At 41.8% G+C, this 288,358-nt stretch overlaps 4 protein-coding genes and 1 pseudogene across 6 annotated transcripts; 2 read left to right on the plus strand and 3 right to left on the minus strand.

The window, feature by feature from the left end:
• The first annotated feature begins 35,706 nt into the window (after positions 1-35,706).
• LOC130682308 (trimethyllysine dioxygenase, mitochondrial-like) lies at positions 35,707-66,277 on the plus strand. Its single transcript, XM_057496696.1, has 3 exons — positions 35,707-35,752; positions 40,412-40,691; positions 65,810-66,277. The coding sequence occupies exons 1-3, from the start codon at positions 35,707-35,709 to the stop codon at positions 65,997-65,999; spliced, it is 516 nt and encodes a 171-aa protein (XP_057352679.1). The 3' UTR covers positions 66,000-66,277.
• An 11,504-nt stretch (positions 66,278-77,781) lies between these two features.
• LOC130678894 (GRB2-associated-binding protein 3-like) lies at positions 77,782-161,861 on the minus strand. Its single transcript, XM_057496700.1, is given in 10 exon segments — positions 77,782-77,895; positions 78,699-78,815; positions 93,877-93,979; positions 95,082-95,163; positions 96,315-96,534; positions 96,889-96,944; positions 110,069-110,547; positions 110,932-111,148; positions 113,609-113,912; positions 161,772-161,861. Coding segments are annotated over 10 exon segments (1,764 nt in total). The 5' UTR covers positions 161,844-161,861.
• Positions 106,939-106,999, minus strand: LOC130682316 (U6 spliceosomal RNA; annotated as a pseudogene).
• Positions 161,862-180,420: 18,559 nt separating the features above from the next.
• Positions 180,421-205,330, minus strand: LOC118925993 (calcium/calmodulin-dependent protein kinase type 1G). Its single transcript, XM_057496697.1, is given in 14 exon segments — positions 180,421-180,580; positions 180,732-180,847; positions 181,207-181,284; positions 181,523-181,610; positions 183,077-183,150; positions 183,904-184,021; positions 185,092-185,167; positions 186,512-186,635; positions 187,267-187,405; positions 189,568-189,642; positions 191,907-192,032; positions 192,421-192,443; positions 199,500-199,600; positions 205,318-205,330. Coding segments are annotated over 14 exon segments (1,311 nt in total).
• A 53,114-nt stretch (positions 205,331-258,444) lies between these two features.
• Positions 258,445-262,803, plus strand: LOC130682310 (uncharacterized). 3 transcript variants are annotated; one of them, XM_057496698.1, is made up of 5 exons: positions 258,490-258,676; positions 259,977-260,034; positions 260,360-260,466; positions 261,218-261,558; positions 262,560-262,803. In XM_057496698.1, the coding sequence occupies exons 1-4, from the start codon at positions 258,505-258,507 to the stop codon at positions 261,496-261,498; spliced, it is 618 nt and encodes a 205-aa protein (XP_057352681.1). In that variant the 5' UTR covers positions 258,490-258,504; the 3' UTR covers positions 261,499-261,558; positions 262,560-262,803. The 3 variants fall into 3 exon arrangements, 2 of the variants coding, with proteins under 2 accessions (XP_057352682.1, XP_057352681.1); XM_057496699.1 differs by lacking the exon at positions 261,218-261,558 and having other exon boundaries at positions 258,445-258,676; XR_008995535.1 differs by lacking the exon at positions 259,977-260,034 and having other exon boundaries at positions 258,546-258,676.
• Positions 262,804-288,358: the final 25,555 nt, after the last annotated feature.

Consider the following 288,358-nt stretch of genomic DNA (forward strand, 5'->3'; position numbering starts at 1 on the left):
CTAATAATGAAAAAGAAGGGAAAGTTTTCAATCTACTAATCATGAGCTAAATATCTCCTGGGTGAGCTTATAGAACAGATTTTCAAGTAGGTACTTAGGAAATTACAAAAGTATCAACAAAGACATTCACACAAATCTAATTTTACATCTGACATGATTATTAGAGGTAGTTTACGGAAATACAGCAGACATAATGTGTACATTGAATGAATGAAATTTCAGCAAGATTTTAATTTATTTTATGACACCCTTATGAACAATAATTATGAACCTCTATTGGTGGTTTAGATAATTAATACAATTATATATTAATTAAATCACTACATTCAGAGTGTGCTGATTAACAGACCATAGACAAAGGAAGAGTTTTTGATGGCCTGCTGCAAACCCTACCTTTGGCTTAATGTAGTAATTATTTTCCTAATATTCTACTTAAGCTAACATTTAGAGCAGATGTCTTATAGATTTAAAGAAAATATGGAGCTGGAAGAAAAGTAATTCAATCCAATTCCCACAAACATTTATAGATTCTTCTAAGTACTAGAAACCATGTGATCTTCAGGTACAAAAATAATAAATGAGACAGGTCTTCCTATTGAGATGCACCCAAGTGTTAGTAGTACTAAAGACATAAAAACATAATTTCAACAAAATATTATTAAGAAGGAAGATAGAGACATAAGAGCAGAGTATTAAGAGAGAACAAAAGAAAAGCTAGTTCATTCTGGAAATGTAGGGGAAAACTGTTAGATGACACGATATCGCCACTCTTTCTTGAAAGGTGAATGTAAGGGAGAGTAGGAAACGCTCCCAGTTTGAGGGAACAAAGAGCATGAACATGAATTTCCTAGAATCAACAGAGAGTATAGTGAGTCTGGGAAACTATAAACAATAAAGCACAAAAAGGTAAAGAGCAGGAATTGAAGCTGAGATTTAGTTTGGAACCAGGTAATCTAAGGCATTACATAACATGATAGGAAGTTGGATTTCACCTTGAGGGCCCCAGGGATCCAGTCAAAGGAAATGACATACATACCTGGTTTAGTTCATTCTTCCTACAGTGTGCAAAGTGGTTTGAAGGGAGGACAAATGTGTGCATGGGTAGACTAATTAGGAGGTTATTTCAATCTCTGAGTGAGAAATAACGGTGGTCCTGGACTAGGCTGGTGGCAAGTAGAGGTATAATACACTGGATCAAGTTTTAAAATCATTTATGGGGTAAAAGTTATTGTAATTTGACAGTGATCAACAGGGGAGAAATTTGAAAGAGAAGGTACAAAGTTTGAAGTACAGATTTCTGATTGAACCGGTTGTAACTGATTGTGTGGTTCAGCACTTGACTGTGAGGAAGAACTGTATGGAAGGGGCCAGTTTAGGTGTAGGGAAGATTACGGTGACAATAAAAGGTGGTTCATGAGGACAGGAATATTTGTTTTGTTTGGTGATGTATTTCCAGTACTTATAACAGTGCCTGCCACGTAGTACATGGAAAGATGATATATTTGTAATAGGAGTTTTAGGAGGAGAGGAGAGAGAATGGTACAGAAGCCGTATTTGAAGAGATGATGACTAAAAGTTTTCCAAAACTAGCAAAAGCACTGTATCATTTGGTATTGCTGCATACCAATTTACCACGTACTTAGTGGCTTAAACCAACACCCATTTATTAGCTCACAGTTCTGTAGGTCAGAAGACCTGGCATGGCATGGCTGGGTTCTCTGGTCATTGTATTAAAGGGTGAAGTGAGAACGTTGGCAAGGCTGTGTTCCTTTCTGGAGGCTTTGGCCAACAGTCCACATCTCGCCTCATTCAGATTGCTGCAATTAGCCCCCCATGAGATTAGTCTTCTAGCAGAAGACTGCTAAGAGGTCCTGAGTGGCCATGCAGCAGCCAAGATTACGGGATGTTTGTTTCTTGAGACAGTGGAAAGTGTTATCAAGGAGAGAGACACACTTCAGCATCGCCTGGAGGAGCTGGGGAATGACCTATGGGATGCCCTTAAGAAAGAAAGAGTTATTGAGAAGACATGTTCAGGAAGCCACCGGGGAGGGGGAGGGAAGAGTGGTGCCTTCAGCCCTGGAGATGGTAGAGGAGATGTCAGGGCAGGATGAGGGGGTGGGGCCAAGGGCCTAACTGTTGCCGAGGCCGCCACCTGAGGCACCAGCCTCTCCCGTATTAAAGTCCCTTCCCGGTTGTAATTAAAGAAAGTAAAACCGCAACAACCATGGGCTCCTTGGGGAGGAGCAGCCCCCTCCCCAAGGTGTGGAGCACTCCATGCTCCGCCCCTATACCCAGGATGAGCTGCGGGACATGAGCATCTGATTTCAGCAGAAGCCGTAGGAACCTCTGCCTACATGGCTTTTGCATCTCTGGGATATGGGGGTGGAAAACATTGTTGTGTCGGGTTCTGACGTGGACCAAGCGTCCAGCGGTCCTCTTCCTCCGTCCTGTGGGCCGGGGCAGGGGTAGGGGCTCAGTCCTGCTGGATCACGGCTTTGCCACTTTACCCTTTTCTGTAAAAAAATAATAATAAAAAGAAAACTAGAATATCCCTCTAAAATAAGTAGCATCCTTTTAAATAACCTGTAGGTCAAATTTTAAAAATCACAATGAAAATTAGAAAATAATTTAAACTTACTAAAAATGAAAATATTGCATATCAAAACTCATGGCGAACATCAAAGTAGGCATAATACAGAGGAGTTTTAGGGAAGTGAAGAAGTGAAACTTGGTATGATACTGTAATACATGCCATTATACACTTGTCCAAACCCATAGAATGTACACCACCAAGAGTGAACCCTGATGTAAACTGTGGACTTTGTAGATAATGATGTTCAGCAGTTGTAAGTAATGTGGTGCAGTCTGTTGATAGTGGTGGGAGCTATGTGTATATGGGGAAGGGGTTACATGGGAAATATCTGTATCTTTCAATTTTACAGTGAACCTAAAACTCTAAAAAGTATGTATCTTTATATATATATATTTCTGTTGTAGTTGATACACAATATTATATTGGTTTCAAGTGTACAACATAGAGATTTAACAGTTATCTACATTATTAGATGCTCACTTCAATTAGTGTAGTTACTATCTGTCCACTTAGAAAGATGTTATGATATTATTGACTATATTTTCTATGTAAAAAGGTAAAACTTAATTTAAAAATGCATCAGTGGCAAAAGATCTGAATAGACATTTGACTAAAGAAGATATATAGATGGCAATTAAGACAATGAAAATATGCACAACAGCACCATACATAATTAGGGAAATGCAAATTAAAATGAGGTATCTCTGTACACCCATTAGAATGGCTAAATCCAAAAAACTGGTAATGCCAAGTTCTAGTAAACATGCAGAGGAATGGGAGCTCTCATTCATTACTGGTGGAATGCAAAATACTACAGTTTGGGAATTTATTATGATGTTAAATATAGACTTAGCATATGACCCATTAATAGCACTCTTAGGTATTTACCCAAGTGATGTGAAAGCTGTGGTCACACAGAATTTTAGTATTTTAGTATGTGTGTATGGCAAGAATGGAGATTTCAACTGTGTGTGATCTGGAAGTTGGTCCTGCAAACTGTTGATTGTTGATGAGGTTTCCTTGAAAGAATGGGAATGGTAAATAATGAAGAAAAGAGACTTTCAGTTTTTATTCTATGTATTTCTGGGCTGTTTAGGTCATTTTTCCAATCTTTTTTCTTTGTCCAATGAACAAGTTTTATAAGTAAACACAAAACAGTGAAACACCTCTACAAAAAACACCAATCACTTGGGGTGCTCCTGCTTTTCCTGAGTACAGTTAACTACTTTCTTCTTTGCACATTTTCACTGTACTCTGTGCTTAAGAATATCCTAGGTAGTATTCACTATCATCCTATATTTGTCTTTGTTCCCCACTAAATTGTGAGCTTCTTGAGTGTGCCTAGAATTGCTGTCTAATTTGTGTTTGTATTCTCAGTACCTAAGAATGTTCATATTGTACACATGCTCAGTAATATTTTTGGGGTGAAATAATGAAGAAATGAATGAATATACTTCCTTAAGAGTAGACTTTTATGGAGTAATCCAGTGTAAAGTGAAAAGAGTATTTGATTAAGGATTGAGCATTAGACCAGGAGTTGGAAAATGTTTTCTCTGAAGGGCCAGATAGCAAATATTATAGACCCTGCAGGCCACATATCGTCTTGATCTCAAATTCTTTTGTTTTCATTTACAACACTTAAAAAATATAAAATCCATTTTTATCTTATGGGCCATAGTAAAATAAGCGTAGGCCATAGTTTTGCCAGTCTCAGTCCTAGAGAATACCTGTAGTTGGGAGGTTGAAATGAGGAAGTGGAGAAAATAATGTAACCCAGATATCAGCAGAGGCCTCTTTGTGCTCTGCTCCTTGCCTCCACCTGTGAAATCTCAATAGGTTTGAAGGTAGCTGTCAATTTCCTAGCCTGTCACCTCAGACCCCTCCCAAAGTCATTAGCAAATTATGTTATAGCTCTAGCTGTGACCTTTGTAAGTGATTCGTTTCATCCCACATCAACAAGAACCTCAGTTTCTTCATCCGCTTACATCACACACACACACATGCACGCATCTGCTCAAAATAAGCATTTTGTGGGTTTAGCGACCTTAAGCAGTTATTGAGAAGGTTCACATCAAGCACCGTACAGCTTTTCTGCAGTTACATGGCTTTCTCCCTCTTTTTTTCCACAGGAAAAATTAATTCTTTTTAAGGTCTTATGCATATAAAGTTGCTTTATTAATCTTTCTGAAACCATGACATTCAAGGAGTCATGAACTCAGTGAGTTTATTAAGGTACTTTTACCAACAGATACAGTTTATCCCTAACAATAACCACTGTGATGACGGTCAGATCTAGGGCTTACTGTGGAGAGACACAGTTCCAAGTACTTTAGTCCTCACACTAAACCCATTAGGTAAGTATTATTATTATTATCCTTATTTTACAAAACAGGAAACCACAATCACTGATAGTTTAAGAAAGTTGACCATAATCACACAAAATAAGTGAAAAAGAAAGTTTCAAGGAGTCAGTATGAGGATGATCAATACTGTCACAATTGGAGAGGTCCAGAAAGATGAAGCCTGTAAAGCAATCTTTGTATGTTGTTGGAAAGTTAAAATTAGTGAATTTTAAAGAACCACTTCAGTCAGGTAGTGGAATAGATGCAAGATTGCAAGGCGTTAGATAAGAGTGGCTGGTGAGAAAATGTAAGTAGTGGTTATAGAACACTTATGCTTAACTTTTCAGAATTTCTCCTCTGTTTAATCGTGTGTAGTTGAGATAATTAAATCTATTATTTTACATAGTTACATCTGTAGTGTCACTCGTATAGCCTCATGAAAGCTTTTTTATATCAGTAATAACTCTCTCTTCTTATTGTCAAATTTTCTAGGATGTGGGGCCACAAGTTGTCACACCTACAAAGCAGGCTCCAGGACCTGCTGAAGGGAGGAGTTGTACATTGGACCCTTCAACAGTGCAATTTCAAAAGCTTATTTCCATTAGCTATCAATTGGCACCATAAAGCCTCCAAATCTCTGACTTGTGCTTGGCAACAACATGAAGATCATTTTGCTAAGATACGTGGAGACGGAAACTTTGTTTTTAACTGTGATAAAAACATCACATAAAACTTAACATCTTAATCATTTTTAAGTGTATAGTTCAGTAGTGTGAAATATATTTACATTATTGTGCAATGACAGATACTTTTTATGTGGATGGAAAAATACTTCCCATGGAATTGTAAGGACCTCTAACTATTTATTTAAAAGATTATCCTACAGTTTACAAGAAACACAAAAATAATATAGAGCAACAATAAAAGCTCATCCCAGCTATGGAATGCTGACAAGGGAACACTGCCCTTCTCCAACCCTTTCTCCTTATCTCATCTAAATAAAAAAGAAAGAAAAACCTCAATGTACAGGTGAGAGGATTTCAAAGACACAAACTGGGAATGCTACAGCTAAGGAAGGGTTAGGTATCAAAGGGGAAAGAAAACTTGACCCCTGTGTATTAGTTTCCTAGCACTGCTGTAACAAATTGCCACAAACTAGTTTAAAACAACAGACGTTTATTTTCTCATAGTTCTGGGGGTTAGAAGTCTGAAATCAAGGCACTTGTAGGACCGTGTTCCCTGTGAAGTCTCTGGGAGGAGATTCTTCCTTGCTTCTAGATCCTTGGTATTCCTTGGGTTGTGGCAACATTACTCCACTCTCTGCCTCCCTCATCACATGGCTTTCTTCCCTGTGTCTCCTCTGTGTCTTCAAGTCTCTCTCTCCTTATAAGGTCAGAAATTATAAAATTATTAGATTTAGGGACCACCCTATTCCAGTATGACTTCATATCTTTTCTTGATTATCTCCAAATATCCTACTTCCAAATAGCACCTCTTTCACAGGTTCTAAGGCCTAGCACATCAACATATCTTTTTGAGAAACAGTCAACCAACAACACCCTGGAAAGGGACAAAAACAATTGTAACTCACAATACACAGGCCCACTGTGTAGTCCAAAGACTGAGATTTAATCCAAAGATTAGAGAATGCCCTGCCCCCCACCAACACCACAACCAACTAATAAACCTCCAGTTAAAATTACAGTGGATTACAACTGGGAGAGCTGCAAGAGACAGACTGTTTCTAAGGTGCAGCACAAAGGGAAGGGCCAAGGCCAAGAGGGGAAACAAAAACAAGATCACTAGAAGAATTTGATGCCTCTGGTATCTATAGAGAAAACAAACATCAGGTATAGTCTAACTAATGACCAGATTGATATAAATAGTCACCTTGAAGTCCTGTTTAACTCAGTATCTGGTACTCTATACATGTCTTGCTTTCAACAACACAGTTACAAAACATGATAAAAGGTAAGAAGTAACAGAATTTTAAGTGACAAACTACCATCAGAACTAGATTCACATATGACATGGGTGTTGAAATTCAAAATAATTATGTTTAATAACTTAAGAACTCTAAAGGAAAAGGTAGACAAAATGAAGGACCAGATGGATAGCAATGTGAGGGAAAATACAAGAAATAAAACAATCTGACAAATAAATCACAGAAACAGAAATGAATAATGACTTTGTTTGGTTCATCAGCAGACTTGACACATCCAAGGAAAAAATCAGTGAACGTACAGACAGGTCAGAATCCTGCCATTTGTGATACCATGGATGGACCTAGAGGGTATTGTGTTAAGTGAAATAAGTCAGACAGGAAAAGACAAATGCTGTATAATTTCAATTATTTGTGGAATGTCACAAACAAAACATGAACAAATAAACACAGAGAACAGACTAGTGGTTGCCATAGGGGAGGGACCCAGGCAATGGGTGAAAAAGGTGAAGGGGGATAAGTGATAATGTTTGCTATTTTGATCTGGGCATGAGTGTATACACATGTCAAATTTCATCAAGCTGTACACTAAGATTTGTACATTTTAGATATGTGCCCCAATGTAAAAAATTTGATAAAGTAAAGAAAATTACAATCAAAAAAGGAAGAAGAAAAAAAGATTAAGTATATGTTGTCTATAAGAACGGAAGTTTAAAATGTTAAGACTTAGATTAAAAGTTAAGGGACGGTGTAGTGGCAGGGGATATATGGGAACTCTGCGCCTTTGTCTCAAATCCTAAAACTGTAGCAAAAACTGATAGAATTATACATAGAAATAAACAAATCCATAATTTTAGTTGGAGATTTTAATACATTTCTCTCAGTAATTGATAGATTAAGTAGGTAGAAATCAGTAAGACTATAAATAACCTGAATAGCACTGTCAACCAACTTGGCCTAAATGACATTTATAGAATAACCTATCCAACCACAGTGAACTACACATTGTTATGAAGTATAAATGAAGCATCCACATTTTGGGCCATAAAACAAAGATCAACATATTTAAAATCTAAAACCATAGAGTATGTACTCTGATCATAATGGAATCAACTAAAAATTGTTTTAAGTCCCAAACATTTGGAAATTAAGCTATGTACTTAAGAAGTCTTTTCTAAAGAAATCTCAAGGTAATTTTAAAATATTTTGAACTCAATTAAAATGTCTATACAACTGCAGCTACAATAGTGATTGGAGGGAAGTGTACGGCAATAAATAAATGAATACATTAGAAATGAAGAAAGGTCTAAAATCAATAACCTGTACTACTAAATTAGGAAATTAGAGAAGAGCAAATAAACCTAGAACAAGCAAAAGGAAAGAAATGATACAAATTCGAGCAGAAATCAATGACATTGAAAATAGAGGGGAAAAACAAGAAAATCAATGAAACCAAAAGCTGTCTATTTGGAAATATCAGCAAATGGAATTAAGTGGTACAAACTTCCAGTTATAAAATAAATAAGTCATGGGGATGAAAAGTACAGAATAGGAGATATAATCAATAATATTGTAGTAATTCAGTATGGTGACAGATGGTAACTACACTTATCATGGTGAACATTTTGTAATGTACATAATCGTCAAATCACTATATGTTACACCTGAAAATAATACAATATGTCAACTATACTTCAACTAAAATTTTTAAAACTACAATCATAAATGTTAATCTCATCTTTAAAAATGGATACACCTGTAGCCAGAGTAACCAAGGAAAGACAGGGAAAAAAATAAATTACCAATATCAAGATTTTTTACCACTGATCCTACAGACACTAAAAGGACAATAAGAGTAATACTACAAACAATTGTATGCCTATAAATTTGATAACTTAGATAAGCTGCACCAATTCCTAGAAACATACTACTATGGACTGAATTTTGTCCTCTCCAAAATTTGTATGTTGAAGCCCTAACCTCCCACATGACTATATGGGAGATAGGCTCTTAAAAGAGCTGATTAGGGTTAAATGAGATCATGAGAGTGGATCCCCAAACTGATTGAACTGGTGTCCTTATAAAAGAGGAAGAGCCTTCTACAGCGCTGGTGGGAATGTAAGCTAGTTCAACCATTGTGGAAAGCAGTATGGAGGTTCCTCAGAATGCTCAAAATAGAAATACCATTTGACCCAGGAATTCCACTCCTAGGAATTTACCCTAAGAATGCAGCAGCCCAGTTTGAAAAAGACATATGCACCCCATGTTTATCACAGCACTATTTACAATAGCCAAGAAATGGAAGCAACCTAAGTGTCCATCAGTAGATGAATGGATAAAGAAGAGGTGGTACATATACACAATGAAATATTATTCAGCCATAAGAAGAAAACAAATCCTACCATTTGCAACAACATGGATGGAGCTAGAGGGTATTATGCTCAGTGAAATAAGCCAGGTGGAGACAGACAAGTATCAAATGATTTCACTCATCTGTGAAGTATAACGACAAAGCAAAAACTGAAGGAACAAAACAACAGAAGAATCACAGAACGCAAGAATAGACTAACAGTTACCAAAGGGAAAGGGACTGGGGAGGATGGGTGGGAAAGGGAGGGATAAGGGGGAAAATGGGGCATTATGATTAGCGCACATAATGTAGGTGGTGGGGGGACATGGGAAAGACAGTATAGCACAGAGAAGACAAGTAATGATTCTACAGCATCTTACTACACTGATGGACAGTGACTGTAATGGGGATGTGGGGGGGGTCTTGACAATGAGGGGAATCTAGTAACCACAGTTTTGCTCACGTGATTGTATATTAATGATACCATAATGAAAAAAAAGAGGAAGAGACACCAGTGGTCTCTTTCTCTCATTCCTTCTCTCACCAACTCTCTCTCATACATATTAAGGCAGCCATCTACAAATCAGGAGGAGAGCTCTCACCAGGAACTCAATTGACTGGCACTTTGATCTTAGACTTCTACCCTCAGAACTGTGAGAAAATAAATGTCCATTGTTTAAGCCATCCAGTCCATGGTATTCTTTTATAGCAGCTGGAGCACACTAAGACAAACACAAACTATCAAAACTTACTCAAGAAAAAAATTAATAACTTGAAAAGCACCATATCTGCTAAAGAAGTAGAACTAATAGTAAAAAGTTTTTCAAAAAGAAAACACCTGGCCAAGATAGTTTTATTCATGAATTCTCCCAAACATTTAAGAAAGAAGTATTACAAATTCTACACAGTCTCTTCCAGAAAATAGAACAGGAACACTTCCCAACTTATTTTATGAGGTCATCGTTACCCTAATACCAAATCTAGACAAAGACAGTAAAAGAAGGGAAATTACAGATGAGTATTACATGAACATAAACTTGAAAATCCTTTCCAGAATATTAACAAATTGAATCCAACGATATATAAAAAGAATAAATACATCAAAACCAGGTAGGGTTCATCTCAGGTATACAAAGCTCTGTCAACATTAAAAACCCAATCTATATAATTCACTATATGAACATACCTAAGAAACACCATATTATCATCTCATTAGGTTCAGAAAAATTTACCAGAATTCAATACCCATTTATTGTTTTTAAAAATCTCAAATAATTAGAAATAGGAAGGACTTACTTAACCCAATAAAAAGTATACATGTCAAGAAACTGAATGCTTCTCTCTGAAGATAAGAAACAAGACAAGGATCTCCTTTTCTCACCACTGTTATTCAACATTGTTCTGGAAATCCTAACTAGTACAAGAAAGCAAGAAAAATAAATAAAAGACATGCAGATTGGAAAGGAGTAAATTAAACTTTTTTCACAAATGATATTTTCTGTATAGAAATCCCCAAAGATTCTACAAACAAACAAACAGGTTTAATGAGGTTGTGTAATACAGGGCCAATATACAAAAAAAAATTATTCTTTCCTATATAACAGCAACTGACTGTTGGGATTTGAAATTAAGAAAACAATGCCATTTACAATAAAACCAAAAAATAAGTACTTAGGTTAAGTACTTACATATATATATATGCATAATCTGTATGCAGAAGACTACAAAACACTGATAAAAGACATGAAAGAACTAAATAATTGGGAAGAAATTCCATGATCATGGATTAGAAGACTCAGTATTGTTAAGGTGTGAATTCTCAATATGATCTCTAGATTCAATGAAATCACACTCAATATACTAGCAAGCTGTTTTTGTAGATATCAACAAACTGATTATGAAGTGAATGTAGACAGGCAAACATACTGGAATAGCCAATACAATTTTGTAAAAAAAAAAAAACCATAGTCAAAGGACTCAAATCACCTAAATTCAGGACTTACTGTAAAGCTATAGTAATCAAGAAAATGTGGTGTAGGGAAAAGATCAGTGGCATACAGATCAATGGAACAAAATAAAGAGCCTAGAAATAGACTCATAAAAATATGGTCAGCTGATTTTTGACAGAAGTAAATGGTCAATTCAATCCAGAAAGGATCATTTTTTTCCAATAACTGGTGCTAGAACAATCAGATATCCAATATACAACAAAACCTTGATGCCTACTTCATATGTTGTGTAAAAATTAACCTCACAGTTGGTGCAGCCACCTTGGAAAGCAGTATGGAGGTTCCTCAAAAAACTAACAATAGAAATGCCATATGACCCAATAATTCCACTTCTAGGAATTTACCAAAGGAAACAAAATTCACTGATTTGAAAAGATATCTGCACCCCTACATTTATTGCTGCATTATTTACAATAGCCAAGCTATAGAAGCAACCAAAGCATCCATCAATAGCTGAATGGATAAAGAAGATGTGGTACATATACACAATGGGATATTACTCAACCATAAAGAAGAAAGAAATCCCTATAATTGGAACAACATGGATGGACCAGAGGGTATTCTGCTCAGTGAAATAAGCCAGGTGGAGAAAGACAAATACCATATGATTTCACTTATTTGTGGAATCTAAAAACAAAATGAACGAAATAGCAGTAGACTCAGAGACACTGAGAAGTGACTGGAGGTTACCATGAGGGAGGGTTTGGGGTATGTAAGAGGGATAAAAAGGCACAAAGTCTCAATCATAATAGAAGCTGGTCACAAGGATGGAAGTAGAGCACGGAGAATATAGCCAATGATTCTGCAACATCTTCCTATGTTAACAGATAGTAACTGCACTAGTTGGGGTGAGGATTTAATAATGTGGATAATGTGAACAACTGCATTGTATACTTGAAACTAATACAAAATTATATATCAACTAAACTTCAATAAAAAAACAAAGTAAAAAAAAATAACTCAAAGGTGACCACAGGCCTAAATATAAAATGCAAACAGGAGAAATTGTTTACCTTACGTTAAGCAAAAAGTTCTTAGATACAACTTCAAAACAAAATCCATAAAGGAAAAAATGATAAATAGAATGGTATCAAAATTCAAAGTTTTTTCTCTGTTGCATACATTGTTGAAAGAATAAAATGAAGAGGCATGGAGTTGGAAAATCTACTTGCAAACCACATATCTGAGAAAAGAGTTGTATGAAAAATATGTAAAGACCTCTTAAAATTTAACAAAAAGGAAACAACCCAATTTTTGAAAGCGTGGAAAGATCTGAAGAGACAGTTCACCAAGGAAGATATAAGTATGGCAAATAAACATATGGAAACATGCTCAACATCATTTTCACTAAGCAAATGCAAATTAAAGCCACAATGAGGTACCATTACACACACATCTATCAGAATGCCTAAAATCCAAAAGAGCTGACAATACTAAATGCTAGCAAGGATGCAGAGCGGCAGAAACTGCTATTCATTGCTGGTGATAATGCAATAAATGGCACAGCCACTCGAAGACATTTTGCCAATTTCTTATAAAGTTAGACATGGACTTGTCAGCCATTGCCCTCCTAGGTATTTACCCAACTGATTTGTGACTCTGTCCACAGCAAAAACCCACACATGAATCACAGCTTTATTTCTAATCATCAAAAATGGAAAGTGACAAAGATATCCTTTGATAAGGTCAATTACTATATAAACTGTAGTACATCCATACAATGGAATATTATTCAGCAATAAAAAGGGATCTATTAATTCAGACAACATGAATCTTAAATGTAGTGGCAATGGCTCTTCATTTGAAAAAAACTCCATAGAACCTTACAGCAAAAAGTGAAAATGTATACACATTTAAAAAAATTCAACCAGAAAGTAAGTTACTAGGATGAAATTCAGCCTGTGACAAATCTGACTATTACAAACATATAACATAATCCATTGAAGGGAATGGTGAAGGCGGTGGCATAAATAACATTGGAAAGAATGTTTTGACTGGAAACCTTAAGGCTATAAACAAGGAACTATATAAACACTACACTCTAATTGGTAAAGTTGTTTGTTACATGGGTACAGATTTACAATTCTGGAACTGCTATATATGTGTACTGGGAGTGAATATGTAAGAGCATAGCAGATGGTGGGAGCTAGGTTAACAAATAAGCATAGAGGGAATGCTAGAATGAATCATGTGGTACTGGACTACAGTTGGAGACATCCTTATGAACTCATGTTTAGCTTAATACAGATACAGATGGATACACGGGGAAATAATTATATAAATGTTTTACACATGGATTAGTATATTTCCTAGCCCTGTCCACTGAGAAGGCCTAGAAGCAATGACACCCAGTAGCAATGAGCATACTCGGGGACCAGATCTTGGTTTCTGAAACTACTCTGCAATAAAAGGAACCGAAGACTCCTGAGAGAAATGGATGATTCTAGGGCTGGGTCAGGGAAAATACTAGATGATCCAGGAGAATCTTGAAGTGCCAGAAAGTAAGGAAGTCCCCCATATCCCCCTCCTCAAAAAAGGATGAGACAATGTTAAAGAGTTTCCAATGGCCAAAGCTGGAACAATTTGAGCAAGAAACTGAGTAACATAGTATCGGGTTATAACCTAAAGTACAAAATAAATATCCATGAGTCCATGCTGAAATAAATAAATGATTAAACAAATGAATAAATGGAGAGAATGAGACGAATCTTCCAGATTACAAATACTTTATGTGATATCTCCCCAACCCCCACTATAGAGGTGGGTCTTAACTCCGTAGTTCTGAGGAAAGCATCAGACAAAACCAAATTGGGGAACATTCTAACAAAAATGCCTGGCCAGTACCTCTCAAAACAGTCGAGGTCATCAAAAAGAAGGAAAGTCACAGCCCAGAGGATCCTGGGACTGAAAGTAATGTGGGTCCTGGATGGGATCCTGGAACAGAAAAAGGGCATTATGGAAATTAATAAAATTCAAATAAAAGCATGGGATTTGATCAATAAATAATGCATCAATATTTGTTAGTTGTGACTAATGTAAATTATAATGTAAGATATTAATAGGGGAAACTGGATGAGGGCCATATGGGAACTCATTGTGTTTGCAACTCTTCTGTAGATCTAAAGCCATTCTAAAAATTTAAACAAGTTTATTAAGACAGGGAATTGGAGAAGATAATGGAAACTTCAAGCTGTAAGTTTCACTATGAAGAGTAATATAAATAAGATGGGGTGGTAATGAGAGGGGTACATAGAGTGAAGGGCAATACTGTTTTAAGATGGGAGATGTTACAACATGTTTGCTGATAAGAATGATGGAATAAGGAGGGAAAATTTGATGTTGCAAAAGAGGGGGATGGAGCAATTTCAGAAGGGTAGTACCTGGCTAGGAGAAAAGAGATAGGATCTAATTCATTAATGGAAGTGTTGGTCTTTGTTAAGAACACAGATATTTCAGCCATAGTAACAGGAAAGAAGGTAGAACATATGGGTACAGATGTGGGTAAGTGTGTGGATGTGGAGCATGAACTTATGGAGATTCTCTTCTAATTGCTTCCATATTCTCTTTGAAGGAATAAACTGTCATCAGTTGGGAGTGGGAAGGCAGAGGTGTTGGCAGTTTGAGGACACAAGGCGACGGTGTGAAATATTCTTGGAGAGAGTGATTTTACTAAGAAATTATGCAAGAATTGTTTGGCAGTGTTGAATACTCATTTGAGATTTTTGGTGATTTTAAAATGAAAGTAGCTAATGCAGTTTGAAAAATTTTCTCTGGCAATGTTCAGCTACTTGGCTGCAGGGACAGAGGAGGTGGAGACTTGAGTTTGTGAGGGTTGGGGCTTTGCCAGAGAAATATGGCAGAGGGAGAGAGCAATCTGAATGAGGGTTGGTGGTACTTAATCACTTTTATCACTTCAAGGTCATGATTCTCAATATTTTTAGGTTATGGATCCCAAAGAAATTCTGTTGAAAACTATGGATCCTCTGTGTTGAAAAATGCAGGGTTACTCACACTCACACTCACACACACACACACATACACACACACAATTGATCCTAGGTCACGAACTCCGACTTTAGGTGACCACCAAATAAATAGCCCCATTCCACAGTATCAGCAGTTGTTATATCAGAGACTTCCAACTAACTTCAGAAATCTGTATTTTTAAGCATTCAATTGGTATATGCCTTGAAGGCACAGATGCTTTTATAGAGCATGAATGTCATACAAAATGACTCCACGTAAACCAACTGTTATCATAACTAGATTATATAGGTACATGGAGATGATGTGATACTGGTCCACTCTGCTTCTCTCCTATAAACCCAAGGATGGGAAACACTTTTCTGTTTCTATACATCTCATGACTTTTTTGTTGAAAACCTGGGCATTTTAGATAGTTTGGAAACTGATATCTGACTTCCCCAGGGAGATTGTTGCTGTATTTTTGTGTGTTTGTTTACTGACTCCTGGAGTAAGTTTGTGGAAATCTGTCTCCCCTTCAATATGTAGCCACTGATGTTGCTGCTAAGGTTCTATTTTTACTTTTTGTTTTTAACTGTGGATTCCTAAGTATCACATTGGAATCAGCATAGCTCAGTGGTTTTCAACTGGGGGAAATTTTGCCCCCCAGGCGACATTTGTCAATGTCTGGAGGAGGATGCTTCTGGCATCATGTGTGTGTCAAGTAGGGATGCTCCTAAGCACCATAAAATGCACATGACTTGCAACAAAAAATTTGTCTCACCCTAATTGTCCATAGTGCCAAGGTTGAGAAACCTTGGATTAGCTTAGTGGCCAGCCAACGGTTGGTCAGAGGTTATGCTTAAAAACCACAAGCCAGTAAGGCTTCCACACTTTGCCAATGGATCTATGTTTGGATTGGTGGACACATTTGATTTTAAGCTGTTTATAAGTCTGCCCAGGTTTTTACTTTGTGCCATTATTCATACGTCTTCTTTGTGCCTCCACAAGACCCCACGTTCTTCCAGAACATGGAGATAACTAGTGCCTTTTCCAGTCCTGGGTATGCACACAGCTCTGCGTGTGTGCACAGCCTTACCAAACACCAAGGTGTGGTCTGTTAGATTTCTGGCTGGTCTAGTCTGTTGCTTACCCCAACCCGTATGCCTTCCCTGATTGTTTTCAATGCCCAGAGACATGGAGTTTTTTGCGCTCTGCTGCAAATTGACTCAGTCCCCTTCAGCAGCAAAGCTGATGCTTTTCTTGATAGAACTGCTATTGATAGGGCTGGTGCAGGAGATGGGGGAAGGTAGGAAGCATGAGCACCCCAAGCTAAAACACACATATCTCCACTGTTCTTTCCCAAAGTTCAGCAGTTTTTCTTGAACAAATGCTTCTTAATTTGTTGTATGCCTTTGATCAATTTCCAGAGTCCTAAAATGATTGTTTTTGATAATTTTATTCAGTTTTATCATTGTTATTGAGGGAGAGGATTTGCCAAACTCTTTATTCTGCCTTTCTAGAATTCTCACCTTCAGAAATTCCCAAAGCTGCACTTTGAGAAACAACAGTGTAGTGGGCTTTGGGGTTGGACAACTTGAGTTAATGTTCTAGCTCCATCACCTCATGATTATATGATCTTGCAAAGTTATTTAACATCTCTAAGCTTTCGTTTCCTTGACTTTAAAGTGAGAATAATACCAGGCAAAGTCAATTTGAAGAGTACAGGTATACTGCATTTTTTTAAACCGGTCCTTAGTATCTTATCATGTAGATATACCACAGTTTATTCAGCTATTTCTCTACTTCCCCCACTGATAGACATTTAGTCTTATTTTCTAACTTTTTCTATTATATACAACACTATTATGAATATATTTATGTGCACCTCCACATGTGTGACAGTTTCTATAAAGTAAATACTGAGAGATGAATTTCTAGGTCAAGTAATAAATACACATTTAAAAAAACTTCCTGACTGCCATCCAGTGTGGCTTCACAAATTTCTTATATTCATTCCCACTACCAATGTTTGAGAGTATGCATTTACCCACATCTTGTGAAACACTTGCTTTAATCAAACTTTAAAAATGTCATTCTGATGGATTAAGAATGGTATCTTAATATACATTCCTCTGATTAATAGTAAGGTTGGTAGGGTGGGAGCGTTCATGTGTTTACTGATCATTTCTGGATATCTTCACTCATTTTTCTGTTGAGTTTTTATCTTAATGATCACAGGGATTTATTTTCTTTTTAACAGAATGGGTATTAATCTTTTTATGTTAAAACTGTTTTTTAACTGTTTCTTGTATTTGCAAAACAAAGTTTTTATTTTCATTTAGACAAATTTATATTTTATGCTTTTTGTGTTATATTACAACAGCGTTTCCTACTTCAACATCAACATATAGTCTGTTTTATATTTTAATCTATCAGTAATTTACTGTTTTGAATGGTGTGAATCCCTTGATTTGTTCATATGATTCACTTGATCTGTTCATCTACTCAGAATGAATACCATACTTTTTAAGCCATCATCGTTTTGTTTTTATATCTGGTAAAACAGTTCCCTCCCAGATGCCTTTCTTCTTTTAAAAAACTGTAACTCTACTAATTCTAAATATGAATTTTGGAATTAATTGCCCAGTTCATGAAAATTTCTACTGGGATTTGGATTGGAAGTACATGAAATTTTGTGTATTGATTTGTGGGAGAATTTTTATCTTTTCATTCATTATTGAATCTGTCCAGCTGTGAGCATATTTTTTCATTCAGGTTTCCTTCAAGTCGTTCGGGATAGTTTTATAGATTTCTCTGTAATAGTCTTCCACGTTTTTGTTTATACCCAGACACATTATAGCTTTCATTCCTCTATAAATTTGATCTCATTTTTATTTACTTTTTCTAAATGAGTAATCTAGTGTATAGGAAGGTGTTTGATCTTTTGGTGGCTTCTTATTTTGTTATAACTTCAAACTAATAGAAGTTTCAAGAATAGTACAAGGAACTCCTTTATATCCTCTATCCACCTATGTTTCCTTTTTATATACTTGAATGGTTTCATTTTCCAGACTTAGAACTCTGATCTACTTTGAGTTTATGTTGGAGACCTGGTGACAGTATGAGGTATGAACCCAATTTTATCTTTTTCCAAGTGGTTATCTAGTCCCAACACCGTTTATTTTAAAAATTCGTATTTTCCCCAGTGATTATAGCTGCCACTTTATTACATACCAAATTACTATATGCATTCAGGTATATTTTTGGGCTTTTTCTACTCTTTCATTGTTTTATCTGCCTATTCCTATGCCAACATCACACTTTTAATCATTGAAGTGCTATATCTAGTGTCTCCTTGTTTCTTGGTGGAAGACTTTTTGAAGAAAGTTTTCTGGCTAATGATTTTTTTAAGTTTTCCTAAATAAATACATCATATATTATGTATTATATTTATTATAAAAGAAATAATATACTAAATACAAAAAGTAATTGATCCTTTCCCTAGAATTGCAGTATGCTAACACCGTGATGCGCTTTGATTATGTTTGGCTTCGAGACCACTGCTGCTCAGCATCTTGCTACAACTCTAAGACTCACCAGTGCAGCCTGGACACTGCCAGTGTGGAGTTATGTATCAAGCCAAGGACCATTCGTCTGGATGAGACCACACTCTTTTTCACTTGTGAGTGGACAGGAGATTTGGTCTTCTTTGGGGTACTCTTCTAAAGAACAATTTGCAAAAGAATGGTTTGCCCCTTTCTAAAATAGGATATTCTTTAGTTACTTCTCTTTTTTCCCCTGTTTAGAAGCATGTATTTTTTGAGCCTTTTATTTTTCTCTTTAAATAAAATTGCTATAGTTATTGGTTTACAGGCTCCTCAAGAGCTTCCCAGGTATGATCTGAAACCTGCACTGACACTCAGAGGTTGGGGAGAGACCAAAGAAAGAGGCGAGCCACTCCAGATTGGTAGGTGGCATTTTTAATAAACAAGGGAACTTACATGGCTTGTCTTGGATGGCCGTAGGAGCTACAGATCTCCACAACCACCAGCCAAACCTTAAAAGTTTATACAGAAGCCTTAGCTGGATTTAGTCACATATATTTCACAAATGGTCTTAATGTTACATCACTATCTCAAGGCTGTTTCCTTTGGTCAGCCTCTGGGAGTAGGGAAGGCAGGCAGAACCCATGTTCCAAGGATACGTGAAGATGGGGACGAGCCTCTGAGTGCTGAGGCTCAGCTCACAGGTCATCTTTTTTGGTGACTTCTTCAAACAGTAATCCACAGCTAACATCATACTTTTTAAAATTATTTTTTCAGCTTTGTGGAGATATATTTCACATATAACATTGTGTAAGTTTAAGGTATAAAGTGTGATTACTTGATATCTGTATACATTGTGAAATTGTTACCAAAATAAGCTCAGTTAACACAGCCATCATTTCCCATGTGTGTATGTGGGGAGAGCACTTCAGATGTACTCTCTTACCAACTTTCAAGTATATAATACAATATTAACTATAGTCACCATACTGTGCATTAAATCTCCACAACTTACCTTTTTTATAACTGTAAGTTCTACCCTTTGACCTCCATCACCCATTTCCCCCAATACCCAGCCCCTAGCAACCACTGATCTACTCTGATTCTATGAGTTCTTTTTTTCAGATTCTACAAGAAGTGAAATCATATGGTTTCTCTGACTTATTTCACTTAGCATAGTGGCCTCAAGCTTCATTCATGTTGCTGGAAATAGCAGGATTTCCTTTTTTATGGCTGAATAATATTCTACTATGTATATGTACCACCTCTTCTTTATCCATTCATCTATCAGTAGACACTCAGGTTGCTTCCATATCTTGGCTATTGTAAATAATGCTGCAGTGAACAGGGGGGGTGCAGATATCATTTTGAGTTAGTGTTTTCTTCTTCTTTGGACAACCAGGATTATATTTGCTGGATCATGTGGTATTTCTTTTTTTAATTTTTTGAGGAACCGCCATACTGTTTTCCATTGTAGGTGTACCAATTTTCATCCCCACTAATAGTGCACAAGGATTTCCTTTCCTCCACATCCTTGCCAGCACTTGTTTATCTTTGTCTTTTTGATAATAGCCATCCTAAGAATTGTAAGATGATATTGTGGTTTTGATTTACATTTCCTCCCTGATGATTAGTCATGTCGAGTACCTTTTCAGCTATCATCATACTTAATGATGACACTGAACACTTTCCCTCTAGGATGGGGAACATGGCAGGGATGTCTACTCTCACCACAGTTATTTAACACAACTCTGGAAGTTCTAGTAATTACAATGAGCTAAGAAAAGTAAATAAAATGCATGCATATTAGAAATCAAGAAATAAAACTCTTTATTTGCAGATACATGATTATATCAACTATCCAAAATAACCTGCAATAAAGCTCCTGGAACTAATAAGTGAGTTTAAAATGTTGAAGGATACAAGGTCAACACACAAAAACCAGTTTCATTTCTATATACTTACAATGAACATGCAGAAACCAAATGAAAAATGCCCATCTACAATGCTTCTAAGAAATTTAAATACTTAGGTATAAATCTAACAAAGTATATACAAGATCTGTATGATGAAAATTATAAAATGCTAAAGAAAAAAGCCAAGGCCTAAGTACTTGAAGAGGCAAATCATGTTCATGGACTGGTAGATTCAACATATAAAGATGTCAAATCTCTCCCAAGGTGATACATAATTTTAATGCAATTCCTATCAAAATCTCAGCAAGATGTTTTTGTAGATATGAACAAGCTTATTCTAAAATTTAAGTGGAAAGGCACATGCCATTCAATGGAGGAATAGTCTATCAAAAAATGGTGCTGGAGCAATTGGACATGTATAGGAAAAAAAATAGAACCTTAACCTAAGTCTCACACCTTATATAAAAATTAACTCAAAATAAATCCTCAACTTAAATGTAAAACATAAAACTATAAAACTTCCAGGAAAGAACATAGGAAAACATCTTCTGGACCTAGAACTAAATCCTGACTTGGACTAGGACTGGACTCTCAAAACTCAACATAGAACAACAAACAATCCAATTAGAAAATCAATAAAAGACACACACAGACATTTCGCTGAATAGGATATGCAAATGGAAAATAAACACATGTAAATATGCTTAGTATCATTAGCCATTAGAGAAATGAAGGTTAATATCACAATGAAATTTCACTGTATACCTAGCAGAATGACTAAAATAACAAATAATGACAACATGAAATGCTATAAAAGGTAGAGTAATTCTAACAGTTGTACATTGCTGGTGGGAATGTAAAATGGTACAGCAACTCTGGAAAACAGATTGTCAGTTTCTGAAAAAACTATACAACCCAGCAACTGCGTTTCTGGGCATCTATCCCAGAGCAATGAAGACTTATGTTCACATAAGAACTTATACATAAATGTTCACAGTAGCCTTATTTGTAGTAGCCAAGACCTGGAAATTACCCAAATGACCTTAAAAGGGTAAATGGTTAAACAAACCATCCATATAATGGAACACTACTCAGCAATAAACAACAATGAACTATTGACACACACGACAATTTGGTAAAACCTCAAAGGAATTATGCTGAAGGAAAAAAGTAAATCTGCATGATTCCATTTATGTAACATTTATAAAATAACATGGTTATAAAAATAGAGAAGAGATTAGAAGTTGCCAAGAGTTATAGATAAGAGGAGGAGTGGGTGTGGCTATAAAGAGGTAATAGAAGGGAATCTTGTGCTGATAGTACAATTGAGTATATTGACTGTACTAGTGGTTACACAAAAGTGCACATGTAATAACACTGCATAGAGCTACACACACACACAAATGAGTATATGTATAACTAGTGAAATCTGAATAAGCTCTATGGATTTTGCCAATGCCACTTTCTTGTTTCTGACATTGTATTGTGGTTGTGCTCGCGCCTTTCCCTGAGCCTTCCCCAATGTTAGCATCTTGCACGACGACAGTGAAATATGCATTTCTCTGCAGCTTCCTGTGAATCTATAATTATTTCAAAAGAAAAATTATCTGCAACCAATGTATTTAGCATCAATACATTTGACTACAATTTCTCTAAAAAAAAAGGCCATATAAATTTCTATTAAAAAATAACTTCCTTCACAGAATACTTTCAAAATATAGGACAAAGACTAAAAGACATTAATATATAAAGTGCTAATCCCATTTTCTAAGAAAAGCACTAGTATTTCAATAGAAAAATGTGAAGAAGTAAGCAGACATATCATTAAAGCATGAGTCAGCAAACATTTGGACCAGATAGTAAAGATTTGTGGGCTTTGTTGGCTACAGAGTCTTTGTCACAACTATTCAACTATTCGGTTCTTCAGTAGTAGGGTGAAAACAGCCATAGACAAAATCTAACCAAATGGGCATACATAATACCAAAACAGGTATTATAAAAACAAGTCCCACACAGGTTTGGCCCATGGGCTATAGTTTGGTAACCTGTGCATTAAAAAAAAAAAATAGATGTCTAACAAATGTTTGTACTAGCTTTATTATTAAGATAATAAATTAAAATTTACTTATTAAGTATATTTTACTTATTAAATTGGAAGAGTATATTTTAAAATAAGAATACTCAGTTTTGATGGACACGCATATGTTGTTGGAGGGAATGAAAATTGGTAGAGCTTCTATAAGGTAATTTGGTTATGTTAATCAAGACATTTTTTGGAGAGAAAAAAGATGGCAGACTAGGAAGGCAAGGTGGAAACCTCTTCCCACAAACACACCAAGGAAGCAACTGCAGCAACTACAACTAACCGTGAAAATGACCTGAAGACTGCAGAACAGACCATCTACACCTGGTAAAGAAGAGAAGACAACACAGAAAAGGGTAAAGTGGCAGAGCTGTGATCAAGCAGGAACCAAGCCCCTCCCAAGTCCTTGCCCACAGATGGGAGGGAGAGGATAGGTACTCAGGAAGTCTGCACACCTGGCCCTGGAGATCTGCTCGGGGAGCATGAGCCAACATTGCCTTAGGCTCCGGTGATTAGCAGGGCTAGACACCAGGGAGAGTTGGAACACTCTGGAAGGTTGAGACTTCAGCCACTTTTGGAAGACAGGCATGCTCTACCGGTTTGTTGAGACCCAAAGCAGAGGCAGCAGTTTGAAAGATTTGCCAGTAGTGGGATGGGTACCAGAGGGGCAAGGGTTGGACAAAGCTCTCAGAAGAAAGGGCAGGTGGACGATACCTCCCCAGCTCTCCCTTGGCCCAACAGGTTGGAAACTCTCAGGAGCACCAGACACTCCATCCCCTTCGCTGGCAATACAGCCCCACAGCTCCTTCCTGCACACACTGCCAGCCAACCCACTCAGCCCAGAAGCAGCATCAGACTTTTCTGCCTGGCATACAGAAGGAGACTCTCCCAGCTTTCTCAGCTCCACTTCAGCCCAACTTGGGAGGCGCCTGCAGCAGCCAGCTCTGGGAGCTCCTTTCTCCCTGCAGATGGCCAAGCCCAGTGCTGTGTGCTTGGCCACAGCCTGGGGGAACCCAAATGACTCACTGCTGCAGCACCCTGCCCTGCCCGACAGCTGTTCAACTGCCACACCTAACCCCACTAACCCTCCAGCCCTGCCATCACACAGGGCCAGCAGAGGGTAGCCCTGCCCACAGTTATTGCAGCAGAAACCACTGCTCTGAACACAAAGGGCCAACTGAGGCAAACTGACAACTGCAGAAGACTGAGACTACTGCCAGCAGACAGAAGGGTGGCCCTGCCCATTAGCCACCAGCTTCAAATGGGGCTCCACAGCGAAGGAGAACCAGGCACTGGAGGGCAAACAGTCTTGAGCTTCTGGGCACCACAAGACACCTTCTTCATAAAGTCACTACTCTCTAGACCAGGAAACAGCAGATCCATCTAATACAAAGGAACAAACACAGAAACGCTGACAAAATGAGGAGGCAGAGGAATATGTTCCAAACAAAACTATAGGATAAGACACCAGAAAGAGGGCTAAATGAAACGTAGATCAGCAATGATGATAAAGATTTCAAGGTAACAGTCATAAATATAATCACTGATCTTCAGAAAATTATTGATCTCAGGGAGGACTTCGACAAAGAGATACAAGAGCTGAAGAAGAGCCATTAAGAGCTGAGGAATACAGCAACTGAAAAGAAATATACAATGGAGGGAATGAGTAAGAGATTTCTGCAAGTAGAGGAGACAATCAATGAGATGGAAATCAGAGAACAGGCATACAGTGAAGGTGAGGAACAGAGAGAAAAAAGAATCCTAGGAATGAAAGGATGAGAGAGCTGTGTGACCGATCCAAACAAAACAATATTTGGATAATAGGGGTACCAGAAGGAGAAGAGGGAGACAAAGGGATAGAAAGTCTCTTTGAGGAAATAACTGTTGAAAACTTCCCCAGTCTGGGGAAGGAAATAGACATTGATGTCATGGAAGCACAGAGAGCCCTTAACAAAAGGAACCCCAGGAAGACAACAGGACATATAATAATTAAAATGGCAAAGATTGAGGATAAGGAAAGAGTATTGAAAACAACCAAAGAGAGAAAAAAAATTGTTTAAAAGGGAAACCCCATCAGGCTATCAGCAGACTTCTCAGCAGAAACTTTACAGGCCAGAAGGGAGTGGCAAGAAATATTTAATGTACTGGAACAGAAGGGCCTTCAACCAAGAATCCTCTACCCAGCAAGATTATCATTCAGATTTGAAGCAGAGATTAAACATTTCCCAGAAAAATGAAGGCTCAAGAAGTTTATAACCACTAAACCAGCATTACAGGACATGTTAAAGGGACTGCTGTAGATGGAAATATTCCTAAGGCTAAATAGCTTTCACCAGTGAAAATAAACCAACAGTAAATGTAGTAGACCAAGTACTTGCCAAGCAAATGTGAAATTAAAACGAAAGTAATAAAACCAACTATCGATAAAAATAAGTCAAGGGATATGCTATAAGTGCAGATGATGACATCTAATACATAAAAAGTGGAGGAAGACGAAGAAGAGAAGTACTTTTAGATTGTGTTTGAAATACAACAATCATCAACTTAGTATAGACTGTTGCATAGTCAGGAAGCTATCCTTGAACCTTATGGTAACAACAAACCTAAAGCCTATAATACACAATAATTTGAAAAAGAAATCCAATTACAACACTAAAATAAACATCAAATAACAAGAGAACAGTCTAAGAGAGGAAGAAAGAAACAGAGAGGAGCTATAAAAACAACCAAAAAACAAATAAAGTGGTAATAAGTACATACCTATCAATAATTACCTTAAATACAAATGGACTAAATGCACCAGTAAAAAGACACAGAGTGACAGAATGGATAAAGAAACAAGACCCATCTATTTGCTGCATAAAGTAGACTAATTTCAGACCCAAAGACACACAGACTAAAAGTGAAGGGATGAAAAAAGGTATTTCATGCAAATAATAGGGAGAAAAAAAGCGGGAGTAGCAGCGCTTATATCAGACAAAATAGATTTCAAAACTGCAGCAAGAGACAAGGGCAATACATAATGGTAAAGGGGTCAGTCCAACAAGAAGAAATAACAATTATAAGTATCTATGCATGCAGTATAGGAGCACCTACATATGTAAAACAATTGCAAACAGAATTAAGGAAAGAAATTGCAACACATTCATGTTAGGAGGCTTCAACACACCACTCACATCAACAGACTGATCAACCAGACAGAAAGTAAATAAGGGACAGAGGCACTGAACAATACATTAGGTCAGATGGACCTAACAGACATCTACAGAACTCTACACCCAAAAGCAGCAGGATACACATTCTTCTCAAGTGTACATGGAACATTTTGCAGAATAGATCACATACTAAGCCACAAAAAGAGTTTCAGTAAATTCAAAAAGATTGAAATTGTGCCAACCAGCTCCTCAGACCACAGTGGTATGAAACTAGAAATAAATTAGACAAAGTAAACAAAAAAGCCTGCAAACACATGGAGGCTAACCAACATGCTTCTAAATAATCAAAGGATCAATGAACAAATCAAAACAGAAATAAAGCAATACATGGAGACAAATGAAAGCAGACACACAACAGCCCCAAATCTGTGGGAGGCAGCAAAGGCAGTTCCAAGAGGAAAGTCCATAGCAATACAGGCCTACCTCAACGAACAAGAACAGTCACAAATGAACAGTCTGAACTCACAATTAAAGAAACTAGAAGAAGAAAAACAAATGAAGCCCAAAGTTATTAGAAGGAGGGACATAATAAAGGTCAGAGCAGAAATAAATAAAATAGAGAAAAATCAAACAATAGAGAAACAGTGAAACCAAGATCTGGTTCTTTGAGAAGATAAACAAAATAGACAACCCCTTAGCCAGACTTACCAAGAAAAAAAGAAGGTGTACACAAATAAACAAAATCAGAAATGAAGGAATAGTCACAACAGATACCACAGAAATACAAAGAATTATTAAAGAATACTATGAAAAATTATATGCCAATAAGTTGGACAACCTTGAAGAAATGGACAGATTCCTAGAAAAACACAGCCTTTCAAGACTGACCCAGGTAGAAACAGAAAATCTGAACAGACCAGTTGCCAACAATGAAATTGAATCCATAATTGAAAAACTCCCAACAAACAAAAGTCCAGGACTAGATGGCTTCACAGCTGTCTACCAAACATTTAAAGAAGAGCTAATAGCCATCCTTTTTAAAGTTTTCCAAAAAGTAGAAAAGGAGGGAACACTTCCAAACTCATTCTATGAGGCCGGCTTCACTCTAATACCGAAACCAGACAAAGACACCACAAAGAAAAGAAAATTATCCCTGATGAACATAAATATCCCTGATGAACATAAATTCAAAAATTCTCAACAAAATACTAGTGAACCAAATTCAAAAATACATCGAAAGGATCATCCTTCACGACCAAGTGGTATTTATTTTATTTCAGGGATGCAAGGATGGTATAATATTCATAAATAAATCAATATCATATGCCACATTAACAAAAAGGATACAAACTATCTATTTAGACAATAGATGCTGTAAAAGCATTTGACAAAAATCAACATCCACTCATAATAAAAACCTTCAACAAAAGCAGTATAGAGGGAAATACCTCACCAGAATAAAGGCCATATAAGATGAACCCACAGCTAACACCATACTGAATGGCAGAAAGCCAAAAGGTTTTCCACTAAGATCAGGAACAAGACAAGGATGCCCACTCTCACCACTTTTATTCAACATAGCGCTGGATGTCCTGGCCATAGCAATCCGAAAATATAGAGATAAAAGGCATCCAAATTGGTAAGGAAGAAGTTAAACTGTCACTGTTTGCAGACAACATGATATTACACATAAAAAACCCTAAAGACTCCACCAAAAAACTACTAGAACTAATAACTGTATTCAGTAAACTTGCAGGATACAAAATTAATACAGAGTAATCTGTTGTAGTCCTATATACTAACAACAAACTAGCAGAAAGAGAAATCAGGAAAACAATTCCATATACAATTACATCAAAAAGAATAAAATACCCAGGAATAAACCTAACCAAGAAGGTGAAAGACCTATACTCTGAAAACTAGAAGACACTCATGAGAGAAATTAAAGACACAACTAAATGGAAATCTATCCCGTGCTCATGGATAGGAAGAAGTAATATTATCAAAATGGTCATCCTTCCCAAAGCAATGTACAGATTCAATGCAATTCCTATCAAAATACCAACAGCATTCTTCAATGAACTAGAGAAAATACTTCTAAAATTCATATGGAACCACAAAAGACCCAGAATAGCCAAAGCAATCCTGAGGAGGAAGAATAAAGCAGGGGAGATCTCGCTTCCCAACTTCAAGCTCTACTACAAAGCCACAGTAATCAAGACAATTTGGTACTGGCACAAGAAGAGACCCACAGACCAGTGGAACAGAAATAGAGACTCCAGACATTAACCCAAGCATATATGGTCAGTTAATATATGATAAAGGAGCTATGGACATACAATGGGGAAATGACAGCCCTTCAACAGCTGCTGTTGGCAAAACTGGACAGCTACATACAAGAGAATGAAACTGAACTACTGTCTAACTCCATACACAAAAGTAAACTTGAAATAGATCAAAGACCTTTTATGGTTCATAAGTCATGAAACCATAAAACTCTTTGAAGGAAACATAGGCAAAAATCTCCTGAACATAAGTATGAGCAATTTTTTCCTGGACACATCTCAGACAAGGGAAACAAAATAAAAAATGAACAAGTGGGACAACGTCAAACCAGAAAGCTTATGTACAGCAAAGGACACAATCAGCAGAATGAAAAGGCCACATACTGTATGGGATAATGTATTCATAAATGATTTATCCAATAAAAGGTTAATGTCCAAAGTATATAAAGAACTCATATGCCTCAACACACAAAAAAAACACACAAATAACCCAATTAAAAAATGGCTGGAGGACCTGAACAGACATTTGTCCAAAGAAGAAATACAGATGGCCAACAGGCATATGAAAAGATGTTTCATATTGCCAATTATCATGAAAAATGCAAATCAAAACCACAATGAGATACCACCTCACTCCAGTAGAATGGCCCCTGTCCAAAAGACAAGAAACAACAAATGCTGATGAGGATCTGGAGAACAGGATATCCTCCTATACTGTTGGTGGGAATGTAAATTGGTACAACCACTGCGGAAAGCAGTATGGAGGTTCCTCAAAAAACTAAAAATAGAAATACCATTTGACCCAGGAATTCCACTTCTAGAAACTGACCCAAAGAAAACAAAAATCCCTGATTTGAAAAGATATATGCACCCCTATGTTTATTGGTGCATTATTTACAATAGCCAAGATATGGAAGCAACCAAAGTGTCCATCAGTAGACGAATGGATAAAGAAGAGGTGGTACATGTATGCAATGAATTATTATTCAGTCATTAAAAGACAGAAATCCTGCCATTTGCAGCAACATGGATAGATCTAGAGGGTATTATTCTCAGTGAAAAAAGCCAGGCAGTAGAAGACCTAGTGTACAAAGCATAATCATTTGAAGTCTTTGTCAAAACGAAACAAACAAACCAATAAAAGAAAAATACCCAAGGGGCCTAGGTAGGTAATTGATTTGTACCAATTTAATAAAACAACCAGACAAATCAGTGAAAATTTTTACTAATTCAATTAAATAACATTTTCAGTTAGTAAAATTTCAACAATTTCAATAAGCTGATTGTCTCAACTGACTGGTGGTTTAAATCAACAGATGAATCGGTATAATGATAGCTTCATAAAGAAGCAGTACAATAATCAGGAGATAAATCATAGAACTCTGTATTAATTATATAAAGAATGCTAATTTTTAGGTGCTGTTTGATCATCTCATCATGCAAAAAGACTATGATATTAATTCTATCTTCCAGAATGCTTCATAATTATTACTACATACTTGATATTGGGAATCAGTATATCCTATATTCCACTGTGATAAATATGCCCTTCATATCGTACATAAGTCTTTCTTGAGTTTTAAGTGGAAGCAGTAGTCTCCTAATTTGTATCGTACCTATCTGAGCCCATCTTTCATGCGGTAGTCAGAATAATCTTGTTATAAACATGAACTGGAACATATTCCTCCCCTTATCAGAATGTTTAATGTCCCATTATCCTAAAGATAAGGTCAAAAGTGTCTAAGTGGCTGAAAAGGCTGAGTTGTTCAGATAGCTACCTCTGCCCTGCTTTAGTAAAACCACTTACCTTTTTGTTTTCAAAGTTTTTCCTTTACATGACTTCCATTTCTGTAAGTGTTCCAGTTTTCTCACATAAGGAAATGAGGACATTCAAATTCCATCTACTTATGTCAACCTGCTTACCTATTCTCCCATCTTTGAGTTCTTCACCGTACTGAGTTTAAGAGGAAACTTTCCTGACCCTGTAACTAGGACAAATCTTGCTATATGTTTGCGTGTTAACCTATATTGTTCTTTTGGCAAGAGTTATCACATTTTTAATGACTTTTCAATCTTTCCAACTGTTTTAAGACCCATGATCGCAGGGCAATATGTGTTCTCTTCATGCAATCCATAGGGTATGTAACATCTATGAGTAGATACGCAATTCATAGTTATAGATGGAATTGCTCAAGGAAGTTACATACTGATTAAAAAAAGAAAAGCAAGTAAAGAAGCTTAGTAATTTATTTGGTCACCAGAATACTTCGTATTTAATATTTATATTTGTAACAGAGTCATTTGAATCCAAGCTGTTACATTCACACATTGGGGAAACAGTTTCACACCTCAGGAAGCAGTGACAATTTTTCCTTGGTGGTATGCAAATGAAACCAATTCATTCATTTGCAAGTGAACTCTTTCATTAATTCATTCATCCAGTTAACATTTATTGATCACTAAATGCCAGAAGCTGGAGGCTTAGGCATACATTATTGAATATTGAGTCTTGTTTTTGAATAACTCACTGTGGAGTAAAAGAGATGAACCACTAGCAGATAATTACTGTATGATTTTATAATTTCTCTAATTAAAGCAAGTATAGGAGCTATGGGATCTCTTTAGTTTTCCATCACTTGTTTTAGCTTTATGTAAACACAGCCTTATGGCCTAGTTTTTGTTCACACTTTATTGACAGAATGAGTAAACAATCATAAGAAATTGAAGAAAGGTATCTTGAGATAAAAACACAGAAGTGGATTTACTTGCTTCATACCGACTTCATCAAACTCACATCTTGCTTAACAACTGTCCTCACCATTTGATTTTCTTCCTCTCATTGAATATTAGGAATACTATTCCTTACTGTATTATCTACCCAAACTCACACATAGTAAGTTTTTTTTCTGACACTAGCAGCTCATCAGGGACCTGTTCATCTTGCATCCTGGTTTCATGAAACAATGCACAGCCTCTATCTATATATTTTCCTAAAAATAAAAAAAGTAATGTAATTTAAATACGTTAACATTATTTTAAGTGGAAATTTCAGATGATTTTGACATGGTATCACCTCAGGAAAATGTGTTTCCTGAGGTAGCCTGTCACATTGGTTGATTTAGTGACAGAATGTTTTCTGTGATGAGTTTTTGTGATCTTACCCCAACCTAACATCTTAGCTGCCTTTCTGCCTACATCTAAACATTGAAGTGACATCTTCATTGAGTCGTTCACAATAATACCTGGATATTATCTTTGAGAATTACAGCTACTTTAGAACCCATTATTATGTGCACATAATTTACATTGTTCAGTTAAATGTGCAATACCTTGCACGAATCTACAGTGAATCATCTGCCATCCAGTACCAGTTATCCAGCTGTGTTTGCTCTTGCCCATGTTATGCAAAAGTCTGCTTTGTTTTGCTTCACTCATGTAATTGTATGTCAACAACAGATTGTGAATGCTGTTACTCTATCATTTACTTCCTCTTCCAGGTTATTTATCTATATCATGTTATCATGTGTATGTGTATGTATGTGTGTTTATGTGTGTTTGCAAAAATGAGAGTACTGAAATAATGAGAGTACCTGAATAAGGATAAGATAAGATATTTAGGTGTTCATATGAGGGTATTTTTGTGCTAGAGAAAAAAAAACTTAAAATTTTACCTAATTTGCATTGCATAAATAAGACAGCGTTATTTATTTTCTGAGACTTTTATGTTGAATTTATTAATCTTCTTTATTCAATCTCTTTTCATTCTTTCTTTCGTATTTTATTCATGAAACAAATATTTACTGTGTACCTAGTATATTTCAGCCACTATGTCAAATGCTAGTGATTAGTGGTGAACAAGAAAATGTGGACCTTGCTTTACCTTCTAATGTAAAAAAACAGACCAAACCCAGAATTGTAAATTGAAATAAGTATACATGAAGCAGTACTCCCTTTTTTATACTTGAATGCTTCATACCACCCCCATTTGTTTTACTCTCCTCCTTTTTAATGCTTGAATGCTTTGTATACAAAGTAAAGTTACCTTTCAGTAAGGCAAAAAAAAAAAAAAAGCCAGGTGGTGAAAGACAAATACCATATGATTTCACTTATTTATGAAATCTAAAAACAAAACAAAATGAGCAAAACAGCAGTAGATTCAGACACTGAGTAGTGACTGGTGGTTACTATGGGGGAGGGGTTGAGGTGTGTGTGTGTGTGTGTGTGTGTGTGTGTGTGTGTGTGTGTGTGTGGAGGATAAGGGAGATAAAGGGGCACAAAAATTCTCAATCATAATACAAGTTGGTCATGGGGATAGTAGTACCCCATGGAGAATATAGCCAATAATTCTGTAGCATCTTCCTATGTTGACAGATAGTAAGCACACTGGGGTGGGGAGTAAAGGTTTAATAGTATAAGTAACTGTTGGACCACTGTGTGGAATATTTAAAGCCAATATAAGATTGTATATCAATGATATTTCTATTAAAAAATTAAATTGGTAAAAAAAAGACTTTGGCTTTAGTAATTCCACCTTGTATGTTTCTATTTCAAGAAAATTATCAGAAATATAGATAAGGATGATAACTATTAAAAGTGAAATTTTTCAAAAATCAAAGTACATGCTCCAAAAGATGAGACTAGCTACATAAATTTTGGTAGTACATATTCTGCAAATTACAAGGCACTTTATGAAGATTTAATTTTTAATGATAAATCATTAAAATGTTAAATGACAAGGTGCAACCTTTCATATACATACATATATACACACACACACACATATACCATCTGGTTTTATCTGCATGCAAAAATGATGAGCATAGGTGATTTTTCTATTTCCTCATTTTTCTCTCAGAATTCTTTATACTTTGTTTTCAAAGGGTGAGAAGCCAAAGAGAGAGAAAGCAGAGACAGAGGCAGAAAGTTTTAAAGAAAGAGAGATAAAATTCCAGCATAGCCTTTCTCTCCTCTTGCTGTATCCTTTGCTTATCCTGAAGATTTTCTAAAGCATTTTGCTTCTTTGGCACAGTGGGAAAAGTCACTTCTGAAGTCACTTCATAATGTGTCGATGTAATATCACTAGACCAGAGTGCCCTAATTCATTTAGAAGAGGAAGGAACTGCGGGAAGCAAGAGGCCAGAGTTCTAGTTCCAACTCTGGTACTTATTGGCTGTGTGATCTTGAGTGAGTCGCTGACGTTTTCCACCATTAGTAAAATAATTAGACCCTTGTATCTCAAAAAGTTTGTGTAGAGAGGTGAGAATGGGGGCAGGGAGATAGAGAGAGGAGTAACCCAAAAAGTAACTGGGATTTTTGTCATTATCATTCTTTAATGATTTAATGAATGCTCTGAAAGGTCCTTTACTATGTAGCTATAATTCCATAAACTTATTTAGCTGATGGGGAGATTTATTTGTTCATTCATTGACTTATTAAATCATAGTGCTCAATTCACAAATACTTCTGTCTTAGAAACATTCTAAGCACTCATTTTAATTTGGCTTCATAAACAATAAAACATTGGGTAATTGGTTGCTAAAAATAAAATTCTTAAGCAGTAAATTATTGGCAGTATTCATAATTACTCTTTGCAATCCCTCTTATTTTTCTCTTAAAAGGGCCAGATGGTCATGTGACTAGATATGATTTGGATTGGCTGGTGAAAAACAGCTATGAAGGGCAGAAACAAAGGATCATCCAGCCTAGAATTTTATGGAATGCTGAAATCTTCCAGCAAGCCCAAGTTCCATCTGTAGATTTCCAGAGCTTCTTAGAAACCAATGAGGGACTAAAGGACTTTCTGCAAAACTTTCTGCTCTCTGGAATTGCCTTTGTAGAAAATGTTCCTCCCACTCAAGAAGACACAGAGAAGGTGGCAGGACGGGAAGGTGGCAGAACGGATCAGCTTGATCAGGTAATTCATTAGTTCCCTGTTATCTGCAATTTATTTCCAGAATATGAATACCCTTGTTTTTAATCTAGAATATTTTGTGGCCTGAATAAGGGTATTCTCATTTATAGTGCTGTACTTGAGGCTTGGATTTCTAATCTCTAAAGACACGTATATGTTTATTATGATGAAGACTTCAAAGTTACTGGTATATTTTTCGAAATCCTCAAAGTGAGAGGTACCACTGCATACTAGAAAAAACACTAACTGAGTAAAGAGAACAGGTAGTAGTGTGAGTTCTACCAACAACCTGCCTTCCCATGTAGTCAATAAAAGGATTGAATAAGATGGTGCCAGACTATCATACAGTTTACTTTCTATGATTACTAAGGTTTCATCAGAGACTGGTAGTTAATAATACTGCCTTATACCATATAGCATTTAACCAGCATATTCACACCCATTATTTTCTTTTGGTCATTACAGAAATCCTGATAAGTGTGTGTTTTATCCCCTATTCTACTGATGAAGCAGTTGAGTCTCAGATATGTTAAGTGCCTTGCCCAGGATTGCTCTGCTAGTAAGCAATTCAGATTCAGATTCCGGTAGGATTCAGAGAGATCAGATTTCCTGATGCTAAATACAGCGTTCTTGCCACTTGCCAGTCTGAATTTCTAGTTAGTATATAGATGGATCTTCTGTAGTATTAAATGAACCTACTTTATTATAATTATTACTTTCCTTTTACTTAATAGCCAGATATACTTCATTGTGTAGTAGATAGTGTGCTAGGTCATTTTCCCTATCCCAATAGAGTATAGTCAACATTTGTCAACCATTCAGTCTAAAATACAATTTGAGAACTTTCAAGTAAAAGAAGCAATAAATAACCTGAGAATGCTTTAGAGATTATAGTTCCAGTGGAAGAACACTTCCTGTATAGACTTTGAGGGTTCAGAGAATAACATGAACTGAAAGCTAAGGAATTAAAGTGACCTTTAGTCAGATCCTACCCCACCGGGAAAATAACTATAAAATCAGAACCTGTGATGTACGTCTCAAGAAGAGATACAACAACAGTGATACACCAACAGTGATACAGCATCTCACTAAATACTTGGTAACATAAGTATCCTTTTCTTTTTTTCTTATTTCTCCATGTCCAAAAGATAGATGAGAATTTACATTAATTAATTCTAAAAAAAGCTGCATAAAAACATCTTTTTCTATGCAAGGAAGGTGAGCACAGGAAAGAACCTTGAATATGAAAACTATTAAAAGTAGGCACATGAACAGAGTGGGATGATTCCCCAACGTTTCAGACTACATTATACTTCCACAGGTTTCCCCCTGACTTCATAGAATATTAATAAGTAACAGAATTGTTAAGACTGGTGGCATGTTCAGCTGCCATCATCACCTTATAGATGGAAATCTGGAGCAAAAAAAAAACACCTCTATTGTTATTTGTGAATAATTAAAGAAATGACTAGAAAGTTTTAAAAGATAAGAATGAAAATTTCAAATAGCTAAAAGATCTTCCTGTATTTCATTTGACAGAGAAACTATCTATGGAAGGATGTGGTAGTTCACTTCAGACTTCTCCAGGGGTGACACTGCATACACCAAGATGGCTGTGGATCGGCACACTGATACTACCGATTTTCAAGAGCCCTGTGGGTAAGTGGATTTGAATTATCCATAGTGGCTCTTTACTTGTGTTGGTCTTGAATAGTTTCTTCAGTCATTTTCCTTTCTATTTGAACCAAGATCATATCTGCTGCTGATGATTTGTATGAGTATTTATTTCTCTCTTCCTAGAAACATGAGCATTTTGAAACACCATAGCCCAGCCTCGTTTAGACTTACAGGAATAAAATTTTGGGGAATTATTGAAAATCCACCTTACTATATAAATGGATCTTAATTTTGTTTAAACCACACTTTTTTCTCTCAAAATGATTACAAATAACTTACCAAAAAACTATTGTCTAACTATTAGTTTTGAAATTCATGTAGTTTTCTTATATTTAGTTCTTATATTACAAAGGGGTCAATCTTCCAAACACAGCTACCTTGGGTATTATATTGACAGGAACTTGAATCCATTTTACAAGAAATTGGAGAGCAGGAAAGAATGAAAAATAACCTTACATGGAATCAGAAGCTATTGAGCTTCAACTGAGATATAATTGACATATGTAACATTGTGAAAATTCAAGGTGAACAGCCATTATATATAGCAAATGATTATCACCATAGCTAACAGAAAGTAGATCTTAAATGTTCTCACCACAAAAAACAAATGGTAATTATGTGACATGATAAATAAATACCTACTTAACTTTCCTACCGTTTGCCTGTTATTTAGAGGTACTTCTGTGGTTGTTATTTTGTTTTATTATTGATCTTGCTTCTGCATATAGATGATGAGCCAGAGGCACAAAAATATTAGTAAAGTGAGTGTACATATGGATTTATAAAGACAATATGAGAGGGTGATGAATTGGTGGTGTGTTGAACTGTTATCTTGATCTCATAGAGGGAAATCTGAAGCCAGTTTATTCAATTGATTGTGGTACAATTGATTTCCTTCAGGGTTTGTAACTTAAGAATGTTTGGTTTGGGGGAGGAAGAACAAAGCAGGTTTTAGAGCTCCTGCTCAACGTTATCAATATATGAGGAGACCAACAGTTTTCATCCTTATTCTAGGGAATACAGAAGGAAGAAATAAGAAATAGGATGAGAAGCGGCTGAACAGGGGCTGAGGTTCAAATATTGACTAACTGTTCTCTCTGCCTACTACCAGAGATAAGTAGTTTTCTGTGCTTTTAGTTTAATCCTTCCTAATCAACAGCAAGGACCAAGCACATTTATTAACACTTTAATAAGAATGGTTAAGAAAGGACATCATCAACAAAACGAAAAGGCATCCTACAGTATGGGAAAATATATTTGTAAATGACAGATCCGACAAGGGGTTAACATCCAAAATATATAAAGAACTTACATACCTCAGCACCCAAAAAGCAAATAACCTGATAAACAAATAGGCAGAGGATGTGAAGAGACAGTTCTCCAAAGAAGAAATTCAGATGTCCAACAGACACATGAAAAGGTGCTCCACATCACTAATCATCAGGGAAATGCAAATTAAAAGCACAGTGAGATATCACCTCACACCAGTAAGGATGGCCAGCATCGAAAAGACTAAGAACAACAAATATTGGCGTGGATGCGGAGAAAGGGGACCCCTCCTACACCGCTGGTGGGAATGTAAGCTAGTTCAACCATTGTGGAAAGCAATATGGAGGTTCCTCAAAAACTAAAACTAAAAATACCATTTGACGCTGGAATCCCACTCCTTGGAATATACCCAAGGAATACAACTTTTCAGACTCAAAAAGACATATGCACCCTTTTGTTCATCGCAGCACTTTTTACAATAGTCAAGCTATGGATGCAACCTAAGTGTCCATCTGTAGATGAATGGATAAAGAAGGTGTGGTACATATACACAATGGAATATTATTCAGCCATAATAAGGAAACAAATCCTACCATTTGCAACAGCATGGATGGACCTGGAGGACATTATGCTCAGTGAAATAAGCCAGGTGGAGAAAGACAAATGCCAAATGATTTCCCTCATTTGTGGAGTATAACAGTGAGGCAAAATGAAGGAACAAAATGGCAGCAGACTCAGAGACTCCAAGAATGAACTAGTGGTTACCAAAGGGGAGGGGTGTGGGAGGGCAGGTGGGGAGGGAGGGATTGAGGGGTACTATATTTGGTACACATGGTGTGGGGGATCACGGGGAGAACAGTGTAGCACAGAGAAGGCACACAGTGGATCTCTGGCAACTTGCTGCACTGATGGACAGTGACTGCATTGGGGTATGGGTGGGGACTTGATAATATGGGTAACTGTAGTAACCACATTGTTTTTTTCATGTGAAACCTTCATAAAATTGTATATCAATCATATCTTAATAAAAAATTAAAGAACAAAACAAAACCCTAGACAACACACCTCCCTGGGACTCTCTTGTCCCCTCCTGGCCTGAGCCAGGAGCTCTGTCCTTTTGCTTTATGCCTAAATAAAAGTCTCTGCCTTGCTCTCCTAAAAAAAGAAAGAATGGTTAAGAATTCAGGCTATGGCACCAAGCAGATCTGGATTTGCATCCCAGCTGGAACATACATTAATTAGTTTGTGATCTTGGGCAAGTAACATTTCTGTGCCTCACTTTCTTCATCTATAAAGTGGGACTAGCAATAAAACCTATGCATTGTTATTGCTTAGGGGTTAAGTTACACAATGTACCTAAAGTATTTGGCATACTGCCTGAGACATGTTTTAAGTGTTGGATAAATACTAGCTATTATTGTCATTTTAGCCATTTTCATCATCATCATCATCATTGTTGTATTCCTTGTGTTTTCTTTGCTCTGGATCTCATCCTTTCCAGCCTCCTTGGGGTTTCTCTTCATGTATTTTCAGCCTCTACATACCTATTGACTCCTTCCTTTTGGCTTCTCATGTCCTAAATCTCTACTTCTGTACACTTCCTTGGATTCTGTCTCCATCTAGTTACAGCCTCTCCTTACTCCTCCTTCACTAAACTTATTAAAAGAGTTATCTACGTTCAGTATCTTTTCATTCTCACTTCCCATTCACTCCTCAAACCCTTAGCTAGTTCATCCAAGCCCCTCACAATTAAAATTACTCTCCCCAAAGTCACCAGCAACTAACTTACTGCCATATCTAGTGTGTACCTTTCAGTCTTCATCTGACTTGACCTCCTGGGGCATGCCATTAACCACCACCTCTTCTTAAATATTCCTTCTTTTCTGGTTTTCCTCCTATATCTCTCATTATTTTTCTTCAGTCTCCTGTGCTGGCTTATTCTCCTCTGTCCATGTCCTAAATATTGTTGTCCCTCAAGGTTTATCTGCTTGCCCCTCTTTTCTCCCGCATTGTTGGCTTTAGCTGTCATGTACAGACAACTGCCAAATCTACCCCTCTTCTGAGTTAAACCTCTTCAGCTGGCTACTCAATAATCCTGACCTAGAAGTTCCACAGAAATCTCAGCAGACCGGAACTGACCTTTGTCCTTTTAATTGTATTTATTTATATTAGGTTCTCCTTGCTTTTATTCCTTCCATGTTTATTTGTGTTTATTACTTATTTCACTTTCTTGTTCACTTTCTCTAATTTTTCTTTTTTTCTAAATTGCTATTAGCTTTATTTTGCCCTCATTAATTGGAAAATTATATTTCAGTTTTCCAGTCCATTAACAGTTGCCTTTGCTTTCCCTGCTAACATTTCCAACCACATATGACTCAACTGTTTCAGCACGCCCCTAAACTGAACTTCTTCGTCAACACCTCACAGTCCCTCACTATCATCCAGTTTCATATCTTCCTGCACTCTCTGTCTTAGCAAATGGCATTATCATCTATCAGGTTGCATAACTGAGAACCTAGAGTCATTCTAGATTTTTGCTTGCTTTTCATCCTCCACATGTAATAAGTTATTGAATCTTTCCAGTTCTACCACTGTAGTATCTCTTAAGTGTGTGTTCTTTTCTGTAACACCCTTCTCTAAGCTTAAGTGCACAGTGTTTTTCTCTACTCTTTCAGTTATCCACGTTTTTTTGTCATCTTGCTTCCCACCACTTCATCTCCTATACTATCATCATAAGCAAGTCCTAAAAATGTTAATATGACAGTACAGTCTCCCAGTTTAAAATCCTTCTGTGGTTTTCTGTGCTATACTGATAGGAACTTCTTACTCTCTTCCTTGAATATACGTTCTTTTACATTGGTATCATTGGTCATACTTTTTCTCAGCCTGGAATGCCCTCTCCTCACCTCAGTCTCATCCTAATTCAACTCTTTCTCATTCTTTAAGACTAAAGAAAGCCATTCTCATCCACTCTAAAATGTGTCTCTTTACAACACCCTACTAGGGTAATTTCACCTCTTTACAGCCCGACTATATCTTGTATACAATCTTATTTTAGTGCCTATGATACTTTATTTGTAGTTATTTGCGTTATCTCTTCTTAGTAAACTATGAATTTTTTTAAAACAGAGACTGTATCTTAGTCATGCTACTATTCCTAGGGTCTGGTACATATGGGCTTCAAGATATGTTGCATATGTTTAGAAGAAACCCATAGAGGCTTTAATATTTGAAAGCACAGAAGTAGTTCAGTTGGCTATGAAAGGAAGATTATTGGGAAATGAGATTTATTTATTCATGAAAATAAATGACACAAGTAGGTTCAGTAATCATTTTATACATAATTTTCTAATTTTTGATACATTCCATTTTCTCCACTGAACAGAATAATTTTATTTTTTCCTTCTCTAGCATTCAAGTGTTTCACTGTCTTAAGCATGAAGGAACAGGTGGCAGGACACTGCTAGTAGATGGATTCTATGCAGCAGAACAGGTACTTCAAAAGGCGCCTGAGGAATATGAACTCCTCAGCAAAGTGCCATTGAAGCATGAATATATTGAAAATGTCGGAGACTGTCACAACCACATGATTGGGGTTGGACCAGTCTTAAATATCTACCCATGGAATAAAGAACTTTATTTGATCAGGTGAGTACCAAAGAACTATCCCCCAGTGTAATTTATTTACCAAATATTAGCCTTAATGTAATGAAAATCTCTAAGATCCTTATATCTGCCACACTTTAATCTTGCTATTCCATAGATTCTTCTCAGTATAATTCTTATTCCTAGTCTAATTCCCATGGAATAGTAAATAGACCAACAGGCAAGGAAAACTAGATTTTTGTAGTTGGTGGAGGAGTGTTGAGATAGTATTTTAAAACGAAAACACTATTAAAATAAAGAACAATTATTTAATTGTGCTAGTGACCAAACAGCTATGGTATCCAAAAGCATGATGACCACATTTGTCTGTAGCCCAGATTTATGCAAATCTCCTAACCTGTATATCCAGGAGTCTACTAAAATATCACCACATAGATATCTTCTAGGATCATAAAACACATCATATTCAAGACTGAACTCATCACCTCTACTCATTTCCAGCCTGTTCTTCCATACCCAATTCTGAAGAAAAAAATTAATTATTACCCCTAAAACATAGTAGGAACTACGTAAATACTAATTCACTTCCCTTAGATGCGCTCCTCTGGAAAACTCTCAGTCATCCCTTGTATCTCCATTGCCTAGAATAATGAGTAGGTGCTCAGTATTTTTTCCAACATTTTATTATGAATATTTTTAAACATATCAAAAACTTGAAAACATGGGAGAAACCCATGGACCTAGAACCTAGATTCTACTATTAAGATATTACTATACTTGCTTTATTACCTAGCTATCCATTTATCAATTAATCTTATTTCTGATACATTTCAAAGTACATTGCAGATATGAGTACATGTCTCTTTGAAATACTTCAACAGTTGTATCCTTAAGTAGAGTTCAATATATGTTTACATATTTTTTATATTGAGGTAAAATTTACATACAATGATGTTAAAAATAGTAAATATACACTTGCTACATTTTGACAAATGTATACACCTATGTAGACCAAACCCATATCAAGATATAGAATGCTAACATCACTGCAGAAGGTACCCTTGTACCCCTTCCCAGTCCAGCCCTACACACACACACCCCAGAGGAAACCATTTTTATTTTTCAGCACCTTATATACTTTTGCCTGTTCTAGAATATTAAATCCATTCTTTTATGAATATACAACTGGGATGTTTCCAGTTTGGGGTTCTTATGGATAAAGCTGTCATGAATGTTCATGTAAAAGTATTTTTGTATAAATGTGTTTTCATTTCATTCACATAAATACCTAAGAGTGGAACTGCTGGGTCATAGAGTAAGTGTGTGTTTGGTTTCATAAACAATTGCCAACAATGAATGAGAGTTGTAGCTTCCCCACATCCTTTCCAACACTTTATGTTGTCAGCCATTGTGGTGGATATGTCCTTGGGGTTTTAATTTGCATTTTTTTGATGATTGATGATGTTGAGCATCTTTCCATGTGCTTATTGGCCATTCATATGTCATCCTTTGTGAAGTATCTGGTTAAATCTTTTGCCCATTTTTTCACTGGGTTGTCATTTCATTATTGAGTTGTAAGAGTTCTTTACATACCCTGGTCACCAGTTATTACCTGATATATGTTTTTGGAATGTTATATTATAGTCTGTGGCTTACCTACTAATTTTTTAACAATGTCTTTTGATGAGCAGAAATTTTAATTTTAATGAAGTGTAATTGATCAGTTTTTCCTTTAATGATCATTGTTTCTGTGACCTGTGTAAGAAATCTTTGACTACCCCGATGACATGAAGATATTCTATTTTTTCTAAAGGTGCTCTGGTTTTATCTTTTTACATTTAAGCCTGTAATCTATCTCAAATTAATTTTTCCATGTTGTGAGTTAGGGATGGAAGATCATATATTTCACATGTGGATATCCAGGTGTTATTACTACCATTTGGTGAAAAGACCTTCCTTTCTCCCATTGGATTGCTTTTGCAACTCTGTCAAAAATCAAATGACCATATGAATGAGGGTATCTTCCTGGCCTCCCTATTTGGTTCCGTCATCTATTTGTGGATCCTTGTGACAATTCCACACTGTCTTGGCTGCTTCAGATTTATAGTGTTTTAAAGTCAGGTAAAATGTTTATGAACTTTGTTCTTTTTCAAAATTATTTTGGATATTCTAGATCAGGGGTCTACAGAGTTTTCTATAAAGGGCCAGATAGTACATTTTTAAGCTTTGTGAGCCATATGATCTCAGTCACAACTACTTAATGCTATTGTGGAAGCACAACGGTAGCCACAGACAATATGTAAATGAATGGGTGTGGTTGTGTTCCAATAAAACATTACTTACAAAGACAGGCAGTGAGCTGTATTTGGCCCACAGACCATAGTTTGCCAACCCTTGTTCTAGACTATTTACATTTCCATATAAATTTTAAAATCCTCTTGTCAATTTTTTAGGATAAAGCCTGTTAGGATTATGATTAGGATTGCTTGAATTTATAGATCATTCTGGGAAGAATTGACAAACTAACAGTTTTGAGTCTTCCAATCCACGAACATGATCTTATCTTTCTATTTATTTAGGTCTTTCAGCAGTATTTTGCAGTATTAAGACATGGATATTGTATATATTTTATGTTTTGATGGTATTATGAAATAAAATTTTAATATTATTTTCCAATTGTTTGTTGCCATTATAAAAAGCATCTGTATTCTTTTTAAGTTAGCATTGTATTCTATAGCCTTGATAGATCTTATCATTCATAAATTCTAAGATATTTTTGTGTTTATTTTAGGTGTCCTGGGATTTTCTACATAACAGTTGTGTTTTAGGGACAGATTTATTTCTTCCTTTCCAACATATATACTTATTTATTTGTTTTTCTTGCTTTATTACACTGGCTAGCACTTTCAGTACTATATTAAATAAGAGAGGCAAGACCAGACATGCTTAGGATGAAAGTGTTCAGTATTTTGCCATGTATGATGTTAGCTATAAGGGTTTCAGTGGTATCTTTTATCCACTTGAGGAATTTCCCTTCCAAGTTTGCTCAGTTTTTTAAAATCATGAATAGGTTTTAAACTTTGATAAATGCCTTCTCTTCACTTCAGTTATCAATTAAAATAATCATGTGATTTTTCTTCCTTATTCTGTTAATATGGTAAATTATATTGATTTATTTTCAAGTGTTAAACCAACCTTTCACTCCTAGGATAAACTGTACTTCATCATGATTTATTACTGTACACACATGTGTATGTTAATAGTGCAGTCCAATCAAGAGATACATATCACACAGTATGTTAAACAGGTAAAGTTTAATATAAAAATTATGAACTATGATAAAAGAGTAACTATAAGATATAAAGAAATTCTTTATAGTACCCTAGGACTAAGGCAGGGTATCCAAGGAAGAATAAACCTGGAAGTGGTTCAGACCTTAAAGAAAGAGTGTTTCAGCCACCTTAAAGCAGACAAGTTGTTGTTTTGGCCAGGCAGGTGCTGGTCTAGAGTTGTTTAGCAAACAATAGGCCACCTTACCTGACTATAGGGAGAAGGCAGAGAAGACAGTCAGCAAGATGGTACAAGGAGATCTGGGTGCAAGTGTAGGCAGAAAGATTTAAGAGCACATAGGTTGCAGGAGATGGGAGCTTGCTGAATGACTCTTCAGTTTTCAACTCTGCCAAACATGGGAGGCGGTGCACAAGTCATGCAGGAGCTTTCCCAGGGAGTCGAGACAGGTGGCTGCATGCAGGAGGAGGCTCTGTGAGAGGGTTGTAGAAAGGTTATCACCAAGATGATGTTTCAGAATCACACAGGTAATAACTCCTTGGGCCCAGAGGGCTGGTACTACCTAAGAGCCTCACACTCAGAGAGCCAGGCTCTGGCCAGGGCCCGAAATAGCAAGAGAAACACTTTCTCCTTCAGTTTCCCTCCACCTTCCTCTACTGAGAAAGTTTAAAATTGAGAGAGAGGATTAAAAACGGTGGTGCGAGATGTGAAGCAGACACCTCCTCCCAAAATGACATATAATATGAAAATATAGCAAATACATCAAATCCTGACAGAGCAACAGGAAAGAAGGCTGCATCAGACTGTCTACACCTGTGGAAAAGACCAAGCCTCAAGGAACAGGGTAAAGTACCAAAGCCATGATCTGGAGGGACCCAAGCCCTTCCCCCACCCCAGTTCACCAGAGGGAGGAAGAGAAACAGAGCAGGGAGGGAGTGGAGGCCTAGTACTGCTGAACACCCAGCCCTGGAGGTTTGCTCTGGGAGCATGAACCTATATTACATGCTGCTCTAGAAATTAGTGGGGTTGGAAAGCTAAGAAAGGTGGAATACTTGGAGACACTGAGATTCCAGCTGCTTGTGGAAAACAGGGATCCACATCCGGCTGCTCTGAGACAAAAGAAAGATGGGCAGTCTGAGAGAATTCCTAAGAGAGAGGGCTGCTAAAGGGGCAAGGATTGTACAGCGCTTGCTGCTCAGGAGAAAGGACAGGTGCAAAAAACTGGGCACAATCTGCCCAGCAGGTTGGGAAGTTTCAGGAGCTTCAGGTGTTCCATCTCCCTGGCTGGCTATGCAGCTCTGAGGCCAGACACCACGATATGCAGCCTGCTGTGCCTTCCTCCCAACTAGCAGTAGCTCACAAATTGGCTGTCCCTGCTATTGGGCCAGACCCACCTATAGCAGCTACAAGTGCAAACCATAGAGGCTTCTCCCTGCACACTCAGCCTACTGATCCTGGCAGTGGAGACAGGCAGCTGCAGCAAGGAAGCAGGAAAGACCTTCTTCCTCCCAACAGGCACCAGTGCTGCTCGCCTCCAACCCCTGCCATGGCTCCAGGACCTGAGCAGCTCCAGAGAGTAGAGTTTCTGGGCACTAGAGGGCACCACCTACAAAAATGAAATGTCAAAAGGAACCTGGTTCAAGCCAAAAATCTCACAAACCCAGAAAGAGGGCCAACTGAAACTGAACTCATCAACCTTCCTGAAAGAGATTTCAAAATAAAAATCATAAACATGCTCAAGGAGTGACAGAAAAATATTCAAGAACTCAGAGAGGAATTCAGGAATGAGATACAAATGTTGATGAATACAGTATCTGAAATGAAACACACAATAGAGGGATTTAAAAGCAGATTAGATGAAGTAGAGGAGAGAGTAAGTGAAATAGAAATTAGAGAACAGGAATACAGAGAAGATGAGGCACAGAGAGAAAAAAAGAATCTCTAATAATGAAAGAATATAGAGAGAACAGTGTGACCAATCCAAACAGACTAATATTTGCATTATAGGGGTACCAGAAGAAGACAGAAAAAGGGATAGAAAATGCCTTTGAGGAGGTAATTGCTGAAAACTTTCCCAATCGGGCCATGGAGGTGCACAGATCTCCCAACACAAGGCACCCAAGAAGACAACACCAAGATATATATAATAACTAAAATGGCAAAGATCAAGGATAAAGACAGTATTAAAAGCACCCAGAGAGAGAAAAAAGATCACATACAAAGGAAAGCCCATCAGGCTACCATCTGGCTACTCAGCACAAACCTTACAGGCCAGAAGGGAGTGGCATGATGTATTTAATTCAGTGAAACAGAAGGGCCTCTAACAAAGAATACTCTACCCAGCAAGATTATCATTTAAATTTCAAGGAGAGATTGAACAATTTTCAGATAAGCAAAAGCTGAGAGAATTTACCTCCCACAAACCATACTTACTGTGTATATTGGACGAACTACTACAGATGGAAGTATTCCTAAGGGTAAATGGCTATCACCAGAGGAAATAAACCACAGTAAAGAAAGAACAATTAATTACTAAGCAGATACAAAATCAAATCAACCACCCCCAAAGTCAGTCAAGGAATAGCAAAGAGTACAGAATATGATACCTAATTTATATAGAATGGAGGAGGAAAGAAAAGAACCTTTAGATTGTTCTTCCTTTTCAGGATTCCTTTGGCTATTCAGGGTCTTTTGTCATTCCATATGAATTTTAGAACTATTTGCTCTAGTTCATTGAAGAATGCTGTTGGTATTTTGATAGGGATTGCATTGAATCTGTAGATTGCTTTAGGCAGGATGGCCATTCTGACAATATTAATTCTTCCTAGCCAAGAGCATGGGACGAGTTTCCATTTATTAGTGTCCTCTTTAATTTCCCTTAAGAGTGTCCCATAGTTTTCAGGGTATTGGTCTTTCACTTCCTTGGTTAGGTTTATTCCTAAGTATTTTATTCTTTTTGAAGCAACTGTAATGCAATTGTTTTCCTGATTTCTCTTTCTGCTAGTTCATAATTAGTGTACAGGAATGCAACAGATTTCTGTGTATAAATTTTGTATCCTGCAACTTTGCTGAATACCGATATTAGTTCTAGTAGTTTTGGAGTGGGCTGCTGTATTCTTAGGGTAAATTCCTAGAAGTGGAATTCCTGGGTCAACTGGTAAGTCTGTTTTGAGCATTTTGAGGAACCTCCATACTGCTTTCCACAATGGTTGAACTAACTTACATTCCCACGAGCAGTGTAGGAGGGTTCCCCTTTCTCCACAGCCTCGCCAACATTTGTTGTTGTTTGTCTTTTGGGTGGTGGTGATCCTTGCTAGTGTGAGGTGATATCATTGTGGTTTGAATTTGTATTTCTCTGATGACTAGTGATGTGGAGCATCTTTTCATGTGTCTGTTGGCCATCTGAATTTCTTTGGAGAACTGTCTGGTCAGCTCCTCTGCCCATTTCTTAATGGAATTACTTGCTTTTTGTTTGTTGAGGTGCGTGAGCTCTTTATATATTTTGGATGTCAACCCTTTATCAGATCTGTCATTTATGAATATATTCTCCCATACTGTAGGGTGCCTTATTGTTCTGTTGATGGTGTCCTTTGCTGTACAGAAGCTTTTCAGCTTGATATAGTCCCACTTGTTCATTTTTGCTTTTGTTTTCCTTGCCCGGGGAGATATGTTCATGAAGAAGTCACTCATGTTTATGTCTAAGAGATTTTTGCCTATGTTTATTTATCAGAGTTTTATGGTTTCATGACTTACATTCAGGTCTTTGATCCATTTTGAATTTACTTTTGTGTATGGGGTTAGACAGTGATCCAGTTTCATTCTCTTACATATAGCTGTCCAGTTTTGCCAGCACCATCTGTTGAAGAGACTGTCATTTCCCCATTGTATGTCCATGGCTCCTTTATCATATATTAATTGACCATATATGTTTGGGTTACTGTCTGGAGTCTCTAATCTGTTCCACCTGTCTGTGGCTCTGTTCTTGTGCCAGTACCGAATTGTCTTGATTACTGTTGCTTTGCAGTAGGGCTTGAAGGTGGGGAGTGTGATCCCCCCCCCCACTTTAGTCTTCCTTCTCAGGGTTGCTTTGACTGCTCAGGGTCTTTGGTGTTTTCATATGAATTTTTGAACTATTTCTTCAAGTTCGTTGAAGAATGTTGTTGGTAATTTGATAGGGATTGCATCAAATCTTTATATTGCTTTTGGCAGGATGGCCATTTTGACTATATTAATTCTTCCTAGCCAAGAGCATGGGATGAGTTTCCATTTGTTAGTGTCCTCTTTAATTTCTCTTAAGAGTGTCTTATCACAGGGGGCCATCTGGTGAGAAAATGGGGAGCAGCAGAGGTGAGGCATAGAACCTCCCCCCTCATGTTCTGAGAGAAATCTTCTGCATACGTGGATATTTATTGCCCTTGTCTAGCTCGGATTAACACATAGTCTACAGGCACACACCTGATCATCTACATTTGCTCTCTTACAACACTAAACTCTGTTTTCTACCTTTATCTCGTATCTACCTACCACTTCAGCATTTTACTAAAAATAATAATAATAGAGAAATGTGGTATCCACATATAAATCAAGTTTAAAAATCAAATGAATATTCATATTTGAACTGACTGTGTATAGTTCATAATGCATGAACAAAACCAAAAGTTTCTGTGATGACTGCCCTTGCACTGTTCACCATGTAACTTATTCACTATGTAAGAATTTGTTCTCCATGTAAGAATTTGTTCGTTATGCATCAGAAGATTGGAGACTGACGAAAATTAGGCTTGGGGTGGATTAATGATTGTGCATTGAGTATTGATGCCCCTATACAGAATTTTATTGTGGTTAACAACTATTTGATCAATAAATATGAGAGATGCCCTCACAAAATATATATATATATATATATATATATATATACACACTTCCAATTGTAAAATAAATAAGTAACCGGGATGTAATGTATAGCGTAAGGAATATAGTCAAGATATTGTAACAACTTGGTATGGTGATAGCTGGTACCTAGAATTATCATGTATATAGATGTTGAATCACTGTGTTGTACACCTGAAAGTAATGTTATGCAATACTGTTGTCAACTACCCTTCAATAAAAATAAAAAAATAAAAAAAGAGTGTCATAGTTTTCAGGGTATAGGTTTTTCATTTCTTTGGTTAGGTTTATTCCTAGGTTTTTTATTCTTTTTGATGCAATTGTGAATGGAATTTTTTTCCTGATTTCTCTTTCTGTTGGTTCATTGTTAGTGTATAGGAAAGCCACAGATTTCTGTGTATTGATTATGTATCCTCCAACTTTGCTGTATTCCGGTATCAGTTCTAGTAGTTTTGTAGTGGAGTCTTTAGGGTTTTGTATGTACAATATCATGTCATCTGCAAATAGTGACAGTTTGACTTCTTCTTTACCCATCTGGATGCCTTGCATTTCTTTGTTTTGTCTGATTGCCGTGGCTAGGACCTCCAGTACTATGTTAAATAACAGTGGGGAGAGTGGGCATCCCTGTCTAGTTCCCGATCTCAGAGGAAATGCTTTCAGCTTCTCGTTGTTCAATATAATGTTGGCTGTGGGTTTATCATAGATGGCCTTTATTATGTTGAGGTACTTGCCCTCTATACCCATTTTGCTGAGAGTTTTTATCATGAATGGATGTTGAATTTTGTCAAATGCTTTTTCAGCATCTATGGAGATGATCATGTGGGTTTTGTCTTTCTTTTTGTTTATGTGGTGGATGATATTGATGGATTTTCAAATGTTGTACCATCCTTGCATCCCTGGGATGAATCCCACTTGGTCATGGTGTATGATCCTTTTGATACATTTTTGAATTTGGTTTGCTAATATTTTATTGAGTATTTTTGCATCTATGTTCATCAGGGATATTGGTTTGTAATTCTCTTTTTTGGTGGGGTCTTTGCCTGGTTTTAGTATTAGGGTGATGTTAGCTTCATAGATGAGTTTGGGAGTATTCCCACCTCTTCTATTTTTTGGACAACTTTAAGAGAATGGGTATTATGGCTTCTCTGTATGTCTGATAAAATTCTGAGGTAAATCCATCTGGCCCAGGGGTTTTTTTCTTGGGTAGTTTTTTGATTACCTCTTCAATTACTTTGCTGGTAATTGGTTTGTTAAGATTTTGTGTTTCTTCCTTCATCAGTCTTGGAAAGTTGTATTTTTCTAGGAAGTTGTCCATTTCTTCTAGGTTTTCCAGCTTGTTAGCATATAGGTTTTTATAGTAGTCTCTAATAATTCTTTGTTTTTCTGTTGGGTCCATCGTGATGTTTCATTTCTCGTTTCTGATTCTGTTGATCTGTGTTGATTCTCTTTTTCTCTTAATGAGTCTGGCTTGAGGCTTATCTATTTTGTTTATTTTCTCAAAGAACCAGCTCTTGGTTTCATTGATTTTTTGTATTGTTTTATTCTTCTCAATTTTGTTTACTTCTCCTCTGATCTTTATTATGTCCCTCCTTCTGCTGACTTTCAGCCTCATTTGTTCTTTTTCCTATTTTGATAATTGTGACATTAGAGTATTCATTTTGGTTTGTTCTTCCTTCTTTAAATATGCTTGGATTGCTATATACTTTCCTCTTAAGACTGCTTTCACTGCATCCCAAACAAGTTGGGGCTTTGTGTTGTTGTTATTTATTTCCATATATTGCTGGATCGCCATTTTAATTTTGTTGTTGATCCATTGACTATCTAGAAGCATGTTGTGAAGCTTCCATGTGTTTGTGAGCCTTTTGGCTTTCTTTGTGCTATTTATTTCTAGTTTTATACCTTTGTGTTCTGAAAAGTTGGTTGGTAGAGTTTCAATCTTTTGGAATATACTGAGGCTCTTTTTGTGGCCTAGTATGTGGTCTATTCTGGAGAATGTTCCATGTGCACTTGAGAAGAATGTATGTCCTCTTGCTTTTGGATGTAGAGTTCTATAGATGTCTAATAGGTCCATGTGTTCTAGTGTGTTGTTCAGTGCCTCTGTGTCCTCCCTTATTTTCTGTCTGGTGGATCTGTCCTTTGGAGTGAATGGTGTGTTAAAGTCTCCTAAAATGAATGCACTGCATTCTATTTCCTCCTTTACTTCTGTTAGTATTTGTTTCACATATGTAGGTGCTCCTGTGTTGGGTGCATATATATTTATAATGTTTATATCCTCTTGTTGGACTGAGCCCTTTATCATTATGTAGTGTCCTTCTTTATCTCTTGTTACTTTATTTGTTTTGAAGTCTATTTTGTCTGCTACTAGTACTGCAATACCTGCTTTTTTCTACCGATTGTTTGCATGAGATATCCTTTTCCATCCCTTGACTTTTAGTCTGTGCATGTCTTTGAATTTGAGGTGAGTCTCTTGTAAGCAGCATATAGATGGGTCTTGTTTTTTATCCATTTAGTGACTCTATGTCTTTTGATTGGTGCATTCAGTCCATTTACATTTAGGGTGATTATCGATAGGTATGTACTTATTGCCATTTCAGGCTTTAGATTCGTGGTTACCAAAGGTTCCAGGTTACTTTCCTAAGTATCTAAGAGTCTAACTTAACTCACTTAGTATGCTGTTACAAACACAATTGAAAGGTTCTTTTCTATTTCTCCTCCTTTTTCTTCCTCCTTTGTTCTTTATATATTAGGTATCATATTCTGTAATTTTTGTCTATCCCTTGATTGACTTTGGGGATAGTCAATTTAATTTTGCATTTGCCTCACAATCAGCTGCTCCACCCTCCCTACCATGATTTTTCTACCTCTGGTGAGTCCCTCCAAAATAGACTGCAGAGATGGTTTGTGGGAGGTAAACTCTCAGCTTTTGCATATTTGGAAATTGTTTACTCCCTCCTTCAAATTTAAATGATAATATTGCTGGATAAAGTAATCTTGGTTCCAGGCCCTTGTGCTTCATGGCATTTAATACATCATGCCACTCCCTTCTGGCCTGTAAGTTTTCTGCTGAGAAGTCTGATGTTAGTCTGATGGGCGTTCTTGTGTATGTGATCTTATTTCTGCCTCTGGCTGCTTTTAACAGTCTGTCCTTGTCCTTGATCTTTCCCATTTTAATTACTATGTGTCTTGGTGTTGTCTTCCTTGGGTCCCTTGTGTAGGGGGATCTCTGGATCTCCATGGCCTGACAGACTATGTCCTTCCCCAGATTCGGGAAGTTTTCAGCAACTACCTCCTCAGAGACACTTTCTATCCCTTTCTCTCTCTCTTCTTCTTCTGGTACCCCTAGAATGCGAATATTGTTCCGTTTGGATTGGTCACAGAGTTCTCTCAGTATTCTTTCATTCTAAGAGATCCTTTTTTCTCTCTGTGCCTCAGCTTCTTTGTATTCCTCTTCTCTAGTTTCTGCTTCATTTATTGTCTCCTCCACTGTATCCAACCTGCTTTTAATACCCTCCATCGTGCTCTTCAACGATTGGATCTCTGACCTGAATTCATTCCTGAGTTCTTGGATGTCTTTCCGTATCTCCATTAGGATGTTGATGATTTTTATTTTGAACTCCCTTTCAGGAAGAGTCATGAGGTCCATATCATGTAAATCTTTCTCGGGAGTTGTATTAACAATTTTACTCTGGACAAGGTTCCTTTGGCGTTTCATGTTTGTATGTGGCGCCCTCTGGTGTCCAGAAGCACTATTCCGGAGCTTCTCAGTCCCTGAAGCAATGACGGGGGTCACAGGGGAGTGGTACTGGTGCCTGGGGGTAGGAAAGAGCTGTTCCCTGCCTCCTGGCTGCTGTGCCTGTCTCCACTGCCTGAGCAGGGATATTGGTCTGTAACTTTCTTTTTTTGTGGTGTCTTTGCCTGATTTTTGTATTAGAGTGATGTTGGCCTCATAGAATGAGTTTGGGAGTATTCCCTCCTCTTCTACTTTTTGGAAAACTTTAAGGAGAATGGGTATTAGGTCTTCACTAAATGTTTGATAAAATTCAGCAGTGAAACCGTCTGGTCCAGGGATTTTGTTCTTAGGTAGTTTCTTTATTGCCAATTCAATTTCTTTGCTGGGAATTGCTCTATTCAGATTTTCTGTTTCTTTCTGGGTCAGCCTTGGAAGGTTATATTTTTCTAGAAAGTTGTCCATTTCTTCAAGGTTATCCAATTTTTACCATATAATTTTTCATAGTTTTCTCTCATAATTCTTTGTATATCTGTGTTATCTGTAGTGATATTTTCTTTCTCATTTCTGATTCTGTTTATGTGTGTAGACTCTTTTTTTCTTGATAAGTCTGGCTGGGGATTTATCTATTTTGTTTATTTTCTCAAAGAACCAGCTCCTGCTTTCATTGATTCTATTGTTTTATTCTTCTTGATTTTATTTATTTCTGCTCTAATCTTTATTATGCTCCTCCTTCTAGTGACTTGGGGCCTCATTTGTTCTTCTTTTTCTAGTTTCATTAATTGTGGGTTAGAATGTTCATATGGGATTTTTCTTCTTTCCTGAGGTAGGCCTGTATTGCAATATACTTCCCTGTTAGCACAGCCTTCCCTGCATCCCACATATTTTGTGGTGTTGAATTATTGTTGCCATTTGTCTCCATATTTTGCTTGATGTCTGCTATTATTTGGTCATTGATCCATTGGTTATTTAGGATCATGTTGTTAAGCCTCCATGTGTTTATGGGCTTTTTCGTTTTCTTTGCATAATTTATTTCTAGTTTCATACCTTTGTGGTGTGAGAAGCTGGTTGCTACAATCTCATTCTTTTTTTTTAATTTACCAAGGCTCTTTTTGTGGCCTAGTATGTGATCTATTCTTGAAAATGCTCCATGTGCACTTGAGAAGAATGTGTATCCTGCTGCTTTAGGGTGTAGAGCTCTGAGATGTCTATTAGGTCCATCTGTTCTAATGTGTTGTTCAGTGCCTCTGTCTCCTTACTTATTTTCTGTCTGGTTGATCTGTCCTTAGGAGTGAATGGTGTGTTGAAGTCTCCTAGAATGAATGCATTCATTCTATTTCCCCCTACAATTATTTCTGTATTAGTTTCACAAATAGGTGCTCCTGTGTTGGGTGCATAGATGTTTATAATGATTATATCCTCTTGTTGGATTGAACCCTTTATCACTACGTAATGTCCTTCTTTGTGTCCTGTGACTTTTTTTGTTTTGTAGTCTATTTGGTTTGATACAAGTACTGCAACACCTGTTTTTTTCTCCCTATTGCATGAAATTTCTTTTTCCATCCCTTCACTTTTAGTCTGTGTGTGTCTTTGGGTTTGAAGTGAGTCTCTTGTGGGCATCATATAGAAGGTTCTTGTTTTTTTATCCATTCAGTGACTGTGTTTTTTGATTGGTGCATTCAGACCATTTACATTTAGGATGATTATCGATAATTGCCATTGCAGGCTTTAGAGTCATGGTTACCAAAGGTTCAAGAGTAATTCCCTTACTATCTAACATTCTAATTTAACTCATTTAACTCACTTAATGTACTATTACAAACAGAATCTAAAGGTTCTGTTTTCCCCCCTCCATTTCATCCTCCTCCATTCTTTATATATTGGGTATCATATTCTGTACTCTTTGACTACCCCTTTTTATTACCTCTGGTGACAGCCATTTCACCTTAAGAACACTTCCATCTATAGCAGTCCCTCCAAAATACGCAGTAGAGATGGTTTGTAGGAGGTAAATTCTCTCAACTTTTGCTTATCCTTAAATTGTTTCATCCCTACTTCAAATTTAAATTATCATCCTGCTGGATAGAGCATTCTTGGTTCGATCCCCTTTTGCTTCATTGCATTAAATATATCAAGCCACTCCCTTCTGGCCTGTAAGGTTTCTGTTTAGGAGTCTGATGATAGCCTATGGGTTTTCCGTTCTATGTGATCTTATTTCTCTCTCTGGCTGCTTTTAATAGTCTGTCTTTATCCTTGATATTTTCCATTTTAATTATTATATGTCTCGGTGTTGTCCTCCTTGGCTCTCTCATGTTGGGAGATTTATGCATTTCCATGGCCTGAGAGACTATGTCCTTCCCCAGACTGGGGAATTTTTCAGCAATTACTTCCTCAAAGACACTTTCTATCCCTTCTTCTCTCTCTTCTTCTTCTGATACCCCTGTAATATGAATACTGTTCTGTTTGTATTGGTCACACAGTTCTCTCAGTGTACTTTCATTCCTAGAGATCCTTTTTCTCTCTGTGCCTCAGCTTTTTTGTATTCCTCTTCTCTAATTTCTATTTCCTTTATCATGTCCTCCACCATGTCTAATCTGCATTTAATACCCTCCATTGTGTTTCTCAACAATTGGATCTCCATCCTAAATTCATTCATGAGTTCTTGAATATTTTTCTGTACCTCCAGGAGCATGTTTATGACTGTTATTTTGAAATCTATTTTGGGAAGATTTATTAGTTCAGTCTCACTCAATCCTTTTTTTCTGGTGTTTTGATTTTGCTTTGAACCATGTTCCTTTGATGTTTCATATTTGTATGTGGCACCCAGAAGCTCTACTCCCTGGAGCTTCTCAGCCCCTGGAGCGATGTCGGAGTTTGCAGGGGAGCGATGCTGGTGCCTGGGGGGAGGAAAGAGCTGTTTCCTGCTTCCTGGCTGCAGTGCCTGTCTCCACTGCCAGAACCAGTGAGCCGAACACACAGCTGTAAGCCTCTATGCTTTGTGTTTGTAGCTACTGTAGGCAGGGCTTCCCTCTGGCTGGCCTGATGCCAGTTAGCCGAAAGTCACAGCAGGCTGCATATCACGTTAGGGGGCCTTGGAGCTGCATAGCCAGCCAGGGGAATGGAGTTCCTGAAGATTGTGAAAGTTCCCAACCTGCTGGGCAGAGTGCACCTGGATAATTTTGTCTATGTGTTCTTTCTCCTGAGCAATAAGCTCTGTGCAATCTTTGCCCCGTTAGCAGCCCTCTCACTTTGAGGAGGTCTCTCAGACTGCCTGCACAGATCAGCTGGATATGAGTCCCTGTTTTCCACAAGGAGCTGGAATCTCCATCTCTCCAGGTATTCTGCCTGTCTTAGCTTTCCAACCCCACTAATCACCAGAGCACCATGCAATGTAGGTTCATGCTCCCAGGGAAGATCTCCAGGGCTAGGTGTTCAGCAATTACAGGCCTCCACTCCCTCCCTGCTCTGTTTCTCTTCCTACCACAGGTGAGTTGGGGTGGAGGAAGGTCTTGGGTCCCGCTGAGTCACAGCTTTAGTACATTACCCTGTTCCATGAGGTCTGTTCTTTTCTCCAGTTTTATGCAGTCTCATGGGCCTTCTTTCCTATTGCTCTTTCAGGATTAGTTGTGTTAATTATATTTTCTCATTATATGTGGTTTTTGGAGGAAGTCTCTGTCTCACCTCTCACTCTACCATCTTTGATCCTATCAGTTTCATTAATTTTTTCTATTTTTTCATTATTCTCTATTTTATTTATTTCTCCTCTTATCAAGTCCCTCCTGCTAACTTTGGATTTCATTTGCCCTTTTTCTAGTTTCTTTAGTTGTGAGTTTAGTCTGCTTATTTGGGAATTGTTCTTGTTTCTTGCAGAAGGCCTGTATTCTTATTTACTAGCTCTTAAAACCACTTTTGTGGCATCCCATATATTTTGAACTTGTATTTTTGTTTCATTTGTCTCCCTGTATTATTTGGTTTGTTTTTATTTGTTCATTGATTATTTAGAAGCATGTTGTTTTGCCTCCATGTGTTTCCTGGGTTTCTTTGTTCACATAATTGATTTCTAGTTTACCACTGTGATCTGAAAAGATGCTTGCTACAATTTCAATCTTTTTTAATTTATTGAGGCTTATTTTCTGTCCTAATATGTGATCTACTCTGGAGAACATTCCATGAGCAGTTGAGAAAAATGTGTATATATCTGTTAAGTCCATCTGTTCTAATTTGTGTCTGGATGATTTGTCCATTGATATGTAATGTGTTAAAATCCCTTAATATGATTGTGTTGCTGTCTATTACCCCTTTAGATCTGTTAGTATTTGTTGTATATATTTAGTTGCTCCTATGTTGGATGCGTATTTATAATTGTTATATCTTCTTCTTGGACTGATCCCTTTATCATTATGTAATAATATCCAAATGAAACGTCCTTCTTTGTCTCTTGTTACTTTCTTTGTTTTGAATTCAATTTTATCTTATGTAAGTACTGCTGCTCCTGTTCTCCCTTTTATTTGCATGAAATGTCTTTTTCCATCCTCCAGTTTCAGTCTGTGTGTTTTTAGGTCTGAAATGAGTCTCTTGTAGATGGCATATAGATGGTACTTATTTCTTTATCCATTCAGCCACCATATGTCTTTTGATTGTTGCATTTAGTCTGTTTATATTTAAGGTAATTGTTTGTAGGTATATCCTCACTGCCATTTTATTAATTGTTTTCTGGTTGTTTCATAGTTCCTCTGTTCCTTTCTTCCTCTCTCTTAAGTTCTTCTCTTGTTATTTGATGGTTTCCTTTAGTGTTATGCTTAGATTTATTTACTTTATTTTTTGTGTACCTTATATAGGCTTTAGGTTTGTAGTTATCCTAATGTTCATAACTAGTTTCTTTAAAATATAGCAGTCTATATTAAGTTGATGGTTGCTCCGTTTTTAACACAAGCTAAACGTACTATTCTTTTACTCTTCTTCCTCCTCCACACCTTATGTATTAGATGTCATAATCTACATCTTTTGCATATCCCTTGACTAATACTGTGTACAGTTAATTTTACTCCTGTTTCTTTCTAACTTCATACTTGCTTAATAAGTAGTTGGCCTACTAAATTCACTGTATGTTTATTTTCACTGACGAAATACATTTAGATATAAGAACATTTCCATCTACAGAAGTTCCTTTAACATATTCTGTAAGGACAGTTTAGTGCTGATGAATTCTTTTAACTCTCATTTATCTGGGAAACTTTTAATCACTCCTTCAATTCTGAATGATAACCTTGCTGTGTAAAGGATTATTGGTTGTGGGTTCTTCCCTTTCAATACATTAAATATTTCATGCCACTTCCTCCTGGCTTGTAATGTTTTGCTGGGAAATCTGCCTCTCTCTTGCTCTTTTAAGATTCTCTCTTAATTTTAAACTTTGCCATTTTAATTACTATATATCGGTATTGTCTTCCTTGGGTTCCTTTAGTTAGGCACTCTCTGCCCTTCCAGGACTTGGGTGTCTATTCCCTTCCCCAGATTCGGGAATTTTTCAGCAATTATTTCTTCAAAAACACCCTCTACTTCTTTGTCTGTCTCTTATCCTACCCCTATTATATGAATACTATTTCATTTGCAGCTGTCCCACAGCTCTCTTAGCATCCTCTTGATTCTAGAGACTTTTTTATCTCTGTTCCTCAGCTTCATTGTTTTATTGTTCTCTAATTTCCATCTTGCTGATTGTCTTCCCTACTTGCAGCAACCCCTTATTCATTTCTTCCACTGAATTTTTCATTTCAGTTACTGTATTCTTCAGTTCTGAGTGGTTCTTTTTCAAATCTTCTATTTCTGGGTTGAAATTGTTGCTGAGATCATTGATGCTTTTCCACAGGTCAGTGGGTGTATTTATAACTGTTACTTTGAAATTTTTATCAAGAAGATTGGTGATCTCCATTTTATTTAGCCCTCTTTCTGGTGTTTTACATTGTTCTTTTGTTTGGAGCATATTCCTCTGCCTCCTCATTTTGTCTGGGTTTTTGTATTTCTTCCTTTGTAGAAGGCATCTCTGTTGCCCAGAAGCTCAAGACTCTTTGCACACCAGTGCCTGGTTCTCCTTTATGATCAAGCCATAAGTCTGGGTGGTACCGCTTTTCTGCCTGTCTGTGGGCAGTGGCTGATCTCTATCAGCAGAGGCTGACAGCTCACGTCTGCATGCCCTTTGTGTTCTGTGAGGTGTTTCTGCTGGGATCACTGTGGGCAGGGATCCCCTCTGCCTGCTGGGCAGAAATGGCGGCTGCTGCTGGAGTGGCCACACAGTAGAGGGCCACTGCTAGGAAGAGTTGGCTGGCTGGGTCAGGTGCACAGAGATGTGTGCCTTGGGGCTGAGCCACCAGTGAGAAACTTCTGGAGTTGGCTACCATGAGCACCTGACCATCTGGGATAGGGAGGTGTCATCCATCTGTCCTTTCTCCTCTAGATAGAGGTACCTCCAACCCATAGCATGCTCTCAACTGCTGGTAAATCTTTCAAACTGCCCCTTGTATGTTGAATTTCAGCAGGACCAATGGCATGTGCCTGTCCTCCACAAGTGGCTGGAGTCTTAGCCTCCTAGTGCTCCAGCTCTAACTGGTGTCCAGCTCTGTTAATCACAAAAGTCTAATGCAATGTGGACTCATTTTCCAGAGCAGATCTCCATGGCCAGGTGTGCAAGTTTTCTGAGCACTTATTCCCTCCCCACTCCATTCCTCTTCATCTGGCTTGTAGGCTGGAATAAGGGAAGGGATTGGATCCTGCTTGATCACAGCTTTGGCACGTTACCCTTCTCAGTGTGGCCTTCTCTTCTTCATCAAGTGTAGCTGATCTGTTCTGCAGTCTTCAGGACATTTTCAGGGTTAGTTGTATTTGGTGTAGTTGCTTTATTGCTGTGTGGGAAAAGGTTTCCACCTTGCCTTCCTACTCTACCATCTTTTCCACCACAAATCAATCACTTGTGTTTCTGTCTTAATGTCTCCCCTTTCATTTACAATTTTAATTATGTGATTCCTTACTTTCTTTTTCTTGGTAAATCTAGCCATGTATTTGTCCATTTTGTCTATCTTTTCAAAACAACAGCTCTTAGTTCCATTAATCTTCTCTATTCCCTTTTTAATTTGTATTTCATTTGTTTCTGCTCTGATCTTTGTTATTTCCTTCTTCCCACTATGTCTGGGTTTCATTTGTTCTTTTTCTTTTTCCTTGAGGTATAAAGTAAGATTGTTTATTTGAGATCTTTCTTGTTTCCCAATGTAGGTATTTATCACCATGAACTTCCCTCTTACAACTGCTTTTGCTGCACCTGATGAGTTTTCCTATGTTGGGTTTCCATTTTCATTTTCTTAAGATACCTTTTTGATTTCCTCACTGACCTACTGGTTGTTCAGTGGCATGTTGTTTAGTCTCGTGTTTATGAATTTGCCAGTTATCTTCTTGTAATTGTTTACTAATTTCATAACATTGAGGTTGGAAAAGATGCGCAATATGATTTATTTTCTTTTTTTTACAATCCAGATGTCTTTATTTTCTTTACATTTATCAAGCCATGAATTCATAGGGAATGGGTTCCTGAAGCTCAGGCTCCTTTCCATTTGTTCTCACAAAGTGTGCTCCTCTGTGTGGAGTTGACTGGTGTTATCAATTGAACCCAAGTACCTTTCTCTTTGGCTTCCTTCTTTTTCTGATCATTTTCCTTTACAAGCTGCAGGAAGCTATCTTGACTCTGAGTGATTAATATGCTCACTACATACATTAATTCTCTTTGCAAGAATCTTGCCCTTGTTTGTTTACAACAATGCCAACAGCATGCTGGGTAACATTGTAGGTTCTTCTTCCAGTTTTGCCATGGTAACTTTTGTGGAACATTCCTTTGTGAACAGTGCCCATTCCTTTGATGTCTACTGTATCACCTTTCTTGTAGATTTACATGTATATGGCCAAAGGAACAACCTCACATTTTCTAAAAGGTCTAAAGACCATATAGTGAGTCCTTCTCCTCTTCCTTTTACGTTGGTCATATTTTCAAATTACTGGAAGATGGCAGTTCCATCCAAAAGGCAATATGATTTCAGTATTTTAGAACTTTCTGAGACTTGTTTCATGACCTAACATGTGATACATCCTGGAAAATGTTCCATGTCTGTTTGAGAATAATGTGTAGTATGCTGCTGCTGGGTGGAATGTTCTGTAAAGTTCTGTTAAGTTGATCTGACGTGTAAATTTAAGTACAATGTTTCCTTATTGATTTTCTTTCTGAACTATCTATCCACTTTTGAAAGTACTGACATTCTCTTCTATTTTTGTATTTCTGTCCATTTATACCTTCAGGCTTGTTAATATTTGCTTTATATTTAGGTACTGCTATATTAGATACACAGATATTTACAAATGTTATCTACTCTTGTATTGACCCCTTTATCATTATACAGTGACCTCCTTTGGGGGTGGCCCAAGTTGGTTACCTAGGATGACCCTGCACTAACTTCCTCCCACAAATATAACAAATGTAAATCTTGAACAGTTTATTCTGAAAAAAAAAAAAACTAGCTACACTGTTCCTCTACAACAAAAGATAAAAGGACCACATCAAGACATGTAGGAGGGGCAGAAACATGGTCTTGCCAAAAACCTCACCCCAAGCATGGTGACCCACAATAGAGAAGTATCTCAAGTATGGACTTTCTCCCAAAGGAAAAATGGTTTGTGCCCCACATCAAATATCACAACCCTTGGGAGCTATATCAGAGAAATTAACCCCCAAAATGTCTGCAATAGAAAACCAATGGGACTTACATACCAGGAACTGAAAAGTTTGTAGGGGACTGAGATTCTCTTTTTAAAGACACATATGCAGCATCATTCACCCCAGGGCCCAGCATAAAAGCAGCAGATTAAATAGCACCTAGCCAATATGTGAAAGATCCATTTCTCAGATTTTAAACCATCTGCCAGAAGGACAAGGGACAGTTGGGACCCTCTCTGGTGGTGGAGGTGCTAGTGAGCACCATTTTTGTACTCTCCCTCCACCCTGCTAATACAGGCATGCACACATGTATGCAGCATTCTCCTACTGCCTTGCTGGGGCCAGAGGGTATGAGCAGTCATGGCACTTTTCCACTCCCTTGCTAAAGCTGGTAGGCATACCCCCATGCCCTCCAGCTACATCACTAAAGCCACAGACAGTTCTTGGCAGGCTACCACCTTCAGGGCACTGCACAGACAGCAGACTGAAACAACCCCAGTCCTCCTTTGAAAAAGGTCTCTCTGTTTCCAAGAGCTTCAACCCACGGGACAGAGTTCAGGTTTGCCACTCACCTAAAGACTACAGTAGAGTTCCCAGGGAACATTAGCAGATAGACACCATCATTGGACCCTACCGTGGTCTTGCTACAGGTCACTGGCAACCCCCAGATGGGAGTTTGTATACCTATCTGGAGCCCTGATTTTTGCAACTGTCACCCAGGGGATACCTTCAGAACTCCTGGTCTAGAGACCAGCAAAGTTTACAATTGCAGCCCCATTGAACTCTATATATTTATATACTATAAAAGCTGCGGCCTGAGCGTCTGCTTACAATCAACCTAAAACTAGGTGCTGAGTTCCTTCCCCTTGGAATACTGACAGGTCTTGTACACATCCTCAACAATAAATACCTATCAAGAATAAATCAGGCTGCTTAGACAACTCAAAGGTTTAAGAGACAACCAAGAGCTAGGGCAAGGTTGAACAATGAAGTTCATCTCCTCTACAAGGCCACTCCTTCAAGTCTGAGAGATGTTGCTGTTTTGTCTAATACATAGAAATGAATACAGAGAGTCAAGCAAAATGAGGAAACAGAGAAATACGTACCAAATGAAAGAACAAGAAAAAAACTTTAGGAAAGACCTCATGAAACAGGTAAGTAATCTACTGATAGACTTCAAAATAATGATAATAATAATAAGATACCCACAGAACATGGAAGAAGAACGGATGAACACAGAATTTCAACAAAGAAAAGAAGAAAGTACCAAACACAAGTTACAAGGCTGAAGAATACAATAATTGACCTGAAAAATAAACTGGAGGGGTTCAACAGCAGACTAGATGAAGCTGAAGAATGGATCAGCAATCTAGAAGACAGAGCAGTGGAACTCACTGAGAATAGCAAAAAGAAAAACAATTTTGAAAACTGAATTTACCTTAAGGACCTAAGGGACAAAATTAAGCAGAATAACATTTGCATTATAGCGGTTCCACAAGAAGAGAGATATATAAAGTTAGATTTTTCTTGTGTCTTGAAGTAGGCCTTTATCACTATGAATGGCCTCTGGGAACTGGTTTTGCTGAATCCCATCGATTTTGGATCAGTGTATTTCCATTTTCATTTGTCTCAAGGTATTTTTCTGATTTCCCCTCTAATTTCTTCATTGACCCAATGGTTGTTCAGAAGCATATGTTTAATCTCCACGTATTTGCAATTTTGCCAGTTTTCTTCTTGTAATTGATTTCTAGTTTCATACCACTGTGGTTGGAAAAGATGCTTGATATGATTACAGTCTTAAATTTATTGAGATTTGTTTTGTGGCCTAACATGATATCTACCCTGGAGAATGTTCCATGTGCACTTAAAAAAATGTGTATTCTGCTGCTTTGGGGTGGACTTTTCTGTATTACACTTATTAAGTCAATTTGGTCTAATATGTCATATAAGGCTGCTGTTTCCTTATTTTCTATCTAGATGAGCTATTCATTGGTGTAAGTGCAATATTAAAATCCCCAACTATTATTGTATTGTTGTCAATTTATCCTTTTAGGTCTGTTAATATTTATATATTTTGCTGTTTTTATGTTAGGCTCATATATAATTTACAAATGCTGTATCTTCTTATTAGATTGATCCCTTTGTTATGTAACGCCCTTCTTTGCCTTTTATTAAAATATTTCTTTTAAAGTCTATTTTACCTATTATAAGTATTGCTATACCAGCCTCCTTTTTGTTTTCATTTGCATGGAATATTTTTCTCTTGTCTCTTCATTTTCAGTCTTGTTTGTCCTTACATATGAAGTGAGTCTTATAGGCAGTATATAGATGAGGCTCATTTTTTAATTCAGTCATTCTATGTCTTTTGACTGGAGAATTTAGACCACTTACAATTAAGGTGATTATTGATATGTATGTACTTATTTCCATTTTATTCATTGTTTTCTGGCTATTTCATAGTTCCTATTTCTTTTTTCTTCTCTTGTTTTCTTCCTTTGTGGTTAGATTCCTTTCTCATTATCTTTTGTGTGTCTACTATAGGTTTTTGCCTGGTGGTTACCATAAGGTTCACATATAACATCCTATATATATATATAAAAAAGTCTGTTTAAGTTTATAGCAAATTGCATTCTAAAACTCCATATTTTACTCCCTTCCCCATCTTGTTTTTTGATGTTGTATTTTACATCTTTTTACTTTCTGTATCCCTTAACTAATTATTGTAGTTATAGTTAAACTTACTACTTTTGTCTTTTAACCTTCATGCTAGATTTATGACATTAATCCACTACCTTTACTATATATTTACCTTTACCAGTGAGGTTTATACTTTCATATGTTCTGTTACTACTAATAAGTGCCTTTTTATTTCAGCTTAAAGAAGCACCTTTAACATTTCTTGTAAAGCCAGTTTAGTGGTGATGAAGTACTTTAGTTTTGCTTGTCTGAAACGCTCTTTCTTCTTCAACTGTGAATGATAATCTTGCTGAGTAGAGTATTCTTGGTTGGAAGGTTTTTTCCTTTCAGCACCTTTAATATATCATGCTACTGCCTTCTGGCCTGCAAGGTTTCTGCTGAAAAATCTGCTGAGAGTCTCTTCTGGTTCTTCCCTTATACATAAATTACTTTTCTCTTACTGATGTTAAGATTATCTCTATCTTTAACTTTTGACAATTAATTATATTGTGTCTCAGTGTAGATTCTTATTTTGGGGACTCTGTGGGATTCCTAGATCTGGATGTCTGTTTCTTTCTCTTAGGTCAGAGTAGTTTTCAGCCATTATTTCTTCAAATAAGCTTTCTGTCTCTTCCTGTATCTTCTTTTGGGACCTCTGTGATGCCAAATAGGTCTTCCTGATGGAGTCCCATAATTCCCTTAAGCTGTCTTCATTCTTTTTTCTTTTTCCTCCTTTGATTGGATGAATTCCACTTCCTTGTATTCTAGTTATGGATACTTTCTTCCACTTTATCTGTACTCCTATTGAACCCCTCTATTGAAATTTTCAGTTCAGTTATTGTATTTTTGAGCCCTCAATTTCTGTTTGGAACTTTTTAATATTTTCTGTCTCTTTGTTGAAACTTTCACTTTGTCATGCATTGTTCTCCTGACCTTGGTGAGCATCTTTTGGCCATTATTTTGAACTCTATCAGATAAATCATTTATCTCAACTTTATTAAGATCTGTTTCTGGAGTTTTATCTTGTTCTTTCTTTGTTTAGAACACATTCCTCTGTTTTGTCAGTTTACTTGATTCTGTTGGTTTCTGCACAATGAATAAAACAATAAAACAGTCAGTTCTCCTATTCTTGACAGAGTGCTTTTGTGTAGGTGATGAACTTTGTCATTCATCCTTGTCCTAGCTCTTGGTTGTCTCTCAAACCTTTGTGATTTCCTAAGCTATCTTCTTTTTTCTTAGTATCTCCCAAGAGTTGAAGGTATGCCAAGACCCGTCAGTGTCCCAAAGAGGAGGATCTCACTCAGCACCTAGATGCAGGCTGATCAGAAGCTAGACTCTCAAGCAGCAGCTATTCCCTCTACCTGGGATACCAGACTGTAGCTAGGTCTGCTATGCTGTAGCAGGGATTGCTCCCACAAAGGAAAACACCTGAGAGGCTGTAAATCATTCTATAAAAAGAAATCTTTGTTAGTACAACCCCTCTTTCCCATCTCAGCTTGGTGAAGAGAAAGCTCAGATCTTTCTCCAATGCATATATGAAATTTAGCCAAAGGAATGGGCATTAGGTAAAACATCCTATCGTAAGGTGGGAGAAACAAGCTAAAACCTAACTTCTATCCCTTCTCTCCAGATTGTCTAAAGAAAAATTAAATATGTTCAGCATACAGTGGTGACCTCTACAGTCTTATAATCTTGATAGAACATTGACTTATTATTGTCACCTCACCTCTGGGACAAGTAATGACTATAGGGAAAGCTTTACATAAAATTTCTCAGTAAACCTCAGATGTTTTTAACATGTGTTTGAGATCTTTATTTCTCATGATTTCTTAGGTACAACAACTATGACCGGGCTGTCATCAATACCATACCTTATGATGTTGTCCACCGTTGGTATACAGCACACCGGACTCTAACAGTAGAGTTGAGGAGACCTGAAAATGAGTTTTGGGTCAAACTAAAGCCTGGAAGGGTGGGTGCCAAACTTGAAATGTCTAGTAAGCTTTTTATACTGAAGCAATGAATGATATGAGTCATAATCTTGTGAAGGAAAAAGAAAGTCCTAGGTATTGGCACTGGTCCTGCTACTCACTCACTGGATGACATCAAAGCAGACCCTACCCCATATCTAGGCATCAGTGACTCTATTTGTATGATGAGGGGATTGAACTAGATGGTCCCTAGGGGTCCTCCCACCTTTATGATTCCTTTTTTTTTTTTTTTTGCTCTTTATGGTTTCTCTGGATAAAGAATATCTTCAGCTTAGCATAAAACAATGAAATAGTTCAACACTTTGAGAAAGTGCATAATAAGAATTAAAGAGAAGGAAAACAAAAAGAAACCAATTGTGTGATTTGCTTTCATAAGAGAACAATTATTCAAGAAGTGCAAGGCCTCTTACTTACTGTTGCCTTTGTAACTGCCACTTAACCCACTACAGAGCTATGCACATCCTACTTTCCAAATGTTTGCTTAATCTCAAAAGAAAATGCCTCATTAAATGTAACCAGAAAACAACCTAAATTTTTCCTTTAAAATGATCTCTTCTGATTAGAGTTCCTTGGTCTGCACTTGTTCTAATGGTTTGTGTTTTTCTCTTTTTGCTCATTACAGGTTCTATTTATAGACAACTGGCGTGTCCTACATGGCAGGGAATCCTTCACTGGTTACCGCCAACTCTGTGGCTGCTATTTAACAAGGGATGACGTATTAAACACTGCTCATCTCTTGGGGCTTCAGGCTTAATATTGACAGCTTTGGTATTATGAACACACTTGGCACCCCGGCTACCAGTATTTTATATGAACAGAATAGTATTGTGTCAAAACTTATTTCAAATTGTCTCCTTATCCCTTCACATAAAACAGAAGTCACCACTTTCTCTAGTAGGGAAACCCATTAGAGAGAAGCTTCCAATTATCTGATATCAGTCATTTAGTGTGATACTCTCTTCTCCAAGTTGTAAACATGAGGTCATTTGTTTTTTAGACATTTTGATATAATTTTTATCAATCTACTTCAGAAATACAATGTCCACGCTGACAGGGAAACAAAAATAGTCACTAGGTAAAAATTTATTGCAACTAGATCAGTTAGAACGAAAGGCATTCTAGGAATAACAAAGTCTTGATAAAGCAGTGATTTGCAAAACTTTTGGTCTTAGGACACCTTAACACTCTTAAAAGTCATTGAAGACCTTAAGAGTTTTGGGGTGTTGGTTATATCTATTGATACTAATTGTAGTAGATACTAAGACGGAGAAGGGTTTAAAATTCAAAAACACAAAAGCACACATTCCTTGGCTATCACAGAGATGACACCATCACATGTCACATAGCCTCTGGAAAAGTCCTCTATACATTCAATAGATAATGAGAATAGAAAAGACAAATATCTTAGTGTTATTATTAAAAAATTGTTCTTAACCCACAGACCCACTTAATGTGTTTCAAAGACCCCTCCAGTTTTCTTCAGACCGCACTTTGAGAACCAGTGGGCTAGGGGATACCTTGGGACAGTCCTTTACATAAGCCTGTGGATTAAAGAGTTTAGTTGAAACCCTAGATTTTTCTCTATAGTCTCTAGATCTACAGACACCATAGCAATTGCTTAATAGCACAAGCTCGGTAATAAGGTAAGAACTGAATATAAACATAGTGTTTTATCTTGTCAAAAAGATCATCTCCATCCAAGTCATCTCTTGAGGGATTAAAGAGTCACAATAGCTCCTGTGGAACAAACCCATCAGTTTCAGAAATTTTTTAGAGACTTCTGAGGTTCCATATGATAATTCATACATCCATACACATACACACACAACACAAAAGAGTGAAGAGGGTTAGTATGCAAGATTGTTCATGGAACTCATCATCATGGATGATGTACCTCCAAAGAAATGGAGTCATCCAAACTTTCATTCTGGCTTTTGATGGATTTTAGGATACAGTCTGTTCTCCACTTCTGAAGATTTCTTTTAGCTTTTTTTCCCTCTCTTAAAATATTATGCATGATAATTGCCAAGATTTGACTGGATTAAGGATAATACATTGCTTCTTTTATTTTTTTAATGGCTTCTTTTATATATGGAGACTCAGAGATAAGTATGAAGCTTATTTTGCCCCGGCTGTCATTGCAAGGAAAGCTGTATACAATAATAACTGCATTGACCACTGTAGATTATGAACGAGAATCCAGGGTAGGGTGTGCACAAGAGGGAAAACAAACAAAACATTAGTGAGTATAGGAGTCACAAAGCAAAGCAAAGTCAGTATTCTGACAGAAAGAGCCTTACTTGATGTTTCAAGGAGTTACTAGTTCACATTTAGAAATTCACTTTATTGACCCATCTAGTGCTCCAAAATATGTTCACAGAAGATTTCTGCACTTTATATGTACTATATGGGAATCTTCATGGGTCTTCCATGAAATCTGTTTCCCTCTTAGGTCAAAGGATTGATAAAGTTCAGGTCTGAAAAAGTATATATCCATTAGCAATCAAAACAGAAGTAACATTTTAATATGCAATCTTTTCTGTCTAGTTGTACTTCTAAAATATGTCACCATTAGTCTACATCAGGATATTTACCTTTCTTGAAGCTTTGCCCAAATATCCCTTAAAATTACACTATAGCTGAGGTCAGCATTGATTAATGAGAAGCAAAGGACATATTCATGGCCCTGGAAAGATAAGGATACAGATTAATTTTCTCCCTTACTGAAGTATTCCCTTTACCTTCTGTCTACCCTGGAACCTTGATTCTTTAATTATTTCATCTTCACTTTCCTAAATTTTCAATCAATACTTGTCTACAATATACTCCCTTCAGAGGGAGAAAAAAGGAAGGGATTCATTTGAATGCACTGAATTCTTGGGGCACTGAAGATTTTCTATGTGAAATATTTCTTTTTTTGCATCTCTTTCTAGTGTCCCTGAGAATGAAAGCACAGGTGTATGTCTACCAAGCTCACTGTAGAGTCACTTCTACCTTTTGTTATGATGTAACAGAATCAGTAGAGTCTAGAGCACAGAAACCTAACATAGTGTTTCATAATACAAATTTGTTGGAATAAGAATAAATTAATGAATCCTTTTCAAAGAAACTCATCAAAAATTGCCACACTGTAACTATGTTCTTTTGTGATTGGCTTAACTGGCACCGAATTTTGTTCTAGAGTGACCAACCATCCAAGTGTGACCAGGCCTGAGAGGTTTCCTGGATGCAGAACTTAGTTTTTTTTAATTAAGGTATCATTGATATACACTCCTATGAAGGTTTCACAAGAAAAACAATGTGACCACCACATTCACCCCCATTATCGAGTCCCCCCCCATACTCTATTATAGGCACAGTCTACCAGTGTAGTAAGAAGCCACAGAGTTCCCACTTGTCTTCTCTGAGCTACACTGTCTACCCTGTGACCCCCACACACACCATGTGCACCAATCATGATACCCCACAATCCCCTTCTCCTTCCCTCCCCTTTGGTAACCGCTAGTCCCTTCTTGGACTCTGTGAGTCTGCTGCTATTTTGTTCCTTCAGTTTTGCTTTGTTGTTCTACTCCACAAATGAGGGAAATCATTTGGCATTTGTCTTTCTCCACCTGGCTTATTTCACTGAGCATAATGTCCTCCAGCTCCATCCATGTTGTTGCAAATGGTAGGATTTGTTTCTTTCTTATGGCTGAATAGTATCCCATTGTGTATATGTACCACATCTTCACTGTGTGTATGTACCACATCTTCATTGTGTATATGTCCACCGCTGATGGACACTTAGGTTGCTTCCATATCTTGGCTATTGTAAAAAGTGCTGCGATAAACATGCGGGTGCATATGTCTTTTTGAATCTGAGAAGTTGTATTCTTTGGTCACCCTACCTTATTGTCACTAGCTATGTATTTTTATTTAGTATTCATTGGTTCCCATTTCTGACCAAGTGCTTGTGTATCACAACCTATTGTACTCCATGATGGAAAAAAAATGTTGAACTATGGTGTGTTATGGTGATTCCCAAAGTAGGATCCCCAGACCAGCACCATCAGCATCATTTGAGAACTTGTTAGAAATGAAAATTCTCAGGCGCCACCCCACACTTATTAAATCAGAAAATCTGAGGGTGGAGCCCAACAGTTAGTGTTTAAACAAGACGTCAAGAGTATACTGATGCCTGTGGGTAAAACTGTAACACTTCCAGAGTATCTTGCCAGCTTCAGTGCATTTGCGTATCCTCAGGGGTGGAGAGAAGTTCGTCCCATGTCAGTGGGTAATTACCTGGGCAACTGAGGGCGTGTCTGAACCTGGGAGGTTAAGGGGAGGTCCTTGCTTGCTTGCTTGCTGGCTGGCTTGCTTATGCCTGAGCAGGAGAGAGAGAAGGCCCCGGACTGCAGTTTGAAGCAATAAATGGGTTTTAAACTTTATTTCTCCCTTTGACTGATTTTGGTTTTAGAGGTATTTTGCCCTGGGATTTCCTCTCCCCGGACTTACAGTGGTCACCAAAAAAGCAAGTCAACTGAGTAATGAGACATTCTTGCGTGCAGCCAGTTCCACATGGAGGGCAGTCATATGGAGAAGGACGGGCAGGAGAGAGCTTCCAGTACTTCAGCTCCGTAAGAAAAACTGTAACGTTCCCAGAGTATCTCACCTGGCTTTAGTGCATTCGCATATCCTCAGGGGTGGAGAGAAGTTCATCTCCACGGCAGTGGGTAATTACCTGGGCAAGCGAGGGCGTGTCTGAACCTGAGAGGTTAACGGGAGGGGCTGGCGTGCTTGCTTGATGGCTTCTTCCAGAGCGGAGGAGAAAGACAGCAGTTTGTGAGCAATAAACGGGTTTTAAACTTTATTTCTCCCTTTGACTATTTCAGTTTTTAGACGTATTTTGACCCAGGATTTCCTCTCCCCGACTCACACCCCTGGAGGGAAGCAGCTTGCTGCCACTGACTCACTGAATGAGTTGAGGCATATGGGTACAGTAAGGAAAATACCTGCTTCACAGTGTTTTCTAACAAATCGTGATTACTAAATGTTTGCAGCACATAATGACCAATAATAATAGCTAACTCTCACATAATGCTTTTCATGTGCCAGACACTCGTCTACGTGTTGTCAAGGTCCACAGCAACCATATCCCCATTTAATAAATGAAGAAATAGAGGCAATGAGAGATTTAAGTGGCTTACCCAAGGTCATACAGCTAAATGAGTTTCAGAATTTACATTAGTATCTTGATATCTGGCTATAGAGACAATACTTTTAATAATATGCCATACTGACACAATCTAGCTGATGACTCATAGACGATAATTATCCCCACTTTCACAGTTGCCGGAGTCCAGCTCCAGTGAATCCAGGAGTCCCTGAAGGAGGAACGGCATCGGCGACTGAGCAAATGAGGACACAGACACTAGCAAAGTTAAGCCGAGCCTGGCCTTTAATGAAAAGTAGCAGACTGTTTTTATACTCTTTGATTACACAAAGTACAGACATTAATCATTTGACATATAGCATGGTTACATGGGTTTGGAAAATGAGATTAAATCATTTGGCATGTCCTAGCAGTCCACTTTTTCTGAGTGAGCTTTGTTTCTAGTTGGGTAGGTGCCAGACTCTGGGTTTTTTTTTTTTTTTTTTACAGATGACTATAAAGTTCACTATTTTATTGTTTTTATGTAGGGCCCTCATTCTTTCATAGCTATACTCCCATTCCTCATCTCCGGTAGCAAAGAAAGAGGCTCTCTCCAAAAGGACACGACTATTTGGCAGGCAGGGACAAATTTCATGGACTGTGCCTCGGACCCATTTTCAGTAAAACTTACAATGAAGATTTTTCTGATCTGGAGTCAGGTAATGCCCTGATCTCATTTGTTTTATAGTTTGCCAGTCTGTTCTTTGGCGGGCTAGCCACAGAATATCATTTGTTCTCTGTACCCACCTGTCACCATCAATCACTGAATATGCCATTTGGAGGCCACGTAGGGGTGGGGGAAGGAACTTCAACCCAGGAAAATTTTCCATATCTTTTTTACCATAAACTTGGGTCCAGTACTCATGGGGTCTCACTTTCCCATCACCGGGGGTAGTCACAGGGCAGTAGTGGTTTTTTTCCCATTTCCTTTAAGGGTCAATACCCAAAATTTTCAGGGGCAGTTGGATATGGCCTCTTCCCTGAATGGGCAGCTTGAATTGAAGCCAAAATAAGCAAATTTATTAGGAGGGACATTTTTAGCAGGAGGGATATCGGGGTTGCTCCCCTGGGAAGGCCGCCGTGCAGTCCCTTCCATCCAACTGCCGGGGCTGTGTCATCAGGCTGGAGGTTCGGACAGGCTCCTGACACGCAGTCATTGCAACAAAGCATTAGGAGAACCATGAGAATATCTGGACTGCTTTTGCAAATAGTTTGCACACATCCACCAAAAAAACCCACTTTCTAAAAAGTGTCTTTCACCTTCTCTAATTTTAGATCTTCCACAGCTGGAAGCTTGATGACAGAAGGAAATCAATCGCTTTAGCATATTTCCTTCTTACTGCATTCTTGCGAAACACCAGTCAGTTGTTAGGACCAAAACCATTTAACAAGACATATTCATGTCACTGCCCCAGGAAGCTCTTGGGCCGCTTAGCTCAGCTTGTAGTTGTGAGTCAGGCTTGTCTGTGTCCTCAGCTCCTTAGGACTGCAACAGCTCACCAGAGCCAAAGACCCCGGCACATTTTGTAGTAGTTTTGTTTGTCAGATTTACATTCAGGGGTTCCTGGGTTTGTGGGCAGTTCCATCCTAGACCTTGGCTTTAAGCAGTGAGCCTAGCTTTTGTCCTCCATCTTGCTCAAAGTACTTTTAGACCATTATGCCCTGCAGGAGCTTAACTTCTGGCTATCATTATTTGCTTCTGGTCCAGCAAGACTGCCAGTTCAACACAGAAACAATTATCTTTTTTTGTCTACACAATTCCTTTCCTAGTTTACCTTTTCATATTTTGTCCATCATTGCCATGTGTTTGGCATTGCAGGCCATCCATAGCATGAACTCGCTGTACCATCTTGGGCTTACAAAATATGACTGCATACTTTCTTGATGATTCAGGCTTATTGTTATGACTATTTTTGTGCCAGACCATGAAGTAGTATAAAATCCTATCTTGATTAATGGAATCCAAGCTCCTTTTCTGAAAAAAAATAATCTGGCAACTTTTACAATTGTGAAAATTGTCTTTAGCTATGTTGGTGTGTATCATATAGATTAATGGTGGTGCTCTAACTTTCTGTGTGGGTAGATAAGTATGGTAATTGATCCTGTGTGCAACTGAAGATCACAAGGGTCAATGCTCTGCAGACCTGATAAGTCAGTGAAGGTTTTCCTCTGTTAGCCCCATCTTTCTCCATGGTCTACTCTTTGTCCCACTGATGGTGGCCACTCCCTCCAACTCAGGTACTCAGTACCCTCTCACTTGGTGCTTTCTAGCTTCCTCTCTAATGCCTTGACTGAGGCAGTGTGGTGGTGTAGAATGAGCATGGACTTCGACCGACCTGGGCTTGAATTCCACCTCTGCCTCTTATTAGCCTGGTGGATTTTTAGAACCCACTTTCCCTCCTTGAGCCTCTGTTTCTCCATCTGAGGAATGCCATCTACCTGTGGTGAAGAATGAAATGAGATCATGTGTACAAAGTGTCTACCACAGTGAACAGCACTTAATAAACAGTACTTAGTACTTGTTTATCATTGTTGCCAGTATTGTTATTTGAGCAAACGGGAGGGACCAGTGCTAGCCTGTGTTTTTGACAGAAATCATCTTTCTACTTAGAAGAAGCAGTTACGAGAGTCAGAATTGGGAAAGCATGTCTAAATGGTAGGGGTCAGAGAGAGTATACAGGTCATAAAGTGCAGACATATTGGCAAGGCATCTGGACTTCAAGCACAGCCTGAGTATTTATGGATAGGACATTGGTTCAGGGTAGTGTGATTGTGTGATTTTTATCCTTTTTGTTAATGTGGTATAAGACGTTGATTGATTTATGAATATTGTACCATCCTTGCATCCCTGAAATAAATCCCTAATATTCTGGCAGCTGGAAGAGTCTTCTTAGGGTCAGAGTTGGAGAAGCTGAGATTTACAGCTCGCAGGATGTATACATCCACTTACCCATCTGTTTTCAATGTGGGAGTTGAGTCCTTGGCTGGGTTTAGGAACTCCCAGTCCACAGTCTCTCTGCTTTACACTTTCCAAGGAATAACACTGCAGACTTCTGTCAGGGCAGGGAAGGGCCAGCCCCTCAATGCAGGCAGGCATCAACTTCAGGAGGGGAATTGGAAATGAGAATAAGGATATTGACATTGAAGCGTCCCCCCAAAGGTCCCTGGAGGATTAAACTACAATGAGGTTCACAGTTTGATGCTGTGAGGTAGAGGAACAGGACAAGGATGAGGAGGAGGGCAGGGGGAGGAGGAGACTCATGCAGTTGAGGATACTTATTTTTAGGAAGGGAGGGGAGGCCTGAGCATTCATGTTACTGCAGGGGAAGGAGCCAGTCAGAGAAAATGGAAAGAGATTCTGAAGAGAAGAGGTAATAGAGTGAAACATGTGAGGACGTAGGATGGTATGGACACCAGAGCATGAGTAGAAGTGATAGCCTGAGGAACAAGAAAGAACACCTTTAGTCTCCACTAGGATGATTAATGATGAAGGTCAAGTTTACATGGTATCACGGAGGGCTCGGGATTTCATGGCCAAGTATTGAAGCTAGCTTCTTAAAAAAAAAGATGTCAAGATGTGGCTTGGCTGAAGAGTTGGGGCAAGTTGGCTGTAAACTGAAACTGGCAGTTTCATATACTCAGGTTTCCAACTGTGCTCTGCACTGATGTCCAATGCTATCACTTTAAACAAGTAATAGGGAACTTCAGTCAGGATTCCTCTGTATAAGAATTTTATTAATGCCACAAAGTAAATAGTAAAAACACAATGAATTTTTAAAAATCAGCAAGATGGTGGGCACAAAGACGGTGTGAATAGGAGCCAAGGTGGCCTTACTCTGCAGTGAAGCAGCCTGGACACTGGGCCCCACAGGATCTCTCTGTATCCTTGTAGCCAAGCTCTTTGCTGGGCCCAGGGCTCCTCCCTCCTGATGCGCTTTGTGGCCATGGGGCCTTGGAGGCTTGGGGGGTCCCTCAGTGCCCCATTCTGCACAACCCCCTGTAGGGAGGAATTTCCCAACAAAGTGAGATAGAAGGAAACCAAGCAAAAAGGATCACCGAGCACACTGTGGGGCTGACTGCTGTTCCACTGATTCCCAAATCGTCTCAGAAGGTGCACCCTGCACAGTGACCAGACACACCATGTACACTCGGGATCATTTCTGCTACAAAGCCCTCCGACTGTCAGACCCTGGTGAGATCACAGACCTGTGTCACACATGGACCGTGTCCTCCAGCACCGTGGTGATTCCTTTGCGAGGCACACACACTGCCATCAGCTCAAACGCTACCCAGCCTTTGCACCCTCGAGTGTGGCCATCCATTAGCAGTTTTCTCAAAGCAGGACATAATCCCATACACACTGGCAATGAGGCCCAAGTCATCCTTTCATTTAAAACCCTAATTAATCACTTCTAAGCAAGGCAGTTCATGTGTGTGTTGCTTTGTGCAGTAAATGTGCTCCTTGAAATATTTTACAGAAAGAGATTTTCTTTTTAAAGTCAATTGGGACATATTTTTACTATCAACAGAAGTTTAGCTGTATTTTCTTTTCTGATCTATATTCAATCTGGTATGGTTTTTGATACTAGGACATACAATTTTTCTGCACGAGCCCTTGTCAGGTGATCAAAAACCTGAACACAGATGCCCCATACATGAGGAATCTACCATCTATGGGAACTAGCAGGCTGCACCCCTGGATTCTTGCCTGAGGCTGTGACGCATTTACAAGCACCACAGGGAAGGCCACAGCCGTGTCGGGCTCTGGCCTGTGTGTGACAGAGCTGGCTGAGGGGCACAGTGAGCCTGTCATGGTCCCAACCTGGCTCTAAAAGGATTCTTAACTCAGTTAAATCACTCAGCAATTTTCCTCCACCTTGCTCCAGGAAGCAAAGGATGTCACCAGATCCTGCTGCTTTGAACATCAAAATTACTTCTTTTTTGGTCTGAAAAACCAAGACTGGCATTTACTCACTTTTACATTAGTGTAAAACTGTGAAACCCTAGCAGCACATAGGAGATGCAGCACAGTCGGCACAGCACATGCACCTTCTGGCTGCAGGGGCTCCAATGATCAGGAAGGAGAGTTAAGGACAATTCCATGTCCAGGTGAGACTTATCCCTGGTCCCCTGAACCCCTGTGCCCATAAAGAAAGGGGTGACATAATACTCTCACTGGAAAGTGGTTATCTTTGCCATCAGATTCTAGCCATCACTAAAGCAGAAGGTAAAAATTTGCTAGAAACCTGAGAATGGAACTTGTTTGTTTATTCTCTGATCCTTTTACTGCTCAAAAGCTTGAGTCCAGGTTCAAGTTATGCCTTCCCTAAGGTGGCAAATATTCTTCCAGCATTAGCTGGCTCAAGGGACCAAACAATCCAAGAGCAGACTGCACAGTGACCAGAAGGAGGTATTTGTAGCGGTAACTACTGAGTATGTTAGACTTCCCTGTTTGAACACCATGTAAAGAAACCCTGGCTTGCCACACATACCTTGTAAATATAAAAGCACCTGCTCAAAATTCTATGAAAGGGAGAGACGATAACTCATCTCACGTCTGCACATTTCTCACGTTTCAGACATTGACCAAATTGATAAATTTCCTCAGAATTCTCAGAAGCATGTAAACTGGAATAAGCCTGCAATGGGCGGCCCAGCCAGCTCTACTTGAAGCCTGATGCTGTCTTGGCTCCATGAGTGACCTTGGGCAAAGTGCTCCCACCTCTGGTTTTCAGTTTTCTTCAAAGTGGGAGCAGCAATCTCTACGAAGCCTAGCTTCTGAGGTCTTTTAGTGGGAGAAATGGGATGATGCGTGTGAGAGCATGCTGGAAAAAGGCCAGCAGGGACAGAATACCCAGGCACCGGTAGCTGCTGCCCCATGATGCCCTTAGAGCCAGCAGTGTCATCTCACTGGTCCATCATGGAACCCAAGACTCACTGCCCATCAGCTGAACTGTCTTCGGGATAGAAGTGATTTGTCCACTGGAGTCTTTGCAATAAGGACTGCAAATATTGCCACCATTGCTAGCTTTGATCTCCTCAACAGTGTCTTCAGGGGCCAGAACAAGATGGTCTCCAGAGACCTCTCTGCTAGGTTAACTTATGATTCCAGTGGAAGCACAGGAGAGAGGTCAGAATTTCAGGTACTGGAGTCAAGTTAGGTTATTCTCCTTGTGGTAACACTGACTCTCATCTGTACTGAAAATGCTCCACTGGAGGGATTTCTAACCAAATTCTGGGGAAAATATTCTCGCAAGTCTTGTATTTATTGTTCCTAACCTCCCTGAAAGGATAGAGTTTTGTACACACCAGTCTGTGCCGTGGAACCCCCCCATCTCTGCCCCTTAAGACCACTGCACCAGCCCTAGGTGTCCCCGTGGCTCTGGGCTGGAAACCAAATTGCTGCAGCAGGAACCAGGCACACGCACTCCCTCACAGCTCCCTGCCTGTCCCCATCGGTACTTACTACTAGCTCCTCTCCCCCAGAGGTTCTTGCCAAACCCATGGAAATTATACATTATTTCTGGATCTTGCTTTTCACTAACCATTGGTGCTATTCTGGCAAAAAACCTCAAGGCGACCCACATCTCCACTGACTCCCACTCGGCCCAACCTCACATAGCTCACACTTTGGACTGCCTCTCATGCGTCCACTCCTGCTTTGTTTTCTGAAGAGCCTGCGTCTTCTGCTCATCCACTTGGACATAGTCAACTCTTTGCTCTTCTGACAGAAGTTTCTGAATGGGAAGGAAAACAAAGGGTTTTCATTAGTACATGGAATTTAAAAAGTCAGGGAAGTTAGCCTCTCTGTGGTACTTTACAGTGTTGCTACATATATTTGCCGCCCCTTCCTCCTGGGCATCTTCTGCAGAAGCATCATTAATGCTTTGTGTGCACATGTATAAATATCTCTTCATCTCTGCTCCCTTCAACTCTCCTCTAACCATTTGACTTGCTCTGACCAATATAATGTGAGTGGAAGAGACACATGCCAATCCTAAAGAGAAACAAGGCACCCTTTGATTCTGCAGTCACCCTTGCCCTCTGCCAGGAGACCAGCATGCCTCAGATGTGGCTGCTCTTCCTGCCTCGGCCCTGGATCAAAGATGACCTGGAACACAGAGGTCCTAACCTGAAATGTACTGGCCCCTGAGCAACAACTGAGAAAGGCTTTGCTGTTGCAAGCCACTGAGATGGGGACTGCTTTGCCTTGCCTGCACAGTGACCTACATTGACTAAGCCACCTTCTGCTCTTGCCTGTCATACCCTTCTGACCAGCCTTTCTGGTTTGTGGAATGACATTAAAGGTAAAGGAGAAGTGAGAGTTCATTCAGCAAAAGGGAAGGAAGTCTTCCAGGCTTTGTTTTCTACACATACACACAAAATGGAATCATACTGTATACCCTGATTTTAATATTGTTTCCTGTACATGTATGTACATTTAAGACTTTCAAAAGAGAATACACATTGCTGAATCACCAGAAAAATCTAAACAGAAATGCAATCACCTGGGAATTCTCAAACATGAAGTCCTTCCTACCTGCTGTACAGGAGCTGGTGATGCCGAATTGAAGTCCAGCGCTAAATAATCCAGGCTCAATTTCTTTGTCCACATCAGAGCACCACTGCTCAGGGAACTGGCTGTTCTGTGCTTCTCCTAGAAAGCAACATCACAGGACTCAGGTTAATGATATCTGGCTGGGTTGCCCAAGGGAAGCAGGGTGAGTCGTGTTTCCACTCGAACAGCTGATGAGACCTGCACAGATCATCCTGCATGTCTGAGGGACAGCTGGCACTTGACATTCAATACATACAATTCAGCCACACCTTTATTCACCATGGAAAGAGCAGGCCAAAATTTCCCCCAGTAATTCATTTTATGGATCTGACAGGCCTACGATATCTTGGAGATTAAATCCTGAAAAGATCAATCCCACTTATTAAAGTTCTAATAAAGGCATCCCAAATGCATTTAAGGATACTTTATCCAATACAAACAGTGATAACATGTGCAAGCTCCCCACCCCCACCCCATGGACTCACCACCCGGCCTCAGGCATGGAGCACGACCAACACCCATGCACTGCCTGCTTCCGTCTGCTGCTCCCTCCTCCCACTAAGAGATCAAGCACTACCTTGAATTTTTGTTTGCCACACCTTTTATTTTTAAATGTGCTTCTCTGAGTGTGTAGGTATCCTTAAATCACAGCTTAGTTTTACCTGTTTTGGTTTTATCAGTAGAGCCATGTTGAACATACTTCTGGAGACTTCAATTTTTGCTCTGTACTACATGGTTCACATTCACCCAGGTCAATGCACTAGCCCTACTTCATGCATTTTCACTGGACTAGAGGATTCTGTGTAATGATTTAGTGAACCATTCCACCACCAATGGACACTTGAGTTGCTTCCAGTTTGAGGACTCTCATAAGCAATGCTGCCACTCTAGCACCTACATAAGAATTTCTAGCCTGTACACCTGGGACTAGGATTGTTGAGTTATAGGACGTGTGCACCTTCAGCGTTACAATCACCAAGCTAAAGGGGCTATGACTGCACCAATCTACATGCATACCAGGTGTGTATACTCATTCTTATCGCTCGCCCTCCTGGCCAACACTTGGTAACTTGCTATTGTCCGACTTTTTAATGTTTTTCTAACCTGATATGGGAGAATGGTATCTTACTCTGCTTTGATTTTCCATGTTTAAGGGTCATTTACTTTTTCTCTTCCATGAATTGTATGTTCATGTTTGCTTTGGTTTTGCTAATTTTTATATTCAAGTACTGGTATTTTTTTCTCAGTATTTTGCGTATCCTGGAGAGTAATCACTTGTTGGTTTCATGCAAATAGCACATCCAGTCTGTACTTGTTCTTTCTCTTTTTATAGCATTTTTTTGAACAAATAGTTCTCACTTTTAACATAATGTATCAATCTTTTCCTAATGGCTTGCTCTTGTATTTTGCTTAAAGAATCCTTCCTGTGATGCGGTCATAGTTTGTTTCCTCATAATTTCTCCTAAAATAAAGTTTTGCCTATCACAATAAAGTAATCATCTACCCAGAACTGATTTTAAGATATGGTGCTGAAATAGGTGGTGAAATCCTTTTTTTAATCCCACATGCATAGCCATCCTTTCCCCAGTAATGCCACCTCCATTCATGTCTCAAGTTCCCGTGTGTGAATAGATGTGGAGTTCCATCAAAATACTTTTTCTCCATCTAAATAGGATAATAAGTTTTTCTCTTTAGTATGTTGATATGCTTGACTTGTTCTTTTTTTTTTTTTCCTGAGATACCTTTATTTGCGTAACACTCAAACATTCCAGGCCAAGTTGTTCCTGGCCTTTTGACCTTTAACTGATCTCACTGAAGATGTCTATATTCCTAGACTAGTATCTTTATCCTAGAGAGCTAGTCTGACCTTCACTTTGCATCATGCTGAACAGAGAGGTTCAATAGGGACGTCTTTACATTGTTACATTGCTCTGACTGTAAATATCCTGCCTTGCTTTTCCCAGAGGCCCTCACCCTACTCTGACTACACCCACGGGGTCCCTGTCTCATTACCCCCTCTCCAGATGGAGACCCTAGCTGCTGCTAGGGAAAGGGGGTCATGACCACTCTGGCTGGTTCATTCTGAGAAGGGGTGCAGTAAGGGGTGCAGTTAGTTAGGTCTCCATCCCTGGTCAGTTGAGAGGGCCTCGGAAAATGGGCACTTTTATACCAGGTTCCATTTCTATTATTATTTGCAGTTTCATGGCTTCTAGGCAAGATAGAACAAATCATGTTATTAGGTTAAGTAACAACATCTGGAGTTGTATTTTCCATTCTGGAAGAACAAACTTTACAAAGAGATAAAAGAATGCATGACTAAATATAAGGATTAAGAATAGTAAGATTCTAATTGAAATGATGGGAGAAAACAAACATCTGGAGAATCAGAGCCAGATATTTTGGGGAAACTAGAATTCTGGATCTAGTTTATGTCCCAATGACTAGTACTAGGATTAGTATAGATAAGGCTGCATTATTGAAACAATACTTTTCTCTAAAATCACCCTCATTTTTATTAGAAGTAACTAGATTAAGAAAATAATTAACACTTGGCTTATTTGCATAAGTGCAGCAAGAAGAGCAATTGATTACATAGGCTCTTTTAAATGTGCTTTGCTGGAACATTTTATAAGGAATTTCAGATTGGACTTTTAAAGGCCTCTCGAGGCGAGAAAGCCAAGCAGACTTGGTGTAAGTCCGTGGAGAGGAAATCCCAGGGCAAAATACCTCTAAAAACCGAAATCAGACAAAGGCAGAAATAAAGTTTAAAAACCCATTTATTGCTTACAAACTGCAGTCCGGCCCATCTCTCTCCTGCTCCAGGAACAGCAAAGCCAGCCGTCCCCTCCCCTCTCAGGCACAGATAAGCCCTCCTTGCCCAGGTGAATTTCTCTCCACCCCTGAGGAATGATGCAGATGCACTAAAGCCATACTTCTTTCCACCTATGAATGCCTATTGATATGCAGATGTACTAAAGCCAGGTGAGATATTCTGGAAACTTTACAATTTTATCCACACTTGCCATCAGGTTTTGCCTGCAGTACCTGTAGATTTGGGTGAATTTCTCTCTTCTTGAGGTCCCCAAGACATCCTGAGGTTCCTACACCTTCCAGGAAGTGACCTTCCTTACTCACCTCGTCAGGCTGCTGGGAACCCTGTAAGCAAGGTACCAGGCCAGTTCTTCTAAGGGGCTTTGTTGGCTTTATAAAGTCAACCTTAGTTCCTTAAAGCTGTCTGTTCATATCTGAGTTTGCACACGTGTCTCTCAGGTATGACATTCCAGTCAAAGCCTTGGTAATATAACCAGTGTTTTTAATTGGTCCTCTTACAAGGCAAGCAGATTCTTTTTGAACTTATGCAAATAAACATACTGCCATGAAATATAAAAATAGTCACTGAGAGTTTTTAAATTCTGGAGGGATCAGGTAGAGAGAAAGATAAAGTTTCAATTCTGCTCATAAAGATAGTCATTTACTAAACTGTTGTCAGCTTAAGAGAAAAAGCTTAAAACACTTTATCAGCAACATTTGAAACAAAAAGCCACAAAATCATCTTCCTTAGTTTACTTAATCCTATGTAACCAATACCTTTTCTGCTGAAATCTAGTTCTTTAGTAGTTTATGAGTAATTAAACAGTGACTAAAAATGACAAAAGACTTACAAATCACAATGGTTGAAGATCTGATGAGAGCTTACTGTAAGATAGTTGACATAAGGAAATTCGGATATTTCTGTAACAAAACATTCAGTAACAAAGTTTAGCATCATACCCTTTGACAGTGCTTTTCAGGTAATTAAGCAGGTAATTATATATCTGATAAATAAGCCAAATTAGCCAAATAACTTTCCTTAATGAGAAAAAATTTCTCTGACATGTTCCAAGGGCCCTCTGGAAAATATCAGAGTTAATTAGAGGTAAAAGCACCTTTTTGAATTTGATTTTGGGAAGCTGTGAGAAGAAAGTTTTTAAGGCACTTGCCTAAATAGAATCATAGGTCACTATGAAACATTATCTATTTAATCAGAATGACAATAAGAAGTTTAAAGGCAAATACAGAAGGTTACACAGTACTTACACAACTCACTGAGACTTTAAGAGAAACTGCTTTGATAAAACAATTAAAAAATCCTTTGCAATCTTTTAACATTAAGAGCAGAAAAATAATTCAAAAAAACGTTTTTGTTTTAACAAATAGAAAAAAAATCTAGTTTTGCTGTGTACTTGATATATCAAAACTCACTTGCTTTAATTTCACATAGCATGACCACATTAAATTTTCCACAAACTTTTTACAGCTTTCCTTTTACATTCAGTGTTCTCCCTCTTTAAATAAACAGCTGTACTTTAGAACAAAGTTGCCTTTTACTTTCAATAAAACACATTTTAATTTCTTACACTTTCTCTTACCAAAACACACATCTTTTCTATCATGCAGAGATGTTTTCCTTATTACTTTAAGTAGTTTTAATTCTAACTTAAAATCATTAGGAACTTTAATTTTCAGTGAACACTGAGAAGTAGGCTATTGTAAACCATTACACTAGCATTCTTTAGTTTGACAAATTTATGAACACACTTTATAATTTCTGGAACCGTGTGCTTTACAGCACAATCTCTCTTGAAGCACAAAAATATGTCTACTTAACTTAGCAAAACTTTAAGGTTTTAGGTTACTACAAAAGTTCTCAGGCCATTTGTAGGTATACACACTGTAACACACTGTAACACACAATTATTAAGGTGTTCACTTGCTACTTATTTAGTTTACTCATTCCTAACAACTGTGCTAGATTACTTACAAAACTTTTACCAAACATTAGACAAAGTCAAGCCTCTAGGCATTTTATTCTTGAAAGATTTAGCAGATAACATCGACTTAAAAGACTTTAAGTAAACTTAGGCAGCTGATAATCATAAGAATATGTCCGTTTCAGTTCAACTTAAATCAGCATTAATGCTTAATATCTTCTATTAGAATTTTCTGGAAGTTTTAGAATGCCCAATTTTCACAAGCGCTTTTCTTTCAATCCATTTTTATTAATACCATTCAGAGGTAGAAAAATATTTCTCATTTACATGCTTAGACATACAAACATACAGACTGAGACGTAATGATTACGATTTGCAACACTTTTCATAAAAGAACACATACACAGACATAAACTGATACAGAGATTTGAGTTACTGATATCCAATTGCCTTTCCTTTTAGCTTATTTGACTAAAAGTATCTCAGTTTTTAAGAATACACTCTAAGGGCGAGCAGTTTATATATAACTGGGTTAAGGTCTAACAGGGCTAATGAAGGCTCTGAACTGATAGGGGCTGTGTGTGTCTAGGAGGCTGGAAATGAAATGCAAGTACAATTCTAGCTCCAGTCACTTAAAGCCAGGCTGTATTGCAGAAGATAAATTTCTTCTGTTTCAGGGAGTCTAGTTTTAAAACCTCCCAATTTTTGAGAGGATAATGATGAACCCAATAAGTAGAATAGATTTCCACCAAAATAATTTAGAAAACTAGTCCCATATTGTAGCAGTTCACGGGCTTTTGACTATTTTCCTTCCTTGCATTAAAATAAATTTAGCTGCATCACCTTATTAGACTGTCTACTTCTCTTGGGGGCCAAGCCTCTCCATCAGAGAGTTTGTATTGAGGCCAGGCTTGTGAGCAGAAGACAAGACACTTCTTTTTCAGGGTCTGGGATCAAATTGCTCCCAGTTCTTCAGAATGCATGCCAGAGGCGTGTCTGGCTTTAACCTTCAAGAGGATGCTCCCACCTGGAAGAGAGAGGACAGGCATGTGACACATGGTCGGCCTTTCTATGTGAGGGCGTCCCCTTGCCTTGGAGCCTGGGTGACAGTGGTCAATCACCTCCTCTGCCAGGCCTACTGGATTTAACCACTCCTTACCAGCATGGCCTGCACCTTGCCTTGATTCCCCTCTTGCCTTCCCACCCACCAAGAGTTGCCTCAGAGCTCTGGATTTAGTGGGACCTTTTATGCCTTCTGGGAGTTTTCCTGGTTTTCTCTGCATGAGCTTTAGTCATTCCTTGAGAGCCCCCTGCCTGTCCGATCAGCGCAGGGACTGTGTGACCTCTCGCTGCCAGAGCCCTGATCCAAGTCACAAGCCTGTTTCCCTTCCCTGGGGCTGCAGGTAGGGAAGTGCCTAGCCCCAGGATGACTGCCTTTAAGGAAGGCAGATCAATGGAACAGAGCCATGGCTAGAGTTTAAAGGGACCATTTACATGTACAGTTACAGAAGGGGGTGTCTACACTCACACAACGGGTCTCTGCACTGGGAGGACACTAGACACATTTGACCAAGAATACAATACAAGAAACAAGGTGATTAAGTAAATACACATAACAGGTATGAGAACCTTTTCTGAAACCTTTCTTTCCCCAGCCCTTCTTTTTAAGTGTTGACAACTAGACCTTAACATTTGAGTATGGATATTGGAAGGTAGCCCTCTGGACCTAGGGCCTGACATCAGGGGTTCCCCAAGAAAACTGTCTAGAGAGGTCACCTTGCAGCGAACCCCACAGTTGACAAGCACTATGCATGTACTCAAAGATTGAAGGGTAGACACCAAGATAGACTGGAGGAAATAAGAACTATGCCAAAAGGAGAAACGTAAAAATAAATCCATTAGTTCCAGTATTCTCTACTTCCATAACTATGTGCCATGGGCAACTCCTGAACCTGCTGGGTATTTCTCCAGTGAGGTGCTTCTTGCCTTCCCACTGGTATATTTAGTATTTATTTCTTGGGTCTGATAAGTCATTTACTACATATCCGTTTCCCAGTTTCCAATGCTACTGCTGTCGTCTTCTTCAAATCCTCACAACCTCGTGGGTTTCATGCCTTTAGCAAATACCTTTACTGTGACTTTAGAGGACATTTTTGGATGGAGGAAAAACAGAAGCCTGTGGCCAATCTGCCATCTTTACCAAGATGGCCATGAACGTACTCTCAAATGTCAAAACCACCTTGCACAGCAGGGATAAATCCATCTTGTTTGTGTATATTCTCAGCTTTACACAGTGGTGGATTTCTTTTGCTAAAATCTTCTTTAGGATTTCTTTTTAACAGCTTTATTGAAATATAATTCTGTAAGCATAGAATCCTCCCATTTAAAGTGCATGATTCGCTGGTGCTTAGTATAGTCACATATATGGCCAAGCATCACCTCCATCAATTTTAGAACACTTCCATCACCCAGAAGGAAACCCTGTACCCCTTCGCCATCATCTCCCAGGCCCACCATCTCCCCAAGCTCTAGACAACTTCCACTAATCTACTTTCTGTCTCTATACATTTGCTATTCTAGATATTTAACACAAATTGAATCATACAATGTGTGTGATCTTTTATGACTGGCTTCTTTCCATCAGCATATTATTTTCAAGGTTCATCCACGTTGTTTCATGTATCAGTACTTGATTTCATTGTCTGGTGGCATAACATTCCATTGTATGGATAGATCATTTTTCATTTACCCTTTCATCAGCTGATGAACATTTGGGTTGTTTCTAATATTGGCTTTTATGAAAAATGCTGCTATGAACATTCACTTACAAGATTTTAGTGCGCATACTCTTCTTTAGGATATTTTTTAACATGCATGAATGAGATCGGTCTATGATTTTCTACTTATATTAACTGCTATTTGTTTTAGTGTCAAATTATTTAAGCCTTATAAAATAAGCTGAGTAATATTTCCTCTTTTTCTATTCCCTAGAGGTCTTTATATAAGACTGTAACAATCTCTTCCTTTCAGCAGGAAGTGTCGAGGCCTTTATAGTAAAAATTTCCCTACTGATTAACTTTAATGATTACATAACCATTTGGGTTTTCCATTTCTACTTGAGTCCATTTTTGGTAATATTTATCTGAGATTGTGCCTATTTTCACCAAAGTTTTCATATTCACTGGTATGAAGTTGTTCATGATATTCTCTTATATCATTAATCTCTGGTGTAGTTGCAATTACTTCTTTTACATTTTTAATATTGTATTTGTATCCACTGCTTTTTCTTGATTGGTTTATGTTGATTTTGTTGTTTATTTTGTTAACTGCTGCTCTGCCTTTACTCATTTTCCTTTCATGTGGTTCATTTCTTCAACTTACCACTGTGAAGATTTTCTACCGATCAAGCAAATTAAGGAAAATATACTGTGAACACTCACATACCAACCACCTACATTCTACCACTAACATTTGCCTATACTGAACTGCTTGTGAGTCTTTGGACTGTCTGAGGATTGGTATCTTTCACAAATTGTTAGAAATTCTGCCATTATCCCTTTTCCTATTCTCTCCTTTATTCTTCTATTACCTCCTGCAGCTATGACTTGACAGATGTTTGACCTTCTCATATTGTCTTCCATGTCTCAACTTTCTATGTTTTTATCTCCTTGCCCTGATTTATTAGTAACTTCTTCACACCCATCTTCTAATTTACTAAATCCCTCTTTGGGTTTACTCTAACTCAGCCACTGAGTTTCTAATTTCATCCCTATTTTAGAAGTTTTAAAAGGTCTTTTCTCCTCATTTCATTTTGTTAAATATGTCAGACACAATTATTTTATAGTCAAGATCCAATGTTTCTAATAATGGCTTACTTCTATATTTGATTCCATTATTTGTGATTCCTACTGATTCTCATGATTTGTAATTTCTTGCCATTTTCAGCCCCAGAGATTCTTCTTCCTTTTTGTTGAATTTTGGATTTAAGGAATAAATTCTCTTACCATTTTAAGCTTTTTTATATGGTAGGCAGTTTTAATGGTACACTGCTAACTGAAGTACCCCATCAAATTTTCAAAATAGAGCAAATGTAATTCCAATTCTTAGTAATGCTGGATTAAATAATTTTGACCACCCTTCCTGCAGAGAACAATATTTCTTTTTTGGTAGGATTTTATGAATTGCTTCTAAAATTTGCATGGGAATAGACAGGAGCACAAATAACCAAAGAAACCTCGAGAAGATTAGCAAAAGCAGGAGGACTTCCTTGCCCAGATACTGAGACTTACACAGCTGCAATCACTTGTGTACTGTGGCATTGTCCAAAGAGACACTCAACACTTGATTTATGACAAAGATGGCACTGCAGGATACTGGTAAATGACAATAATTATAAATCAGTGGTGTCAGAACAGCTGGGGAAATATATGAGGGGGAAAAAATGAGACCTAACTACTCCCTCAAACCATACACAAAAAGTTAATTCCAGATTCACTGCAGACCTACATGTGAAAGGTAAAATGGTAGAGGTTCTGGCACATAGCCAAAATTCACCCAAGATTACAGGGATCACGTTAATGGTCCTATAACTATTAACAAAACTGAATTCACCCTGATGGTTTCACTAGTGAATATACCAAAAAACTTAAAGAATAAATAACACTAATTCTACACAATCTATTCCAGAAAACAGAAGAGGAAAGAATACTTCCTGAGGAGCCAGTATTACTTTGATAACAAAACCAAACACACTATGAAAAACACACTATGGATAGATCAACATCCATCATGAACACAGACACAAAATCCTCAATGAAATGTTAGCAAATCAAATCCAGCAATACATAAAAAAAATACACCATTAGAAATGGTGTGAATACAAGACTGGTTCGATATTAAAAAATAAAGTAAAATCCACAATGCTAAAGCAGTCTAAGAGAACTAAATGATCCTGTCAATGAATGCAGAAAGGCATTTGATAAAATTCAACACCCATTCATGATTTAAAAACAAAACAAAGCTCAGCAAACTAGAAATAGAAGGGAGCTCCCTTAACCTGATCAAGAACATCTATAAATACCTACAACTAACATCATACTCAAGTGAAAGACTGAAAGCTTTCCCCAGGAGATGGAGACACAGGACCTATTTTCACTGTACCTATTCAACATTGTAGGGAAGCACTGGACTGGTGTTAAGGCAAGCAAAAAAATGAAAGAGCATCCAGATTGAAAAGGAAGAAATAAAGCACTGTATTCACAGATGAGATGACCATGTAAACAGAAAACCCCAAAGAATCTAAAGAAAATATAAACCTCCTACAACTAATAAGTAAATTTAGCAAGGCTGCAGGACATAAGGCCAACATACAAAGTCAATCGTGTTTCTACATATCACCAATGGACAACTGGAAGCTGGAATTACAAAAATATCATTACAATAGCCCCTCAAAATGAAATACTTGGGTAGAGATCTAATAAAATGTACATAAGATCTATATGTTAAAATCATAAAATTCTGTGGAAAGTAGTACGGAAAATCTGAATAAATGGGAGACATACCATATGCATGAATTGGAATATTCAGCATAGCAAATACATTGATTCTCAAATTTATTCATAGATGTAACACAATTCCAATCAAAATCTCTTCAGTATATTTTTGTAAATAAAAGCTTATTCTAAAATTTATATGGAAAGGCAAAGGATTTAGAATAACAAAAGACTTAAAAATAAGAATGAAATTGTAAAAACTGTATTGCCCATTTTAAGATTTTTCTGTAAAGCTTTGGTAATCAGGGCTGAATGGTACAAAGTGATAGACACATAAGTCAGTGGAACAGAACAGAAAGACTAAAAAAATATGCCCAGCTGATTTTTTACAGAAGTACAAAGGCAACTCAATGAAGAAAGGACTATCTTTTCAACAAATGGCATTGGAACATTTGGACATTCATATGCAAAGAATTGTTCTCAATACCATCTCATGCCTTATATGACAACTCAAAATGGATGACAGACCTTAATGTAAAATGTAAAACCATAATACTTTTATAAGAAAACATAGGAGAAAATCCTAATAGCCTGGGATTAGGCAGTTCTTAGACGTGCTAACAATCCATGATTGAAAAAAGTCACTAATTTGGGCTTAACCAAATTTTAAATCTTTGCTCTGCAAAAGACAGAAGAAAATGAAAAGACAAGATCCAGACTCAAAGAAAATATGTGCAAGTCACATATCCATTGGATGACTTTTACACAGAATATATAAAGAGTTCTCAAAACTCAACATAAGAAAACAAACAGCCCAATTAAAATTTGGGCAAAAGGATTCAACAGATAACTCTACCAAAGAGGATATACGGGCCAAGTAGGCACACAAAAATATGTTCAACATACATTTCCCTAATGTTAAAATCATGAGATACCATTACACGTGTATTAGAATGTCTAGATTAAAAACAAAAACAAAAACTTCAATCAAGAGCAAATGAATTAAATAAGCTATGGTACATTCAAGCATGTGCTCCCACAATGCACATGAACTACAGCTACACCCAACAACATAGGCTGTTCTCACAAAAAAATATTAATCAAAGAAACCAGAGATAAAAGACAATACATACCATATGAGTCCATTTATATTACATTTAAAAACAGTGTTGGACTCATGATAATGACTACCTTTATGGGCAGCAGAAGGGGTTGAGGGAGGCCTAGAGAGGCTTCTTTGTGGATGGTGTTCATAGGAGTGTTTGCTTCTTGATAATACTTTGATACATACATTTATTTGTTTTTCACTTTGTTATACTTTCCAGTAAAATATTTTTTATTAAAGTATTGATATACAATCTTATAAAGGTTGCACATGAACAACATTGTTGTTTCAACATTCACCCATATTATCAAGTTCTCAGCTCCCCCCAACCCCATTCCAGTCACTGTCCATCAGTGTAGTAAGAGGATGTAGAGTCATTACTTGTCTTCTCCATGCTGTTCCAATAAAATATATATATATATATTTTTAATTGAATTGTATAGATTTAGAACAATGTTAGGGAGTTTGCTCATGATTTGTCACTTAAAGCTCTGATAGATTAAAAAAATTCAAAATAGAAATACCATTTGACCCAGGAATTCCACTCCTAGGAATTTATCCTAAGAATGCAGCAGCCCAGTTTGAAAAAGACAGGTGCACCCCTATGTTTATCGCAGCACTATTTACAATAGCCAAGAAATGGAAGCAACCTAAATGTCCATCAGTAGACGAATGGATAAAGAAGATGTAGTACATATACACAATGGAGTATTATTCAGCCATAAGAAGTAAACAAATCCTACCATTTGCAACAACATGGATGGAGCTGGAGGGTATTATGCTCAGTGAAATAAGTCTGGAGGAAAAAGACAAGTGTCAAATGATTTCACTCATCTGTGGAATATAAGAACAAAGGAAAACTGAAGGAACAAAACAGCAGCAGACTCACAGAACCCAAGAATGGACTAACAGGTACCAAAGGGAAAGGGACTGGGGAGGATGGGTGGGAAGGGAGGGAGAAGGGGATTAAGGTGCATTATGATTAGCACTCATAATGTAGGGGGCTCACGGGGAAGACAGTGTAGCACAGAGAAGACAAGTAATGGGGTATGTGCGGGGGATTTGATGATGGGGGAGTCTAGTAAACATAATGTTCCTCATGTAATTGTAGATTAATGATACCAAAAAAAAAAAAAAAACAAAAAAAACCAACTAAACTTATTCTAAAAAAAAAACCCTGCAATACCAAGTATGCTCCATAGAGCAACTGGAACTCTCATAAATTGTTGATGGGGGTGCAGAAGGTATAGCCACTAAGGAAAAGATTTTGCATTAACCTGTAAAGTTAAACATAAAGTTGATGACAGGTTAAACATAGATAATGACCCAGCAATGTCGCTTCTGGGTATTTACCCAAGAGCAGGATTTTTCAACAGTGGCACTACTGACTTTTGGGGACAGATCATTCTTTGCTGGGGGGGTGGGGTTGTCCTATGCACTGTACAATGTGCAACTGCATCCCTGAACTTTTCCCACTAAACGCCAGTAGGTGGTGCTACCACCCCTTCTGCCTCAAGCAGTGGCAATCAAACCTGCCTCTAGACATTGCCAAATGTCCTTTGGCAGGCTAAATCACCCCGGGTTAAGAACCACTGCCCTAGAGAAATGAAAATTTATGTCTGCATAAAATCTGTTAAAAAAAAAAAGACCCTCCCTCAAGATTAGGAATTAAAAAATGATATCCACTTTTGTAATTCTAGTCAACAAAGTATTACAAGTTCTAAGCAAAGGAATTAGGCAATAAAAAGAAATAAAAGGCATCCAAATTGTAAAGTAAAAGCAAAATAATCTGCTGATAATATGGTCTCATATGTAGAAAACACTAGATTCCATGCAAAAAAAAAATTAGTAACAAACAAAAAAATAAACAAATTCAGCAAGGCTGCAGGATAGAAAACCAACACCCCAAATTCAGTTGCATTTCTATACACTGACAATTAGCTATCTGAGAAGGAAATTAAGAAAACAATTTCTTTTACAATAGCATCAAAAAGAGTAAGATATTTAGGAATAGACTTAAGCAAAGAGACAAACTTGTACATGAAAACTACAAAACATTGCTGAAAGAAAGTAAAGCTGACATAAAATATGTGAAGACATTTCCATTTATGTTTCGGTTTACTGAGTGGAAAATATGGTGGAGTAGGAAGGCAAGGTGAAAACTGCCTCCCATGTACACAGCAAGAGAGCGACTGACTGAAAACATCCTCAGGACTGCATAACGGGCCACCTACAGCCTCGTGGAGAGAGGACCACACAGAGAAGTGACAAAGGGCAGAGCTGCAGTCAAGTGGGACCCAAGCCCTTCCCCACCCAAGCCACGAGCAGGAGGGACAGGCACAGTGGGGAGAGGACAGATGCTCCGGAGCCTGGTACAGGATAAAGAAGGATACCTGACTTTAATAAACTTCTATTTTCGCCCCTGGCCTAAATGTTTACATTCAGATCAGAACCTATCCTCAAGGAGTAAAACAATTCAATGCATATGATTATGTGCAAAATCAAAATGAAATTATATTAGTTCTGTCCACCATACAGTGTGGTTACATGGAACAAGTGAAATAATGTCAATCAAAGTCATTTGGCAATTATCATATTACTGAAGCAAAAAAACACAAGTGAATGAGATGAGATAGCCTTTACACACACTTATCTGCTGATTCCCTCACAGCTGCCTTCCTTTGGCCTACTTAATCTACTGTGTAGTATTGCCTATTAATGCACAGAAACAATGATTATAAACTGAGGAAGGAAATCAATCCTTAACTGTATTGTTAATGAAACAACCTGAAAGATCAGAAGCAAACTGCTAGTGTCTGGAATAACCCTGCACTTGCTTCTATTAGGTTATAAATTCACTTCCTTTTCTGCTCTCTAGAGACAGAGCACAGCTGGTTAGCATCCTTTATAAGAGTGTTTTCTTCTAGAAGTTTCCCAAGGGCCATTACTAAGGGTGAAAAACATTAGGACGATCACGGTATATTTGCATATGAGTCACTTTGCATCTGCATATGGTTAAGTGCACTTATAGCACAATTTTTATCAAACAGAAAGGCAAAATAAGGCATCTCATTACCACTGCTTCATTGGAGATTAGTGTTTTTTTCATTTTTAACTGCCTATTATCATCATGCATAGGAGGGCAGAATTGTTTTCTCAAAAGTGTGTATATATATATATATATAGTCAGTGCCTTGACTACTGTCCTTCTAAGATCTCTCTTCAAAATTTCATAGTTAAAACAGATTCTCTCTGGAGTTCCCTACATTTTTAAATTGCAAAATACGTACAGTTCTGGCTGAAGTGCTTGAAAATTGCCAGAGGTTCTGAAAACCTCTCTCTTCAAGAGCCCACACACTCAAAAGAATCCAAGGTAAAGAGAATAGAAGGGCCAACAGAGATTAGGAGGGATAGATTAGGATTCTTGAAGTGTAAATGGCTAATCAAAGGACAGAGCTATCAGGCTTCTATCCTCACAGGTCTACAGAAATACCCTATAACACTAGTCTCCACAGACTGAGACACTCTACCCACATCCCAGTGGGACTTTAGGGATTCATCCTTCAAATGCTGCCTCACCCCTGGGTACTGTTGACATACCGTGGCCTCAAAATGGTACGAGGAGCTGAATATGGGAGCTTCAAAATCAATTTGTTCCCTGTATAGAGATCACTGCAACACAGTATTACAACCAAGTGATTGTTTTAAGATTGCATGGAGCTTTCTGAAGTAAGTATGTTTCCTTTATGATGAACTCATATAAGAATACAGACTGCGGTGAAGAATGAGAATAGTGAAAAATACAGTATTACCATTTGGATGTAGCTTTCTTCCTCTTCTCTGGAAACAGAAAGGGCAAAAAATCTTGCAGAATGAATACCATTTCTTTCTGGAGAGAGAAAGCTGGTTCGATTGCTAAGAACAAAAATACAGATGAGGTCAAAGCAATGTCTTACAGCTGCTCTGAAAGCCAGCCAGGAACTGGACATGGCCTCTGTGGGGTTTCAGCCCTCTCTTTCAGATACAACTTCCTCTGGCCAGAGCAATTCCTAAAGCAGTAGAGACTACCTGGCAGCATCTGGCCCACCCTGGGGCAAACGGCTCCCAATTCTCAAAGGCTACTTTTTTCTAGGCTCTCCACGTGACACAGCTCACAAGTTTTCTAGAAACACACCAAGGCATCATGTCATTTAGGAAAACAAAAACAAAATTTGGGGTGCTTTTGTTTCCAATCAAAGTAACCAGGTAAAGTAAGGAAGGGTGATCATTCCTTTGATGGATGAGAACAAGACTGCACACCAATGTTCATCCTACTCCTGAGGCAGAAGCACAGGCTGTGTCTCTGTAACCTTGGCTGGAAATATAGCTGATTTCAGAATGTTGCTTTACAAAGTAATTATATCCTGTGGCATTTAGCGTTTACCAAGAAACTCTTGGGTCAGGCTCAGGACTCTGAAAATCTATGTTCTAAAAGGTGAGTTGGGAGGTGCAGATACATTCACAAAGCTGGGCTTCTGGAAGCCAAGTCGGTACTACTGGCCCCTCCCCCTGGGCCATAGCAGATTTCATTCAGGCTGGGTCAGGAAAATTCCCCCTGCCAAGAGATGTGAATTGTGATTAAAAAAGAGGCTGTCTTTGTTGGTACTGGAATTGCAGCATGTAAATAAATAATCTCAGGATCTATGTTATAGCTATCTCTGGCCAGGAAGACTGTGCAACTGAGAAAGGGGTTCCCCAAAGAAAGAGTAATGAGCAAAAGTGAGGAGAGAAGACAAGAGAGATGGAGAGGATTCACTGGGTTCTCAGCAGCACCCTAGTTCTTGATTCCCGTATCCCCAGAGATTCAGTTCTATTCCTTTCCATGTGATCTAAAAAACACTTGTGGCCCAAGATAATAAACCCATCTCTCCTTTGGTTTAAGCTAGATCAAGTGGACTTCAACTACAATTAATCAAAGGGGCCTAAGACTGAGAGAGTCTATGCTGGATAAGGCCCCCTTGTGCAATCAAAGACTTGCCAAGGCACAGTGCAGGACCTGGTTAGAGATGTGTGCTCCAGGATGGTGGACAGGATTCTTGGATCCAGAGGAGGTGGCCGTGCTACAGGATAACAGAATATCCAGTATGGTTAGTTCTCAGGAGTTCGGGGTGATATGTCTCTAGTTAATATCCATTTATTGAGTACTCACTCTATGTCAGGCAGTTGTAGGTGTTGGGAGCACTGTGTGAATACAACAAATGAAATTCTCTGGGCTCAAGGAAATGCTACCACAGGCAGGACCCAGTCAGTCCCCCTCTCTCTGCTTGGTTGGTCATCTTTGGATCTCAGCTCAATATCCCCTGCTGAGGAAGGTCTTCTTTGACCTCCAGATAACATCAGGCCCCACATCATGGGCTCATGAGTTCCTGTACTTACCCTTCACAACACTCTCCCCAGTTTGCAAAGATGCATTTATCTGTGATTATCTGGTTTAGATCTTGATTGTGTTCTGGGAGGACAGGCCTTTTCTGTTCACTGCAGTAGCCTTGGCTTTTAGAGCAGCAGTTGGCATCCGATCTTTCCCCACATCAGCAGCCACTGCCTGGATCAGATTTTGTATTTCTTTCTATGGGAAGAGACTGCTGAACTTCCCTCCATTATCACCAGGGCATACGACAGTGATTCTCCTGCTGCCCAATCAGTCTCCCAGGAGAGACGTGCTTTGCTTCTTTCCTTCTTCGCCTTTCTCCCCTTCCGTCCATGCTGCTTAGACGACCAGAAAAGCTGTTGGACAGTAATGCAGATGCTCCAAGGACTCTTGCAACCCCAAACACCTGGGCTGATAGGCATGCACAGGACAGTGACACATATGACCAGGTATGACATTCAAGGATTAGCATCAAAGGTCATTCTTCACTGCTTTACAGAAGGGGCCACCTGCGATCTTACATTCAAGCACTATTTAAATGAAGAGATGCCAGGTACATTCCATTCCTACCCATCATCACTTATTTCTGGGCCTCTGCTAAGGAAGCAGACAAAGATGAGCTCTCTGGAGTGAACATGGCTTTGCAGGACATATGTACCTGTAAGTACCCAGGCCTTCCCACTGAATCCAAGCCACTGCTCCTTCCTCCTATACTTCATGGCCCTCTGGGATGGTTTCTCTAGTGCTTCCTCCCCAGAGCAGGTCAGGAAGGAAGCTTTCTCACATGGCCACCAGGACCTTGCTCCCCTCTCCTGCACAGTAGGCCTGCTCAAGTGACTTAACGTTTCCTCTGAGGCTTGAGATCTCTATTCACTGGGGGTGGCTCCAGGTCTGCAGGTAGCTCAGACAATGGGCTTGGGATGCTTCCTGAGCTCATTGGGATGTAGTCATTAGGGCTGAAGTGAGGTCCAAGACCAGAGGCAGTGGCCTGGGGGCCCATGGAAAAGTAGCTGTCTTCAACACTGGCCAAGGCTGTGGGGTGCACCAGAGAGAACCTGCATGGCTACACAGAGGGCTTCAGTTGCAAATGATCGAAGAATAACTCTAAACTTCCTTAGTAAAGTCTGACAAGCCTCTAACTCCAGCTCTAGCCTGGGACTTGCTGGAAGATGAAGGGTCATGAATTTATACAAATGTCCTAAGTATACTGTGGCACGTGAAGTAACTACCCTGAGTCAAGCATCAGAACTGGCAGGGTCCTTATGGAAGACTAAGTCCAGTATTTCCCAGACAACAAGCCTTAAGGGGGATTCAGAGATTCAGAGTGCTTAGTCTCAAAACAGTTCAAGGGAACATACATAGGTTAAGCTATTTTTGGTAAAGCTGAGGCTGAAAAGAACTCAGACATCAAACTTACCAAATTTAAACTAAGCCGCTTGTCTCGGTGTCTTAAGGATTGGCCTTCTACATCAGCTGCAAGAAACAAGCCAAGCTGGTGAGAAATGCAGGGCAACATCAACTGAAGCTAGGGTCCAAGTCCCTATACATCTGAGGCCCTGTGCTCAGCTCTGGAGAGGTAGGGAAGTGTTACACTTTCTATATGCAAGGCTTGTTATTAAGTCTAGTTGGGCATCAGAATACATTCCCCAACGGATAGAAATCCAAGCAGATTTTGAAGAATTTTCTGTATGATGCTTCAGGTATAGGCATGGAGAGAGAGGAACACTGGATTAATAAATGGTTAGAAACGTGTCAGGTGGATATGACAAGTAGTGTGACAGAAAACTTTGAAATAATTGATGAATTGAAAGAAGAGATGTCCAGAGGGCAGCAAGAAATACAGGCCTACTAGACAAATAACATATAATTCTGGGTAATTACCAGCTTACAGATGGCAGTCAAAACCACAACAGTAGATGATATTACCCTGGTTGCAAGTGTGAACAGATGTTTAAGAACAAAACCCTAGAGAATGCCAGTACTCAAAGAGCAGGAATATGAGAACTGGCTCATCCAGAAAGAGCAACCACAGAGTAATCAGGAAAGTCAGGGTGGAGGGGCCTGGTGCCATAAAAGCCCAAGGAGGGAGAAAATGGCCAACAATTCAGACCAGAACAAAGTGTCCCCCAAGAACTTAGAGATGTGAAAAGTCTGATTGCCACTGAGAAAGAGAGTCAACATCATCTTAAGGGAAGAGAGTAACTCCAAGCTCAGAAAGAAGTGATACAGATGAATGAAATTATCAGTATGGATTATACAAAGGTCTTCCCCAACTTACTTTATCAGATATGTCCTGATGAACATTATAATTGAACATATCCCAACTCAAAAATACATTTAAGGCACTTAACTGCCTAAACATATGACCATACCTTGCCTGCCTTAAACATGCTCAGAACACTTAACATGAGCCTGCAGTTGGGGAAATCATCTAACACAAAGCCTCTCTGAAAATAGACTGCTGATATCTCATGTACTTTATTGAACAAATAAAGCAGGGGGGATCATGCTCCCACCTTCAAGCTCTACTACAAAGCCACACTAATCAAGACAATTTGGCACTGGTACAAGAACAGATCCACGGACCAATGGAACAGACTAGAGAGCCCAGATATAAACCCAAGCATATATGGTCAATTAATATACTGTAAAGGAGCCATGGACAAACAATGCGGAAATGACAGCCTCTTAAAACAGCTGGTTTGGCAAAACTGGACAGCTACGTACAAGAGGATGAAACTGGATCATTGTCTAACTCCATACACAAAAGTAAACTCGAAATGGATCAAAGACCTGAATGTAAGCCATGAAACCATAAAACTCTTAGAAAAGAACATTGGCAATGAGAGGATTAAAGATGGCAACGTGAGAGCTTAGAGAGAGGCTTCCTTCTAAAACTGCATATAATATGGGAATATAATTAATACAACTAATCCTGAAAGAGTACCAGGAAGGAGGACTGCACCAGACTGCATACACCTGGATAAAAGAGCAGACCTCACAGAACAGAGCAATGTACCAGAGCTGTGGCCCGGCAGGACCCAAGCCCTTCGCCCACCCCAGCTCACCGGCGGGAGAAAGAGAGGGAGTGGAAGGCTTGGGACCGCTGAATACCTAGCTCCGGAGATCTGCTCTGGGAGCACAAACCTACATTTCATGGTGCTTTCATGAGACTCGCATGACTACCGGGTTGGAAAGTTAATACAGGCAGAGTTCCTGGGGAGACTGGGATCCTGGTCGCTCGTGGAAAGCAGGGATCCATATCTGGCGACTCTAGGACAAAAGAATGCCAGGCAGTCTGAGAGACATCCTAACAAGGAAGCCATTAGCAGGAGGGCTGCTAAACGGGCAAGGATTGCACAGAGCTTACTGCTCAGGAGAAAGGACAGGTTAAGAAAATTGTCCAGGTGCACTCTGCCCAGCAGGTTGGTAGCTTTCATGATTTCCAGGTGCTCCAGCTCCCTGGCTGGATACACAGCTCCAGGGACCCCCTCCGTGATACGCAGCCTACTGCGCCTTTCTCCCGGCCTGCCCCACCTGGATCACAAACCGGCAAACCCTACCCTGGCATTAGGCCAGCCAGAGGGAAGATCTGTCCACAGCAACAAACACAAAGCATAGAGGCTTATACCTGTGTGCTCAGCCCACTGGTTCAGGCAGTGGAGACAGGCATAGCAGCCGGGAAGCAGGAAACAACTCTTTCCTCCCCCAGGCACCAATACCGATCCCCTGCAACCCATGACATTGCTTCAGGGGCTGAGCAACTCCAGAGAGTGGAGCTTCTGGGCACTAGAGAGTGCCATATACAAATATGGAACGCCAAAGGAACCTGGTCCAGAGTCAAATTATGAATACAACACCTGAGAAAGATTCCAATGAAATCGACCTCAAGAATCTTCCTGAAAGGGATTTCAAAATAAAAATCATTAACATGGTCATGGAGGTATGGAAAGATAGTCAAGAACTCAGGAATGAATTCCGGTCAGAGATCCAGTCATTGAAGAGCACAATGGAGGGTATTAAAAGCAGATTAGATGTGGTGGAGGAGATGATAAATGAAATAGAAACTAGAGAAGAGAAATACAAAGAAGCTGAGGCACAGAGAGAAAAAAGTATCTCTAACAATGAAAGAATATTGAGAGAAATGTGTGACCAATTGAAACGGAACAATATTTGCATTATAGGGGTACCAGAAGAAGAGACAGAAAAAGGGACAGAAAGTGTCTTTGAGGAGGTAATTGCTGAAAACTACCCCAATCTGGGGAAGGAGATAGTCTCTCAGGCCATGGAAATCCAGAGATCCCCCAACACAAGGGACCCAAGGAAGACAACACCAAGACACATAGTAACTAAAATGGGAAAGATCAAGGACAAGGACAGACTATTAAAAGCAGTCAGAGGCAGAAATAAGACCACACGCAAAGGAAAGCCCATCAGGCTAACATTAGACTTCTCAGCAGAAACCTTACAGGCCAGAAGGGAGTGGCATGATATATTTAATGCCATGAAGCAGAAAGGCCTGGAACCAAGATTACATTATCTGGCAAGATTATCATTTAAATATGAAAGAGGGGTTAAACAACTTCCAGATAAGCCAAAGCTTGAGAGAATTTACTGCCCACAAACTGTCTCTACAGTGTATTTTGGAGGGACTGCTATAGATGGATGTGTTCCTAGGGTTGAATAGCTGCCATCAGAGGTAATAAAACCATAGTAAAGAAAGTAGAACAATTAATTACTAAGCTAATGCAAAATTTAATTAACTACCCCCAAAGTCAATCAAGGGACAGACAAAGAGTACAGAACATGATACCTAGTATATAAAGAACGGAGGAGGAAGAAAAAGGAGGGGGAAAAAAAAGAACCTTTAGATTGTATTTGTAACAGCATATTAAGTGAGTTAAGTTAGACTCTTAGATAGTAAGGAAGTTACCCTTGAACCTTTGGTAACCATGAATCTAAAGCCTGCAATGACAATAAGTACATACCTATCAGTAATCACCCTAAATGTAAATGGACTGAATGCATCAATCAAAAGACACAGAGTCACTGAATGGATAAAAAAACAAGACCCATCTATATGCTGTCTAGAAGAGACTCACTTTAAATCCAATGACATACATAGACTAAAAGTGAAGGGATGGAAAAAAGATATTTCATGTAACTAATAGACAGAGAAAAAGCAGGAGTTGCGGTACTTCTATCAGACAAAACAGACTTCAAAACAAAGAAAGTCACAAGACACAAAGAAGGACATTACATAATGATAAAGGGGTCAATTCAGCAAAAGGATATAACCATTATGAATATCTATGCTCCCAACACAGAGCACCAACATATGTGAAACAAATACTAACTGAACTAAAAGGGGAAGTAGAATGCAATGCATTCATTCTAGGAGACTTCAACACTCCATTCACTCTGAAGGACACATCAACCAGACAGAAAATAAGTAAGGATACAGAGGCACAAAACAACACATTAGAACAGATGGAACTAACGGACATCTACAGAACTCTATACCGAAAAGCAGCAAAATTCACATTCTTCTCAAGGGTGCATGGAACATTTCCAATAACAGATCATATACTAGGCCACAAAAGCAGCCTCAGTAAATTCAAAAAGATTGAAATGGTACCAACCAGTTTCTCAGACCACAAAGGTATGAAACTAGAAATAAATTATGCAAAGAAAATGAAAAATCTCACAACCGCATGGAGGCTTCACAACATACTCCTAAATAACCAGTGGACCACTGACCAAACAAAAACAGAGATCAAGCAATATATGGAGACAAACAACCACAATAATTCAACACAGCAAAATCTGTGGGACAGCGAAGACCGTGCTAAGAGGAAAGTGTATTGCAATACAGGCCTACCTCAGGAAAGAAGAACAAATCCATATGAGCAGTCTAAACTCACAATTAACAAAACTAGAAAAAGAAGAACAAATGAGGTCCAAAGTCAGGAGAAGGAGGGATATAATAAAGACTAGAGCAGAAATAAATAAAATCGAGAAAAATAAAACAATAGAAAGAATCAATGAAAGCAGGAGCTGGTTCATTGAGAAAATAAACAAAATGGATAACCTCCTAGCCAGACTTATCAAGAAAAAAAGAGTCTACTCACATAAATAGAATCAGAAATGAGAAAGGCAAAACCACTACAGACACCACAGAAATACAAAGAATTACTAGAGAATACTATGAAAAATTATATGGTAACAAACTGGATAACCTAGAAGAAATGGACAACTTTCTAAAAAAATACAACCTTCCAAGGCTGATCCAGAAAGAAACAGAAAATCTGAACAGACCAATTACTAGCAATGAAATTGAACTGGTAATTAAAAACCTACCTAAGAACGAAACTGCTGGACCAGATGGCTTCACCGCTGAATTTTATCAATCATTTAGTGAAGACCTAATACCCATTGTCCTTAAAGTTTTCCAAAAAATAGAAGAGTGGAGAATACTTCCAAACTCATTCTATGAGTTCAGTATCACCTTAACACCAAAACCAGGCAAAGATACCACAAAAAGACAAAACTACAGACCAATATCCCTAATGAACACACATGCAAAAACACTCAACAAAATATTAGCAAATCAAATTCAAAAATACATCAAGAGGATCATACATCATGATCAAATACATTCATCCCAGGGATGCAAGGATGGTACAACATTTGAAAATCCACCAATATCATCCATTATATCAACAAAAGATGGACAAAAATAACACAGTCATCTCCATAGATGCTGAGAAAGCATTTGACAAAATTCAACATGCATTCATGATAAAAACTCTCAACAAAATGGTTATAGAGGGCAAGTACCTCAGCATAATAAAGGCCATATATGACAAACCCACAGCCAACATTATACTTAACAGCGAGAAGCTGAAAGCCTTTCCCTTAAGATCAGGAATAAGACATGGATGCCCACTCTCCCCACTTTTATTCAGCATAGTTCTGGAGGTCCTAACCACGGCAATCAGACAACACAAAGGAATAAAAGGCATACAGATTGGAAAGGAAGAAGTCAAACTGTCCCTGTTTGCAGATGACATGATATTGTACATAAAAAACCCTAAGGAATCCACTCCAAAACTACTAGATCTAATATCTGAATTCAGCAAAGTTGCAGGATACAAAATTAATACACAGAAATCTGTTCATTTCCTGTACACTAACAATGAGTTAGCAGAGAGAGAAATCAGGAAAACAATTCCATTCACAGTTGCATCAAAAAGAAGAAAATACCTAGGAATAAACCTAACCAAGGAAGTGAAAGATCTATGCTCTGAAAACTACAAGACACTCATGAGAGAAATTAAAGAAGATACCAATAAATGGAAACACATGCCGTGTTCATGTATAGGAAGAATTAATATTGTCAAAATGGCCATCTTGCCTAAAGCAATCTACAGATTCAATGCAATTCCTATCAAAATACCAACAGCATTCTTCAACGAACTAGAGAAAATAGTTCTAAAATTCATATGGAACCACAAAAGACCCTGAATAGTCAAAGCAATCCTGAGAAGGAGGAATAAACTGGGGGGAATTATGATCCTCAACTTCAAACTCTACTACAAAGCCATAGTAACCCAGACAATTTGGTACTGGCACAAGAACTGACCCACAGACCAGTGGAACAGAATAGAGGGTCCACATATTAACCCAAGCACATATGGTCAATTAATATACTATAAAGGAGCCATGTACAAACAATGCGGAAATGACAGCCTCTTCAACAGCTGGTGTTGGCAAAATTGGATAGCTACATGCAAGAGAATGAAACTGGATTACTGTCTAACCCCATAAACAAAAGTAAACTCGAAATGGATCAAAGACCTGAATGTAATTCATGAAACCATAAAACTCTTAGAAAAAAATGTAGGCAAAACTCTCTTGGACATAAACATGAGCAACTTCTTCATGAACATATCTCCCAGGGCAAGGGAAACAAAAGCAAAAATGAACAAGTGGGACTATACCAAACTAAAAAGCTTCTGTACTGCAAAGGACACCATGAATAAAACAAAAATACATCCTACAGTATGGGAGAATATACTCATAAAGAACATATCCAATAAGGGATTGACACCCAAAATATATAAAGAACTCATGCACATCAACAAAAAGCAAATAATCCAATTAAAAAATGGGCAGAGGAGCTGAACAGACACTTCTCCAAAGAAGAAATTCAGATGGCCAACAGGCACATGAAAAGATGCTCCACATCCCTAATCATCAAACAAATGCAAATTAAAACCACAATGAGATATCACCTGACACTGTAAGGAGGGCCAACATCCAAAATACAAACAACAACAAATGTTGGCAAGGTTGTGGAGAGAGGGGAACCCTTCTACACTGCTGGTGGGAATGTAAATTAGTTCAGCCATTGTGAAAAGCAGTATGGAGGTTCTTCATAATACTCAAAATAGACTTACCATTTGACCCAGGAATTCCATTCCTAGGAATTTACCTGAAGAAAACAAGATCCCTGATTCAAAAACACCTAAGTACCTCTATGTTTATTGTTGCACTATTTACAATAACCAAGATATGGAAGCAACCTAAGTGTCCATCAGTAGATGGATAAAGAAGAGTTGGTACATATACACGATGGAATACTATTCAGCCCTAAAAAAGAAAGAAATCCTACCATTTTCAACAACATGGATGGAGCTAGAGGGTATTATGCTCAGTGAAATAAGCCAGGTGGAGAAAGACAAGTACCAAATAATTTCACTCATCTGTGGAGTATAAGAACAAAGAAAAAACTGAAGCAGAATCACAGAACCCAAGAATGGACTAACAGTTACCAAAGGGAAAGGGACTGGGGAGGATGTGTGGGAGCGGAGGGAGAAGGGGAAAAAGGGGCATTATGATTAGCACATATAATGTAGGGAGGGCATGGGGAAGGTAGTATAGCACAGAGAAGAGAAGTAGTGACTCTATAGCATCTTAGTACACTGACGGACAGTGACTGTAATGGAGGGGTGTGGGGAGTTGATAATAGCGGGGAATGTAGTAACCACAATATTGCTCATGTGAAACCTGAGCATAAGATTGTGTATCAATGGTACCTTAATAAAAAAATCATGTCAAACCATCACAAACTGAGGACTATCTATCTACATGTATAGACATAGATAAATATGCTTGCTTGTCTTGAAGGCTGCAAAAGTACTGATTAAAAGTTGCTCTGAAATCATACTATTTTTAATTCCCTGCACTCTACTACTTGTTAGCATGTAAAGGACTGAGAACAGTGCCTGGACACAGACAGTCATGACCAAGTCCTAGAAATCATTATGGGTGTTAACAGAGTGTGCGGTTTGCATATGTGAACAAACAACAAAGGCCCCTAACTCCCTTTCCATTACCAGATGCCTACTGAAAGCACCAAACAACACAAATACAGAGAAAATGCTGCATTAATGTCATAGTTTAAGGAATTTATGATAGCATGAAGGTGGGACCAGGCTAAAGGAAAGTACTAAGAATGAGTCCTATCCATATCCACAAGGGCTCAAAAAAAGGGAGACATAAAATTTTTGTGAGGAAATAATGGTTCAATGCTTCCCAAATCTGATCAGTAACATTAATCATCTATGTATCTAAGAAGCTTGATGACCTCCAAGTAAGATAAAGACAAACACACTGATACAGAAACACATCATAGTCAAATTGTTGACACATCATAGTCAAACAAATCAAAGGCAAAGAAGAACTCTCAAGTGCAGTAAGAGAAAACCAGTTCTTCATGGACAAGAGAACTGCAATAAGATTTAATAGCAGATATTCATCAGAAATGTAGCAGAATTATATATTTAAAATGCTCAATGTGAAAAATCTGTCAGAAAAGAATCTGACATCCAGCAAAACTATATTTCCAAAAATGAAGGTGAAATAAAAACACTCCCAGATAAACAAAGATTGAAAGAATTTATTGCTAGCAGACCTTCCTTACAACAAATACTAAAGGTAGTCTCATACAAGCTGATAGGAAATGATTCCAGATGGTAATGTAAATCCTTACCAAAAAATAATGGGTACTGGTAAAGAGAATCACGTATGTAAACATAAAAGACAAAAGAAGCATTTCTTCTCTTAACTGCTTTAAAACAATAATTATAAAACTGTGTTTTGGGGACTATAAAACATAAAGATATAATATATTTGATAACAGAGGAGTAGAGAATAGAGCTATATCACAGCAAAGTGATGACAACAGATTGTATCTCAAAACCACAGGAAGAAATAAAGAGCACTAAAAATGATAAACATGTGGACTAATGTGTTAGGAAAGAGTATAAAACCTAAATGTGATTTATTCCCACTAGGATGGTTAAACATTTTAACAGTAAGGTATGAACAAAGGGCCACGTGGTGGAAGCTGCTCGGGCTGAGAGCGGGTGTGGGGGAATTGATAAGGACCTGGCAATACCTGTTTGAGTTTTTTTAAACCTACCAATATAATTAAGACAAATGTAAAGGAAAGATATAACTGGCTTAGGCGACGTCCGGGAAAGAATGTGAACCCTGTAGTACTCAGCCAATGAGGAACCAGGGGAGGGACTCGCGTACTAGGAGATAAATTATTGGCACCAAACTCCCCAGGAGTGCCTGCCCACCAGACACCTGATCTTGGAAGACTGTCATTAAAGCCTCGCTCCGCTGTTCTCTTTGTCTCCGTGTCCACTTACTGAAGTTGGACCAGTGAGTGTGTTTCTCACAATGTAAAAGCTTCTATAAACGTTTTCATCTGTGTGCATTTGTATGTGTATATTTTTTCTGAACCATGGAGAGTAAGTTGCAGCCATCAGAACCCTTCACTCCAAAATATTTCAGCATGTACATCTGTAGAGTAAGGACATTCCATCATATAACCACAGTGCTTTTATCAAATTCAACAAATTTGACACTGATATAATACTATCAGCTAATATACATAGAGAGCCATCTGATTCTTTTTTATAGGTATGAACCATTCCATTGAGTGGGTGGATAGGGGATAGTTTATTTAACCATTTCTCTACTGATCAACATTTAGGCTAATACCAATCTCTTTTTCACATAGAATTTTTCAATCACCAACCATGTAAATGTCATTTTTTAAATGCGTTAAGCACTTGCAAAGCCAAAATTTACTTTACAGGAGTTGAACCAATTTACACCAACTACCAAAATTACAAATACTACACAGCCCATGTTCAAAATTGCATATCAAGCATTAATAGCAACATTAAACCTAGAAGTGAAATTGCTGGATCAAAAGCTAGGTAGTATTTGTAGTAAAGTGAAGCATAATCAGGTATTATGCTTAAGAGAAAAAGCAAACAGAATATAGTGTAAGAATGCTATTTGCATTAAAAAGCAGAAGACTATGTATCCACGTTTTCTTGAATAACCATGAGTTTCCCTACTCATAAACATTACAAAAGAAAAGCAAAACATGGAATGCTTCACGAATTTGCATGTCATCCTTGTGCAGGGCCCATGCTAATCTAAGCATGTGCGCTGCCAAAGTGAGTACTGTATACCTTTTTATAAACATAACTTTGAAATAGAAATATATATTCTTTCAAAATTAAATGAAGCTTAAACTCAAAATATGAGTTATATAGTACATTAGGCCCAGCTAAAGAGATATTTCAAAAACTGATATTACTAGAATTCAGGACAAAGAGATGAAAACTAAAAGAGAATTTAACACGCAAGATAGAATGCGAAGTCTAAAATACATAAAATCTTGCCCCAAAGGAAAAATAGGGATAATGGAGAAGAGGCAATGTTTGAAGACATAATAGCTTAGATTTTTCCAGAAATGTTGAAGGACACTGGTCTTCGAATTATGGAAGCCCAATGATTCACAAGACAAGTAAGAAGAAATTTACACATGAACACATTTTAAAGAAATTAATGAATAACAAAGATAAGAAGATTCTTAGAAACAAGAGAAAAAAGAATTCCTTTGTAAGAGACATTCCTAAAGAGACTAACAATAACAATTATTAAAACAAGATGGCAGTAGGATGAGATCTTCAAAGAGCTGAGCAAAAATAACCATCAGACTAGGATTCTATATCCAGTAAGTTATCTTTCAAGAAAAGGTTTTAAAAAGTCACCTTTAGACAAATGGAATCTGAGAGAATTTACCAACAACAGATCTTTATTAAAGGAAATCCTAAAGAATAAGCCACAAAAAAAACTAAAATAATCCCAGAAGGAAATTAAGACATGCTAGAAGCAATGATAAAATAGAAAAATAGTATGAGTGAAACTAGAAAAAATTGTACAAAATAATACCAATATTGTTTACCTGATAGGATTTTTAAAATCAAGATTGAAGTAAAATACTATATGGTATTAGCATATTAAGTTGGGAGAGGTTATTAGATCTAAATCATTCTAAGGTCTTTGTATGACATGAAAGAGTAATGATACTGAATAATCTTGGATATTAAGTTGAAAATGCATGGTAAAATGTAGATGGTAAACACTAAAGAAATGGAAATGGAATGTTTAACTTCCAAATTACCAGAGGTTAAAACTGAAGTAATAAAGCAAACTCAATTCAGAAGAAAGCAAGGAATGAGATTATAAATAAGAACATTTGCATAAACAGGACAAATAGAAATCACAAAATAATTGGTAAAAGAGTCTAATTACTGAACATGGATTAACCTTTGCAGTGAAAAGAAAAAGACTATCAGAATAGACTAAAAAATTAAAATAACCATAAGAAAATATGGCTATATGATTTTTATAAGAAATGCATCTAAAATATGAGTATACAAAGGTGAAAGTCAAAAGATGAGAAGATACGTACCATGAAAATACTAACCAAAAGAATGCTGGCTAGTATTTATTGTTAGTATTTAGTATTTAATATAGGCACAGCTATATTAATACCATATAGAATAAACTAAGACAAAAAAATTAATAGGAAATTCTCAGGTTCAGAAATTAAGAAATGCTCTTTTAAATAATGCATGGGTCAAAGAAAACAACACGAAAATAAGAAAATATTCTGAACTGAATGATAATAAAAATACAATATCAGAAACTTAAAGGATATAGCTAAGACAGTGTTTATAGAAAATCTGTAGCATTAAATGTATGTTACATAAAGAAGAAAGGAAGAAATTTAATATGCCATCAATCCATTAAAAAATTTCAGAAAAACATGCAAATCATCTCTAAGGAAGTAAGTATAACAGGGGTGAGAAAGCTTTTTTCTGGACAGGGTGAGATAGGCTTTTAAAACCTTTTCAAAGTGGAAAAACTTTTCTTAGTTTGGTGGGCTGTGGACTTAAAAAACAGGCTGTTGGTTGGATTTGGCCATAGGCCACAGTTTGCTGACCCCTGAAGCAGAAGGAAGGAAATAATATCCAATGAAAAAAAAATAAGCAAAGGCCAATTTGTTTTCTGGAAAAAAAAAAACTAATAAAATTGATAAACCCCCAGCAAGAGTGATTAAGAAAAAGAGAAGGCCCACATTATCAATATCAGAAATGAAAAGGAGGGGATTAGTACGGATCCTCCAGATAACAAGAGGCTATTATAATCAATTTTAAAATTGAATTATATCAATGAATTTGAAAGAAAAGGTGAAATGGAAAAATTCCTAGAAAAATATAATTTACCAAAAGGAGCGCAACAAAAATAGAAAATCTGAACGTATAATATATAATATATACACAAGACAAAAGATATGTGTTAATTGATCATTTGTTATCAGGAAGGCTTCAGGTCAACAGTGGGTTACTGGTAGGAGGCAAAAGTTCTATGTGGACTTTTTACTGGATGGGGGGGTCAGTGCCCCTAACCCCCACCTTGTTCAAGGATCAGTCGTACTCGTTTCATTGAAGTTGTAATGATCATATTTCCAGGGAACTTAGTTCCTCAGTCAGAAGGAGAGATTTATATAATTTGAAATGACTGCATTGTTTAAACTCCCTTAATTCCTTTAAAATGAGGCTGTGTAGGTAGCAGTGTGGGAGTGAGTATGTCTGGATGGGAGATGTGGAGGAAGGGAGATAGCAAGGCAACTCTGTGAGAATGAACAGCTTTGCAGGAAAAGGTTAAAGAGGGCTCCAGGAGGGCATGTGCAGGGACTGACCGGTCCGACAGGGCTGAGTTAGCTAGTGTGCAGCCAGTTAGGATGCAGAAAGAGCACATCATGTGGGATGCTTAATGAGGCTGATGGGATTGTTGAAAACTAGAAGAAAAGAGCTCATGTCTCACTATGCATGTGTGAGGCAAAGACCACAATTAGGCCAAGCTTATTTTGTCCCAAGTGGGTCCCCAAGTGACTCCAAACAAACCTCAGGAGCTTAGTCTCAACGGGGGAGCCAGCCCATCATGTGGTAGGGGCATGGCCATGAGACCAGGGCTGCAACCCTTTCAGCATCTACAAGGACCTAAGTATCTCTCCTTGGTGGCCAGACTCAAAGAAGGAGGGGGACCCTGGGAGACTGGGCCATCTTGAGCAAGGAACACTGGGCAATGCGCACACTAGGAGGGAAGAGGAGCAAGGCTTTCTCTGCAGCTGAATTTCAGCATCCAACACTTACCTTTTCAGGTTGGCACGTTATCTAAACCAGAAAGAGAGATTCTTCTCTGTGCCACAGTGCATTCTGCCTTCTGGATGCCGCTGTGCCCACTCCACACGTGCTGCTCCTCTTGGCGCCATTCAGAGAGAGAGCTTGGCTTAGGGGGGTGGGGAGGTGGCGTGTTGAACATGATGTCTACTTCTTTTATCCCATAGGGCAAGGAACCTTGGTTTTTAGGTACGTGAATGGTGGAATTTAAGGAAGTTTCCAGCAATGGTAAAGAAAAGCGGTCCATGGATGGCCCACTGATATCTCTACTCCAGATCAGGGCAGCCTGAGGCCTCATGGGAGGTGCCTCCTGAGATCCATTCCCATGGCGTGAGGCATGGACCAAGGTACTAGGGGGCAGGGGCTGCAGGCAGTCAACAAAAACATCATCGAAGGAAGCCTGTTTCAACGAGCGGTCTGAGTTGGACCAGCTATCACATCTGGTGGGTAGACTGAGGGAAGAAAAGCATGTGACTTTGATGGATACATACTCACCACAGCCTCATTCCTACTCCTCTGATATCACCTGTTTTCTGTCTCCAACCCTCTACAACTCCCCATTACATTACACCAACCCTTTGATGCAGGGAAAAAAATGGTTTGTTGATTTCTGTCATCCTACAAATGTTAGATACATATGAAAATGCAAGGTTAGAAATGAAAGCCACAAGGCTGAAGTGCCTGAGTCATTCTGTTTAGCACACCACATGCTTCACCCTCACAGTGGTTCAGTGATCTGTCCTGCCTTTGCAGGGCCAGGAAGAGAAGTGAGGACAGACACACCCACTAGAAGAAGCTACATCCTGGGACAGAGCCCACAAGAAGAGGCAGTATACCTGGCCTGGCGTGGTCTTCCAGTCTCACAGTTGGACAGAATCGTGTAATCAGGAAGGGAGAGAAACTCTGACTCACTTCTCCTTTCCTCAGTGACTGTGGTATTAGTCCTTGGGTCATCTCCAGACGAGGAGGAGCTGACAGCATGGCGGGTATGAAGGCAGCTGGCGGGGGATGGCTGGAGGGAGGATGGCATGCGAGAGAAGCTCTCCATGGAATCTGCTGGAGAAATCATTTCCCAGGTTAATGTTTAAGAATGGCTGTAACACTCACTCACAATTTCTCAAAAAGCATCTAAGAAGCCAAATACAAGATGCAAACCACAGCTGGTGTTTGTAATGATAGAGGAGACCATTTCCCCAAGCCATAAACAATGTCTGGGAAAGAAAGCCCATGTTCCAAGAGTGAAGTGCTGAATCAATTAAGAGTAAAAAAAAAACCCAAGCATACTTGCCCTAAAAATCTGTAGTTAAGTAGTCTACACACAGCTTCTTTCTGGCCCTCAGCCACAGCCCTGAATCACTGCTGATTCAGTCACTACACACACACACACACACACATTTATGTATGATGACTCTACATGTATATACTTATATACACATCTGTGCATATACAGATAAGTATGCCTGTACACAATACCTACTATTGCACCTGCTATGTGCCCAGAACTGAATGAACTCTGCCAATACAGCCAAGAAAAAGTCTCTGCCTTACTGGAATTTATAGTTTACCAGAGGAGAGAGACAAGTAACACTAAATAAAGAACACTGTTAATGATGTACAAGGAAATGGAAGGAAAGAAACGGAGTGTGACTACTGCTAAAGGCCACATTGCTCAAGGAGGATGACATTCAGAAACTCTCAGTGAAAAGCCTGCTTTGATTTCCCTTTTGAATCAAGTTGGCGGGAGTTCAGGACTCCTGAGTCAGAGCAGCCCAGAGCTGTCTGGGTTCAAGTCCAGGCTCCATTATTTAGCTGTCATGACCTTGGGCAAGTTACCTGCCTGCTCCAAGTTTTCTTCTCTGTAAAGTTGGGATGCTAATAGTACATGTGCCACAGAATCAGTCTGGGGATAAAACAAGCTAATACTCAAAAGTATTTAACAGAACTCCTGGCCAGAGTACATGTGATGTGTTGACTACTTCTGGTTGCTGGAGACAGAACCAAACACTTTATAGTGAAAAGCCACAAGAAAGCCCTTTGGGCGTAGTTCTCAGATGAATGGGATTCTGCCCTTATATCCTCCTAAGAACTAAGTGGGAGTTACAGGGAAGGATGAAGGTCATAGAGGGGTTTCTCGCTCCTTCCAACTTCATTCCCGAGCTTTCCATTTTCTAGCTGGTGCCTTACTCTTGTCTCTCTTCACATATTGGGAAGTATGTCATGTATCTATGTTTTAGGATAACTCCTGGAAGAGGAGAAAACAGAGCAGTCACATTACATGACACATGAATACGTGTCTACTGTGGGCTAAGGCAGGGACTAGGGTGGCAGAGAGCAAGTGGAAGGCCAGATGAGTTAGCCCCTATAGGAGCTCTGCTTGTCTGCACAGTGCTGGACTCTACCCAGGGTGGATTCACTGCTACTTTGCAAGTAAGCTCCATCTGCCGGAGCAAGGATAAAGAACTTGCCATCATTTTATTTCCTTTTAAGTTCTAAAAGCCTAGCAATGTGACTTAGTAAGTTTCCTGGTTCCTGAAGAGAAAAGGACTTGTCCTCAGGAAGTACACTCTCCAGATGCAACTCTGACCCTCTGCTACCACCTAGTGGTTTAATGGGGACATCCCTGTGGCAGGTGACAAGGAGACTGGGAGGGTGGAAATGTTGAAGCAACTGTAGACCACAGGATTTAGGGGTAAGGTTTTGTCCATTAGACTAAGAGGACAAAATAAATCAGAATTAAAGTATCAGATTCAAAGTCCCACAGGTTGAGGATCAGAGCATGCTGCTTTGAAGCCAGAGGTCAACAACAGGAAGGGAATGAATTACAGCCCTAGGAGCATTGTAGTTGGTATATATTGTAGAAAAGGCAGCGTGTGTGTGTGTGTGTGTGTGTGTGTGTGTGTGTGTGTGTGTGTGTGTGTACACATGTACAAAAGAGAAACAGCAAGAATCAGGGACAAGAGCCTTGTGGGTCATTTGCTTCCACTGCCCAGAAACGGCCCAGAGCCAACTTAGAGCTCATTTCCCTTGCAAAGACCGCAAGCCAATTGGAGATACAAGGAATTCTTCCCTGCCTGTGATAAGTAGCCAAGTTCTGTCTTTATATTCTCTACTGCCAAATAACACAATAGGTGACAAAAAAGCTGGAGCTCCACATATCTTTTGAAAGATGGTGATATTTAATATTTCTAGAAAACCAGCAGCAAAATGGGGAAAATCAGAGCCCTAAGGACAGTGCTCACCCCGTTTTACTTCCACTGTACACACTGTCTGTGGCCGATGAGAGCAAAGGCATGGAGTGGCTTTAAAGTCTTTGAAATCACTCGTAATGCTCAGGGCATGGCACATTTGGGCCTGAAGCCTAGAACCAAACGGTAGGGAGCAAATTTTGGAATGTACTTGGTGAACAGTTTGGACACAAATTAGTGTGCCAAAACACCCTCAACAAGGCAGGCTTGGCACCTGCAGCAGCCCAGGCCACCCCTCAGCACACAGGAGCCCCGACTCTGCTCTCACCTGCACCACCCTCCAGGTGGCCGAGGTTGCAGACCTGAGTGATACTGTACACCCACACCTGCATTTCCACCTCGGTGTTGGCCACAAGATAAAATGTACGAGAAGTAGTCTTGACAATGAACACAAAATTATTCTGAAATTCCCTCCGAACGAAGCCAGGGCCCACATGCTTCCACACTGCACACTCGCTGAGGTCTATGGCACGGATGGGCTTGCTTGAGTGCTTGTTCCTGTAGTACTCCAGGACGTTGGGGTCACCGCTCATGCGGCCCCGCCGGAGGACAAACCAGCGCTTCCGCCAGGCCTGCAGAGAGGCAATTCAACAAGGAGTTACTGGACCAATGGCTCTTGCTTCTCAGACTCTGCCAAGAACCTATTTTGTGACAAGGACAGCAGAAAAGAAGCAAGTCAGTCATTTTCATGATGAAATGCAAAGTCCACCCAGTTTTGGATGAAGGGTCTAATGCACCATCTTCAAGCCTGCTTCATCCAGCCACTGGAAGGATATCCCCTACTGGGGATTCACACCCACCATCAGCACCTGTAATACGGATTTCTGTAAGCCTATACTTCCAGAAAACTATCCCAGAAGAAAAGCCTATACATTGAAGCAGAGAAAGGATTATGATAAGCTGAAGCTGATATGATTATCTTTCTGTAAAATTGCCTAGCATGATTAAAATACAAGGAGAATTTAAGTGAAGAGGGTAACACAGCTGGTTATATTCCCTACGTGAGAGACCATTTTCTAAGTGCTTTACTGTAAACATTTAATCTCCAAAACTACTTTTACATCCATTTTATGTACGGAAACACTGAGGCTGAGAGAAATCAAGTTATGTGCTTAAGGTTACACAGCTAAGCAGCTATAGGGATGAATTTGAAGTCAAGTGAGGTGGAAGGATCAGTAAGGAAATGTGAAGTAAAAAAATAGCCAGTTCTCTAGAGATGTGTGACTGTAAAGGGGGAGAGAGCTCTGGGGCTGAGGAGAGACATTTATGCATTCACGCCCTAAACCAGTTTTTCTCACCCAGGGATTGAGATACCTAGGGGGCATCTGGAAACAGGTGTGTTCTGCTTGTCACAAAGGCTGGGGCTGGGGCTGGGGCTGGAGGTCAGGAACTGCCTAAAGCTCTTGGTGCCCAGCTGAGAAACACTATTAACAACTGAAACGAGCATTCCTCAGGGCAATGGGAAGCTAGGAAAGAGCCAAGTGCTTTGAGGTGGATGACTAGGCAATGCTTAGTCCATACTCCAAAAAGAAAAAGAATGATGCTCCAAGGAATCTGATGCCAACATCCCTCTGCTGGACTTACTGAGGAGGACTTTGGGCTCCTCAGTTTCCTGCTTACCCTGGTCCTACAATGTTTGCTGCTGACGGTACCAAGAGGCATAAATGTCCACAGATGAATGGATGGGCTACCTCCCTTAGGGTGAGGTCTGGGGAAACAGGTATTTCGAATTGACCAGAGCCCCATCATTCTAAGAAGTCCTCAGTACCTGTAACTTCTCTGTCATTGCCTGGAGCCCCTTCTCCAAGTCTCCTGTCTTCTCAGGTTTAGATGCCCTCTGTTCCATGCCAGCCCCTGGCCAGCCCACAATGAGAGCCTATCCTTGTTTTCTGCTGCAGAGAACTGAGCACAGCCAAGGGGCTTTCTTCCAGTGCAAATGGAGAGATTTATAGCTCTGTGGTTTGCTCTCCTGTGCAGTGGCATGTGTGACAGCAGGAAGCACAGGGCTGTGCCAGGAGGCATGGTGACCACTGGGACAGGAAGTCCTTTGTATCTCTAGCTTCATTTACGCCTGACACATTTATAAGCCCACCAGCTTTGACAAAGAGGCCTGGGAAAAGGAAAAGCCACTGTTTGGAAGGTTCTCAGCTCTCCTCCTGCCGAGGGAACAGGAGATCTGTGGCAGAAGAGCTGGTTAAGGTACTGAAGAGAAAGTTCAATGGTCACAAATGACCTGCAACCATGCCTCAGAATAAAAAGTCCTCCCAAAGCTGCGGCAAGGGGCACCATCAGAAAGAGGGGGCAGAGAGAGGGAAATGGTGCCTGGCAGGTAAGCCCTGGCTTGGCTCTTTATAGACAGTGTAAAGCTCTGAGGAGAGGTTTGGACACCTGGAAGGGGGACAAAACAGTGTGATTAAGTCTTAAAAACAGGAGAAATAACAGCCTGTTTCTATGGTTATAGGAGTGATCCAGTAGGGAGAGAAAGATCAAGGATCCAATAAATTCCTGTTGCAAAAACTTGATACTGCGTACAGTGGAGAGACTAATTATGAGAAGAAGACCTCAAGTGTCACTGTGGGGCACAGGAGGTGGGCAACTTGGGCATCTGGCAATGACTGAGGCAAACAAGGATGTGAGGCCTTGCCCTGGGGTTCCCCAGACAGTGTGCGCCGAGGGAAGGGGCCTGGAGCATGAAAGATGGCCATGTGTGACCAAGGAAAGCCTTCATGGGGAGCATGGGGTACCCCCAAACTTTCCAAAGGCCACTATGGTGGGGAAATGTGAAGAGGAACTTTGTTGTACTTCCCAAAAATCATACTAAAAGAGGAAGTCAAACTGAGGGAAGAAAAAAGTTTCAAGTTAACTGTTCTCAGTTTTATGGAAACAGATTTCTCAACCTTTATTAACAGTGTTGGGGGGGAAAGTAACCAAGAGTCACCATGCAGCCAGCCAGAAGATGGAGATAAGAGAAGGGGTTGATAGCCTACAAATGTGCCAGTCACTGTGCAGCCACTGGCCCTGTCACTCAGAGTCTCATGGGTAGCAGGGGAAGTGGGCAGATGGATAAGCAGACACGTGTGGTTGGTGAGATCAGTGGTATGACAAGGAAAAGCCAAAACACCATGGGAACACACAAGAGGGTTGGTCTGCAGAAGCTTCCCCAAGGAAGTGATGGCTACGCTGAGACTGAAGAAGGGCCCAGGAAGCTGCGCTGACAGTTATTTGTTTCTTTGTTGTAATGTGCCTGACTTAAGCTTTGATTGCCTCAGCATCCACTTCAAAGACGCTATCTCAATAAATACACTGCCTACCATGCATGCAACTGGATACCAGATGATGAGCAACTTTGTTTTAGAGACCTTGGCAGATGTTGATAACTCACCCTTTGGCCACTGGTTTTGTCTCTTCCTGCCTTATGTCTTCAATTCACCAAAGAGGAGTGAGCCCTCAAAACCCTAGACCCCCACTCTTGACCCACCAAACAACAGAACACCCCCCCATCCCCACCCCACACCCTCACTCTCTACCCACAAGCTGGCTGTGCAGGCCCAGTGGTGCTGTGTAATCTCCAGGTCTTGTAAGTAATAAACCTTTATTTTTTCAGTTTCCTGATGGCTGTGGCTGAAGGGAGTCTTTGCAATCAGAGTAACAACCACAAGGGTTGGTTGAGTCATGACATGGTTACTGATAGTCTGAAACCAGCAACAAAAGAGGCATTGAGATGGAGGAGCATGAAGCTTTGTGTAAGTGCAGGTAGTTCATCAGGGCTGGAAGGCAGAGAAGGAAAAAAGAACAGTCACCCAGGACCCTGAATAGGATGCAGCATAATCTTCATGTGTACTCCCCAGCATGCCCTCCCTCAGGTTTTTCAGTCTTTACCTAAGAGTTGTGATTATGCAACAGCAGAAATGATGTGTTCTTGGAGCTCTTTGCTAACTAGGTGGAACTGGAGGCCATGTATAGCCCTATCCCACCAGGTTTATGGGCTTGCAGAAGTGGCAGACATGTGACAGAGACCCCCAAAAGTAGTCAGCCAGTACCCAGGTGAAGCTGTATACAATGAAATGGTAACACAGGGTCATGTCAAAAGGACTCAGGAGCCAACCTGAAGAAGCTCCCACTCACCAGAGAATGAACAATTTGAACTTTATTAAATATAATAATCACAGTGGCTTGAACTCTATCAAATATGTTTAAATCCATGAGTTCATCATGATATTAAGAAGGAAAAAAGAATTTATTATCCTCAGAGGATGTGAGCAAACCACTTTGTTATCTTGCAAACTGGTAAGTAAGGGGAAAGGACTGTTATCCTGCCATCCCACTGGACAGATGAAGAGAAACAACTTTTTATAGATGTATTCTGACTGAAAAAGGAAACAAAGGACAGAATCAGAGTATCACAATTTTGCTATGTCCAGTGAATTCATAGGTATAGGTATGAAGCATCAACAGTGGCTAACTCAGGAAGAGAAACAGGCAGACGCCCTGTGCCTTTAACAGCCTGGCATAAGGATGCAATCAACAAAGCCAAGTTGTGGGAAATTCTGCAGGTCAAAGGCATAGGTTCCTCACAGATGAATAAAAAGAAACAGAAAGGACAGGGGGAATCTAGTGACTAAATGCAACTTAAAACCTATATAAACATTTTTTTAAATGTGCTAGACTAACTTATAGTACCCAAGGGATGTTCATATGAGTGACAGAAACATAAATGCAAAGAAGTTTCCATACGTGCCAGGACAGTCGTTACTTACAAGAGGGTGGAGATGGGGCACATGGAGGGACCTGGGCAGTGGGTGGCAAAGTTATTTTTCAACTGGCTGGTGGTTACAAGTGGGCTCACCTAGTAATAATTCATTAGCCCATACATTTATTCTATGTGCTTTGCTATACTGGGTTTTCTTTTGATAAAAATGATTTTAAAACAATTCATCTGGACAAAGCATATTCTTGGATTCATTCAGTAAACAATTGCTGGGTGCCTACCACGTGCCCAGCACTGTGCATGACAGGACGAAGGCACTGGTTCATCAGGGAATTGGTATACACATGGTGGTCAGGAGGGGCAGCACAAAGGATGGAGGTCACCAGTTCAGGACACAGGACCTGAGAGCCGCTGTCTCTTCTGGCTGGGGAGATGGCTATGCTTCACAAGTGCAGGATTGCTGGGCAGGGCATGAGCAGCTTGGGAAGCTTAACGTGGAAAAGTAGGAGGTCAATAGCTCAGGATAGACTGTGAAGATGAGCATGTCCTGGGCCAGGAGGATCTAGAAAGCAGAATCACTGCGCAAACAACTATGCACAACTGTGACTCAGAGAAATGAGTACAAGGAGGGGGGTGCACTGAATAGAAAGTTGAGCAATGAAGTCCACTGCTGCGAACCTCAGTCCTACCATTTGTAGGTGGAAATAATAAACCTTGCCCTGCCTCCCTAATGGTGTAACTTCAGTGAACCAATGAGCTATGGAAAATGAAACACTATCAATTTGAAAGTAACTTATAAAATGACAATGGGATGGTTGGCCCCAATGACACATGGCACCACCTGCCCTGATGAAACTGCTTCACCCCTTCTGACGGGTTCTGAGGGCTTTTTCAGCTCTGACCATCGAAAGACCAGTCTCCCATCAGCCATTCCTGCCAGTCACCAAGCTGACTCATTACCGCCCCAATATCATCTCCAACAACAAAAACCTGCAACATCCCGTAACTTTGTGGAAATGTGTTTCTGCTCATTTTTAGAATCTGAGCGAGGCTAAAACTGAACCCCTCCAGGTGTTTGTTTTTATGGAAATTAAACAATAACTGAATCTTATCCTTCTGAAAGTAAATATGGCATTTGCCTCTTAAAGCAGTCCAACTTGCTGTTTTCATAATGTACAAATACCTTCTAGCTTGCTTCCTGATAGAGAGTGACCCACCAGGTTAAACAAAGGCACAAGCACCTACAAGGCTGTAGTATCTAGGGAAGAGAGACTGAGACCCAAATTTCAACTCGCCTGGCATGACTATGTCCTCTTAAGTTCCTATGCTGAAGTCTTAACCCCCAGGACCTCAGAATGTGACCGTATGTAGAGACAGAAGTAATCAAGTTATAATGAGGACACCAGGGTAGGCCCTGATCCCGTAGGACTAGGGTCCTTATCAAAAGGGAAAATTAGGACACAGACAGGTGCAGAGGGCAGGTGATGTGAAGACACAGAGAAGACGGCCATCCACCGGCCAAGGAGAGGCCTGGACTGCGCCCTTCCCACCTGGTCCTCCGAAGGCACTAACCCTGCCCACACCCTGATCCTGGACTTCTGGCCTCGGGACTGGGACACATGCATTTCTGCTGTTCCAGCTGCCCAGCCTGTGGTGCCTCCTTACAGCAGCCCCAGCAGACTCATACATTATGCATTTAAATCACCTGGTTGAACTTCTACTTCCAGACACACCGGTGTACCAGGCACTAAACTTGCCTCCTACCCATAAAACCAACTAGAAAACTAGACCAAATATATTGTAAAACAGCTCCTTTTGGACACTGGACAACAGTCAGTGTGGGGCTGTGGTCTGATGATGGAATAAGCGGTCAAGAATTTTAAAACAATGTTTGAGATTTAAAGGAAAACGTACATAATGAGAGAAATAGACAAGAACAAAATGGAATTTGTGGAAGTAAAAAATACAATATTTGAAATGACAAATTCACTGGATAGGCATAGCAGCACATCAGACACTGAAGATGTGATTGGTTACCCTGAAGCACAGAAAGAAAAGGCCAGAGGAGAAAAGAACAGGGAGTTGCTCAAAATGCACATTCCTGGACCTCATTTCCAAAGAGCCAGATTTACCAGGCCTGGCTTGTGGACCAGGAATGTGCACTTTGAATAAGCATCTCTGCAGATTGTGATGCATAAAAGCGGTGTCCTTCCTCTCATCTCTCTCGTCTCTCTCTCTCCTGGACTGCCTTCCCTTACCTGACTACACACACTTTCCCTTGGTGGCCTCATCCAGTCTCATTTCCCTTAACTACCATCTATTTGATGATGACTCACAAAATTATGTTTCCAACCCAGACTTTTCCCAAGAACCTCAGACCCATGAAACCACCATCTGACATCTCTGCTTATATGCCTTCAAAAACATAAATCAGATGTTGCTCCCATGAGTAGCCCCTTCCAGAGGCTTCCCAATGCCTTAATGATAAAATCCAAAATGTGGTTCAGGATTAATCTGGGGGCAGGGCGGGGTGGGCAGGAGAGTGGTCACCCACCCAAGTAAGCTTCCCTAAGGTGAGCTTCTGTTGGTTAATGAGAAGGCTATCAAGGCTGGATGCAGTTTGCTTTCTTCCTGCACTCAGTTCTCCTTGCACAGTAAAATCAACCTGGCTGGGTTACAGCAAGTTTCACATCTTGGGCTCCAGAAAACACTGCAATGAAACCAAAGTGGCCTGTCTGGACTGTACCCCTTGTTGAGAAGACACTGAAACAAACTGAGGAACAGCCTTAAAGTCTCTGAAGCTGTACAGAGACACCTCTGATATAAACTGCTTTTCTGGCAGGAGTGATTACTGTCCCTTTTTTTGAGCAGAATTGGCCCTCTGCCCTGTCGGCAGCGGTAAAATCCCAGAGCCATGAAATCATTTCCTTCGCATGTGCACAGGGTGGGTCAACAACCTGCCTTCAGCCAGGCTTTCCAGCTCACGCTGAGGGAACAAAACCTACGTCTAGCTGCCTTTGGAGCTCTGGGATTTGATCCTTCAATACTGCTGTCAGTTCAGCAAAGGCAGTTCTTGATTTAACCTGCCAAAAGGAACTATTGGGCCTCTTCCCCTTCTGACACACGGACGTGCTCCATACTGTCCTGGCCACGCTGTTCCGACTCTGCTGGCTCTGAGTGCTCACAGGTGTTGGTCTCCTCCTTAGCACCTCTTATTGGTCAGGCTGCAGATTAGAGGCCAACAAGAAAATACGTTGCCAAGGACCTGCTCTCCCTGAGACTCTAGCCTGTGTTGACCTAGCCTGTATGCTCTGTGATGGTAGGAAGGTCACCTGTCTTGGTCCCACAAGGCCCTCCTAAGGCATCTTTAATGGCTCTGAAAGGCGAGCAGGTGTGCGTACTGATCGCAGTGTGGGTCACGTGCACTTACATGTGATGAAATCGCACTGAGACAAACACACGTGCACATACAACAGGTGAAACCTGCAGCACCTCTTGGTTGGTACCAATGGCATTTGCTGACTGTGAGGCTGGGTTAGTTGTGCAAGGTACTGCCACTGGGGGAATGTTTCCTTACAACCTCCTGGGGATCTAATTAAGTTTCTAGGTAAATTTACAAAAAGGTAATCTGAGCGAAGTCAAGGAAGTACAGAAAAGGAAACCTGGAAGAATGGGGCAAATAAAAAGCACAAAATAAGATGCCTGATTTTAATCCAAATGCATCAACAATTGCATTCGCTGGAAGTGAACTCAGTGCTCTAGTGACAAGACTTTTTAGGGAGCAGGATGCTCACAGCGGCCCTGTGGTTGCCTGGTGACCCAGTAAGCTACCTTAACATTTTAACAGGAAGGTGTTCAAGCTAGTAGTTTCTGCCACTCCTGCAGCTTATTGGGAGGTATTTAGAGGGAAACAGTGACAGAATTTTACCCTCAAAATCACATGTTACAGCACTTTGATCAGAGATTGTTCTATCACACAGAACAAACAAGCTGTTTCCGGTGGTTTTGCTCTGTTTTCAAAAGGGGACCCTGTGTCATGCCAATGGGTTTCAGCCCCGGACAAGTTCACTATAGATTCAATGTGACTAAAGAAATTATGGTAGAACGTTCTTGGGGTGAAAGGGTTTATACCCAACTTTATTCCCACGGTGGCAGGTCAGTCACTAGAACTCCATCCACTCAGAGTGAGTCTGCATGCAGCAAGCCGGTCTCTGCCTCTGGGCCCCTCTGTCGGCACAGCTGTCCCGCACAGCCATCCCGCACAGCCATCTTCTGGGCCTCTGTCCTCAGCGCTCCCACCACTCCAGCCTCTGCTCTGCTCTCCTGCAGCCTTGCAGCCATGCCACCATGTCGCCCAGAGCACTAGGCAGGGCCCTTTATATAGAGTCAATAATAATGCATTGCCCACACATGTGTAGTGAGCTAGCCAGCCAGGGCCAGGTGAGAATACTGGTCACAGGAACCTTCACTTTATCCACACCCTGTCTGTCCCTTCATACAGAAACATTCTTCTCTGGTGTCCGGAAGCCACAAGGAAAGAAAAGAAAGAGGATTAAGACTTGCTCTTGTCTGGCTGACTGACTTATCATTTCCTTTTAGATGCTTCCTCATCCCTGTTCCTTTGGCTCTCAACAGGTCCCCCGCTTGACTGTTTTTCTTGTTGTCATGTTGCCACTGATATGTACTTGGTAAACACTAGCTAGTGTGTACAAAACCTAACAACTCAATCACAGACTGCCATTTGTAAGGCCCCCAGGTATCTTGGATATGGTCCCAGAACATGAGATGAAAGGAAGCATTTGGTAACAACTTGGAGATTCTCTAATAAGCCTAGCTCCCATTCTCTTCCCACTGGTTTCACCTTGAAAATGCTCAGGAAGTCTGGGGTGCATGTATGTGTTGCAAAAGGTAAACATCACTGAAGAAACAGAATTCTGGCTAATGGTCTGTTTTCTACTGTGCTTTATTCCAGAGTGCCCCTCTGCATTCTACTTCCTCATGAAAAGAGACCACAAAAGCCATGGGACTCAAGGGCAGTGGGTTGGGAATTTACAAAGCAGGTTATACTGCTCCTCTCTGTCGTGGCTCAGCACCACCAGGCCTGGGATTGCTGGTGACCCTCAGCCTGATGGCCTGTAACCTTCTCCTCGCTGCCAGATAGAGTTAGGACTTGTCCCAGGCACAGAGTAACTTCCTGTGATTGTTTTGGAGATGGCCTGGCCCACAGGATCAGCTTCCATGGCTTGTTAACAGAGGCAGAAAATCCCTATAGCTCTATAGTGTGATGGGCCTTGGAAGGAGGAATCCCAAGGAAGAATGTTCAGCAGAGATAAGTGTGCCACACAACATGACATGGACTTGACCTTCCTCATATATTGTCAACCTAAGCGCCACTGAATGTCCTGGCTAGTTTCTCATTATTCCTTGTGTGGCAGAATCTTAGAGGCCATTAAGACCAATTAATAAACCTTGCAGGTGTTATGAACCTGGGAAGGTTACCAATATGTTCAGTACCAGGCTCAGGATGCAAAATTGATGGGCTGGAACAGTGGGCTAAAACCAAGTCGGGAATAAACAGTTATTCTAGGAAGTTCTGTGATAGATTAAGAGCCTGGGGTGGGATGGAAACACAAAGGAGGCAATCAAGTCTGCAGGGAGGTTTGGGGAAGGTACAATATGGGGAAGTTATACCTGAGCTGAGCTCACCAGACCAGAAAAACTGAGGGGAGGCTCTTGCAAGCAGGGTACCTGCAAAGGCATGGACACATTAGAGTAAAATTACCCTCATGCCAAAGTGCTGGGTACAGACAGTGGTGATGATGCGTACACGACGTATTTAATGCCACTGCACATACAAATGGTTAAAATGATCATTATATTGGATATATTTCACTATAATTCAGAATGAAAAAAGAGTTATTCTTACAGCCACGGGTGTCTCCTATGGGAATTCCCCACTGCTCAAGCTGAGCACACAGGTTTGAGGTGCTGTCTCCAGAGTAACAGAAAGACCTGTACACGGGACCTATGAGGTATACACATGAGGAAACCAAGGTGCACAGAGGCGAAAGAACTTTCCTAAGGCCAGCATGTAACTGTGAATCAGTAGAAGCTACTGTGCCCAGGAGACCACAGGGCACCAGTGTTTACTGAATTGCCCGTCTCAGCATGGGAGAAGCTAAGACCCCAAAGGGAGTCTGGCTGCAGCTGCCCTCTTATTCCCTGGTACCCAGAGAAGCAAAGAGCATTCTCAGTTTCAACTTGATTTCACTACTTGCTTGGCTCAAAGCACATCCTTTCGTGTTTACAGTTCAAGGAAAACTCCCTTGGCCTCCTCACTGCTGACCCAGATGCCCTTCCTTTCCCCCAGGAACACATGTGCAAGTCAGGGTTCAGAAATGTTTGTTGAGTGAACCGATGAGCACTGGTCCAGAGCAAGTTTGCTCACACACAACAACACTCTCACTTTCAATTCTTTCTGCAAGATTTCCCAGAAACCTCTTTAGAAGCTCAGGCAGTCACACTGGTCAAAGAAAGAGTGTCTTGTTTAAATTTACATTTGTTTTGCCATTTGACCCAAGAATTCCACTTCTAGGAATTTACCCTAAGAATGCCGCAGCCCAGTTTGAAAAAGACATATGCACCCCCATGTTTATGGCAGCACTATTTACAATAGCCAAGAAATGGAAACAACCTAAGTGTCCATCAGTAGATGAGTGGATAAAGAAGAGGTGGCACATATGCACAATGGAACACTATTCAGCCATAAGAAGAAAACAAATCCTACCATTTGCAGCAACATGGATGGAGCTAGAGGGTATTATGCTCAGTGAAATAAGCCAGGTGGAGAAAGACAAGTATCAAATGATTTCCGTCATCTGTGGAGCATAAGAACAAAGAATAAACTGAAGGCACAAAACAGCAGCAGACTCACAGAACCCAAGAACGGACTAACAGTTACCAAAGGGAAAGGGACTGGGGAGGGTGGGTGGGAAGGGAGGGATAAGGGGATTAAGGGGCATTAATGATTAGCATACATAATGTAGGGGGGCATGGGGAACGCAGTACAACACATAGAAGACAAGTAGTGACTCTATAGCATCTTACTATGCTTATGGACAGTGACTGTAATGGGGTATGTGGGGGGGACTTGATGATGGGGGGAGTCTAGTAACCATAATGTTGCTCATGTAACTATACATTAATGATACCAAAACAAAAAATAAATAAAAATTAAAAAATAGTTCACAGACCAAAGAAGAAATCATATGGGAGATAGAAAATATTTTAAATAGAACAATAACAAAAAATATTACACATCAAAATAGGAGATGCAAATAAAGCAGTTGTTAGAGCATAAAAAAAATTTACATTCGTGTGATGTCTAATAAGGTTGGATTCTGTTGCTTATGTGACTGGCTTGTCCTTTCATGGACCTTTTTCTGTAAACTGTTGTTCATAGAATTTGCCCATTTTTCTACTTGGATGCTAATCTTTTTCTAAGGATAGGGATTATTCATAGGGTGGAAGATATGAACTTCCACATAAGACACAAAAATTTTTCACTTTCTCATTTGCCCTATCAGTTTATATTGTATCTGAATTAGTACGTAATGCCTAAAATAGTGCTTTGCATGTAGGAGATGCTCACTGAGTATCTGAAGGCCTGACTAAATGAAGGAATGAATGAACAAAAGAGTTTTATTTTCATCTAGCAAAAATCTCAGTCTTTTCCCTCTGCTATCATATTTAGATAAGTTTTTCCTACCCCAAGATCAGATTGACATTGTACAACATTCTCTCCCAGTAATTGGACTTCATTTTCTTACATTTAAATATAATATGCCTGGGATTAGGTAATTATCTGATGACACATTTCATTTTTCTCACATTTACTTTATAATATTGGCCAGGATAACATTTCAGGGTCTGAGACTTTGAAAATGTGCTTCCTTTTGGCAAGGCAATGTTAGAATTCTCATTTGAGGTAAAAATTCCAGTAGGGTCAAATGACTACTTACACTTGAGTTTAACTAAGTTCTAATCACACTGTTCTCATAGCAAAAGTCAGCAGAGCACTAATTCTTGTCAGCACTGAAAGCCACAATGTAACAGACTTGCCTCTTGTGCAATAGGAACTGGTGGTGATGAACTGATACAACTACCACAAAGAAGGCCTGGGAGGGAACAACAAAGCAGCCCATTCGGGGACCTAGCTGCTGTGTGGCTGCTGCGGCCTTTTAGTAACTAACAGCACAGCCTTTATCTCCATGGAAAGCAAGGCAAAATTCTTATTTGTGAAGAAGGCAAAATCAGCTGAGTTACTGGAACAGAAGAAAGTCTCTAGTGAAAGGCTTTGCTGAGTTCTGGGGCTACAGATATGAGTAAGTCACACAACTCATCACACCACAGCATGCTAGACACAAGAGAGGCAAGGCCAGGGCCTGAGGAGGGAGTGTGAGAAGGTTGAGTACATGATGGTATGAATATGCAAACTGCACTCATGTGCGCCTCCATCCTACCTTGGAAACCTCAGTCTCTCCTGTGTTGTGATTCCCTGAGTTCCCATTTCCCTTATCTCATTGTAAGTGAAATGAACAGTAAAGTTTGTAATTCCAAAACAAAACCAACTTTTCAAAACCCAAATTGAGCAGAGGCCATTCACAAGAGATCTTTCTATCATGTAGCCCTTCGGGCAATCTGGGTCTCCTGAAACCTGTTCTTTCCACAGGATTGCAAATCTCAGTATGTGGTAACTTAGCCCTCCAGGTGCTCAGGCCAAAACACCCTGAAATTCTTGACTCCTTTTTTGGTTCTTGTACAGAAAAAGCAATCCGTCCAAAAATCCTGCTGGTTCGACTTTCAGAATATACTCCATTCCACTGCCCCCTCCCTAGTGAGAAGCATCATTGTGTTTCACCTGGATCGCCACTGTACCTTCTCGCCTGTTTTGTTTCTGCCCTTGTCCTATGGTCTATTCTCCACCAGTTGCCAGAATGATCCTATTAAAATTCAGGCAACTCATGCTATTTCTGTGCTCAGAAGCCTCTGATGACCAATGACTATGACAAGATGCACTATTCCCTTAAGGAGAAATAGAGTATCACCACTTGTAATCCTTAATGAAGTAATCACTTAGGGCATTAAACATCAGTGACAGCTAAACATCACAATAAGACAACCAAATATGATTTCCCTCTTGATGGAAGGACAAGAATACCACCTATGAAGGTCATGCATTCTATTGAGAGGGGTGATAGAGTCATTTTGTTCATCTCAGAAACTAACGTTGAATACTATAATCTAGAGGCAGGTGGGCCCAGAGGCATGGTGGTGGTGGGAGCTGTCAATGTCCAATTTAAAAAGGAACAAAATGCTAGGATTGGAGTTTACTTTTTGCTTTTCTGTGGTGTATATTTTGGGGCTAACAGTTGTCATTCTCCTGACAGTTTCTTAGAAGCTTCTATCAGATTCATGACAAAGGTTCAAGCTGGACTGACAGGCTCTTGACCATGTTCTAAACAAGTGGGTACTTACATTCTGCAGAATTGTGGAAAGGGCTTTGACGGGGCTTTTCCTGTTAAGATTTCTAGCCAGTGCCCTGTATGCTGAATCTCACAAATACCTGTGAGCACAAGTCATTGAAAACAAATACTTCAATGCCAATGATTTCCCTCATTCGTGGAGTGTAACAACGAAGGAAAACTGAAGGAACAAAATAGCAGCAGACTCACAGACTCCAAGAAGGGACTAGTGGTTACCAAATGGGAGGAGTGTGGGAGGGCAGGTGGGGAGGGAGGGAGAAGAGCATTGAGGGGTATTATGTTTAGTACACATGGCTTGGGGGGGGTCACAGGGAGAACAGCGTAGCACAGAGAAGGCACATAGTGGATTTGTGGCAACTTGCTGCACTGATGGACAGTGACTGCATTGGGGTATGGCTGGGGACTTGATAGTATGGGTAAACGTAGTAACCACATTGTTTTTTCATGTGAAACCCTCATAAGCATGCATATCAATAATACCTTAATAAAAAATTAAAATAAAAACAAACAAACAAACAAAGACAACAAATACTTCAAGTCCTGAAGATCCTGCTATCCTTCTGGAAAGCTGCTTACTTTGATACCTTCTTGTTCACCACTTGGCTGTATTTCTTTCTCTACTATGCCTACATCCGGTAGCCTGCACCACTTGATTCCTGATTACTTTACACTGCAAATGAATATAATACTTCCATCTCCTTTGCCTTCCACCACCATCTCACCCCTCTTCTCTTCCACTGCTGCACTTCTACTGTCCTCCCTACCCAGTTCTTCCTAAACAGCTAATACTGGTAATCAGCTTCACCAGAAAAAGTAGGAAGCCCCACTGTGGACTTCAGTCCCAAGTAGCTTTGTGTTCCTCAGCTTGTTTCAGCAATGTAACAGCTGTTTTACGTCCATCTGCCTTGTCTTGGGCTCCTAGTCGTTCCTCGTGTGTGCTCTGCCAGAGCCCTGGAGGGAAGGAGGGCTTCCCAGCACGCCCTGTGCACAAGCCAACCTTGAGCAGTGCTCTCCTCTTAACCTCTGTGGGTATCTCCCAAAGTTCAGGCCTACGTCTTTTTCCTTCTTCCTTATCATATATTCACTGGTAATCTCATGCAGCCCCATGACTGTGACTACTACCTATACACCAGTGACCGCCAAATCTCTGTCTTGGGCCCAGCTCCCATCCCTGAGCTCTGGACAAATTTATCCAAGTGACTGTTGCATGTCCCTCCCACAGTCACCTCAAACTCAGTCTGGCATAGGCTGAACTTGCCAGCTGCCAAGGAGTTGCCATCCAACTAAGGTCTCTTTTCCCATGCTCCCTCTCAGAGTGTGTGCATGACATGGCAGGGCCCAACAAGATCTTGACAGACTGGCATGAAGGACCAAGTGCAAACAAAAAGATGACACTTAGGAGTAATAAACATAAGGTCCAGTTCCTGGGCTTAAACAAAAGAAAATACTAGTTATGATGATATAATGTATAGCATGGTGACTACAGTCAATAATACTGTATTGAAAATTTGTAAGGTGGAAAGAAAGTAAATCTTAAAAGTTGTGAGCCAAGAAAGAAAGTAAATCTTAAAAGCTGTGAGCCCAAGAAAAAAAGTGCAGATTTGTATGGTGACTAACAGTAACTGGAGTTCTTGGGGTGATCATTTTGGAATGTCTATGAATGGTGAATCATTATGTTGTAAACCTGATACCATTATAAGATTGTATGTGATCTGTACTTCAGTAAGAAAAGAAAAAATGTACCAGAAAAAGAAAAGAGCAACAGCATAAGAGCCTGGGGAAAGACAGTTTAGCAAAAGTGCAGAAGACAACTAAGTTTACTTGACAGGAAGCTCAGTGTGAGTCAGCGGTGTGGTATGGCTGCCAGAACAGAGCTGCTGGGCTCTCCAGCTGCCTTCTCAGAAGCACAGCATCCAGACTAGGAGTGACCATCCTGCTCTGCTCTGCTCTGCTCTGGACACTCTCAGGATGGAGGAGCTGATTCAGTTCTGGCACTGGTTCCCAAGAGGCATACCAGGAGGGTGCAGGAACCCAGAGGGAATGGCTTCATCAACTGACACCCTTTACACTGGGTATGTGCAGGGCTCTCATGGTGAAAAGGAATGGATGTGTTCTGTGTATTCAACAGTCACAGTGAGAGCTATGACACAGTTCTTTGGGGAGCATGTTATGTAACCCTTTTCCTGTCACTAGAAGTGTCCAGATAAGAAATGAGCAGTCAACAGTCTGGCCAGCATTTAATGAGACTGCTGTTCCTATGCCTTCCAATCAACTGGGGCTGCCAATCACCTTTCTGAATGTCCCCTCTCTGTCAGGTACACTTTAATGAAGCCATCACAAGTCCCATGGATCAGTTCTGTAAAATTATTCTCATATTTTCCCCTTCTGCTGCATTTCCATGAATACCCTTTCCAGTCTCTGTTACACAGTCTTCCCTGACAGTTTAGGTTCAAATTGCTTCTGGAGACTACACAACAGTATTTGTGTTAGCCACCTAATTAAATGTCATCTAGTTACCTGAAATGATGTGCCCACTGAAAATAAGGGCTTTCTGGGGGTGGGATGAGGAGAGCACCACGAGGCAGTCTAGGACTCCAAGGTAGGCATTTGCTTCTAAATGTGCTGGAAGTCATAAAGAAAAAGGATGACAAACTCAAAGAGCCTAAAACCCACCGGCAGGCCCAAGAAAGAGTCAGACTCCTCAGGAAGGAAGTTTAGGTCACATCACCAGGTAAAGAATCCTATCAGCTGAGGCACTGGCTGAGCAAAAGGAGAACACAAATCAAGGGCAAGAGGAAGCACAGCTACGTTCTGCCTTGCTATGGCATGTTAGCATGTTATTCATTTTCTCGTATCTCCCTCTTTCTTTTGCCTACTATTTTATCTGGGATGTGTTGGTGGTAGTCACTTGACAGTTTAATTCAGGGTTTACACACTCTTAGATAAGTGGCATCATTAGAGGAGGAGCATGTAGGCAGTATCAGCAGTGGATTTCTCACCAGAACTAGTTCTGAGCTGTGGTTTGGGGTTTTTCCTGGCTGTTTAACCTCAAAGCTGGCTCTCCAGCCTGTTCAACATTTCTGTGAGCTACCCAGTATCATTTTGATAAAGCTTCTTTTCTGCTTCAGTCAGTCAGAGTCAATCCTGTTGCTTACAAATTAAAACTCTGACTAGTACAACATCTGCACAGAGTAGGTGGTCAGTCTAAGTTGCCTCATATCTACAAGAAAATAGAACAACCATCAGCTAACCAAACCAAATTCACAATGACAAGGAAGGAATACTTCTCAGAAGAGTAAAAACAAAGTTAAAAACCATAAGAACTATTCTGTAAAATTATACATAGTTAACTTTGATAACCAGGATAAAACAGATACCTTTCCAGAACAAGTATAATTTACAAAACTGATTCAGGGAGAGACAGACTAAACGCATCAATTTCCACAGAAGAAATGAGAGCATTAACAAAGATCTAAACTTAAAAAAAAAAGCATGAGATACAATTTAGAAGGGAATTCTGACAAAATTCTGCTGTTAATTCCAATGCTACTTAAAATATTCTAAAATACAGGAAACTTCCAAACCTGTATATCAACCAAGGATAATGCTTATGCAAAAATCCACTGAAGACCATACAGGAATAATAAAGCCAAAGACCCATCTCGCTTGTGCATACTGATGCAAAATCAAATATAAAATATTAGCATGTATCATTCAGCAACACAAAAAAATATATACCTTATCCAGCTGAGCTTTATTCCAGAAATGTAAAGGTCGTTCAGAATTAGATAACAGAATTCATTGCTTTGCTACATTTAATGAAAAAATCATATGATCATCACTAGAAATGCAGAAAAACTTTCTGATAAACTTCAATGATCATTTTTGATTTAAAAAAGAACGAATCTGTAACACAGGAATCCTTACATAAGATCTACTGTCCTCAAAACTACTTAAGAGCATAATACGATATTGTCAACTACAGGCACAATGCTGCACAACAGATCTCTAGGACTAACTTACCTTGCAGTTCTGAAACTACACCAGAGTAAGATCCAGCCATGCCACATATGGCTGTATACTCCAACAACTGAAACAGGATCGCCAGCAGGGAGTGCTGTACTCCCCTGTGCATTCACTGCAGCCCTTTTCACATTAGTCAACATAGGGAAACTAAGTGTTCAACAATGGATGAATGAATGAAGGAAATGTAATGTATCGCTACAATGAAATTTCAGCCTTAAAAAGAAGAATGAAATCCTGAAATTTGTAACAACATGGACAAACCTGGGGACATATACTAAGTAAAATAAGCCAGACACAGAATGACAAACACTGCATGATTCCACTTATATGAGGAATCTAAGATACAGAAAACTCACAGAAGCAAAAAGTAGAAACGTATGCCAGAGGACATGAGGGGGAGGAAATGGGGAGCTGTTCGCTTGGTATAAAGTTTTATTATCTTTCTTACTAGGAAAACATTGAAGACATGCCTGTAAAATAAGATCAAATCAGACTGCCCATTTATCAATATTCCTGCTTCACACTAGCATATTAACCAACACATCTGGACAAGACAGGAAAAAAATGAAATACATTAAGAATTAACAAAACTCTATTTCACATGAGATGACTATACCCAGGAAACCCCAAAGAATCAATCAAAAAACAGCTACAAAAAAAGATAATTCATGTAAGAGGGTAGAATATTACTATGTAGAAATTACACTGGACCTAATTTTGTGCATCCCCAGATTAATCTGACCCCACCTGCCTTGCAGGCCTTGCCCTCTCGTCTAGTAGATGGCCATGGCCTCTGAGGAAAGTCTCTCCCATACTGCCCAGTTCATCCTCCCTGGATAAACGCTGGCCTCTGGAGTAGCTTCTATGCAGCTCCTATGCCCAGGCCCAACCCAAATGAGCCCTCAAATGATTTAGTTCCACCACTTCTGGATTCGGAAGTGCCACTAACTATGGGAATGGGATCTGGCTTTCCCAGTGTCTGCCCAGAAGGACAGTGAGAGACAGGAGCCATAAGAGAACCAGCAGACAAATTTCTCTCTCCTCTTCGCTACAAAAAACCACTTCAAGGCACAGAGGTTCTATGGAGCCTGTCCAAATACATCCAGATGACCCACTAACTGGCTATGCTTCTCATGAAGCTGATTTTAAAGTTCAGATGGGAAAATAAAAATAAAAAACAGCTAGGAAAACTATAAAAAAACAATACAGGGGGACTAGCCATACCAGTATTAAAGTAAACTATAAAGCCTCTGTAATTAAAACAGTGTAATTAACAGCATGTGGGTAGATGGGCAAAACTGGAAGAGAACAGAAAACCCAGAAATAAACATGGGGATTTCATATTATGACAACAAAGGGCAGCATCTCAAAACAGTGAAGGTACAGATGAACTTCCTAACACCTAGTGCTAGGACATCCATACAGCCATTTTCAGAAAAAAAATTAATTGGGATCTATGCCTTACATCTGCACCAGAATAAACTCCAAATGGATTACAAACCTAAACCAACTAAAAAGCTCCTCTAAGGTGATGGAAACCATCAAAAAAAATGAAAAAGCATCCTACAGAATGGGACAATATATTTGCAAATCATATATTAGATAATGGGTTAATATCCAAAATATATAATGAACTCATATGCTTCAATGCCAAAAAACAGCCAATTAAAAAATAGGCAGAAGACCTAAACAGACACTTCTCCAAAGAACAAATACAAATGGCCAACGGTCACATGAAAAGTTGCTCCACATCACTAATCATCAGGGAAATGCAAACCAAAACCACAGTGAGATATCACCTCACACCAGTCAGATTGGCCAATATCCAAAGACAAAAAAATAACCAGTGTTGGTGAGGATATGGAGAAAAGGAAATCCTTCTACACTGCTGCCAGGCATGTAAACCGTTGCAGCCACTATGGAAATCAGTGTGGAGGTTCCTCAAAAATCTAAAAATAGAAATAACATAGGATCCAGCAACTCCACTTCTGGGTATTTATACAAAGAAAACAAAAACACTAATTCAAAAAGATGTATGCATCTGTTTATTGCCACATTGTTTACAACAGCCAAGATAATGAGACCAACCTAAGTGTCCATCAATAAGTGAAGATGTGGTACATGTACACAGTGGGACATTACTTGGCCATAAAAAGAATGAAATCCTATCATTTGTGACAACATGGATGGACCTTGAGTGTATTATGCAAAGTGAAGTAAGTCAGACGGAGAAAGACAAATACTGGATCATTTCACTCATATGTGCAATGTAAAAAAAATAAAACATACAAACAAAACAGAAACAGATCCATAAACACAGAGAACAGACTGGTGGTTGCCATCGGGGAGAAGGATGTGGGGACAGGAGAAATAGATGAAGGGGAGAGAGCGGGAAAATTTTCCAATTATAAAATAAGTAAGTCACAGGGATGAAAAGCACAGCATAGGGAATACAGTCAATAATATTGTAGTATCTTTGTAGAGTGACAGATGGTAACTACATTTATTGGGAAGAGCACTTCATAATGTAGATAACTTCCAAATCACTACATTGTACACCTGAAAATCATAATACTGTATATCAACTATATGTCAATAAAATGGATCTGAAAAAAATCAGTTTAAAAACTTAAATATAAAAAAGAAAACCATACACTACTTTGGTTATGTAGCTGTATTCCTATTATGTTAATGTGTGCACACAATTTAACTAGTAATTTAAAACCTATACATGCTTATGTTATACTACAAGAAGATATGTCAAAGAAATAATCTTCCCAGGTTTTCTGCCGCCTGCTACTTCTATAGCGGCTCTTCTGCCTTCATAATTACAACCCCTAAGTAGAATTTGTGCCTCATATCGAAATTACCGAGTATCATAATTCTTCCAAGTGGTAAAGATACCTCAAGACAAATGCTGGGCATAGAAGCCACAGGGCATAAATCTGCAAAGAAATAAAAAGCTAACCTTTTCAAACAATATTGCTTCTCTCTCACTTACCAACTTCACATTTCCCTGTATGGCCCCGGAAGATGACTGGTTAGCCAGAGACGGGTAAGATTCCTCAAGGGAGGAACAACCTAAGACAGGCACAGTCGCAGGGGGGCCATCAGGTGAGAAATTGGGGATCAACAGAGGTGAGGCTTAGAACCTCACCCCCCCTGTTTTGAGAGAAATCTTCTGCATCCGTGGATGTTTTATTGCCCTGGTCTAGCTTGGATTAACACATAGTCTACAGGCACACACCTGATCATCTACATTTGCCCTCTTACAGCACTAAACTACGTTTTCTACCTTTATCTTGCATCTACCTACCACTTCAGCATTTTATTAAAAATAATAACAATAATAATAATAATAAAGGAGAAATGTGGGATTCACATATAAATCAAGTATAAAAATCAAACAAATAATCATAATTGACCTGATTGCTTATAGTTCATGATGCATGATCAAAACCGAGTTTTTGTGATGACTGCCCTTGTAATGTTCACCATGAAAGAACTTATTCACTATGTAAGAACTGGTTCACCATGTAAAAACTTGTTCGTTATGCTTCAGAAGATTGGAGCCTGTTGAGAATTAGGCTTAGGGCTGATTAATGATTGTACATTGAGTGCCCTATACAGAATTTTATTGTTGCTAACAACCATATGATCAGTAAATATGAGAGATGCCCTCTCAAAATAAATAAATAGATAGATAGATAGATAGATAGATTGATAGATAGATAGATAGATAGATAGAAAGATAGATAGATAGATGATAGATAGATAGATAGATAGATAAAACAATACAAGCAACAGAAGAAAGAACAGGTAGATTCCTATAAAACCAGGAAGTGCAAAAGACCTTCCTAATCTGTGTATCCAGAAGCTATAAAAGAAAATACTGACATATTTTACTAGATATAATTTTTTTGCATACAAATAACAAGCAAAGTCAAAAAAAGATAAACTGGGTAAAAAAACAATTGCTCTCACAAAGGACTTATCACCTCATATAAATTGAGACTAAAAAGAATAACAGTGGAAGAATAGCACACGGGTCATAGGAAAACAGATAAATGTTCCACCTCCCTCTGAATAAAAATACTGCAAATTGAAACTACACAGAAATACCACTTTTCATCTATCAGATATCAAAAATCCCAAAGTTTGACAACACATTCTGTTGGCAAAGCACTATTTTATATAGTTATGGCCTGCTGGTAGAAATGCAAACATGATATAGCGACACAACAGAATTATTATACAGCTGTCAAAAATGATTAACATCTCTGGGCACTGATACAGAGAGGATTCTTGAATAATATTTTTTTAGAAACTTTTAAGATCTACCCTCTCAGCAACTTTCAAATACATAATTCAGTATTACTAACTATAGTCATGATGCTGTCCATTACATCCTCAGGACTTATTTTATAACTGGAAGTTTGTACCTTTTAAACAACTTTCACCGATTTTGCCCCCCCCACCAACTCCCACCTCTGGCAATCACCAATCTCTTTGTATCTCTAACTCATGGAAGGGGGTGGTTGTTTGTTTTACATTCCACATATAAATGAGCTCAAATGTATTTGTCTACCTCTGACTGGCTTATTTCACTTAGCATAATACCCTCTAGGTCCATCCACGGTATCCCAAATGGCAGGATTTCCCTCTTTTTTATGGCTTTCACAGTATTCACACATATATGTACATCACACTGTCTCTATCCATTCATCCATCGATGAATGTCTTCCATGTCTTGGCTATTGTAAATAATGCTGCAAGAACATGATGGTGCGGTACCTATTTGAATAAGTGTTTTCATTTTCTTTAGATAAATACTCAGAAGTGTAGTTGCCGGATCCCATGGTATTTCTATTTGTAGTATTTAGAGGAACCTCCATACAGCTTTCCACAGTGGCTATACAGCTTACACACACACCAGCAGTGCATGGGGGCTCCCTTTTCCCCACGTCCTGGCTCACACTTGTCATTGCTTGTCTTGTCCATACTAGCCCTCTGACTGGTGGGAGGTGATATCTCACTGTGATTTTGATCTGCATTTCCCTGATGATTATTGATATGCTATAGTTATTTACATGTTTCAGATTTTTTAAATTATTTATTTAATAACAGTTCTAAAACTGAGACAAAGGCTAAGAATTGACAAGAAAATCAAGTGAACAAGACTACCCAAAAGAGACCCAACTAAGGATTTAAGATGTAGGTTGCTGTTAAGATCGTGTTGTACAAACAGAATATAAATTGCTTTTACATATGAAAGGATGCTCAACCTCACTACACAAGAAATTTAATTAGAACAAAATACCATTTATCAACTATTGACTTTGTAAAGATCAAAAACATTTGCAGGGTTGCAGAGGACAAAGGACTTTAATGCACAGGGAGTGGAAAATGGACAGACACTTCAGACAATTTGGTATCTATTGGCGTTTTACACTCACATGCACATACACTGTGACTCAGCAATTCCACTTCTAAGAATTGTTTACAAGCATAATTGCACACGACCTCAAAGACGTATGTACAAAAACATTCACTGCAGCTTTGTTTATAGCAGCATGATACTGGGAATGAGAAAAGGCCTATCATGACACTGTAATACAGTGAAAAATTATAATGCTGTTATAGATACTGAGAAACAAGGGCGGGTGGGGAGGGTGGGAGAAGGGGATTGAGAAGTATTATGTTTAGTACACTTGGTGTGTGGGGTCAAGGGGAAGACAGTGCAGCACAGAGAAGACAACTAGTGACTCTGGCATCTTACTACACTGATGGACAGTGACTGCACTGGGGTGTTGGGGGACTTGATAATATGGGTGAGTGTAGTAATCACATTGTTTTTCATGTGAAAAATTCATTAAGAGTGTATATCAATAATACCTTAATAAAAAAAAGTTAATGAGAAAAATTTATATGTGCTAATATGGAACAATCACGAAAATACATGTTAAGAAAGGGGATTATAAAACAGTGAGTATAGTATTCTACCATTTATGCAAAAAATATGCTTGTATAATATATCTGGAGGGAATATTAAGAAGCTGGTTTCAGTAAGTGCACCTGGAGAGAGAAACTGAGTGACTGGGAGAAAGGGGAAGGAGGGAAATTTACTTTTCACCATTGTACTTCAATATGCTTTAATTTTGAATCATGTGTATATATTCCTTAAAAATACACTGTCTTAAGTAGTGACTGTGTGGCACCTTACTAAACTGATGGACAGTGACTGCAATGGGGTAAGGGGGGGACTTGATAATGCGGGTGAATGTAGTAATCACATTGTTTTTCATGTGAAACCTTCACAAGAGTGTATATCAATGATACCTTAATTTAAAAAATTGTAAGAAAAAAATACACTGTCTCTGGCAACATATATACAAAATATGTATAGAGGAAGGACTACAACAAATAGTGCTGGATCAGTTAACTATTTGTAAAATAAAGTTAACCCTCACCTTACACTAATAGAAATACCAACTGAACTAGAGAAATAAACATTAAAGAAAAAATGAAACCAGCCTTGGTAATGATGGCTGTGTAAATCTGAAACTTCCAACACATCCTCTACATATAGCTCAGAGGCTGAGATCACGTAAATGTCAAAAACTAAGAACAGAAATTAATAAATACCAAGAAATAAAACAGTAAGAGTTAATGAACTCAAACAAGAACTAGAAGGGGTTACCATTTCTGCCTAGAATGTAGAAAGTTGCAAAGAATATCCTTTCTACCCTGACAAGAAAAATCGGACAAAACCCAGAATCTTCTTTTTCCTGAGCCCATCATGGAACTGAGCTCACAAGACACAAGGTACCAGAGCAGATGGGACTCATGGTGGTGGTGATCCTATGTATAGAGATTTCTAGTTGCTATGAGAGCTATGCACAGAAGACAAACTAGCCAACCGAGGTCCCAGCCTTCCTCTTCCCCGTAACAAGAAATAAGCTCCTATAATTGAAACAGGTACTTGTCAACAGGAGCCTCATTTCAGTGTAAGAAATTCACTATTCAAACTGAAACAGAATTTCTCACTCTCCGCACTCGTGACAGTTTGGGCCGGATGACTCTGCTGTGGGGGCTGCCCTGTGCACTGCAGGATCCTCAGCAGCGTCCCTGGGCTCTACTTGCTAGATGCCAGAAGCATCCTCCCCACTAGCTGTCACAGCAAAAATGTCTCCAGATATTGCCAAATGTCTCCTGGGGATAAAGTGGGCATACTTATATATATTTTCTAAATTGTGTTTACTATCTGAAATGCAAATTTAACCACTTTTACTTTTCGCTAAATGTCACATCCCTACCTTGAAGATTAAGTCTCACCCCCACTGAGAATCACTGTCTAGACCCTTAGACACAACCATGAGCAGACAACCAAGAATCATCAAGCATTTGAAGAATACAAAAGCAAATTCAAAAAGCTCCTCTTCAAATACAGCAAATCTATTCCTTCTGCCTCAGGGCCTTTACACTTTCTGTTCCCTCTTTCTAGAACCCTGTTCCCCTAAATATCTGTATAGATGTGAGGGAGCACAACAGGATATGATACATATGCTAGGGAAAGTCCTCACAAGAGGTTTCATTTCCAGAAAAGATGGGCAGGCTGATGTGAAAAGGAAGCAGGTTTTAGAAATTAAAAGGATGACTACCAATCAACAAGCTGAACAGCACTTTACAAAGTCAGTGAGCTGAAAGCTTCACCTGAGAAAGTCTCTCCAAACACTGACCAAAAGGACAGAATGATAATATATATAAAGAAAAGATGGGAAATACTGGAGAATAGATCCAGACTATTCCAGTTGTTTATTATCTACTGTTTCTCAACCCCAAGACCACCCCTCTACACTCTCTTCCGATTCTGAGACTGGGACTCTACCGACCACGTTTCTCAAACTCTGTTGCTGGCTTTCTTCCTGTTGGGTTCTGCTAATGGGAAACACTGGCAAAAAATGGCAAGGCCGGAAGAAGGGAGAAGGGACTCTCAGCATCCCTCCAGTGGCAGGAGACAGCACCAGCTCCAGCTTCCAGCTTCATCAGGTTGCCTCAAATGTACCAGCACTAACTTCATAGCACCTTCTCCATCAGAAGCAACAGATGAATGGCTACAGGTACCCCTCCTCCAACCTCCTAGTTTCTAGTCATGCCAACCTTCACTTTTATGCCTGAGTTCTTGTAATAGTAGCTGATCTCTGTACTTATTCATATCTGAATGCCCCCTTTTGCTCTTTCAGTCTTCTTATACATGTAAACCACACCCTATATTGAATCATCTCTGTCAAATACCTACTGTGGCTTCTGCTGTCCTGTCTAGAACCTGATCGATACAGTGTTTGGTGCCAGAAGTAGTCCTGGAAAATAAACCCTTACAATGACCCTGAATATCAGAAAAATAAAATTTAGAGCAAAGAAGAGTGCTAGGAATAAATACGGTCATTTCATGGTAGAGGGGTTCATTCATCAAGATAAAATAACAACACTAAATGTGTAAAACACAACAGAGCTTCAAAAAATACGAGGCAAAAACTGACAAAATACCGAGGAGAAACAGACAAATCCACAATTAGAGTCTATAATTTCAATACCCTTCTTTCATTAATTAGTAAAGCACAAAGACAAAACTTCAACAAGGATAGAGAAATGAACAACATGATCAACCAACTTGACCTAATTGATACTTATAAAGAGCTCCACCCAACAACAACAAAATGCACCTTCAAGTGCACCTAGAACATTTACTAAGATAAACCACATGCTAGGTCAAGTGTGAACAAATTTACAAGAATTGAAATCATGCAAAGTATATTGTCTAACCACAATGATGTTAGAATTCAAAAATGGAAATATATTTGGACATTAAACAAGACACTTCCATTAAATTAAATATATTCAGACATTAAATAACACATGGGTCACAGAAGAAATAACAAGGGAAATTAGAAGATACCTTGAAGTGAACATAAATGAAAACAGAATGTAACAGAATTTTTGGAGTGCCACTAAAGCAGTGCCAATTCTACTTGCATGAGTGTGTATGTGTACGAGATGATTCAATCAATATAGGGTGTGGTTTACATGTATAAGGACAACAAAGCTGTCCTTAAAAACCATTAGAATGTGTGAAAATGTGTTCTAATGATGTTGGGCCAAGGAAGATAGAATAAAATACTGGATAAAGCTAAATGTACTGATATGGGTGCACTCACCAGAAATTCTACATTTAATGTGTTAGCTCAAGCATTTAGAGTGTTCTAAGTTTACCCGACTGAAACATGGACCAAACATAGTTACACTTAGTAAGGTTGAGATATCAGAATTTCCTTGTCGTTATGTAAAAGGACAAATACAAAGGCATAGAAAGACAGAAAAGTCTAGTGGAGTTCCCATGTGTGACTCTTCACTTACCCATCTCCATTAGATCTCCTGAAAAGTTTTAGGGAGGCTAGTTGATAAATGCAGTTTTAACTTAACTTCATCACAGAGTGGACCCAGTAGGTCTATGGCCATTTCTCCAATTCTTGAATGTGTAATTGGGACAGACATCCCTGGCAACCAATCAAACCCCCGCATGAGCATTCTGGTCCAGAGTGACGAATGTGATGGTAGGAACGGCCAAAGTCACTGGAACGCCCCACACCCATAACCGTTACAGTAATTCAAAAGCAATACTGCACACATAGGGGAATTACAGAGATTAGCCACCATCAAAGACTTGAAAGATGCTGTGGCAGTGATTCCAACCACATCTCCATTTAACATGCCTGTTTGGCTGCTGCATAAGGTAGATGGATCTTAGAGAATGTATTATCATAAATTTAATCCAATGCTGATACCAATTACAGCTGCTCTTCTAGACAGTCTCTTCACTAGATCAAATCAACACCGCCCTGGCATCTGGTATTAAGCTATTGATCTGGCAGATGTTTTTAACTCTCTGTCAACTTGCAAGTATCAGCAGAAACAACTAGTACAACTTTACGATCTTGCCTCACAGCTATGAAAGGTTTGCTGCTCTCTGCCACAATGTAGACCACAGAGAAAATGATTGCCTTAATGTCTCACAGAACATCACACTGGCCCACTAAATTAATGACATTGCGCTGATTAGACCTGTTGAGTACAAAGTAAAGAATATCTTTGTTTAGCAAGACAAAGCACACCATAAAGTATGAAGCTCTTTCTACAAGTTTCAGGAGCCTGGCCCATAAGTAAAGTTTCTAGGGCACAATGATTTGAAGCATGCTATCCCTCCAATGTGGAAGAGAAGTTGCTGCACTTTTCATCAATAGACAAGGACAGTAAGACAGTTATAAATATACTCCAAATGCTCAAGTAGGTAGAGGAAAACATCAGCATATTAAAGAGAGACACAAAAGAAAACAAAGACACAAACTGAACTTCTAAAGATGAAAAATACACTGGATGGAATTAACAGCAGATTAGACATGGAATTAAAAAATCACTGAACTTGAAAGACCAAGAAATAGACCACTCACAACAACAGAGAAAAAAATACTGAAGAATAAGAAGAGTTCAGCATCAATGAGCTATGGGACAATTTCAAGCAGCAACTATTCACATAGAAATAAAATGTGTGACAACAGTAGCACAAAGTTTGACAGATGGTATATGGTAAGTTTCTTCTTCCATACAGGAAATGATATATTAGTTTAAGGTAGACTGTGACCAGTTAGAGATATACACTAAACCCCTAAAGCAACCACTGTTAAAAAACACAGAGGCATAGCCAACAAAGAAGATAAAAATGGAATTTTGTAAAAAATTAATTAATCCGAAACAGGGTAAATAAGAATAAAAATGAAAAAAAGTATAAATGAGACAATTAGCAAGACGGTAGACTGAAAATACAAAATCTAAAGTTCAACGTCATGCAGACACTAAGAGAAAGCAGCTCAGGCAAGCAGCTTCTGCCCTAAATAGAAGTTATCACTAGAAGAATCTGAAGACAGAAGACAGACAGAGGAGAGTCATCTTTAAGGTGTTGAAAGAAAAAAATCGTGAACCCAGAATTTCAGTGAAAATATTTTTCAAAAAAAAATATTTTTCAAATATGAGGGAGAATAAACATCTCAGACAAACACAACTAAGAGAATCCAACAGCAGATATATAAACTACATAAAATGTTAAAGGAAGGTCTTTAGGCAGAAGGAATATGACACCAGACAGAAACTTGAATCACCACAAAGAAATGAAGAGTGCTAGATAGATGTGGAATAAATAAAGGCAAATAAACTTGAATTTTTCTGCTTGAAAAGATGACTGGTTGTCGACTGTGAAGGGGTATGTGCGGGGGACTTGGTGAAGGGGGGAGCCTAGTAAACTTAATGTTCTTCATGTAATTGTAGATTAATGATACCAAAATAAAAAAATAAAAATAAAATAATAAAAAAAACATAACTGGTTGTCTAAATTTATTAACGACATATCATGTATTTACACCCTATGTCAGAATAAAATGCAATGACAACAATAGCACAGAGAACATAAGTACAGAATTGTGAATATACTGCTATAAGGCTCATGAGGTGGTATATTATTTATTTAAAGGAAAACTAATTGATTAAAGATGTATATTTTATACCCTAGGGAAACTACTAAAATTTTAAAAGTTATTATTTTTAATTAATTAATTAATTAATTTTGTTTATTTATTTTTTATTTGTTTGGTATCATTAATATACACTTACATGAGCAACATTGTGGTTACTAGATTCCCCCCATTATCAAGTCCCCACCACATACCCCATTATAGCCACCATACATCAGCACAGTAAGATGCTACAGAATCACTATTTGTCTTCTCTGTGTTATACTGCCTTCCCTGTGCTCCCCCCCACATTATGGGTGCTAATCATAATGCCCCTAAAAAGTTATTATTGACAAGTTAATAGTGGGGATAAAAAATTGGAATAAAAAAGGTTCAATTAACCCTAGGGAAGGCAGAAACAGAAGACAGAAGAAACAAAGAACAGATAGGACAAAGAGAAAACAGCAAGCAATACTGTAGACTTTAATCCAAACATTTCAGTGACCACATTTTATGTGAATTAACTACATATACCAATTAAAGAGCACAGAACTGCATAAAAAAGCAAGACCCAACTATCTGGTGCATATAAGAAATTCATGTTGAATATAGACACAGACGGGTTAGAAGTAAAGAAAAGAATGGAAAAAGATCCCATGCAAACACATGTCCAAAAAAACCTGGGGTAGTTACATAAGAGAAAGTAGACTTCAGAAGAAGGAATAGCATCAGGAATAAAGAGAAACATTAAATAATGAAAAATGAGTCGATCCTCCAAGAAAACATAATTCTAAATGCATCCAATAAACAGTAGAGCATCAAAATACACAAAGCAAAAAGAAATAGAACCAAAAGGAGAAATAGATAAATTCAGTTACAGATGGAAATTTTCACACTCCTCTCTCAATAATTAATAGTAAAAGTAAGCAGAAAAATAGCAAGGATATAAAAGAACTGAAGAACACTATCAACCAACATGACCTAATTTGCATTTACAGAAAACTCTACCCAACAAGAAAAGAATACATGTTTATTTTCAAGTGAAGATGTAATATTCACCAAATGAAACTACTTTGTGGGCCATAAAATAAACTTAACAAATTTGAAAGAACAGAACTCATACAGAGTTTGCTGTTAGATCATAATGGAATTTAACTAGAAAAATACAGAATGGTATCTAGAAAATTCTCCATTTGGAAAAACTTCTAAACGATCCTTGGATCAAAGAAGGAATCTCAGTGGGATATTAAGGAATATTTTGAAATGAATGAAAGTGAAACAGCATATCAAGCTTTGTGGCATGCACCTAAAGCAATGCTTAGAGGGAAGTTTACAATATTAAATGCTTATATTAGAAAATATTAAGATCTCAAATAAGTAATTAAGCTTCTGCCTTAAGAAACTAGATAAAGAAGAAATAAAACTAAACTCAAAGCAATCAGAGGAAAATAAATAGTAAAGAGGATAAATCAATGAAATTGACAGCAAAAAAACAATAGACAAGACAATGACACCAAAGGCACGCTCATAAAAAATATCAGTAAAACTGATAATACTCCAGCCAGTCTAATCAGGAAAAAATAGAGATAAAATAAATTACAAAATTGTAAATGAAAAAGGAGTATGACTACAGATCCTACAGACATTAAAAGGATAATAGGAATATAACGAGCAAATTTATGGCAATAAATTCAAGAACTTGAATGAAATAGAGAAGAGAAAATCCTTGAAAAACATCAACTACCAAAGTTCATTCAAGAAGATGTGCATAACCTGAATAGCCCTATTTCTGTTAAAGAAATAGAATTTGTACTTAACCATCCCACAGAAAGAAGTCCAGGACCAGATGGCTTCAACAGTGCATTTTGCCAAACATTTAGGGAAGAAGGAATACCAGTTATATAGTATATATTTCAGAAAACAGAAGAGGGGGAAACACGTCCTAATTCATTTTATGAGGCTAGCATTTTTAATGTTAATATCAAAACCAGACAAAGACAACAGTACAAAAAAGGAAAATCATAGACCAATATCACTCACAGACAAGGACACAAATATCCTTAGCAAGATATTAGCAAATTACCTCCAGCAATATATGAAAAGGATGAAATATCACAAAAAAGTGAAGTTTATGCCAGAAGTTCAAGACTGGCTTAACATGCAAAAATCAATCAGAATAATTCACCAGAGTCACAGACAAAAAAAGAAAAAGCATACTATTACTTTTATAGATTCAGGAAAGGCATTTAACAAAATCCAGTTCACACAAAAAAATCTCAGCAAAGTAGCAATACAAGGGTACTTCCTTGACTTGATAAAAGGCACTGTCACAAAAAGCCTACAGCTAACATATTTAAAAGGTGAAAATGAAATGTTTTTCCCCTAGTATCAGGAAAAAGTCTAGGATGTTTCTCTCATCATTTCTATGTAACATTGATAGTACAGTTGGTTCTAACTAGCAACAAGATTACTAGAACAAATAAGTGAGTTTAGGAAGATTGCAGGATGCAAGGTTAATGTGCAAAAGTCAATTTACAAACTAACTGTAAAACTGATATGGATAGGCAAAGGACCTAGAATAGCCTGAAAAGAAACAACTCTGAAAAGAAAAACAAATTTGGAGGGCTAAAACTGCCTAATTTCAAGAATTGTTATAAAGCTATTGCTGAGGGGGGCCAAGATGGTGGCAGGAGTAGAGCACCGGAAATCTCCTCCTAAAACCACATATATCTATGAAAATATAACAAAGACAACTCTTCCTAGAATAAAGACCAGAGGACACAGGAAGAAGAGAAGTTCTTCCAGCCGTCACTCGTCCCAGCTTTGCAAACTATTCCTATCACCATGAAAAGGCAAAACAACAGGCAGACAAAGACCACAGAGACAACACCACAGGAGACAGACCTAACCAGTCTTCCTGACAAAGAATTCAAAATAAAAATCATAAACACTCTGACAGAGATGCAGAGAAATATGTAAGAGACATGGGATGAAGTCTGGAGGGAGATCACAGATGCCAGAAACGAGATGACAGAAATGAAACAAACTCTGGAAGGGTTTATAAGCAGAATGGATAGGATGCAAGAAGCCATTGATGGAATTGAAACCACAGAACAGGAACGCATAGAAGCTGACATAGAGAGAGACAAAAGGATCTCCAGGAATGAAACAATATTAAGAGAAATGTGTGACCAATCCAAAAGGAACAATATCTGTATTATAGGGGTACCAGAAGAAGAAGAGAGAGGAAAAAGAACGGAAAGTATCTTGGAAGAAGTAATTGCTGAAAACTTCCCCAAACTGGGGGAGGAAATAATCGATCAGACCATGGAAATACACAGAACCCCCAACAGAAAGGATCCAAGGAGGACAACACCAAGACACATAATAATTAAAATGGCAAAGATCAAGGACAAGGAAAGAGTTTTAAAGGCAGCTAGAGAGAAAAAGGTCACCTATAAAGGAAAACCCATCAGGCTAACATCAGATTTCTCGACAGAAACCCTACAGGCCAGAAGAGAATGGCATGATATATTTAATACAATGAAACAGAAGGGCCTTGAACCAAGGATACTGTATCCAGCACGAAAATCATTCAAATATGATGGTGGGATTAAACAATTCCCAGACAAACAAAAGCTGGGGGAATTTGTTTCCCACAAACCACCTCTACAGAACATCTTACAGGGACTGCTCAAGATGGGAGCACTCCTAGAAAGAGCACAGCACGAAACACCCAACATATGAAGAATCGAGGAGGAGGAATAAGAAGGGAGAGAAGAAAAGAAAATCCAGACAGTGTATATAACAGCTCAATAAGCAAGCTAAGTTAGGCAGTAAGATACTAAAGAGGCTAACCTTGATCCTTTGGTAACCACGAATTTAAAGCCTGCAATAGCAAAAAGTACATATCTTTCAATAGTCACCCTAAATGTTAATGGACTGAATGCACCAATCAAAAGACACAGAGTAATAGAATGGATAAAAAAGCAAGACACATCTATATGCTGCTTACAAGAAAATCACCTCAAACCCAAAGACACATACAGACTAAAAGACAAGGGATGGAAAAACATATTTCAGGCAAACAACAGCGAGAAGAAAGAAGGGCTTGCAGAACTAATATCAGACAAAATAGACTTCAAAACAAAGAAAGTAACGAGATAAAGAAGGACACTACATAATCATAAAGGGCTCAGTCCAACAAGAGGATATAACATTCTAAATATATAAGTACCCAACACAGGAGCAAAAGCATATGTGAAACAAATACTAACAGAACTAAACGGGGAAATAGACTGCAATGCATTCATTCTAGGACACTTCAATGCACCACTCACCCCAAAGGATAGATCCACCGGGCAGAAAATAAGTAAGGACACTGAGGCACTGAACAACACAGTAGAGCAGATGGACCTAATAGACATCTATAGAACTATACATCCAAAAGCAGCGCGATATACATTCGTCTCAAGTGCACATGGAACATTCTCCAGAATAGACCACATACTAGGCCACAAAAAGAGCCTCAGAAAATTCCAAAAGATTGAAATCCTACCAACCAACTTTTCAGACTACAAAGGCAAAAAAAGAGAAATAAACTGTACAAAGAAAGCAAAGAGGCTCACAAACACATGAAGGCTTAACAACACGCTCCTAAATAATCAATGGATCAATGACCAAATCAAAATGGAGATCCAGCAACATATGGAAACAAATGACAACAATGACACTAAGCACCAACTTCTGTGGGACACAGCAAAAGCAGTCTGAAGAGGAAAGTATATAGCAATCCAAGCATATTTTTAAAAAGGAAGAACAATCCCAAATGCATGGTGTAATGTCACAATTATCGAAATTGGAAAAAGAAGAACAGATGAGGCCTAAGGTGAGCAGAAGGAGTGACATGATAAAGATCAGAGAAGAAATAAATAAAATTGAGAAGAATAAAACAATAGCAAAAATCAATGAAACCAAGAGCTGATTCTTTGAGAAAATAAACAAAATAGATAAGCCTCTAGCAAGACTTATTAAGAAGAAAAGAGAGTCAACACAAATCAACAATATCAGAAATGAGAAAGGAAAAATCACGACGGACCCCACAGAAATACAAATAATTATTAGAGAAAATTATGAAAAACTATATGGTAACAAGCTGGGAAACCTAGGAGAAATGAACAACTTCCTAGAAAAATACAACCTTCCAAGACTGACTCAGAAAGAAACAGAAAATCCAAACAGACAAATAACCAGCAACGAAATTAAAGCGGTAATCAAAAAACTACCAAAGATAAAAAACCCCGGGCCAAATGGATTTACCTCAGAATTTTATCAGACACAAAGGGAAGACATAGTACCCATGCTCCTTAAACTTTTCCAAAAAATAGAGGAGAAGGGGATACTCCAAAACTCATTCAATGAAGCTAACATCAGTCTAATACCAAAATCAGACAAAGACCCCAAGAAAAAAGAAAACTGCAGACCAATATCCATGATGAACGTAGATGCAAAAATACTCAAAAAAATATTAGCAAAAAGAATTCAAAAATACATCAAAAGGATCATACAACATGACCAAGTGGGATTCATCCCAGGGATGCAAAAATGGTACAACATTCAAAAGTCCATCAACATCATCCACCACATCAACAAAAAGAAAGACAAAAACCACATGATCAAGTCCATACATGCTGAAAAAGCATTTGACAGAGTTCAACATCCATTCATGATATAAAATCTCAGCAAAATGGGAATAGAGGGCAAGTACCTCAACATAATAAAGGCCATCTATGATAAACCCACAGCCAACATTATATTGAACAGCGATAAGCTGAAAGCATTTCCTCTGAGATCAGGAACTAGACAGGGATGCCCACTCTCCCCACTGTTATTTAACATAGTACTGGAGGTCCTAGCCACGGCAATCAGACAAAACAAAGAAATACAAGGAATCCAGATTGGTAAAGAAGAAGTTAAACTGTCACTATTTGCAGATGACATGGTACTGTACATAAAAAACCCTAAAGACTCCACCCCAAAACTACTAGAACTGATATCGGAATACAGCAAAGTTGCAGGACACAAAATCAACACACAGAAATCTGTGGCTTTCCTATACACTAACAATGAACCAACAGAAAGAGAAATCAGGAAAACAACTCCATTCACAATTGCATCAAAATAAATAAAATACCTAGGAATAAACCTAACCAAAGAAGTGAAAGACTTATACTCTGAAAACTACAAGTCATTCTTAAGAGAAATTAAAGGGGAAACTAACAGATGGAAACTTATCCCATGCTCGTGGCTAGGAAGAATTAATATCGTCAGAATGGCTGGCCATACTGCCCAAAGCAATATACAGATTTGATGCAATCCCTATGAAACTATCAGCACCATTCTTCAATGAACTTGAACAAATAATTCAAAAATTCATATGGAAACACCAAAGACCCTGAATAGCCAAAGCAATCCTGAGAAAGAAGAATAAAGTAGGGGGGATCTCACTCCCCAACTTCAAGCTCTACTATAAAGCCATAGTAATCAAGACAATTTGGTACTGGCACAAGAACAGAGCCACAGACCAATGGAACAGACGAGAGAATCCAGACATTAACCCAGACATATATGGTCAATTAATGTTTGATAAAGGAGCCATGGACATACAATGGCAAAATAACAGTCTCTTCAACAGATGGTGCTGGCAAAACTGGACAGCTACATGTAGGAGAAAGAAACTGGACCATTGTCTAATCCCATATACAAAAGTAAACTCAAAATGGATCAAAGACCTGAATGTAAATCATTAGTCCATTAAACTCTTGGAAGAAAACATAGGCAAAAACTTCTTAGACATAAACATGAGTGACCTCTTCTTAAACATATCTCACCAGGCAAGGAAAACAACAGCAAAAATGAGTAAGTGGGACGATATTAAGCTGAAAAGCTTCTGTACAGCAAAAGAAACAATCAGTAGAACAAAAGGAACCCTACAGTATGGGAGAATATATTTGGAAATGACACATCCGATAAAGACTTGACGTCCAGAATATATAAAGAGCTCACACGCCTCAACAAACAAAAAACAAATAACCAATTTAAAAAATGGCAGAGGAATAGAACAGTTTTCCAAAAAATACAGATGGCCAACTGACACATGAAAATATGCTCCACATCACTAATTATCAGAGAAATGCAAATTAAAACTACAATGAGGTATCACATCACACCAGTAAGGATGGCTGCCATCCAAAACACAAACAAAACAAATGTTGGCGAGGCTGTGGATAAAGGGGAACCCTCCTACACTGCTGGTGGGAATGTAAGTTAGTTCAACCATTGTGGAAAGCAGTATGGTGGTACATCAAAATGCTCAAAACAGACTTACCATTTGACCCAGGAATTCCACTCCTAGGAATTTACCCTAAGAATGCAGCAATCAAGTATGAGAAAGATCAGTGCACCCCTATGTTCATCACAGCACTATTTACAATAGCCAAGAATTGGAAGCAACCTAAATGTCCATCGATAGATGAATGGATAAAGAAGAAGTGGTACATATACAAAATGGAATACTACTCAGCCATAAGAAAAGGGCAAATCCTACCATTTGCAGCAACATGGATGGAGCTGGAGGGTATTATGCTCAGTGAAAGAAGCCAAGTGGAGAAAGAGAAATACCAAATGATTTCACTCATCTGTGGACTATAAGAACAAAGGAAAAACTGAAGGAACAAAACAGCTGCAGAATCGCAGAACTCAAGAATGGACTGACAGAGGATCAAAGCCTAATTGGGCTACCCTGAAAATGAACTAAGATACGATATGAAAAAGAACTTCCAACATCAGCACCCTCTGGAAGACTCATGCCAGAAGATGATCATCAAAAAGCCCCAACAAAGATCCACGCACTGCTACAGCTGTAGATGCACTCATCCCACCAGTTCCTGGACTTGCCATGGGAATGAAGAAGGAGCTATGTAAGCTGGCCTGTGCATACAGTAAAACAACAAATTTGACTGGATCTATACTGTTGGAACTCAACCAAGAATTACGAGAACTGCAAATTGTAGCACTCCAAAATCTTACAACTACAGACTATTTATTGTTAAAAGAACATAGGGGATGTGAACAGTCCCCAGGAATGGGTTGTTTTAATTTGTCTGATTTCTCTCAGACTGTTCAAGTTCAGTTGGACAATATCCACCATATCATAGATAAGTTTTCACAAATGCCTAAGGTGCCTAACTGGTTTTCTTGGTTTCACTGGAGATGGCTGGTAATTACAGGTATGCTTTGGTTATGTAACTATACTCCTATTATGTTAATGTGTGTGTGCAATTTAAGTAGTAGCTTAAAACCTATAAATGCTGAAGTTACTCTACAAGAAGATATATCAAAGAAATAATCAATCTTCCCATGTTTTCTTCCACCTGCTACTTCTATAGCTTTTGTTCTTCCTTCCTAATTTCAACCCTTAAATAGAATTCATGCTTCACATCAAATTTACCGAGTAGCATAATTCTTCCAAGTGGTAAAGATACCACAAGACAAATGCTGGGCATAGAAGCCACAGGGCATAAATATGCAAAGAAAAGCTAACCTTTTCAAAGAATAAGGCTTCTCTCTCACTTACCAACTTTACATTTCCCTGTATGGCCCCAGAAGATGACTGGTTAGCCAGAGACGGGTAAGATTCCTCAAGGGAGGAACAACCTAAGACAGGCACAGTCGCAGGGGTGCCATTAGGTGAAAAATTGGGGATCAACAGAGTTGAGGCTTAGAACCTCACCCCCCCTGTTCTGAGAGAAATCTTCTGCATACGTGGATGTTTTATTGCCCTTGTCTACCTTGGATTAACACATAGTCTTCAGGCACACACCTGATAATCTACATTTGCTCTCTTACAACACAAAACTATCTTTTCTACCTTTAACTTGTATCTACCTAATACTTCAGGATTTTATTAAAAATAATAATAATAGGAGAGGGGCGGAAGATGGCGGCGTGAGTAGAGCAGTGGAAATCTCCTCCCAAAACAACATATATCTATGAAAATATAACAAAGACAACCCTTCCTAGAATAAAGACCAGAGGACACAGTACAATATCCAGACCACATCCACACCTGAGAGAACCCAGCGCCTCGCGAAGGGGGTAAGATACAAGCCCCGGCCCCGCGGGAACCGAGCGCCCCTCCCCCCAGCTCCCGGCGGGAGAAGAGCAGGCAGAGCGGGAGGGAGACGGAGCCCAGGCCGGCCGAACACCCATGCCCAATCATCCGGGCCAGAGTGCAGGGCCCTCTATACTGGGGAAACAGGGCAGCAAGAACAGTGAGCAGGCACTGGAGGCTGGGCGACAGAGGACATAAGAAAAGCGAGAGACCATTTTTTTTTTTTTTTGCTTTTTTGCTGCTTTGTTTTGGCGAGCGGTTTTTGGAAGTCTTAAAGGGACAGGGACCCCAATACTAGGGAAACAGGGCAGAAAGACCGGTGAGCAGAGGCCTGAGGCTAGCACCGGAGAATAAAGAAAAACGAACGACCACCTTTTTTTTAATTAAAAACTTTTTTTTTTTTTATTAAAAAAATTTTTTTTCTTGTTTTTTTTTGTGGTCGTTGTTTTGTTTTGGCGGGTGCTTTTTGGAAGTCTTAAAGGGGCAGGGCGGTTCACTTAATCCAGAAGTAGGGAATCCGGGATCTCTGGGCACCTTAACCCCTTGGCTGCAGGGAGCAGGGAGGCCCCTTACGGAGATAAATAGCCTCCCAGCAGCTCCTGCTCCAACGCGACTCCACCATTTTGGAGTAGCTGCCCGAGCCAGGCCACGCCCACAGCAACAGCGGAGATTAACTCCATAGCAGCCGGGCAGGAAGCAGAAACCCTGTCTGCGTGCAGCTGCCCAGCACAAGCCACTAGAGGCCGCTGTTCTCCCAGGAGAGGAGGGCCACAAACCAACAAGAAGTGAAGTTCTTCCAGCCGTCACTCGTCCCAGTTCTGCAGACTATTCCTATCACCATGAAAAGGCAAAGCTACAGGCAGACAAAGATCACAGAGACAACACCAGAGAAGGAGACAGACCTAACCAGTCTTCCTGACAAAGAATTCAAAATAAGAATCATAAACATGCTGACAGAGATGCAGAGAAATACGCAAGAAAAATGGGATGAAGTCTGGAAAGAGATCACAGATGCCAGAAAGGAGATCGCAGAAATGAAACAAACTCTGGAAGGGTTTATAAGCAGAATGGATAGAATGCAAGAGGCCATTGATGGAATTGAAATCAGAGAACAGGAACGCATAGAAGCTGACATAGAGAGAGACAAAAGGATCTCCAGGAAAGAAACAATATTAAGAGAACTGTGTGACCAATCCAAAAGGAACAATATCCGTATTATAGGGGTTCCAGAAGAAGAAGAGAGAGGAAAAGAGATGGAAAGTATCTTAGAAGAAATAATTGCTGAAAACTTCCCCACACTGGGGGAGGAAGTAATCGAACAGACCACGCAAATATACAGAACCCCCAACAGAAAGGATCCAAGAAGGGCAACACCAAGACACATAATAATTAAAATGGCGAAGATCAAGGACAAGGAAAGAGTGTTAAAGGCAGCTAGAGAGAAAAAGGTCACCTATAAAGGGAAACCCATCAGGCTAACGTCAGATTTCTCAACAGAAACCCTACAGGCCAGAAGAGAATGGCATGATATATTTAATACAATGAAACAGAAGGGCCTTGAACCAAGGATACTGTATCCAGCACGACTATCATTCAAATATGACGGTGGGATTAAACAATTCCCAGACAAACAAAAGCTGAGGGAATTTGCTTTCCACAAACCACCTCTACAGAACATTTTACAGGGACTGCTCTAGATGGGAGCACTCCTAGAAAGAGCACAGCACGAAACACCCAACATATGAAGAATCGAGGAGGAGGAACAAGAAGGGAGAGAAGAAAAGAATCTCCAGATAGTGTATATAACAGCTCAATAAGCGAGCTAAGTTAGGCAGTAAGATACTAAAGAGGCTAACCTTGAACCTTTGGTAACCACGAATTTAAAGCCTGCAATGGCAATAAGTACATATCTTTCAATAGTCACCCTAAATGTTAATGGGTTGAATGCACCAATCAAAAGACACAGAGTAACAGAATGGATAAAAAAGCAAGACCCATCTATATGCTGCTTACAAGAAACTCACCTCAAACCCAAAGACATGTACAGACTAAAAGTCAAGGGATGGAAAAACATATTTCAAGCAAACAACCGTGAGAAGAAAGCAGGGGTTGCAGTACTAATATCAGACAAAATAGACTTCAAAACAAAGAAAGTAACAAGAGATAAAGAAGGACACTACATAATGATAAAGGGCTCAGTCAAACAAGAGGATATAACCATTCTAAATATATATGCACCCAACACAGGAGCACCAGCATATGTGAAACAAATACTAACAGAACTAAAGGGGGATATAGACTGCAATGCATTCATTCTAGGAGACATCAACACACCACTCACCCCAAAGGATAGATCCACTGGGCAGAAAATAAGTAAGGACACGGAAGCACTGAACAACACAGTAGAGCAGATGGACCTAATAGACATCTATAGAACTCTACATCCAAAAGCAGCGCGATATACATTCTTCTCAAGTGCACATGGAACATTCTCCAGAATAGACCACATACTAGGCCACAAAAAGAGCCTCAGAAAATTCCAAAAGATTGAACTCCAACCAACCAACTTTTCAGACCACAAAGGCATAAAACGAAAAATAAACTGTACAAAGAAAGCAAAGAGGCTCACAAACACATGGAGGCTTAACAACACGCTCCTAAATAATCAATGGATCAATGACCAAATCAAAATGGAGATCCAGCAATATATGGAAACAAATGACAACAACAACACTAAGCCCCAACTTCTGTGGGACACAGCAAAAGCAGTCTTAAAAGGAAAGTATATAGCAATCCAAGCATATTTAAAAAAGGAAGAGCAATCCCAAATGAATGGTCTAATGTCACAATTATCGAAATTGGAAAAAGAAGAACAGATGAGGCCTAAGGTCAGCAGAAGGAGGGACATAATAAAGATCAGAGAAGAAATAAATAAAATTGAGAAGAATAAAACAATAGCAAAAATCAATGAAACCAAGAGCTGGTTCTTCGAGAAAAAAACAAAATAGATAAGCCTCTAGCCAGACTTATTAAGAAGAAAAGAGAGTCAACACAAATCAACAGTATCAGAAACGAGAAAGGAAAAATCACGACGGAACCCACGGAAATGCAAAGAATTATTGGAGAATACTATGAAAACCTATATGCTAACAAGCTGGGAAACCTAGGAGAAATGGACAACTTCCTAGAAAAATATAATCTTCCAAGATTGACCCAGGAAGAAACAGAAAATCTAAACAGACCAATTACCAGCAACGAAATTGAAGCGGTAATCCAAAAACTACCAAAGAACAAAACCCCCGGGCCAGATGGATTTACCTCGGAATTTTATCAGACATACAGGGAAGACATAATACCCATTCTCCTTAAAGTTTTCCAAAAAATAGAGGAGGAGGGGATATTCCCAAACTCATTCTATGAAGCTAACATCACCCTAATACCAAAACCAGGCAAAGACCCCACCAAAAAAGAAAGCTACAGACCAATATCCCTGATGAACGTAGATGCAAAAATACTCAACAAAATATTAGCAAACCGAATTCAAAAATACATTAAAAGGATCGTACACCATGACCAAGTGGGATTCATCCCAGGGATGCAAGGACGGTACAACATTCGAAATTCCATCAACATCATCCACCACATCAACAAAAAGAAAGACAAAAACCACATGATCATCTCCATAGATGCTGAAAAAGCATTTGACAAAGTTCAACATCCATTCATGTTAAAAACTCTCAGCAAAATGGGAATAGAGGGCAAGGACCTCAACATAATAAAGGCCATCTATGATAAACCCACAGCCAACATTATATTGAACAGCGAGAAGCTGAAAGCATTTCCGCTGAGATCGGGAACTAGACAGGGATGCCCACTCTCCCCACTGTTATTTAACATACTCCTGGAGGTCCTAGCCACGGCAATCAGAAAAAATAAAGAACTACAAGGAATCCAGATTGGTAAAGAAGAAGTTATACTGTCACTATTGGCAGATGACATGATGCTGTACATAAAAAACCCTAAAGACTCCACCCCAAAACTACTAGAACTGATATCGGAATACAGCAAAGTTGCAGGATACAAAATCAACACACAGAAATCTGTGGCTTTCCTATATACTAACAATGAACCAACAGAAAGAGAAATCAGGAAAACAACTCCATTCACAACTGCATCCAAACAAATAAAATACCTAGGAATAAGCTTAACCAAAGAAGTGAAAGACTTATACTCTGAAAACTACAAGTCACTCTTAAGAGAAATTAAAGGGGACACTAACAAATGGAAACTCATCCCATGCTCGTGGCTAGGAAGAATTAATATCGTTAAAATGGCCATCCTGCCCAAAGAAATATACAGATTTGATGCAATCCCTATGAAACTATCAGCACCATTCTTCAATGAACTGGACCAAATAATTCAAAAATTCATATGGAAACACCAAAGACCCTGAATAGCCAAAGCAATCCTGAGAAAGAAGAATAAAGTAGGGGGGATCTCACTCCCCAACTTCAAGCTCTACTATAAAGCCATAGTAATCAAGACAATTTGGTACTGGCACAAGAGCAGAGCCACAAACCAATGGAACAGACTAGAGAATCCAGACATTAACCCAGACATATATGGTCAATTAATATTTGATAAAGGAGCCATGGACATACAATGGCGAAATGACAGTCTCTTCAACAGTTGGTGCTGGCAAAACTGGACAGCTACATGTAGGAGAATGAAACTGGACCATTGTCTAATCCCATATACAAAAGTAAACTCAAAATGGATCAAAGACCTGAATGTAAGCCATGAAACCATTAAACTCTTGGGAGAAAACATAGGCACAAACCTCTTAGACATAAACATGAGTGACCTCTTCTTGAACATATCTCCCCGGGCAAGGAAAACAACAGCAAAAATGAGTAAGTGGGACTATATTAAGCTGAAAATCTTCTGTACAGCAAAAGATACCATCAATAGAACAAGAAGGATCCCTACAGTATGGGAGAATATATTTGAAAATGACACATCCGATAAAGGCTTGAGGTCCAGAATATATAAGGAGCTCTCACGCCTCAACAAACAAAAAACAAATAACCCAATTAAAAAATGGGCAGAGGAACTGAACAGACAGTTCTCCAAAAAAGAAATACAGATGGCCAACAGACACATGAAAAGATGCTCCACATTGCTAATTATCAGAGAAATGCAAATTAAAACTACAATGAGGTATCACCTCACACCAGTAAGGATGGCTGCCATCCAAAAGACAAAGAACAACAAATGTTGGCAAGGCTGTGGAGAAAGGGGAACCCTCCTACACTGCTGGTGGGAATGTAAGTTAGTTCAACCATTGTGGAAAGCAGTATGGAGGTACATCAAAATGCTCAAAACAGACTTACCATTTGACCCAGGAATTCCACTCCTAGGAATTTACCCTAAGAACGCAGCATTCAAGTTTGAGAAAGACAGATGCACCCCTATGTTTATTGCAGCACTATTTACAATAGCCAAGAATTGGAAGCAACCTAAATGTCCATTGATAGATGAATGGATAAAGAAGATGTGGTACATATACACAATGGAATACTACTCAGCCATAAGAAAAGGGCAAATCCAATCATTTGCAGCAACATGGATGGAGCTGGAGGGTATTATGCTCAGTGAAACAAGCCAAGCGGAGAAAGAGAAATACCAAATGATTTCACTTATCTGTGGAATATAAGAACAAAGGAAAAACTGAAGGAACAAAACAGCACCAGAATCACAGAACTCAACAATGGACTAACAGGTACCAAAGGGAAAGGGACTGGGGAGGATGGGTGGGTAGGGAGGGATAAGGGGTGGGAGGAGTAGGGGGGTATTAAGATTAACATGTATGGGGGGGTAGGAGAAAAGGGAGGGCTGTACAATGCAGAGAAGGCAAGTAGTGATTCTACAACATTTTGCTATGCTGATGGACAGTGACTGTAAAGGGGTTTATAGGGGGGACCTGGTATAGGGGAGATCCTAGTAAACATAATATTCGTCATGTAAGTGTAGATTAGTGATACCAAAAACAAAGCAAAAAAAAAAAAAAAGGGCAGTTACTTTGTGGTAACCTCCAACGATTTCTACACAAGGGTGTAAAGGGCATATAAAAGGGTAGGCAAAGGGTCTGTTTGTGTTTATACAGAGGATCAAAGCCTAATTGGGCTACCCCGAAAATGAACTAAGATATGATATGAAAAAGAACTTCCAACATCTGCACTCTCTGGAAGACTCATGCCAGAAGATGATCATCAAAAAACCCCAACAAAGATCCACGCAGTGCTACAGCTGTAGCTGCACTCATCCCACCAGCTCCTGGACTTGCCATGGGAATGAGGAAGGAGATATCTAAGCTGGCCTGTGCACACAGTAAAACAACAAATTTGACTGGATCTATACTGTTGGAACTCAACCAAGAATTTGGAGAAGTGCAAATTGTAGCGCTCCAAACTCTTACAACTACAGACTATTTACTGTTAAAAGAACATATGGCATGTGAACAGTCCCCAGGAATGGGTTGTTTTAATTTGTCTGATTTCTCTCAGACTGTTCAAGTTCAGTTGGACAATATCCACCATATCATAGATAAGTTTTCACAAATGCCTAAGGTGCCTAACTGGTTTTCTTGGTTTCACTGGAGATGGCTGGTAATTACAGATATGCTTTGGTTATGTAACTATACTCCTATTATGTTAATGTGTGTGTGCAATTTAAGTAGTAGCTTAAAACCTATATATGCTGAAATTACTCTACAACAAGATTTGTCAAAGAAATAATCAATCTTCCCATGTTTTCTTCCACCTGCTACTTCTATAGCTTTTCTTCTTCCTTCCTAATTACAACCCTTAAATAGAATTCGTGCCTCATATCAAATTTACCGAGTATCATAACTCCTCCAAGTCGTAAAGACACCTCAAGACAAATGCTGGGCATAGAAGCCACAGGGCATAAATATGCAAAGAAGTAAAAAGCTAACCTTCTCAAACAATAAGGCTTCTCTCTCACTTACCAACTTTACATTGCCCTGTATGGCCCCAGAAGATGACTGGTTAGCCAGAGACGGGTAAGATTCCTCAAGGGAGGAACAACCTAAGACAGGCACAGTCGCAGGGGGGTCATCAGGTGAGAAATTGGGGATCAACAGCGGTGAGGCTTAGAACCTCACCCCCCCGTTCTGAGAGAAATCTTCTGCATACGTGGATGTTTTATTGCCCTTGTCTAGCTTGGATTAACACATAGTCTACAGGCACACACCTGATCATCTACATTTGCTCTCTTACAACACTAAACTATGTTTTCTACCTTTATCTTGCATCTACCTACCACTTAAGCGTTTTATTAAAAATAATAATAATAAAGAGAGAAATGTGGTATCCACATATAAATCAAGTATAAAAACCAAATGGGTATTCATATTTGAACTGACTGTTTAGAGTTCATAATGCATGAGCAAAACCGAAAGTTTCTGTGATGACTGCCCTTGTACTGTTCACTATGTAACTTATTCATTATGTAAGAATTTGTTCTACATGTAAGAACTTGTTTGTTATGCCTCAGAAGATTGGAGACTGATGAAAATTAGGCTTGGGGTGGATTAATGATTGTCCATTGAGCACTGACTCCCCTATACAGAATTTTATTGTCGTTAACAACCATTTGATCAATAAATATGAGAGATGCCCTCACAAAAAAAAAAAAAAAAAAAAAAAAGGACAGACTTCCAATGGTAAAATAAATAAGTAACCGGGATGTAATGTATAGCATAAGGAATATAGTCAAGATATTGTAACAGCTTGGTAGGGTGATAGCTGGAACCTAGAATTATGTATATAAATGTTCTACCACTGTGTTGTACACTTGAAACTAATGTAATGTAATACTGTGCGTCAACTGTCCTTCAATAAAAAATAATTATTAAAAAAAAATTATTTGATCAGTGAAATTAAAAAAAAAAAAGTGAGTGCCACTCTGCAAATATCTGGTGAACCCTGAAAATGTCTCACATTCCACAGGGCAACAAGGAAAGCCACTTTGCACTGTCCTTGCAAGTACCACTGTGCAACAAACCCTTACCCACCTGTGCAGATCATGGCGAGTGGGTTTTTTTTTCCTCACCTCCTTTGAGTATCAAGACGTCTTCAAAGCACTTCATTGTACCTTGCGTTTACGGACTTGGGGACTCAAAAAGAATGATGAAGGGACACACAGGCAGTTACTCTGAAAATTGTCACTATGTATAGACCTCTGACACCTCCATGGTAAGTAGCATAATGTGCATGTAAAATGTTGCTCACCAGAACAAACAAAAATCTTCCCAGAGAGTCCTATGAGAGTGATTCTGCGTAGTCCAGAATAAATGGGGAAAGGGGCCCTGAGTATCTGTATGGTCAGGAAAAGCTCCTGTCCCATCATGTGAAAGTATTTACACATTGTGGAAGTAAAGTCTTCTTACTATCCCACCTTCTCCACTTTCACGCAGAATGTGCCTCATAAATGTGGGAACAGAAACAGTGGTGATCTTTGGCCTAGAGGTGCACAGCAGTTTGGGAGCATGCTCTCCCCAAGAGCACCGCCCTTTGGGGGTGGGCTGTTCTGTAGCAGGGCCCACGTGGGTGCCTTTCTTTTCCTACCCTTGTGCTCAGCGTTTGCCGAGAAAAGACGAATTAAGAACATCGTGGATCCATCAAGCTACTCCCAGCCTAAAAAGATCAAGCCCTACTATGTATTTATATGCAACTAACTCCCTGAGGGCTGGAGTGACTCTTCTTAATGTCTGCGGAACTCTCTGTAACAACCAGGTCTTTGGGCGGAAAGTTTTAAGACCCGATCCTGAGGGGACTGATGGAGCTCAGAAACATTTGAGCTGTCGGTAGTACATTTTCTAGGGTAATGGGTCGTGCAGGCGGATGCGCGCTTCCCAGCGTCCCTTAGTTCACACTGGCACAAGTCCTTCGTTCCTGACGGTGTCGGCATAAGGTAAAAGCTGAGAAGCGACACCAGGAGAAACAAGGTGCAGTCTGTGGAAGGCTCCAGACTGCACTGTCCAAGGACAGGCACACGAGAGAGTACTCCTGGCGGACCCAGGGCAGTGCTGGAGCCTCCCTGCCCGCCTGGTCCGGGCAGGCCCCGTCCGCGGCCCCCTGCCCTCTCCCCTGCGCTGCCCTGCCCTGCCCTGCCCTCCTCGCCAGGCACGGGGCTCTGGGCCAGCCCCGCTTTCGCCACGTCTCCCTGGACGCCCTTGCACCTCGAGGGCCAGCGGCGGGGCAGGGCCCCCAGGTCCCGGCCGGCTGCTGCGCGCAGGGGCGAGCGGTCTCAACGGGGCGATTTCGTCCTGGCTGTCAACCGCGCCAGCAGCCAAGGCTCCGGCGCGCGGGTCCCTGAGGGGCGCGGGCGGTACTCACGTAGCGCTGCAGCTTCCTCTCGGGGGGCGACTTGACGAGCCAGCCTGTGCACACCGCGTCGCCCGCGCTCATGGTCGCGCCGCCACCGCCGCTTCCTCCAGCTGGGCCGGCCGAGGCAGGAGGAAGTCGGGCCGGGGATGCCGGCCGCGCGGCCGCGCGACCCCCGCCTCCGGCCGCCGCGGCCCCCTGGGAGGACGGGCGCCACTGCCCGCGGCTGAGCCGGCGCGCGAGAGGCGGGCGGCGGGGCCCGGGAAGCCCCTTCGAGTCAGAGCAGCAGGGCTGCTCCCCGGCCTCCGAGCCCCCGCAGCCCAGCCGAGGCGCCGCACCTGCGAGCGGGACAGCGGGGAGGAGGCGGGGCAGCTCCCTCGGACTTGGCTGCAGCACTCGGCCGCTGGCTGGCGAAGGGCGCTCTCGGCCCCTCCCCCAAGACCATTGTCTCCGGCGATAAGCGCGGCTGCAAAACTGTTGGAACGTCCTCCGGAACCCGAACCCGCCGAATTTGAAAGGTGGAGAGGTGCACATGCTGTGGGCGTTCTCCTGGACGCTGAGGTCTTAAAAGACGGGTCTCACACTCAGTTGCAGGACCGCGTGCAATAACGAGGCACGACGGACGTCCGCTGAGCTCCCCTTCAGTGCCCCTTATTATGCTAAGCACTTGCCTGGCGTGATCTCACGGGATCCGCACAAACCCCTCTCTCAACAAGGGCCTTATCACTAGCTCAGGCACCTGAGTAAAACTTTCAGAAACGGGAACCACACAGCTAGGGAATCAGCAGACAGGGGCCAGGACGCTCTGCGCCATCTTTCGAAGCCCCACCCGCTGCCCTTTGCAAACACACTCTGAACACAGGAAAGCACTGATGTATAAAGTTAGGGGCAGCACCCAGGATGCTAATCCGTGGGAGGCTTGCTGCTCTCTGGTCATCTCTCGGTGTGATGTCTCTCACTGGGAATTTCCACTTGGAAGAAACAAATGTCGCATCATTTCTGTGACAGGCAAAGAGACTTGTCAGTCTGCTTGCTACCTTACATCCAAAATTTCCACAGAAATTACTCTTTTGTATGACATGGTTCATTTGTTGTGCAACTAACCCAACCTAATTTGCATCCATAAATCTAGATTCCAGGGGCAATGTGAAATATCTTGTTTAACAGTCCCACCTTTCCAAATACAATGAACTACAAGTTGAGAGAGACACCACATATCCAGCACAGTACGCCCCCTCTACCTGTTCAATATCCACACACAACCTGTGCACAAAAGAAACTTACTATAGCAGTAACAGCTTCTTCCCACCACAATAAAGCTGCTCTCCCTCCTACAAACTGAAAAGTATTCCTTTAAACAGGAGACCAAAAGTTGCACCACTCATTTGAGCCATCTCTAGGGGATAGTCACTCCTCTTCTAATTCAGACACCACCCCAGCTCAACATCCTCTAACCTAAAGAAAAACATCATAAAGCTAACCTCTTTCAGCCTTTATTTGACATGTATAAAATATAGAGAAAAGAGAGAGATTAAAGATAGCGGGCGGCATGAGAGGCCTTCTCTTGCTCTGTCTTTTCCCTTCTCTTCTAAGAACACTTGTCATTGGATTTGGAGTCCACCTGAGTAATCCAGGATGATCTCATCTAGAGAGCCTTAACTTGATGACATTTCCAAAGATTACATTTTCCAAATAAGGTCGCATTCACAGGGTCCGAGGTTAGGATCTACCTTTTGGAGGACTACTCTTCATCGTACCATAGGTGGGAAGCCACTGAATGGCTTTGGGCAGAGGAAGGAAATAGCCTGACTTATAGTTTAATGGCTCTTTCCAGCTGCTGTATAGAGTAGACACTATCGTTGGAAAAAGTGGAAGCAGGGGGAACCTGCAGGAGGCCACTGGAAAAATCTAGAACCATAACGATGGCATGGACTACAATGACAGCAGATTCCGGAACTCTTTTGAAAACAAAACTGACAGGCTTTGCTAACGGAACAGATGAGGAGCACTGGGAGAAAGATGAAGTCCATAGGAGAACCATCTATGAATACTTGAAACTCACTCAGTGAAATATGTACCACTGAAGCATTACCAAATAAGGAGGGAAGTAATGAACTACTCATGGATTGGTTGATATTGTGGACTTTAGTAATGTATAAAAAGTCCATTTAGATTATTATTGTTATTGCCTTGGCACACACCAAAATAAATTCTAGATAGAATAAAACTTAGGGGAAAAAATCACTTTTGTTTTAAACCACAGTAGAAAGTGAAAAATTTCTTATCTTTGGATGGCAGAGAAGGAATGGAAAAGAAGCAATAGCTGTCCTCTTTTGTCAGAGGCAACTCATTAGAAAAGATAATGGCAAAAGATTCCATTTACAATCACAATAAAGAATTAACTAGGATCAGTCAGGTTCACAGAGGCTGGGTTACGAATGGCCGCTTGAGAGACAAAGGAGTGAGAAGGGCAAAGACAGAAGAGAACTTGAACCAGGAGCCGCTACTTCCTGGCAATACCACAGCCACTAAGTGACCTGACTATTGAACACCTGACGTGGGGCCTGGTTGTGGAGTCAAATCCAGGTGTGCTAGTTAGGTGTAATAAACACAACATAAAGACTTGGCACAAAAATCCCACTCATATTGTGCATTGCTTACATGTTGAAACGATAATATTTAGGATTGCCCTCTGAAATAAAATTCATTATTAAAATTAATTTCACCTTTTAAATTTTTTTTCCAAGTGGCTGCCGGAAGATTTAGAAGTCCACAAATGGCTCGCGTACTCTATTCCTACTGCCCAGCGTCGCTGTAGTGGATGGGAAGTGCAAGTAGCAAAAGGCTTTTAACCTCTCTGGGCCTCAGTGTCATTTTTCAATTGGGACTGAACCGGCGAGTGAAAGCAAAGCACTCAACCGCGCTCAGGTGGGCAAGACCTGGTTAAACCCAGCAAAGGTGAGAGAACACCAGCAGGTCAGGACCACAAGCTTACGGTCCGTCGGAGCGGAGTGCGCAGGCGCTCCCAGCGCAGGCCTCCGGGTGCAGGCGGGGCCCAAAGCGCACGCGCGAAAGATCAGCCAATGAGATTGCGTGACCGGCCCGCGCGCCTGGGGCTTCTCCCCCTCTCCGAGCCTGGCACCGCCCCACTCCGACTCGCAGCGCCGCCCGCACAGGGCGGCGCGCGGGTGGGCGGGTCCTAGCGGGGCGGCCTGACGGCGGTGGGAGTCTGCGGTCTCTTGCCGCCCTGGGGAATGGAAAGATCCCCGGACAGGACAGAGGAAACCTGTGTGACTCTGGGCAAGTCGCGGCTCTCTTTGCCTCATCGGTCGCCTCTGCAAACTGGGATGCTAGTATTTCACACATCTATTCTGAGGATCTAGTAACTGATGTAAAATGTGTTTTGAAAAATCAAAGGTGCCTCAGGAATACGAGTTGATATTATTAGATTTCTCAACCCTGCCAGGGAATTTGCTTGGCTGGCAGCCCAGCTCATGTGAGCTGAGGGCTTAGTCTAACAACAGTGGCTTTCTTGCTACTGTAGTGGTGCTCTTGCTACAAACAGGCCAAAGCCCTCTCATGAGTGGATGGCAGGTCAGAGATGGGCAGGAAGGGTCCGCTGAGGTCCCAGGGTTTGCCTAAAGCCACGATGGGGTCTGAAAGGAAAGGAGCGACACACAGCAGCAATTCACCGGAGAATTCCTCTTTATTGGGGAAAGGTGCTGGGTTATATAGGAAGGGGCATGGGGTGATTGTGGTGTTACTTCTATGGGGCTGGTGGCTATTGGCTAGGTGCTGGGAGTGGGAGTGGGGAGAGAGGTGATTGGTCTTTAGGTGGCGCCGTCGGGAGCTGAGGACCCGGGAAGAGATGCCAGAAATTCGCCATCTTACTGGTGGGGGCCCTTCATTCCCCCCTTTCTCCTCTCTGGGGTTGTGGACGTTGCTTTCTCTCTGACTGCTTCCTGCTGAACGGGGGTGGAGAAGGGAGTGAGGGCTTGAGGACTGGAAGGAAAGGGTTGATAGGACTCCCCACAGTAAGGACGAGTAGATGTGGACTTCTTCAGGTTGGAAATCAGTGAAGGTTCCCTGTAACCAGAGGTCGAGGACTTGTTGATTCCAATGGTGCCAAGAGGATACGGGTGCCAGAAGCCAGGCGTCTGCGGCCATTGTTTCCAGGAACAGTTTCCAGTGGAGAGACAGGTCCATCTCAGCGTGTGGTGAGGAGGTCACGTAAGAGGGATCTTCTGTGGCTAAAAGCTGGTAGTTCCTGAGTAAAAGCTGGTTGAAAGTTTGATTAGAGATTTTTTCGACTTGGGATTTGATGAATTTTATTATACAGGGTAAGAAGAGACAGGCGAGAAGAATGATTATTATGGGGCCTGAAATGGGCCAGAGCCAGGTAAAGAGGGGGTTTGTTAGAAGAGAATGGGTTGGAATTGGAAGCAGAGTGGAGGCTGGAGGCAAGGTCGGTGAGTTTGGTAATGTCAGTTTCTACAATGCGGGATTCATTGATGTAATAGCAGCACTCTTCCCGACGGAAGACGCAGGTGCTGCTCTTTTCGGCTCTAAGCAGATCTAAGGCCCGCCGGTTTTGAAGGGTGACCTTAGCTAGCGAAGTGACCTGTCTTTGCAGAGAGGCTAGGGAATCGGCAGTGGATGACAGGGCTCCCTCAAGTTTGGCGTTGAGATCTTTAATTGCCCATAGAGAGTGACCCAAGGCTCCTCCCGAAAACCCTCCCTCAATGGCTGAGGTGATCAAAGAGATACTGACCATAATGGGAAGGAAAGCAGCCATTTTTGTGCACGAGGGAAAGGGAGGTTGGAGCTTAAGAAATTCTGCCATTCTGTAAAGTGTAAACTGTGGGATTAAAGTGACGAGAATGCAGGGTATATCGGAGTTGGGAAGCAGTGAGTTGAAAAGACTGCCATTACACCAAAAGAAGTGTCCCAGTTGAGTGAAAGTCTTAGAGCTGGAGGTAGGGGTGTAGGTAGAGAGACAGTGAAGTGCGCTGGAGGGGGGAGGGGTTGGGCCTACACAGTGGTGGATGGTGAGATTATCTGCGTATTCTGGTTCCCACAGGGGTATGTCTGCCAGGGGGCAGAGGGGTTGTCTTTCTGCATGGAAGGAGTAGTTGGAAATATTAAGGGGCACGGTGGCCAGCAATGGGCGCTGTAGTGATGCGCACAAGAAACAGTTGGCGGTGTTGAGGGTGTGGTTGAGAAAGATGGTGGTGTCTTGAATAAGCTGTAACTAAGAGTAGGAGGAAAAAGAAGATGAAGAAGTGCCGTCAAGAGTTTGGATAACGACTTTTTCGGAATGTCCGATATCTGATGCAACTTGAGAGATCTGGGAATGAGAGGGAACATACTCTCGAGAGATATGAAGGGTGCCGTGGGGGGTCGAGGACCCCCATAGTAAACTGAGGCTGTGACCCCGGCGGCCCATCAGGAGTCCCAGGGATCTGGGATTGATAAGGAGAATGAGCCGTTGGGGTATTTCATGAAATGGTTGGAGGAGTAATACTGTGGGTACTGGGAGTTACTCATGAGGTGAATGGTTCAAGACCAGTAGGGACATCTCCCGTAGGTGTCTTGCTATCACCCGCAATAGGCTTGTTTTTGGTCATAGAGGAAGCAGAGGTAGGGAGGATAAAGGTAGCTGCTAGTGAACACTTCGGTGGAGGGAGGAAAGTGGAGGTATAAAGGCTCGGAGCAGCCTTTCAGAGGGCAGTCTGATGTGGCAATAAGGGCAGTAACTTTTGTTTGATGCTTGTGTAAGTCTGTCTTACTTTGAATCGCCATACAAAGGAGGCTGGGGTGGCGGGGAAGACAATAGAAATGAGGAGAAAAAGCAAGAGAGCGGTAAAGGAGGAAAAAGTCATGATTCAGGTATGGATGGCAAAGGGGGTGAACGGGATTTTGGAGGAAAGAGGACAGTAAGGTCAGGAGTCTGGAGGGAGGGAGAGTCTGTAAACTTTTGTAGGTTAAGAGATCCTTTAGGTGATGTGGGGACAGAATGGTAAGGGGCTCCCCGAATGTCAGTTTATGAGCTTCTTTCTGCAAGAGCTGTCCAGCGGCTAATGCCCGTAGGCAGGGGGCCCATCCCCGAACTGTGGGGTCTAATTGCTTGGAAAGATAAGCTACTGGGGCAAAGGATGGGCCATAATGTTGGCCTAGGACTCCTAGAGCTTGACTGGACCTCTCATGAATGTATAATGAGAAGGGCTTCGACAAATCAGGAAGATGGAGAGCTGGGGCTTCCACAAGGGCTCGACGGAGCTTAATGAAGGAGTGTGGGGGTGAGGAGGATAAAGGTTCTTCAGGGGGGCCCTTGCTGAGGTCATATAGGGGTCTTGCCAACAGGGAGAAGTTAGGGATCTATGCTCTTAAAATACTTAGCCAGGCCTAGAAAGGAAAGGATTTCTGTCTTGGTTTTGGGAATGGGCAGGTCAGAGAGGAGCTGTTTTCTGTCTAAGGTAATGGACTTTCTTTGTTGAGATAGAAGAAATCGGAGGTAAGTGACAGAAGGGGAAGAGATTTGAGCTTTGACAGTTGATACCCGGTAACCTCTGAAAACTAGAAGGTTAAGTAGGGAGGCAATGTCAAGTTGAGACTGTTCTTATGAGGGACTGCAGAGTAGAAGATTGCCCACATATTGTAATAAGGTGGACTCGGAAGCTTTGTGGCAAAACTGTCCAAGTGAGTTGTTCAGAATGTGTTGTGTATGGGTCCATCCAGGTGAAGGTGAAAAAATCTTGGGAGGCGGGGTCTTGGGAGGCTAAGGCAGGGCAGCAATAAAAGGGTGTATGGATTTGGGACTAAGGGATGGATAGGGACGATGGCCATGTTAATGAGGCAAAGGTCTTGGATGAGGCGGAAAGATCCGTTGGTTTTTTTAACAGCTAATATGGGGGTATTAAACGGGGTGTGAGTGGGTCTGAGGTAATTTTTGTTTAAAATATCTTGAATGATGGGTTGGAGGCCTATGAGAGCTGAAGTGGTTAGGGGGTACTGGGCCTGACAGATATACTGAGAGGGGTCACGTAATTTGATAGAGGCAGGAGGACATAGAGCCACGGAGGGGCTTGTAATGTCCCAAACTCTGGGATTTACAGGGTGTATGAGGGTGAACTGGAGTTTTCATTGGGTAGAGGGGGGTCGTCGGCTATGAGAAAGGGAGTACTGGGGGCTGTGGGCATGGATATAGTTATGGAAACATGGAGGAGAGAAAGGATGTCCCGTCTTAGTAAGGGGATGGGACACTGGGGCATAACCAGGAAGGAGTGGGAGAAAGGTACGGGATTGTCCTGGATTGTGCATAAAAGGGGGGGTTTAATGGGAAAATCTGTTTACCTTCTACCCCAACTTTAGGAGTAATGGCAGGCGTGGTAGGGCCCTGGTATTCCTGCAAGACTGAGAAGGTGGCTCCTGTGTAAAGGAGGAAGGAGATGGGGCGACCGTCTACTATTGAAGTAACCCTGGGCTCCTGTTTGGTGATGGAAATGGTCGGGCGAGAAACTCCCGGGCCCCATCAATCTCTTCTGCCAGCCCCACTAAGGTGGGCTTAGGTTGGGGATAGTTCGTCCAGCCTCCCCTTTGGGTGGCGGGGCAATCAGACCTCCAGTGGCCTATTTTGTGGCATCTGGGGCATGGGGTGGTAGGAGATCTGGGGTAGGGGCACGCCCTTGACCAATGTCCTTCTTGTGCGCACTTGAAACAAGCTCCTGTGGGGGGCTTGTTTGTAGAAGAGCGCCCAGGTTGTGGTTTTATCAGCTGGGCCAACATTTGGAAATTGGCCTGATCAGCCTTTTGTTTACGGCGTTCTTTCTCCTCCTCCTGGTTATGGAAGACTTTAAAGTTCACTGTTAGTATATCACTCTGTGGGGTAGCGGGGCCGTGTTCTAACTTTTTGAGTTTAGCTTTAATGTCGGGGTAGCTTTGAGCTCGGAAGTATGTCATAAGGACATGTCTCCCGTCAGGCGTTTCTGGGTCCAGGCTGGTCTACTGTAATAGGGCTTGAGTGAGTCTAAGAACTCGGAGGGAGCTTTTGAAAATTGATTATTTATGAGCTGCTTTTTTTCAGACTTGCTATTAAGCAGCAGGCAAAGATATCTCGAGAGCGGAGACTCATGGTGGTGTTATAATCTCAGTGTGGGTCTTTTTCGGGGACAGCAGTGGGGCCAGGGGGGATAGGGGGGGTCAGTCCTGTGGGTTTCGGTGGAGTGCATTTGGGCGAAGTCTCAAACTCGTCTGCGCTCTTCAGGAGGGAGGGTATTGGCCAGGAGCATGAAAATGTCATGATGTGTGAGGCTGTGTGACTGGAGGGTCCATTGAAACTCCCTGATATATGTCGTGGGATCAGTGGAAAAGGAACCTAGGCGTTTCTCCAGTTGGGCTAAATCTCCTAAGGAGAAAGGGACGTGAACGCGCACGATGCCTTCAGATCCTGCTACTTCTCAAAGGGGGGCGATAATTTTGGGAGGCCCTTGGGACCGATTCTGAGGAGGACTGAAGGGTTCAGGCTCAGTCTGTGGGGGAGAAACAGGTCATGGGGGCAAAGACGGAGGAGGCTCCTGGGACTTAGTTAGAGGGGGGCTGAAAGGCTCAGGCTTGATCTGCAGGGGGGTGAGGTGGGGGAGGAGATGGTGGGGGAGGAAGGGGGAAGGGCTGTTGTAGGAGAGGAGGGGGAAGGGAGTGGGCGGGAGGCTTCTGCGGGGGAGACGGCTTGCACGCTGGGAGAACTTGGGGGGAGGCGGGGGAGGAGGCGGCGGGGGAGGGGGAGGCGGGGGGAGGGGGAGGCGGAAAGCTTCGGTATACGGAATCTCCTTCCATTTTTTCAGGCGCTGGCAGTAGTTAAAGAGATCGCGAGTGATGTTAGGATCAAGAGCTCCCCCTGCGGGCCATTGGTTGTGATTGTCTAGGGGGCATGTCGGCCAATCTTGGGAGCAGTATTTGCGGAGAATTTTTGGTTTTATATCAGGCGTCAGGGAGAGGGTGGCTAGATGCTTGAGCAAGCATTCAAGAGGTGAGCTTCCAGGGAGGGATGAGGGGGCTCCCATGGCTAAAGGACAGAGAAGGAGACACACAGGGGAAGACGAACGGAGACCCTCGGACTGGGAGCAGACGGCAGGGAGACAAAGGGCATCCCCGATGATCCTTGGGGGTCTGCGGAAACTCGTATACGAGTGGGTTTCTTAGGAAGTGTGGGTCGTTGCCCAGACTTCTCTAAGAAGGAAGTGCTGGAGTCACGAGGAACCTAGTACTAGGAATTTTCAGCAGAAGGAACGGATTTTGGCAGTCAGAATGGAAGGAGGAAGGGGGAAGGGAGCGTTCTCATCTGCAAAGGAGTCACCTCGTGTATGGCTGTTGGAGGAGGGTCCTGAGGTCCGCCGCAGCCGTGAAGGCCTGAGGCGGGGAGAGTTCCCTCCTCGTCCCCGAGCGTCAGGGCCTTGCCGGACGATCACGGTCAATGGCGCTCTGATAGCTCGGGGAAGAGCGGCCCACTCTGGGGGAACACTTACCGAAAGGCCAGAGAGGAGTGGTGAGTGTGAGGAGCCAGCGCCGGAAAAAGAGGACGAGGGCCAGCTGCTGCTGGTGTCGGGGAAGACGGGGCCCAGTTGGGGTGTCCCATATCCCAGCTTTCGGCACCAATGAAAGGAAAGGAGCGACACACAGCAGCAATTCACCGGAGAATTCCGCTTTATTGGGGAAAGGTGCTGGGTTATATAGGAAGGGGCATGGGGTGATTGTGGTGTTACTTCTACGGGGCTGGTGGCTGTTGGCTAGGTGCTGGGGGTGGGAGTGGGGAGAGAGGTGATTGGGGTTCAGGTGGCGCCGGCGGGAACCGAGGGCCCGGAAGAGAAGCAGAAAGTTCACCATCTTACTGGTGGGGGCCCTTCAGGGTCAGCGTCCCAGAGAGCCCCAGAAGGGGTGGTGGGTGCAGGGTCGTGGTGGGAATTCCTTGGGGATGCAGGGAGGTGGTGCCCGACCCATGTGGCCATCCTAGCATCCTATTCAGCGTCGTGCTTCCCTGGTCTTGTGCCTGTCTGTCCCATCAGGTTCGAGTTCCATGGGGCAGGAACCAAATCTAATCTGTTTTTCAATCTTAGCTGTTTGGAGCAGTGGATGTCTGCTAAGCCCACCCTGAGAATCGATGCACATTAAAATGAGTGTAACTCAGACCCGCCTGTGGGCACAGCCAAAGTGACACAGAATAAAGGGAGGGCCCAAGCTACTTGGGAGTGTGCTCTCTGTGGGAGGCTTTCTGGGGAAGGGGCGCGGTAAGCCTTGTTCTGGGTGTTGGGCTCTGCATTAGATGAGAGGTCGATGATCTCTAGGAGGAGGTCCTTGTGCAAACCTGCAGCTGGAGATAAACCAACTTCATGAACTCAGCCATAATCATGGTTTGGGCCCCTGCAGTGTGCGAATCTGGCTCTGAAGGGACGCAGCAATGAATGAGGCATAGCTTCTGCCTTCCACGAATGTCCTTCCATCTAGCAAGGAGGACACTGGGTCTGGGGCCTGTGCAGGTAGCCAGTGAGGAAACTCTCTGATTGCAGAGTGAGACTCTTCACAGGAAGTTGAGTCCAGGGGAAACCTTTGAGTTCGGTGGATGCCCCCAGGTCAATACCAGTAGAATCTATAGAAGGGAACAGGGTGAAATGGCAGGGAGGATGCCATCTCTGTACTTCTGGCCTTACTCTGACCCAGAACTGGGCAGTAAAATTTTTGTGAATTGATTGTTTCATTTCATCCCTTCAGGTTGGGGACTGTTACTGCCATTTCATATACCAGGAAACTGAGCCCAGAGAAGCCATTTGACCTGTCCCAGATTGCTTGAATAGTAAAAGAGGCCTGGGTCTGGAGATCTTTCAATCATTCATTTACTCTACAAATACCGAGTGCCTTTCAGAGTCAGACGCTGTGCTAGGGCCTGGGGATAGAGTCATGGATGAAACCCAGGTCCTGCCATCATGAAGCTTTGTCCTGGTGGGGTAACAGACAAAACACCAGAAAAATGAGTGTCTTACCAATGGGTTCACTGTGGATTCAATGTGACCAAGGAAATGACAGTACAACGTTCTTGGGGTGAAAGGGTTATACCCAACTTTATTTCCACGGTGGCAGGTCAGTGAACTAAAATCCCATCCACTCAGAGCGAGTCTGCATGCAGCAAACCAGTCTCTGCCTCTGGGCCTCTCTGCCTGCACAGCTCTGCCTGAAGCCTTGCAGCCATGCCACGATGTCGCCCAGAGCCCTGGCAGGGCTCTTTTATATAGAGCCAGTAATGATGCATTGCCCACACGTGTGTAGTGAGTTGGCCAACCAGGGCCAGGTGAGAATCCTGGCCACAGGAACCTTCACTTTCTCCACAGTGAGTAAAGCATTTGGCATGTGGGAAGCGATACATGCTAGGGGGAAAGATAAAGCAGAGGAGGAGGAGAGGAGGGATGGCCGAGGGTGTAGGTTGCGATTCTAGATCGGATGGCCAGGGCCAGCCTCTATGAGAAGGTGGTGTTTGAGCAAAGACCTGAGAATCTTTATCTGCCTTTGCAAAAATGACCACTCTGGCCTGAGGAGGGGCCCATGGAAGGGGTCTTACTGCCAAGGAAGCAGTTCCAGTTCCTGATGGCTCTCCCCAGCTCAGGGCTGATTATGTTTGTGCTCCAGGTGTTGTTTGGTTCCAGCTGTCTGACACCACCTCCTCTCCTCCGCCTACAACTCCCATGGCATCAGACACTGAGTTACCACAGCTGTGCTGATGCTCCTCTCCTCCAGCGTTCCCGGAAATTCTCTGGGAATGGGAACCTGATTGTGCCTGGGACGGAGCAGCCAGGGCAGGGACTGAGCTTCCTGTGGGTGCTGCTCGGCCTGGAGAGGCCCCTGACCTTTGGGGAGGTGGCTGGGCTTCCCCAGTCTGATGAGCTGCTATCTTCCAGACCCTGACACAGATGCAGCCACCATCCAGAAGGTCAGCGGGGCTGTGCTGGCCTTGTGGCTGCCCACAGACTCTGCCACGGTCCCAAAGAGGATGAGTGAGATCCAGGCCATTGCAGCCAGGCTCCCCAACGTGGACCTTGTGCTGTCCCAGACCAAGCGGAACATCGCCCAGGCTCACAGGCTCCAGGATGAGGCTGAGAAGGCCAGGTATGGCTCTGGGCCCTGAACTCCCTGCCCAGGATTGGGCCTGTGTTTTTCTCCCCAACTCCTCTGCTTGATGGGAGAGGGAGAGGAGCCTCTGCAGGTCAGGGGGGTACCGATAGCTGGGGGACAGAAAGGGGGCTCACACAGTGTCCAAGTGAAACATCACACAGTCCTGTCTTCCATATTGGAAACCAGTTCCAAAGGGCGTCTCAGACATAAAACATTTGTCATGTCTGCTAGGTGGGGTCTTGGGGTGGAAATGCTACTGAGTTAAGATTCCCTTTGTTGTCTCTGCTGGGAAGGATATTCTAGCCTGGTGAGTGAGTTGAGCCACCCAACTATCCGTTTGTTATTCACTCCTTCTCTCTCCTCTCTCTCCTTCTCTGTGGCTCCAGGAGCCAAGCCCAGGCAGTGGAGGGCCAGGTGGAGGACGTGGTGGGGAACCTGCAGCAGGGCACTTGCAGGAGACCCAGGACACCACGCAGGGCACCCGCTGTTCCCTTCAGCTTATGCAGGACAGGGTTGCCGAGGTGAGGCTTTATGGCTTCCGTCCCCCATATTTGGAAATGAACAGACAGATTTAGGCACAAAGCATAGAAAATGCAGAAAGCAACTTGGACAGCACCTGAACTGGGACCCTAAAGAAGAAAGGTTATAAGCATTGGGACTGGCTTTGAGCTTTTGTTTTTCTGGTCTCAGGGCCAGGTGCAGAAGGCAGGGGCAGGGCTGAGCTGCAGTAGGGTGGGGGTCAGCTCAGCTGCTGGGGAAGGAGGAGGCCTGGATGTGAGGGGACAGAGGGTATAGGGAAGGGGCAATAGCGATGACCCCTAGAGGTCCTGTTATTTAGGTTTCTATCACAGACCCCTTGTTGGAGATAGTTTTGGCTGCCTGATGCGCTGGAGAAAAGGATGACAGCTACTGCTTATGAGACCCACAACAAACCCCCAGCCTCCCTCTTTCCAAAAGGTTCAGCAGTTCCTGGGGCCAGCAGAAAGACTGGTGACCAGCATGAAGGAGCAGCTGGGTGACTTCCGAGCTTGGTTGGAGGCACTCCGGAGCCAGGCAGGGCAGCAGCGAGCGCAAGCAGCCCAGACCCAGCAGCTCACAGAGGGCACCAGCCAGCAGGCACTGAGTTCCCAGGAGGAACAGAGAGGGCAGAGGCAGTCCTGGAAGTACAGCATGGGGGCCTGAGCAGGAGTGGACTTTGTACACTTTATAAGACCATGGGCTCAAAGGCAACTAGAGCAACAGCTGTTCTAGAATAACTGTGTGGGGCTTCAGGATTCACCCAAACGTGGCCAAATCCAAAACTACCTCTGGTTGCTTTGGGGTAGCTGGTTCAAGCATGTTGGAAATTATCTAGTCCAATCCTGCTCCTTTTACAGATGAAGTGGTAACTTTGTCAGGCCCATGGGTTTCTTGACACCCAGGCCAAAGCTTGTCCCCACTCGTGGCCACCTAGCCCAGACAGACACTCGCTGCCTCACTGTCTTGACCCTGGCCCATCGGTGTTAGAGTTACATCAGAGAGAAGACCAAAGTGCCATTCCCGATGTCTCCAGCAGTTTTAGCAGTTTGCCAGGAACTTTAGCAGTTGTGGTCCCAGCACAAAGGCCAGGCTGCCATGTATACAATTCAGGGACAACTGTACCTGGCACTCTGCTGCAAGTGAGGTGTGAAAGGACAGGAGGCGCAGATGGAGGGAGGGACATACAGGAGCTTAAGTTACAGTTTGTGGCCTAGGGGTTTTTATAAGCAAAACCAACCCATGCAGAATATAAGGAGACAGTTGACCTGCGGGTGGTTTTTGGTAATACCACATGCTTCCCCAAAGGTTTTGAGGACTTTGGATGGTGATGATGGCAACACTGAGACTGTCCTATAATTTTCAGGGATTTGAAAGAATAAAAAAAAATATGCAGAATTGAAGGACCAGTTAGGGAAGAGCCCCATGCTGGATGAGCACGGCAGCCAGATCCTGCGCATCAAGATGGAGGCAGAGGAACTGTTTGGAGAGACCACAGAGATGATGGGCAGGATGAAAGGTGAGGGGATGGCCAGGGGCTCGGACTCCTGGTTGCTCCCAAAGGCGGAGCCCAGCCCGGGTCTTCTGTGGCCCCCTCTTGCTGGAGTTAGCGGTGCTGAGGGGGTGAGACCAGTCGGGATTTGCAGAGCACCTGGTAAGGAGGAGGCATAGTGATGGGGCTGGGGGAAGGCAGAGATGTTCGGGAGATTTGCCCTGACCAGCGGCTTGCATTCCAGAGGCAGACATTGTTTTTCTTGTCCACAAGAGGCATTAAGCTGTATTTAACAAGGGGTCTGTGATAGAAACCTAAATAACAAGACCTCTAGGGGTTCAGGTGATAAATAATGTCAGAGAACAGGCGAAGTTGAGATGAGATAAGGTTTGATGTGGGCCTGGCAGGATGCACAGGCCTGGGTGAGGATGTGAGGAAGAGGAGGGACGTCAAGACGATGTGGATGTGAGGAAGAGGAGGGACGTCAAGACGAGGTTGGTGTGAAGGAACAAGGCATGTGGAGGGCAGGGGCAGGGTACAGCCCGCAGGAGAGGAGGGCTGGGGAGAACAGAACAGGTGGGGGGGAAGCAGCATGGGGTCACTGCGGCAGGCCCAGGGGCCCGGCTCCACGTCTGGGGGAGGAGGGCAGGCTCTGCTCTGGAGGCAACAGGGTCTTCACCCTAGCAGATGCATAATGAACGTAGCCATCACCAAAGGGTTCTGCGTTTTCTCAGGAAGGAGAGTAGGAATTTCTGGCATCCACATTTAATTTCTAAAGACATGATGGTTGGGTCTCTGCACAAGTGTGCCCAGTGAATGCCAGGAACAGAATTTCTCTGGATTGTAGAATAAAACAGACAAGATCCATTTGACCAGCCAGGTGGACAGCACAGAGAAGGTTGGCCCGGCGAGCTGGCAGAGAGAAGACACGAGGCTGCAGCCAGTCAGACCTGATGGGTGAAGCGAGGGGTGCAGACTGAGGGGAAGGGGCCCCGGGGCTGGGTCAGTATGTGCCCTGCCCATGTTTGTGAGTGTTTAAGAGGAAGATAGAGAACTTGCTTATCAAACTCTGTGGATGACAGATGATACAATAGGTAACAGAACCAGTATTCTATGGCAATGTCAGAAGAACTGAAAGGATATCCTGAAAGTCCAGGATGAAAGTACATACAGAGAAATATCTCCCGCTCTGGCCTCGTTTGGGCTTAACCCTACAGGCCCAGCTCAGTTGAGGCCTGGATTCTCAGTGCCTAATGTAGCTGAAAATATGTCATTACTGGTAAGTGATAAGCAAATATGAGTTGTTACTCACCTGAAAAAGACTCTACACGCTTGGCTCAGTAGTGTCGTGGGTCAGCAGTGCCTTTCTGCTGCCAAAAGAGCAAAAAGATACAAAAAGCAGCCACCGAAATAAGGGGAGAAATGGCTCAGGGATGATATTAAAAACATTTATTAACTATTTGTGTCATGTGCCTGCCAACCAGAAAAGGCTCAGGTTGTAGCATTGGGAAAGGCATTTGCCTGCTTGCAGGGATTTATCCTTAATTGCAGGATGATCGGAAAGATCTCGCAGAGGGGACTTGTGGGAGTGGGGACCAGGGAGTAGGTCAGCGGCTGTTAAATGTCAACATTTTATCCACCCATAGGTCCATAGGGGTGCTTGCTGGCTTAATAATGCCAGCCCAGTAACAACCCAGTTATACTTGGCTGATAGGATCCCGCCTGTGGGGTGGTGTTCTGTGGTGGCCGCTACATCCTCAGGAGGGACACTGACAAACCTGGACACCTGGACATATCACAGGGAGGGTGACCAGGTTGCGGAGGTAGGGAAGGGCTCGGTAATTACATCAGATGAAGACTGGCTGAGGGAACTAGGGAGGCTTGACCTGGAGAAGATGCGGCCTCAGGCACTTGAAGGATTGCCATGTGGAAGAGAGAGCAGATATGTTCCCATACCCTTAGGAGACAGACATAGACAATTGGGTGGAAGCAAGGAGTGCTCAGATTCTGACTTAACGAGAAGACTTTCCTAACACCTAGAGCTGCCTGAAGGTGGAGCCCTGGGAGGCAGTGCGCTCCCTGCTCATTCCTGGAAACGTCAGGGCTGAGGCTGGGAGCTCTCATGAATACGACAGAGGAGACCCCCGCCCAGCCTGACAGGAGGGACGGACCACGCTAGTTCACTTCAGAGAACTTCACATCCTCCCTGCATGCTCGGGGGGTGGTACACCGAGGGGAGAGTTGCCTGAGAGGCCAGACAGCCCTGGAGGTGGTTTCTCCTGCAGGGGCTGCCTCTAGGTGGGCGGGAGGAGAGGAAAAGGTCGGGGGTCTGTGGGTTCCTCATTAGCAGCTCCTCCAGCCTGCGGTTCCATCTATCCTCAGACATGGAGTTGGATCTGCTTCGGGGGAGCCTGGCCGTCATGCATCACTCAGCGGACCTGTCGGGGCTGGAGAAATACGTGGAGAAGATTCGCAACCACATCAATGGGCGCGTGCTCTACCAGGCCACCTGCAAGTGATGCTCCGGCTCCCAGCCCCTGGCCCCACTCACCTGCCCTCTGTGCTTTTGGGGGACAGACTGGGTTGGAATGTTTTTCATCTCTGGGAGACTTATATGCAGCCCAAAGCACAGCCTGGCCAACCCCTGGTGTGCACCTGTTGAGATCCTTCTGGGCTGCAGCTGAGCCTGAGCTGATGGGACCCAGATGGTGGAGGTGGGCCGTGTCATGCAGAGGAAGTTTGGCTGGGCAGTAGTGTTCCTGCCCTTCATCCTCCACTGAGGCTGAATCCTGGATCAGCACAAACTCTTAACAGAAAATAATATACAAGTGAAAAGCCCAATAAACATCTATGGAAGGAACCCTGGAGGTTGAAAGAGGGAAAATGGTCTGTCTCCCCATTAAATAAAGCTTTGTCACTTGTTTCTGTCTCCCATTTGGGGTTCCTGGGTGCTCCTCTGCCCACGGTCAAGGCTTAGAACTGTATGAAGCCATAGCCTGCCTCACTCCTAGTCCACCCTGCTGACCTCCCAAACTTAGGGAGACTGGACCCCTTTGCCCCAGGGCCTGATGTGTCCATCCTTGAGAAACCAGAGGAGCCATTTTCATCTGTCCACAGTGATCCCACTTCTCATTTACAGATGAGGAAGTAGAAGTCCAGGGAAGGAAAGTAACATGTCCAAAGTTCACACAGCTTCTTGAGGCAGAGCTCAGACCAGAATCTGTGTCTTCTGGGATCTCAAAGAGAAGTAAAGGAAAGTGTATTTGTGTGTGTATGGTGTGTGGGGGGTGGGCAAATATGGAAAAGGCATGACTGTGTGATAACCGTGGCTCAGGCACGCACTGTGCCCTATAGGACTTCATTTACTTTAACTTCTTGATTGATAATCATGTTAGTTACTGAGCGCACTGTGCTGGACACGCCGTCTATGTCATCTCAGGATGTCCGTGGTGTTGGTGGTCCCATGTGACAAGTGGGGAAACCAAGGCCCTTAGGCTGAGTCACTCCCCCAAGGCCACAGATGTGGTAGGGCAGAGCAGAGCTGGGCCTCAGATTCATGTTCATCTAGTACTGTCACTAGGACAAAGGACTCTGAAGCCAACTGCCTGGACTCCAACAGACCCCACCCGAGGGGCTGCGAGGAGCTGATGCGTCAGCAGGTGTAACTCCTGGCCCTGGGTGCCTGGCCCCGTAGGCTCCCAGTCCACATCAGCTGCATAGGCTCAGAAGTCCCTGAACTGCTTTTGCCTTTGAGAAGAACAAAGTGAAGCCTCATAGAGAAAAATAATGTACATTTTATTAAGCACAACACCAAGCAGGAGGCTGGAGGGGGCAAGAAAACTGGGGAGGGGGAAGGGACAAGAATAATGTGCCTGCTTTTTGTGGAGAGAAGGGAGCAGAAGCAGGATTGGAATTACTGGCTGAAATTAAACCAGTCAACTTCCAGCTTTTACTAGATTGGGTGTGTGTGGAGGGCATCTGGCCAGGACAGTAACTCCTTACAGTACCTAGGATTTCTTTCTTTGTCATGTTGGAGGCTGGGTGCTGTTTTGGACGGGGGCAGGGAGGGAGGCGGTCTGGAAGTGTGCTGGCAGGAGGGTGGCCCGGTCTCCGTGCAGCCAGGGGCCCATCCGACTTCAGCATTTGAGCTTGAGGGCTCACAGAGCAGGAGCTGCCTGCCCCTCATGCGGATGGGCAGGCGCCGACATTCAGGAACCCGTTCGGGCCACGATGGAGGCCTGAGCGGCAGGAGTGAGGGTGTGCTGAGCAGGGGGTCTGGGGAGGTGGTCCACATGGCTTTGCCTGGAGAAGGTGACACAGCCTGGCCAGCCTGTTAAGCTTCTCATGACGAACAACACAGGCCTGGCAAGAGCAATCTAGGTGCACTGCCCAGAGCCACGGCACGCAGGGTGTGGGGCGCAGGGCGGGCAGGTCAGGGGCACCTGGGAGCCTCAGATGCTGCTGCTCCTGTCGGCAGGCGAGGCCTCCACGCCCCGAGGCTCACTCCTGGGCCTTCTGAGAGCGTCTGTCCAGGTGGCAGCCGTCGGCTGCTTCTGACCAGAAACTGCTCCTGCCTGGCCCTGCTCTGCTTGCTCCCTCTTCCTCCCACTGCAGAGTAGGTGCCAGGTTTGGAGGGGCAGAAAAGAGTGGATCATCTCTCCTGCAAGGCAAAGGGGTTCAGGGCGGGGGTGGGGCTGCTGCCTCTGGCACCCCTAAGACCCCGTCTTCCATACTCTGGGATGTGGCTTTCCTCCTTGGGTAGAGGCTCTCCTGACCCTCCCGCCAGCCCCTCCTGCCTTCAGTCCCCTCACCTGAGAACTGCAGGACGAGCCGGGATCACATGAGGAGACACACTCCCGTTTGCCCTGCCCAGCAGGGGGAGCTGCCGCTGGCCGTGACTGGCACCACGACCTCTGATTTGTAGTTCCTGCTAAGGAAATGAAGCAGCGGGCATGAGAGCCGGAGGAAGGAGGAGGGGCTGGGATGCTCCTCTGTGCCCGTGGCACCCACCCAGTGCCCCCTTCAGGAGGCTGTGCATGTACAAGCCCTTGCAGTAAAGAAAATACAACCATCCAGCACCCTTCCTCCTCCCCAAACACGGACACCCCGGGAACTCAAAGAGCCCAATAGTCATCACTCACGTGTACCTGGTTTTCTATGTGCACTTATAATCCCTGTCGCTTACTAAACCTTTATAGCATCTCTTGGGGCAGGTTAGGTAGATAAATGTGACTCGATCAACCCATTTTACAGATGAGCAGACTAGAAACAGAAACATTGACTGACTTGACTGTCAAGGGCTGCAGAGCTAGTGAGCGGCACGGACAGGCCTGGAAGCACCACAGCTGCTGCATTGAAGGCTTGCTAAAGAGACACAAGACCAACCCCTGGCTGTCTCCAGCTTCAGAGGCCACAGGGCTCAAGGTTTCCCCTTGACTGTGCCCTCCAGAAATCTCTGTGCTTAATTCTCATCTTAGAGAAGGCCAAGGTATCTCCAGTGTCTGCTGGGGAGCCCCAAGGAAGCCCCTACACCAGCCCTTGCCCCAGCCCAGCCTCCAGCAGCCCAGAACAGCATGCCCACCTCCTGGAGAGGATGACTTACCCTCCACTTGCTCTTGGCAAAGTTCTTTTGGATCTGGAGGCTGACAGATGGGTAGATGTCTCGGTGGAGGGCTGTGTTCCTGTCAATCCTATGGATGCACAGCAGATGCCTGGCTAGTTGGTACCTATGGGAGACAAGGGTTGGCCTAGGGGCTGTGCATGCAGGCTGAGGTTAAGCTGAGTGGAGTGCCCCAGAAGAAGAGTGGTCCACAGAAGGGAAGGGCTAGAACCAGGGCTCCTCTGTCTCCTTGGGCTGGTCAGAGGGTTCCTATGCTTTGGCAAAACCAAAGACTTGCTTAGAGCAGGGTCAGTAAACTATAGCCTGTGGGCAAATCTGCCCATTGCTTGTGTAAATAATGTCTTCTTGGGACACACGCCCATTCATTCAGGAATGGGCTATGGCTGCTTCTGTTCTTCCAACTACAGCTGAGTAGTTGCCATAGAGAGGGTATGGCTAGCAAAGCCTGAAATACACACTATCTGGCTTTTTACAGAATATATCCCTTTTGCTCAAAACCCGCCTCCTCCCGGAAGCCTTCCTGAATGAGGCCTCGGATACAGGCTGCCTTTTCCTGTACCCTCAGGCTCTAATTCACTCATCTCTAAGTATTTCCCAGACCCTCCCCATGTGCATGCTACTTTCTAGGTACTACCTTTAGTGCTACCCAGAGAAGTAACAGAATGGCCCTAATCCACACGGGATTTCAGTGTGGGTATTCAGCCATGTTGCTAGCCTTGAACTAGACTAAGATATTGAACATTGTAAGACCTGTGTTAATAGAGAGAGATGGGAGGTCTGCCTGCACTGCAGGAGAGCCAGGGCATCACACAAGGGCAGAGGCTGCTCGGGACCCTGAAGGATGCCACATACAAGGCAAGAGGCAGGACATGCTAGGTGGTGAGAATGACATGGCCCAAGGTGTGGTTTAGAAAGGGTTTCATATATGGGGTGGAGGAAGGGAAGGAGAGAAAGATAACTGTTAGGCCTTTTTGGAATAGAGAAGGTGTGTTTGGAATCCTGGGAAATGAAGTTGGAGATAAAGGGTCAGGCCCAGAAGAGGGAAAACCTGGAAACACAAAGGAATCTAGTTTGCTCTGGCAGGAAGTGGGGAGCTACGTGAATTCTTAAACAGGTGTGTAACATGAAGAAAGGAAGTGTTTCAAGACGTTATTTACCTACTTTGCTGATTGGTTGCTTTTGTAATTATTCACAAATCACCTCACATGGAACAGGGCTTGATCCCAGGATAAAATGATGCTCTAAGGACAAGGCAGAGTTGCCAATTCCTGGTTAAGTGCTCCGCTCTAGTGCTGATGACAGAGCCTAGTTGCATCTGCCTCCTGCACTTGACTAGGTGACCCACCTGCCAACCCTGGGTGAGAACCTGCTTCATTAAGTGCTGTTTGCATCTCCACCTGGACCTGATGAACATTTCTGAACTCCTTGGATGCTGCAACAGGAAAGAGCTTGGGGCAAACACCACATGAACGACTCAGCATGGGATCTGGCATGCCGCATGGCTAGCGTCTGGAGCCCACCCCATTCCTCCCTCACCAGGGGTGCTTCAAGGCCTTCTCACAGGTGTACTGCTCATTTGGGTCCCTCTCCAGCAAGTGGCAAATAAAATCCTTGGCTGAGGGGAGCAATCAAAGACACAACAACTAAGGAGCAGCTTTCCCGACTCATAGAAATTCACTTCTGGTCTGGTGGGTGGCAGTGAATGCATCTTTAGTTAATCTTCAAAAGAGGCAATTTTAAGAGTCTTAAAAGAGGGAAAAAAACCCGAGCCACCTACAACAATGCACCATTAACCGCCAAAAAGAGGCTCTACACAGCCTCACCCCCACAGCACTGCATCACGAGGTACCAAAGCGCCTGCGCATCACACGTGTGTGCATGTGCACCAGTCAGGGGCTGGCAGCCACACATGGGTACACATGTGAGTGCTGGCTAATTGCGGCTCCAAGCTCCTCTTAATGGGCCCAAAACATGTAATAACTGCCTTCTCTCTCTCTCTCTCACACACACACACACACACACGCATCACATGCTCTCAGTCTTAGTACATAAAAGGCCAAAATTGGCCTTGGTTTTTCCAGTCCTGCCTGGAACACTCCCCTAGATGCAGCCCTGCCCTCATTACTTCCCCAGCGTCTACCAGGCATACTGTACTTGTGCCTCTCAGGAAACAATAGCATGAACTTAGATGTGAATAATTGATTTGGCCTTTGAACTGGATGAAGATCTCTCCATGTTCCTTGGCAGCCTGTTCTGTAAAGTTCCCCAGGGGCCTCCAAGAGCCAGGACTGTCATCCTTCGTTAAGCTCTTTCTCTTGGCAGCCTCTGCCTTGAGCCTGTTATCATCCTTCACAGCCGCTGACCTTATCTGACTCAGAAATGTCATCCCAGAATGGTGAGTCAACCTCATAGAAGCCTTCCTTGATCTTCTCAAAAAGCTTAGACTCAGTTTCTTCATAGAAAGGAGGATACCCACATAACCTGCAGAAAACAGGAAGGAGGTAGGCTGCTGAACAACCCTGTCCTCTCTGGGCTGGCTTCTCCCCTCTGCCCAGTGCCCACCACACACACAGGCAGGCAACCAGCAGTGTGAGGAGGACATAGACCTGCCTCTGACTCAGGAGCACCATGGGGCCCATCAGCTGTTGATGAGGACCCAAAGCTTGGAACAGCCAGTCCTGGAGGCTGATGGATGGGTACATGTTTTTTATATTTCCCCCAACCCCTTGCCACTTCTCCCTGTACTTCCCCTAACTCTTAGGTGATGTAGAAAATATCTTTAAGAAGAATGGCAGGAAGACAAAATGAATGTAAATTTCATAAGGGATACTTTTTTAGGCTATTTTGTTCTTCATTCTTTAGCACACAAACCAGTGATTGGCAGAGAGTAGACAGTCCACAGATACTTGTGCAAATGAGTGAATGAGAATAGGTGTTCATTTTGAGTGGAGGAAACAGAGAACTGAATCCACACTAAGGGATAAGTAACTAATAGCATGTCATTTTCCTAAGAGCAAAAATTTGCTATCGGTGAGGAGGGATGGTGGGGAAGGGGCGATGAGGAGGTTTGGCAAGGAGAGGCTGAGAATTTCTGGAGGGGAGCGATGAGCACATTCCTCCGGGCCATCATTTTGCCTTGAGCTGATGTTGCCAGGAGAGAAATCTGAGAGGTGAACATAGGGCCCACTTGGTTTCCAGGCTTGGCGTGGACTCTCTCTTTCCTGCTGCTCATTCCACAGAGTTGGATTCAACACATTTATACACTGTAAATGAGGCTGTACAGGAACAGTGAGGACCCTGTGGCTGAACAGTGTTATCACACTGAGCTCTGGTTTTATAACCCGGTGGGGATCAAGACAGGAAACTTTGGAGCTGTGTGCATTAGTAAGAGCGTGTGTGTGTGTGTGTGTGTGTGTGTGTGTGCACGCACAGGTACATGCATGTGCTTTGAAGATAAATGCTGCCAGGGGAGCTGAGACGGGAGGGGAGAGGAAGGGGTGAGCAGGCTCTGAGATTTCTCAGGAACTGAGCCAATGCCAGCTTCTACTCACAGTATGTAAGTGATGACGCCAATGGACCAGCAATCCACAGCTTTGCTGTAGGGCTTCTGGGCCAGCACTTCTGGAGCTGCAGCAAACCAAAGGCGGAGTCAGGGCTGGGGCAAGAGGACAGGACTAAGGGGGGAGGGCCGAAGGTGAGCAAGAGGCCTAGAGAAGAGGCCTGGGGAAAACCTGGGACAGGGTTGTGTCAGTGACACTGGAAACTTCCCTAGGGCGGGACTCTCCTGTTAGACTTAATATTTCTCCATCAGCCTTCAAGGCCCCTGTAACAGTGCCTATGCATCCCCCATCAGACTGGGGATCTCCAGGGCTATGTCTCTGCCATCAGAATAAGTATGCTCTGAAGGTAGGGCCTGTCTCCCCACTTAGATGGGGGATCTCTGAGGCAAGGGCTGTGTATCTCCCTTCAACAGGAAATCTGCAAGGTAGGAGTTGTCTTTTTCCCACTGGATTGGAATTTCCTTGAAGACAGAGACTGAGATGCCCCTGTTAAAGTTAGGAGCTCCCAGAGGGCAGGTAGTAAATGTCCTATCTGTCTCTGAGGCCATATCAGATGGAGAGCTCTATGAGGAAATGAGCCATGCCTTTCTCCGATTTGGAGCTCTTGGGCAGCAGAGAGCTACCTTCTGTATTTATTTCAGATTCTAGGGCTTTGTAACCAATGCCTGATGGTAAATGACTGACCTCTCTTTGGGGGTTTGAGCAGATTCCTGCTACTGAGTCAGGGTTCTGCTTTCCACTTTCCAACCCCAACTAGGTGATGATTGGCTAAGAGGGAAGGGGCAGGACTGGTGCTCTGAATTTTTACTTTCTCCCATATGGATCTCAGGAATGCTTTCATCCAGTAACTTGCTGGCTTTTACTTTTCTTGGGTGCTTTAGAAGCCCCCAAGGGGCTGTATTCAGGAGGCCTGACCTCTGCTAGCTTCCTAGTGTGTTTCCTTGAGTATACATTTGGGTCTAGGGTCCTCAGATTCAAAGTCAATGCTATGCCCCCAGGAACTATCAACTGAGGGGCTGAGGTCTTCTCTAGAGTGGGAGAAAAGAAGGGTGACTAGTGGTCAGTTCCTCAGCAATCTAATGATCTCTGGGTTTGTGATCTTATCTCTGCACCTAGTCTAGCTGAAAAGACAAAGGCTGGAAGACTGACCTCAAAACTGACAGAGTATAGACGGGGACCATAGGAAGAGTTCTGAGTAGACTGTCTTTAAAGATACAGGATTTGGGAGCCATAGGGGTAGTTCCAGAGATAAATGGAATCTACCCTAAACCTCATAAATGAATGTTCTACCTGGATTGCTCCTGATGTTGAACCAAAGTATCTTCCCATAACCACCCTCTCTGTAAATAATATCCATGTGGTGGGATATAGACAGCTGGTCAAACTCCCTCCTGCCCCCAGGCTTGCTTACCCACACAGCCTGGAGTCCCACAGGCAGTGGGCATGACACCACCCTGTTCCATCTTGGACAGACCAAAGTCTGTGATCATGACCTTAGAACTCTCTTCAGGGGTGAGGTACAGCAGGTTTTCAGGCTGTGGAAGAGAAATATCATGTAGTGTGTGGGATACAATCATCTGAAACACGCATTTGTTTTCTTCCCCCTAATGAATGATTTCATAGAAAGCTGCACCCTGGGCTCCTGACTTCAAGGCCAGGCCCATTTCTTCCAACTATTCCCTCCTTCCTCCTTCTTGAACCCTTGCCCCCATATCCTAGCAATCCGTGTTTGTTTATGGCCAACTTTGCTCAGCTTTACAGCTGTTAACATACTAATCCACTCATCCCAACCACCTTAACACTATTTTTTTAAGGAAACCAACTATTAATGATCTCTGATCTCTCTAAAGTCTGGTACACACATGACACAATGTTGACCCTCAGTCAGTATATATTACATTTGCTTTTGACTGTGGCTGGCTTCAAGACGTGTGGTTATCTTGCTATCCTAATAAGGTGGGGCCTAATGAAAAGTTCAAGAAAAGGTTGAGGTGCAAATTAACAAAGATTGCTCGGTCATCTGTGATTTGTTTAAGGAATCTGAAGGCAGAAGGGGACTCAGGGGTCTATTGGTACAACTCTCTGCTTTACAGACCTTAGACTACCCATGACCCATGCAGTCTCCTGATGGGTCATTCTCTGTCCCAAGGAGTCCCGCCTTGGTACCTTTAAGTCTCTGTGGACAGTGAAATTCTCATGGAGGTATTTCACTGCTAACAAGACCTGCTGGATCGCCAGGCTGGCATCCTTCTCTGTGTAGACACCCTGCTCCAGGATCCGGTCAAAGAGCTCCCCACCAGAAACACTGCGGGCACAGGGGCAAGTGCAGGAATCCAGTTCTTATTTCAGGTCAAAGGGATGTGAATGTGTTTGCTCTGTAGCCATGGACACAGCTGCATCAGAATAGGCAGGTGCTCATGGACTGTACAGAGAGGACCCCTCCGAGCTCAGAATACCGCCTTTGCATGCTGGAGTTGTATCACTAAGAAGTCATTTTTCTGGGCCAACCATTGACCACTCCCTGGAAATGTCCTTTAAAATGCAAAATGCCCCTGGCTAGGGTCTAGAAAGAAGCCAGTAATCTCTTAGAGGGGACACATGTCTTAGCTGCATTCCTCCCTGGCCTATGGCACAGGAAGGCATGCTAGAAACTGAATATAGTGAGACTGAAATCAGGCAAAGTGAGAAGGTGTTCCAGTAAGGCTAAAAGTGCGTATGACACGATTTCTTTCCTTGTTTTGCAACCCTGGTCTGTCTAAAGTGGGAATTACGGGGTGGAGGTGGAGTGGTGTTTTAAGGCTCAAGTGAAATGGAATGTTCGGGTTCAGAGGAGCATTAAGATGAGTCTGGCCCTCCTCTCTTGAATGCCATCTATACTATTTTGCCAAGAAGTTTTCTGGTCAGTAGTGGAATAGCTTAGTGGAAAGGAACTCATGACTTCTTAAGACAGACTGCTTTATCTTTTGTCACCTTCTTAGTATTTCTATAATTATAATGGGAGTTGACTCCTGTAGCTTCTACCAGCACATACCACTGGGGCCACCCAGGAAAAGAACACCGTCCTTTCCTATGAGCCTTTGTAAGTATGTAAAGACAATGAGATGCCCTCCTGAGGCCTTCTCTGGGATCAGCACCCCTGAGTACTTCAGCCATGATCCCGGGTTTCTGATCCATCTACCGCAGGTGTCCCCCCACGGTTCCATGACATTTGGATGTGAACATGCACACAGGATGGGGCCATGCAGTGATGAGGCAACAGAGCTTCTTCAATCAACATGCACGCCATCTTCTCCTTTGGCTTCTGTCCTGAAGCTCCGATCTCTGCTCTAGGAGCAGCAGGTCCATGAGAAAGGTACTCTGTGTACACAGCTGTGAATTCCTGACTCAGACTGACCTGGGTCCTGGAGCTGGTCCTCTCCTAGGCGTGGCCGCTCTTCAGTGACATCTGAATCTGCCTACCTCCCCGCCTCACCTGGGCTGTCTGAGTGACGGTGGGAATCCTGTTGAACTGGCCGCTTGGTCCCTGTTGACTTGTTAGTCCCGCTCTGGGCACCCTCTACCTCACTCTCTTGACTTCCTGATAGTCACTGGGACTCAGGTGAGCCTAGGAGTTACTAGGCTGTTTAGGCTTGAGTCAGCTCATTAAAGTTTCTGAGGAATCAGCCCATCAGTCAATAACATGAATCCAGCCACAATACGATTACACAGTGATGTGTGTGTGTGCACTTGATAAATAGAAGTATCTCTGGGCCCAAGGCTGAGCCCTCAGGAGCACTGGCCGATCCCTGCAGCAGTCACTCTCAGGCAGAACTCTTATTTATACATGATAATGATATGGAAACCTTTCTAATGAGGTACCATTTCTGGTCCAGATGGACACACACAATTACAGCCTGTTTTTAAATATGGACAAGTCTTGATCTTGCAATATATCTACCTGTCTTCTAATCCTACAGTGGTTTTACCCTGAAGTGATGTTAAAGCATTTAATATCCAGTTGGATGGACACAGATTGACTGGTCAAAATGGACTCAAGCTAAGGGCCAGAAAAGGGTTCTGAGGGCTCCAGTTACACTAGGCATTACCCCTTCTCTTATAGGGTGGTGTGTGTATGTGTGTGGGGGAGTCTAAAAGGTCTGAGGGGAGAGGCTGAACAGCAGGGGAGGATGCAGGGATTGGGGTCACAGCTATTTGCCGGCTGGTAGTTAATATTTTAATGACTGGTAAGGCTGGACTGGTACATACCAACTCAATTATCAGCTCAAGCTTTACTCCTCCGTCCACATAGAACACAAGCATGACCAGTGGCATATTGTATTTCACAGAACTCTTGGCATTTCATGGCCTCTTGAACTAATCTTGATGTTGTCTTTTAATGACCATCCTTCCCTCACCACTAACCAGCCTCCTCTAGGCCACCCAGGCCCCGTGAGATGTCTGCGGAGGAAGTGGGACCCCTTCACTCACAGCTGCATGACCACGTAGCAGTGAGTAGAGCTCTCACAGATGTCCTCCAGGGTCACGATGTTCTCATGCTTGATCCTGGGAAAAGTAAGGGTCATGGTGAAAGCCATGTGGTTTAGGTTGTCCGGACAGAGAATGCAGACCCAGCCCAACTGGACTCTTATTTGTTAGAGACTTTTGATGACCACGATTAGGAAGATCATGCAGCTTTCCTACTGGGTAGGCAGTCCCAATGAAATCCTGGAGAAAAGGCCCCCAGAGTGGTGTTCAGTCCCTATTTTTTAATGGATAATATTGCCTACAGGGAACAAACATTTCCTTGTTACTCCAGGAATGTCACTAAACTTTACCAAGTAAAAGGTAAAGGAAATGAAGAAGGCTAAGGGAGTGCCTGAAACTAGATTATTTCACACAATGGGTGCCCAGATCTCCTTCAGAAGCATCGCATGAAGAACATGGGCCGTAAGAGGAGAGATTTAGGGCTGATAAGTGTCCTCATGAGTCACCATGGGGGAAGTGCCACAAAATCATAGTTTGAGGATATTGTGAGAAGCAGGACAGATGCTCATTTGGGGGGGTCAGTTCTGTAGGATGTCTTAGATCAATGATTTTCATTCAGGGCTATTTTGTCCCTCAGGGGATGTTTGGTAATATCTAGAGGCATTTTGGATCATCACGATTAGGGAGGGAGCAGGTGCTATTGGCATCTAGTGGGTAGAGGCAGGAATGTAGCTGAACAGCTTACACTGCACAGCATAGCCCCCAACCCAATACAGAATTATCTGGTCTAAAATGGTAATAGCACTGTGGCCAGAAAACCTTGCTGTAGATGACCTCTGTCTAGGATTACTCAGAACAGAGTAATAGCACAGTAAAGCAGAATAACCGTAATAGCTGGGGGCCTTAGCTTCCCATTCTTCCCAGGCAGCAATTTTGTGCATATCTGTATAGCAGGAAAATTTCTAGATGTTTTAATCATGGCTGTGCAGCACATGGGTTAAGAACTTAGACTCTAAATTGGTTGTGTCTGAGTTTAGATCCAACTTGGCACTAATGGAGTAACTGGCTGGCTTACTCAAATCTAAGCCTCACTTTCCATGTGCACCTCTCGCAAAGGGTTATACTGGGATTAAAAGAGATAATGCATGAAAAATGCCTAGTACAGTGCTTGGGGAATAGTAAATACATAATCAATAATACTGTCATCCTTAAGGTATTTCTAGAAATATAGACCTCTAACAATGGTTACCTGATGGATTCAACTACACTTGTAAGCTGACAATACTAAGATGAACTTATCAATGGTTTACTCAAGAAACACGTTTATTGAGCACCTATGCTGTGTGGGACAGATGGTACAACGCAATAAGAAAGACGACCCTAGTCCTTGTTCTCATTGACATTATTTATCATGGCATCCAAGACCCCTTTTAATAACGTCTCCCTTCACCATTTTAATTTCATCTCCTGTCCCTTGACGGTACACATTCTGAGTTCTGGGACCCCCAATACTAACTCTGCCCTAGCATCTTTTGTACTTTCATGACTTTATGTTAAAACTTATGCTACTCTTGACCTGAATTGCCTTTCAGCACTTCCCTTCCTGCCTGCACAAAATTCTACTCATCCATCAAGGTCCCTCTTCTTTGAAAATGTACCTAATACTCCATATTCATGGGAACACATGGGTAGACAAAATGAATCTCTGTTTCCTCCAAACTTTGCCTTCGGCTAGTGTGGCTCAAATGCAATGGGATTAGAGTCTGTGGCTGCTACCCCTGTCTCTGCCCATAACATGTGAGTTCCTGAGGGTGAGGGATTTCGTTGGCCTCAACCTCATGGCACTGATGGCTGTTACACTTCGGGCACACCACAGGGGTTCCACAAGGCTGTATTGTTTGAGTTCTGCTGTAAACATTTGATGCTTTGTTAGCATAGAATCTATCATGATGGTTGGGAAGCTGAACCTACAGTTGCTTTGGTCCAAATTGAGAATAATTTCCAAATCGTATGCTGATTGCTTAACTTTTGATTCTTCCTGGTGTTGGCCCTCCATCAATTCTTGCCACCTTAAGGTCACTACTCTCTGGTCTCTGTGCACAAACCAGATGCTGCTGATGGTTGTTTCACTAGTCAGTGAGCTGGAAAAAAAATCAGCCAAGATAGCTGTCTGGCCAAACTTAGCTGATTGATCACACTGACCCAAACTGATCCACCAACTCAGTCAAAGAGGTATGTAAACTTTTGAATATGGAAATCCAGTGCCAGTCCTTCTCGAAGATAATCTGGGAAGGAAATGTTTTGATCCCACATTTGTATCCAACACCCTAAGAGCCACTCACCTTTTCAACACAGCAATCTAATTCTCGAGACTGCTGTTCCAGAAGGCAGGGGACTTCTTGATGCACTTCAGGGCAGAGAGCTTCCCAGTCACCCTTTGCTTCACCAGGAAAACTGATAAAGCTCCCCTGAGTAAAAGGTACGAAGAGATAAACATGACAGCACTGAGTTGGCTAGCGAACATTGCTGAAGGCAAAACCAGAGGGTAGATGAAAGAAGGTGTGGCTTTTTGTTAGTTTCCACTGTCATCATGGGCACCTGACCAGTTGTACTGATGGCAGACCCTATGTGACATGCCCCTGTGTCGTTTCTCTCATCTATCACATAGGAAAGAAACAATTCGACTATAGACCCCGGGACTAGGCGGGTTCTATTTCTGGTTCTGTAATTGGGGAAGGACTCCCAGAGACTCTGCTTTGGCTACAGAGAGATTTCTCCACTTGCAAATCCATTAAAGAGAGGCCACTGCAGAGTTCATTCGCTTCACTACTTTCAGTGTGGTGAAGTATGGCTCACCAGAGTGGCTGTCGGAGGGAGCCCTGGGGGACAGCACTCAGACACAGTAAGGGAGAAAAGACCCCTGTATCAGTTTTAGAGGGTGATAATGACCCTGAGCCAACTGTCAGAGGCAAGAGGGCTCTGCACCCTCTCATTCTGTAGGATCTGCCAGGACAAAAGGCAGAACCCAGAAGCTCTGGGCAGGCTTTCTGAAGATGGAGAGGATTGAGCCCAATAGGGACACAGAGTAGGACTGTGAATTACAGGGTTCTCGGTTTGAAGGGGGTCCTCTGGAGACCAGATTATCAGATTGGAGATTAACTAGTGGATGGTGGAGCTAGATTGTCCATGTTAGAACCTCAGCTTTTTGGGTGATAAATTGCTTAACTTCTGCAAATCTAGTTTCTTCACAGGAAAAGTGAAATGTCAATAGTATCTGATTCATAGGGTTGTTCAGAAGATTAAATGAGTTAATGTACATAAAGGGCTTAAAAGCATTCCTGACATCTATTAAATTAGATACTATTGCTGCTTTTATTACTATTATTGCTTGGATATCATTAGGGAGAACCCTTGGTAGTAACAAGAGATAGAGTTTAAGTGAGGAAACAGCTGAGCTGTCCTCTCCCCTGCCATCTGGGCCTCTAGAATGAAGAGTCAAGCTGGTGTGAGGACTCTGAGGATCTGCACTAGAAAACAGTCGCTGTTTCCTGTGGCCGGGTCTCCTGTTTGCCCCCAGCTGCACTTGAAACTGAGTTAATCAGAGCCTTCAGAGTTTGCTCTATTCATTCATCCAGCCCTTCAATCAAGATTTATTGAGCACCTACTGAGTCTTAGACACTGGAGATGAAAAGGTAAGTATTTCTGCTCTTAAGGAGCCTGTAGACTAGTGAAGAACACAGACAAATGAGCAATTAACATTTGATTTGAAAAATGTTACTAGGCATTCAGTGAGTGCTTGTTTGGCTAACAGAACCTCTGTGTGTTAGGTACTTGGATTAATACTGGTCTAGCTTAGCATCTAGTGTGACAGACAGACCCATACAGATAACCAGTGGGCATTAGGGGGCCACAGACAATGAACACTTAGGACAGGAACTTTGCTATGGTTGGGAAGTTTGTATACTGCACAACTGCAGTAGATGCCATTCACCGTGGAGACACTGGGCACTTTCATATGGCTAATTATTATATGTTTTTCCCAGAAGACAGCAGGCTAAAGGAAAGGGCTCATTTTTCCTAATGTGGACCAAGTGACAAATTGCGGTGGCTGAGGAGCACAAGAATATCGCCCTCTGACTGAAGAGCACCCTGAGTTCAGTTTTAAGGGAGGAATGAGAGGTAGCCCATTGGAAAAACCAAGTTGGAAGTGAAGTTTCAGGTGCAGGTAGGAAAGAAGCATGAGCAAAAGCCTGGAGGTGCCGAGCAGGAGGTAGGGGTGGGCCGCCAGCGGGCAGTCCAGTACTGTGTGTAAAGCATGGGGCAGGGAATGAAGGGAGGAGGAGGAGGATGGTGCCAGGTTCTGTGCCAGGTTACATATGGAAAGTGCCCTATGGCATCTGTGTGATGGATGCACAGGTGGATGGGTGGGCGGATGTGTGAGGATTCTGGGTTGGGGTTCCTTATATGTTCTACTGGTCTCTAGACCTCACTTTCTTTACTACAAAATCAGAGCATTGAACCACATAGCCTTAAAGATTCCTTTAAGAATCTACGATCCACATGCCAGGCTCCACTTCCAGAGTGCTCCCTTTCTCACTCTCCCTTTAGAACCATGCATGGATGGTCCCCTGACTTCAAAGCTGCCATCCACTCCAGGTCCTTTTGTGGGAGGAGATCAGATGAAAGCCTTCCTTGGGGAACCGTTTACACAGAAACGTACATAAATGTCACCTAATGGAGTTGTGCAATGCTGTGGCAGACTGAAATGGTGTTACTGCTGTTCTGCTCATGCTGTTTTATACTGTGTGTGTGTATGTGTGTGTGTGTGTGCGTGTGTGTCTGTGGTGTGTGTGGCAGGGGCAGGGAGAGGGATTACAGGACTAAATTGTGCCATCTGTGAGACTGGGGAGCAGAGAGCTAGTTTTAAGCAGCCAGGGTTGCTCAGGTCAGAAGGCAGACAAGCAGAGCCTTCAGGGCCAGAAGCACCTGCTGCAATAGTACTTTTAGGTTGCATTTCCTGTTCTGAGTATCTTTCCACTCTTGCTGGGAGCCTGGGTGGCGAAGGACATGGTGGAGGAAACAGGGAGAAAATATCTTCCTGGACAGTGAAAGGAAGAGACCTGGAACTTGGGTGACAATGCCCCCCGCTCTGGACTAGCTTTGCCTAATGTCCCTGTTGCTGCCTGAAGGCCCTAGCATTGTGGATGGCATCCAGGAAGATGTAGCAAAAACCTATTCCCCCTGATGGGTTGTTCCAGGGCAGCTGAGAACTGAAGAGAAGAGGCCTCTGTCGTAGGGTTCTGCTGCATCCTGACAGGGAGTCTGCTCTGCCCAGCTTCTCCCTGTTACACAGCCCCTCACCTTGTACTGCGTGGGGTCTGCAGCCTGTGGCTGTCCCCTCTCTGAGAACCACAGAGATGCCTTCTCTTTAGTGCCTTCTCAGCCCTATCTGCTGCAACAACTGTGGCTTGCCAATGCCTTGTCCTCTCTACCCCCAGACCCCTCAAAACCAGTGCATGGCCTGGATGTGAAAGAAGCACCAGGAGAACTACAAATATAGGTGGTTGGCTATTGGGTCATATCTCCCCAAATCCCAATTTGGTAAGTTTGGGACCAAGAATCTGTAATTTTCTAAAATTAGCTAGGTTAAAATGACATTAGGGAGTTATTATTAATTTTCCTGAATGTGACAATATTGTGGGTATAGAAGAAAACACCTTTATTCTTAGGAGATGCAGACAGAAGGATTCAGAGGTGATGTGTCATGATGTTTGAGACCTGTTTACAAACTGTTCCATGACGTCACTACTTATGTGTGGGTGTAACTAAAACAAATATAGTGAAATGTTAACACTTTTTGAAGTAGGTGATAGGTATGCTGGTGCTCACTGTCCTATTATTTGCATTTTCGTTGCTTTAACATTTTCACAGTTAAAAGTTAGGGGATAAGCCCCCCAGGTGACTCTAATGTCCCCTGAGCTTTCTGCGGTGATAGACTTCACTAAGCTCCATGAGCACAATGGTGTCTGCCCAGTCGGGCTGTCAGGGTCCGATTCCAGACACGTGGGCCTTTGAGGAGCCACTGAAGTGGAGCCTCAGCCTAGACTCTCGCAGTTGCCCACGGCCTTCCTCAGTCCCTCACATACAAGGAGATGCCTCTGAAAGGGAATCCTGGCCTCCACTCAGGTAACTTTCCTGGCTCCCAAGGGAGATGAGGGATCCACTGAGGGAGACGCAGGGGAACCTGTCACTTGAGTCTTTGATATCAGCAGCCAGGCTAGTCCCACATAGGTGGCTGACAAGTGCCCAATGTTCTGTGCCATAGACAGCTTCCTCCTATAAGGACAGCGAAAGAAAAGGCAGGCTCAGATGCCTAAACTGACCTCCGAAGTGATCCTGGACGAGCCCTCAAAAACTATGCAGCTTCTCACACCACAAGGGTATGGAACTAGAAATAAATTGTGCAAATGAAATGAAAAAGCCAACCATCACATGGAGGCTTAACAACATACTCTGAAATAACCAACGCATCAATGACCAAATAAAAACAGAGACCAAGCAATGTATGGAGACAAATGACAACGATAATTCAGCAATGCAAAATCTGTGGGACACAGACAAGGCAGTGCTAAGAGGGAAGTATATTGCAATACAGGCCTACCTCAGGAAAGAAGAACAATCCCATATGAACAGTCTAAACTCACAATTATCACAACTAGAAATAGAAGAACAAATGAGGCCCAAAGTCAGCAGAAGGAGGAACATAATAAAGATTAGAGAAGAAATAAAGCAAATCGAGGAGAAGAAGCCATACACAGAATCAATGAAAGCAGGAACTGATTCTTTGAGAAAATAAACAAAATAGATAAATCCCTAGCCAGACTAATCAAGAAAAAAAGAGCCTGCACACATAAACAGAATCAGAAATGAGAAAGGAAAAATCACTACAGAAACCACAGAAATACAAAGATTATTAGAGAATACTATGAAAAATTATATGCTTACAAACTGGATAACCTACAAGAAATGGTCAACTTTCTAGAAAAGTGCAACCCTCCAAGGCTAACCCAGAAAGAATAGAAAATCTGAACAGACCAATTACTAGCAACAAAATTGAACTGATAATCAAAAACTACCTAAGAACAAAACACCTGAACCAGAAGGCTTCACCACTGACTTTAATAAAACATGTAGTGAAGATCTAATAGTCATCCTCCTTAAACTTTTCCAAAAAGTAGAAGGAATACTTCCAAACTCATTCTATGAGGCCAGCATCACCTTAATACCAACACCAGGCAAAGATACCACAAAAAAGAATATTACAGACCAATATTGCTGACAAACATACATGCAAAAATACTCAACAATCCACTTCTACGAATTTACCCTAAGAATGCAGCAGCCCAGTTTGAAAAGACAGATGCACCCCTATGTTTATCGCTGCACTATTTACAATAGCCAAGAAATGGAAGCAACCTAAGTTTCCATCAGTAGATGAATGGGTAAAGAAGATGTGGTACATATACACAATGGAATATTATTTAGCTATAAGAAGAAAACAAATCCTACCATTTGCAACAACATGGATGGAGTTAGAGGGTATTATGCTCAGTGAAATAAGCCAGGCGGAGAAAGACAAGCACCAAATGATTTCACTCATATGTGGAGTAAAACAAACAAAGAAAGACTGAATGAACAAAACAGCAGCAGAATCACAGAACCCAAGAATGGACTAACAGTTACCAAAGGGAAAGGGACTGGGGAGGATGGGTGGGAAGGGAGGGATAAGGGGGAAAAAGAAAGGGGGCATTACGATGAGCATGTATAATGTGGGGGGGGCACGGGGAGGGCTGTGCAACACAGAGAAGACAAGTAGTGATTCTACAACATCTTACTATGCTGATGGACAGTGAATGTAATGGGGTTTGTGGGGGGGACTTGGTGAAGGGGAGAGCCTACTAAACATAATGTTCTTCATGTAACTGTAGATTAATGATAACAAAATTTTTTAAATTTTTGAATAAATAAATAAATAAATAAATAAATAAAAGAAGAGCATCCGAGTTAATACCATTACCTTTGTGGTAAGATAGAGCTAAATTTAACATAGTGCTCCAGTTATTGTTATAAGGCCACAGATTAACTGTTCAATAGCCTTAGTTTCTTCACTTCTAAAATAGCGAAGGATAACAGAGGCAACCTCATAGTATATAATTTAACATGATTAGCACAATTCCAATTGCACAGAAAATACACAATAAGTATTAGCATATATCTATTATAAGTTCTTCCCATCAAACACGAACTCATGAAGGTAAATTTTTTATGGAGAATATAGGACCAACCTTAGATAGGCTGGTGAAGACCAGACTCTATTCAATACCCTGGAGATGTTACTTTTGCAAAGGCAATGTGCTGTAAAGAATTTTTTCCTTTTCTTAATTTTTCCAGTCAGCTCACACAACACACTTCTTGTTACTGAGACCCACCAGTTGGGAAGCTCACTGTAATTAAAATATTGATCTTCTGGAAACAATGCTTAATAACAGGCACGAAAAGTGTGAGTAATTCTGCATTTTCAAATACTGTCCTCAAGTTAATTTAACCTGAGCTGTCTGTGAACCACCTAGAAAGTCTAGAATCATTATGTCCAAGCTGAAATCAATGGACCAGAGACAAGAGGAGACAAACTCCAATTGGCCACCTCACTGAGATCAGGGGAGCCTTGTGAAAAAAAAGCAGGTGAACACACACTTTATATGCTCCAGATGCTAACAGTTCAGATTTTCAATGGCAATTTTTTGTATTTTGTGTGTTTTCTAAAGGAAAAATCTATCTTTATGCATATGTGTGTGTGTGTGTGTGTGTGTGTGCACTCATGCGCGCTTTAGGTATAGTGGGAAAAACACTTTGTATATTGAAAAGACAAAGAATAAAGGTGGTACTGAGTAAAAAAAAAAACTCAACAAAATATTAGCATACCAAATTCAAAAATACATCAAAAAGATCATCCATCATGAACAAGTAGGACTTATTTCAGGGAAGCAAGGATGGTACAGTATTAGAAAATCCATCAACATTATCCACCACATCAACAAAAAGGAGGACAAAAACCACATGATCATGTCCACAGATGCTGAAAAATCATTTGACAAAATTCAACATCCATTCATGTTAAAAAATCTCAACAAAATGGGTATACAGGGCAAATACCTCAACATAATAAAGGCCATATATGACAAGCCCACAGCCAACATCATACTTAACAGCAAGAAGCTGAAAGCTTTTCCTCTAAGATTGGGAAAAAGACAGGGATGCCCACTCTCCCCACTGTTATTCAACATAGTACCAGAGGTCCTAGCCACGGCAATCACACAAAACAAAGAAATGCAAGGCATCCAGATTGGTAAAGAACAAGTCAAACTGTCACTATCTGCACTATCTGCAGATGACATGATATTGTACATAAGAAACCCTAAAGACTCCACTCCAAAACTACTACAACTAATATCTGAATTCAGCAAAGTTGCAGGATACAAAATTAATACACAGAAATCTGTTGCTTTCCTAGACATTAATGATGAACTAGCAGAAAGACAAATCAGGAAAACAATTCCATTCACAACTACATCAACAAGAATAAAATACCTAGGAATAAACCTAACCAAGGAAGTGAAAGACCTACCATATGCTGAAAACTACAAGACACTCTTAAGAGAAATTAAAGAGGACACTAACAAATGGAAACTCATCCCATGCTCTTGGCTACTGAGAATAAGTTTTGTCAAAATGGCGATCCTGCCTAAAGCAAACTACACATTCAATGCAATCCCCATCAAAAGACCAACAGCATTCTTCAATGAACCAGACATATTTTTATGAGATAAAAAGTACAGCATTTCATCAGGAATAAGAGCGAAGCATAGATCTCCTACCTTGCGGTGGTGATCATTGGGTTCTGCGATGTTGATGAAGTTAGAAGAGTTAGGGACGCCCCCTGCCTCACTCAGAGTCCATGGCGGCCTGAAGAACCAGGCTGGAAGTGAAAGAGAGACAGAAAGAAAGACACTCCTCATGGATTCCCAGTCGGGCTGTCAGGGTCCGATTCTGTCTGCTACTTCTATATTTTTTCTTCTTCCTTCCTAATTACAACCCTTTAGTAGAATTCGTGCCTCATATCGAAATTACCGAGTATCATAATTCTTCCAAGTGGTAAAGATACCTTAAGACAAATGCTGGGCATAGAAGCCACAGGGCATAAATATGCAAGGAAGTAAAAAGCTAACCTTTTCAAACAATAAGGCTTCTCTCTCACTTACCAACTTCACATTTCCCTGTATGGCCCCGGAAGATGACTGGTTAGCCAGAGACAGGTAAGATTCCTCAAGGGAGGAACAACCTAAGACAGGCACAGTCGCAGGGGGTCATCAGGTGAGAAATTGGGGATCAACAGAGGTGAGGCTTAGAACCTCACCCCCCCTGTTCTGAGAGAAATCTTCTGCATCCGTGGATGTTTTATTGCCCTTGTCTAGCTTGGATTAACACATAGTCTACAGGCACACACCTGATCATCTACATTTGCCCTCTTACAGCACTAAATTATGCTTTCTACCTTTATCTTGCATCTACCTACCACTTCAGCATTTTATTAAAAGATAATAATAATAATAATAAGGGAGAAATGTGGGATTCACATATAAATCAAGTATAAAATCAAACAAATAATCATATTTGACCTGATTGTTTATAGTTCATTATGCATGATCAAAACTGAAAGTTTCCGTGATATGACTGCCCTTGTAATGTTCACCATGTAAGAACTTACTCACTATGTAAGACCTTGTTCACCATGTAAGAACTTGTTCATTATGCTTCAGAAGATTGGAGACTATTCAGAATTAGTCTTGGGGTGGATTAATGATTGTGCATCGAGTCCCCTATACAGAATTTTATTCTTGTTAACAACCATTTGATCAATAAATATGAGAGATGCCCTCACAAAAAATAAGTATACACTTCCAATGGTAAAATAATAAGTAACCGGGATGTAATGAATATAGTCAAGATATTGTAACAGCTTGGTATGGTGATAGCTGGTACCTGGAATTGTCATGTATATAAATGTTGAATCACTATGTTGTACACCTGAAACTAATGTAATGTAATACTGTGTGTCAACTACCCTTCAATAAAAAATAATTATCTACAGAAAAAAAAAAGATATCACATAGCATTCTTTTGGTTCATAAATCTATGTAGAGAATAGTTTCTAGAGTTTATTTACACTTGTACTGGCTCAAAATTAGCAAAATTTGGATTATGAAAGAGGAACATCTAATACAAATCAGAGATAATAAGAGGAGATGGAGGACAATAAGGAAAAGCCTGTTTGTATTTCAGAAAAGCAAACTTTTTCTAGAAACCTCATCTGAAAGTTAAGAGACAAGATTTAAATTCACCTATTATCACTTGCATGAACTTTCTGATTCCCCTATCATTGGAATGTTGCAAGAATCACTCATGAAGTCTAAAGAATAGAGCATTTAAAATCTGTCTCAACAGATGTCCCAAAGGGCTAGTTAAATATCCTTAGCTTTAAATTTAGTTTGAGCCTTACAAAGTCAGTAATTCTTGACACACACTTCCTGCTCCTATTAATTGATGAAAAGTGAATGGAAATGTCCTTAGGGGAGTGCTTACTTAGTTGAAACTTTACCATCCTGCAGATAAAACTGCTGTCTTGGTTCCCATCCACAACTTTGTTATTCTCAGACCAGAGACCAGATGAAGCTTCCACTCAGCTAACAATGATCAGTTAATCCCTATTTTGTCTTAGACATGAGTCAAGCAACTAGGGAAATAAACATAAGAATACAGATCAGAAAGTGCTATGCTAAGGATACATAAATAGTGTCTTAGAAGGTACACCTAACTATGTCTAGAGGAGAGGCAGAGGGAAGAGAGCTGAGAAAACAATGCTAAAATTGAGCCTTAAAGGATGGACAGGAGGGACTTAGCAGGCAACAAGGCAGGGCATAACATGCCAGGCATGTAGTAAATACCCAAACATAACAGTAACAAGCCAGTGGCAGACCCTCATGGTGAAGAATCACGGAACACAGGCAGAACAAAGAATGGAGAGGAATAAACCTTAATCAAGGTGCCAGAAAAGGAGGTAACATTTTTTCCTGGAGGGTTTGGAGGGAGATTTAAGGAGAAGATGGCATTTGTTCTGGTCTTAAAGGTGGAGTAAGATTGACAGGTGGAGGAGGGAAGTGAAGTCATTCCATTGAGAAAACTCTGTGAAGGACAGATAAGTATGAAGGCGCATGGTCACCCTCTCTTCTGTTTACATTCTCACCCTAAGAGATTTCATCTAGTCCTGTGGCATCAAATACCATTGGAAGTGGATATCACCTTAATTTAGACCTCGAGCCATGAATCCTCTCTTGAGCCATCCATCTGTCCCTCTAGCTGTTTATCTAGAGTTCTCCACTTAAAAGTCTTAGAGTCATGTCAACTGTTTTAATGTTCAACACTGAGCTCCTGATTGTCTTTCTTTTCCAAGCATGTTAACTTCCAATCTTCCATCTCAGTTATTGTTATCATCATACAACCAGTTACTCTAGCAGAAACCTAGGAATCATCCTTGATTCCTTTTTCCTTCAGCCTTCATAACTGATCCCTCAATGAGAACTCTGACTCCACTCAAGAACAATATCACATGTGAGCACTTCATTTTCAGTGTCCAGGTGATCATTTTTGCCTTATTCTCCTATTTGGCCTCCTTGTTTCTGCTTTGTTCCTCTTCTGTGCATTTCCACTCAGTGGCCTCTTTCAGAAATCCAAGTCAGATCATGTCACTCCTTGCTTTAAATGCTCCATTAGCTATTCCTTGTTTCTAGAACCAAATCCTTGTGTAATCATCTAGCCTCCATCTAGCTTAACATCTCAGCTCCAGTCTTAATTCAAACCACCTGCTCTAGCTGCACTGGCTTCTTCCCAATTCTGAACATGTGCAAGGTCTTTCTCAGGGCTATTGTACCTAAGGCATCCACTTCCTGTAGCGATGCCCTCCATCTGTTTCCATGATTGTCTCACTCTCATCTTTCAGATTTTGATTCAGATGCCATTAAAAAATATTTTCTAATAGTCCTGCCCAAATGTTTCTAAATCATTACCATACCTCTTTCCATCATAAAACTTAACATGCAATATTCTGTTCATTTGTTTATGTGTTTATTACCCCTCTCTCTTTCTAGAAAGTCCCAGCTCAGTGAGGCAGAGGCGTTATTTCTCTTTAAGCACAATGTCCCAAGTACATAGCACAGTTTCTGGTTTAAAGCGTGTGCTCAATAAATAGTTGTTGAACAAATGAATGCCCAAGTCAGTAATTTTGTAAGACTATAGATAAGGGTTGGAATAATCAAATACAAAGAGACATTCTGTAAAATGAGAACTGAAAAAGATAGTTTGGTTTGGTCACTGCAGGTCACTGGTGATTTGGAGTGAGAGGCAGAGGCAGGAATGCGATGAATGAGTAATAAAAGAGGAGATGTGAAATTGGAGAATATTAAGTATTCTAAGATGCTTGATTGAAAAGGGAACAATGAAGGGTGTGGAGTTACAGTCTTGGGAATCTAAAGAAAGTCCTTTTAAGTTTTTGTTCATGGGAGATATTTGTGTGTATTTCCATGTGAGAAGGAAACAGCAAAGACCAAGAGGTTGAAGGTAGGGAGAGTTTGGGGGAGACAAAGGTATATGATGGAGTAAGATTGTGGAAATGATGGAATTGGGGAATTGGATCTGGAGGCCAGGTGAGGGACAAGTCTTGGACAGAAGGAAGGATACCTCTTCCTCTAGGGTCAGGATGTCAGGGCAGGTGTCTTTTAGAGTTTCTCTTTCCTCTTATAAAAGTGAAGAAGCAGAGGCAGGTATGGAGCTCATTGAGTACACAGGTTTTGAAATACTAACATGAGAAATTGAGAGGCATTGACCAGGAATTCATAAAAGGTATGCTGTCAATGAAAATTCACTTGAAACTATAAATCTGGTGCCAGTTTCTACAGTTGTGTAATTCATTCATCAACTAAATATTTATTATGTATATACTATATTCTAGATACTTCAGTTGCTGTTAGAAAGCCAAGATAAATAAGTCAGTTTCTGTAGTCCAGTGGGGAAAGAAAAAGTATACTAATTAGCAAAAGCCTTGTGATGAGACCGATACTAGAGTAATAAAATTATATGACCAGAACACAGAGGAGGGGGAAGATTCTGCTCATACAACTGATGGCTATAATTGAAGATTTCACATTTGGAATTCAACAATATCAAATCCTAGAAGAGGAGGTAGCTCACTGCAATAGAGGAAGTCAGAAAACTGAGATTAGCAGGTTGGAGGCATAGTCAGACAGACGCTTAAGTTACCTAGGAAGCAGGGAGGAATTGTTTTGGACAATAATTTCTGTGAGGCTGTGACTCTCATATCCAAATTCTTGATAAATAGTTGAGAGTGACCTGGAAATCCACACATGCCAGTGATAAGGAGAGGTAGAGGCTGACAGAGCCAGTTATGTACACATCAAAGGAAGAAAGCATTGCACACGAGAGGGATCTCACAGGGCTGAAAGTAGCAGGGACCAAGGAGGAAAATGCCCAAGCTGTTCCCCAGCCTCTTGGCACATGGAGCATCAGAAGATGAGCATTCTTCCCTCAAGAGAATTTCAGTCAAAACAGTAACATAGTATTAAGAAGTTGGAAGATACAGGGGACTTTGTGCATGATGACAAAGGCTTCAGAGGGCCAAGAAGAAAGCACTGGGAAGGGGGAAACCTTGCACATGCAAGAGTGCATGGAGAAGAGAGGGAGGGGAAGAGAGAGAGAGAGAGAGAGAAAGAGAGAGAGAGAGAGACAGAGAGTTAGTTTATGCTGCAGCAATGGCCAAGGATACCAGAGTCAAGGATGGGAATGCCTGGTTCTGGGATGCCAAAGGCCCTCAGGTATGACGTCCTTGGTGCCTGCACAGAACAGTGCACCAAATGGTGGTGCCAGCGATCTGACAATCCCGGCAACCTGGTGCTGCTCCTCGTGTAGTCAAGGGATTGTGAGCAAAAGGGCCACTAACTTCCCTCCAAGGCCAGTGCTGGGAGGAAGTGAACATCACTTGTCTGTGGAACCCGGAGGAAAATGCTCTTTCATCCATTGTCTGTTCCCCTTCAGCAGTTAGTTTTGAAGTAGCTTTATTTTCTCTGATTATGGAAGAGCTTATATTCCTTGCAAAAATAAAATGTACACAGAAAAGTATAAAGAATAAAGTAAAGGTCACTTATAAGCCCCAGAGGGAGACAGTATAATCATTGTTAAGATTTCCATATCTGGCATTAAGAGAATGCCCTGGAACTCACCAGTTAGGACTCTGAAATGTACCTTACCAGCCAGCGTCTCCCTTCTTTCCCTCTCCGATCATCTTTGTTCTGCTCCCTTCCTGGCTTCACCTCTGCTCTCCCTGAGTTCAGATCTCAGTCATCTCTGCAGCTCATGTAGTTGTCCAGTAAGCGCTGAATGGATGTCATGGCCGTGGCTGCTGGTGTCGCAGACCCTGCTGCCGGTTTGTACGGCTGAGGCCACGCTGCTGGGACAAGTCTAGAAAACACTTAGCTTTTCATATTCGCTTCTCAAAAAGGAAAAGTGCCACACTGGGGCGAGGCTGACACCTCCTCTGTAGCAGAGCCTCTGCCGGCACTCACTCACCATCAGTCACCATTGAGCCGCCCTGTTTTCCCAGCGAGATTCAGTGTCTTGGCCCGGGCGCAGGAGGCAGGCCACAAGGCTGAACGGGCCTCCGTCAAGTAAGCATGGACTTCAGCTGCAGCATCAGTAGGCGAACCCTGAATGATGATTCCAGAACCCTGAAAACAGCAATGTGTGCTTCTGGTTTTCCCATTTCTGCCCCCTTTCCAGAGAAGGGAAGCCAACCAGGCCAAGAAAGAACAATGATTTCACCGTTAAGAGCTTGATAAATTTGTCCTTTATTTTACCACATAAGTCAGAACTGCTATGTATCACAACCCTGCTAATTTTTTCTTTTCCTCCTTCCTCCCACCTACCTCCTGCCACTTCCCCAGAAGCATAAAGCTTTCAGCATCCTGCTGTCCATTAGAATAAATAAACTATGGCTTTCAAGGTAAAAATAGGTTGAATGCTATATTTGTTAAAGTCCAAATTACCGAAAGAGTATAAAAATATTCTTGAGTAACAGGTAGATCATATACTTTGGAGACAATAACATGCTTTTACTGTGGTTTCCTGAAAGTCAATTATTTTAGGTATGGGTTAAAACCTTAGGTCTCAGCACATCACATTTCCACTCCAGAAATTGGTAAACTGTGTGGTTTCTTAGGACATGTACCTTCATGTTCTAATTTATTTTTTTCTGTTGGCAGTGTATCATAGGCAGACATAAGAAACAAAAAAGACTGAGTGCCATTTAAATTCAATCTTAGCTCTACAAACCAACGGGTAAATGGTGTTACAACATCTCTCCTTGTTTTCACATATCTGTTGCTAACTCAAATTTATGTAACATTTATACCATAGATAAGAAAAATACTGGGCTAAAAAAGAACAGAGATGGCAAGAAATGGAAATGAGAGATCTTCGGCGTCTAGAAAAATTGAAGGAATTAATAGCTGACCAGTCAGTAAAAGACAGAGAAAGGCAAAAGAAAAATTTTAAATAGTGTCATAATGGAGGTGATGAAGGGAGTCTTCTGTAATGCGTTAGGATACATGATATCAGAAGGATCATTTTTTTTCTAAACTTAATATATCCTTAAAATACTTATATTCACAAATGGACATAATATTTATGATATATTCGAAACCCTCATGTTCATATATGAGTCTCTAGTTTTCCATTTTGTCCCTTACATAGCTTCCTAGTTAAAATGCTCACAGAGGATTACATAGTGTTTGATTGCCCACTGTGTGCATGAAATGATACTGGCTGCTGCTGTGACTTAATAGTTTGACCCAGAAGGAGGAAACCATTATTCAGATAAGAAGGGAGATACATTTATGGCTAAGGCTAGGGAACACAGTACATAATTATACTGTGCTGTGTGGAAGTCATTCTAGTACACTTAAGATGTACCCTATATCAGAAAAAACATGAATTTCCTAGAAAAATGTAATTTTAAAGCTGAAAAGGACATTTGAAATCAACTACCCCAGTCTCCTCATTTTATGAATAAGTATAGTGAGAAATTAAAATTATTTTTCCAACTTTACTGTATCAATCAGGGTCAGTGAGGAGATGGAGACAGTAATTTGATTAGGGAAAGTTTAAGATGAAGAAATATTAAATCTAATGGAAAATCTCTGCTATATAAAGGGATAAAGAGAACTTTAAAGAATGCCCCAGAGCTGAGGGAGGGTTCCCATGGAAGAAACAAATTTGGAGGTGGGTCTCCTCGCTCCATGGTTGGGATTCAGACCTCATTGTAGAATGTGGGGTTGTGACCCACTACATGGTGGAGAAGTTCTTGGATGGGCTCAACCAAAACTTGTTCCCACAGTCACTGGGCAAGCAGGAAACCCCCTGCTTGGCTGCAGGAGGCCCAAGCTGGAGGCCCATCACTGGGATGCTTGCAAGACTCAGTGGGAATCTGACCACAGAGGAGACCATGGGGAACATGAGAACTCCCTTGGTCCAAGTGCCACTGGGTGTCACCCACACATGCTGCTGGCAGCTATGTGTGCTGGAAGGAGCAGGAAGGGGTAAACACTGGAACCAGGAAGGAAATCTATTTTCTTCTTCCATGTTCCTCCAGCACACCTTTCTGATAGAGCTTCACATTGTGCCAGGTGCAAGGGAGAAATAGTTATACAGCCCAACTCTATTTTCATCTAGCATACAAGGAAGGGTGGATTTGGAGCTGAAACAAACTGGTAGCTGGCATAGTTATCTAGTTTAGCTATCTTCTGAGTAGATTTTCACAAAAGAAATTAAGGCTAGATCTTTAATTTTATAACACAAATCACAGTAAGTTTCCTCTACAATTAGTTGTTTTTTAAACAAATTGCCCAGAATTCTCTGTACTTTCTACTCAATTTTGGTGTGAACCTGAAACTGCTTTAAGAAATTAGTGTGTTTAAAAAATTGCCCCTTAGACTCATACATAACCTTGGAGAACATAACCATTTTATACAAGGTCCTCTTGAATCTAGGAAGCTTCCTCTATGACCTGTGGAACAGTTACCTCAAACTCCAGTTACCAAGCTTGCAGAGCAATCTGGAGTTCCACATAGACGCCAGGAAATTCCTAATGATTTCCTGGATGAAATGTACTTTATTTTCCAGGTATTTTAGAGTTGTGTTTACTCTATTATGGAGAGAGCCAAGGATATAGCAAAGCCAGGGCTCAAGGCCAAGAGGTGAAACAGCCAATGAGAAACCAGTTATACATTAAGTCAAGATGTAAGTGGATACCCATAGACAGACCATGCCATGTATCAGAGACAAACCCCACAAACAGCTAAATACTTAAGGGCAGGCAGAGGTAGGGGTCCCAAGACTTGTTAGATAGCCTGAAGTTATGCTGGGGCAACAAAAGAGAGTCAGGAATGAAAGGGGGAGGGAAAGATAGAACATATGTGAGAATCCCAGCCTCTAGGAGACATGTTTCTAATAGAATCTCCTCTCATAGCCGAGGAGTCTCTTTGATTACAGAGCCATTTCAGTGTTTCCTGTCCCAATAATTATCAAGATTAGCTGACTCTGAACTCCAGTTGAAAAGAAGAAAAGGAAAATCAGGTTAATCTACATTCCATAACAGGAAAAACAGGGATTTTATAGTGAAAAAAATACTAATGACTAGGAACTAGGAGACCAGGGTTTTAGTCCTAAATCTTTGAATAGTGCATGACCTGGCTAAAGTCATTCATTTAACCTCTACAAGGTTCTGTTTTGTCCTTTATAAAATTGAGCTAGATAATTTCTGGTGGCTAAGTAGGCTATCAGCTTTCAAGGCTTTACAATCTATGTGCTCAACTCATGGGAGATGTAGATTTAGATAATTATGAATCTAGTGGTTCTATATCAGTGAGGAATCAGTGAGAAAGGCTATTAAAATAGCAAGATGATGTGTCAGGAAATAATCATCAGAAAATTTTGGATGACATTGCAAATAAAAGCATAGGCCTCATTCTCTGATTTAGGGAGATGGAGTTCAACATGTAAAAACTGCTGGTAACTTTTGCTCTGACAAGAACCGGAAGTTGTGTTCCTTCTTAACCATCCTGATGCTAAGAAATTTTGATTCGTTAAAATGCTTTCATCTACTAGATAAATGCAATTTAAAACTCTCATGTTTGATATTTAGCTGTAGGCACACTTTTCTTATATCATAATAAGAAGGCTTAAAAAGTTTCCAGATCTGTGTGTATTCCAAAAATAAACACACACACAGTCTTGAGGATTTGAAACCTTTATTTCCTTCTTCTATCTTTTAATTCTAAGGTTAAGTTTTTTAGAAACATTCATAAATCAGCACATACATTAGGTTGAACCATAAGAAAATTCCATTTCTAGGAGTCCAAAATGGTTAATACTGGCAATTTCATGTGACTCAACACAATAAAAAATATAACAATTCATTTATTAATTATATATCCCTTCTCAGTTGATAACAATGTTTTTATTGAAATTGTTTTTGCCAAAGTTTTCACTAACCTTCTAATTTTTTAATGCTGTATTTTCATTCTCAAAATGCCATAGACGTTAAAAGGAAAGGCTCTACAGTCAGGTTGTTGGCTTTATCCTTTACAGCTGTGTGACCTTAGGATAACTTATTTAACTTCTGTGCTTCAATCTCTTCATTTGTACAATGAGGACATATGTCAACTTCATAGGAACGTTGCAAGGATTAAGTAAGATATTGAATGTATACACTGACTTTCTGGCACATAATAATCACTTATATTTAATGAATATTTACTATCAATTGCCTTTTAAAACATAAGATAACTTCTAACGTATTTTTTATCGAAATGTTTAAGCATTTTGAGTATTTTTTTAAAATGCAATAATGACGACATTCTTATTAAAAAATTAAGCATTAGGGGGCGGAAGATGTCGGCGTGAGTAGAGCAGCGGAAATCTCCTCCCAAAAAAACATATATCTATGAAAATATAACAAAGACAACCCTTCCTAGAATAAAGACCAGAGGACACAGGACAATATCCAGACCACATCCGCACCTGAGAGAACCCAGCGCCTCGCGAAGGGGGTAAGATACAAGCCCCGGCCCCGCGGGAGCCGAGCGCCCCTCCCCCCAGCTCCCGGCGGGAGAAGAGCAGGCAGAGCGGGAGGGAGACGGAGCCCAGGACTGCCGAACACCCAGCCCCCGCCATCCGGGCCAGAGTGCAGGGCGCTCGATACTAGGAAAACAGGGCAGCAAGAACAGTGAGCAGGCACTGGAGGCTGGGCGACAGAGGACATAAGAAAAGCGCGCGACCATTTTTTTTTTTTGCTTTTGCTTTTTTGCTGCTTTGTTTTGGCGAGCGCTTTTTGGAAGTCTTAAAGGGACAGGGACCCCAATATTAGGGAAACAGGGCAGAAAGACCGGTGAGCAGAGGCCTGAGGCTGGCACCGAAGAATAAAGAAAAACGAACGACCACCTTTTTTTTTTTAATTAAAATTTTTTTTTTTTTTTATTAAAAAATTTTTTTTTCTTGTTTCTTTTTGTGGTCGTTGTTTTGTTTTGGCGGGTGCTTTTTGGAAGTCTTAAAGGGGCAGGGCTGGTCACTTAATCCAGAGGTAGGGAATCCAGGATCTCTGGGCACCCTAACCCCTGGGCTGCAGGGAGCAGGGAGGCCCCTTACGGAGATAAATAGCCTCCCAGCAGCTCCTGCTCCAACGCGACTCCACCATTTTGGAGTAGCTGCCCGAGCCAGGCCACGCTCATAGCAATAGCGGAGATTAACTCCATAGCAGCCGGGCAGGAAGCAGGAACCCTGTCTGCGCGCAGCTGCGCAGCACAAGCCACTAGAGGCCGCTGTTCTCCCAGGAGAGGAGGGCCACAAACCAACAAGAAAGGAAGTCCGTCCAGCCATCACTCGTCCCAGTTCTGCAGACTATTCCTATCACCATGAAAAGGCAAAGCTACAGGCAGACAAAGATCACAGAGGCAACACCAGAGAAGGAGACAGACCTAACCAGTCTTCCTGACAAAGAATTCAAAATAAGAATCATAAACATGCTGACAGAGATGCAGACAAACACGCAAGAAAAATGGGATGAAGTCCGGAAAGAGATCACAGATGCCAGAAAGGAGATCGCAGAAATGAAACAAACTCTGGAAGGGTTTATAAGCAGAATGGATAGAATGCAAGAGGCCATTGATGGAATTGAAATCAGAGAACAGGAACGCATAGAAGCTGACATAGAGAGAGACAAAAGGATCTCCAGGAATGAAACAATATTAAGAGAACTGTGTGAGCAATCTAAAAGGAGCAATATCCGTATTATAGGGGTCCCAGAAGAAGAAGAGAGAGGCAAAGAGATGGAAAGTATCTTAGAAGAAATAGTTGCTGAAAACTTCCCCACACTGGGGGAGGAAGTAATCAAACAGACCACGCAAATACACAGAACCCCCAACAGAAAGGATCCAAGAAGGGCAACACCAAGACACATAATAATTAAAATGGCAAAGATCAAGGACAAGGAAAGAGTGTTAAAGGCAGCTAGAGAGAAAAAGGTCACCTATAAAGGGAAACCCATCAGGCTAACGTCAGATTTCTCAACAGAAACCCTACAGGCCAGAAGAGAATGGCATGATATATTTAATACAATGAAACAGAAGGGCCTTGAACCAAGGATACTGTATCCAGCACGACTATCATTCAAATATGACGGTGGGATTAAACAATTCCCAGACAAACAAAAGCTGAGGGAATTTGCTTTCCACAAACCACCTCTACAGAACATCTTACAGGGACTGCTCTAGATGGGAGCACTCCTAGAAAGAGCACAGCACAAAACACACAACATATGAAGAATCGAGGAGGAGGAACAAGAAGGGAGAGAAGAAAAGAATCTCCAGACAGTGTATATAACAGCTCAATAAGCGAGCTAAGTTAGTCAGTAAGATAGTAAAGAAGCTAACCTTGAACCTTTGGTAACCACGAATTTAAAGCCTGCAATGGCAATAAGTACATATCTTTCAATAGTCACCCTAAATGTTAATGGGTTGAATGCACCAATCAAAAGACACAGAGTAACAGAATGGATAAAAAAGCAAAACCCATCTATATGCTGCTTACAAGAAACTCACCTCAAACCCAAAGACATGTACAGACTAAAAGTCAAGGGATGGAAAAACATATTTCAAGCAAACAACAGTGAGAAGAAAGCAGGGGTTGCAGTACTAATATCAGACAAAATAGACTTCAAAACAAAGAAAGTAACAAGAGATAAAGAAGGACACTACATAATGATAAAGGGCTCAGTCAAACAAGAGGATATAACCATTCTAAATATATATGCACCCAACACAGGAGCACCAGCATATGTGAAACAAATACTAACAGAACTAAAGGGGGATATAGACTGCAATGCATTCATTCTAGGAGACTTCAACACACCACTCACCCCAAAGGATAGATCCACTGGGCAGAAAATAAGTAAGGACACGGAAGCACTGAACAACACAGTAGAGCAGATGGACCTAATAGACATCTATAGAACTCTACATCCAAAAGCAGCGGGATATACATTCTTCTCAAGTGCACATGGAACATTCTCCAGAATAGACCACATACTAGGCCACAAAAAGAGCCTCAGAAAATTCCAAAAGATTGAAATCCTACCAACCAACTTTTCAGACCACAAAGGCATAAAACTAGAAATAAACTGTACAAAGAAAGCAAAGAGGCTCACGAACACATGGAGGCTTAACAACACGCTCCTAAATAATCAATGGATCAATGACCAAATCAAAATGGAGATCCAGCAATATATGGAAACAAATGACAACAACAACACTAAGCCCCAACTTCTGTGGGACACAGCAAAAGCAGTCTTAAGAGGAAAGTATATAGCAATCCAAGCATATTTAAAAAAGGAAGAGCAATCCCAAATGAATGGACTAATGTCACAATTATCGAAATTGGAAAAAGAAGAACAGATGAGGCCTAAGGTCAGCAGAAGGAGGGACATAATAAAGATCAGAGAAGAAATAAATAAAATTGAGAAGAATAAAACAATAGCAAAAATCAATGAAACCAAGAGCTGGTTCTTCGAGAAAAAAACAAAATAGATAAGCCTCTAGCCAGACTTATTAAGAAGAAAAGAGAGTCAACACAAATCAACAGTATCAGAAACGAGAAAGGAAAAATCACGACGGACCCCACGGAAATGCAAAGAATTATTGGAGAATACTATGAAAACCTATATGCTAACAAGCTGGGAAACCTAGGAGAAATGGACAACTTCCTAGAAAAATATAACCTTCCAAGATTGACCCAGGAAGAAACAGAAAATCTAAACAGACCAATTACCAGCAACGAAATTGAAGAGGTAATCCAAAAACTACCAAAGAACAAAACCCCCGGGCCAGATGGATTAACCTCAGAATTTTATCAGACATACAGGGAAGACATAATACCCATTCTCCTTAAAGTTTTCCAAAAAAGAGAGGAGGAGGGGATACTCCCAAACTCATTCTATGAAGCTAACATCACCCTAATACCAAAACCAGGCAAAGACCCCACCAAAAATGAAAACTACAGACCAATATCCCTGATGAACGTAGATGCAAAAATACTCAACAAAATATTAGCAAACCGAATTCAAAAATACATCAAAAGGATCATACACCATGACCAAGTGGGATTCATTCCAGGGATGCAAGGATGGTACAACATTCGAAAGTCCATCAACATCATCCACCACATCAACAAAAAGAAAGACAAAAACCACATGATCATCTCCATAGAGGCTGAAAAAGCATTTGACAAAGTTCCACATCCATTCATGTTAAAAACTGTCAGCAAAATGGGAATAGAGGGCAAGTACCTCAACATAATAAAGGCCATCTATGATAAACCCACAGCCAACATTATATTGAACAGTGAGAAGCTGAAAGCATTTCCTCTGAGATCGGGAACTAGACAGGGATGCCCACTCTCTCCACTGTTATTTAACATAGTACTGGAGGTCCTAGCCACGGCAATCAGACAAAATAAAGAAATACAAGGAATCCAGATTGGTAAAGAAGAAGTTAAACTGTCACTATTTGCAGATGACATGATACTGTACATAAAAAACCCTAAAGACTCCACCCCAAAACTACTAGAACTGATATCGGAATACACCAAAGTTGCAGGATACAAAATCAACACACAGAAATCTGTGGCTTTCCTATATACTAACAATGAACCAACAGAAAGAGAAATCAGGAAAACAACTCCATTCACAATTGCATCAAAAAAAATAAAATACCTAGGAATAAACCTAACCAAAGAAGTGAAAGACTTATACTCTGAAAACTACAAGTCACACTTAAGAGAAATTAAAGGGGACACTAACAGATGGAAACTCATCCCATGCTCGTGGCTAGGAAGAATTAATATCGTCAAAATGGCCATTCTGCCCAAAGCAATATACAGATTTGATGCAATCCCTATGAAACTACCAGCAACATTCTTCAATGAACTGGATCAAATAATTCAAAAATTCATATGGAAACACCAAAGACCCCGAATAGCCAAAGCAATCCTGAGAAAGAAGAATAAAGTAGGGGGGATCTCACTCCCCAACTTCAAGCTCTACTATAAAGCCATAGTAATCAAGACAATTTGGTACTGGCACAAGAACAGAGCCACAGACCAATGGAACAGACTAGAGAATCCAGACATTAACCCAGACATATATGGTCAATTAATATTTGATAAAGGAGCCATGGACAAAGAATGGCGAAATGACAGTCTCTTCAACAGGTGGTGCTGGCAAAACTGGACACCTACATGTAGGAGAATGAAACTGGACCACTGTCTAACCACATATACAAAAGTAAACTCAAAATGGATCAAAGACCTGAATGTAAGCCATGAAACCATTAAACTCTTGGAAGAAAACATAGGCGAAAACCTCTTAGACATAAACATGAGTGACCTCTTCTTGAACATATCTCCCCGGGCAAGGAAAACAACAAAAATGAACAAGTGGGACTATATTAAACTTTAAAGCTTCTGTACAGTAAAAGACACCATCAATAGAACAAAAAGGAACCCTACAGTATGGGAGAATATATTTGAAAATGACACATCCGATAAAGGCTTGACGTCCAGAATATATAAAGAGCTCACATGCTACAACAAACAAAAAACAAATACCACAATTAAAAAATGGGCAAAGGAACTAAACAGACGGTTCTCCAAAAAAGAAATACAGATGGCAAACAGACACATGAAAAGATGCTCCACATCACTAATTATCAGAGAAATGCAAATAATAACTACAATGAGGTATCACCTCACACCAGTAAGGATGGCTGCCATCCAAAAGACAAACAACAACAAATGTTGGCGAGGCTGTGGAGAAAGGGGAACCCTCCTACACTGCTGGTGGGAATGTAAGTTAGTTCAACCATTGTGGAAAGCAGTATGGAGGTACATCAAAATGCTCAAAACAGACTTACCATTTGACCCAGGAATTCCACTCCTAGGAATTTACCCTAAGAATGCAGCAATCAAGTTTGAGAAAGACAGATGCACCCCTATGTTTATTGCAGCACTATTTACAATAGCCAAGAATTGGAAGCAACCTAAATGTCCATTGATAGATGAATGGATAAAGAAGATGTGGTACATATACACAATGGAATACTACTCAGCCATAAGAAAAGGGCAAATCCAATCATTTGCAGCAACATGGATGGAGCTGGAGGGTATTATGCTCAGTGAAACAAGCCAAGCGGAGAAAGAGAAATACCAAATGATTTCACTTATCCGTGGAATATAAGAACAAAGGAAAAACTGAAGGAACAAAACAGCAGCAGAATCACAGAACTCAAGAATGGACTAACAGGTACCAAAGGGAAAGGGACTGGGGAGGATGGGTGGGTAGGGAGGGATAAGGGGGGGAGAAGTAGGGGGGTATTAAGATTAACATGCATGGGGGGGTAGGAGAAAAGGGAGGGCTGTACAACACAGAGAAGGCAAGTAGTGATTTTACAACATTTTGCTATGCTGATGGACAGTGACTGTAAAGGGGTTTATAGGGGAGACCTGGTATAGGGGAGAGCCTAGTAAACATAATATTCGTCATGTAAGTGTAGATTAGTGATAGCAAAAAAAAAAAAAAAAAAAAAGGGCAGTTCCTGTGTGGTAACCTCCAACGAGTTCTACACAAGGGTATAAAGGGCATATAAAAGTGTAGGCAAAGGGTCTGTTTGTGTTTATACATAGGATCAAAGCCTAATTGGGCTACCCCGAAAATGAACTAAGATACGATATGAAAAAGAACTTCCAACATCTGCACCCTCTGGAAGACTCATGCCAGAAGATGATCATCAAAAAACCCCAACAAAGATCCACGCAGTGCTACAGCTGTAGATGCACTCATCCCACCAGTTCCTGGACCTGCCATGGGAATGAGGAAGGAGATATCTAAGCTGGCCTGTGCATACAGTAAAACAACAAAATTGGACTGGATCTATACTGTTGAAACTCATCCAAGAATTTGGAGAAGTGCAAATTGTAGCGCTCCAAAGTCTTACAACTACAAACTATTTATTGTCAAAAGAACATATGGCATGTGAACAGTCCCCAGGAATGGGTTGTTTTAATTTGTCTGATTCTCTCAGACTGTTCAAGTTCATTTGGACAATATCCACCATATCATAGATAAGTTTTCACAAATGCCTAAGGTGCCTAACTGGTTTTCTTGGTTTCACTGCAGATGGCTGGTAATTACAGGTATGCTTTGGTTATGTAACTATACTCCTATTATGTTAATGTGTGTGTGCAATTTAAGTAGTAGCTTAAAACCTATACATGCTGAAGTTACTCTACAAGAAGATATATCAAATAAGTAATCAATCTTCCCATGTTTTCTTCCACCTGCTACTTCTATAGCTTTTCTTCTTCCTTCCTAATTACAACCCTTAAATAGAATTCGTGCCTCATATCAAATTTACCGAGTATCATAATTCTTCCAAGTGGTAAAGACACCTCAAGACAAATGCTGGGCATAGAAGCCACAGGGCATAAATATGCAAAGAAGTAAAAAGCTAACTTTTTCAAACAATAAGGCTTCTCTCTCACTTACCAACTTTACATTTCCCTGTATGGCAACGGAAGATGACTGGTTAGCCAGAGACGGGTAAGATTCCTCAAGGGAGGAACAACCTAAGACAGGCACAGTCGCAGGGGGGCCATCTGATGAGAAATTGGGGATCAACAGAGGTGAGGCTTAGAACCTCACCCCCCCGTTCTGAGAGAAATCTTCTGCATACGTGGATGTTTTATTGCCCTGGTCTAGCTTGGATTAACACATAGTCTACAGGCACACACCTGATCATCTACATGTGCTCTCTTACAAAACTAAACTATGTTTTCTACCTTTATCTTGTATCTACCTACCACTTCAGCATTTTATTAAAAATAATAATAATAAAGAGAGAAATGTGGTATCCACATATAAATCAAGTATAAAAACCAAATGAGTATTCATATTTGAACTGACTGTTTATAGTTCATAATGCATGAGCAAAACCGAAAGTTTCTGTGATGACTGCCCTTGTACTGTTCACTATGTAACTTATTCATTATGTAAGAATTTGTTCTACATGTAAAAACTTGTTTGTTATGCCTCAGAAGATTGGAGACTGACAAAAATTAGGCTTGGGGTGGAATAATGATTGTGCATTGAGCATTGACTCCCCTATACAGAATTTTATTGTCGTTAACAACCATTTGATCAATAAATATGAGAGATGCCCTCACAAAAAAAAAAAAAGGACAGACTTCCAATGGTAAAATAAATTAGTAACCGGGATGTAAGGTATAGCATAAGGAATATAGTCAAGATATTGTAACAGCCTGGTAGGGTGATAGCTGAAACCTAGAATTATGTATATAAATGTTTTACCACTGTATTGTACACTTGAAACTCATGTAATGTAATACTGTGTGTCAACTACCCTTCAATAAAAAATAATTATTAAAAAAAAAAAAAAATTAAGCATTAAAATAAAATCAAAATTCCTCTTGATCACCACCCTCATGCAACCTCATCTCTAGAGGTCCTTTATATTACTAGTTGTTTAATACATATATATAGGTAATATCCACATATATCTACATAAAGTGAATTTAAGAACAACAGAAAAACAATCCATTTTGCAATGTAATACCATTGTATAAGCTCCAGATGCCATAACAAAATACCACAGACTGGCTGGTGGCTGAAACAACAGAAATTTACATTCTCATGGTTCTGGAGGCTGGAAGTCTACAGGAAAGGTGCCAGCTTGGCTGGTATCTGGCAAGAACTCTCTCTGGCTAACACACAATGCATTCTCCTTTTGCACCCATAAGGAGGAAAGAGAGACAGCACACTTTTTGGCTTATTTTCTAATAAGGGCACAATCCCATCCTGATGGCCCACTGTCATAACCTCATCTAAACCTAATTTCTTCCTAATGGCCTCATCTCCAAATACCACCACACTAGGGGTTAGGACTTCAACATACGAATTTTGGAGGGACATATTCCATTAATCACAATGATTTGTGTTAAAAAAAATCACATATGTACATATTAGCTGTTTACTACTAATAACTATTGGTTGCTGCTAGCATGCAAGGTTTTTGTGCCCATTGGGAAAGGTGCCCTCTTCTAGTGGCAAAGTGCATAGAGCCTCCACTGAAAGTAAAATTAGGAAAAGAAAATACCCCCTTTTTGAGCCAGGGCACAAAACTTGACAAGAAGCAGCAAAGGCCGATGTCATTCCCCATTTATACTGCTGGTCAGGCGTCACTTTTAGAAAGCACAAATTTCAAAATGATACATGGTATCTCTGTCAATAGATCTACATAACTATTTTAAAACATGATGCATTATCCATGTTTCTTCTAAAATTTAACCTTCGGAAATTTATTTTCATGAGTGAGATGTGCTAAGTGTCTAACTTTCATTTTCTTTGTTATCATTAATCTACAATTACATGACGAGCATTATGTTTATTAGGCTCTGCCCTTCACCAAGTCCCCCCACAAACCCCATTACAGTCACTATCCATCAGCGTAGTAAGATATTGTAGAATCACTACTTCTCTTCTCTGGGTTGCACAGCTATCCCCATGGCCCCCCAGCCCCCACATTATACACGTTAATCATAATACTGCCTTTCTTCTTCCCCGCCCTTATCTCTCCCTACCCTCCCATTCTCCCCTGTCCCTTTCCATTTGGTAACTGTTAGTCCATTCTTAGGTTCTGTGATTCTGCTGTTGTTTTGTTCCTTCAGTTTTTCTTTGTTCTTATACTTTCACATATGAGTGAAATCTTTTGGTATTTGTCTTTCTCCACTTAGCTTATTTCACTGAGCATAATACCCTCTAGCTCCACCCATGTTATTGCAAATGGTAGGATTTGTTTTGTTCTTATGGCTGAATAATATTCCATTGTGTATATGTACCACATCTTCTTTATCCATTCATCTACTGATGGACACTTATGTTGCTTCCATTTCTTGGTTATTGTAAATAGTGCTGCGAGAAACACAAGGGTGCATGTGTCTTTTTCAAACTGGGCTGCTGCATTCTTAGGGTAAATTCCTAGGAGTGGAATTCCTGGGTCAAATGGTATTTCTATTTTAAGCATTTTGAGGAACCTCCATACTGCTTTCCACAATGGTTCAACTAATTTACATTCCCATCAGCAGTGTAGGAGGGTTCCCCTTTCTCCACAACCTCTCCAACATTTGTTGTTGTTTGTCTTTTGAATGGTGGTGATCCTTACTGGTGTGAGTTGATATCTCATTGTGGTTTTAATTTGCATTTCTCTGATGACAAGAAATGTGGAGCATCTTTTCATGTGTCTGTTGGCTATCGGAATTTCTTCTTTGGAGAACTGTCTGTTCAGCTCCTCCACCCATTTCTTAATTGGATTATTTGATTTTTGTTTGTTGAGGCACTTGAGCTCTTTATATATTTTGGATGTCAAGCCTTTATCAGATATGTCACTTATGAATATATTCTCCCATACTGTAGGGTACCTTTTTGTTCTATTGATGGTGCCCTTTGTGGTACAGAAGCTTTTCAGCTTGATGTAGTCCCACCTGTTCATTTTTGCTTTTGTTTTCCTTGCCAAGGAAGATATGTTCATGAAGAAGTTGCTAATGTTTATGTCAAGAGATTTTTGTCTTTGTTTTTCTTTAAGAGTTTTATGGTTTCATGACTTACATTCGGGTCATTGATCCATTTTGAATTTATTTTTGTGTATTGGGTTAGACAGTGATCCAGTTTCATTCTTTTACATGTAGCTGTCCAGTTTTGCCAGCACCATCTGTTGAAGAGACTGTCATTTCCCCATTATATGTCCATGGCTCCTTTATCATATATTAATTGACCATATATGTTTGGCTTAATGTTTGGAGTCTCTAATCTGTTCCACTGGTCTGTGGCTCTGTTCTTGTCCCAGTAGCAAACTGTCTTGATTACTATGGCTTTGTAGTAGAGCTTGAAGTTGGGGAGTGAGATCTCCCAACATTATTCTTCTTTTACAGGATTGCTTTGGCTATTTGGGGTCTTTGGTGTTTCCATATGAATTTTTGAACTATTTCTTCCCTAGGGAGGAAGCCAGTACTGACACAGGGAGCAGGGAGTGTCACGTGAAATATTTGAGGTATTTATGTTCTGTGCTGTGTTCCACACAGCTTGCTACAAGAAAGCATTCACAAAAATGCCAGCATACTGTAGTAATAACAAGGAATCAGGGCTAGGAAAAACATAACTGATAGGAAATGAAGACCCAGTGTTAGGTGCTAATGGAAGGGACAAGCCAGAAGGATGAGGCCATGGCTACACTTGAGTCGTTTGGTCCCGTATTTCCTGGCAGGACAGTAAAGCAGGATCTGTTGCCCATGTTTGGCACAAGCTGACTGGTGGGGCCAGTCTGCTGGCACACATCTGCCTCCCACCTCTGTGCTGGCTGTGGAGGGTCCCTGCAGCAGGTGGCCCCAGCCTCATGCATCATGGCCTGTGAGAGCTCCTTGAAGGTGGCATTTCAGCAGTGGCCTACTGGAGGCAGCGGCTAGGGACAGAGCTTCAGGTCATGGGCAAAGGTCTTCAGGCATCCAAGGGTCTTCTGGTGCTCCAGGAACAGCCTGACTCCCTCTGGTCCTGGCCTGCACCCTGTGTTCATGTGAGCACATGAGGAGAGAGAAAACATAGGGCTGCTTGACAACATAGCCTAGGGCCTTGTGATACCACAGGCCCTTTAAGAAGCTTCTAGAAAGAAATGGCCTCCTGGTGGGACCTCACCCCCCAGTAACTCAGGGACGAGGAAGCCTAGACCCTGAATCCCAGAGTCAAGGTTCAATCCCATTGCTCCACTGATGACACTCCATTCTGTCTGACTTTTTATTTAATGTCCAGCCTGAGACTGACATGATACACTTCTACTTTTCATCCAGAGAGCAAACAAATACAAGTCTTTGAACAAGAGAAAACAAAAAGAGACAAATGTGGCTATTGTTCCTCATCCAGAGTTAAATAACATCAGGAAATTGCTCTGATGGGTCTTAGAGCATCAGGCTCTAAACCCCAAGGAAGATGCTGAGGCTGTAGCAGTGAGACAGGGACCATGGATGTACTCAGAGTAGGGTCAGGGCCTCTGGAGGGGGCAGGGCGGGATATTTGCAGTCAGAGCAATGTAATTGCATGCAAAGAAATCCCCCTACTAAAATTCTATGTTAAACATTGAGCTCTAGAATCATTCTTCAGTGAAATGAGTTAATGTTCCCCAAATAAAGAAGAGTAGCACGTTTTATTATGCTAACCATTTATAATAATGTGTAAGGTTCCCTTTAGCATACTAAAAGGCCCAGGCCTATGTGTTGTCTTTCTCCTTCAGATATGATGAAGTGATTTTGTAAGAATGGGAATAGTTAGCATAAGATTAGCCATCTTAAGGGCCTAGAAGCCATTTTCTGGGTATGTGACTTAAAAAGAAAAACTGGGACTGAGTAAGGCCTTGGAAAACAAGTTAATCATGAGCACCGGGTTGGGGGCAGCTGTGGCCTTCAGTCAGCTAACCTTGGTCAGCTAATCTTCCATACCAAGCTTATCGTGCAAACCTCCCTAACAATTGAGGAGTGGTCTTATCTTGCTCTCGCTTAACCCCAGGATGTATGACTTCTTGCAAAATATAATGTGCAGCTGTGGAAAATTACTATGAGTTAAGTGTTTTGAAAATGGCTTTGAGTGCTTGGGGTCCTTTTTGAAACCCGCTGAGCCAGGCAGACACTTGGACCCCAGCTAGCTGGAATAATAAACCTCTTGCTTGTTGCATCGATCTGCTGTGGCCTTCATGTGGCCTTCATCTCCTCACTTGGGGGAAGTGCAGACCAGAATAAGGCCGTTGGGTCTTACATTTGGTGGCTCATCCGGGATCACGTGCTCCCCCCAGAGGAACGACAAGCCAAGGATCGGAGGCTTGCCCTGGCCAGATATTACTGTGTTTGTATCCGTGTGTCTCTTGTCAAACCTGTAAGAATGTTCTATGTTTAATCAGAAGGTGCCTTGCCGGATAGTGAGCGCACTCAGTGTTTTTGTTTGCGAACAAACTGAAGCCTGTATAAGCTTGTAGGAGCTCCAATCTGTATCTGCGTCGGCATTGACTTAGGCAGACACGCTGTCAGGTCGCGGACCAGGGGTCTTGGGAGACGTCCGTTGCCCCCGTCTGGAGGACGAGGTCCTCATCTGTGAGGAAAGTTGGCTGCCGCTGCAGTCTAACAGGCCCTCAACTTACTTTCAGTTTTGTCTCCACAGCTGCGGCAGATTCTTCTCTGTAGGCGCCTGTTTGTTTGTCATGTTTGTCTTAGTCTTGTTGACTCAGTCTGTATGTTTGTGTGTCTAAGTGTGTAAATGAAAATATCTTTCTACCTCCGGATGGTATTAATGAAATTGATTTAAAGACAAGTGCTTGTGAAAATTGGGCATTCTAAAACTTCCAGAAAATCTGATAAAAAATGTTACGCACTAATGCTAATTTAGGTTTGGCTGAGGCGTTCATGTCCTTATAGTTATCAGCTGCCATAGTTTACTGAAAGTCATTTAAGTTGATGTTACCTGTTAAACATTTCAAGAAGATGCTTAAAGAAAAGGTTGACTTGGTCTAATGTTTAGTAAAAGTTTTCTAAGTAATCTGGCATGGTTGCTAAAAGTAAGTAAACAAGTGTAGCAAATAAGCATCTTAATAATAATACTGTTTTAATGTATAACAGTGTGTATATATGCAAACAGCCTGAGAATTTTTGTGGTAATCAAAATTTTTAAAGTTTGCTAAGTTATATAGACATATTTTGTGCCTAATGAGAAATTGTGTTGTAAAGCACATTTCCAAAAATGATAATATATGTTCATAGATGTATCAATCTGAAGAATGCTAGTGTAACAGTTTACGGTGGCCTGTTTTTCAGTGTTCACTGAAAGTTAAAGTATCAGATGATTTTAAGTTCTAATGAAAACTACTTAAATAAGGAAAACGTTTCTCTATGATAAAAGATGTATGTTTTAATAAGAGAAGGTATAGAGAATGAAAACTCGTCTGCATGCTAAAGAATGTGTTTTTTGATAAAAGAAAGTAACTTTGTTCTAAAGTACAGCTATTTATTTAAAGGGGGACAGAGACAAAGAGAGAGCAGTGTGGTGCAGCAGCGTGGTGCCTTTTGTTGTGGCAGATCCGCTCATCCTGTTGCTTTGGGGGAGGGTCAGGATGTTTAGAAATAAGGCGGGACAAACCCAGGAAAGCCCCAGGCAAGCCCAGGCATAATTCTTACCGGCTTATGTGCTTGGGACCATGAGGCAAATGAAGAATAAATTACTAAAAATTATAGATATAGTCGTGCTATGTGAAATTAAAGCAAGTGAGTCTCGATATCAAGTGAAGGGCCCCCACTCATAAGATGGTGAACCTCCTGCTTCTCTTCCGGGCCCTCGGTTCCCGCCGGCGCCACCTGAAGCCCAATCACCCCTCGCCCCTCTCCCAATCCCAGCACCTAACCAATAGCCACCAGCCCCGTAGAAGTAACACCACAATCACCCCATGCCCCTTCCTATATAACCCAGCACCTTTCCCCAATAAAGCAGAATTCTCCGGTGAATTGCTGCTGTGTGTCGCTCCCTTCCTTTCATTGGTGCCGAAACCCGGGAGACGGGACACCCCAACTGGGCCCAGCCTTCCCCCCAACACCAGCAGAAGCTTGCCCTCGTCCTCTTTTTCCGGCGCTGGCTCCTCACACTCACCACTCCTCTCTGGCCTTTCGGTAAGTGTTCCCCCAGAGTGGGCCACTCTTCCCCGAGCTATCAGAGCGCCATTGACCGTGATCATCCGGCAAGGCCCAGACGCTCGGGGACGAGGAGGGAACTCTCCCCGCCTCAGGCCTTCACGGCTGCGGCGGACCTCAGGACCCTCCTCCAACAGCCATACACGAGGTGACTCCTTTGCAGATGAGAACGCTCCCTTCCCCCCTTCCTCCTTCCATTCTGACTGCCAAAATCCGTTCCTTCTTCTGAAAATTCCTAGTACTATGTTCCTCGTGACTCTGGCACTCTCCTTCTTAGAGAAGTCTGGGCAACGACCCACACTTCCTAAGAAACCCACTCGTATACGAGTTACCGCAGACCCCCAAGGATCATCGGGGACGCCCTTTGTCTCCCTGCCATCTGCTCCCAGTCCGAGGATCTCTGTTCATCTTTCCCTGTGTGTCTCCTTCTCTGTCCTTTAGCCATGGGAGCCCCCTCATCCCTCCCTGGAAGCTCACCTCTTGAATGCCTGCTCAAGCATCTAGCCACCCTCTCCCTGACGCCTGATATAAAACCAAAACTTCTCTGTAAATACTGCTCCCAAGATTGGCCGAAATACCCCCTAGACAATCACAACCAATGGCCGCAGGGGGAGCTCTTGATCCTAACATCACTCGTGATCTTTTTAACTACTGCCATCGCCTGAAAAAATGGAAGGAGATTCCGTATATCGAAGCTTTCCACCTCCCCCTCCCCCCGCCTCCTCCTCCCCTGCCTCCCCCCAAGTTCTCCCAGCGTGCAAGCCGTCTCCCCAGCAGAAGCCTCCCGTTCACTCCCTTCCCCCTCCTCTCCTACAACAACCCCTCCCCCTTATTCCACCACCATCTCCTCCCCCACCTTACCCCCATTGCAGTTCAAGCCTGAGTCTTTCAGCCCCCATCCAACTAATTTTCAGGAGCCTCCACTGTCTTTGCCCCCATCACCTGTGTCTTCCCCACAGACTGAGAAAGAACCCTTCAGTCCCCCTCAGACTCGGTCCCGAGGGCCTCCCAAAATTATTATCCCCCTTTGAGAAGTAGCAGGATCCGAAGGCATTGTGCACGTTCACGTCCCTTTCTCCTTAGGAGATTTAGCCCAACTGGAGAAACGCCTAGGTTCCTTTTCCACTGATCCCACGACATATATCAAGGAGTTTCAATGGACCCTCCAGTCATACAGCCTCACACATCATGACATTTTCATGCTCCTGGCCAATACCCTCCTTCCTGAAGAGCGCAGCCACTGAAACCCACAGGACTAACCCCACCTATCCCCCTGGCCCCACCACTGTCCCCGAACAAGACCCACACTGGGATTATAACACCGCTGTGGGTCTATTTTTGCCTCCTGCTTAATAGGTCTGAGAAAGGCAGCTCGTAAAGTAGTCAATTTTCAAAAGCTCCAAGACATAATTCAAAGGAGAGAGGAGACACCCTCTGAGTTCTTAGACACACTCACTCAAGCCCTATTACAGTAGACCAGCCTGGACCCAGAAACGCCTGACGGGAGACATGTCCTTATGACACACTTCCTAGCTCAAAGCTACCCCGACATTAAAGCTAAACTCAAAAAGTTAGAACAGGGTCCCGCTACCCCACAGACTGAGATCCTAACAGTGGCCTTTAAAGTCTTCCATAACCAGGAGGAGGAGAAAGAACGCCGTAAACAAAAGGCTGATCAGGCCAATTTCCAAATGTTGGCCCAGCTGATAAAACCACAACCTGGGCGCCCTTCTACAAACAAGCCCCCCACAGGAGCTTGTTTCAAGTGCAGACAAGAAGGACATTAGTCAAGGTCTACCACCCCATGCCCCAGATGCCACAAAAAGGGCTACTGGGGGTCTGATTGCCCAGCCACCCGAAGGGGAGGCTGGACAAACAACCCCATCCTAAGCCCTCCATAGTGGGGCTGGCAGAAGAAGATTGACGGGGCCCAGGGGATTCTCGCCCAACCATTTCCATCACCAAACAGGAGCCCAGGGTTACTTTAATAGTAGACGGTCGCCCCATCTCCTTAATCCTAGACACAGGAGCCACCTTCTCAGTGTTGCAGGAATACCAGGGCCCTACCACGCCTGCCATTACTCCTATAGTTGGGGTAGAAGGTAAACAGATTTTCCCATTAAACCCAACCCCCTTTTATGCACAATCCAAGACAATCCCATACCTTTCTCCCACTCCTTCCTGGTTATGCCCCAGTGTCCCATCCCCTTACTAGGATAGGACATCGTTTCCCTCCTCCATGTTTCCATAACTATATCCACTCCCACAGCCACCAGTACTCCCTTTCTAATGGCCCTCATAGCCGACGACCCCCCTCTACCCAATGAAAGCTCCAGTTCCGCCCTCATACACCCTGTAAATCCCAGAGTTTGGGACATTACAAGCCCCTCCGTGGCTCTATGTTCTCCTGCCTCTATCAAATTATGTGACCCCTCTCAGTATATCTGTCAGGCCCAATACCCCCTAACCACTTCATCCTTCATAGGCCTCCAACCCATCATTCAAGATCTTTTAAACAAAAATTACCTCAGACCTACTCAGTCCCCATTTAATACCCCCATATTAGCTGTTAAAAAAACCAATGGATCTTTCTGCCTCATCAAAGAGCTTTGCCTCATTAACATGGCCATCATCCCTATCCATCCCTTAGTCCCAAATCCATACACCCTTTTATCACAGATCCCTGCCTCGGTCTCCCACTTCTCAGTCCTAGATCTCAAGGACGCATTTTTTTCTATCCCTCTGGACCCCTCCTCCCAAGATTTTTTTGCCTTTACCTGGACGGACCCATACACAAGACATCCTGAACAACTCACTTGGACAGTTTTGTCACAAGGCTTCCGAGATAGTCCCCATATTTTTGGACAGGTCCTAGCTCAAGACCTCAATCAGTTTCATCATGATCACTCTGAGTCCACCTTATTACAATACGTGGACGATCTTCTACTCTGCAGTCCCTTGTGAGAACAGTCTCAACTTGACACTGCCTCCCTACTTAACCTTCTAGCTTCCAGAGGTTACCGGGTATCCCCTGTCAAAGCTCATAACTCTTCCCCTTCTGTCACTTACCTTGGATTTATTCTATCTCAACAAAGAAAGTCCATTACCTTAGACAGAAAACAGCTCTTCTCTGACATGCCCATTCCCAAAACCAAGACAGAAATCCTTTCCTTTCTAGGCCTGGCTAGGTATTTTAGAGAGTGGATCCCTAACTTCTCCCTGTTGGCAAGACCCCTATACGACCTCAGCAAGGACCCCGCTGAAGAATCATAATTCTCCTCACCCCGACACTCCTTCATTAAGCTCTGTTGAGCCCTTGTGGAAGCCCCAGCTCTCCATCTTCCTGATTTGTCGAAGTCCCTCTCATTATACATTCATGAAAGGTCCATTCAAGCTCTAGGAGTCCTAGGCCAATATTATGGCCCATCCTTTGCCCCAGTAGCTTATCTTTCCAAGCAATTAGACCCCACAGTTCGGGGATGGGCCCCCTGCCAAAGGGCATTAGCCACTGGACAGCTCTTGCAGAAAGAAGCTCATAAACTGTCATTCTGGGCACCCCTTACCATTCTGTCCCACATCACCTAAAGGATCTCTTAACCTACAAAAGTTTACAGACTGTCCCTCCCTCCAGACTCCTGACCTTACTGTCCTCTTTCCTCCAAAATTCCGTTCACCCCCTTTGCCATCCATACCCGAATCATGACTTTTTCCTCCTTTACTGCTCCCTCGCTCTCTCTCGCTTTTTTTCCTTATTCCTATTGTCTTCCCCGCCACCCCAGCCTCCTTTGTATGGTGATTCAAAGTCAGACAGACTTACACACAGCATCAAACAAAAATTACTGCCCTTATTGCCACATCAGACTGCCCTCTGAAAGGCTGCTCCAAGCCTTTATACCTCCACTTTCCTCCCTCCACCGAAGTGTTCACTAGCAGCTACCTTTATTCTCCCTACCTCTGCTTCCTCTATGACCAAAAACAAGCCTGTTGCAGGCGATGGCCAGACACCTATGGGGGATGTCCCTACTGGTCTTGCACCATTCACTACATGCGTAACTTCCGGTACCCACAGTATTACTCCTCCAACCCATTCTCTTCAATACTAACAAACCCCTTCCTCGCCTGGCTGTGGCCCATTGCAGGCCCTACAATAGTCATTCATCTCGCCTGTCTCTTCTTACCTTGTATAGTAAAGTTTATCAAATCCCAAGTCGGTAAAATCTCTAATCAAACTTTCAACCAGCTTTTACTCAGGAACTACCAGCTTTTAGCCACAGAAGATCCCTCACCCTCTTGTAACCTCCTCACCACACGCTGAGATGGACCCCTCTCTCCGCTGGAAACTGTTCCTGGAAACAATGGCTGCAGACGCCTGGCTTCTGGCACCCTTATCCTCTTGACACCATTAGAATCAACAAATCCTCAACCTATGGTTACAGGGAACCTTCATTGATTTCCAACCTGAAAAAGTCCACATCTACTCGTCCTTACTGTGGGGAGTCCTATCAACCCTTTCCTCCCAGTCCTCAAGCCCTCTCTCCCTTCTCTGCCCCCATTCAGCAGGAAGCAGTCAGAGAGAAAGAAACATCCACAACCACATAGAGGAGAAAGGGGTTGATTAAGGACCCCCACCCATAAGATGGCGAGCCTCCTGCTTCTCTTCTGGGTCCTCAGTTCCCACTGGTGCCACCTGAAGCCCAATCATCCCTCAACCCCTCCCAATCCCAGCATCTAACCAATAGCCACCAGCCCCGTAGAAGTAACACCACAATCACCCCATGCCCCTTCCTATATAACCCAGCACCTTTCCCTAATAAAGCGGAATTCTCCGGTGAATTGCTGCTGTGTGTCGCTCCTTTCTTTTCATCAAGTGTACAACAAAATTAGAATTTTGTTTCCAGTTTAAAAAAAGTTTTCTTTAACTGTTAGTCTGCTCTTAATGTTGAAATATTGCAAAAGGTTCTCTAATTGTTTTATCAAAGCAGTTTCTCATGCTTAAAGTCTCAGTGAGTTGCCAGAATATTTTTTAATGATATCGTAATATTAAAAAGACTAAAAGCTAAAGTTTGTTAACAACTGTGTAACCTTTATTTACCTTTGAAATATTTTGTTATCATTCTAGTTAAATAGATAAATATTGCTTCCAAAAAAAAAAACCAAATGCAAAAAGGTGCTTTTACCTCTAGTTAACTCTGATATTTTCCAGAGGGCCCCTGGAACATGTCAGAGGAATTTTTTTCTCATTTCAGAAAGTATTTGACTAATTTGGCTTATTTATCTGATATATATATATATATTTATCAGGAAAGCACTGTCAAAGAGAATGATGCTAAACTTTGTTACTGAATGTTTTGTGTTACAGAAATATCCAAATTTTCTTATATCAACTCTTATAGTAAGTTCTCATCAAGTCTTTAACCATTGTCATTTGTAAGTCTTTTGTCATTTATAGTCAATGTTTTATTATTGCTAAACTAGTAAAGAACTAGATTTCAGCAGAACAGGTATTAGTTACATAAGATTACATAAACTAAAGAAAATGATTTTGTGCCTTTCTGTTTCAAATGTTGATAAAGTCTTCCAAGCTTTTTCTCTTCAGCTGACAACAGTTTAGTAAATGACTATCTTTATAAGCAGAATTGAAACATTTATCTTTCTCTCTACCTGATCCCTCCAGAATTTAAAAACTTTCAGTGATTATTTTTATATTTCATGGCAGTATGTTCATTTGCATAACTTCAGTAAGAACCTGCATTCCTTTTAAAAGGACCAAGTAAAAACACTGGTTATACTACCAAGGCTTTGACTAGAATGTCATACCTGAGAGACATGTGCATAAACTCAGATATGAACAGATAGCTTGAAGGAACTAAGATTGACTTTATGGAGCCAAAAAAGCCCCTTGGAAGAACTGGCCTGGTACCTTGCTTACAGAGTTCCCAGCAGCCTTACCAGGTGAGTAAGGAAGGTCACTTCCTGGCAGGTGCAGAGACCTCAAGAAGAGAGGAATTCATCCAAATATACAGGTACTGCAGGCAAAGCCTGATAGCAAGTCTGGCTTGGCTGTCTAGCCTCAAGAGGCCTTTAAAAGTTCAATCTGAAATTCCTTACAAAAAGTTCCAGCAAAGTATATTTAAAAGAGCCTGTGTAATCAATTGCTCTTCTTGCAGCACTTATGCAAATAATCAAGCCAGCTGTTAATTATTTTCTTAACCTGCTTACTTCTAATAAAAATGAGGGTGATTTTAGAGAAAAGTATTGTTTCAATAACGCAGCCTTATCCATATTAAATCCTAATACTAGTCATTGGGACATAAACTAGATCCAGAATTCCAGCTTCTTCAAAATATCTAGCTATGTTTCAGTTTTCTCCTATCATTGCAATTAAAAATTTACTATTTCTAGTTCTCGTATTTCAACCATGCATTCTTAATCTCATCATTTGTCCTTCCAGAATGGAAAATCCAACTCCAGATGTTGCTGCATAACCTAATAACACAATTTGTTTTATCTTGCCTAGAAACCACAAAACTGCAAATAGTAATAGAAATGAAACCCAGAATAGAAACGCCAAACTTCTGAGGCCCTCTCAACTGACCAGTGATGGAGACCTAGGTGCACCCTTTACTGCGCCCCCTTCTCAGCACGAAGCAGCCAGAGCAGTCATCTCCCCTTTTCCCTAGCAGCAGCTAGAGCCTCTATCTGTAGAGGGGAGAATGAGACAGGGACCATAGGCTTAGACAGAATAAATTGAGAGCCTCTGAAGAAAGCAAGGCAGGATATTTGCAATCAGAGCAACGTAACTACATTCTGAAAACCCCCTCCTACTAAAACTATGTTGAACATTAAGCTCTAGAATCTTTCTTCAGTGAGATCAGTTAATGTTCCCCAGATAAAGAAGAGTAGCACGTGCTTTATTATGCTAATCATTTGTAATCGTGTATAAGATTCACTTTAGCATACTAAAACGCCCAGGCCTATGTGCTGTCTTTCCTCCTGATCTAAATAATTTTGCAAGCTGAGAAACAGATTTAGCATGCAGACCCAGCTGTAGATAGCATAGTAAAAGGCAGGATTCATTAGCAAATGTGCAATACCCCGCCTTATTTACCATCCTTATGATGAAGTACTGTCCCAACTAGGCCAGTCTCCATCCCGAGTCAAACAAGAACCCGTGAGTCTGACTGTCTCCTCTTACTAGACCTCGGCCTAGGGGCAGCAGGTGTAGCCACAGGGGCATCCTCACTAGTTCTCCAAAATCAGCATTACCACAGTCTCAGAGAAGCCATAGATGCAGACTTAGAAGAGATAGAAAAATCCATATCCACCCTGCAAGACTCTTTAACTTCTTTGTCAGAAGTAGTCCTACAAGATAGAAGAGGTTTAGACATGTTATTCCTCCAACCAGGTGGACTGTGCGCTGCCCTTAAAGAAGAATGTTGCTTCTATGTAGACCATTCAGGAGTAGTAAAAGTCTCCATGGCCAAAGTTAGAGAAGGATTAGCTAAAAGAAAAAGAGAAAGAGAATAAAACCAAGAGTGGTTTGAGTCCTGGTTCAACTCCTCGCCATGGTTCACTACCCTGATCTCTACTCTAGTAGGGCCTCTAATAATCTTAATATTACATCTAACCTTTGGCCCCTGCATCCTAAACTGCCTAGTTATCTTTATCAAAGAACGCATTAGCACCATGCAAATCATGGTGTTGAGACAGAATATCAGAGTGTTGAACAAACAGATGACCTCTAGTTTCATGATTGAAATAGATACAAGAAGAAGAGGGGAATGTAAGAATGGGAATAAGGTAGCATAAGAGTAGCCATCTTAAGGGCCTAGAAGCCATTTCTGGGTATGTGACTTAAAAAGAAAAACTGGAATTGGGTAAGGCCTTGGAAAACAAGTTAATCATGAACACTGGGTTGGGGGCAGCTGTGGCTTTTGGTCAGCTAACCTTGGTTGAAATAATAGAAATAGGTTAGCATAATAGTAGCCATCTTAAGGGCCTAAAAGCCATTTCCTGAGTGTGTGTGAACTGGAACTGGGTAAGGCTGAGAAAAACAAGATAATCAATCATGAACACCAGAATAAGGCAGCGGAGACCCTTGGTCAGCTAACCTTGGTCAGTAAATCCTACATACCAAGCTTATCATGCGGAACCTCCCTGACAATTGAGGAATGGTCTTATCCTGCTCTTGCCTTACCCCAGGATGTATATCTTGCAAGAATAATGTATAGCTGTGGGAAATTACTATGAGTTACGTGTTTTAAAAATGCTATATAAACCCTTGCCTCTGAGTGCTTAAGGTCCTTGTTGAAACCAGCTGTGTTGGGCAGACACTTGGACCCCAGCTAGCTGGAATAATAAACCTCTTGCTTGTTGCATCAATCTGCTGTGGCCTTTGTCTCCTCACTGGGGGGGAAGCGCAGACCAGAATAAGGCTGTTGGGTCTTACATTTGGGGGCTTGCCCAGGATCGCGTGCCCCCGCCCTGGAGGAATGACAAGCCAAGGATCGGAGGCTTGCGCTGGCCAGGTATTACTGTGTTTGTATCCGTGTGTCTCTTGTCAAACCTGTAAGAACGTTCTATGTTTAATCAGAAAGTGCCTTGCCGGATAGCGAGCACACTCAGTGTTTTTGTTCGTGAACAAACCTGAAGCCTGTATAAGCCTGTAGGAGCTCCAATTTGTATCTGGGTCGGCATTGACTTAGGCAGATGCGCTGGCAGGTCATTGGCCAAGGGTCTTGGGAAACGTCCCTTGCCCCCATCTGGAGGACGAGGTCCTCATCTGTGAGGAATGTCGACTGCCACTGCAGTCCGACAGGCCCTCAACTCAGTTTCAGTTTTGCCTCCCTGGCCGTGGCAGATTCTTCTCTGTAGGCGCCTGTTTGTTGTTTGTCATGTTTGTCTTAGTCTTGTTGACATAAGAAATGGGACAGACTCAGACGACCCCCTAAGTGTGTAAATGAATATATCTTTCTACCTCCGGATGGTATTAATGAAATTGATTAAAAGACAAGCGCTTGTGAAAATTGGGCATTCTAAAACTTCCAGAAAATCTGATAAAAAATGTTAAACATTAATGCTAATTTGGGTTTGCCTGAGGCGGGCATGTCCTTGTGGTTATCAGCTGCCAAAGTTTACTTAAAGTCATTTAAGTTGATATTACCTGTTAAACATTTCAAGAAGATGCTTGAAGAAAAGCTTGACTTTGTCTAATGTTTCATAAAAATTTTCTAAGTAATCTGGCATGGTTGCTAAAAATAAGTAAACAAGTGTAGCAATTGAACATCTTAATAATAATACTGTTATTAATGTATAATGGTATATATTATATCTGCAAACAGCCTGAGAATTTTTGTGGTAACCAGAATTTTTAAAGTTTGCTAAGGTATATAGACATATTTTGTGCCTAATGAGAAATTGTGTTGTAAGCACATTTCCAAAACTGATAATATATGTTCATAGATGTATGTTTTAATAACAGAAAGTATAAAGAATGAAAACTCATCTGCATGCTAAAGAATGTGTTTTTTGATAAAAGAAAGTAACTTTGTTCTAAAGTTTAGCTATTTATTTAAAGAGGGACAAAGAGAGAGAGCAGTGTGGTGCAGCAGCATGGTGCCTTTTGTTGTGGCAGATCCGCCCAGCCTGCTGCTTTGGGGCAGGGTCAGGATGTTTAGAGATAAGGCGGAATAAACCCAGGCAAGCCCCAGGCATAATTCTCACCGGCTTATGTGCTTGAGACCATGGGGCAAATGAAGAATAAATTACTATATTCTTACAGATATAGTCGTGCTATGTGAAATTAAAGCATGAGTCTTGATATCAAGTACACAGCAAAATTAGAATCTTGTTTCCAGTTAAAAAAAGGTTTTTTTTTTAACTGTTAGTCTGCTCTTAATGTTGAAAGATTGCAAAAGGTTCTCTAATTGTTTTATCAAAGCAGTTTCTCATGCTTAAAAGTCTCAGAGAGTTTCCAGAATATTTTTAAAAAATGAAATGAAATCTTAATATTAAAAAGACTAAAAGCTAAAGTTTGTTAACAACTGTATAACCTTTATTTGCCTTTGAAATATTTTGTTATTGAAAATGATTGCATGGCATGAGAAATTGAATTATTTATTCCATATATTTTTATAAGTAGAAAAATCTCTCTAACCAACAAATGATTAAAGTTGTTACTGATTATTTCTTTTCTTAATTTATCCTCCTAACCAGAATAGTGACAAAGCTTTCTTTTAGCTGATTAAATGCACTTAGTTAACAAACCAAAATTTATTCTTAAAAATAAAACTGCATAGAATATGGATGTTAGGGTCCAGGACTCCAGGGCTTCTCCAGAGAACAAACCACCCGGGCACGGAGATGTAAATCCAAGCAAAGTCTTTATTCAGCCAGCAAGCTGGGGACGACAGCACCTCCCCTGACACGCAGGCCGAGTCCGAGCTGCCGACCCCCAGGCAACTTTAGGTAGGGATTATATAGGGTTTTCACAGCCGTTGCACCGAAGCCCGCGCATTTCTGCAACCAATAATTTTAAAACACATTCTATATTTTAAACAATGGAATTGAGACGAGGGCGCTCTGGTTACCTAACCGCTCCCCATAATCTCTAGCTCACAGAAGCATGTCTTTGTGACTTTTCACGGGTTATGTCCCGAGGCTACTGCCCACCTCTGGTTTTCTAACTTAGGGCAGGCGTGTTAGCTTCGGGCAGTTTCTACGAAAACTGGGTGGCTCTTGCTCTAGGGTTTAGCTAGGTTTTATGAGTTCTTTTTCCTGACTTTTGATGCTCTTTGCACTTCTTTACATTTCCCCCCTTTTCTTAATCAGACTGAGGAATCTTCCACAGTGGCACCTAGGGCCTGATACTTTTGATGAAGGACCAGAAGTTGGACGGTGTTAATCCTCTCCCGTACAAACCTAAGCAGCCTGTTTATTATGCACGGACCGATTGTAAGCAACAACAGCAGGAAGACTAATGGCCCCGCAACGACCGAGAGCAGGGTAGCAAACCAAGGTTTGTATTTGAACCAAGACTCAAACCAGCTCTCGTTACTTTCATATTCTTTACACCTCTTCTCTAGATCTGTTTTTAGTTTGGCTAGGGAATCTCTGACTGCACCTGTCTTATCTACATAGAAACAGCACTCTTCCTTTAGGGCTGCACACAGTCCACCTTCCTTTAAGAACAAGAGGTCCAGGCCCCTTCGGTTTTGTAGGACCACCTCTGACAAGGAGGTGAGGGATTGCTCCAGGTCTGATATTGACTGTCGGAGTTGTTCTAAGTCCCTGTCGACTGCCAGCCTCAGGGGTGTGAGCCCTTTTTCCAGAGTTACAAGGGCTGCAACCTCAGTGACTGCCCCTGCTATCCCTAGGGAGAGGAGGGTCCCAATGGTCAGGGCGGTAACAACCTCCTTCTTGCTCCGGTGGGGGCTTGGCCTTTCTTCCCAATAAGAAAGGAGAGATTCATGAGAATGATACATTAGGCGAGGTAGCATGGCTACCAGCACACAAAACTAACTGTTAGCATTGAACACAGAGGTGGATAGGGCCGGAGTGAGGTCTGTCTTTGAGCAGAGCCACCAGCCCGAGGAGGGTATTATCCACTTTTCCTGCTCCCACGTGGTGTCAGCATAGGAAGAGCATAACTGACCCTGGGCCGTCGAGACTGTGCCTACACACGTACCAGCGACTGAAACCTGAGCGATCGTAAGTACCCACGGTTTCCCGTCCCAGTAAGTGGGATGGGAGTTGCTGATAGTGTAGGAACCATTTATCCCGATTGCCTCATAGAAGGGGGGTGAACCTGGGTAGCATAGCCAACAGGGATCGGTGAGGGAGGGAGTGGTGTGGTTAAGAGTCTCTGCTACTGCCTGCACCATTTCCCACATGGGATTATCTGACCCGGAGGGACCCAGACCCGGTCCTCTTGTGGGCTCTGGAATCAGGGCTACAGCACCTACTGGAACCAGGGCTACGGCTACCAGCAAGGCTACAGGCCAGGCTATGGCGGCTCCGACTACTCGCCCCATGGCTATTATGGCTATGGCCCCGGATACTACTACAGGTGGGTCTGGGGCATGCGTTCTGGCGGTTGGCCAGCGGATGTGGCTGTTGGTGCCCGCCAGGGTGCCCCTCGGGGAGCTGAGCCGGGCGTAAGGCACAGGCATACGTCCGGTCGACATTTTCTCGTCCCTTTGGCCCAGGACCTTGTTCTGATTGGAAGGTTTCTGGGGATGTATAACTGGTTGCTGGAGACGTATAACTGGGTTGGGCCCTATGAAGATGCTGCTGAGAGTTGACATGGCTAATTTGATGGTGAGGGTTGAGCCTTCATGCCCCCATATTTATAGTACTCTAACCCCCATGTTAGTCCGTTTATCCAGCATGATACCTCAGTCTTTTTGCGTGTCTCGGTGAATTGAACACTTACCCAATCCTGGTCCCTTCTGTCACAAGCCTTGTCCTTGTAAAGGGCCATAGGCACGTGATGAGGGATGCCCTGGTTGACATAAGAAAATTTGACAGCATTTTTTTTTGTAACTGGCTGCCTCCAATCCCCATCGTTCAAGGTTACACAGTCCCATTTGGCACACAAGAAGTCTCTCCCCCACCCACATGACTTTCCTTTACCTGTTTCTGTGCAAGCATAAAATCCGTGGGAGCGAGCCAAGTTTGGAGGGACGGTTCAGTAACCGTGGTTGATCTGTCGAAGGCAGAAAAGCAGGTCAGGCCACCAGGTTCTGAGTGGCGCAGTGTGTTCTGTGGTTCTGATGACCTCCCCAGTTCCGCCATTAACCAGCATCCAGGTCAGGTCCCATGGCTGATGGGGGTTGGTGCCTTTGAGCTGGGGAATGATGCCTGCCCCCAGCTCCACAGATGTGGTTCCCTTGAAGGTCCACATTAAGGCACTTATCAGCAGGACCTCCTTCATCTTCGGTTTAGGTGTAGTTTTAGGGGATTCACAGGATGCCACTGCACCTTCCAGTCTGAGGTACTCTGAGGTAGAGCCCTCCGAACATGGGTGTAGTCCACCCATGGAGCGATACCATCAACCTTGAGAGCAGTGGGGGTGGTAAACAATACAACATAAGGTCCCTTCCACCTGGGTTCGAGAGTCCTTACTTGGTGTCTCTTGACCCATACCATATCCCCTGGGAATATGCCATGTTCCGGGCTCGGAGTTTTTCCACCCTCATAATATGCTCTGATCAGGGGCCAGATTTTCTGCTGCACTTTAGCAAGAGCTTGCAACACATTCAGATAGTCGGGGGCTGGGCCCTCTGCACCGGGTTGCTGCACTCGCTGAGTTATGGGTGGAGGGACCCCATACATTATCTCAAATGGAGTTAAACCATGTACATAGGGGGAGTTCCGAGCACGGAAGATGGCTAAGGGAAGGAGGGTCACCCAGTCCCCGCCAGTCTCCAATACCAATTTAGAAAAGGTCTCCTTCAAGGTCTGATTCATCCTCCCTACCTGCCCAGAGCTTTGTGGGTTTTAAGTGAAATGTAACTTCCAATCTACCCCCAAAGCCAGGGCTAGTCCCTGCAGGATTTTGCTAACCAAAGCCACCCATTATCGGAACCTATGGCTTCAGGGACCCCATATCTGGGGATGATCTCTTCAATTATGTTTTTTGCTACCACCTGGCTGGTTTCATGCTTGGTTGGAAAAGCCTCCACCCACCCCGAGAAGGTATCCACCGTAACCAGCAAATGCTTATATCCATACCTCCCTGGTTTTACTTTGGTGAAGTCTATTTCCCAATTCCTCCCTGGAGCCCTCCCCCTTTCCCGAGTACCTGCCGGGTGCGGCCCTCTTGGGGCTGGTCTTAGCATTGCACAGCCACTGCATTCTTTCATGATCTGACGAGGTGCCTCATTCTGGTGGGGAAACACCAACTGCGCAGATTGGAAAAGGCTGAGGAGCTTTCTCCAGCCTAGATGGGTGGACTTATGCAGATTAGCAAGCATCAATCTACCTTCTTGGTCCCTACCCCAATTTCCCTCCCCAAACACTTTCCCCGAGACTTGTTTCCTAATCCACTTGAGGGCCTGAGGGGAATACTCAGGTTTGGGGGGCAGGGCAGGCAGTTCAGGTATGGGTATCTCGAGGGCTGCAAGTACAAGGGAGTCCGAGAGGGCCGCCCTCATAGCTTCCGCATCAGCATGGTTGTTGCCAATGGCCTCAGGTGTCTTCTTTGGTTGGTGGCCCGGTACATGTATAACTGCTATGGCCTTTGGTTTTTCGATAGCGGCTAGTAGTCTTTGGACTTCTTGTAGATTCCTCAGTTCCTTTCCTTCCGCGGAACGGAACCCTCTTTCTCGGTAGATGGCACCGTGGATGTGGACACTGCCAAAAGCATACCTGCTATCTGTGTAGATGTTGGCTTGCTTGCCTTCGGCTCTTTCCAGGGCCTCAGCGAGAGCAATAAGTTCTGCCTTCTGTGCTGAGGTGCCAGGGGACAGAGCTGCGCTCCAGACAACTTCCCCTTCGTGGGTCACTACCGCTGCCCCTGCTCTCCTGACCCCTTCCTGCACAAAGCTGCTCCCATCTGTGTACCAATTTAGCTCACAGTTCGGTAACGGTGTGTCTTTCAGGTCGGCTCGCACTTGTATAATTTCGGAAAGGATGTCTCTACAGTCATGGATGGGGGTCGACAGATCTGGGTCCGGCAGAAGGGTGGCAGGATTTAGGGTCACCGAGTCAGAAAAGACAATTCATGGAGAATCTAGTAGGAGCCCTTGGCAGTGGGTGAGTCTTGTATTCATCATCTATTTTCCTGGAGGATGCCTGAGGATCCCCTCTAAAGGATGTGGGGTTGATACCCTCAGTTTCTGGCCAAAAGACAGCTTGTCTGCCTCTTTTACTAGTAGAGCGATGGCTGCTAGGATACGCAGACAAGGTGGCCACCCAGAGGCCACTGGGTCCAGCCGCTTGGACAAATAGGCCACAGGTCTCTTCCACGGGCCCAGCTGCTGAGCCAGGACTCCTTTAGCCACTCTCTTCTTTTCATCTACAAACAGGATGAAGGGTTTTTCTGGATCTGGCAGAGATAGGGCGGGGGCCCGGAGGAGAGCTTCTTTCAGTCTGTCAAAAGCCTCTTGTTGTTCCTGATTCCATTGCCAGCCTGGCCCTTCTTTGGTCGCCTCATATAGCGGTCTGGCTATTTCTGCGTACCCTGGAATCCAGAGCCTGCAGAACCCGGCTGAGACAAGAAATTCCCTCACTCCCCGGGGTGAGGAAGGGACGGGGATAGTCAGGATAGTTTGTTTCATGGCCTGCGTTAGCCACCTGGCTCCATTAGATATTTTGTACCCCAGGTAGACCACTGACCTCTGACAGATGTGGGCTTTCTTGGCGCTGGCTCGATATCCCAGTTCACCTAGTTCAGCCAGCAAGTTCCCCGTGGCTTCTTCGCACTCCTCACGGGTCTCTGTGGCCAGCAATAGGTCATCCACATTCTGCAGCAGTGTCACGCGGGGGTGGCTCCTGCGAAAGTGCTCCAGGTCCTGGCTTATGGCTTCATTGAATAAGGTGGGAGAGTTCTTGAAGCCCTGTGGCAGTCTAGTCCAGGTAAGCTGCCCATTTCTTCCTCCCCCTGGCTCCTGCCACTCAAAGGCAAACAAAGGCTGACTAACTTCAGAGAGTGGGATACTGAAGAAGGCATCTTTCAGGTCCAGAGTAGTATACCACACATGTGAGGGTGGCAGGTGGCTGAGTAGGGTGTAAGGGTTGGGCACTGTAGGGTGGATGTCTTCTATCCTCTCATTGACCTTTCGCAAGTCCTGCACCGGTCTGTAATCTCCACTGCCAGGCTTCCTTACTGGAAGCAGGGGCGTATTACATGCAGATCGGCAGGGTTTAAGGATTCCTGTCTCCAACAGTTTGTGGATATGGGGTGCTATCCCTTTCCTAGCCTCTTCCGGTATTGGATACTGCTGGACCCGGATGGGTAGGGCCACGGCTTTGAGTTGAACAACAACCGGGGGCAGTAGTTTGGTGAGACCAATTCTTCCAGTTTCAGCCCATGCAGAAGGGAACCTCTGCAACCAAGAGTCCATTTCTCGCTGGCCCCCCTCCTTGATCCGCCTGAAACAGACGATGTTCATCGGCCAGGGATAGAGTCAACACATGCACCGGTTGTAGGGGGTGCCCTTCTTTGTCCATGATCTTTATCCCCTCGGGTTCAAAATGGATGCACGCCCCGACCTTGGTTAGTAAGTCTCTGCCCAGCAACGGTGCGGGGCTCTCGGGTACAACCAGAAATGAGTGAGCGGCCTGATGCCTTCCTAGGTCCACTTTTCTGTTAGTAGTCCAGGCACATCTCTTGGACCCTGTTGCTCCCTGGACTATACTTGTGCGTCCTGGGTTCAGGGGACCGTGGGCTCGGTTGAGAACTGAATATTGTGCCCTAGTATCTACCATGAACCCAATGGGAGTCCCCTCCATGCACAGGGTTACCCAGGACTCGGGGAGGGGTGCCGAGCCCATCCCCATCAATTCTCCTCTCCTAGGTGTAGGGTCTTAACGGGGTTCCCTCCTCCTAGTTCCCTCCTTTTGGGGCACTCCCTCTTCCAATGCCCATATCTCTTACACAGGGCGCATTGATCTCGTCCTAGTCGGGATTGGCGGGGCCCAGTTCTTCGAGGTGATCTAGGGCCCTCCTTCATCCCGGCCAGGAATATCCTGGCCATCTCCTCCCTCTGCTTCTTATTCTCCCTCCTCTGAAATTCTGTCTTCTTTCCTATTTTTCTCCTGCATTACCCATTTCTCTTTCCTCAGCCTTTCTTCTCTGTCTTCTGGAGTTTCCCTAGCATTGAAGACCTTCTCCGCTTGCTGCAGCATTTCTCTAATAGATATTTCTCCCAGGTCATCCTGCTTGTGGAGTTTCCTCCGGCTATCGGGGGCTGCCTGGTTGATGAATGAAAGGACTACAGCTGATCTGTGTTCCTCTGCTTCTGGGTTTATGGGGGTATATTGCCTCTAAGCATCAAACAGCCTTTCCAGATATGCGGCCGGGCTTTCCATTTCCCCCTGAAGAATAGTTTTTACCTTAGCCAGGTTAGTGGGCCACCTGGAGACCAATCATCAGAGTCTGGCGGTAGACCCAGAGACACTCCCTACTTTCTGCAGTCCTGAAGTCCCAATTCGGGCACGCAAGTGGGAACGCCTCGTCGATGATGGGCTGGAGGGTAGTGGGTCTTCCATTTTCTCTGAGGACATTTTTCCTGGCCTCATTGAGGATACACTCTCGCTCTTCCGTTGTGAAGAGTGTGCGGAGCAATTGCTGGCAGTCGTCCCATGTGGGACAATGGGTAAACATAATGGACTCCACCAGACCTATAAGACACTTGGGGTCCTCCAAAAAGAAAGGGTTCTGAGTCCTCCAATTATAGAGGTCACTAGATGAAAAAGGCCAGTACTGATATTGTTGAGCTCCGTCCAGACTGCCTGCACTGATGGCATGCACAGGCAGGATCGGCACTGCTCCTTCTTAGGTGGAGGAGGGAGCCTCCCCTTGTTCCCTGGCACCCCGAGGCCTTAACTGCATTCCTCCCACTATCCCTTGCCTCCTGCCCTCTCTTGCTGGAGAGCCTGGAAAAGCTGCGGCTATTCCTCCTGCTCTCCTTGGCCTCCTGTCTTCTTTTGCTGAAGAATCTGGAGAAGCTGCTGCCGCCTGGTCCCTGCTGTGCTCCCCAACCTCGTTTTCTACCCCCCCGGCGGCTTCACCCCATTCCTCCCTCTGAGCCACATACGGGGGTGGCCGCTCAATTGGCAGAGGGGGGTAGAGGGGAGAACTGTCTGGGAGAATGGGCAGCGCACTCAGGGTTCTGGCTCTGTGATCAGAGGGCTTTCAATCTTCCCAGGCAACTAGGACAGAGGTCTTTAGTAGGTCGGTGTGAGGTTTTCCCACCAAAAAGGGCCTCAGCCAGGAAGGGGGATTCTTGGCCAAATTTTCCCAGACAAGAATATAGGGAAGTTGGTCGGGATGGCCCTCTGGGTCTGGCCGGGAGATAATGGCTTTGACTTTGCCAATAAGGTCCAAGGAAAGAGACCCGTGCATCGGCCAGCCTACTCCGAAGGAAGGCCACTCGGCCAAGCAAAGGGTGTCAAGCTTAACTTTCTTGATGCTAAGACCCATATTTAAGGCCTGTTCCTTGACCTTCGGAAAATGGGAAAGGATCAGACCTTTAGGGGTAGCCTGAGTCTGGCCCATAGTGAGGAAGACAAAGGTGAAGGATAGAGATGCAACTTAAAACAAGATGACTGGTGTATGTGCTTGTGAACGGGTGCCTGTTGTTGCACAGATTTTTCTTCTGCAGGGGACGTGAATTTATCTGGGATTCGCGGCTGTGACCCCCTTATCCTGTCACGGGAGTCTTCTAGCGGCGGGCGCCCTAATGGCTCTTAGTTGCCCGACCCGTGCCCGTGGGGAATGATTTAGTGGCAGAAAGGAGGAACAGAAAGAACAGGAGAACCTCAGAATAGGGGAAACTTAAAATGAAAAGCGCAGAAAGAAATATAAACCAAAGCACAATAAAACAAGCAACAATAACACTAAACACACACACCACATCTGATCGCACTCTCTCAGACCGGTCCTTCTCTCACTCTGGTGCGCACCACACTCACCACTTTCAGGATCCTCAAAAACTCTCTTGATTCTCCTGAAAGGCATCCACTCAGACTCCCGCAGGGTGACGAGCTCAATCTTTTCCTCCTTGGGTGCCAGGTTCCTGCCGATCGGACTTGCCTTCCCAAGACTGAGTCACTCGGACCACAGGGCCAGGATTGGTTACCTGGACTTCACCCAGGGTCGCTAACCTGGGGGCCGGGACTACCAACCCGGACTTCCTCACTCGGGGTCACTAACCTGAGACCAGACACGGGATGGCGACTCCCGCTTTATAATGGGTTTATGCAGACACGATGGGGCAACCCTCGATTTACACTGCCCCGTCCGGACAATTAGACCTTGCCTCCAGCCGTCCTTTGTTCTCAGAGAAGCCGCTCGGATCCTGGACGAGCCCCCAAAATGTTAGGGTCCAGGACTCCGGGGTTTCCCCAGAGAGCAAACCACACGGACATGGAGATGTAAATCCAAGCAAAGTCTTTATTCAGCCAGCTAGCTGGGGCCGACAGCACCTCCCCTGACACGCAGGCCGAGTCCGAGCTGCCGACAACTAGGCAACTTTAGGTAGGGATTATATAGGGTTTTCACAGCCGTTGCACCGAAGCCCGCCCATTTCTCCAACCAATAATTTTAAAGCACATTCTATATATTCTATATTTTAACCAATGGAGTTGAAACGAGAACGCCCCGGTTACCTAACCCCTTCCCATAATCTCTAGCTCACACAAGCATGTCTATGTGACTTTTCATGGGTTATGTCCCGAGGCTACTGCCCACCTCTGGTTATCTAACTTAGGGCAGGCGTGTTAGCTTCCGGCAGTTTCTACGAAAACTGGGTGGCTGTTGCTCTAGGGTTTAGCTAGGTTTTATTAGTTCTTTGTCCTGACTTTTGATGCTCTTTGCACTTCTTTACACTGGACAAGATTATGTTTCTCCCAGAAAAACAGGTTTCACTGTAAAGGTTTAGGTGGACAAACATGTGACTACTTTTGAGAAAGGTTGTAATAGATTTTTTGAGAACCACCAGGTCTTCTTGTTTAATTTATATGCTGTGGATATGTTTGTATGTTTTAAAAAAACATGGAGGACTCTTCATATTTTTTAATGCAAATGAAGAGGTAAAATGCCTGATCTCTTTCATCTCAAAGCATATTTCTGGTCAGATCTGAATATCTGTGTGAAAGAAAGAGACATTTAAATTTGAGATTCTGCTTAAACTTTTAAGTTGAATTTGACTATAGCCATATTCATTCTTTGTATGTATCTCTAACAGGTCTTTTTTATGCCTGGTTGCCCCGGCTGGCGGGAAGTTCAACAAGGGCTCAAGGGGAGGTTAACCTGGATGAGGGACAAACCAGACACAAAGAAGGAGACCAAGTCGAAAACCTGATCAAGGTCTCAAAGTTTATTCTTACAAGGTAGATTATATAGGAGCTAGGAGGGGGAAACAGCCCCAGCTGAAGTGGCAAGGATTATCTAGGTTGCTAGGATACCTAACTGAAGAATGTTCTCTGGAAAAGATCATGGGTGGGGGATTACTGAGGAAAGACAGAATGTTTTACTAAGGAGGAGATGTTATCAGGGCAGCTGCTTAATCTCTATCCCAGCGGTCTAATCGGTCTAATCGCAAGCTGGGTGAATTGATCTTTCGTAAACAGGGCAGGCTTGAGAAAATAGAGACCTAGGAGAAAAGGGCGAGACCATTGTTTCTATGGCCTGCGGCTCCCGACACCTGGTGATATTATACTCTGCCTTGAGTTTGGACAGTTCTTTCAGCTAAATGTGAATTCTTATTGTAGTTTTTTTCCCCCTCCTGAAGATGAAAGCAGAAGAATCTACCATCTGCTACCATTCTCTCAAGAATGCTTGGTAACCTAGTTCCTTATGTCAACTGTCTTACAGTAAGCTCTCATCAGATCATTAACCATTGTCATTTGTAAGTCTTTTGTCATTTAAAGTCACTGTTTTATTATTCCTAAACTAGTAAAGAACTAGATTTAAGCAGAACAGGTATTAGCAACATAAGATTATGTAAACTAAAGAAAATGATTTTGTGTCTTTTTGTTTCAGATGTTGCTGATGAAGTGTTTTAAGCTTGTTCCCTTAAGCTGACAACAGTTTGGTAAATGACTATCTTTATAAGCAGAATTGAAACATCCTTTTCTCTACCTGATCCCTACAGAGTTTAAAAACTTTCAGTGACTATTTTTGTATTCCATGGCAGTATGTTTATTTGCACGAGTTCAATAAGAATCTGCTTTCCTTGTGAGAAGACTAATTAAAAACACTGGTTATACTGCCAGGGCTTTAACCAGAATGTCATACCTGAGAGACATGTGCATGGACTCAGATGTGAAAAACTTTAAGGAACTAAGATTGACTTTACAAAGCCAACAAAGCCCCTTGGAACAACTGGCCTGGTACCTTGCTTACAGAGTTCCCAGCAGCCTTACCAGGTGAGTAAGGAAGGTCACTTCCTGGCAGGTGCAGAGACCTCGAGAAGAGAGGAATTCATCCAAATATACAGGTACTGCAGGCAGAGCCTGATAGCAAGTCTGGCTTGGCTGTCTGGCCTCAAGAGGCCTTTAAAAGTTCAATCTGAAATTCCTTACAAAAAGTTCCAGCAAAGCATATTTAAAAGAGCCTGTGTAATCAATTGCTCTTCTTGCTGCACTTGTACAAATAATCAAGTCAGCTGTTAATTATTTTCTTAACCTGGTTACTTCTAATAAAAATGAGGGTGATTTTAGAGAAAAGTATTGTTTCAATAACGCAGCCTCCTTCCAGAATAGAAAACCCAACTCCAGATGTTGCTACATAAGCTGATAACGCAATTTGTTTTATCTTGCCTAGAAGCCACAAAACTGCAAGTAGTAATAGAAACGAAACTCAGAATAGAAGTGCCAGCCTTCTGAGGCCCTCTCAACTGACCAGTGATAGAGACCTAGGTGTACCCTTTACTGTGCCCCCTTCTCAGCACGAAGCAGACAGAGCGGTCATTGCCCCTTTTCCCTAGCAGCAGCTAGGGTCTGTAGAAGAGAGAATGAAACAGGGACCATAGTCTTAGACAGAATAAAGTGAGAGCCTCTGAAGAAAGCAAGGCAGGGTATTTGCAATCAGAGCAACGTAACTACATGCTGGAAATCCCCTCCTACTAAAAACTATGTTGAACATTAAGCTCTTGAATCATTCTTCAGTGAGATCAGTTAATGTTCCCCAGATAAAGAAGAGTAGCATGTGCTTTATTATGCTAATCATTTGTAAATGTGTATAAGATTCACTTTAGCATACTAAAAAGCCCAGGCCTATGTGCTGTCTTTCCTCCTGATCTAAATAATTTTGCAAGCTGAGAAGCTGACATAGCATGCAGACCCAGCTGTATATGGCACTGTAAAAGGCAGGATTCTTTAGCAAATATACAATGTCTCAGCCCATCTTAGAGGCTGGGCACACAGTCTTTAATGTGCACCTGGACCAAAGTGCCAGTGTCCCTCAGAGAAATCAAGGCAGGAGATTATCTTTAATCAAGGACCCCTTGCCATCCGTCCCGAGCTAACTCGCTCCTACTGGTTATGCTATGATGTTGCTCCCCCTTACTACGAAGGTATAGCATTTGTTAATGCTCTCAACCAGTGTTCTGACCCCACCCAGTGTAGGTGGCAGCAGAAAAGACCAAGACTCACTTTATCCTCTGTAAGTGAGCAAAGAACATGCATTGAGAAAGTTCCTAAAACTTACACCTCCTGCTGCAACAGGACAGAAGTAATAAACACCACCCCAACTTATTATATTCCCCCATCTAATGGGTGGTGGTCCTGCCGAACCGGAGTCACTCCATGTGTTCACTCCCGGAAGTTAAGTAGTCCTACAAAATAGAAGAAGTTTAGACATGTTATTCCTCCAACAAGGCGGACTGTGCGCTGCCCTTAAAGAAGAATGCTGCTTCTATGTAGATCATTCAGGAGTAGTAAAAGACTCCATGGCCAAAGTTAGAGAAGAGTTAGCTAAAAGAAACAGAGAAAGAGAACAAAACCAAGAGTGGTTTGAGTCCTGGTTCAACTCCTTGCCATGGTTCACTACCCTCATCTCTACTCTAGTAAGGCCTCTAATGATCTTAATATTAATTCTAAACTTTGGCTCCTGCATCCTAAACAGCCTAGTTACCTTTATCAAAGAACGCATTAGCACCGTGCAAATTATGGTGTTGGGACAGAACTATCAGAGTGTTGACCAAACAGATGACCCCAAGTTTCATGATTGAAATAGATACAAGAAGAAGAGGGGAATGAAAGAATAGAAACAGGTTCGCATAAGAGTAGCCATCTTAAGGGCCTAAAAGCCATTTCCTGAGTGTGTGTGAACTGGAACTGTGTAAGGCCGAGAAAAACAAGGTAATCAATCATGAACACCGGAATAAGGCAGTGGAGACCCTTGGTCAGCTAACCTTGGTCAGTAAATCCTACACACCAAGCTTATCATGTGGAACCGCCCTGACAACTGAGGAATGGTCTTATCCTGCTCTTGCCTAACCCCAGGATGTATGTCCACCCTGACAATTGAAGAATAGTCTTATCCTGCTCTTGCCTAACCCCAGGATGTATATCTTGCAAGAATAATGTATAGCTGTGGGAAATTACTATGAGTTAAATGTTTTAAAAATGCTATATAAACCCTTGCCTCTGAGTGGTCAGGGTCCTTGTTGAAACCCGGTGTGTCGGGCAGACACTTGGACCCCAGCTAGCTGGAATAATAAACCTCTTGCTTGTTTCATTGATCTGCCATGGCCTTCGTCTCCTCACTGGGGGGGAAACGCAGACCAGAATAAGGCCGTTGGGTCTTACATGGTCACCTAATCTTACATACCAAGCTTATCGTGCAGAACCTCCCTAACAACTGAGGAGTGATCTTATCTTGCTCTCGCTTAACCCCGGGATGTATGACTTCTTGCAAAATATAATGTGCAGCTGTGGAAAATTTCTATGAGTTAAGTGTTTTGAAAATGCTATATAAACCCTTGGCTTTGAGTGCTCGGGGTCCTTGTTGAAACCCGCTGAGCCAGGCAGAAACTTGGACACCAGCTTGCTGGAATAATAAACCTCTTGCTTGTTGCATCGATCTGCCGTGGCCTTCGTCTCCTCACTGGGGGGAAGCGCAGACCAGAATAAGGCCATTGGGTCTTGCAATTTTGAAAACTGGGCAAATAACTTAGCAAGTAAGCACAGGCATAAACAACACAGTAAAAGGCAGGAAGGATTCCACCTTAAAGATAAGATTGCATTTTAATATCCAAGAAGTTAAGACGTTAGAAATTCTTAACTTACTCTTTAGCAAACAATACCTCAGCCCACCTTTAGGACAGGGCAGATGATGCAATTCCACACCCCTAAGTTTTTTCTGTGTTCTTGAAAAATCCTAAAATGCCTATAAAACCCCCTAGACAATGCACCACTACAGACTCTCTTGTCCCCTCCTGGCATGAGCCGGGAGCTGTGTCCTTTCACTTTATCTCTAAATAAAAGCCTGTACCTTGCTCTCCTAAATTGACTGTTTGTGAAGTTCATACTTTGGCTCCGCAAACAAGAACCCTGGCATCAGCGGGAGACTTACTTCCCAGGAAAGGCAGGGAGAGGTGAAGAGAAGCATGGAGGCTTTGCCCGTCTCTCCCTGACATTTTCCAGGTCTTGCTGTGGGGATCCTGTGCTGTGGCAGGAGTTCCCATCATGTGCCCAAGGCCACGTCTGTCACCCTGCAGCTCCGCTGCTACGTCCCAAGGCCCTCGGTCTCTGCCTCATTCATGCCAGGAGGGATGACGTGGGTCTTGTCTGCACAGAGGACCTGGGGAAACATTGCAGACTCACCACTAACAGAAACAAAAATGCCTTATCTCATTTACTCTTCACTCCAACCCATTGTAAGGGCCTCTCCATCCCCATTTGGTATGTGAGGAAACTGAGATGTACAGAGATTACAGAGCTTGAAAGTGATTTACAACTGTTGGGGGAGTGTGTGTATTTCCTCATCCTTGTCCCGCAGTGACAAATAATGGAAGGGCAGAGACACAGTAGTGAAGCAGAGTAAAAGCTTTATTTAAGATTACTTAATGAGAGAAGAAGTGCAGCAGGCAACCTCAGCAAGGAGAGGAGCCCTGAAAGGTTGGAGAGAAAGTTTAAGATTTAAAGGTTACACACTTGGAAAGTGCAGGCGACCTCAGAGAGGATCACCCCGAAAGGCTGGGAGTTCCCCGTTTTAAGGATTCTTTAGGAATATGACTAAGGGCTAGGGGTGCGGATTTGTTAAGTGGTCTTTTGAATACTTAGATTTAACACAAGGAAGTTCCTGCTCTGATTTCTCCCTGGGACACCAGCCTCTTGGTCTGGGAGCAGATCAAACAGGCTGCCTGTCCAGCCCCCAAGGGGGGCTGAGCTATTGTCTGTTTGCTAAAGAGTAAGTTACGAATCTTACATTTTTAACTTTCTGGGTATTAAAATACAACCTTTAAGATGGAATCTTTCCTGCTTTTCACTTTGTTGTTTATGGTTGGGCCTACAAGCTAAATTAGTTGCCTAGGTTACAAACTACTTAATTTGGGCCAGAACGAGTAAAAAACAGCAGAGAGGTAAAGGTAAAGAAAGTAAGCTGGGTCTGCATGATTAACACAATAAAGACTTGGGCTATGCTGAGGTACCTTCCTTTATCTGGGAAATATTCAAACATACCAGGCCAAGCTGCTCTTGGCTTTTCAAGCTTTAAATTATTCATTTTGGGTCTTTCTTAGTGTACTTTCTGGCCTTTTTCTCTTTCCACCCCACTCATTTCTATTTTCCTGCCTAACACAACCATTAAAAGATGACTCAGGATGCAATCACGGTGCCTCCTGTCGGGATTGGGAGTGGAAATGGCAAAAGCGCCCCCTTTAAAAAGACGCGCGTTTCCTACATTTTCGAGTTGCTCCTGAGTAGCAAGGGGGTGGATACCTCCAGGAAGTGTGAGGTAGTGGATGGAGGCAGAGTGGCCCTGGGGGCTCCAGGTGTCTGGGATTTGCCATCAGTCCACATGGCAAACCTGGGAGGCATCAGCATCTTCCCCATTTGCACACAATGGGCTGAGGCTTCTGGTCAACATGGGCCTCAGGCCATGCAGGCAGGAAATGGAGTTGCTGGAAAGGGAGACCTGCCCCTGAACTCTCCCTCTCCTGGGATATGCCCCAAGATGCACTGTGTGCCTATTATTTACTTAATTCTCATGGCAGCCTGCCTACCTGGTGTGTCACTGTGCATTTACAGTCCACTACTGTTGGAGCTTTGATACGGTCTCATGAAATACAGTCTCTTTACTTTTCAATCCTTGCATTGTTTCAAAGTTTTGAGCATTTTGAGTACAGTCATGCAGGGGACACATTGTCCATTTTCACAGTATTTCAGTGCTGGGTCTGAAAGACCTAGATTAGAAGAGGAAAAAAAGTCAAATAAAATGCAGAGATTAAACTTCTGTTTTTTTTTTAAAAGGAAAATGGAGAAAAGCTTATTTCTCAGTTGATTCATCTAGCCTAGGGAACAAGCAACACCTCAGCTCACCACTTTACTGTAAGATCCAGCGGCCTTATTCTGGTCTGTGCTTCCCCCCCAGTGAGGAGATGAAGGCCATGGCAGATCGATGCAACAAGCAAGAGGCTTATTGTTATTCCAGCTAGCTGGGGTCCAAGTGTCTGCCCAGCGCAGCGGGTTTCAACAAGGACCCTGAGCACTCAGAGCCAAGGGTTTATATAGCATTTTCAAAGCACTTAACTCATAGTAATTTTCCACAGCTATACATTATTCTTGCAAGATATACATCGTGGGGTTAGACAAGAGCAAGATAAGACCATTCTTCAATTGTCAGGGAGGTTCTGCACGATAAGCTTGGTATGTGGGATTAACTGACCAAGGTTAGCTGACCAAGGGTCACCGCTGCCTTATTCCGGTGTTCATGATTGATTATCTTGTTTTTCTCGGCCTTACCCAGTTCCAGTTCACACACACTCAGGAAATGGCTTTTACGCCCTTAAGATGGCTACTCTTATGCTAACTTATTTCAATTCTTATATTTAACCTATTTCTATTCTTATATCACTGCACATTACTGAAGACAGCCTCCCTGACGTTACCATTAGTCATTAGAGGCTGGCGCTGAGGTTATTCTAAATAAAGTGTAATTTTTTCATCCCAGCATGATAGAACTATGCGTTTCCACCTTTTATGACTTTATGTTCTTGAAATTAGCTGTGATTCAGTAAAGAGCTTGCCTGGAGCTGCTGCATTTACTTGATATTTTAAAGTGAGAGTCACATGTGTAATACACATGTCCGAGTTGTGCTGTTCTGTGAAAGTTTGCAAATAAATCTTTCTGAACCAAACTGAAAATGTAGGATCTTCCTTTTGTGGGGCAAGATAATGCTCAGAAGAATGTTGGGGGCTGGGTTCTGAACTCTGCCTCTGCTCCTCACAGTGGCATCTGAGGCCTGCTCTTGGGGAGGATGAGGAGGTGAGCGGGGGCCTGGGAGACTCCTGGCTGACGGGCAGGGCTCTGGGTCCTGTGGGATGTGGGAGTGTTACCACCTAACAATTAATTAATCTGTCCATGTGTTTTAGGCAGTTTTCTGGGTTTGTGTTATATTTAACAGTTTTAAAAAGTTGGTTTGCTTTAAAGAGGCCTACTGTGGACAAGGCAGGGTGCCAAGCTCCACAGGTTTAGGATCCTTTGTATATGTTTTGTTCAGAGTTGAATCTTTAGCAGCTAGAAAAGTTCCTAGCCTGTAGTAGGGGCCTGATAACTATTTGTTGAAAAAGATTACAATAGCTGAAAAAGTCATTCATTCACTCTTTCCTACATTGAGATGGTATATTTGGTAAAATACAGGTGCCTGTAAGGATTTAGGTTCATTCAGTAGGTCTGGGTTGGGGCCTAGGGATCAGAATTACTATTAATTCTTTATCATAAATATATTCAAACAGACAGGAAAATAGAGTATAGTGATTGCACATAAATCCTTTACCTATATCAATAGTTATTAATAGTTTTGCCATGTTTACATCATCAACATTTTAGCCAAAATATTTTTTTAAAAATTAAAAGGACACCATGAAAATCAGAATGTTTTCCTTCTTAAAATCAATACCATTGTATAGTTAACATAATTAATGGTAATTTTCTTTTATCATCATCCAATACCTGATCCATACTTAAAATTTGCCAATTGCTCCAAAAAAATGTATGTTACTCCCACTTTAGTCATACTCCCCACTGTGTTTGGTGGTTACATCTCCTATGTCACTTATAATCTAGAATGGTGCTCCCCTGCCCCTTTCTCTGGCATGACATTAACTTGGTGAAGAGACCAGGCCAGCTGTCCCTCAGAATGGCCTAGTTTCTGAATTTGTCCAGCTGCTGAATTTGTGGGGGCATTTACCTTATTTCACTTACCCATGAATTCTCTGTAACCTGGAGTGTGGATACAGAGACTGGATTACATTCAGGGTGAACATTTCAGGCAAGACATCATCATTGATGCTGTACGATATTGCATTACCTCATGAGGTACATCTAACTGACTCTTTATCAGTAGCAAAGACAGCCTCATCTCTCCCTCATAAATTTCTATTTCTCTTTTTAAACCATCAGATAATCTTTGGAGTCAGTCTTGAGCAGCACTAGGGGCTGCAGTTCTCTATCAGTGTATCACCTAATGGCTTAATCATACATTGATGATCTTGCCTCCACCAATGTCTTCATCAGGGGTTGCAAAATGTTGATTTCTTAATTTATATCATTCCTTTTTTATTCATTAGTTGGCAGTCTTTGTCAGAAAGAAAGAGCAAGGAAGAGATTTATCTCATCAACTGCTTCTTCTGGAAAGGCAAGGTATATAGTTATGTATTTGAATTGTTCCTATAATAGTAAGGAAGAGTCCTCAAATGTGTTTTGATTGTTTTGTCTTTGGTTTTCTCTTTTCTGAGTATCATTTTATAGATTTACTGATTTGAATATAGTCAGTGGATTTCATTCATTTTGAGGCTGCAATTTTCCCATCTTTGGCCAGTAAGAGCCCCTTCAAACTGCCTCTTTTCCTGGCCCAGGTATGTTTCCTGAGCTCACCAAGTGCACTCCCTCACCCAGACCCAGAACCAGCCACTTCTCTAAAGAGCCCTGGTTCCTTTCTTGGGGAAACTAGTTAGAGACAGAACTCTGGCTGCTGAAGGTGCTCACTGCCACTGGGTCATCAATGCTTCTAGGCCCATCAATGGGCAAATATAGGAGATGTGCTGCCAATAGGCTTCAGCCCTCGGCAAGTTTTCTATGGATTCAATGTGACCAAAGAAATTGACAGCAAAATGTTCTTGGGGTGGAAGGGTTATACCCAACTTTATTTCCAGGTAGCAAATCAGTAACTAAAATCCTGTTCACTCAGAGCGAGTCTGCATGCAGCAAGCCAGTCTCTGCCTCTGGGCCCCTCTGTCCCCACAGCCATCCTCTGGGCCTGTCTGCTTGTGCAGCAATCCCACACAGCCATCCTCTGGGCCTCTCTGCACAGTCATCCTCTGGGTCTCTGACCTCAGCACTGCCACCACTCTAGCCTCTGCTCTGCACTCCTGTAGCCTAGAAAGAGAAAGTGGGAAAAGAACCAAAAAAGAGGCTTGGGAACCACAAGGTAATCTAAAGAGGTTCATTGGAAATCGAACTCCTGAGGCCTCACAGAAGACCCCAGGTATTAGAAGAAAATGTAAGTTATTTTTCAGCTTTAAGACTATTTTTTTTCATGACCCAACCAATGGTGTTAGGGAATTGTTTACCATATTATATGCAGATGGGTTTACACAATACAGCTTCACATTAGCAAATGTTTATCACAGAATAAGAAACTGTATCTGACTTGTAAATGCTATATTGTTTCAAAGGTGTTGTTTTTAAATAAATGTTTTACTTGTGTATTTTACTTTCACTAACATGCCTTGATTGCAGCTGAAGAAATATGAAATTTAAAGACACGAGAAGCACTTCAACTGAACAAAAAAGCAAAAAATCACTACCAGGGTGTATCTTGCATGTCAGTTCATACTGAGTCCCTTGATTGACGTGCGTCTGCCTATTGCCCTTCAAGTGCTATAAACAGATACTTCTCCGCTCCACACCCAGCACATGGGTTCCGGGAAAGCACAATTATTTCTTCAAGTAAACCTATGAAATGTTAGAAATGAGTTAGGAGGCAGCAACATGGAGATTGGGTTGTGAAAGTTTTAGGATGGAAAATCTGGTAAAGAAAACAGCAGAGAGAAAGAGAGAAAAGACCATAAAAAATCTGCAACCCAAATCAGGATGGGCTCAAGCTGGGGAGGAAAGCTGGGTTTTCCATTTGTCTGATAGCTGCCGGGTCTGAAGCTGTCATTTGCTTATCAGCTCACTTTTCCATTAAATGTCTGAGGTCCCTGACAGGTCAGCACTGACAGTATAGGAGATGCAGCTGTACAAATATCCATGTTTTTTAAACAAGCTCAAAAAAATGTTTAAAACCGGAACTGCTGCCACTAATACCTAACTGTGTTTCCACCTTTCTGTGTGGTTACATCTTAATGCTTTCCTGTATTAAAAGCCTGTCCTGAAATCCCCTGACAGGCCCTGTCTGATTAATTCATTCTTCTCCTTGGCCATCAGGGATCCAGGGAAATCCAGCAAGGCCAGCTGCGATTGGACGATGCTGTGACCCAGACTGGGTCAGCTTCATTTGATAAGCAGGAGGAGTCTTAGCCTCGGCGGGTAGTACACCTTAGGCTGCAGTGAACCCACCGTTTGCTGATGAGGCATGTTTTTGCCTCTGGTAAAACGTAGACATCAGCTGTCAATTCCTTCTGAGTTTAAAGAATGGGCTAAGATTCAGGAAAAGTTTTTATACCCTTCAGAAATGATCAAAAAGGTGTTACATACTCAGGAATATTTGTAAATGTCTTCTCCATCTAAACTTGGCCATTTCTGTCCCTTTCTGATAACCAATGGGAAGGACAAGTATTGCCCATGAGCACTTAGTGCTGAAATACGACTCAGTAAATTATCCTCAGTTCAATGATTCATTTCCAAGTTTCCTCAATTCATTTTGATATTTTATCATATTTGCACAACTGCAGGAGTAACTAGGTATTATTCATTAAGCATTTATAATGTACCATGCTCAGCACTACACGTTTTACATTCATTACACATTTAAGCCTCATAAACATAATTTGAGGGAGATACTATTATTATCTCACTTTATGGATATCCAAGAACTATTGCAGAAATATTATAGGAGTGCCTAAGACTGTAGAATCTAAGCATTAGTGAGAATAGTAAGTTAGCATAAGCACAGCCATCTTAAGGGCCTAGAAGCAGTTTTCTGAGGTTGTGACTTAAAAGAAAAAACTGGAACTGGGTAAGGCCTTGGATAACAAGTTAATCATGAACACCGGGATGGGGGCAGCTGTGGCCTTCGGTCAGCTAACCTTGGTCAGTTAATCCTACATACCAAGCTTATCGTGCAGAACCTCCCTAACAATTGAGGAGTGGTCTTACCTTGTTCTCGCTTAACCCCAAGATGTATGTCTTGCAAAGATAATGTGCAGCTGTGGAAAATTACTATGAGTTAAGTGTTTTGAAAATGCTATATAAACCTCTGCCTTTGAGTACTCAGGGTCCTTGTTGAGACCCGCTGCGCTGGGCTGACACTTGGACCCCAGCTAGCTGATTCCTGAATAAATTCCTCTTGCTTGTTGCATCAAGAGACGCCTTCTGCGAGTGATTTGGGGTGGCGTCCTCCTCTGGGAGAATCCAACAAGACTACAGAGTCTAGGTCATCTGAACCACTGTAATGATGGGGTCCAGGATATGCTACCCCAAACTTTGGTAAATTGGCATGTTGAATATTTTAAGCTGAAGGAATTTGGTAAAATCAAGGAAGCAGGAAGTTCACTGTGACCTTCTCCACAGCCTTCTCCCCTGTAAAATATCATATATCAATTATGTGAGAGGTACCCTCCCATATACAGAGGAAAGGAGGATCCTTTTCTTTGAAGACAAAGGGACACAAAGAAGAATCCTAATGAACAGGCCTTGGTAAGTTCCCCCTGTTTACTACACTACCTCATACCCCTTAATCTGTCATATTTCTCCACAAGTGTCCACTCCTTATCAAACCAATCCCAAAAATGCTCATGGCCAAATGCTTCTCTGGGTCTTCAATTAACTTGTGAAGTCTCCCATATTATGTAAAACTTATACATAAGTGAGTGTAATTTTCTCTGCTTATTCTGTATTTGTCAGTTTAGTTTTCAGACCCAGCAACCCTAAGATGGTCAAGAACAACTCCCCCAACCCCTGCAATGGTTCCAGTTGATGCTAAGCACAGTACTCTAGAGTGAGCACCATTCTATCATTCAGATGAGGAAATTGAAGCTCCAAGCATTTACATGACTAGCCTAAGATAGGGCTTCTAGACTTGTGGCAAAAACACAGGATATAGTTCAGATGATAGCAAAAAATAGTTTAATATAGGTATGTCCAATAAATTACTTGTTCTCTGAAATTCAAATTTAACTTGTGTTTCTATGGCAACTTTAGACCACAGTCCCAGTTCTGGTGTAAGATAGGCTTCCTCTCTGAGCCCAGGGCTCTTTCCACCACCCCAGGGGAGGGGCCTACACTCCCCACCCAGAGCTGTGAATGGGCAGTTATAGAAACTGCCTCAGTCAGACCCTCAAATAGCCATGGAAGTTAATACTTGTCACTACAGCCACATCAGCCTTTTAGTTGGAATCTAATCCTTACACCTTGGGGTCAAACATAATAACATTTAAAATAAGTCAACATAGTTTTTGTTGTAATGTAAGAATAAAAATAGGTTAGCATAAGAGTAGCCATCTTAAGGGCATTGAAGCCATTTTCTGAGTGTGTGTGTGTGACTTAAAAAGAAGAACTCGAACTGGGTAAGGCTTTGAAAAACAAGTTAATCAATCATGAGCACTGGAATCAGGCAGCGGTGACCTTTGGTCAGTTAGCCTTGGTCAGTAAATCCTACATACCAAGCTCATTGTGTGGAACTGCCCTGACAATTGAGGAATGGTCTTATCCTGCTCTTGCCTAACCCCAGGATGTATGTCCGCCCTGATAATTGAAGAATAGTCTTATCCTGCTCTTGCCTAACCCCAGGATGTATATCTTGCAGGAATAATGTATAGTTGTGGGAAATTACTATGGGTTAAGTGCTTTGAAAATGCTATATAAACCCTTAGTTCTGAGTGCTCAGGGTCCTTGTTGAAATCCGGTGTGTCGGGCAGACACTTGGACCCCAGATAGCTGGAATAATAAAACTCTTGCTTGTTGCATCGATCTGCCATGACCTTCTTCTCCTCACTGGGGGTAAGCGCAGACCGGAATAAGGCTGTTGGGTCTTACATTTGGGGGCTCATCTGGGATCGCGTGCCCCCCACCGGAGGAATGACAAGCCAAGGATCGGAGGCTTGCCCTGGCCAGGTAATACTGTGTTTGTATCTGGGTGTCTCTTGTCAAACCTGTAAGAACATTCTGTGTTTAATCAGAAAGTGCCTTGTCAGATGGTGAGCGCACCCAGTGTTTTTGTTCGCGAACAAGCCTGAAACCTGTATAAAGCCTGTGGGAGCTCCAATCTGTATCTGGGTCTGCATTGACTTAGGCGGACATGCTGGCAGGTCACCGGCCAAGGGTCTTGGGAAACGTCCCTTGCCCCCATCTGGAGGACGAGGTCCTCATCTGTGAGGAAAGTCGGCTGCCGCTGCAGTCCGACAGGCCCTCAACTCAGTTTCAGTTTTGCCTCTGCGGCCGCAGTTGATTCTTTTCTGTAGGCACCTGTTTGTTAGCTATTGTGTTTATCCTGTTTTTGTTGCTGACGGAAGAAATGGGACAGACGTAGACGACTCCTTTAGACTTGACTTTAAGACACTGGGGGGACGTAAAGTGTAGAGCAAATAATATGTCTGTTCTTGTTAAAAAGGATAAATGGAACACTCTGGCCTCAGCCGATTGACCAGCGTTTCAGGTTGGCTGGCCTCCCAGGGGATCTTTCTCTGTTCCCCTTATACAGGCAGTCAAGAAGAAAGTTTTCGATACCGGATCCCGTGCACGCCAAGACCAGACTCCTTATATTCTTGTTTGGGAAAGCTTAGTCACAGAACCCCCCTCTTGGGTTCAGCCCTTCTTACCCCACCCATCTTCACAGGTTTTTGCGCTCCGCAAAGACTCGAAAGAACCTAAGAAAGTTCTGCCTTCACCCCCCGATGCAGATCTCCTCCTCCTCTATTCTCCCCCTCCATACCTTCCTACCGCTCCTCCCCAACCTGCTGCCCCCCCCGGTCCCTATTCCTTCCCCCACCCTCTCTCCTGTTCCTCGTGTCCCTCCCATTCCCATCATTCCCCCACCTCCTCCGACCCCTCAGGCTAGCGGAGGGCAGAACGTTGGCCCAGCCGGAGGGACAAGGAGCCGCCGGGCCCCTCGACCGGTGCCGCTGTGGCACTTCCCCTTTGAGCCCTCGGCCCCCCCTCTGAGGATGGCCAGCAACTCCTACAGTATTGGCCCTTTTCTTCCTCAGACCTATATAACTGGAAGGCTCAAAATTCCCCTTTTTCAGAAAATCCCAGAGGGTTGATCAATCTGATTGAATCTTTACTTTTCACCCATCAGCCCACTTGGGATGACTGCAACCAGTTGTTACAGGTCCTGTTTACCAAGAAAAAAAGACTGGATCCTCCTAGAGGCCCAGAAGAATGTACCGAGGGCCGATGGGCGACCCACTCAGAACCCAGCCATTATCGAGGAGGGGTTCCCCCTGACCAGACCTGATTGGGACTTCAACACCCCGGAAGGTAAGGGGCACCTGAAAGTCTTCTGCCAGGCTCTGATGGCAGGTCTCAGGGGAGCAGCCAGGCACCCCACCAATTTGGCTAAGGTAAGGGGAGTCCTTCAAGGACCCCATGAATCCCCCTCAGCATTTTTACAAAGACTCATGGAAGCTTTTTGGCAGTACACTCTGTATGATCCAGTCAGTGAGGAACATAAAGCCACAGTTATTGTAGCTTTTATAGATCAATCTAGTAAAGACATCAGGAGGAAATTGCAGAGGCTAGAAGGACTGCAGGACAAAACCCTGCGAGACTTAGTACAGGGGGCAGAAAAAGTGTATCATAATAGAGAGACTGAGGAGGAAAAAGAAGGTAGGAAGCTGCGAGAGACTGAGGAAAGAGAGCTGAGGAAAGAAATACTGCAAGAACACAACCTCCATAAAATCTTCACCACTGTTGTGAGAGAGACCAGAGAACCTAAACCAGGGCCAGGCGGCAGGAGACAACAGCTAGATAAGGATCAGTGGGTGTACTGTAAACAGAAAGGACATTGGGCCAGAGAATGCCCAAACAAGAGAAAGAAACCTCAGCAGTGGGAAAACCCGTTGCCCACCCTAAGATTCTGACCATGCACGCAAACAGTGATTAGGGGTAATGGGGTTCAGAGCCCCTCCCCAAAACTAGGGTAACCCTAACTGTGGAGGGGAAACCTACTCGATTCTTAGTAGACACCAGGGCACAGCACTCAGTATTGCAACAAGCTGACGGACTGCTCTCAAATCGGAAATCATGGGTCCAGGGAGCCATGGGAAATAAATTGTACTCTTGGACCACCGCACGGACGGTAGACCTGGGAACAGGATTAGTGTCTCACTCTTTCCTCGTGATCCTGGATTGCCCATATCCTTTATTGGGAAGAGACTTGCTCACAGAAAATGAAAGCCCAGATCCATTTCCTGCCAGAGGGGCCACAGCTTAAAAGGCCCTCAGAGGACCCCATCCAGATCCAGATATTGACTGTGATGTTAGAAGATGAGTATAGACTCCTTGAATTCAAAAAAGAGAACCCAGGCTCGGGAGACCTCAACCTGTGGCTAAGAAAGTTCCCTCAGGTGTGGGCAGAGACAGCAGGAATCGGAAAGGCTAAACATAGGCCACCTGTCTATGTTGAACTAAAGCCACAAGCCACACCCATAGCCGTTCACCAGTACCCTATGCCGAGAGAAGCCAGAGAGGGAATCCGGTCCCATATCACCCGATTCCTCCAGTTGGGGATATTGCGCAGATGTCAATCTGCCTGGAACACCTCCCTTCTTCCTGTCAGGAAGCCAGGCACAAATGAATACCGCCCAGTCCAAGACCTGCGAGAAGTTAACAAGCAGGTAATGGACATTCATCCCACGGTTCCTAATCCTTATAATCTTTTAAGTTCCCTGTGACCTCTCCGAGGCTGGTATACCATTTTAGATTTAAAAGATACCTTCTTCTGCCTCCAACTTGCGCCGAAGAGTCAAGAGCTTTTCGCCTTTGAATGGAGAGACCCAGACGGAGGAGTGACGGGGCAACTCATGTGGACCTGGCTCCCACAGGGATTCAAAAATTCCCCCACCCTCTTCGATGAAGCTCTCAACCAAGACCTGGCGCTATATCGAGAAGCTAACCCCCAGGTAATCTTGTTGCAATATGTTGATGATCTTCTGCTTGCAGCCGAAACGAGAGAAGATTGCATGAAAGGGATGGAGAAACTTCTGGCAGAATTAGGAACTCTAGGATATCGGGCATCAGCCAAGAAAGCACAAATCTGCAAATGACAGGTAAGCTACCTGGGCTATGTGTTACGAGAAGGGAAGAGGTGGCTGTCAGATGCAAGGAAAGACTCTGTTCTCCATATCCCCCTGCCTGAGACCCCTAAGCAAGTCAGAGAAATCCTGGGGACCGCAGGATTTTGCAGGCTATGGATCCCCGGCTTTGCAGAGATGGCAGCCCCCCTTTACCATCACACCAAAGCTAGACTGTTCTCTTGGGGAGAGAAAGAACAGAAGGTGTTTGATGCCATTAAGTTGGCATTAATGTCCGCCCCAGCTCTGGGACTCCCCGATGTGACAAAACCCTTCCACCTGTTCGTGGCGGAGAACAGGGGGATAGCCAAAGGAGTTCTGACTCAGAAGCTCAGACCATGGAAACGACTGGTAGCATACCTGTCTAAAAAACTAGATCCAGTAGCTGCTGGCTGGCCTGCATGCTTGAAAATAATCGCTGCAGCAGCAGTACTAGTAAAATATGCAGACAAATTGACCCTAGTGCAAAATCTAACTGTGACTGCTCCGCACACACTAGAAAGCATAATCCGGCAGCCCCTGCATCAGTGGCTTACAAATGCTTGGATAACTCACTACCAAGCCCTGTTGCTCAACTCTGACCGGGTGACATTCTCTCCACTGACCAGTCTCAATCCGGCCACTTTGCTCCCAGACCCCGATCTTGAACCCCCGGTGCATGACTGTCAGCAAGTGTTAGCCGAAGCTCATGGGTAGCGTAAAGACTTGACTGACCTGCCTTTACCAGATGCTGAAGCCACCTTGTTCACAGATGGAAGCAGCTACCTAGACCAAGGAAAGCATAAGGCAGGAGCGGCTGTAGTAGATGGAGAAAAGATAGTGTGGGCTCAGCCCCTCCCCGAGGGAACCTCGGCACAGAAAGCTGAGCTCATTGCTCTTATGAGAGCGCTAGAACTGGGGTCCAGAAAGAAAATGAACATCTATACAGATAGCAGGTACGCCTTTGCGACAGCACATGTGCATGGAACCTTTTACCAACAAAGAGGACTCCTCACCTCTGAAGGTTGAGAAATAAAAAACAAGCCGGAAATCACAGCACTCTTAGAAGCTCTGCACAAACCAGCCAAAGTAAGTATAATTCATTGCCCCGCTCACCAGCATGGGAAGTCCTACATCGCCGTAGGCAATAATATGGCTGATCAAGCTGCCCGAGAAGCGGCCTCAAAGACTGTAGAAATCATCCTCTCTGAAACCCAGCCTGAGCCAAGCCTGCCACCCTATCAATATAGCCCAGCAGATTTAGAACTAATCTCCAAAGATCGTACTCACTATTTTGATGAACAGAAGAGAGCCTGGTGCACCCAAGACAGAAAAATCATCTTGCCCCAAGCAACTGCCAAAGCCATAATCAAACAGATGCACCAGTGGACACACTTAGGAGCGCACAAACTTACTCAGACTGTTTTAAATTCTGGGTGGTATGTGCCGAACCTGCAGCAGATAGCTGAATCCGTAGTTAAGCCGTGCATTCCTTGTCAAGAAACAAACTTGCCCGGGAAGAAGAAATGGACTAGAAAACGGGCAAGGGGGAACCGACCTGGAAAGTTTTGGGAAATAGACTTTACTGAAATTAAACCAGGGAAGTATAAATTTAAGTATCTCCTAGTGTTTGTAGATACCTTTTCAAGATGGGTTGAAGCCTTTCCAACAAGGCAGGAAACAGCTGCAGTAGTAATAAAGAAAATATTAGAAGAAATATTTCCTTGGTTCGGGAAACCTAAGGTAATAGGATCTGACAACGGACCCGCTTTCATTGCCCGGGTAAGTCAGGGAGTTGCTAAGTATTTGGGGACCGATTGGAAATTACATTGCATGTACAGACCCCAGAGTTCAGGGCAAGTACAAAGAATGAATCAAAACCTAAAAGAGACCTTAACTAAATTGACCATAGAGACTGGCTCAGACTGGGTGGTGCTCCTTCCCCTGGCCTTTTTCTGAGCTTGGAACACCCCTACTCATCCCAATCTAACCCCCTTTGAAATCTTGTATGGCTCCCCCGCCCCGCTTACTTGCCTGCATGACCCCTCCCCGTTCGTTACCCAGATTGACAACCGCAATTTATATAATAGGTTGAAAGCTCTCCAAGCAGTCCAAAGAGAAGTGTGGACCCAACTAAAAGCAGTCTACGAGCCCGGCACTCCAGAAGCAGCCCACCCATTCCAAGTTGGAGACTTTGTGTTTGTAAGGCGGCACCGAGCACAGACCCTCGAGCCACGGTGGAAAGGACCTTACTTAGTGTTGCTGACCACCCCAACAGCAGTCAAAGTCAACGGGATTGCCGCCTGGATCCACGCATCTCATGTGAAACCTGTTATCTCAGCTGAGACACCTGACGACCATCTCGCGTGGAGAGCCCAGTCTACTGAGTATCCTCTCCGGCTTAAAATCACCAGAAGATGCCTAAAGTGACCAGGTACACATCCAGAGACACCAGCGCCGTTCAGCTGACCCACGCACTGTTCCCAAAAACTCTATTGCAAGATGACCACGTCAGCTGGACAAAGACAAATTACAAAAGCTAAGACTGCGCCGCTCATCTTATATATATTGTGCCTTTCCCCCATTGCACTCAGTAACCGTAATGCCCATGTTCCTTATTGGCTCACCTGGGAAATAGAGGACTGGGAAACTCATGAAATATACAACCACACTTCCCACATGACCCCCTTAGGTACATGGTTCCCTAACCTGTACTTTAACCTAGACAGAGTAGCAGACTTAGAAAAGAGGAGTGGTAAGGGCAGGAGTCAGCATTCAGGCCCCCCTCTTCCCTGCGCCCCTCAGTTCTGTCCAGTTGGAATGGGAGGGGGAGACTGGGGAGAAAAGCAGCGCAGAGTCCCTGTGAGTTGAAATGGGTTCTATGCGTGCCCGGGGTTTCGAACAGGGCCAGAGAAGCAGCAGTGCGGAGGGGCCGAGCCCCGATACTGTGCACGCTGGAATTGTGTTTCCACCAATGACGGGGAGTGGAAGTGGCAAGTAACTCCCCAGCTCATCACTCTCTCGTTTGTTAAACCACGCACCCGATCCACGTACAGCTCAGACTGTAATCTGCTCAGGCTCCAGTTCACAGAACAAGGGAAAAAAGGACACCTGATGGCAGACGGGGTTAATCTGGGGCCTATATCTCTACCAGAGCCCCCCTTTTGGAACCCTTATCCAAGTCAAATGAAAAGTTGAGCCAATAGTTGAGATAGCCTTAGGTCCAAATAAATTATTGAAACCCGAAGCACCCAAAACCCCTAGGCAGCCCCTGAAGGCGACACAGCCCCCTAAGTCCCTTCCCCAGAGCCTGTTGAGCCCAGCTTGGACACCAGCCCCCGCTATAGCAAGTCAGCCATCCCGGCTTCTTAGTCTAATCAGAGGCACTTTCCAAGTTATCAACAATTCCCGTCCTGAGCTGACTCGCTCCTGCTGGCTATGCTATGATGTTGCTCCCCATTACTACGAAGGTATAGCGTTTGTTAATGCTCTCAACCAGTCTTCTGACCCCTCCCAGTGTAGATGGCAGCAGAAAGGACCAAGACTTACTTTATCCTCTGTAAGTGGGCAAGGAACCTGCACTGGGAAAGTTCCCAAAACTTACACCTCCCTCTGCAACAAGACGGAAGTAATAAGCACCACCCCAACTTATTATATTCCCCCATCTAACGGGTGGTGGGCCTGCCAAACCAGAGTCACTCCATGTGTTCATTCCCAGAAGTTAAGAGAAACGTCTGATTTTGTGTTCTAGTACAGTTAATACCCTGCCTTATTTACCATCCTTATGACGAAGTCCTGTCGCAACTAAGCCAGTCTTCGCCCCGAGTCAAACAAGAACCCGTGAGTCTGACTATCTCTCTCTTACTAGGCCTTGGCCTAGGGGCAGCAGGGGTAGCCACAGGAGCATCCTCACTAGTTCTCCAGAACCAGCATTACCACAGTCTCACAGAAGCCATAGATGCAGATTTAGAAGAAACAGAGAAATCCATATCCACCCTGCAAGACTCTTTAACTTCTTTATCAGAAGTAGTCCTGCAAAATAGAAGAGGGTTAGACATATTATTCCTCCAACAAGGCAGACTGTGCGCTGCCCTTAAAGAAGAATGTTGCTTCTACGTAGATCATTCAGAAGTAGTAAAAGACTCCATGGCCAAAGTTAGAGAAGGGTTAGCTAAAAGGAAAAGAGAAAGAGAACAAAACCAAGGGTGGTTTGAGTCCTGGTTTAACTCCTCGCCATGGTTCACTACCCTCATCAATACTCTAGTAGGGCCACTAGTAATCTTAATATTGATTCTAACTTTTGGCCCCTGCGTCCTAAACCACCTAGTTACCTTTATCAAAGAACGTATTAGCACCGTGCAAGTCATGGCGTTGAGACAGAACTATCAGAGAGTTGACCAAACAGATGAGTCCTAGTTTCATGATTGAAATAGGTACAAGAAGAAGAGGGGAATGTAAGAACAGAAATACGTTAGCAAAAGAGTAGCCATCTTAAGGGCCTAGAAGCCATTTTCTGAGTGTGTGTGTGTGTGTGACTTAAAAAGAAAAACTGGAACTGGGTAAGGCTTTGAAAAATAAGTTAATCAATCATGAGCACTGGAATCAGGCAGCGGTGACCTTTGGTCAGTTAGCCTTGGTCAGTAAATCCTACATACCAAGCTTATCATGCGGAACCACCCTGACAATTGAGGAATGGTCTTATCCTGCTCTTGCCTAACCCCAGGATATATGTCCACCCTGACAATTGAAGAATGGTCTTATCCTGTCTAACCCCAGGATGTATGTCTTGCAGGAATAATGTATAGCTATGGGAAATTACTATGGGTTAAGTACTTTGAAAATACTATATAAACCCTTAGTTCTGAGTGCTCGGGGTCCTTCTTGAAACCCGGTGTGTTGGGCAGACACTTGGACCCCAGCTAGCTGGAATAATAAACCTCTTGCTTGTTGCATCGATCTGCCGTGGCCTTCGTCTCCTCACAGGGGCGAAGCGCAGACCGGAATAAGGCCATTGGGTCTTACAGTAAATCCTTCTCATCATGGGATAGTGGCAGCAGAACTTCCTGACACTCTTCCTGGGATGTGCCACCGTGAACACAGAAATACAACAGAAAACATATATCGGTCTATGTCTCATTGCTGACCCTGGGCTCCTAAAGCCCTGGGAATTTCCTGGGTAATAGCAGTGTCTTCTATACTAAGTAGGTGGTTCTGGATGGGCTCTGCTCGGGTGTCTGACAGGCAGAAAGCCCAGGCCATGATTAGAAGCTTGGGATTTTCAGCCTCACCCCTCCATTCACCTAAGAAAGGGGAGGGAATAAAAACGGAGTTAATAATAGGTCATACCAGTGTCTCAAAATATGTTGTTTGGAGAGCACAAGTTTTTAGCCTTTCTGAATAGAGTTACTGTGAAAATCATATGGTGGAATTTGTTGGGACATAGTTTTTCAGAGCAGTTGTCTAAATACCAGTGACAGAATTCTTGGATAGTAAGGTGAGACTTATCTTTTCAATAGTAAAATATCTTTTAATGGTTCTTTTCTGTTTCATGGATTTTTGTGCATCGAGTACAAATCCCTTATCAAATGTGTATTTTGCAAATATTTTTCCCCATTGTGAGTCTTGTGTTTGGGTTCTCTGAACAAGATCTTTTAGAGTAGAAATTTTAATTCTATAAAGCCCACGTGATTTATTGTTTTCCATGGATAGGCTTTTGGTGTTGGGTGTTAAAAGTCATCAGCAAGGCTGTGTAGATTTTCTTGCTTTTTCCTATAATTTTATAATTTTGCATTTAAAATTTGCCTATGGTGGATTGTGAGTGAATTTTGGTTTAAGTTGTAAAGCTTGTGTCTACCTTCATTTCATTGTGTATGGTCTCCAACAAATTGGTTGGAGAAGAGAGGAAATTCGTGCCCACTGGGTTTTGAATTTCCAAAGATTTGTGGTTCATCATTTTAGCCACGCGGGGGCGCCACGGCCCCGGGGCTGTGGCCGCTCCTCCTGCACCGCCCACCGTGGCCCGCAGGCGGGGCCTTTGCTCTCTTTGTGGACCCGCGAGGCGCATGCGCGGTCAGGCCCCGGGACTCTCCTCCTCGCGCTGACGGGAGCCAGGATTCCTCCGGCTCCGCGGCGGCCCCGGGACCCCGCGAGTTGCGTTGGCAGTGACAACTCGGTTTCCTCGGGAGCCGCGGGACAGGAAGGAGAGAGAGGCTCCCCGTGTGCCGCCTGCCGAGCCCTCCCCTCCAGGGGCGCGGGGAGGAGGGCCCGCCGTGGGGAACGGGGTCTTCGCGGAGTTGGGGGCGAGTTCAGGGCACGGGTGAGTCCGGGCCGGGGCGCGGCAGGGCTGGGGCGGGTGGATTGGCCGCACCTGCGGGACGCCCTTCGGCTCCAGGCGTCCTTTCTGAAGAGAGGCTCTGAGACGGGAATGGGGGCGGAGGGGACTTGGCTGCTGAAAAGCGGCCCACTCAGCGGGGGCGCAGCTCTTGCTGTGCGGCAAGCACACCAGGCGGTTTGCTGGGAAGGGTCCCCGGGGTGGCGGCCGCCTGGGAGGCCCCCGGGGTACAGCGCGGCGCTGATCCAGACCGGCTTCCCGAGGGCGGCCCCCACCGGCGGCCTGGGCCTGGGCCTCGTGGCCGGCTTCTCGGGCAGAGCGTATTTGGGGGACAGAGGGCGCCCCGTGTCCTGTTTCCACACCCGCATCTGCTCTGCCGCCACGCAGCATCTCGGTGTAGTGGGAGGTCAGGGTGCGACGCCCCGGCTCTGCTTTCCCAGGACGGCCGTGGGGATTAGGTCCTGTGAGGTTCCATCCAGACTGCGGGGTGTTTGGTCTGCTTCTGTGAGGAGTGCGACGGAGTATCGGTGGGGGTGGCACGGAGTCTTCACGGTGCTGTGGGCGGAGGGGACTTGTAATAACCTAACTCTTCCCGTCCGTGTCCTCAGTGTCCACAGTTTTCAGAGCTCAGGCCTCTGCGCCCTTGGTGAAGTTTGTTCTTAGGTACTTGTAAACTTCCGGGGAAAATTCCGGGGCAAAGTACCTTTGAACCAAAATCAAAGGGAGAAATAAACTGGGAGAAACCAGTTTATTACTTACTAGCAGCCATACACTTCTGCTCGCCAGTGTCTCTCACAACCTGGCTGCAGAAGAAGGGGCCCCACCCAACTTCTCCAGTCCAGGTATGCCCTCCCTCACCCTTGTAATTACCCATTTATATGGAGCTGGACTACTTCTCTCCACCCCATTGGAAACACCTACTGATAAGGAGATGCACTGAGGCCAGGCAAGAGATCCTGGAAATACTGCAATTTTACCCACAACACTTTATACTTTATGATGCAGTTTTAAAGGGCATTGCTTTCTTAATCTCTCCAATGGTTGGTTATTAGTGAATACAAGCAACCTTCTTTTATATGTTGGGTTTTGTCTCTTACAACTTTTTTGAATTCATTTTTAGTTCCAACAGGTCTTTGGTGGAGTGGTGTGAGAAATTGGAATTCTAAAATGACACTGTTTGTACAGCAGGTCGTCCCAAGGCCCAGTGGCTACAGGGGATCCTCCCATGTGCCTTCTAATGACTCCTGGACCCCTACAAGGTGAGTAGCGCCCCCTTCCAGTGAACTGGATGTGGAGGCTTGGCCCCTGTTGATGCGGTGTGATTGATGACTGCTCTGATTTTCTCATGGTTATTTTGCAAAGTAATTTACTTTCCCGCAATTTCAAGCATACAGAAAACTTGCAGTGTCAGTACAAATTCTCTTTATACTGAATTCCCCAGCACCTCACTTTACCACAGTTGCCAATTCACACAAAATTCTGGAGCATCTACTCCAAACAGGGACACATTCCCAGGGAACCACCACCTGACCCCAAATGAGGGAAGTATGAGGATCTCCACATGATAATCCAATCGCAGCTGTCACCACACGCCCCAGGTGTGTGCACACATCTTTCTGTCTTGATGCAGTTTCCTTTTTCTGGAACTGTTCCTGAGACTTTCCCTCAGTTGGACTCTCCGGGATCTCACATAAATGGGATCACATTGTATTTGTCCTCTTTGAGGGGTGCATTTCATTGAGCATAATGGCTTTGGGGTCCATCTGTGCAGCAGGTGCCAGGACTCCCTTGTTTAGTTCACTGTGTAGAGAACACATTTTGTTCATTTGTTTGTCTGTGGACACCCAGGTCGTCTCCACCTTTTGGATGTTGTGAATCATGCAGCTGTGAACATGGGTGTGCAAATATCCAAGTCCCTGCTTTCGTGTCACTTGGGCAAATGCCCTGCAATTGAATTGCTAAATATGTTAATTCTATGTTCGAGTTTCTAACACCCCCTACACTGTTTTCAATGCAGCTTTGGACCATTTTTCTTTATTTCTGTATTTGGCAGAATAATGCAGTTTATGGGTCAACCCTGTTTTGTTCATCCATTTATTTCTTGATGGGCATTTGAGTAGTTTCTAACTGTTTGTTGTGGTGAGCAGTGCTTCCAAGAACTCACGGGCCAGTTTCTGTTTGAGCAGCATTTTCATTTCTTTGGGGTATTTATCTAGGAATGGGTGTTAACCCACAATTAGGTAATTGTATTATATATTATGAAGAAACACCAAGCTGTTGTATGCAGGCTGCACATTTTACATTTCCACAACAAAGGTTAGGGCCTCCAATTCCTCTACAACCTTGGTAGCATGTGGTTTTGAATTTTCCTGAGTATGGCCATTGCTGTGTGCTTGCAGGGGGGTCACTGTGGTTTAATTTTCATTTCCATAGCGACTAATGCTGTGTGATGCCTTTCCACTGGTATGGCAAGAAGAAAAGGTGATGCTCTGGGATACCAGCTCCATCACTTTCTTCCCCTTAGTGAATCAAACTGATGGCTTGGGCTTAGCAGCAGTGCTGAGATAGCTATAGAAGAGTCAAGAACCTGGGGCTAGTCCCCCACTTTCCCAGTATAAAGTGCCTCCCAGGGAAGCTCTGCATTTAATATGGCATCCTGTCAAGCAAGACATAGGAATAAAGGGGAATGTTCGGAAATTGCAAGAGAAAATATTTGTTTCTCAGAGGTTGCACAAGATCTTATTGGAAGTACCAGCCACTTGCTGGAAAAACTCGTGCTGACAAGACCTGGAAAAGGGACCTCAGGCCCAGAGGCAATAGCATCAGCGTGTTGGCCCACACCTTAAGGCTCAGTGGGTCCAGTGGACTGCATAAGCAGCAAGCCCATTCCCAGAGTCAAGAACTACCAGTGGCATCCTGGCAAGGGGAGTAAAGACCTGAATAATGCAAGATGATTATGAAAGCAGAGTTCAAAACCTTTATAAAATATGATATCGATTCTATAAGACAATCTTCAGGCAGATCTGCTGCTCAAACCTCCATTGCCAGGGGGCCACTAAGTTTTACTGCACACCGCGACTGGCCAGTATGTTATCCAGTAACCACATGAGACTATTTTGCACTTGAAGTGTGACTAGTCCAAGTTGAAATGTCCTGAAAGTGTAAAATGTGTACAGCAGATTTCAAAGAAAAAAAGAATGTAAATTATCTCAGTAATGATTAATGCAAACAGTCATGACAGATCTTTCTGGGGTGATGTAAGGGATCTAAAACTGGACTATAGCTATGGTTGTACAACTATTTAATTTGCTAAAAATCATTTAATTGCACACTTAACATGGGGATTTGTAATATATAAGTAATAAATGGACAGGTTTTTAAAGCAGAGAAATATACAAGAGCTAAGGGATGACATCTGGAGGGAGATTACCGAAACAAAACAATCTCTGGAAGGATTTATAAGCAGAATGGATAAGATGCAAGAGGCCATTGATGGAATAGAAACCATTGATGGAATAGAGAACAGGAATGCATAGAAGCTGATGCACAGAGAGATAAAAGGATAAAAGGAAACACAAAAGAGCACAGAATAGAACAACCAACATATAAAGAATGGAGGAGGAGGAATAAGAATGGAGAGAAATAAAGAATCACCAGATAGTGTTTATAACAGCTTAATAAGCAAGTTAAGTTAGACAGTAAGATACTAAAGAAGCGAACCTTGAACCTTTGGTAACCACAAATCTAAAGCCTGCAATGGCAATAAGTACATATCTTTCAATAGTCATCCTAAATGTAAATGGACTGAATGCACCAATCAAAAGACACAGAATAACAGAATGGATAAAAAAGCAAGACCCATCTATATGCTGCTTACAAGAAACTCACCTGAAACCCAAAGACATACACAGACTAAAAGTGAAGGGATGGAAAAAGATATTTCATGTAAATAACAGGGAGAAAAAACCAGGTATTACAATACTAGTGTCAGACAAAATAAATGTCAAAACAAAGAAAGTAAAAAGAGATAAAGAAGGACCTTACATAATGATAAAGGGCTCAGTCCAACAAGAGGATATGACCATTCTAAATATATATGCACCCAACACAGGAGCACCAGCATATGTGAAAAAAATACTAACAGAACTAAAGGAGGAAATAGAATAGAATAAAGGAGACTTCAACACACCACTCACTCCAAAGGATAGATCCACCAGACAGAAAACAAGTAAGGACATGGAGGCACTGAAGAACACACTAGAACAGGTGGGCCTAATAGACATCTACAGAACTCTACATCCAAAAGCAGCAGGATACAAATTCTTCTCAAGTGCACATGGAACATTCTCCCTAATAGACCACATACTAGACCACAAAAAGAGCCTAAGTAAATTCCAAAAGATTGAAATTCTACCAACCAACTTTTCAGACTACAAAGGTATAAAACTAGAAATAGTACAAAGAAATCAAAAATGCTCACAAACACATGGAGGCTTAACAACATGCTCTGAAATAATGAACGGATCAACCACCAAATTAAAATGGAGATCCAACAATACATGGAAACAAATGACAACAACAGCATAAAGCCCCAACTTCTGTGGGACGCAGCAAAAGCAGTCTTAGGAGGAAAGTATATAGCAATCCAGGCATACTTAAAGAAGGAAGAACAATCCCAAATGAACAGTCTAACATCACAATTATCAAAAGTGGATAAAGAAGAACAAATGAGGCTTAAAGTCAGCAGAAGAAGGGACATAATAAAGATCAGAGAAGAAATAAACAAAATTGAGAAGAATAAAACAATAGAAAAAATCGATGAAACCAAGAGCTGGTTCTTTGAGAAAATAAACAAAATAGAGAAGCCTCTAGCCAAACTTATTAAGAGAAAAAGAGAATCAACATACATCAACAGAATCAGAAACAAGAATGGAAAAATCATGACAGACTCCACAGAAATCCCAATCATTAAAGACTACTATGAAAACCTATATGCTAAAAAGCTGGAAAACCTAGAGGAAATGGGAAAATTCCTAGAAAAATACAACCTTCCAAGACTGACCAAGGAAGAAAAATAATGTTAAAAAAAACAAATTGAAGCGGTAATCAAGAAACTACCAAAGAACAAAATCCCGGGCCAGATGGATTTACCTCAGAATTTTATCAGAGAAGACATAATACCCATTCTCCTTAAAAGTTTTCCAAAAAATAGAAGAGGAGGGAATACTCCCAAACTCATTCTATGAAGTCAACATCACCCTAATACTGAAACGAGGCAAAGAGCCGAACAAAAAAGAAAACTACAGAACACTATCCCTGATGAACATAGTTGCAAAAATACTCGACAAAATATTAGCAAACCAAATAAAAAAATACATCAAAAGGATCATACACCATGACCAAGTGGGATTTATCCCAGGGATGCAAGGATGGTACAACATTTGAAAATCCATCAACATCATCCACCACATCAACAAAAAGGACAAAAATCACATGATCATCTCCATATACGTTGAAAAAGTATTTGACAAAATTAAGCATCCATTCATGATAAAAACTCTCAGCAAAATGGGTATAAAGGGCAAGTACTTCAACATAATAAAGGTCATTTATGATAAACCCAGAGCCAACATGATACTGAACAACGAGAAGCTGAAAGTTTTTCCTCTTAGATCGGGAAGAAGACAGGGATGCCCTCTATCCCTACTGATATTCAACATAGTACTGGAGGTCCTAGCCACGGCAGTTAGATAAAACAAAGAAATGCAAGGAATCCAGTTTTTAAAGAAGAAGTGAAACTATCACTATTTGCAGATGATATGATATTGTACATAAGAAACCCTAAAGACTCCACTCCAAAACTACTGGAACTGATATCGGAATACAGCACAGTTGCAGGATACAAAATTAACACACAGAAATCTGTGGCTTTCCTATACAATCACAATGAACCAATAGAAAGAGAAATCAGGAAAACAACTCCATTCACAACTGCATCAAAAAGAATAAAATACCTAGGAATAAACCTAACCAAAGAAGTGAAAGACCTATACCCTGAAAACTACAAGACACTCTTAAGATAAATTAAAGGGGACACTGACAGATGGAAACGCATCCCATGATCATGGCTAGTAAGAATTAATATCGTCAAAATGGCCATCCTGCCCAAAGCAATATACAGATTTGATGCAATCCCTATGAAACTACCAGAAACATTCTTCAACGAACTGGAACAAATAATTCAAAAATTCATATGGAACCACCAAAGACCCCGAATAGCCAAAGCAATACTGAGAAAGAAGAATAAAGTAGGGGGGATCTCACTCCCCAACTTCAAGATCTACAACAAAGCCATTGTAATCAAGACAATTTTGTACTGGCACAAGAACAGAGCCACAGACCAGTGGAACAGATTTAAGACTCCAGACATTAACCCAGACATATATGGTCAATTAATATTTGATAAAGGAGCCATGGACATACAATGGGGAAATGACAGTCCCTTCAACAGACAGTGCTGGAAAAACTGGACAGCTACATCAAAGGGAATGAAGTTGGACCATTGTCTAACCCCATACACAAAAGTAAATTCGAAATGGATCAAAGACCTGAATATAAGTCATGAAACCATAAAACTCTTAGAACAAAACATAGGTAAAAATCTCTTAGACATAAACATGAGTGACCTCATCTTGAACATATCTCCCTGGGCAAGGGAAAAAAAAGCAAAAATGAACAAGTGGGACTATATTAAGCTGAAAAGCTTCTGTACAGCGAAAAACACTATCAATAGAACAAAAAGGTATCCTACAGTATAGGATAATATATTTATAAATGACAGATCTGATAAAAGCTTGACATCCAAAAGATATAAAGAGCTCACCCACCTCAACAAACAAGAAACAAAGAATCCAACTAAAAAATAGGCAGAGGAACTGAACAGACAGTTCTCCAAAAAAGAAATACAGATGGCCAACAGACACATGAAAAGATGCTCCACATCGCTAGTTATCAGAGAAATGCAAATTAAAACCACAATGAGATATCACCTCACAGCAGTAAGAATGGCTACCATCCAAAAGACAAACAACAACAAATGTTGGCGAGGTTGTGAAGAAAGGGGAACCCTCCTTCACTGCTGGTGGGAATGTAAATTAGTCCAACCATTGTGGAAATCAGTATGGAGGTTCCTCAAAATGCTTAAAATAGACTTACTATTTGACCCAGGAATTCCACTTCTAGGAATTTACCCTAAGAATGCAGCACTCCAGTTTGAAAAAGAAAGACGCACCCCTAAGTTTATTGCAGCACTATTTGCAATAGCCAAGTTTTGGAAGCAACCTAAGTGTGCATCAGTAGATGAATGGATAAAGAAGATGTGGTACATATACACAATGGAATATTACTCAGCCATAAGAAGAAAACAAATCCTACCATTTGCAAAAACATGGATGGAGATAGAGGGTATTATGATCAGTGAAATAAGCAAAGCAGAGAAAGAGAAATACCAAATGATTTCACTCATCTGTGGAGTATAAAAACAAAGGAAAAACTGAAGGAACAAAACAACAGCAGAATCACAGATCCCAAGAATGGACTAACAGGTACCAAAGGGAAAGGGACAGGGAAGGATGGGTGGATAATGAGGGATACAGTGTTGGAAGAAGAAAGGGGGTATTATGATTAACATGCATAATGTGGGTGGTGGGAGAAAGGGGAGGGCTGTTCAACAGAGAAGACGAGTGTTTCTACAACATTTTGCTATGCTGATGGACAGTGACTGTAATGAGGTTTGTGTGGGGGGACTTGCTGTAGGGGAGAGCCTAGTAAACAAATATTCTTCAGGTAATTGTAGATAAATGATAACAAAATAAAAGAGAAAGGAAAGGACGATTACTCCCTTATAGGATACACTAACTGCAAATCAATGATTAATGCACACTTTACATATCCTTAATTTTGATCTTTTAAAGGATGTCAGATGATCAGCTATGGAAGTACATTTTTCTGATAATATTCCTTTCTCCTAAGAAAAAAAGCAGTTCCCGTGTGGTGGTCTCCAATAGGTAATTCAAAATGGTATAAAAGTCATATCAAAGGGTGGGCAAAGGGTTTGCTTGTGTTCATACAGAGGAACAAAGCCTCATTTGGCTACCCAGAAAATGAATTAAGATATGATATGAAGAAGAACTTCCAACATCAACATCCCCTTGAAGAGTCATTCCAGAAGATGACCATCAAAAAACTTCAACAAAGATCCTGGCACTGTGGCAGTTGTAGCTGCATTCATCCAGCCGGTTCCTGGACTTGTCATTGGAATGAAGAAGGAGATATCTAAGCTGGCCTATGAATACAGTAAAACAACAAATGTGACTGGATCTATACTGTCAGAACTCAACCAAGAATTAGGAGAAGTGCAAGTTGCAGTGCTCCAAATGGTGCGGACTATGCTCTATCTACTGTTAAAAGAACATATGGTATGTGAACAGTTCCCAGGAATGTGTTGTTTTAATTTGTCTGATTTTTCTCAAACTATTCAAATTCAGTTAGACAATATCCATCATATCATTGATAAGTTATCACAAATGCCTAGGGTACCTAACTGGTTTTCTTGGTTTTACTGGATATGGCTGGTAATTGTAAGTCTGCTTTTTTTATGTAGCTGTATTCCTATTATGTTAATGTGTGTATGCAATTTAATTAGTAGTTTGTTAAAACCTATACATGCTGAAGTTATTCCACAAGAAGATATGTCAAAGAATTAATCAATCTTCCCATGTTTTCTTTCATCTGCTACTTCTACAGCTTTTCTTCTTCCTTTCTAATTACAGCCCTTTTGTAGAATTTGTGCCTCATTTAGAAAATTACCAAGTATCATAATTCTTCCAAGTGGTAAAGACACCTCAAGACAAATGCTGGGCATAGAAGCCACAGAGCATAAATCTGCAAAGAAGTAAAAAGCTAACCTTTTCAAAGAATATTGCTTTTCTCTCACTTACCAACTTTACATTTCCCTGTATGGCCCCGGAAGATGACTGGTTAGCCAGAGACAGGTAAGATTCCTCAAGAGAGGAACAACCTAAGACAGGCACAGTCGCAGGGGGGCCATCTGATGAGAAATTGGGGATCAACAGAGGTGAGGCTTAGAACCTCACCCCCCCTGTTTTGAGAGAAATCTTCTGCATCTGTGGATGTTTTATTCCCCTGGTCTAGCTTGGATTAACACATAGTCTACAGGCACACACCTGATCATCAACATTTGCTCTCTTACAGAACTAAATTATGTTTTCTACCTTTATCTTACATCTAACTACCACTTCAGCATTTTATTAAAAAATAATAACAACAGTAATAAGGGAGAAATGTGAGATTCACATATAAATCAAGTATAAAAATCAAATGAATAATCATATCTGACTTGATTGTTTATAGTTCATGATGCGTGATCAAAACTGAAAGTTTCTGTGATGGCTGCCCTTGTACTGTTCACCATGTAAGAACTTATTCACTATGTAAGAACTTGTTCACCATGTAAGAACTTGTTTGTTATGCTTCAGAAGATTGGAGACTGTTGAGAATTAGGCTAGGGTTTGATTCTTGATTGTGCATAGAGTCCCCTATACAGAATTTTATTGTTGTTAACAACCATTGATCAATAAATATGAGAGATGCCCTCATATTTTTTCTCTAAAAAAAAATTAATAATCTCTCAAGGAAACCATCTTTGAGAAACACATTTTAAATATATTTTAAATATATTTTCACACACACTTAGTATTTCCAGAGCTCTTCATTTATTTGTTAGACTGAAGTTTCTATTGTAATTTTCCTCTGGGCGTATTTCCAGAGCTCTGCATTTATTTGTTAGACCGAAGTTTCTATTGTAATTTTCCTCTGGGCTTAAGAAGTCCCTTTAGCATTTTACATTGTGTGGGTCTGGTAGTGGCAAATACGTTCACATGGATTCCTAATTTTTGATTAAAAATGTCTTCATGTTGCCTTCATTTTTGAAGGAATAGTTTTGTCAAAAAAATTCTAAATATAATTCTCTATATAAATTTTTTAACATTTTAGATATCATTTTCCACTAACTTGAATCATTCCTGACAGAGGTCATCAATAATCATTATAACCTTTGTAACTGTTGGAGCAATATGCTTCCTTTTGTCTTTTTTTCTGCCTCTAAGGTTTTTAATTTATCAGTTACTTTCAGTAGTTTCATAGTATGCTTTGTTGTACTTTTCTTTCAATTTACCTACTTTTCATTGAGCTCTTCAAACTATAGATTTGTAGTTTTTTTTCTCATACAGGTTTTTTTTTTTACATTATCGATATTATGTTTTTTGGCTCCAAAAATTTGATCATCTCTCATATTTTCATGTGTTACAATATTCATATTTTCTTAAAAATCTCTAAACATATTTTTATTGGCAATTTAAAACTCCTGCCTCTAAATACCATGAATTTGTCCTCATTGCTGGAAATCGAATTTGTCTCCTAGTTTTGTGTGATCTCTTCTTTGCCTGGTCTCATGGACTTCAACCCACATACATGCAGCTTAGTATCTTGTATCCAGTTAAAGTTTCAAGGACCACCCTGTGCATGATCCAAGAATATTTTCTCTGCAGAGCTCTTGTTTTTACTAGCACTCCACTGTGCAAATCTCAGCTGCTTCCCTCCCTGAGCCCCACGTCTGTCTCAGCTAAGTCAGGCCGTCACCCTCCATGGCTCTTGCCTCTTCCTGCTACGAGGCAGATGCGTTAACACAGCCTGCATGCTGAGGCCCCTCACATTTGCTGCCCTTTAGGGGAGACAGTCTCATCTTGCCTGGTGCCCAGTATCATAAAACATTTGCTTCATACATTGTCTCCATTTCTAGTTGCTCCATCATGAATGGAAGAATTATGTCTATAGTTTTTCTGAACAGTGTTTGGCTTTCAATAAAAAAGTGCCAGTCACGCCAAGACACAAGGAGAAAAGACCCAAAGTATCAAAACTGAAGGACAAGGGGCAACAGTAACAGAAGCGCTTGTGGCTGAAACGTCAGAGGTCACATACAGGCTTTAAACAGATGCAGCTGATTTGTTCAGGGTAAGCTATGAAAATGGATCATTTTACTAGCAAATCATTGTAATAGTGTTCACTAAACATCCAGGCAATGAAAAATGTAAAACCTAAAGTTAATTTTCACATATATATTTAATAGTGTTTGAGTAGATAAGTGTACAAGAACAGAGGAACACTTGTGTATACATTATGTAATAAACTGCAAGAGGGTTATCTCAGTTTTCTATTGCTGCATAACAAATACCACAAACTTTCAGGTTAAAATATTACACATTTATTATCTCACCATTTCTTTGGGTAAAGAGTTTAGACACAGCTTGGCTGAGTCTTGTACTCAAGTTTTCCTGAGGCAGCAAGTCCAAGTGACTCCTGGGGCTGTATTATCAGCAAAGGCTTAGCACAGGAAAGGTCTGCTCCCAGGCTCCCCCAGGCTGTCGGAAAAATTCACATCCTTCAGCTGTGGGTGCAGGCCCCTGCTGTTCTTCTGGCCTTGGTCAGGGAACATTCTAGCTCCCAGCTCATCCCAGGCCCTTGTCCTGTGACCCTCATGCCCAGCAGGTCACTCCTTCAAAGCCTGCAAGCGGTTGCTTTCTCTCACTCACGTCTGACAAGCCTTACACGCATCACCTCCTCATGGGAGTGACACCCTGTCACCTTTGCCTGTTCTACTGGTTAAGAGTGAGTCACCGGCTCTGCCCACTCATGGGCAGGGGCTTCACAAGGGTGTGACCCCTGGAGGGTCACCCTAGGGCATGTCTCCCACGAGAGGTGATTCTCCAGGGCCATAACGGACTTCAGTGAACAATTATACGGCAACACATTGGAAGAACCTAGAAGAAATGGATAGATCCTAGAAACAAAACCTATCGAGATTTACTCATGAAGAAATAGAAAATCTAAACTGACCAAATATTACTAAAGAGATTGAATCCATAATCAAAAGCCTTCTAACAAGAAAAATTCCAGGACCATATGCTTCACTGGTGAATTCTACCATGCATGAAAGGAAGATTAACACCAATCCTCAAATTCTTCTGAGGAATAGAAAAGGAGGAAACACTTTCACATTCATTTTATGAGGCCAGCAGACCCTGACACCAGAACCAAGCAAGGACACTATAAGGAAAAAAGAAAAAAAATACAGGCCAATACCCCTGATGAAAAAGGCACAAAATCCTCAACAAAAGATTAGCAAACCAAAGTCAACAATAAATTAAAAGGACAATGCAAACCATGATCAAATGGGATTCATTCCAGGATGCAAGGATAGTTTAACATCTGCACAACAATGTGATTCACCATGTTATCAAAATGAAGGTAAAATCAACATGATCATCTAGAAAACGGCAGGAAAAGAATTTCACAAAATTCAATCTCCATTTATGATGAAAACTCTAAACCTGAGTATAGAAGGAATATACTTCAACATAATAAATGCCTTATATGACAAGCCCACAGCTAACATCAGACTCAATGATGAAAAGCTCAAAGCTTTTCCTCTAAGATCAGGCAAAGGCAAGGTGCCTGCTCTCACTTTATTCAACATACTGGGAGTCCACCCCAGACAATTAAGCAAGAGAGATAATTAAAAGGCATCTAAACCAGAAAGGAAGAAGTAAATTGTCTCTATCTGTAGATGACATTATCTAATATATCTAAAACCCTAAAGACTCCACCAAAAATTGTTGGAACTAATCAATGAACTCGGTAAAGTTGTAGAATATAAAATCAACATTAAAAAATCCATTGCATTTCTATACACTAACAATGAACTATCAGGAAGAGAAACTAAGAAACCAATCCCACTTCAATAGCATCAAAAAGAATAAAATATCTAGGAATAAATTAAAGCAGATGAAAAATCTGTACGCTGAAAACTATTAAGACATTGATGGAAGAAATTTGAGAGACACACAAATAAAAAGCTATTTCATGCTCATGTATCAGAATTAAAATAACTATATTGCCCAAAGCAATCTACAGATTTAATGCAATCCTTATCAAAATTTCAATGACACATTTTACAGAAATAGAAAAAATTCCTAGCATTTGTATGGAGTCACAAACGACCCTGAAAAACCAAATAAATTCTGAGAAAGAGAAGAAAGCTAGAGGCATCACTCTTCCTGACTTTAAACTGTATTGTAAAACTACATACTCAAAATAACAGATATTAGCATAAACCCAGACCCCCGAGGTCAGTAGAGCTAGTGAGAGTCCAGAAATAAGCCCACACATATATGGTCAATTAATTTACAACAAAGGTGCCATACATATACAATGGGAGAAGGACAGTTTCTTCAATAAATGATGTCAGGAAAATGATAACAACAAGTAAAAGAATGAAACTGGACCCCTATCTTATACCATACACAAGAATCAGTTCAAAATGGATGAAAGAAAGATGTGAAACCATGAAAATCTCAGAAGAAAATAGGCTGTAAACTCTTTCACAACCATCTTGGCAATGATTTTTTGGATCTGACAACAGCAAAGGCTATAAAAGGGAAACTAAACAAGTGGGACAACATCAAACTAAAAAGCTTCTACACAGCAAAGGATACCATCAGCAAAATGCAAGGCAACCTACAGTATGGGAGAAAAGATTTGCAAACCATTTATCTGATAAGAGGTTAATATCCAGAATATATGTTTAAAACTCCTTCAACTCAATAGCAAAAAAAGTTTTAAAGCCAAATAATCCAATTGAAAACTGGACATTTTTCTAAAGAAGACATACAAATGGCCAAGTATATGAAAAGATGCTCAACAGTACTTAATCATTAGATAATTCAAGTCAATAGCACAAATAGATATCCCCTCACACCTGGTAGGCAGGCTGTCATCCAAACGACAAGAAGTAACAGGTGCTGGTGTGGATGTGGAGGAGGGGGCCCTGTGCACTGCTGGTGGGAATGTCTGCAGGTGGGAATATCAACTGGTGCAGCTGCCATGGAAAGTAGCATGGAGTTTCCTCAAAACTTAAAAATAGAACCATGTATGGACCAGCCATTCCACTCTGGGCACATATCTGAAGGAAATGAAATCAGTATGTCAAAAACATATCTGCACCTCTGCTCATTGCAGCATTTTTTATGATGACCAAGACATGTCCATTAGGGGATCAGGGGATGAATGTATAAAGAAGTTGTGACATACATACACAATCAAATATTGTTCAGCCTGAAAAAAAGTAGGCAATCTTATCATTTGCAACAACATGGATGGACTTTGAGGGCATTATGCTAAGTGCAAGATGTCAGATAAAGAAAAATGCATATGATGTTATGTGTGTGTAGAATCTAAAAAACTGAACTCATAATACAGAGAAAAAATTGGTGGTTGCCAGAGGCAGTGGGTGGACAGTGAGATAAATGGATGAAGGTGGGCACAACATATAAACTTCCAGTTATAAGATAAGTGAGTTCTGGAGATGTAATAGCATGGGGACTACAGTTAACAATACTGTATTATATATTTGAAAGTTGTTAAGAAAGTAGATTTTAAAAGTCTTCATCAGAAGAAAAGTTCTGTAATTATGGGAGCTCATGGTGATAATTAACATGGTGGTAATCATGTTGCAACATATATATATATATATGTATATATATGTATATATAATCATTACATTTTATATTGCCAACTAATACAATGATATATCAATTATATCTTAGTAAAAGTGGGGGATGATAAAATATCCAAGTAAAGAATAGAAATTCTAAAATAGAGATAGGTACATAGACATTAATGACAGATAAGTGATTGATATATATGATGTGAAACAGGTGATATATAGGTATAGACAGATGCAGATATAGATTTTCTTCTCTTAGAAAGAATGCATGTGAGCACAAAAGACATGGGGAACACAAGAAAAATATCTATATTTAATTGGAGAGAGAAATGGACCAATATATGAGGAAATACTAGCTGCCAATTTTTCAAAACACTTTGAAGACTTCTAGTCACAACTTCTAAAACATTATAAATCTCAACCAGGAAAACATACAATGGGAACCATGTCCAGACATATCATACTAGGCTGAGTAAAAGTAAAAGAGAAAGAAAAAATAAATCACAGCTAGAGATAAGGAAACCTTTCCTGCAAATGAGTACTTACCAAGCAGAGAGTAGCCTTTTCACCGGAAGTGAGAAGTGGAAAGGCAGGTAGGATGGCGCAGCTAAAGTGCTTTCCATAGCAGCTCACAGGCCTCCTTCAACAGGGAGGACATATGAAAAGGTGAAACAATATTTACAAAATAAAATATGAGGACATCATGTTCTCGGTAAGCAAAGTTATCTTAAACAGGATCGCAAGGACTAATCTTTAAGGAAAAGACTGTGGGTGGACTACATTAAAATGAAGATTCTGTTTAGCACAGGATATCACTGATGAGTGAGCATCCGAGGCATGGAATGGGGGAAGGCATTTCCAACATGCTCACTCAACTAACATTTATATCCAGAGTATGCAAAACTCCCAAATCAACAATAAAAAGCCCATTTTCTTGACAAACCAATGTTTTAATGGACAAAGGACTTGAATGCGCATTTCACTAAAGGGAATATAAGACTGCCCAATAAAGGTAAGAATATGTCACTCCCGTCATTGATCATTGAGGAAATGCAAGTTAAAACCATTAGATACTCATTAGAAGCATAATCCTTGAATGGATAAATAAATTATGGCACACTTATGCAACAAAATATCATACAGCAACAGAAATGAGCCATACAGTGCGATGACCTGAGAATGCTCATGGGATCATGCTGACTAAAGGAAGCCACACAGAGAAGAACATAGATGACGACCTTCACATGAACTCAAAAACTGGCAAAACCAACCTACAGTACCGGAAGCCAGATCGTGGTGTTATGCAGGGGTGGAAGGAGGATTTCCAAGGGTCCAGTAATGTCTCTATTGTCATCTGGATGTTTGTTATGTGGGTGTTTACGTACTCAAAATTTAACCAAGCTGTATTTTCAAGATCTGTCATATCACATGTATTGTATTTTAATAAAAATGGCCACAAAAGGTAAGATTAAACCATATAGAAATCCTATTTTAATACATTGTGATAATGCAGACATTCAACAGGGAAAGATTAAAAGTAAAGAACTCAGTAAGCACACATTTATTTTCTCTGTGAGATAAAATGAAAATATCTCACAGTAATAGGAGAGGATGTGTGGGAGTACTTGGACAGATACCTTAAATTACTCATGAATGCCATCTATTACCACTGTTTTCACAATGCAGGTGTTATTTTCATTAGAAAGATTATTCTTCATCCTTCCAGACACCAACCGTCTCAATTATCTGAAACCCATATTAGTATATTGGGTGCTCAGTATATTTCAGACCCTATAACAAGCATTTCCACTATTACCAGGAGTTATATAGTCTCAACAATCCCATGAGGTCGGCTCAGGAACTATTACTAGTGCCACATTGCCCATGAGGAAACTGAAGCCTAGTGATGCCAATAACAGGGGCTTTGGCAGCACTCATACTGAGGGCATGATGGTGCTCAGCCAGTAGCTGCTGAGAAAAACAAAAAGGTTTCTAACCCTTTTCCTCTATGCTCTGTGTTCATAACCCCCCAGCTAGCCTCTCAGAGGGAAGCTTAAAAGTGCAATGCAAAGTTGGGCTGAGCCTGAAATTGAGGATGATCCTTAGGTAGCTCATTATTCATGAATACCATTTGCACAGTGGTCCTAGTGTTCTGTTTTCACTGTCTGCTGACTCATTCCTCTACCAACTATTTACTGAGCATCTACCATGTACCAGAGTGGGGAGTATGATGGCAAACAATAGAGATGAAACTCCTGTTCTCATGGAACTAACCATCTGGGGAAGAAAACAAATAAATAATGGAAAAAGCGAAGAGAAAGATAGATGTTATTACTAAGGAAAAGGGGTACAGACTCAGGTTGTTATAATGAGGGTGCCTGAGAAAAACCTCCCCCATGAGGCCACCTCAATGAGAAGCAGAGCCAAGCAGACCAGGAGAAGGGGATCCACAGCAAGGGGCAAAAGGCCCCATGCCCTGGGCGGGCTGGGAGGACTGGGGCCGGAACGCTTGATGCCGGTGAGCAGACATGCCCCAATGTTGCTTTTAAATGCTTGTCTTGAATTGTAAGTAGGGTATTGTCTGTGCTCATTCTGACTTGACAGTCAGGCCTGCTAGTATCAGTAGAAATATGCACACTGGGAGGGGGGCGGAAGATGGCGGCGTGAGTAGAGCAGCGGAAATCTCCTAACAAAACAACATATATCTATGAAAATATAACAAAGACAATCCTTCCTAGAATAAAGACCAGAGGACACAGGACAATATCCAGACCACATCCACACCTGAGAGAACCCAGCGCCTCGCGAAGGGGGTAAGATACAAGCCCCGGCCCCGCGGGAGCCGAGCGCCCCTCCCCCCAGCTCCCGGCGGGAGAAGAGCAGGCAGAGCGGGAGGGAGACGGAGCCCAGGGCTGCCGAACACCCAGCCCCAGCCATCCGGGCCAGAGTGCAGGGCCCTCGATACTGGGAAAACAGGGCAGCAAGAACAGTGAGCAGGCACTGGAGGCTGGGCGACAGAGGACATAAGAAAAGCGCGCGACCATTTTTTTTTTTTTTTGCTGCTTTGTTTTGGCGAGCGCTTTTTGGAAGTCTTAAAGGGACAGGGACCCCAATATTAGGGAAACAGGGCAGAAAGACCGGTGAGCAGAGGCCTGAGGCTGGCACCGGAGAATAAAGAAAAACGAACGACCACCTTTTTTTTTTTTTTTTAATTAAAAAATTTTTTTTTTTTTTTAATTAAAAAAAATTTTTTTTCTTGTTTTTTTTTGTGGTCGTTGTTTTGTTTTGGCGGGTGCTTTTTGGAAGTCTTAAAGGGGCAGGGCGGGCCACTTAATCCAGAGGTAGGGAATCCGGGATCTCTGGGCACCCTAACCCCTGGGCTGCAGGGAGCAGGGAGGCCCCTTACGGAGATAAATAGCCTCCCAGCAGCTCCTGCTCCAACGCGACTCCACCATTTTGGAGTAGCTGCCCGAGCCAGGCCACGCCCACAGCAACAGCGGAGATTAACTCCATAGCAGCCGGGCAGGAAGCAGAAACCCTGTCTGCGCGCAGCTGCGCAGCACAAGCCACTAGAGGCCGCTGTTCTCCCAGGAGAGGAGGGCCACAAACCAACAAGAAAGGAAGTCCTTCCAGCCGTCACTCGTCCCAGTTCTGCAGACTATTCCTATCACCATGAAAAGGCAAAGCTACAGGCAGACAAAGATCACAGAGACAACACCAGAGAAGGAGACAGACCTAACCAGTCTTCCTGACAAAGAATTCAAAATAAGAATCATAAACATGCTGACAGAGATGCAGAGAAATACGCAAGAGAAATGGGATGAAGTCCGGAACGAGATCACAGATGCCAGAAAGGAGATCGCAGAAATGAAGCAAACTCTGGAAGGGTTTATAAGCAGAATGGATAGAATGCAAGAGGCCATTGATGGAATTGAAATCAGAGAACAGGAACGCATGGAAGCTGACATAGAGAGAGACAAAAGGATCTCCAGGAATGAAACAATATTAAGAGAACTGTGTGACCAATCTAAAAGGAGCAATATCCGTATTATAGGGGTCCCAGAAGAAGAAGAGAGAGGCAAAGAGATGGAAAGTATCTTAGAAGAAATAATTGCTGAAAACTTCCCCACACTGGGGGAGGAAGTAATCAAACAGACCACGGAAATACACAGAACCCCCAACAGAAAGGATCCAAGAAGGGCAACACCAAGACACATAATAATTAAAATGGCAAAGATCAAGGACAAGGAAAGAGTGTTAAAGGCAGCTAGAGAGAAAAAGGTCACCTATAAAGGGAAACCCATCAGGCTAACGTCAGATTTCTCAACAGAAACCCTACAGGCCAGAAGAGAATGGCATGATATATTTAATACAATGAAACAGAAGGGCCTTGAACCAAGGATACTGTATTAGGCACGACTATCATTCAAATATGACGGTGGGATTAAACAATTCCCAGACAAACAAAAGCTGAGGGAATTTGCTTTCCACAAACCACCTCTACAGAACATCTTACAGGGACTGCTCTAGATGGGAGCACTCCTAGAAAGAGCACAGCACAAAACACCCAACATATGAAGAATCGAGGAGGAGGAACAAGAAGGGAGAGAAGAAAAGAATCTCCAGACAGTGTATATAACAGCTCAATAAGCGAGCTAAGTTAGGCAGTAAGATACTAAAGAGGCTAACCTTGAACCTTTGGTAACCACGAATTTAAAGCCTGCAATGGCAATAAGTACATATCTTTCAATAGTCACCCTAAATGTTAATGGGTTGAATGCACCAATCAAAAGACACAGAGTAACAGAATGGATAAAAAAGCAAGACCCATCTATATGCTGCTTACAAGAAACTCACCTCAAACCCAAAGACATGTACAGACTAAAAGTCAAGGAATGGAAAAACATATTTCAAGCAAACAACAGTGAGAAGAAAGCAGGGGTTGCAGTACTAATATCAGACAAAATAGACTTCAAATCAAAGAAAGTAACAAGAGATAAAGAAGGACACTACATAATGATAAAGGGCTCAGTCAAACAAGAGGATATAACCATTCTAAATATATATGCACCCAACACAGGAGCACCAGCATATGTGAAACAAATACTAACAGAACTAAAGGGGGATATAGACTGCAATGCATTCATTCTAGGAGACTTCAACACACCACTCACCCCAAAGGATAGATCCACTGGGCAGAAAATAAGTAAGGACACGGAAGCACTGAACAACACAGTAGAGCAGATGGACCTAATAGACATCTATAGAACTCTACATCCAAAAGCAGCGGGATATACATTCTTCTCAAGTGCACATGGAACATTCTCCAGAATAGACCACATACTAGGCCACAAAAAGAGCCTCAGAAAATTCCAAAAGATTGAAATCCTACCAACCAACTTTTCAGACCACAAAGGCATAAAACTAGAAATAAACTGTACAAAGAAAGCAAAGAGGCTCACAAACACATGGAGGCTTAACAACACGCTCCTAAATAATCAATGGATCAATGACCAAATCAAAATGGAGATCCAGCAATATATGGAAACAAATGACAACAACAACACTAAGCCCCAACTTCTGTGGGACACAGCAAAAGCAGTCTTAAGAGGAAAGTATATAGCAATCCAAGCATATTTAAAAAAGGAAGAGCAATCCCAAATGAATGGTCTAATGTCACAATTATCGAAATTGGAAAAAGAAGAACAGATGAGGCCTAAGGTCAGCAGAAGGAGGGACATCATAAAGATCAGAGAAGAAATAAATAAAATTGAGAAGAATAAAACAATAGCAAAAATCAATGAAACCAAGAGCTGGTTCTTCGAGAAAATAAACAAAATAGATAAGCCTCTAGCCAGACTTATTAAGAAGAAAAGAGAGTCAACACAAATCAACAGTATCAGAAACGAGAAAGGAAAAATCACGACGGACCCCACGGAAATGCAAAGAATTATTGGAGAATACTATGAAAACCTATATGCTAACAAGCTGGGAAACCTAGGAGAAATGGACAACTTCCTAGAAAAATATAACCTTCCAAGATTGACCCAGGAAGAAACAGAAAATCTAAACAGACCAATTACCAGCAACGAAATTGAAGAGGTAATCAAAAAACTACCAAAGAACAAAACCCCCGGGCCAGATGGATTTACCTCGGAATTTTATCAGACATACAGGGAAGACATAATACCCATTCTCCTTAAAGTTTTCCAAAAAATAGAGGAGGAGGGGATACTCCCAAACTCATTCTATGAAGATAACATCACCCTAATACCAAAACCAGGCAAAGACCCCACCAAAAAAGAAAACTACAGACCAATATCCCTGATGAACGTAGATGCAAAAATACTCAACAAAATATTAGCAAACCGAATTCAAAAATACATCAAAAGGATCATACACCATGACCAAGTGGGATTCATTCCAGGGATGCAAGGATGGTACAACATTCGAAAGTCCATCAACATCATCCACCACATCAACAAAAAGAAAGACAAAAACCACATGATCATCTCCATAGATGCTGAAAAAGCATTTGACAAAGTTCAACATCCATTCATGTTAAAAACTCTCAGCAAAATGGGAATAGAGGGCAAGTACCTCAACATAATAAAGGCCATCTATGATAAACCCACAGCCAACATTATATTGAACAGCGAGAAGCTGAAAGCATTTCCTCTGAGATCGGGAACTAGACAGGGATGCCCACTCTCTCCACTGTTATTTAACATAGTACTGGAGGTCCTAGCCACGGCAATCAGACAAAATAAAGAAATACAAGGAATCCAGATTGGTAAAGAAGAAGTTAAACTGTCACTATTTGCAGATGACATGATACTGTACATAAAAAACCCTAAAGACTCCACCCCAAAACTACTAGAACTGATATCGGAATACAGCAAAGTTGCAGGATACAA

Source organism: Manis pentadactyla (genome assembly GCF_030020395.1).
Source record: "Manis pentadactyla isolate mManPen7 chromosome Y unlocalized genomic scaffold, mManPen7.hap1 SUPER_Y_unloc_3, whole genome shotgun sequence".
Taxonomy (NCBI): domain Eukaryota; kingdom Metazoa; phylum Chordata; class Mammalia; order Pholidota; family Manidae; genus Manis; species Manis pentadactyla.

Excerpts from the sequence above, each read along its gene's own strand:
- LOC130682308 (XM_057496696.1), top strand. The coding sequence starts at position 35,707 with ATGGCTGTGGATCGGCACACTGATACTACCGATTTTCAAGAGCCCT. Across the intron at positions 35,753-40,411 it reads TACCGATTTTCAAGAGCCCT|TTTTCTCCACTGAACAGAAT; the intron begins GTGGGTAAGTGG and ends TGATACATTCCA. Across the intron at positions 40,692-65,809 it reads AAAGAACTTTATTTGATCAG|GTACAACAACTATGACCGGG; the intron begins GTGAGTACCAAA and ends ATGATTTCTTAG.
- LOC130682310 (XM_057496698.1), top strand. The coding sequence starts at position 258,505 with ATGACTGCAACCAGTTGTTACAGGTCCTGTTTACCAAGAAAAAAAGAC. Across the intron at positions 260,035-260,359 it reads TGCGAGAAGTTAACAAGCAG|CCGAAACGAGAGAAGATTGC; the intron begins GTAATGGACATT and ends TTCTGCTTGCAG. Across the intron at positions 260,467-261,217 it reads CACAAATCTGCAAATGACAG|ATGCTGAAGCCACCTTGTTC; the intron begins GTAAGCTACCTG and ends TGCCTTTACCAG.